We start from the raw sequence: 288,358 nt of genomic DNA, 5'->3' as shown, positions 1-288,358 counted from the left end.
TATAAAACCATTAGATCTTGTGAGAAATCACTCACTATCACAAGAACAGCAGCATGGGGTTAACCACCTCCATGATTCAGTTACCTCCCACCGGATCCCTCCCACAACACATAGGGATTATGAGAACTACAATTCAAAATGAGAATTGGGTGGGGATACAGCCAAACCATATCAATTACAAAGAGGCTAATGTAGCATCATAGAATTATAATCAGCAGACTTCACTTTAACCAAGTAATCAAGGTTATCACATAGTGACAGTTTGTATGCTCCCCCCATCTCCTCACCACCATGTAATGCATTGAGAGGAACACAGCATCACTTCCATAGTATTCTTGCCCCCGCAAAAAGAATAACCTCAGTCTAATCATCAGACAAACCCAAATTGAAACATTATACAAAATAATTGGCCATTACTCATTAAAAAATCAAGGTTATGAAATACAAGGGAAGGCTGCCAAACTGTCAAAGGTTGGAAGAGATTAAGGAGAAACAACAGCTAAATACAATGTAGGATCCTGGAATGAATACTGACTAGAAATATAATATAGGATCCTGGAATGAATACTGGACTAGAAAAACAAAACGGTGAAATTCAAGTGAGGTTTCTAGTTTAGTTAATAGTTATCTGCCAAGGATAATTTCCCGGTATTGATCATTTGTTTATGGTTATATAAGACAGTAGGGGGAACTGCGTGAAGAGTGTACAGGTACTCTCCATCATTTTTACAATTTTTCTCTAAGTCTAAAATTATTTTAAATTAGGAAGTAAATAAGTAAACAAACAAAAAGGCAGAAATACTGTCTGCACCGTCTGTAACACAGGCTTTATCAAATGATACAATGAATTTGAGATGTTATATATATAAGAATTGAATTTACATATGTAGTAAAATCGGTGTATCCATTTAATGAACTTTTTACCACGTGTCAGGATCTTTATGCCACAGATACACAGTGAGAGCATAATAACCAGTATGTCAGCTTGAAGAATAGGAACATATAGTTTTATCTTCTAAGATTCAAATTATTATTCATGATTTGTTTAAAGCAAATCAAGGGTGAGTTTGTAACTCTGGAATTTTTAACTTACGGATTCTCTTACTCATTCCTATTTTCCAAACATAAAACATTTTTATTTTCCTGTCAATTTATTATTAGGAGAAACAAGAATCTTGAAAAAGTATTTCCTATACAACGTGTTCTACTCCACCATGGACTGCTTATTGACTTTATTACAAGTCCATTATCTGTTTTCATTTTTACTTCTCCAAAATTGCTAATTAGAACACAACACAACCATTTGCATCCATAGAAACTTCACATTTACATGATTATCTCTAAATGGTATTATTTCCATTGAGTTGTGTTTCTTTGTGACTTTCCAATCCATATTTCACTAATTAATTTGGTGCATAAAATTCCATATGATTTTTAGATTACTATTACTATACTTTACTTTATTTTATACTTAACCTTCAATATTGCACACTGAGAATCCTTACAATAGATTTGAAATAAAATGCCCTTTTTAGGATTTCTATATGTTTGAAATTACATATATCAGTGAATAAGATATACTGTCAAATAGTTGATACCTTAAGAAGTCATTAATATTACCAAATTATAGTGAATGGTGTGATATTATATTTTGAATGTTTGTGGCCTCTATACCAGTAGCAAGTCTCTTTCAGATAATTTTGTAAACCCCAAAGTTGTGTATTCTATTTAAAGTTATTTATACACCCATGTATTGATTGGGATGTATCTGCGTATACGGCTAATTTAGCATGGATCTTGTTAGTTGTTAGAAGTTAATAGTCAAATAAGTATTCCCCTCCCCTAAACTTCCAGGCTAACTCATGTCTCCTTAACTTTGGCCACAGGGCCAAGCAAGCATCTATTTTTAATGTGACCCTGGAAGTATATTTATTGCCTTCGGAAGTAGAGTGATGTATTATCTGGTTTGAATAGAAATGTTGATAGATTAATTAAGTTGACTGCAAGAAAGAAAAAGAAGGGACGGCAGTTACTTTCCTCTGGTGAACTTCGGCAAAAAGGATGGAGGGAAGAGAATAGGGAAAGCTTAATGAGAAAAGTTAAAAAATGAAACAGACAAATAACTGTTTACCTCACCCAAATTCAAAACTAGTTTACCTTTTAGTTTCCCTCTCCCTATACTGGGTGTGATGAAGTTGCTTGAGAGTGGGTCAAAATTAAATAGAATATTATTTTTTAAGAAAACAAAGAAGTTAATACAATTTGAGCATGAAAAACAAAAATCTTTGTGAGGAGAATGGATATATTTATTACATATTAATATATTTTATTCCTCTGATTATTTAGATTAGGGGTCAGGAAACTACAGTCTATGGGCTAAAGATTGTCCTCTGCCTGATTTTGAAAATAAAGTTTCATGGGAGCGCAGCCACATCCATTGGTTTACGCGTTGTCTATTTCTGTATTGGCATTATAATGCAGAATTGGGTAGTTGTGACAGAGATCTTTTAGCCCAGACTAAAGTATATGATACCAGATCCTTACAGAAAATGTTGGCTGGACCCTGATAAGGATGCTTAAAAAACAAAAATCTCATCAAAGCATTTAAAACTCAAAATAATAGAAATTATCTTGGACTCTTATCCTTTATGTAACCTTTACTGGCAAGGCCTTTGATTTATCCATCTTTGAATCCCCTGTGCAGAGTAATTACCTATTAAATGTTTACTGAGTGAATTAACTTAATTCACTTCCTTTCAGCAGGCATGTTTAGGGCACCTTTTATTCTGTCCTTTGTCTCCAAACTCCTACTGTACTTCTCATTTGCGTTATTTGTTTAATGTATACCTCATTGCTTTATGATCATTTCCACAACATAGTTTAGCACTTGTGTTTGTTTTATTGATACCTACTTTATCAATAAAATTAAATTATACTTCCTTTTGGGCAGGAATAGATTCACTCATTTCATTTTTAGCTGTTACAAAGCCACCACGTAAATACACAAAATTGTTTTGCTAATTAATTTGAACACTATGAGTGAACTTGTAAAAGAAAAACCTGTAATAGCCAATAAACCATTCCAAAAAGGAACACATTTTAAGGCAAATAATTGTGTATATGTTATGAGGTAAAATTTATTTTTACTCCAGAATGTCAGCTAGTAATGACAAAAACAGAACTTGCATGTAGTAATTTGTTTAAAGAACAAACCAATACTAGGAGATGTCTACCATTCTTTTATTTGCAGAATATTCTTGTTTCTCAAATTTTGAGTTTGGTTTTCACTTGAAATTGAGTTATAAGTATATTTATTGCCTAATTTCTTTATTGGTGGATAATATCTTGCTCTTCTTTGTTCATTTACTTTCCACCTAATATTAAGACTAGAAGGCAATATGTGTACACTTCACTCTTTTATTTTTATGGTCTAATGTTTCCTTTATTTGGTTACCAAAGAAGTTTTAATGATGTGAAAATAATGCATTCAGTGTACAGAATTCGTCTGTGCACATTTCAATTAGCCAATGTCAAGATTAGATATTCAAAAAATAGATTTTATATATTTAAGCCAAGCTGACTTGTGGCAGTATGACTCCACGGTACCCATAATCTCCTTGGATACCCAACAAGAGACTCTGTTAAGTACATATACTTTATCAGCAACAACAACAACAACAGAAAGTATTTACCTAATCCTTTCATTCTTCTGAAATCAATCACTATTCGACACTTTTCATATATAGATATATTTTTTTGAGACAGAGTCTCGCTCTGTCACCAAGACTGGAGTGCAGTGGTGTGATCTCGGCTCACCACAACCTCCCTGGTTCAAGCAATTCTCCTGCCTCAGCCTCCTGAGTAGCTGGGATTACAGCTGCATGCAACCACGCCTGGCTAATTTTCGTACTTTTAGTAGAGATGGGGTTTCACCATGTTGGCCAGGCTGGTCTCAAACTCCTGACCTCAAGTGATCCACCTGCTTCAGCCTCCTAAAGTGCTGGGATTACAGGCGTGAGCCACCGTGCCTGACCTGGAAATCTATAAATAACTATTTTGGCACCTATCCATCTGCATTCTGACCTCCTTTTGGCATCCAGAGATCTCAAATCCTTGAGCATTTCAGGGACCACTACTGTAAAACCCAACTGCAGTTTTGTTCTTGACTTTCATTTAAATCTGCCATGAAAACACACATAACAAGCAAGTCTTACATTTCTTAAGTCCCACTCTTTTAAGGTTTAATTTGAAAATTAGTTTCCAAACTATATTATTCTACTTGTTAGCCCTTTCAAATAGAATCTTGCTGCCGACAGGTTAGCCATTTCATAGTCTTTAAACATATGCAATACATTTGTATGTATTACACAGTTGATATGTTATTTCATTCTACATTGATTGCTCTCTATTGGCAATTGTCTTCTTCTCTGGGGCTAAAACAAATGCTGAAGTAAAATAATGGCAGAGTTTTTCAATATTCGGTAGAAATACAAGATGAAAAGGCTGCCTTTTTAAAATAACCAATCGCTTATGTACTTCATGTAATATTTCTTAATTTCACACTTATAAGAGAGAATGTTTATACAGGTATAGGGTTACTGAATATTTCACTTAATTTTGTTTATAATGATATTATTATTATAAAATTACATGATGTTTCTTTTACTGGAAGAAATTATAAAACTCAGTAAACTCCCCTAAACTTCAGTTAATTTCTTTCATATGAAAATCCATTCACAACTTTAAATCTATTTGAAGTAGTTTATTTCTACAGTATGTTCTATTTCTCTGTTTACCTACCAACACACACACACCAAGATGCAGATCACAAACACAGAAAAAGAAATTGTTCCCTTGATTCAGGACTTGAAATATAATCCAGCCTTTAGATGAATAAATTATTTGAAAATATCCTCTAGGTAATTGCACATATAATATATTCCAAGGATTTTACAATACAATGAAATACACTTTTTTTTTCTAAATGACTGTGCAGACATATGCAGAATCCATTATGGATTAAAGGGACCGATAACTTCTCCTTTCACTGGTAATAATTCATGTAGTATAATAAACAATACTAATCTTGCCAGGAGATGACTTCTTATTCATTTTGAAATTATCAGTGAATCAGACAATATATCTATTTTATGTTGCAAATAAATGAGGAAACATAAAGTAAGGGGAAAAATAATCCTAAACTAAAATGTATACGATAGCATTGCCCTTGATGTTAAAGTACTTGTATAAGTAACAGAAAATCATGATGCCTAGTATAAATGTCCCAAGTTTTGAAAGAGTGGCTAAATCCATTAACAGAGTACTCAATGCTCTGTAACAGAGAAAGAAATAGGTGATAACTTAATTCTTGTGACATGTGCTGATCATGGATTTGCTTGATGGAATGTATTCCAAAGAACCCACCTTAGTTCTTGAAGTGCCGTAGGTCTTGCCTTCCCAATTAGATTGTAAGCTCTCCTTCATCAACTATTATGTCTTTTTTTTGTTGTTTGTATCTCCCGTAGTACCTAGAACTATACTGATTCTTAATCAGTAGTCAACAATTGCCTATAGAAGCTAATGAAATACTTAGTGTATTCGTTCCAGCACATGTTCAGCACTGTATCATTGAGGAGAGGGGATAATAAGCAGGATGGTATGATAGGAAATATGCATTGACCTGGATCTTTAAATGAAAAATGAAAGAAATTAAAACATTAAAACTTAAATGCTAAAAATCTCTATTTAGGATTATAGTCACATGACTTATGAAGCTTTGAGCAAAAATATGCCAAGAAGAAAATAATAACTAACTGGCGTTTATTTTTGCAAAATAGAAAATTAAAAAGCTCTCAAACAATTAAACAAAAACCAAACACACACTTGATAAAAATTATTTTTATCTCCCTATAAAGGTTTTTGTTTTGCTTTTGTTTGTTTTTGGTGGATTGATTTTATATGATGCTAAGAGCTCTGAAACAGCAGGGCTGTTTTCCAAATTTAGCCTCCGCTGAGCGAGGGAAATGCTTTTCCAACTCTGTGTTTGCTTTTAATTATTTATTTACCAGGTTGCCCTTTCTCCAGAGGTAATAAATCCACTTACCTTTTATGCATTTTTGCCTCTTGAACTGAAAGAATAGGTAGGATCTTTGTCTCAGCAGGAAGAGGAAATAGACTAGACTGCGGGGGTGAGGGCAGCGCAGGCAATCTCATAATGTGTTAATAGTAACTAGCAGGAATAATTCTGACTAGATCATTTCCACTGAATAGTTTAGCTTGTGAAGAAGACTGACAGGAGTGAAGGCTCAGAAGATTATTTGCAAAAGACCAGTGCTTTGCATCTGGTAAAAGTCCCAGCAAATCATGGGATCATTGAGAACTATACTGGGTGTCTCTTTTTCCATCTGACATATACCCATGCAAACTTTTAAGATTCAGCAGTAAAGCTTTTATTCTCCCACCACAATCACTATGGCTGCCATTGGTTGTGAAAATCTCCTCATTTTATTGTTGTTTTTTCTTCAATTTTTATTTTTAAGTTCTCGGGTACATGTACAGGATTTGCAAGTTTGTTACATATGCAAATACATGCCATGGTGGTTTGCCACATAGATCAACCCATCACCTAGGTATTAAGGCCAGCATACACTAGCTATTCTTCCTGATGCTTTTCCTCCTCCTTCCCCACCTCTAGGCTCTAGCGTGTGTTGTTTCCTCCCATGTGTCCATGTGTTCTCATCTTTCAGCTCCCACTTATAAGTGAGAACATGCAGTGCTTGGTTTTCTGTATCTGCATTAGTTTGCTCCATCCTTGTCCCTGCAAAGGACATGATCTCATCCCTTTTTATGGCTTCATAGTATTCCACAGTGTATATGTACCACATTTTCTTTATCCAGTCTATCATTGACGGGCATTTAGGTTGATTGCATGTCTTTGCTATTATGATTAATGCTACAGTGAACATATGTATGCATGTGTCTTTATAATAGAACAATCTGTATTCATTTGGGTATATACCCAGTAATGGGATTGCTGGGCCAAATGGGATTTCTGTCTTTAGGTCTTTGAGGAATTGCCACACTGTCTTCCACAATGGCTGAACTAATTCACATTCCCACCAACAGAATCACTTTATCCAAGTGCTTCAAGCTGTTCTGTAACTTAAGGTGGAATTTTCTAAAATGCCAGAATTATTCAGTTTGATACTGTCGATGTTCATGTAAATTTTTGGTTAATTTTTTTAACAGCTTGATTGAAATATCAAAAGACAGAATTATAACAAATTTAGTTCTCGATCGAATTGACTTTCCTTCTCATTCATGTATTGCAAATAGAACAAGCACTCCCACTGTGCAATGGCAGAACAGTGAGTTTTGTAAGAGGATACAAGGTAACAGAAAAATAGGAAAAAAAATGATTGGTTAACGTCAGCTTGCTTCAGGTTACTTTTTTTTTGTAAGAATTTCAGCAGAGGAGACCTCCTTATTACACTGACTCAGGTAGGATTGGAAATATCCTGTTTTCAGGAAATACTGATCTGTTTCAGGATCTGTCTGCTTCCTTAGAGTTTCAGTTTGATTATTTGACATTTATCAAGATTGACTCCATTTTTGTTCCATCTGCTCTTTAGGGCCAACTGCAGTAGTTAAATCCAAAACAATGGACTCACATAATTTTTGTTTAACAGAGTTATAATTTAAATACAGTTGGCCCTTGAACAACGTGGGTGTTCAGGGTAATGAACCCCGTGCAGTTGAAAATCTGTGTGTAACTTTTGACACCACAGAACCTTAACTACTAATAGCCTATTGTGACTGGAAGAGTTACTGATATTATAAACAGTTGATTAACACATGTTTTCTATGTTATATGTATTATGTACTGGATTCTTAAAGTAAGCTAGGGAAAAGAAAATGTTTTTAAGAAAATCATAAGGAAAAGAAAATATATTTGCTATTCATTAAGTGGAAGTGGATCATCATAAAGGTCTTCATTCTCATCATCTTTTCATTGAGTGAGCTGAGGAGGAGGAGGAGGAGGAAGAGAAGGGGTTGGTCTCACTGTCTCAGGGGTGGCAGAGGCAGAAACAGTAGAGGAAGTGGAAGGGGAGGCAGGAACACTTGGTGTAACTTTTTTTGAAAAAAATCTGTGTGTAATTGGACCTGAGCAGTTCAAATCCATGTTATTCAAGGATCAACTGTATTTGGTTAGTTGTTGATATGTCTTCTTTTTCGCAGGTATACCTTTGTAGGAAATTAAAGTCCATTTTCTCCATTATTCCTCTTTAAGAGAGGTTTTTCTTCTTAAAATATATTTTTTATCTCTCTGAAATGATACTGCTTTTCCATTTGTATCATTTACAACTAAATTATATCTAGAACCAGAACCTGTTTATGAAAAGATGTGCTTTCTTGCTTCGTGCTGCTGAAAAAAGATCCACAGTAAAAGTAGAGAAAGCAACATATTAGCTGCTAAAAAGATTGCAAACACAAACTACAATTGTAAATTTTGAAGTCAACTGTATTCTGAGCTTGCTTTCTTTGCTTCAACTGTCCTGTATGAAATGGAAAAAATATAACTAACCAACCTTCAGGGATAGTTTTGAGGAAAGTCGCAAAAAATAATAAGGTGCAATTGTCACAAAGATAATTTTCTAGAGAAACTGAATTGAAAATCAACCTGAGTATTCAAGATATAGTTTTACAAAACTGTGAGAACAACCTTTCTTTCTAAAACTCAATTATCTTATTTTTCTTTATGATTGTCTAATTTTGTCATATGAATGTTGCGAATGTGCCATATTATGCACAATGAATAGAGAACTTGAGTTCTGAGCAAAAGTTACATTTTAGATTTTGTAATAACATTGAGAAGATTCAAGATAATGAGCTTTGTGTTTGGTTATTTACATAAGTAGTTGAACACTCCCTTTTTTTTCTTTCTTGACTTGATTTTTAAGGCCGTTTATATTAGATCTTCCCTAATTCATACACGTGCCTTTTTTCTTTTAAGTATAATCCATTGTATAGTCACTTTAAAAATGCTTTGAAAATAATTCAAAAATATTTTAAATTCAATAAATTGCAATACTGGATATTTAAAATCAATGGGAAAATCTCGGGAAACATATTCTAAGTTACTTCCCTATGCTTGTCTTGAATAATCTTTTAATTTTTTTTAGTTAAAAAATTACTTAGCAACTGTAGCAGTGACATAGATAACAGAACTGTCTTATGAACAACCTTGCATTATATTCATTTTCTACTGTATTTTGTAACATCCTGTAGCCTATGAATTATCAGAATCATTGACCTCTTAATCATTTGTTTGCTTCTTGAATTTTAAGGGAACTCTGGGTGCTATCAAAATGAGGGAAACATAATATCACATTCTAAGGACCTTACTATACTCAAACCTATAAACAACAAATTTAAATACTAGATTATACACTAATCTTAAAAACTATTTTATAGTATCAATTTTTTAACAAAAAATACCCTAGAGAACAATAAAAATTAATTATTTATGCAGAGCTCTAATTTTGTTCTCTGTAAGAGGATGCTTGGTTTCTGTCTTACTGTTTCCCTGAGATATCATAAACAGGACTTAAATAAATTTTCGAAGAGAGGGTTTCTATAGTTATTTGTTTTTGTTTGTTTTTTAGTGTTGGGTATTAGATACATTAGGTACTTGTAATCTGATATAAACAATTGAATTATCATTAGCTTATTGTATCTTTGTTATTGATCAACTCAACACTCAAAGCTTACTCTTTGCTACCAGTGTCTTACAAAATACATACCGACTATATTTTGAGAAGCCTAAAATAAATGACAAAAGTACTAATTTGCTGAATTTTGGAAGCATATGAGAATGTTTAAGTGATTTATGACATGTTGAGGCTATGGAAGATGGAATTGAAGCTGTGGAACTGTGTGGCATTGAAGTCACATGTAACAATGATTTCTAGGAAGCCAAGGAACTAAATTGTACTCAATTAGCTTTTCCTGTGAGCCCATATTGTGCACAGACCCTTTTCCAAATGTGTTTCACAAATCTAAGGCAGTTATAGAAGAAGTAAGAAAGTGTGCCCTGATTACTAGACAGAAACATGACCTTTACTAAAAGGCAATGATATATTTATTAACTATTTAAACATTTCTAGAAATCTACAGACTCATTTAATGCTTGCATTAAAGTTATGTTAGCAAAATCCACTTACATACGTTCTTCTTATGTATGGTAAAAATTACTTTCCTCTAAATATGGTAAAAATTATCACCTGTATGTATCTGCCCATGTCTTGGAAGAGAAAGTACATACAAAAAATCTGTTTCACTGATATTGAAGAAATACACACACACACACACACACACACATATATATATATATACACATATACACACAACACAAACACACATTTGATTTACTAAGACAAGTAAAAATGGAAGTGTTTGGATATAATAGACTCTCAGTGACAAGTCCTACCACTTTTTCTTTCTTAGCACATCTTCCTTTGCAGACTATATTATTCCTAAAGTGAGACTATTTACAAGTTTATCCTCCTAGCATAGATGCCTGATCTGTTCTCCTTTTAGCTTGAAATTATTTCAGTAAGAGCTTTACACAATAGGCTTGAGGGCACTTTAAGAACATGTCTTAAGAATATTTGAAATTAATGACTAACCATCCCAATTCAGTAGACAAATATTCTGTTCTACATTTGTGCATCACTCACACATTTTTGTTTTAAAATTTTTATTTAGTTCTTAGAGATGCTGTGAGGGAAGCCATCCGCCAAAGCTCCAAAGTTCTATAATTATTTTTAAAATTATACTTATGGCTAGATATAAATTCAAGATAAGTGGGTGTAGGACCTGAAAAAGCATAGACAGGGGAAATAAAAATAGGTGTTACAGTATGTGCCCCAATAAGTAAATTCTACTCCATGTATTATATATTCTGTAAATCTGGTGTCACCAAAATGGGTACCAAGAATTATTTTCTTTACTTGTAATACTTCATAAACATGCTCTTACATAACCCTCCTGCTTTGGAGGATCTAAAACAGAAAATGTAAGAGAGATTATTCCTTGGGATTATTAGATATTTCAAGTAAGTCTTAGATACTTAGGGCCAAAAATTAACTTCTACTTCACCTAAAATGTGTGTATGTATATAATATATATAATATATAGTATATAATATATAACATATATAATGTAATATATATAATATAATATATGTCATATATAATATACGATACATTATGTAATATTATATTATGTAATTATATATTATATTATTATTAGCATATAATATAATTATATAATATACTATATAATATTATATTATATAGTATATTGTGATATAATATAATATTATATAGTATATTATATAATTATATTATATATTTATATTATATTATATACTATATTATATAATTATATTATATATTATATGCTAATATAATATAATAAATATTTATATATAAATATATATTTAAATATATATTATTATATATAGTATATACTATAATAATATATTATATGTAGCATATTGTGTATATATTTATATATTATACACTATACTATATAATGTATTATATCTAGAATATACTATATATTATATATGATATATACAATGTAATATATTATATATAATATGATATGTGCAACATAATATATATAACATATGTATATAGTTCAGATTATTTTTGAAATAAGTGATTTTTGTAGGGTGGTGGCACTGTTCACATACCAAGGCAGAAATACTTTCTTTCAAATGATTTACAGAGGTCAAAAGTAAAGAGTAAAGTAAAGACAGTTATACAATACTGTCTATGATATATGTTCTACACTTGTGTAAGTTTTTTCTATACAGAGGAGAATAAGACTAATTTGTTTTTACATTGCATTTTCTATCAACACGTTCTTTTCTAAAGTTCATGTAATAAATAATATGTCATATAAACTGAAAAAAGGATAGCAATTGTAGGCTGGCTTTTATCTTACCAATTAATCTAAGAACCCTATACACACAATAATTTGCAGGTAACAAATTAAAGTTTTCTCAGAATGTGAAATATTACTTTAATTCGATGAGCAGATTAGTACATTTGAGCTTTTTCATTGGAGAAGAAAAACTTCATAAAGCCTAATTCCCTTTTGATTTATAGAACAGTGCCCAAACTCTTACTGAACCCCCTTCGTCTATTACTTAGAATTGTGATGATCATATGAATTGTGAATCATTTAATAGAGCATAATAATCATCAGGTAAGCCAGTGAACCAGACTGTTGAACAAATTAAGCTTATTACCATTAAGAGTGGTGGCGCGTGCCTGTAGTCGGGAGACTGAGGCAGGAAAATAGTTTGAACCAGGGAGTCGGAGGTTGCAGTGAGCCGAGATCGCACCACTGCACTCTGCCTGGCGACAGAGTGCAGTGTGCAGAGATGCAGAGATTGCACCTCTGCACTCTGCCTGGCGACAGAGTGCAGTGTACAGAGTGCAGAGATCGCACCTCTGCCTGGCGACAGAGCCAGACTCCGTCTCTCATTTCTATCTTTTAAGAACTAAATTAAAAGAGTACTTTTACACGATAAACTAGGGGTGTTTTATACTTATAACAGCTAACATTCATTTGACATTATTTATCCAGCATTATTCTAAGAGTATTGTATGCATTTTTCACTGTCTCCATGCAACAACTATTTACAATAAGTTTTGTTCTTACCCTCATTTAAAAGATGAAGAAACAGTCACAGAGAAGTTATATAATTGGTCTCAGATCACACAGCTTAAAAGCAGCAATGCCACCGGACATGGTGGTTCACACCTCTATAATCCTAGCACTTTGGGAGGCCAAGTGGGGAGGTTCACTTGAAGTGAGGAGTTTGAGACCAGCCTGGCCAACTAGTGAAACTCTGTTTCTACAAAATACAGAAATTAGCTGGGCAAGGGCTTACTTGGCCGGGCGTGGTGGCTCACACCTGTAATACCAGCACTTTGGGAGGCCGAGGCAGGCGGATCATCCAAGGTCAGGAGTTCAAAATCAGCCTGGCCAACATGGTGAAACCTCGTCTCTACTAAAAATACAGAAGAAAAAAAAAAAAAAAAAAAAAAAAACCTGGGTGTGGTGGCAGGTGCCTGTAATCCCAGCTATTTGGGAGGCTGAGGCAGGAGAATTACTCAAACGTGGGAGGCGAAGGTTGCGGTGAACCAAGATTTCACCATTGCACTCCAGCTTGAGCAACAGAGTGAGACCCTGTCTCAAAAAAAAAAAAAAAAAAAAAAAGAAAAGAAAAATGGTAGCAATGCTGAGACAACTCCTTTAGCAATTTACTGCATAAAGTTTTTAATTTTTGTCCTCAGAAAATCATCTTTTTTGTGTTTGGTCTTTATTAACTATGTAACCATTATATTGACATTTGGCCAAATGCAACATGCATTCTTATCCTGAAATAAGCAATTAAAAATGAATTGACATTTTTAGGCAAGCCTAGCATGTAGCAACACACTTTTTATGGTTTTACTAATCTGATAGTGTCAGTTCAATGTTTATAATGAAGATGTATTTACCAAAACTCAAATTTATGCAATATATTAAATTTATCGTTAAATGTATAAATTTATGGCAGATAAATTATTAATATCCTCTATATACAAACCCATAGACTGTTATCATGAGTTAGCCATGTGTTTGCTTTTAGGCAGTTTGCCTGAATAAAGAATATTCAAAAGCAAAATTTTTTTTATTTTAACTATAGTAGTGTTTTATAATTAATCTATGAGTTTAGCTGAAGAAAAGACCTGAATAAAGAATAGAGTCAAAGTTCATTCCTATTTAAGTTACTGGCTATTGTCACTGAATTATCTATTCTTGGTTTTATGAATAGGCATGTAAATGATGAACTAGACTCATCATCACACTTATTTCATTTATTTGATCTGTGAAACATTTTGGGTCAATAATTTTAATTAATATATATCTAATGTGTTTCCATTTTGTAAAACAGTTTCTTCACAGTTCTTAACACATTGAGGGAGAAATCAAACGGAGATTAACATTCAAATTTTCATGCATGTCCATTGGTAAATAAAGAACAGAAGGAAAACATCCCGGGAATTATGGATGACTCTTTACAAATAAATTTCGGCAATTTTACATACATTTAAATGAATATTGAATCAAAATGACAAAAGCAATTAAATAGAAATATAGTTATATGCCTTGTTTTCAGATCCTAGATGGCTGATCTCCAAATTACACGAAAATTATTATTAATCTCAATAACAAATATTGGAATGAGCATTTTGCTATGTTACTGATAAGTTACAGTTTTTAATCAATAGATTGAAAACTCAGAAGATTTGGATTTGTAACATGTTGCTACAAGATTTGAGTTTGACATTTGCTTTAACGTTCAATTCAATTATTTTTACATTTCCACTAAGATTGACTTGTATAACAACATGGTGTTTATTTCAATTGTTAGGTTGATCTGTGATGGCTTCGAAAATATGTAATATTCCTTAATGTACAAATCTTTGAAAATATTATAAATGTTGCGGAATATTTCTTTTACCATTAGCATTATTATACTGTAATCATTCACATTACTGACGTGGACTATTATTTTTAAGAAATTGGCATTCACAGTAATAAGCTGAGGCATTAGCATTATTCATAGTTGGAAGTTCATTGGAAAGTAAAATTAAATATTCAAATACATTATGATCTTTTCTTTAAAAATAGAAACTGTTGTATTCACTTGCAACATACTTCAGCATGAGTCTAATATGCATTTTTCATAGAGCCTGTTCATAGAGAATAAATAATAACAATACCCAAACATTTGTCTTCTCCTTCTTTCTCAATCATGGAAATGAAAAAGGTCACCACTATTTATATTAATATGTATCAGAAACCCTTGGGTTCCTGCTAGATACAAGCAAATAAATATAAACAAGAAGAAAAGCACATCCTGCTGCATTTGCATTTGTAGGAGAGAAGTGCTAAATCTGAAAAGTAGAGTAACTTGGACTATAAAATTAAAGTTTATCTGAAGTGTGGTGTATAATCATATTTTAACCTCCTCTCTGCTAAAAAGGTAAATTAAAAATTACATGGGTGTGGTGTAACATGCCTGCAGTCCCACAACTCTGGAGGCTGAGGTGGGAGGATCGCTTGAGCCCAGGAGTTAAAGGTGGCAGTGAGCTATGATCACACCACTGCACTCCAGCCTGGGTGACAATAAGATCCAGTCTCAAAAAAATTCATATTTCACACCACTTAGATAAAATCATATAAATATTTCAATATCACTCCGGGATTAAATAAAAATCATATGTAAACATTTTCTTAAGCTAAATTATTTTTTAAAGGAGTATGCTATCTACAAGACTTGGGCAATTTACTTAGTTTCCCTGTAAAATGGGATATTCTTTACCTATAAAATGGGTATTCCTTACCTTTGATATGACAGTTAAATGGAATAGTATAATTATAGACCTAGCTGTAAAATAGCTATAGCTAATTCTCCATTAAAAATATTCACTTGTACACATGCACACAACCAACTAAGACTTCAAATTAAGGCATGTATACATTCTGTGGAGTTTCAAATATAACTTTGGAAAATACAGCAACCATATTTACATATATATTAATATGCAGATATTGAGATTATTAGACTATGCTACAATGTGCTGTTCATAACTGAGTTGTTTAGTCAATGTTTCCTACTGTAAATTTTTATTGTTAAAGCAGCACAGTTATGAAGTGCAGTTATCTTAATTTAGCTATAACTAAGACTAATATGGATTTGGAGGCTCATCTAATTGCATCCTTAAGATCAACAGGATTTAGTTAAATCTCATCTTCCCCATATGTAGCTGGACCTTAACATTCTATGATTCTCCATTAATCAGCCAAATTTTTTCAGGGCAAAAGCTGCTTCTCAGCTGTCCAATAGACAAACTTGAAAGCTATAGGATAACTCTTAAGATCATCAAAGAACTATAATTGGCCGAAAGCAGTAACACACTCTGTTTCACTTTAGTAACCTGAATTATCTAAAAGTTAACTTTAGTTTGGAATGAACTTTAATGAATTCCAAGAAACAAAAACAATCAGTAAGAAGTAAATTATTTCACCAAGTTATTACATTCGTTTTTTATGATTATCTTCCATGGATTTGACGGTAAGAATGTGAATTAATAAACTAGATGTCTATGATATTTAGGTAAACTAACTTAGACTTTCAATAAGAGATTAAGAAATCTAAGGTCATTATGATTCACTCTCTCCTTCCTATAAACTTTCAGAAAACCCCTACTCTCTCTTCTCAGGATCTTCGTCTCCAAGGGAGGGGATTTCAATAAAATTAGAAAAGAAAAAAGGCATATATTATTTGGCATTTGATATTCTTATATCCTACTGTTCTTATTTCAGTAGATCTGGCATCATATGGTAATGAGGTTTTATTTTAAACGAAAAACCTCAAGACTAAGTAGAAAAACATGGACACAAAATTATGTATTTGATTTCAGGTATGTGAAAATATGTATGAGATTGCCAGTAGTTATATATGGGAGTTAGCATCACCTGGAACTTTTTAAAACTTTTTTTCGTTTTTCAAACTTTGTACAATGAACTTGTATATTATTTATGAGCAGTGCAATTAAGTGATGTTTTAAAACATTGTGGAAACTTTTTTGCTATAGACTGAAACTCAAAATTCTACTTCTATAACTAAAATCTTCAGTCTCTAAATTTCTGAAAATACATTATTAATATATAATATCATAATATATTCTAATAAGAAAGCACATCAGACACTGTCTGCTTCAAGGCTGTGCTTGATGAGTCTTTGAACTCATAGCTTGTTACGGACGGTAGAGAAGAGAACAGCTGTGTTCTCAGCAGTTGTGTTTTTCCAAAGACCATGCCTCAAGGCAATGCAGGGGCACCTTTTAACTCATGAACAAATGTATTTGTTGATTAAACAACATCCAGACTCTGTAATCACAGCCCAGCAAAGAGCTTCATGACATATCTTTCCACCTATTTCATAGTCTAGTTTTCTAGGATATTCTTCTGAGAAAATCTTTAGGAAAAAAAGTGAATGATACATGGTTCATTCTATGTAGTGACTGAAGGTCTGTTTCTATAGCGACAATAACAGGCTAAATGTTAGAATTTGAAACATTCCATAGTTACCATTGCTCATGTTAACAACAAACTTTAGGGTAACTTCTGACCTTATAGTAGTGACTTTAAGAGAGTGAGTTGTTTTCAAGAATTTATTTTTTCTAAATCTGTGATAGTCAGGATATAAAGGAGAAATGTGTCTTCTGGCACCCCTTTTCCTTATCTGTTTCTCTACTTCAGACAAGTTTATTATTGTATTTCTGCTCATATTCTCCCAAACTGTAAATATAAAACTTTGAAACAATATAATTATGATATGTAATCAGGGCCAATCAATGCCCTTAAGTCAAAATGCATAGCATGATGAGATACTTTATATTGCATAGTGTCTTAAAAAAATTATAACATCTGTTATTTCATTTAAGCCTCCCAATAATCCCTCCAAGTACATAAGACAAGTATTATAGCCACTCAATAGATGGGTATATAAGTTATGGTTGAGTGTCCTCCCTAAGATGTATTAAAAGCAGAGGCAGTTTTAGAATCCACGTTTTCTGCCTCTAAATTCTATACTGCCTCCAGATAGTTTTCTTGATACTGTATTCATTATTACGGTCTAGGAAGTTGATGAATCTTAAATGCAATTCACAGTTTCACATCATGTGTTCACAGTTCCAAAATCATATTTATCTAAACCTCGAAGAAATATGGAAGTATAGTTAATATGATTAAAGCTAAATATCTCAGGCACTGGGCCAGTTGCTACCTTTTGCTTCTACATTCGGTCTACAAAACAAGCAAACTAAAATACCTGTAAATATTACATTAACATTTTCTTCAACATAGCTGTATTATTAAAAATCTAGTGGCATAATTATAAGAGAACTGTCATACTCAGCAGCAAATGTTCTACATTATTTAATACATCTTCAATGAGCAGGTCAGAGGGTTGTATGCATATGGTATAAGTGCAAAAATATTCCTTTTTATAAAAATTTGACAAGAAAACCCAAGACTTGATCATTTTCAAAATTAATCCAACTTGCTTAATTTGAGCAACATGGCAAAAAGATTTGATTAAGCCCTTTTTATTTTTAATTTCAACTCTTATAGTAGTACATCCCTCTAAAATGCGTAAGTCTTCTGTTCAGGTTTTTAGTCAATGATCTAATCTGTCATTTTCATCTATGGAAGAATTCCAGGGGATACTAAAGAACTTACTAATCTATATCCATAGGGTAGAAAGGGACCTTTGGAATGGTGCAGTCTAGTTTGTTCTTAATGTGTTGTACTTAATCTAACATGAGCTTGTTGTAAGGTTATTTTATGTTCTCGCCTTGACATTTCCAAATTAGGCACCTTTAGCATTTACATTACTCCTTTTATTTCCCTGAGCTTTGTTGTAGTACACTGAAATATCGTAATATGTGATGACCTAAAATAGTTGCTGTAGCTTCCCAAAGTGCCAGACAGAATAGCTGAAGCCCTGACATCTTGATTGTTTCATTAAACAAAAATTCAAAGTAATGGCAGTTGCCAAAGAACGTAAAATATTATTATAATATTGAGAGATTTTTTTAAGTTTTTAAGATTTTTTTTTTTTTTTTTTTTTTGAGACGAAGTCTCGCTCTTGTCCTCCAGGCTGGAGCGCGATGGCACAATCTCGACTCACTGCAACCTCCGCCTCATGGGTTCAAGCGATTCTCCTGCCTTGCCCCTCCCCCACTCCCACCCCGGGTAGCTGGGATTACAGGCGCCTGCCATCACGCCCGGCTAATTTAGTAGAGACGGGGTTTCACCATGTTGGCCAGGCTGGTCTAGAACTCCTGACCTCAGGTGATCCACCTGCCTCGGCTTCCCAAGTGCTGGGATTACAGGTGTGAGCCACCGCGCCGGGCCTTTAAGACTTTTTGATAACCATATCTCATATTGTGTAGGTAAATAAGAACCCTGAAAATCATCTGCCTGCAATCATTAAGTTTTGTCTGTAGCTTCCTAATGCATATAGAAAAAAAAAAACACAATAAATAAAATTGACTAATCTAGCAAAATGCCTAAGCAAATAGGCTCCCTCTCCAACATTCAGAATTATCCTTAATCTTGTGATATAATTACCTCAATTATCCATAGCCATTATTCCATGCTGAAAACAGAAACATGTTCCATTCAGCTTTCTGAGGTAAAAAAAGGACTAACTTTTGAAGAGAAAAACAAAACAATCATTTGGGCTGCAAAGTGTTTCCATTTTTATGCACATTAAAAAATCCATTTGGAAAGGAAGAATTCATTGTAATCTGAACGAGTAACACATTTTGAATTGTAATATACATTTTTTATTTCATACGAATTTATTAATTATTGACAGACGTACTCAAGGGAGTTTTTAAGTTGGAATGTGGGAAATCATGTGTCAAATAAAGGGCTCACATAATTTGTTATTATTGCCCTGTGATACTCTTTTGATTTTGTACTTTTTGCCTTTAGATCAGAATGAATATGCTCTGCACAATTTGTTAAATCTTTAGAAAACCATCAAAAGACCACTCTGGAATTATTTGCATTGAGCCAAAAACTATTCCGATAACAGGTGGCCTGAGTGGGTGTGTGTGAAATTCAAGGGATAGAAGGAAAGCAAGATTTACTTACTTGAAATCTTCCTTCAGTTCAGTGATGGGACTCCTTAATTGAATTCAAATTCTGAGCAATTGTATTTGACTTCCTCTCTGTATTAATAAGGGCATAGAGGCATAAAGGTGTCTAACATGTTCAAGAAACATAATATGATTTGTGTTAGATGTGTTGGCATATGTTCTTGTTGTGTACTTGCAGGGCCCGTGTTGAAGGGGGAAATGAGAAGTAGGTTGTGGAAATTTTGTTTAAGTTCTAAAGAGTTTGAGTTTTACTGTGTGGTCAAACTTTCCTGAGCTGATGGACAACATGATTTTATCTCATATGGGAAATAAACTATGGTGGCAATCTTGAGAAGAACTGAAATGGGTAAGAGTCTGAAAGCAAGGAAAAATATGGCAAGACTATTGGAATAATCTAGATGAAAGTTGATGATGGCCTAGATAAAAGGAAGAGACAGATTCAGAGACAGTTTGATGATTCAATTCTTAAATTATCTGGAAAAACTATATCTCAATGAAATATTAGTTGTTTTTTTCTTCTTTTTAGAGGACAAACCTCAGTTAACTACAAGAAAATGTTCAACCCTATAAAATGATGAAGCACTTACTGGAATTTTAGCCATGGTACGATGAAACAGTGTACTAGACAAAAATAAAAATGCTATTTTTTTGTCACCAGTCTCTTAATGACAAAATAAGGCCTTATATTTTGAAACACCATAAGACTTGATAATTTTCAAAATTAAAAAGCTCAGAAGATAATTCCTCATTAATAATAGATCACGCTGGCCTTTATGGTATGTAAACAATCTTGAATATTGTCAATAAAGGAGAAAAGTATGATAATTACAAACAGACTAAGCTTCTTGCAATTGTTTTCTGCCTACTCAGAGCATAAGAGAGCTCAGTCCCGTGTACCCAAGGTTAGGAAAAAAGGAAATATTACTATGTCCCTTTTTAATGTCACCACTTTTTCCTTCTATGGCTTACCGGATCATCAAAATGATCCCCTAATGCCATGGCTAAAAGAATAGATGTCCTAAAGCACTCTTCTTTTCTATTTTCTTTAGCTTTTATGATACATAAGATCATTCAGTACTGCTTTGAAACGACATTTTATAATATAAAATTACTTTTGAATCAGAAGTTCTGGCCATTCTTCTCTCCTCTTCCCTGTGCTTTGAATTATTTTTGGACCCCAGCATAAATCAAGGTAAATAGATCCTGCATGAATAAAGTATGGACAGAATGATTCTTTCTCTACACATGTAGTAAATATTAAACGTTGATCAGACAGTTATGTGCATGAGAAAATATCTTGAGACTGTGTATTTGGTGTTTCTTTCTCCCTCTCTCTCTGACACACACACACACAGACACACACACAAACACACACACACACACACACACACACATGTTTAGAAAGATTGATGTGAAACAGACCTAAATTAAAAAGATCAAACTAACCCCCTTCAAATCCTGTCAACCTTTTCACCTATATTCTTACTTCCCTGTTCCTAATTGAAATTGAAAAAAAGTAACAGGCAAAACTACACAATGCTGGTGTTGATTTGGCAGTGAGGGTCGAGATAAGAGAGAGAAAACTAAGCTCTAGTGATACAGTGGCAGATTGGAGATTAGTAGGCAGACCATTTTGGGGAATGAATAGAGCCTCATGAATAATTATTTGATAGGAAAGATAGCATTTACATTGCTCTTCCCTACCTGTTTCACATTCTGGTAATCATTATCTTGTGAGGCTCAAATGAGATAATGAATGTGAAAGTGCTTTGTAAAGTATCATAGATTTTAAGGACATTATACACTTAGGTCTAGGTAACAACATTTCAAAAGATATAGGAATTTTCATCTCCCACCCCCTCATTCAGTTTCTCATGGGTCGCTTTGAAACTGTTAGTCTTAAGACATTCTATTTTTATTATGTAACTACATAGTTAGAAAAGGTATGAATTTCACTAATAAAATGTTCTTGCTGCCCAGTAATCAGACAATTAACAGGGTTCATGTTCCCCCACAAATAAGACATCCTCCTGGGCTTCCTCAAGAGTTTCCTAAAGAAAAATGTTAAAAATAAATAAAGTAAAAATACAGAGCAGAAAAGTAAAATGTTGGAAACACAAACCTACTAAGCCACACCTTGGAAACACAGCTAGATTTTTAGCTTCTAAGAATTTAAGAGTCTAAGAGATGATTATGTGAACAATTATGAATTAAGCCCCTCCTGTGGCCAGAGGCCTGATTATTTTCGTATTTTTTTTATTCCATACTTAATAGGCAGTTGTTATGTACTTTGCTTTTTCTACACGCAATGCTGGCTTATACTTGGCAGTCTTAAAGAACCTTAGTATCACAGATTTTTATTTTTTAAATTTATTTATTATTATTATTAGAGACAGAGTCTTGCTCTGCAGTCCAGGCTTGAGTGCAATAGTGTGATTTCGGCTCACTGCAACCTCCACCTCCCAGGTTCAAGTGATTCTCTCGCCTCAGCCTCCTAAGTAGCTGGGATCACAGGCACGTTCCACCATGCCTGGCTAATTTTTGTATTTTTAGTAGAGACAGGGTTTCACCATGTTGGCCAGGCTGGTCTTGAACTCCTGGACTCAAGTGATCTGCCCATCTCGGCCTCCCAAAGTGCTGGGATTACAGGCGTGAACCACTGCACCTGGCCCAGATTTTTAAAAGTCACAGATTTTTAAAAGTGAAGATGACCTTGGAGATAATCCAGTGAGAAAATCACGCTCAACTAGAATGTAAGCTCCATGAGATAAGCCATTTTATACTCGTAACTGTATTCCTAAACCTAATAGCTTGCAATAATACATAAGAGATGTAAATAGAAGAGGAAATTACATGCTAAAAAGATAGTCTTGCCCAGGTTCACAAAAATAGAATCTAGGTCTTCACTTCTAGCTCACTGCTTTTCCCATCATGCCACACTGAGCCTCCTAAAGGCTATGATGTCATCTCCGAATCAGTAAAATTTAATTTCTAGAATAATGTTTTCTTGGTTACTAATGTGTAACTCATACTAAATTCATAACTTTTGAATTGGATTATACTGATTTATATCTGCATATTACAAACTATAGCTACTTCACTTGATTTCACTATTGGGCAATTTTTGTTACAATTTGTTTACTTAAATTTGGAACCATAGAGAAAATAAACAGAATTAGATGACCAAAATAACAGAAAGGAAATTGTTTCATCTTTGAAGAGACAGTAGTTAATTACCAGGTCCTAAAGCCACTTCTAATACCCATGAAGTTTCTTAATTATCTTGCCAAGAATGAAAAATAAATGAAATTATGCAAAACATTAGTTGGTAGGTTAAATTCTGTGGCGATTAAAAGCAATTTATTAAGTGAGTAATGTATACCATAGAGAAGGAAAAATTTAGCCTCTAAACTCTTAGGGTGTTTTTCCAGCTGAACCTGCGAATTAAATTGACACAAGACAGAACAACAGGAGAAAAGCATACAAGTACCTTTAATACAAACTACATAACACAGGAGACTTAAGAAAATGAAGACCCAATGACATCGTTAGAGTTGAACACCTATATGCTGGATTGGACAAAAAATAATAAATTGTGAAAATGTGACAAGGCAAAAGGTCTAGGGCTATGGGATTTGTTTGGGTGGAGATGTGGCAGGAAATAAAGGTTAGTCTGACATAGTGTGTTTGTACAGATTTTTCTTGGTCTCACCTCATCCTTGATGGTAAGAATGAAACTTTCCTTCTGGTATAAGGAAGACATCTTTCACATGGAAATTTCATCTCTTGTTTCTAAGAAACAGAATGAAGTTTGGATGATCTTCTTGTATCTGCTTGTTTTCAAGTGTCTTTGACTCAAAATCGTCAATATGCCAGAATGGCATATTTTGGGGTGGCATATTCTTAACTCCTTCAAACAAAAAGGCTTCTGTAGAGACTTTATTTAAAGCAACAATTAATGTTAATTTTTAAAAAATTGTATGTCCCTTTATCCTATTTGTTTCAAAATTTTGCTACTTCAAACCTAACACTTTCCACAGAAAAAGCCTGTCATTGCTTTCTAGGTATAAAATACTGCCATGCAGAACATGGTGCACATATTAGACATTTAAGTAATTTAGATGCTGGAAGGGAATGTAACGTATTATACTTGTTAACATTGTTGACAGCAACATGGAAAGCTCATCTTGTCTGATTACCAGCCTTATGCTTCATCCGGAATCCTATTTCAATACTTAATACATTTCGGCATCTTCTTTTCTTATATCAAAGTTAAATATATTGTACCAAAATTTTATCCTCTCCCATATTCCATTCCCTTAGTGGAAATTGAGGACAGTTGGTTATTTTATTCCGGGTAAGATTACTATTTACACTTAGATAGCATTATTAAATCACCTCCCTTGATCTTTGCTAGGCTTAATAATTATTATAATTAACATCTTTCGAGTTCCTACTAGGAATTACGTACTTTTACTTGCTGGATTTCATGTTTCCCACAACTCTTTGAAATAGATGTTACCTCTATTTTAAAGATGAAAAAACTGATGCTTCAAGAGAACGACTTATCCTAAATCAACTAGTGGCAGAGCAAGCTTTAGCACTGAGTAACAGTGCAAGAAACAAAAGGATAAAAGGACTCAAGTTACAATTTGCAGTTGGGTTTTTTAACCTCCAGCTCCAAAAAGATGAAGTAATCTTCCTCCTTCAATAATGTTTTCTCTGGTTTGCCTTTTGTCTCTCAGATTAATGTGAAAAACCCTCTTTTGCAAAATGCCAGCTATTTTGGTAATCTAATCTCAAGATTACCAAATCTTGGTAGTCAGTCCTCTGCTTTCTACAGTGTGAACTTATGCTGAAAAGAACTAACCTTAGTGTTTTTGTAATGTGTTAGGAAATACATTAGAGTTTCCTATTGTCCAAACACGTTCCTCTTTGCCTGTGTGCTTTCTAATAACTATGTTCCTCTTTCCATAAACATGAGGCTTCAAATACACAGTTGTATGGTCAGCAATATCAGAAAGGAAGAAACAAATAAAATGCATTCAATAAAAATGAGATAAGGAACACATGGATTCCTTATTTTAATTTTTAGGAGGATATTTTTCATCTTGATTAGCTGAACAATTTTAACCTGAGACTTATTTTTAAATAAGTTTTGCCACCTATAAAATTCAATTATTTAAAATGTATACATGCCATTAAGATATAATTACCTTGTATTCAGAGAAAAGGATTTAAACATTAGGATATTTATTTAACAGGCTAGCAATTTTCTTTTTTAATAAATGGAACAAGAAAGGAATACCTAGAACCACAAAGAAGCATATTTAAAGCGTTCGTGGAAGAAAGATAAATGCGTATCTTTAAAATGCTACAATTGAGATTAAATTGGTGATTAAAATTTGCCATCTTCTGCCAGCAATAACTTTTTATATATATTTTTAAATGAGTAATACTATTTTAAGTAGAAACTGAATCTTCTAAAACTGGACTACTTATTATCTATAATTGGTGGGCGGCAACACATTAAAATTCAAATGTCTACATATTTCCGTATGTAAATGTGCATTTTATATTGTTTAATAAGCCGCTCTTTTTAGGATTTCAAAGTTCAGAAAAATAAGGTTGCCTTGGAAATACAATTTATTTTTCTTTCTCTTTAAAAGTCTATTTCCTGAGCTTTCTGCTACTTAAGTTTTACAGTAAAGGTTCCTAACATTCTTCATCGGAATAAATCTTGTTTCTTTTGTTTACCCAGGAAAAGAGAAATAAATCTGTGGTTCATTTAGAGATAAGGTCTGTCTCTTGCTCATCCTCCGCCTTTCCTTCCCTCCATTCCCAATACCTTTTCTTGGTGATTCTGAAACTCTATAAAATACTGGTGTATAATAGGCTTCATCTTACATTTCTCTTTAGGCTTTTCTTTTAAGAAGTGGAACAGTGTAATGCACATAACTACTTGAAAAGGAGCAATTTGCCTTTGTTCACTTCATTCGAAGATATCCATCAATTTAACATTATTCAACTGTACCTAGAAGATTCCCTTTCTGCCAAATTGGAAAATAGGTACCCATATTGATAATACCAGGCAAGCATATCTTACTGATCAGATGCCAAAATATGAGGTTGTAATTATGATCGTAATATGATCAGACCAACCATGATGGAGATGACAACTCTGTATCACTCTTGGAAGCCTAATGAAACACTTAAGCTTTGGAAACATAGACTGTTTTTAACTATTTTTAATCCATCGGTGGTTGTTACATACCCAAAAGACAAATGATCACTCTTTGAGGTTCTTTACAACACTTGTTGAAAAATAAATGATGAATATAATAGACCGAGGATAGACATAATTTATCCTGAAACTGCTATTCATGTATGGTATTATATCATTTAGTCATACAAAACAAACACATTCACACACAGATGTACCTGAATGCCATATTTAGACTTTTAAATCTTTTTTTTACTTGCCTTCTCTATCCCTAGTAAATGTAAGCTGAAGTTTCATCCTGGTATCAGGGGAGAGGGATAAAGTGACTCATCATCCATCAAAGTTATGTATTGGTAAAGAAGAACAAGCCGACCAGGCACAGTGACTTACACCTGTAATCCCAGCATTTTGGGAGGCCAAGGCGGGTGGATCACTTGAGCTCAGGAGTTTGAGACCAGCCTGGCCAACATGGTGAAACCCTGCCTCTACTAAAAACACAAAAATTAGCTGGGTGTGGTGGCCTGTGATCCCAGCTACTCGGGACCTCACCTACTCAGGAGGCTTAGGCACGAGAATTGCTTGAACCCGGGAGGCAGAGGTTGCAGTGAGCCGAGATGGTGCCACTGCACTCCAGCTGGGTGACAGAGTGAGACTCCATCTCAAAAAAGCAAAAACAAAACAAAAAAAGAAGAAAATCGTTTAGGAATTTCAGACAATATGACCTAGTAAAAGAATGACTCTCTGTTCAAATTGCTTGACTTCTGAGAATTATCTTTTTTTACACAAAAATTTGTTTGGAGAATTATCTTTTGAAATAAAATTATCCTCTGTACAAGTTCATACAATTACTAAGGCACATATCTTTCCCTGAAAAAAAAGATGACCCTTGCCAGCAGCGAAAATATATTTAATTAATATGAATTCTATTTTAATAACATAAGCAAACAACTTTATATTGAGGACCCTTTGAGATAAACCGTATCAATAGATTTCACAAGCTACTCAGTTGTTATTGTGTATTAATTTAGTATTTTTATATTTTTCATCAGTTTTATCTTAGAACTTCCCTGAAGTATCCTATTATGCTTTCTATCATGTTTGTTTGCTTGTCACATTTTGTAAAAATGTTACCTGATCGAGACTAAAGATTTCAATAGAAATTATTAACTAATCTCAAGTAAAGATATTGCTCTAAGAACTTTTGGCCAAAAGTTTAACATAGCTGGACAAAAGTCTAAAGCTTATACTTACTTTAAAAGAGGCATTGCCTATCCTGAAATTAAATGTTCTTCATAAAGTAAAAGTATGCTTTGGAATGTGCTTTATTTTCTTCTTAGAAGCCAGGTATGTAATAACACAAAATACCTCTCTTATTTCACAGCCTTAAATTTTTTTTAAGTTACTTTTATTTAGTTGTTACCCTGGTTCTCTTGGCAATTTCTTGAAAGGGGGAGATATTTTTCTAAGGAAAATAGGCAGATAATTTCTACTTTTAAGAGACTCTTTAAAAACACTCTAAGAATAAGTGCAAATGCTTTTTTGGCATATAAAGTATTGCAGCTTTTTTTGCAAAAATACCAAATCTAAGAAAATGAGAATGGTAGTGGAAGGGTTGTATTTCTCCTCATTATAGTACATTGAAAGTAGATCTTTATAGGAAAAGGACTAAAACAAGATACTTAAAAAATAACCATGATATAAATGGTTTACTATTTTAAAATTTAATTTATAATAGCTTTTTTAAACAAAAATCTCTGCCATAAAAAACTTTTTTTCTTGAAGTCTAGACAGGTAAGAAGTTTATATAAATACATCAATAGATTGAAAGACTAAAATCTTTCAATTAATAATGAGATGTAGTTTGATTCACTGAAAGGGAAACAAGAACAGTAATAGAATTTGTATACTGCAGGCATGACATTTTAGTGACCTTCAAATTTGATGGATATTTGTTTTCTAAAGGTTATCATCATCTTTAAAAATATTTTATTAATTTATAACATTTATACCATAAATACCATTAATTTATATCATTAATAAATTCCACTATAATGTATTAGTGAACCAGTTAACAGCAGCTGTAAGATTGATTAATATTTAGACTTTTATTAATAGTTTCTAAATGTCCCAGACTAATTAAATCTTCTCATTCCACAAGAACAATGCTTAATTATCTTGACTACACAGCTTATAAGCAAGATATTAATAGAATATTCTTGTTTCACACCTTCAGTGGTGTGGAGACTCTGTCAGTAAAACTATCTCTTTTCATTGGACCGATTAGATGACTTCTGAATTCATTAGTGAAGCGCTAACCTCCTACTGGAACTGGCACAGTGTGTTTTATTACTGTGTATGTTTACATGTGTTGATACACCTTTCAGAAAGTTGAATCTTTGCCTAACATATATAAACCTGAAATTAGACAGTAACCTGCCACCAGGGGGATTGTCAATCTCTGGATTGCCTAAGTGTCAGATGTCTGCCAGGTGCCACACGTTTATCTAAAGCAGGTTATAGCAGTGGATTATCATAGAGTCATAGCAGTGGATTATCATAGAGTCACAGCCCTTTAGAACAAAAAAGAGTCTAATTCAATTGTTTTATTTCGCAGAGGCAAAAAATGAGGATCGGATTAACTATTTCTACCTCGCCAGTACTTTATCCGTGTTAAAAATGTTATTACTCAAATTAGCTGATGTGCACAGGTAGTGGTGGTGATTTTGCTACCTGATATTATAATAGAAAATGATTATATTCAATATCCCCTGTTTTAGTGAAGCTTTCATCATTAAGGAAATTGGCCTGATCATCTTATGATCATAATTACAACCTCATTCTCTGAAGGGCAGGTGATATAGAACAAATCCTTTTCAAAGCAACACTATAAATTGAGATCATTTTGGTAACTTTCATGACAGCCCTTCCCTATTAGCATTCACCACTTTCAATATTTTATTGTTCCCAGACATGATTAAAATGAATCTTTTATAAAAATAACTTTGTTATCTAAAACTGTTTACCAGATTATAATGTGAAAATTCTTCAGCTGAAGGCGTAATTTTTAGTTACCCCACTTCATAGCATGTTCCAGAAATAATTCCCCACTGGGTCAACATCCCCCAGAGCTCTTCTTCATGGACAAATAGAGAAACAAAGAATGTAAGCAATTTTACGTAACTGAGCACATACACATTTTGGAACTATTATTCCCCCTATCAGATAGTACTATTACTTTTGCTTTTAGTGGTAACTTTGATAATTTATTGCTAGAGTTATTCATCTTTAGTTGAGGCTGAAGGTCCAATGTTAGAATGTTTTAGAAACTTATTTCTGAGAGGCCCTTAGGTCTATCAAGGTGGGCAAGGTTGCTATTTTTAATTAAAATAAAATGTTATGAATCATTTAAAAATGCAAACTCTTTAAACTGTCTAAAATTTAAAATCTTTCATTTAATTTAGAAAGTAGGCAAGGCTAGAAAGGAAAGGAAATTTTACCCATATTACTTCCACACAGCATATTTATATATTTTATTTTTAAAAAATTTAAAAATAACATTTTAAAACAGATTACAAAAGACTTATGGCATACATCAATGGATATAACTGTAAAATATATAACTTTTATGCAATTTTATTTTACATATCTGCACCTTAAATAAAAATAGCAATACTTTTATAATGTTTCAGATAAGAACAAAATAAATAATACAAAAACTCATGAATTTCAATTTGTTTTTATTTTGAAAGAAGAGAAAAATTTTAAATTATTTTAATATTCGATGTAGCTTCTGTAACTGATGCTTTTCTTAGGTTAAATAAAATTTGTGTGTAAAGTCAATGATGGGAACATCATTTTGAAAATTACAGTAATAGTTGAGTTCATGACACTGACTTAATTACACTGACGTTTAGAAGATATTTTATAAATTTGAAAGATTATTCCTGTCATTTACCCCAGCTATATTTTCTTCCTATAAGGGTTTAAAACTGCTTTGGAAAATACTATGCAGAACAGTTACTTAGCATGTGTAGCAAGATACAAAGTGGGAAATACAGATGAAAAATAAGTTTACACTGTTTAGAAAACAATTTGGAATAGTGCTGGTTCATAGACACAATTATATTTGTACTTTCACAATACATCATGTGCATTATGCATTACTTAATATTGTATTTGTGTTTTACACATTTTATGTACTTTCATTGATTTGAGAATTTGAAAGTCTTTCAACATCATTTCAAGGTATCCTATACTCCATCATTTACTAGTACATTGCTTAAAAATGTCACTTGTGTCATATCTATTCTTTAAAAATATTTGTAATTCTTCTATCAAAGAATGGGTAAATGCCTAAAATTTGTTTCTATTTTATTATGAATTGTGTATTGTTATTAAGATTAAGATTATATTGCAATTAAAATTAACAATTAGACTTGTTTGTCTAATTTTGAGACAAGTTAATATGATCTGTAGAGTTTACAAGTGTAATTTCTGAATAATGTAAGTTTTAAAAGTATTATTGTTTTTTAATCAAATAAATAATGAAGGTAATTCATATATAAATGTAAAATGCAGTTGAGACTCTTAACCAATGGTCTCTTAATACACAATTCATTTTATCTGCCTTCTTTTATAAATATCAGCTCCATTCTTGGACAACTTTTAATGTCTCAAGCTTTTTCCTTTTGTACTATGCTCCTGATCTTCATTAAAGTTTTCTGTAGAATAGTTATCAATGTTAAAATGGTCATAAATGTTGAAGCTTTCCTTAGGTAATATTTGTTATTCCAAAGTCTCAGAGGAATTTCCATTTGCTTCATAAAGTACGACACTTGTTTAAAGACAAAAAACAAACCTGTAATTGACATTCACGGCTGGGTGTGATGGTTCATGCCTGTGATCCTAGCACTTTGGGAGACTGAGGCAGGTGGATCACCTAAGGTCAGGAGTTCGAGAGCAGCCTGGCCAACATGGTAAAACCCCATCTCTACTAAAAATGCAAAAATTAACCAGGTGTGGTGGCACATGCCTGTAATCCCAGCTACTAGGGAGGCTGAGGCAGTAGAATCGCTTGAACCCGGGAGGCAGAGTTTGCAGTGAGCCGAGATCATGCCACTGCACTCCAGCCTGGGTGACAGAGCGAGACTCCATCTCAAAAAACAAAAAACAAAAAACAAAAAAAAAAAAGAAAAAGAAAGAAAAAGAAAAAAAAAAGAAATACACATGCATCTGGGAAAAGTGCTACTCCAATGCTGTGGCAATTGTCCTACAGCACACACCACTATGTAGAAAAATGAATTTCTATCAATGACAAACATACATAAGTAACCATGACATAATTTTAAAATCCTCTTATAATTTAAAAGTCAGGTTTAATAAGTAGTTCACGTGGTTCAGCTGAATTATACATATAGTACTTTTCCTACCTGGGATTAGAAAACTATTTTATCATTCATTTCTTAATGGTTGATAAGGTGAATCCTAATTTTAGCAGATTTTTATTCCTAGTCATAGAAATGTAGATGCGAATTGAGTCTGCACATCTACTTACATTTTCTTATTATCAACTGGTAAGTAAATAGGCGCTTTGTTTAACAAATCAGACTGAACAGAGTTAGTATTATTTGGCTGGCCAGGGCTTAGAATTAAAGACAAAACTGAGAAAATTTGCATAGCTGTGGTGTTCCAGTCCAACATTTCTTTTATTATTATTATTTCAATATTTTCTGGGGTACAGGTGGTTTTTGGTTACATGGATAAGCTCTTTACTGATGATTTCTGAGATTTTGATGCACCCATCACCCGAGCAGTCGCAGTGTATGTTGCACCAAATGTGTAGTCTTTTATTCCTCATGCGCCTCTAACCCTTCCCCTCGAGTCCCCAGAGTCCATTATATCATTCTTATGCCTTTTGCATCCTCGTATCTTAGTTCTCACTTATAAGTGAGAACATACAATGTTTGGTTTTCCATTCCTGAGTTACTTCACTTAGAATAATGGTCTCCAACTTCATCTAGGTTGCTGCAGATGCCATTATTTCATTCCTTTTTATGATTGAGTAGCATTCCATGGTGTATATATATATATCACATTTTCTTTATCCACTCATTGCTTGATGGGCATTTAGGCTGCTTCCATATTTTTGCAATTGCAAATTGTGCCACTATAAACATGTGTGTGCAAGTGTCTTATTCATATAATGACTTATTTTCCTCTGCATAGATACCCAGTGGTGGGATTGCTGGATCAAATAGCAGTTCTGCTTTTAGTTCTTTAAGGAATCTCCATACTGTTTTCCATAGTAGTTGTACTAGTTTACATTTCCACTGGCAATATAAAGATGTTCTCTTTTCACCACATCCACACCAACATCTATTATTTTTTGATGTTTTAACTCTGATCACTCTTACAGGAGTAAGATGGTATCGCATTGTGGTTTTGATTTGCATTTCCCTGATAATTAGTGATGTTAAGCATTTTCTTTCATATGCCAGACAACCATTTCTGTGTGACTTCAAAGACAGCATCACTTCCTCCAAATGAACGTGAGCATAGGATTTGTAATAACGAAATGACTCATTATGACCAATCAATGTAAAGATGGTAAACTATAAACTAATATTTATTATAATTTTAATACAACATTTAATCAGTAGCTTAATAGTTAAATTAGAACTATAATGTGGTAGATTAAGTTTGGTTTGTGATGCAGTAATTTTTTAAGTGAAATTAAGTTTGCAATTATTGCTAGGATCATTGTCTGTCATTTGTGAGATAGTTCATATCTCATTATTTTAAAGTCAGTATTTATAAAAGGTATCAATTTCATAGCTCTGGATACACACTTCATTTTTTCAATTCAAATAATAGGAACAGCAATGCTGAAACTTTCAGCACAATTGCCAACTAAAGCATCTGTCGCGTCTATCACTAGTTTGAAAAGTCTGTTTCCTGAGTGAGGAATTATTTTGGTCAACACATCTGTGCAGCACCCCATAAAGGCAGCCTTTATCCTCAGAGCAATAACGACGATAGTGACAGTTCTTGACTTTTGGGAGATGCAGATATATATCTGGTTAAGAACTTCCAATTTGCAACCCAGCCATTTCCTCCTCTCCAAGTAGGGGGCAAGAATGAAATAGGCTAACATGCGGAAGTTCTTCCTAGCACAGTACCTGTCATTTAATACGTGATATGTTTCTTTTATTTTTAATTATTTATTTATTTATTTTTATTTATTTATGTCCTTTTATTGTTTCTTTTCTTCTCCAGAATACTTTTGAAAAGAAACTAAAACTAACGCTACATTGTTTTGATATTTGACTGTTTTTCATCTGCCTCCACACCCTTCAAGATGTTTCTTTTTCAGTATCATTTTCTTCTCTCGTTTTTCATTCAACTCTAACAATAAAATTGTATATAGAAAATAGAATACAAGGGGCCGGGCGCGGTGGCTCAAGCCTGTAATCCCAGACCCTTGGGAGGCCGACGGGTTGGATCACGAGGTCATCAGGAGATCGACCATCCTGGCTAACACGTGAAACCCTTGCCTGTACTAAAAAAAAAAAAAAAAAATACAAAAACTAGCCGGGCGAGGTGGCGGGCGCCTGTAGTCCCAGCAACCCGGAGGCTGAGGCAGGAGAATGGCGTGGACCTGGATGGAGCTTGCAGTGAGCTGAGATCTGGCCACTGCACTGCAGCCTGGGCGAAGGAGCGACTGGCCTCAAAAAAAAAAAAAAAAAAAAAAGAGAGAAAAAAAAGAAAATAGAATACAATAAAGAAATTTTAACTGAAAGCCTGCATTTAAGGAAGTAACTCACAAAAAAATAGATGAACCATACAGGATTCCTTTATACCATAACAAGCAAATTAGTAAGTAAATAGAAAATCATTGATTCTGGGATAATAGAGCAGGTGCTCTCCTTTACATTAGTTGGTATCAGCTTGAGATGAATGTTAAAATAATAGAACTCAATACAGATTAAAAACAATAAGCATGCAATGTTTTACTTGATTCATTCTCCCTAATGAAAATATTAATACTTAAACACAATACTAGAAAAAATTTGAGAATGATTTCATACACTTATCATGCCATGGAAAACATATGGCTTGTACCCTAGGTTGATCCCTTTTTTGACACCACATTGCATCCTATGTATGGATGAGAAAGAGTTGGGTCATTAAACAGTTATTCCTTCCATGGGTATCAATATTTTTACTTTAGCATCACAATCATATTGATTATAGCAATTATCTTAATTTTTATTATTCTCAATCCTTGTAACAATCCTAAACTATTACTAATTCCATTTTGTAGAAGAAGCAATTGAAGGTAAAAGTGATTGAGTATCTTGTAGAAGAAAGTGATACAGTGAGAAAGACAGGACTTTTCTTTAAAATGAGTACTAGATTACTTCCTTCTTTGGTTCCCTTGAGAATTTTTCTTAGTAGTGAAATACTAATTATACAGAAGTCAATGACAAACAAGTGTTTGTGAGCTAGAAATGGGTGTATACACGACTAGGATAAAATGAAAATCACATTATCAAATGCCTGATGCTAAGTGTTGCAGGTTACAGAACAAAAGTGACTTCTATCACTTAACATAGAAGTCAAGCTTATTTTGCTTTGTTACAGATTAATGAGAGATGCAATCTAGAAAGGATTTCTCTATGAAACCAAAGCTTACCTGTTTATCATATAAACTTGCTTTTTGGTAACTCTCTATCTTTGACAAAGCAAGTTTTTAAACAATTATTCAAAATTTCTTTTTGATTATATTATCTGTCATACATGCTATCTTAATTCTGTGTGTGTTCTCTACAATATCTTAACTACTCAATAGTTTCTTCATTCAACAGATATTTACTGAACTCCTACTTTTTGCCAGATCCTATCTTAGGGAATTTACTGACAAATATCGACACTGATAGTTAAAGACATAGTTTGGATTCATTTGATCAATTATATTTGGTGTCTTTGCATGTTTAATACAAATTACAAGTACCTTTATACAAATGAATAGATTGTTTCATAAAATATGTTCACCCCAGATGGCCACTGCTTGTTAAGAAAAAAAATAATATCTATACGTCTTCTTGATACAATTTCTACTGGTTTGGAATTTTTGAAACCTTAGGAGAGAAAATGCCACAGCCAAACTATTTTCAGGCTTTATTTTCCTGCTAAGGGAAGATTCTGAATCTTTCCTAAAAGATAAATATTACATTTCTCCTAAATTATTATCTTCATTTTCATAGAGAAAGCACTCCTCTCAGGAGAAGTGACTATCAATTATTCTCTTCAGAAGAATTTTTATACTTCGTAAGTATTTAGTTTGACTATTGGACAATCCCAGAAAAAGCATTTTGCTCATCTCTAAAATTTGATGTTTCAGGTTATATGTTTTATTTCAAGAAGAATATAATTTTAATAGTCACCAGATATCATTACCGAACATTATCATTTTCCAACCAAAAAGAAAGTAGAGCATTTCAGAAATACTTATTCCTGCCCACTCGTTTCATAATAAGACTTCAAGTAATTTATTGCTTATTATAAGACAATTAGTGGGTTCTGTAGTCAACAACATGGACAATGCCAGTTCTTGTGAACATTTCCAAAGAGGATACTCATGCTTAACTTTTTCTTTTTTAAAAAAATAGTAGCTTTATCTAATTAAGTAGCTTTACCTTATCACATATAATTAAAAGATTTAAGTATTCATTGTAAGATCTTTTTTATGTATACGTTTATTAACTAGAGGCATGTGACTTCAGCATCATGAACCAAGTCAGCATCTCAATATATACATTCTTTACATATTTTTGCCTCTACTTTTGTGATTTATTACTGTGTGGGGTGGTTTGAATATACTATAAACTTTTGGTGAAACTTTTCTCTCATGTTAAAATAACTTTTTAAGTGCTCAGAAACATAGGTATTATAAGAATAAGTATTGTCACTAAAGAAGATAATCAGGGGCCAGGCACGGTGGCTCAAGCCTGTAATCCCAGCACTTTGGGAGGCCGAGATGGGCGGATCACGAGGTCAGGAGATCGAGACCATCCTGGCTAACATGGTGAAACCCCGTCTCTACTAAAAACACAAAAAATGAGCCGGGTGTGGTGGCGGGCGCCTGTAGTCCCAGCTACTCGGGAGGCTGAGGCAGGAGAATGGCTTAAACCCGGGAGGCGGAGCTTGCAGTGAGCTGAGATCCGGCCACTGCACTCTAGCCTAGGCGACAGAGCGAGACTCCGTCTCAAAAAAAAAAAAAAAAAAAAAAAAAGAAGATAATCAGCAGAAATGCTGCTAGAAGATAAATTTGAAAAAATGAATTAACATACCAAATGTTATCCCATTTCCATCTCAAAATACACAGCTTGCTTTTTTTCTTTGAAAGCCAATGGCTCACAGAAAGTTTATTTTAACAAGTATTTCTTGAGTGCCTACTATATACAAAGCATTGTACTAGGACTTTGGAGCATAAAAGCAGTATAATACAAGGAAGACTATGAAAAGAAGCTTGGGAATGAAACCACGTGAAAGGACTACAAGGAGTTCAGAGATGGGAGAGATGATTTCTTTCTGTCAAGGATCCCATAGTAGATAGCAACCAGTTTTTTAAGTTATTACAGATAAATCATACAATATTCCCTCAAGTAACTGTTTAATAACAAGCATATAAATATTTCAATATATATGTCAAACAAAAACAGCATGTTTCAGTTTTTTATGTTTGTTAGGTAAGATAGAGCAATAAAGGAAGGGATAGATAAAGGAAAATGCAAAGAATGGACAGAGGAAACAGATATAGAAGAAGGATAAAGGAAGTATGGAGAGAAAAGAAGCATCTCCATATCAAGGATTATAAAATAGCTTCCGATGACCAGTATAAGAGCTCTGTGCAGAACATCCCAGGACTTCCTGTCTTTTAAAAGATAATAGGAAGTAGATTACAAAGGGCTATGTGAAACTTACATAATTGAACATAGACACTTCAGTAAAGAGTTATGATAAATAAAAAGAGATTAAGTCATTGACAAGGTATAGCTAGACCAGGATTTCTCAGCCTTGGCACTATTGACATTTTGGGCCAAAAGTTTCTTTGTTGTGGAGGGTTGTCCTGTGCACTGCAGGTTGTTTTGCAGCACTTCTGATCTTTACCCACTAGATGCCAGTAGCCACAATCTTCCAATTATGAACAGCATTAATGACTCCAGACATCTTCAAGTGTCTCCTCAGGGGTAAGATCACCCCTGGCTGAGAACCACTGACCTAGAGCATAAATATTTCAGCTGTCGTGAAGGAGAAGTTTAGAAAAGAAGGTACAGTCACCAGACACAAATGATATCCACAAAATGAATGTCATGGGAAGAACAGGGATTATGATCTAATGTGGAGATATGCAGTTCTCCCATATTAAAAGTGATGTCCATGAATTATTTAAACATATCTCTGCTGAACTTGTTTGATTTGCCTTCTTTTTGAAGAAAATAGCTGTGTTGGTGTTTGTGAATAATAGGAAAAACAGAAGTTCAGTCCTTTGTCAGTGCCAGCCTGAGTTTAATCAGGGTGGAAATGCCAGAAGAAATTGGGATGAACTCATCAAAATATTTCATTATAAATTGGTAAACTAAAATATTTGAGTGTCTTAATTATTCACTGTTATAAATTAGCCATTTTTCTCATGATAAGATACTAAGATTAATTTTTCAGGTTGGCAATAAAGTACAATTAAAAATGAAAAACAACTGAGTGGGGTGACTCACCCTTGTAATCTCAACACTTCGGGAGGCTGAGGAAGGAGGATGGCTTGAGCCTAGGAGTCTGAGGCTGCAGTGAGCTATGATCATGTCACTGCACTCCAGCCTTGGCAACAGAGTGAGACTGATTCTAAAAAACAGAAAAATAAATGAAACAATGAGAAGACAAAAAAAACCATAATGGAAACACAATGTTCTTTTGGGCAGTTTGCAATGCCTTATGTCTGAAGTTTCTCTACCTATGAAAAAATTGACAAATAATGATATGGCCAAACAAAACTCTAGAAAAACTATCATTTAGTGTCAAACATGACTGTAATTATCAAACTTTACTATGTTTTTCCTGACAGTTTTAACGTTTAAACAATTAATATCTTTGGAACTGCCTCAGATTTTGTGATTGCCCCACTTAGCTTTTCCTGGGAAAATAATATTGCTCATCTAAAGGAAAAAAATAAGATAATTAATGAAACTGTTTATTTTCCTTCACTCTTGAAAGCATGAGGAAGAATAAATTTTATTCCATAATTTTTTTCTTGGCTTCCATTTATTAGTAATTTTCACATGGTGAAATTCGTGTATTTTACATAGAATTTCTTTTTTTATTTAGTTACTACTATTAATAATTTGAACACTCAAAATAAATTCCATCTACTTGTGCTTTATGAAATCATAGATTATATGTATTCCAAACTCTGTTCATTTTATTCCTCTACTACATATATATATATGTGTGTATATATATACACACACATATACGTGTGTGTGCATGTATATATATATATATGTGTATATATATATTTAGACAGAGTCTCAATTATTTTTGCCCAGGCTGAAGTGCAGTGGCATGCTCTCAGCTCACTGCAACCTCCGGCTCCCAGGTTCAAATGATTCTCCTGCCTCAGCCTCCTGAGTGGAGTAGCTGGGATTACAGGCTCCCACCACCATGCCTGGCTAATTTTGGCATTTTTCATAGAGATGGGGCTTCGTCATGTTGGCCAGGCTGGTCTCAAACTCCTAACCTCAGGTGATCCAGCCCACCTCGGCCTCCTTTTAGACCATGTCCCAAATTAATCATTTTAGAAATCACAGTCAACTCAAGGTGATTTACATGAAATACACATATTGAGAATAATATAGTCAGCAAGGTGATTACTTTTTAGACTGTAATCATTTGCTACTCTTTTAAATAATTCATTTTCTCAGCAAATGTGGTTTTCTTTCTCTGTCAGTTTTGATCCAATTCAACACATCCTCCCAATTTATCTACCAGTGGTCTAAAATTTTCTACCACGAAATAAAGTTACAGTTGTGCTACTTTGGGAAATTTTTCTTTCTATTTTCTTCCGTATAGTTGCAATATTTATTTGGTGCTCTGAATAAGCAAAACTTCTTTCAATTATCCTAGTATGTCTTTAGTACATAATACATATTTTCAGATTTATTATTATGCCAATATTTATAAAATCTTTAAAATTTCCTAAAGTGTTCTTTGCTCAAATGATAGTGTCTTTCCAGTGGGCTTCTGATTGACCCTGGATAAAATGTTGTGAACATTTTATAATTAAATCAGGAGCATGTTAGATACTAATAAAATGGTTAATGTTCCCAGTCAGGATCTAGAGTAGGGGTGTACTTTGGATTTTCCTCCAGGATACAATTAAGGAACATTCTTCTTAAATAGTGTTAACATCTAATACTTCTTCCAAAGACGGATACCGGATACGAGCTAGAAAAATGTGTCTGCCTTGCAGAAAAATTCAAATATACATATCATATTGGCTTCAATGCCGACAATAACTATTGAGAGATTTTTTTTTCTAAGTAAGCCTACAAAGAAATGAATATTACCAGAGCAGAATATTTCTTTCTTTATACAAAAAATTTTTTTAAATTTTATGTGACCTTTCATAAGAGTGATATTCAGTAGTAATCACATTTATTACTTTACTTTGCTCAAATAGCTTCCTGGTAAGTAATGCATTTGAAATGATGACATCTGTGACTTATGCACATCATTACATATTTTCTGTGGTATCTGAGATATTCAGTTGAATGCAGATTTAATTTTAAGTTGTTAACAGAATTTTCTTTGTGGGAGACTAGCTTTTTGTTAGAACAAATAAAAGAAGTGATACTGAGAGGCCGAGGCGGGCGGATCACGAGGTTAGGAGATCGGGACCATCCTGGCTAACACGGTGAAAACCCGTCTCTGAAACAATACAAAAATTAGCCGGGCATGGTGGCTGAGCCTGTAGTCCCAGCTTCTCGGGAGGCTGAGGCAGGGAATGTCGTGAACTTCGGGGCGGATCTTGTGAGTAGACGTGCATTTACTGCGCGTAGCCTGAAGCGACAGAAGCGAGACTCCGTCTCAAAACCAAAACAAAACAAAACAAAACAAAAGTGATACAAATACCATTGTAATTGTACTGTTTTTAAGAAATAATTTTTTTTTTTTGCCGGGCGCGGTGGCTCAAGCCTGTAATCCCAGCACTTTGGGAGGGAGGCAGTAGGATCTGAGTCAGGAGATGAGACCATCCTGGCTAACTGCAGTGAAACCCGTCTCTACTAAAAAATACAAAAACTAGCAGGCGAGGTGGCGGGCGCCCGTAGTCCCGGCTACTCGGGAGGCTGAGGCAGGAGAATGGCGGGAACCGGAGATGGAGCTTACAGTGAGCTGAGATCCAGCCACAGCACTCCAACCTGGGTGACAGAGCGAGACTCCGTCTCAAAAAAAAAAAAAAAAAAAAAAAAAAAAAGAAATAATTTTTTATCTCTGAATTTTGAGTCCTTAGAGTATTTGCAAAGCTTAATGCGCAACACTTTGGGAGTTGAGAAATAATCCTAGGTTGTTCTTGACTTTTGTTTTGTTTTGATGTAAAGCATAATTCTTCTACAATTTTTCCCTTACATTGAATATTTTGAGAACTTCCTCTATGGTAAGGACTCTACCAGGTACTTTGACCAGGTATCAGGTGCATGATTTCATTTCTAATTTGCTTAACCATGATGCATGATGAATAACATATTTTGAACTCAGTATGTCTCCCAGGAGGCTATCCAGTGACTTATTCTCCTCAGGAGATTTAGCCCAACTATATTCACCGTCCTCTCTTCTGAGCCTGTGTTTGCTAAGAACACTCTCCGAAAGTTCTTAATTTGTGGAGAAAATAATTCAGGTTAGAGAGTGGATAGCAATATTTTCTACGACTTTTTCATACTATGTTCTCAACCCCTTCTAGATAAATATTGCTTTTTATTTCTATGTTGGTGCCCAGAAGCCTGCTCCTATGTGCCTGGCACATGAATGAGTGCAGAGACAGAATACTCCTTTACCATTTACCTGAGACCTTCAGGCCTCTTGTTGAGAGCTTCCTGTAAATATCCTTAGCGTGCTAAGACAATGAATACCTTTTCCAGCTAGCATTACCTGTTCATTTGCTTTTATTCAAATAAATGCTTCAATATCTGTGTTTACACTTTCGATGACTATTGAGATTATATCGGATTTATAGAAAAGTTTTTTCTTTTTTAACTTTCATTTAAGTTACAGCTATCTGTTTTTTTTTTGAGATGCAGTCTTTCTGTCGCCCAGGCTGGAGTACAGTGGTGCCATCTCAGCTCATTGCAACCTCCACCTCCTGGGTTCAAGCGATTCTCCTGCCTCAGGCACCTGAGTAGCTGGAGTAGCTGGCTGGGACTAAAGATGCCTGCCAACTCTCACAGCTATTTTTTTTTTTTTTTTTTGTTAGCAGAGACAGGGTTTCACCATGTTGGCCAGGCTGGTCTCAAACTCCTAACTTCAAGCGATCTGCCCATCTCAGCCTCCCATGGCGCTGGGATTACAAACGTGAGCCACCGTGTCCAAGCACAATAATCTGTTTCAAACCTCACTAGCAGCACAATGTCTTCTGTATTTCTAACCAATAATCTAAAAGTAACAGCTAGATTTTGATATTGGAGGATTGCAAAGAAGTAGAAAAGCTTTATTTTTTATTCTAATATTTTCAGCTATTTTCACAGTTTACCATTGAAACTTTAAAATCAAGGGGCAAAAGTTATTGACAATTTGCCTCCCTTTAGGTTTTCTCACGACAAGCAAGATTATAACTTCTGGCCTTTTAAAAATAAGAATGTGGTGACTACAGTCTCATCCCCTTAGGGAAATTTGTCATGCAAACTGATTATCTAACTTATTAAAGCTTGTAGAAATTTGGTATGTTTTTAACAACAATAAGTATTACTTGGTGAAGAAATTTTAAATGATGATATGATTCTTTCATTTTGTTAGAGACCCTAAAATGAACCTCAGAACAGAAGATATCCCAATTATTATATGATATGGGAACAAAAACATAGTGTTGGGCTTTCTCGGTTTTTTTTTTTTTTTTTTAGATATTGTCGATTCAGACTTTTTAGCTAAGACTAGGACTGGAAGGTTTAAAATACGTTTGGTTGTGTGTGAGTAGAGACAAGAAACAACAAAGAGGAAGAATGCTCTTCGGCTTTCTTAAGCTGAATACCTGCTTTTACTAAATAATCAACCCTCTGGCTTAAGGCTCTGTTTCAAATTTATCTTCAATGTCATCATGATTGTCTTCCTTTACCCTTACAAGTTCATTGTAATAAACACAAAAAAATTTATTACAAATATTGTATTACATAATTCCTAGCACCATGATATTTATTCACTGAAATCTTTTGAAGAGCTATGAATTTTTTAATAGCAGAATTTTAAAAACAATGATTTAAATATTTTCCCATTCAGTAGTAAACACTAGCTGGGAACCACCAATGCTGTGCAAATAGTAGCTACAGTGAGCAAATCATTCCTATGAGGTTTTGTGAGCTTTTCACTTGGTTAATTGAATAATAGAGTTATATGCTCACCCTGACCCTCCAAACTCAGTAGGAGAGTTAATATGGGGTCATTTATCTTGCACATTGCAAATATGAAATGCTATATAAATGCACAATTATAATAATGATGGTGAGTTGTAGTGAGGCTTAATGTCATTGTCCCTATTTAAGTATAATTTAAGATTGGATTTAGCAAGCTTTCTTTTCGTTAACAACAGGAATCATATAGTCACACTGGGAAACAAATGAATGTCACTAATGAGACAGTTTTGTTCAAGTAGCATGCTTTCAATATATGAGTCAATTCCTCAAAGTCCTATAAATGAGCATGCTTTATATATTATTGAACAGCATTATATAGACATTAGTACTTTTCTCTGACTTCAAGCAAGACCATACATTAAGCATACCAGGAAAAAAATGAACATATATCTATTCTCCAAAGGCTTCAGTAAAGTTTGATTCACTGATATCTTTTATTAGCTACAACAGTCAGGTCACCCATCATCTCTGGCAATAAAGTGACCTTTAGGCTATGCCTATATCTGCTTTACCTTCCTTCCACCTCTACTTTCAAACAAAATCTGTATATAATCAATAGCATGTACTGAGATGATGCTTCAAATTTACTGAGAAACCAAAAAGAGTATGTGGAAGAACAAAGGGAAGTCTTATATGTGTTACTTAAAAATCACAAAATTAAGTGTAGCAGTTACCTATAATATTTGAGTGTGGAAAATAAGATTAGAAACTCTAGAAACAAAGTTTTTCTTCAGTCAAAAAAGTCCACAAAGATGGACAGTAATAAAAGCAGGAGCAAAGCTGAATTAAAGTACACAGATAACAGGTTTTTTTTTTCTTTTTTCATTTATTGAGTTGAAAGTCATTTTATTATGGGGGGCAGGGGGGAGGGATGGCATTGGGAGTTATACCTGATGTAAATGACGAGTTGATGGGTGCTGACGAGTTGATGGGTGTGCAGCACACCAACATGGCACAAGTATACATATGCAACAAACCTGCACATTGTGCACATGTACCCTAGAACTTAAAGTATAATAATAAAAAAAAAAAGAAAGTCATTTTATTTTCATTGTTTGCTGGACTCTGTTAAGGATTTACAGGACAACAAGAGGGAAAAGAATCTTATAATCATTGACCAAACTATACAATGTTGATGATACTTATTGTTCATCTTTCTTCTATATTTTTTTATTATTAATTCTCTGTGGGCCCAGCATTTACCTCTTTATCGCATAAATCTTAAAGCAAAGAAAATAATGCTCATCTCATAGTAGTTGCTTATTAATGGATTTCTGTGAAGTTATACTGCAGGGAAAGGATTTAAAAACATAATCCTGCTAGTCCTTTGAGCAGTTTAGAGCACAGGAGATATTTAAAGTTTTATAGCATTCTCCTGGGAAGCCATCAGCTCTTTGCCTTTTCTTACATTTAAGATTTTAATTGCCTCAGTGTTTCAATAACAATTACAGCCTATTCAGAAATTTCAGCCTATTCAGAAATTTCCTTTCCATGATCTGACAGCTCTGCGTTTTAATTTCTGAGAAGTTTTCCTTAAGTAGGTAATATTTGTTAGCCAAAGTCTCAGAGGAATTTCAATCTGTACATTATGGAATAAATTTCCCATTTATCTGCTTTTGATCTATCAGTGTTTTGACTGATTGTGTATATTATGCAAGCAGAGCTTTCCAATGTTTCCTTTTTCTTTTATGCCACCAATCTAGCAATGCATTGACTTAATCACTTGACTTATTAGTTCACATTAATCCAAACAAAGCGTCTTCTGCTTTTTTGGCATACATTTAATTCAATTTCTATTCAGACTTGTTCAAATCCAATGAAGTTTTTCTATTAAGATGGATTGTGATGATGTGCAACTTCTGATTCTTTCCCAAACTTCTTTGTCCCTCAGAACATAACTTTAGAAAAATCTAAACCTGAGTCTCCCATATTTATTTAGGAGAATACGAGAAAAAATAAATAAAATGTAGACATTTCCTCAAATACATTCTCTTTGATCAGAAGAAACAGTTTTACCTAACAAAAAGAACCAGCTTTCACCTGCTACATCCTGCAGTTCTTCTGTTCTTCACCTGTTTTCTACGAATCATTTGACTGAGACTGTACTTTTTGTTTAAGCTATCATCCTCATTACTTCTTCTTGTACCTCTTACATTAACTGTATTGACTAACAGTATTAGTTTTCTACTGCTGTGCAACAAATTGCCAAAAAACCAGCTGAATTCCTAAGCCTCTTTTTTCGCATTGAAACTAAATTTAAGTGCACATGACAAAGACACTAATGTGAAAAGGAGAATGGGATAAATTAGTATTAAAAAGAACATGTAACTCACTTCAAATGTTATCTTAATCCCAATTTTGATAGATCAGTTTTGTAGAACATCAAAATTACAAATGGGTTTCCAAAAAGTGAAACGAAAGTGACTGCCTTTTCCAATCTGGTTAAAACAAAACAAAATGCATTAGTAGGTTTGGTGATAAATTTTGTAAGTTAAATTAATATTTTCCTTTAATGAAATAGAAGACATTTGAAAATAACATCATTTATTGAACAAAGTAAAAATAAGTACTCTTTGGTGAAACATTTCTGTGCATGCATGCGTGTGTGTGTGCGTGTGTGTGTGTGTGTGTTCTGGATTGCACAGTACAACGCCTTTTCCATCCAGGTAGGAGCATTTTATTCTGTGTAAAACCCTCCACAATGTTCACCAGTATAAATGATCACTAATAGTAGTTATTGTGATAGTCACTAGATGGCAGCTTTAAAATGTGTGTTGCCTGAAATTAAAAGTGGCCACAGAAGGGAGTCTCTATATGAAGTATTAGAATTCTACCTCAATCACAATTCTTATGATTGCTCAACAATAAAACAAATATTAATGTGGTATAGTTCGTTTAACGTCCTCCAGTTTTCTTTTAGAAATATTTTTATAGATTTTTTTTTTGCTTTAAGCTATGATTTTTTAATATACTCATCACACAACTATCGCTTTGCATCTACCAGACTTGAGACTGAAACGCAGTTATTTTTTCCAATAACGCTGTAGCCTAATGAAAACTTGGCACATCATACATCTTTCAGGTCCCTGTTAATTGTTAACTTCTTGAAGAAACCACATTTGACCAACCAATCAAAATTAAACTTCGATAGCTCCCTGCCCCTTCCCATCTTAGCACTGGTCATAACCTCCAACAATATGGAATTGGTGTAATTATTTCTATAAGGCCTTTATTCTTCATACAAAAAGGATTGGTGTCAATATTGCCTAACACCATGTCACCAGCACCTAGCACAATGCCTGACACACGGAAGGCCCTCAGTTACGGTTTATTTGATAAATTAATGATGAATATCAGTATGAATTATTTTCTTTATTCCTCATTAAGTGTATTTTGTTAGAGACCTTGTTAACATGTAGGTTCATGTGAACTTTTTCTTACAGAGTGCCACGGCTAACGTGTCATCTCTGTCATTCACGTTACTGCCAATTTAATGGAAAGCAACCACACATAGTTATACTTTGAAAGTCTACCACTACAACTTCACAATGACAATGTTGATTTTGAAAAACCTTTCCAAAACTATAATTTTTATGGAAGAGGAGAAGAAATATGAAGCTGCTAGGCAATGTGTTCTTTCTTGCATCTGTATTTCTTATGATCATATGATTTTATATGACTGCCAGTTTCCTCATTAACATCAAAAATTGCTACCACAGGTATTAGCCTATTGCATTTCTTTTGATTCAGTTATAATATTTTTTGGCAAGGAAGGCATGAGTGTACAGATTTGAAAGAAAATATGAGCATAATAAATAGATCTCTTCATTTCATTCTAGCGGTTTGTATTGGCAGGTGATTTTGTACTCATTCATGTTCTTTTTCTTCTGTAATAACATAATTAGTGTAATGAAGCATTGAGTTATCCCTTAAAGTAGAATATGAATGATGCCTAACTGTAAATAGGGCTCACATGCCACTCAAAATCATTATGAATAGATGTGAAGGCACATAATTCCACCTGCCTTAATAAAAATATTAATTTAACTTACAAAATGTATGACCTCCAATAAAAAAGCATTATATCATGTTCTAAAGTTTGATGGAGATAATGCACCTTCCCTAATTCACTGGCTCTTCATTTTATTATTGTTATTTTGTTGAATAACAAATACAATGCTGAAAGAGAAGCCTCAAGGATGTTTTGCTGATGGGATTTGAATCAATATAATGGCTTTAAATGAATCTGACATGCTCATTTGTCCCACATCTACTTCTCCTGATTTTTCTGAACTTAAAAGTAAAAACGACCCAGGTATTTGATTGTTTTATGTTCATTTCAAGACTTAAGAGTAAAAAAAATATGGTCTATAAAAATAGATTTGCATAAATACAATCTGCAGTCGGCTTCATTCTCTTTTTGTAATGGGTTGGATCGTAGCACCATGTTCAGCTAAAATCTATTGCTTTTGGTAATCCAGTCAAGAGAGAAGTAGTAACCAACAATTACATATACATGACATATAATTTTATAAAATGAAAATACTACATGGTAATAGTTTAATGAATTACTTAAAAAAATTTAAGATTGTAAGGTTTGTCCAGATTTTTTTCCTGTAGTTTATTAAAAATAATGCAACAAAACAAAAAATTTCAATTACTATTGCATAAAGAGAGCAATTATAATCTGTCAATGACTACCAGCCAGCCATCTTAACATCAACTCAGAAAAAAATTCTAAAAACAAATTATTCTTATAACTTCAAGTAAAAAAATTCAAGAACTATTTTAAGTGCATACTATTTGTCTGCTTAGACAATGGTAAAATGATAGGAACTTCTTAAAGGAATTTCTATTCAAAATATCATTGCAGATACTTAGATTAAATCAAGCTGGACATGGTGGCACATGCCTGTAGTCCCAGCTACTTGAGAGACAGAGGTAAGAGGATGGCTTGAGCCCAGGAGATCAAGACTGCAGAGAGCTTTGATGGCACCATCGCACTCCAGCCTTTCTCAAAAATAAATACACAAATAAAATAAAAATTTTAAAAACCATGTTTATAAAGATGTATTACAAGCTCATTATTTAAATGAGACTATAAAACCTAAAGATGTAAACATCACTTTAAAAGCCTTCCTACTTTTTTCTTGACTGATTTGCCAAAAGCTGCAGATTTTAGCTGAGGATGGTGCTACAATTCAGCTTCTTTTAAAGATGAAGGTGACTAGAGAGGGTATTTATGCTGAACCTGTGACCAAAGAGCTATTTCTTCACTGTAAGAGATAATTTCTCCTTTTACAGGCCATTTATTCCATATTGCAATTTATGACTTAAGTAAGTGACTCTGTTTCTTTCCCTCTTCTTGTAAATTCTCAGAGTGGTTGTCAGTCCTTCTCATTTGAATATCATGGAAACTCTACCATTTCAATTTTAGTCCAGTGCGAATACAGTCGATTCAGTCCTTCTGATTTCAACTTTGCCTTTTATTCAAGGTAATACTATTTAGAAAAATGTATTATAAGCAGTTTTACTTGGTTTGCCTCCCACTGTTATAGAAGCCAAAGTAAAAAATCCAGTTAAAATAAATTTTTTCTGAGAGTTGTTTTGTTAAAAATATATTTTATCAGAGTTGCATTTTTTTTTTTTTTTTTTTTTTTTTTTTTTGAGACTGAGTCTGGCTCTGTCGCCCAGGCTGGAGTGCGGTGGCCGGATCTCAGCTCACTGCAAGCTCCGCCTCCCGGGTTCACGCCATTCTCCTGCCTCAGCCTCCCGAGTAGCTGGGACCACAGGCGCCCGCCACTTCGCCCGGCTAGTTTTTTGTATTTTTTAGTAGAGACGGGGTTTCACCGTGTTAGCCAGGATGGTCTCGATCTCCTGACCTCGTGATCCGCCCGTCTCGGCCTCCCAAAGTGCTGGGATTACAGGCTTGAGCCACCGCGCCCGGCCAGAGTTGCATATTAATAAAGTAATCAATGTTAACTGTTTTCATAACCAGTCATGTCACTGTGAACATAATCTCAAAATAATCAGATAATTCTACTGGCTAATTTTATAAAATTCACTTACTCATAAAATCAACATACTCCTTTATTTTAGCATTTGCTAATCATGTAGATTTTTAAGAGCAATTTCACATACTATCAACTTTTTGGCCACATATCAGATTAAACAAAGGCACAGAAAGATTAAATGAGTTACCCAAATATCATAGCTAAGAAGTGAAAGTTGGACTCAATTTTCTGTCTTTGGACCCCAAAGTTCTATGCTCCTTCAAATGCAGCATACTTATGTCTTCCATTAATGACAATTAAAGTCAACTTATTCCATTACTGTATGCATTTTAACCCGAAGGTTTAGAGACACAGTGTTGGTTTCCTGACTCAAAAGTTTTAGTATTGGCCTGGGGTGGTGGGTCACACCTGTAAATCTCAGCACAATTTTTGGAAGGCCAAGATGGGAGGCTTGCTTGAGGCCAGGAGTTCAAGACCAGCCTAGGCTACATAAGAAGACTCTGTAGCTAAAAAATTTTTTTAAAAAAAATCAGCCAGGCATAGTGATTCCTGCCTTCAGTCCTACCTACTAGGGAGGCTGAGGTGGGAGAATTGCTTGAGCCCAGGAATTCGAGGTTACAGTGAGTTATGATTGTGCCACTGCACTCCAGCTTGGGCGACCGAGAGAGACACTACATTTTTAAAAATTTTATTATTATTCAGCTTCATATGTAATGGACCAAAGACTTTCTCTGGTTACTTAACTATATGGCCTAGAGAGAAAAGGCATTCTTTGGCAAATCTTAAATGATAGTCGAATATATTATTACTTCGAAAATGTCAAGGCTTTCAAAACAACTAGTACAATTAAACAGTATTAGCAATATCAAAGGCAGTGCTATCTTGTGAATAACTTAGGTTGATCATAGTGAGCCACAGCTAAAAGCTATCTCCCATTATTAGAATGTACCCATAAATGTATTCTTCCACCTTTTTTAGATTTTCCTTTATAAAAGTCATTTCTGTGTTGTTGGATGCAGAGATACTCTTAATTGCTATTTCTTTCTTGTTAATTTTGGCTTTCTTTTATCATTAATAAGCATCTTTCTTTTCAACTCTTATTTTTTAACTTCAAATTTATTTTGTCAGATATCAAGATTGCTATTTGAAACCTCCCTAGTCGATTATTATTCTGTCCAGAATTTTGTAAATTATATGAAATTCACAAACTATAGTAAAATAATGATCTAGGAATATTGGTTGATGGGATTATCTCTGTACTGCTTGTTTGAATAGAAAACTGGTATGTTTTTCTACAGAACAAAATTGCCATCTTTAAATTCTTACTCTGGTCATGGAAGTGTTAATTGTATCTAAAAATCACTTTGTTCCACTGCTATTGTTGTGAATAAATTAAACGATCAAGAAAGCAACTGTGAGATTTAACAAAGTTTTTGCATAAACAACTTATGTTTGAGAGTAGTCCTGCCAGCATATTCCTGCCAGAATTTGCCCTTGGAACAGCAGACATAACATAACCATGTGGTGCTTCCAGACATCCAGGATTTAATACCGATTTTAGGACAACGATTTCTTTGCCTTTCTTCCTTCTGTTATCTTCTTCCTTCTTTCCTTTTCTTATTACTCTTCTCCTTCATTTGTTCCTTTCTTCATGTCTGCCTTTCTGCCTGAGTTCCTTCTTTGAATATTTGCAGAGCCAAGTGTTCAGAACTGCATTCCAAAGTAGCTTTCTACTGCATTTAATTTTGTAGTCTATGACTTTTCCTTCATTTTCTTTCACTTAAAGAGAGGCGATGAGACAATGGTACTAACAGTTATGCATAAACTAGTGAGACACTGATCATCCGTGACTCTTTGGGCTTTTTGCTCTCAGCAAGGCTCAGAATCAAAGGACTGGAAAAGAAACAGGAGACTGGCTTCTAATCTTGGCACTGACAAAAATTAACATAAGGACGTTGAACAAGTCATTTATCTCTTCTGGATCAGATTCCTTAACTATTAAAACAGAAAGTCGGAACTTTGCATGGTGGCATGTGCCTGTGGTCCCAGCTCCTCAGGAAGCTGAGATGGGAGAATGGCTTGAGCTCAGGAGTTCAATACCAATTGAGGCAACATAGTGCGACCTCTTCTCTAAACAGCAAAACTACACAAAGCAACAGAAAGTTGGATGGTCTTCAAGTACCCCTTTCAATACTGCTCATGAGAGTATGCTTATTAGACATAGAGATTGGCAGGTACACTGTTTAATGTGGAAAATTCTATAGTTTCTTATAAAAATAAAAGAACCACTATAAGAGAGAGTGATCAGGAGTGAAAAAATACAGATACTGGAGTGCAACACATCTAAAATTGAATCCTGCTCTATAACTTATTAGTTGTGTGTGGTAATTCAACATCTCATTTTATCTTTTAATCTGGTATTGCATTGTTTTCATAGTAAAGATTAAATGAGAAAAAAATAGAGTATTTCTCACATCACTTGGCATATAATAATAAATCAGCAAATGGAAACAATATTATGTATCTGTTTTTAATCGTTTTTCTTGTTGAGGCATTTCCACAGGAATAGCTCAATTGAGAAGCTTTTTATTCTTTTTTCTATTTATCTTAGGGCAACAGATGGTGGCTTAGACAGTAACACTTCCCAGGGTATATCACAATGACAGATTCAGTGACATGAACTTTGTGAAGTCCTCTGCTAATAGCTTCTCTACTGCCAGCATGCAAGGTATCAAGCCAAAAGGTGTGTAGGAGGCTAATGACTACGTTTCCACAAATATTGGCATGAGCTGGATACCTGATTCATGAGAGCAACTTCCCAATTTTTGGCAAGTTACCTGTGAAGACCATTTAGAATAATTTCTGGCTTTCTCTGAGTAGCAAGTGTTTTATGGAACCTGTAGAATTTTTCAAGCCTACCTAAAGTATAGGCAATATAATATGATTGGCTAGATTGTCTATGGAGGCACTATATTGCTAATTCTTTTATCTTTGGCTTTCATTTTACTTAGTTGCTTGCATATACGGATGGTTTTAATTTGGACCAAAATATTTTAGTAATTTAAAATAAGACTTTAAAACTTGAGGAATCTTTCATGATACAATAACAACTGATTTTGTTTCAGTGCCCCAACACCAGCAGATGGTAGAAAAAATTAAGTATGAATAGAGAATAGTAGTGAATCTATAATCACAAATATGTTAGGCAGTAACCTTAAAGATTGAGATAGTTTGCTAAAGTAGCTTGCATAACTTTCATTATTTTACTTATAGAGCAGATATATAAAATCTTGAAAACATTTAAAAATTATACTAATTTATTTTACCATAAATTCTTACTTAAAAAAAAATTGATAATGAATGGAGAGAACAAGAATGTAACCTCTACATGGGCAGAGGTCTTTGCTTTATTCACTCGTATATCCCTAGTATCTAGAACATTAGAAAGCACATACTTGGCATTAAATAAATGCATTGAATAAATGAACAATGCCTCGATGAAAACATAAACTCTTTGCTAATACTGCCTTCCTAAATGTGCTTTTTTAAAAAATCACTTAAACATGCTTTCAGAATCTAAATACTGCCATTTATTAGAAAAAAATAGCTTAACCTCTTTGAACTTCACTATTTCTTTTTCTGTAATATGCATTTCCGTTAACACGAGGTAAAACTAACTTTTATCACAGTGCCTGGAACAAAGTAGGTGGTCATTAACTGTTTGTGAATTTTGTTTCATAAACACAATACCTGCATTTTAAAAACTAGGGTCACATAACTTTAACCTAGAAATTGTTATTTATAAAAGAAGATTTATATCAATTATTTATATCAATAAAAAAATCATATCAGTTGTTATTTACAAAAGAAAATAATAGCTCTTTCTGACAGTTTTTAAAATGTAACAATAGAAGAAGCAAGGTTGCCTATGATTTACTACTTAAGAACAAATGCTCATGATGATGCATATAATCTATTTTTGTTAAGCAAATGCATAATTTAGTCAGCATCATATGCAGTTTTGAAAAGTAAAGCATTATTACTTAGATGTCATTTCTTTGATCTCATGAAATATAGAATCCCTGGAATGAGAGAAAAGAATAAAATATTCTCTTTAACATATTTCTCTGCATAATATGAAAGATCTGTAAAATCACCTAAAAGGCAGAGGTGTCACACTATACCTCAGTGGTGATTTGCACCAAATACATTGTCTTTCATAAATTTGCTGAGCAAACAGAGATTCCCAATGAGAAATGAATACTTTAATCAATGCAACTTTTCAACCTATTTAGTCCCTGATATTGAAAAATTATACCCAGTCATGCAGGATGGAACCAATTGTGAATTTACAGAGAAACTCATAACAAATGTAAATACCATAATACGCGTATTATATCTGCAGCTGTCAGAAAACTTTATTTACAGTCAGTTGCCTTTCTCTGAATAATCATATTGTTGTCCTGAGAGATATTTAAGGCCTTTGCCAAATAAGAGATATGGCCTACATTTAGTGAATCATCATCATTGCACCTCCCCAGGGAGAGCTTAGATGAGAGAACTCATGTTGTCGTCAGTTGTTGTTAAGTGGAAGGGATGGTACGGATCCAACGACTTTAATAAATTGTTATTGGAAATGTGGTTTACCCAAAGGCTATTTTTCTCAAAATGTATTATCATAACATCCACTAGAGAGAAAGTCATCAAAGACGAAAGATGTCTGTATCATTTTATATGATCAACAAAGACTAATTTTTTACTACTGAAAAGACATCATCCTTGGCCGGGTGTAGTGGCTCACGCCTGTAATCCCAGCACTTTGGGAGGCTGAAGCGGGTGGATCACGAGGTCAGAAGTTTGAGACCATCCTGCCTAACACGGTGAAACCCTGTCTCTACTAAAAATACAAAAAAATTAGCTGGGCGTGGTAGTCCCAGCTACTCGGGAGGCTGAGGCAGGAGAATGACATGAACCCGGGAGGCGGAGCTTGCAGTGAGCTGAGATCTCGCCACTGCACTCCAGCCTGGGCAAGAGAGTGAGACTCCACCAAAAAAAAAAAAAAAAAAAAGACATGCTCATTATTTTAGGAGATAATTAAAATAATGTTTTTGTTTCTTTTTGTTTTTAACAATTGGACTGGTGACGTATAAAATGCTAAAAATAAAAACTGAATTGAGTATAAAATAATGGAGTCTTCTATCTTTGACAAAACTTTATATTTTTCATTCTATGTAATCTAAAAGCATATCTCATTTGTAGTTATAATTTATTTTTAAAAACTTTCAAACATAAACAGTCCTAGAGTCAACAGTACAGTGATCCACCATAACACCATCATCCAGATTCAATAATTATTAAAATTTTGCAACCAATCTATCCTTTTCTCATTCCCATTCTCTTTGTTGAATTATTTAAAATCATTTCACATTGCTTCAGTATCTATTTCTAAAATTGTGGCTACATTACTGCAAAACCATGATGCAATTACCACCCCCCAAAATTTTAAGTCTAATTCCTTAATATAATCTAATACCCCAGTCCATATGCACATTTTCTTTATAGTCTCAGAAACATCTCATTTTTTTCTTTTTAAAATGTACTTTAATATTGGATAAAACTGTAGAACAACATGTTGATATTTTAGCAAAATTGCCTACAGTTGGTCTCTATTATAAAAGAAGTCTGTGTGATAGAAACTGTCTCCACGGCACTCAAGTGGGTGGAACAATCGTGACTGAATTCTATATATAGAATCTTTCAGTGAGATGTAAAAACAGATGTTGTATGAAGCATCTAATGTTTCATAAATGGGTTATTTCATCCAAATTTTCAGTGACCAATAGTTCATAGATTTTTTTTATTAGGTAAACTACTTCTCCCTCTTGAAAAGCATGAAGGAAAATATTCAACATTCAAAGGGCTTTGAATTATCATAAAATGATTTATGAAACGATGGTGCTTTGGAGGGTGGTTGTAATAAAATGTGTGTAGTTGTAGCACTTTCTTTTGATTCCTCACTCTCAAAACACATGCATACACACGTATACACACACACGCACACACACACACACAGAGTCATGAGCAAAAGGATTTGAAGATTTGTTAGTTCGAACTTTCTGACAGGTTTTATTTTATAAACTGAGTTGTACAGGAGGTACTCTGAGAGGATAAATTGAAGAATTCTCCACAAATCTAATTAGAGAATTTAAAAAGTGAAAATATATTACACATCATTTGTGGTCTGATATTTTACCTTTAATTACACTGAGGGGAGTTATAAAATAGGCATTTCAGTTTCGCTAAATATTGACACCATCTGATATAACATTTGTAGAACTGGGACAGGAAACACTATTTTCAAAGTTGTCAAACTGAAGTACTATTTTTCTCCATAAATAAACAAAATGGTAGAAGAGTACACAAAACAATAAACAGATTCTAGCTGAGAATTAAACCACTAAAGTAGAAGCCAAGTTTTAGATAGCTACAAAACTGGCCATTACTTCTTATACTTCACTTTTCTGTAAACTATTCTAGGCAGAAGATTTTTTAAAATAAGAAAATCGCCAATAAACAATTTTGTTTAACATTTTTATCAGTCTGCGTGGTCTCTTAACTCTTTAGGAATGAGAACTGTATTTAAGGATTCATTTAAGTAAGTAGATAAAGGCATGGTACAGAATACCTGTGGGTATGTGTAGACTGAGTTATGAGAATACTCAAGTTATAAGTCACTTTTGCATTCCTTTCAAACAAAAGACTTTGTCAGATGAATGTTATGTTGTACATTTAATTAGCACTAGCAAGTATGATTTAATTGTAACCAAACTCAGCTATTTAGAAGTATCTTATTTGTAAAACAGTATAGAATAATGTCAACAATTTAGCAAGAAAACCCAAATCACAGCATGTCAGAGCAAAAACGGATAGAGGTCCTCTATGGCAACTTCTTTGTCATGGATGAAAACAGTGAGGCTCAAAAAGTTTCAGTGACACATCAAGTAAGTGATAAGAATCAAGACTAGAACTCATGTCTCCTACTGCCCAGCCTAATGTCTTTTATGCTAACCACACATATTTAATGGCTGGGGTGTTGAATGATACTAGAATGAATTATACATTATATAAATTATTCATTATGCAAATTAATTTTTGTTGTTTTAGTTTTCTGTATTCATGACATATTTGAATTTAACACTGTTAATCTGGTACTTCTAGCTATTTCTACATTTTATGAGTTGTATACATTTTATATCAATGAGTTATAGAACAATAGCAGAAGTCACTTCTTTTTCCCAGATGGGACAGCAAAACCAGAAACTGACCCTTCAACTTTGAAGTAGCTTCTTGTTTGTTTCTTTCCCCTTCATATAGGATGTCTTGAAGCTGAGAACGAAGAGCTGTTGGAGAGACGAGGAGTTAAGAGTTCATTCGGCTGTCCAGATGTATCCAAGTATCCTGTGTTATTTGGCAATAAATACATCTGGGCAACTGACTGAACTTTTCGCTTTTCATGACTCAGCTGGAACCCTCCACAACCAGAAGAGCCTGTTATAAACTGAAAAGTTTGTGATCTCTTAATCTAATGAAATGGGAAGTGGAATTGCTTGTGGGTGAAGAGACACCATTGTAAATGTAATTGGGAATGTGTTTTAGTATGCAACTAAATTGATTTTTAAGTGTCTTGACAAAAGATAAAGAGGATTTTTTTCTAGCTTGCAAAATTAAAATCAAATTAACAGAAAATTTTGATCTGCTTCCATCAGTGACAACTGTCGTGTACTTAACTCACCGGTATAAAATAACTATTTTATATCGTGATGGAGAGTAGCTGGCAAATGCTGGCAAATATTATTTGTGTATTACAATATTTAAAAGATATCTAACCTCAAGCTATGGCTATGTACATGAATCTATCTAATGTATTTCCCCCAATCACTCTTTATCTCATGATGCAATTTCATTTTATTCATAGCCATTATCACTATTTGAAATTATCCTACCTCTTTGTTTAAATGTTTATTTTCTGTATCTCCAGCTAGAATGTAAGCTCCATTGGAGCAGGGGCCTTGTCTGCCTTGTTTACTACTACAAGCCCAGCATCTGGCATAGTGCCTGGCACATAATAAGTAATCAATAAATATTTGAATGTATGAAACTACTATTATACAGCTTTTGGTCCTGCAGATCAGTTGGAGTTGGTCTCCAACACAGAGATTTAACATATGGTTTGCTCCATTAGCTCTGCTCTTTGAAAGCCTTCAGTTTATTGTGCCATGTGCATACTAATGCTGAGATAATTCCCATATAGTTCTGCTACCACCTATGGAGAAAGCAGTTTCAAATTGCTGGGCATTCTGCCCACTAAGGCACATTCTCTCCATGTCTGTTACTATCATTGTAGAGCGACTTGCAATAGCTACTTTAAGTCTATCAATGGGGAAGTGTATGTTTTTAAAGTATTATTTTATGTAAATGGAATAGGTCTAGCTGTGAAAAACATAATTTTATGTGCTGTAGATTTTGAGTTAACTGTTGTGTGAATTCGCACATAATTTAACAATAATCACGCTCATGGAACATGTTAAACACAAGCAGAGGTATTTAGTAAATACAAATGAGGAGAAAAAATTCCAAGTATAGGAGGAACAGGTAAATCTGTTTAAATAACTACTTAACATTATCCTGGAGGAAAGAGAATAAAGGTAATGAGCCTAGACTTGGATTCAAATTGAATAATCACTCGTGGAGGAGTAGTCTTTAATTTCATTGATGATAATAACTGAAAAACTTTCTATCAAAATAATAAAAATTATCTGATTTGACTATAGTTAGCAAAGGTGAGTTTTTAGTATGACAAATGTATGATTTATTAGAAAATCACTAGAGTACATTTGAAGTTGAAAGGAAAATTTCCTACAGCATTCATTAGTCCTAAGGATAATTTTTGAATTAAATGAGTTCCCCTAAAATTATTATAAATCTGTGCCACATTAATATAATCTTCCCAGGACTAATCTGAACATTTATGGCTAATTCATTTTTGATTTAGCCATCTGCTAAAAGCTCAGTGGGTATAATAACTAGAGGGATAATATTTGAATTATGAGTCATGATTTCTGAACACTGAAAATTGATAAAAATCAAACGTCTGTATTATTATTTATTTAATTTTTAAATGATTTGTTATAAAAAGTCAGACAGAAATGATCTAGTTGACTATATTCTGTAATTTTTTTTTTTTTTTTTTTTGAGACAGGGTCTGTTGCCCTAGCTGGAGTGCAGTGATGTGATCAGGGCTCACTGCAGCCTCGACCACCTGAGTTCAAGGGATCCTCCCACCTCAGCCTCTCAAGTAGCTGGGACCAGAGGCACACGCCACCACATCTACCTAATTTTGTGTATTTTTTGTAGACATGGGGTTTTGTCATTTTGCTCAGGCTGGTTTTGAACTCCTGAGCTCAAGCAATCCACCCACTCCAGCCTCCCAAAGTGCTGGGATTATAGGCGTGAGCCATCACATCTGGCCTATTCTACAATTTTAAAAAATTTACTGTGAAATTTAGTCTTTCAGTTTGACAGAAAATATGCTGCATCATTATAATGTGCTAATGGAATTTCCAGAAATCTAGTGTAAACTGTATCTTTTCATGGGTTAATCTAGACTCTCCATTTTCTGTTAAAACACGAGTAGAAATGCTGGCATTTTTTTTTTAAGGTCATCAATATTATATTCAACCAGGTCTGGGAAAGAAAGAATAAAAAGTAGTGTGAGAACAGAAAAAGTGATTGAAACACGATCAATCTTTCTTCAATGCCAAAGGGTAGATAAGGTAATGGTAAAAATGAATTATAAATGGTTAGCTTTAGAGGATGCAAGGCAAGGGTTTTCAATAAAGTTGTAAGCTTCTGTCCTCTCCAAGCACAATTTGGGCAAAAGCAGAGCTCTTCCTTTATTCTTAGATAGTATCTTTTGACTTCACACCTTAAATCTCCTACCTTCCCATCAGTCAGCCAATTACTTTGTACCCAGGACTTGGCTCAGGATTGTGGATGTTACATGGAAACTACATATATATGGCTCCTCTGCTCAAAAATTTGCCTTTAGTATTAATACAACACGTTTAAAAGTCCTTGGTGGTGCCAGCCTTTGTGCCCCACAGTGTTTTGTTTTCTTTGATTTTGTTAATATTTTTTGAGACAGGGTCTCACTGTGTCACTCAGACTGGAGTGCAGTGGTGTGATCACGGCTCACTGCAGCCGCCACCTCCTGGCCTCAAGCCATCCTCCCACCTCAGTCCCCAAGCCCACCCCACAGTAGCTGGGACTACAGGGCCGCACCATCACATGGGGTTGATTTTTTTGCAGAGATGGCGTCTTGCTATGTCCCACAGTTCTTAACTTATTTTTTAATTACTTTTGCTTCCAAGATGATTATTGATGATGACTTCTAAGTATTTCTGTGAGTGATACTGATTCTGATAGTTTGCAATTTATTTCCAAATGTCCAGTGGAGATTCAATTTTGGTTCAGTTGTCTTGGAGTGTTCACACTATTTTGGATGACATATGCTGTATGACACATGGCATATAGCCATATGAGCATAGATTTCATAGGCATGAATTAAATATAATACTCATGGTATGGATTCATACTTAATTAAATTTTCACATTAATTGAGGTTATTCTGCAATATCTTGTGTAAAATTGTACTATTGAAAATTATGTGAAAACTAGTGTTTCTCCCCCATTTGTCTTAGCAACTGTAGTTACTGTTATGGATGCCTGAAAATTTTACAGTGCTTTAGAGAGGGCATGAAAAGGTCTGTGATTTATACTGTAGAAAGGATTGAGAGATTGGTCTGAATGTGTATTTAGTGATTAGTGATCCTGATCTTATTTCCATGATTTAATCTGTGATTTTCTCTTCATACTTGATACAGCTAATTGGTTTTAGGTTAATGAATCTTTTCCTGGACAGGAAATTATATGTATGACTACACAAACTAACACATAAACACATAAATATTACATATTATAAAGTTGGTTATAATTATAAATTATATTACTAATGTAATTATAATTGTAAATTATATTACCAATGTAATTATAATTGTAAATTATTAAACCTAGTTTCTAGGTGAATATTATAAAGTCCCATTACAAATTAGTCAATTATTCCATCAATTATCTCACAAGTGATTTTTTAAAAATTTTACAAAACACAAGCCTTCCCAAATTTGAAAACTTAGATTTATAAGTATTCTTTTGTGTTCACGAAACTTTAAAAGTTCTGTTACACAGATCAGAAAGTTCCATATATGCAGATCAGAAAGTTTCATTAGAGTTGTTTCCCTATGGTTTTCAATTTCTTTTATTGGTTGATCTTATCCAAGACTTAAGAAGTTTTGCATCACCTTCACTTTTAGTAGAATTACTCACAGAACATTTCTTACTGCAAAATATCATCATCACAGTGGTCTGGCCACTTGGGGAAACATGTAAGATAACATAATTTACTTTACATAATTCATATAATTTATTCTCATCACACCATGTTCCTAAACTTTTACCACCAGTTCAGGGGTATTTTCTATCATGTCTAGTCAGTGTTCATGCAAATTTTAACAGCATGGGGAGACATGATTTTGCCTACAAGTCATTTTAGTTAATAAATTGGAAATCTATATACATTTTTTTGTGATTATTACTCATTCTTCTCAATAAAATTGGAACTTAAAAAATAAATATTTGATGTTTAATCTTTCTGCTTATATTTCTCAGGAATATACACGCAACAAGCATAACAAAGCTGGCTAATTTTTAAAGGAGTATAATATTTTGAATAACAGTAATGGAATTCATCCATAACTAAAAATGTGGCTAATAAAGTGCTTCATGAGATGGTTATTGTATCATCTTGTTTTGTTATACTCTATTGAAGCACAGCATATTTTACTCTATCTTTGTACCTTTAAAAATTATACTAATATTTGGATACATAAAAATAAATATTGAAAACCATTTTAATACGTTTGGCATAAGGAAAAGGGAAGAATTTTGATATTTATTGAGGGCTAAGAATCAGGATGGGACCTTTTGGTTTCCCTTACCATTTTTTCAGACCTTCCAGAGAAAGAGATGTCTGTGTTGTCTGGTAAAATTTATGGGACAGAATTGGCCTGACTAATGGTCAGGGTGATATCTCTCTCTCTCTCTCTCTTTCTCTCTTTCTCTCTCTCTCTCTCTGTCAGAATATTTTGAGTTCCTAGATATTGGAAAGCCACATTTTATGTATTACTGTAGTAAGGGGATGATTTTGAGATTGATTTTTGTGTAGGTAGCACTGATAGAACTGACAAATGAGAGCTAAGGGATGAAGAAGGGAGAAAATATTAAATATGTGTCTTGAGTGACAAGAATCATGCTATTAAATGAGATGGGAAACATAGGGAGCTGTGATTTGTTCTCGTTAAATTTTACTTCCAGATTTCTAGAAGGAGCTGGAAGCACACTAAAGAAAGCTTATCAAGTCTTATCAAGACAGATTTTCATGATCATATTTATTTTAAATATTTATAAAGTAGACAAAACAGATGATCTTTCAGTGTTATTCCATGTTCTCAAGCTATTCAATTATCTGTCTTTCTCACCCCCTCTCTCTCACATTCACACACATACCCCTAAATTCTTCTCACTGATAGCCCAGTGCATGTGAATTTAGCAGTGTCATGATCCTGACTCTTAAATGGCTTTGTAATATCAGAAAAGAATACAGTTAGATGTTTGGTGTGGGTCGACAAAATCCTAAATCGAAAATGTAGGAGAGAGGTTCTTAGCAAATTTGCATCCAGTTTACTTTTTGCCAATACTTTAACATACCAAATATAGTTAGTGCTAAATGATGAATCATCCACTATGTAAATATTTGGTTGAGTTTGATGCAGCAAATAACTCTTTAAAAAATAACCTACAGAAATAAAAGATATTCACTCTGAAATTCTTTGAAAAGTTGTTTGATTTTTCATGTTTTCTGTCTACTACTTTAGAAGATGTATTGTTACTTGTTAATCCAGAAAAGAAACTAAAGATTTTTGTTTAAATCGCCTAGTGCAACTAATGTTTAGTTTGTAATTTTCAGTATTATGTCATGTGCTCTTTCTGTAATATATCATCTGTTGGCTACTAACTGATCAGTACTAGAGTGGTTGCTATATTTAATATAGTAAATTTAATCAATTCATTTATTTAGTATAAACCTGTTGCTGCCCTCTGGAGAATGTTGTTGGTTAATGCAAAAGTATAAAGAGAACTATGTAATTGCAGGTTTCTTCACTTTGAAGCAATCAAAACTAGAAATATATAAAATGTGTTCAGTTTATAGAGTGTCTAAAACTTGCTTCGGTTTTCCATGTTGCTATAAGATGAAACCTTTTTATTTTAGATATGCTATTTAATTATTGGATCACATATTTTCTCCCAATGGTTTGCAAATTAAGAAGAGTATATTATTAATTTTTTTTTCAAAACATTGATTTGAAGCCATTTGTACTCCAAGAGGGGGAAATATGGTATAAGCCATGTATAAATAAAACATATATGGGAAATTTTTAAAAACTGTAATGATAAATAATTTAAAAATCTGCTCTCTTTGCTATATTTTATCACTTACATAGTATAACATGCTTACCTGTTTGCTGAATTAAGTAATAACTGTTTCTTATCACCATTAAGTGCATTTAAGTTTATTAATTGGTTACTATGCAAGTTATTTGGACATTTAACTGATTTTCTCTTTCCCCTTTTTTCTCCCCAGAAAGGATGATATGATGAACCTAACCTGTTAATTTCCTCTTCTCAATTTTGAACTTTGGTTGCTTAAGACTGAAGCAATCATGGTGAACCTGAGGAACGCGGTGCATTCATTCCTGTAAGGATGTTACTACTTATTATTTTAATAAAAAGATAATTTTGCTTGGTAGCTTGCTCAACATGTTAAAAAAAATGCTTCTGTATGACCAGCTATATTTGCCTCAATCTGCATAAATGGCTTGCATCCCAAAAGACTAATATTATGGGTGTCTCTTATTCAAAAATAATTAATGAGAAAAAATAATTTGGACTCTAATTAAGCACTACAGCTCATGTATTTAAACAAGTAATATGGTGATAATGCCCTAAATTCAAATAATCTCAATGTTCATGGTTATTTTTTCCGCAGGTAAAACTTAGAAAGGAAAAAGTTTCTTTTCTTTTCTTTCTTGCATGAATTGAATAGTTAAGAGTATGAAATGCCTCTGGTTTTGTGAAGAATAGTTGAGGTAGCAAAAGAAAAGGTCAGAAGTTAGGGGGTAGGGCTTGGTGACGTAGCTGGGTGGGAAAAACCAATGTCATCCTCAGAAGTCTTGATGCAGTGACCCAGTTGCAGCCAATAGTATACAACATAAAGGGTGTAGGTAAAGATACAGGAGATTCAAATAAAAAGCAATTCTAAATTTGATCTAATCCAGGTATACCTTCCTTTTACATAATAAAATGTTGGAGTGGTTTCTTCCAAACCTGCTTTTTGAGGAACGGGGCATAGAAAAAAAAGATCCAAAGCTATGTAAACTCCGATCGGTGTAGTTGAGAAACCCCAAATCTCCCAGCTCCTAGGTAGTCTCCTTTATGATTCTTGTAAAAGACCTCACCCAGGAAAAGTTTACTGTGTGGTGGAGATATGAAGTTCAACAACACTGGATCCTCTGCATGTGCATCACCATGGCCCATCTTGAGTGTCATTGTTGTGATGATAGTTTCAAGTATGGAAGAGTCCAAGAGAACTAGAGCAGACAACTGGGAAAGAAAAGAGTGAAGGACAGTGATAAAGAAGGGAAAAGAAGAGTTGGGTATGGGAAAATGAAAGGACAAGTGTTCATACTCCATGAGCCTGTGCCAGCCTAGTAGATAGCCATTGGCCAATATACCAAAGTGTATGGCTGCCGTAAAGGGCACCAAATTATTCTGCTATGAAATTAATTAAAGAATTCATATACAATTTTTTAAGATTCTATTGAAACAAGGAACCATTCCTGTCTTCTAACAATGCCCATTATCCTATGTCATAGAAAAACTCAGTAGATTTTAAATATATTGGACTTTTTAAATTAAATTATCATTTTGCTTATCTACTAAGAATGTAAAATTATATTTTCATTAAAACTTTAGTAGCAATGAGTAAATTATACGCATTTCAGAGATAAATTATGACTTTTGTGTACATATTTTATGAGATTCCTATGAGCTTAAAAACAATTAGGATAAGCTTGAAGAGCAAGACTTAAATTACTCCTCTTTTGTAAAAGGACTTTATAATTTCACTGAGCATGTAAGTATTAAAAATTATATTTAATTATAATACAGCCAATTCTTCATTACAAAACTGAAGAATAAAGGATTAAACTTTAATAAAAATCATAAAATATTGTCTATATGTAGTGCTCAATAAAAATGTATTAAACTGAATTTAATTGAAACCAGGAAAGCGAAGTAGATACTTTTTCAATATTTATCCTAACACCATTACCTTATTTTGTAATTCACAATAGATATGTTTAGATCTGACAAAACTCCTTCCTTCAATAATTAAGTATTTTTCTCACAGATTCTTTAATTAAAAAAAAAAATTCTGACCAGTAGAGATAGGCTAGATAACTACTTGAAACAGTCCAAACTCAAAGATACTCAAATTATAAAATTCATAATTTGACATAATGTTCTTCGTGTATGTTTTTGTTATGTATAATTTTGTCCTGTACTCCTCTACCATTTTTAGGGACATGGGAAAGAATTTCGATGTTTCCACAATTTACTCAGAAAATTTGAAGCAGACTGCATACACCCCTAGGACCTTATTCTATAGGTTTAAGGATAAATGTATTTGTCATTCTGCAATCAACAACCGAAGACACAGTTTAGTATCTGAGATAAATTTTTGTGGGACTACTTGAGATGATCATCAGCTAATTTAAAACAGAACATTGTTTTTTAAAACGCCAGCAGAACAAGTTTTTTATCAGCTAGGCCAGAAAAGACTCTGGAAAATGTACTGGATTTAAGATTACTTTTCTGAGTCCAGTTCTTCATACATAGACATCATCTCAAAATAAAATCTAGACTTAAATTATCCTGGCAAATTTTGAAATACATGAGTTGAGATATAGCAAACATAAAATACTTTTGTTTAACTATGAAACAGACAGAAGGTACCTCCAGCATTTACTGAGGGCCTTTTATGACACAGGTATTATTATTAAGTTTGACATATACCATTTAATTTTCACAACAACCATGTGATAGACACCGTCCTTGTACAGATGAAGTTGATGTTGTGATAGGTTAAGTGACTGGTCAAAAATTACTGAAGTCAGGCGGCCAGGACATTGGCCACATGCCACATTCAATCAATACAGTGACAGAGTAATCAAAGCTGAGAACAAATAATTTGCTTCTATTTATTTGGTCCTTTATTTCAATAATTTTTATTATATTAATCACAGATTAATTATGAGATAGATTTTGGAATCCTGTATTATTTTTGCCTATTTTGTATGTTCTGGGAAAATAATACTTTTGGAAGAATTTACTGATTAATTCTCATCATTTGATAAGAATTGCAATTTCTCTGATAATGGTAGTGAGCAATGAGTCCATTAAATCACACATATGTTATCCCTGTCTGGAGATACTATCTTCAGTTCAAAGGACAAGTGACTGGGATAATGACATAAAAATACATAACATGGAGAACACACAGACTCTGAATATTATGTCATGTGTTCCATCTCCCTAATTTCAGAAAGAATCATCCTTCAACTATTTTGCATAGAAATTTATGTAGCATATATTGTGTGACCAGAGGTAATTTTCTCCTCTATAAACAATATCAAGGTGGAACAACCACTACATATAGGAAACATATCCTCATGTTGCTGATTAACATTAATTAAATAACTATTACTACACATGGAATAAACATAAATCAGTCATTCACAGGTAATATTTCTTGGTTTTAAGCAGGAAATATTGAACATGCTTGGCTGTGTTGTCTATTTTATTAAGGAAAAAATGTGTAGCTTTATTAGATATTTTAGGAGCTTACACTTTGAGAGAATACTTATGCACATAACTCGAATAAATCTCATGTCACCATAGGGGGATATTAATTTAGAATGTGCAAATGACAACCACATCCATCTCTTGCAATAGCCCGCCACCTGGCCTGAAATTCCTACTGGTAGAATCTACCTAAGGACCATCATGAGAAATGTACATTTTAAATGACTTAAGAGATTTAGTTCCAGTGCTTGAAAAGTAACAAATCCATAGGCATTAATCATCACCACAAATCATTATCTAGCCAAGAACAGGACCCAGAAAATATAAGACAAGACGGAAATGCGGAGAGTGGCAGGTAGAAGGAAAGTTTATAGCACAAAACTTTAAGAAACGATTGAACCAGCATAATGACACTTTGCAAATGTGAAAAGGTAGAAAAACTTCTAAAAAGAAATGAATGGGTACTCTTGTCAAAACCCACTGTACCTCTTCCAGGCGCTTGACTGAAGTTGGTCTGATGGCAACTTAATTCCTTCTTAGCCTTGGATCAGTAGAATGCAATTTCCAGTTTCCTTGTTAGGATAATGGATCCTTTAAGGAAATCTCCCTTCATTCTGTTATCAGCTGTCTCAGAACATATCTAAAGGAAATAATATTTTTAAAATATAAAGAATAGACTATTAGAGCAAATCAAGCAATATTGTGGTTTCAGATCGCAGTAAAAGTTTAAAACATAGACTTTGAAATCAGTGGGACCTGAGTATGGACCCTGGCCCCGCCACTTACTGACTGGGCTTGAAAGTTACTTACCCTTTCTGAACTTTACTCAGTCTTCTCATTTACATGATGGATATAAATTAGAACTGACATCAAGAGGTTGTTTAATAAGATCAGATGAGATTATACATACATGTTTCAGCAAACTAAGTGTCTAACTCATAATAATCACTCAATAAAAGTTGGTGATTTTTGGAGAGAAAGAAGAAATACTGAGATTTAATTAAGAGAGTACAAATAATGATGATGACAATGATGATAATGATGACAATGATCCTTGGAGAAGCAGTTGTTTTGCATGAGCAACACATTGTGTATAAGTAATATAACATGTACCTGATTGTTTTTTTTTTTCTTCTTAATTTTCAGTGTGCACCTAATTGGCCTATTGGTTTGGCAATGCGATATTTCTGTGAGCCCAGTAGCAGCTATAGTAACTGACATTTTCAATACCTCCGATGGTGGACGCTTCAAATTCCCAGACGGGGTACAAAACTGGCCAGCACTTTCAATCGTCGTAATAATAATCATGACAATAGGTGGCAACATACTTGTGATCATGGCAGTAAGCATGGAAAAGAAACTGCACAATGCCACCAATTACTTCTTAATGTCCCTAGCCATTGCTGATATGCTAGTGGGACTACTTGTCATGCCCCTGTCTCTCCTGGCAATCCTTTATGGTGAGTACAATTTTATTCACTTTTCAATCTCATATAATGTTATAAATTGCTGTCATATTATAGTAAACACTCATAAAGTTAATTATTTTACTTGTAACATTTTGAAAAAGACAAAAGCAAATTGTGTGACAGAAGGAGTTGGATGTATGTATCATATTTATTTAAATCAGTAACAGTCTTCCAAAAGCAAAACAGACATTTTATAATATATTAAAATCATACATAGATGCTCTCCAGCTTAGTGTCTTTGTAAACAGTGAATGAACAGTTAGTTGCCTTACAGTATACCGAATGGGACAGTAACAGAAACATCTTTCAACCCCTGTGTTCTGGGCAGTACACATACCTACTACCACCTCTGATACAAAGAAGGAAAAACAGGCTCATCCTCTTTAATAAATATATTTTAAGAAATCCTTTTTAAAGCTGCCAAACTAAGTGCTTGACACAAAACAGGCACTCAATAATAGCTATTCTTCTTGTTCATGGAGTCTATAATTTCTGTTATTACAAAAAGACAAGAGATAGCAAAATTAATTACTAAGTATTTAAGTGCGAGTTCATATCATCACTTTAAAAATTCAGGCATTGAAAGTTTCAATTGATTTTAAAGAGGTTTTTAATTTTTCTTTTGATTTTCTTCCATCCCTTCATTCTGGTCATTTTAACCTAAGGTTTCATTTCCAGTTAATATTTATGATGAACAATCAAATCGTATATACAATTCTACAAAGTATGTTTACTAGGAAGTTGGAAAGCCCAGTTTGAATTTAATTGCTAATATGCTTATCTCACAAAGGAGTAAAATAGACTTCCAGTTGCCTAGAGTGTATAATAAAACTAGAGGAAATAATATTGAAAGTGTATCTAGTTGTCGAATCCTAAAAGAAAATAAATGCATCTAGAAAATAATCTCTCATGAAATGTAAAAATTAATTAGCCTGTTCTAAACCTGCAACAATAGTAGATTATCTTAATAGGCATTTCATAAAGTGTTCTCAGGAAATATGCTTTTCTTATTCTTCATCAAGTTTCAATGATGCATTAGCCTTAAAGCACCAGTATTTTATCTGCTCAGTGGGCATTTTACTTCTCTATTGCTCCAAAATTAAGAAAAGATTACTGGAATGAAGTGAAACTGTGATTTAGAAGGTATACTTTGTTCTGTGGTGTCTGTTTTGCCAGCTTCTCCCTTTTAAAAAATGTGAGTGGCCAAATAATAGTATTAGCATAAATCCAAGCCTCTTAACATATCTATTCCCCTGCCCAAATAAACAAAGAACAATATAAAAAACAATGGAACTACACAATACCACCATTAAGTGTGGGGAACATTCAAATTTCAAATTACCTGTAAGTAGAAAAACAAACAGGAAATAACATTGAACTATCTATTAGGCTTCTACCCCATGCTGTTGTGTAGAAGAAGAGTAGTCTAGGAAAAATAGCATGAAATAAACTAGAGGAAAGCTATTAGGAAGCCTAAGATTGATCTAAACTCACCGCAAGTGGCCAGGCGTGGTTACTCGTGCCTGTAATCCTAGCACTCTGGGAGGCCCAGGCAGACGGATCACTTGAGGTCAGGAATTTGAAACCAGCCTGGCCAACATGGTGAAACACAGTCTCTACTAAAAATGCAAAAAAATTAGCCAGGCGTGGTGGTGGGTGCTTGTAATCCCAGCTACTCCAGAGGCTGAGGCAATAGAATTGCTTGAACCCGGGAGGCGGTGGTTGGTTGCAGCGAACCGAGATCACACCACTGCACTCCATCCTGGCGACAGAGCAAGAATCCATTCAAAAACAACAACAACAACAACAACAACACCACAAGCAAGTAAGTCTACCCCAAGTGTGAAAATACTGAAAAGTTTCTCTAGAAGGTTAGCCTTTAGATAAGGTACTGAAAAGTATGCATAAGACTCAAGAAAGCAGCATTAGAAAATTAATTCTTTGCAGGTGGAAAAAAGTAACAAAGAAAGCAAGAGGTGACTTGAAAAAAAAAAAAGCACAGTGAAAATAAAAAGAAGCAAGAGGGGGAAATTTATCATCTCACAATACAGAAAATGCCAAAATATTAGGGCCCATCATCCCTCCCTCTACTGTCTCCCACTGTCCCCCAAAGGCCCTCCAGTAAAGAAACCATACTTTGATACACAAAGAGAAGAGGATGCTCTTGAGCTTGGAATTTTGGAAGCTACCTACAAACTGCCAGTCATGTTCATAGAAATTCTGAGATGCAACCAATCTTCATCTATACCAAGGTACTGTAGAAAAAAATCAGAATATGAGAATAGAAAGAAGGCATTTGATGAGCATTCCCTCCACTAAAGAATGATCAAGCAGAAGAATATGCTAGCAAAACACTTCAAAACAATATCTTCAAACAAGCACGTTAAGGTATTAAAAATGTACCTTGAAGTAGTAATCTAATAACTAAGAATAGAAATGGTCAAAAAATAGGACAACATGAAGCAAAATTAACTGAATTCAGGACAAATAAAACAGAAGAAAAAGACATCGTATCAGGAATGAACATGAAAAGCACCCAACAAAGAATTGATTCATATGAAACTTAATAAGGAATATAGAAGAAAAACAGGTTAACAAAGAGAATGAAGATGAGACAAAGAAAGAAGTAAAATACGTCAGAAAGAGAGTGGTTGAAATGAAATATCAGCAAAAATGATCAAATGTATGTATGAGAATTCTTGAAAAAGAACAAATAGTAAAACATAATTAGTATTTAAAACTATAATCCAAGAATGTCCTCCAGAAATAAAAGAGAATCTGACTCTACATATTGATAGGTTCAACCCAGTGCTAGAAAACTGACCTGAAACAATGAACTCAGAGATAAATCTGTGACACTGGATTTTCAATATAAAGAAAAAATCCTCAGGGTTTCCAAGCAAAAGGAGGGAAAATTTTACAAGAGCAAGAGCGTTAGACTGGCCTTACTTGTCAAAAAAAAAAAAAAAAAAAATGACAAAACAAAGCAATAGTGAAACAATACTTTCAAAAAACAACCATTTATAGGACATTCTTTGAAAGGCAAATTTATACAGACAGGAAACAGATCAGCAGTTTCAATGGCTAAAAGTGGGAAGATGACTTCAAAAAGGCATTTATTTTGGTATTATAAAACTGTTCTATATCTTGATTGTGGTGATGGTTATACAAATACATATATACATAAAAATCTGAAGAGCTATAAATTCTAGTATACAGTTTTAAAAAGGTGAATTTTACTCTGTATAACAGATGCCATAAATTTAAAAATATTTTTAAGTACACAAAAAGGTTTGGAAAAATGAATCTATATCTAGACAAGTTGTCCATTAAGACTATAAAAAGTTTAAGTCTTTTAAAATTCAGGGAATTCTGTACCACAAGCCCTTTTAAAAAATAAAATAGTGGAGGTCAGGTGTGGTGGCTCATGCCTTTAATCTCAGTACTTTGGGAGACCGAGGCAGGCAGATCATTTGTGGTCAAGAGTTCGAGACCAGCCTGGCCTACTGGGTTTCTTTAGTAGAGACCCTGTATCTACTAAAAATACAAAAAAAAAAAAGCAGGGTGTAGTGCTGCCTGCCGGTAATCTCAGCAACTTGGGAGACTGAGGCAGGAGAATTGCTTGAACCCAGGAGGTGGAGGTTGCAGTTAGCCAAGATTGAGCCACTGCAATCCAGCTTAGGCGACAGAGGGAGATTCCGTCTCAAATAAAATAAAATAGAATAAAATAAAATTACAAAATAAAGCAAAATAAAATAGTGGATGGGATTCATCTAACAAAGCGATGACTGGGATAATTTCCTCAAAAAGACTGATGATAAACATTTAATATATTTAACTTTAGAGTTAAAATAAAAGAAATGGTATTATAAGAGCAGAAAAATACTATGTCATATAATATATATTACATTTTATCTGTTCTAACAATCTGGAAACAATGCAACCAAAAATTAGGAAGAGAAAGAGGAAGGGGAAGAGGAGTGTAGCATCATTTCATTGATTCTTCCATAAACGAATAAGAATTAAATTATAACCTTAAAAAACTGGCAAATCAGAAAGTAATAGAATTGATAAGAAAACATGAGTCTAGGGTTATTAAGCATGTTATAAATATAAAGTTAACCACTAGAACAAAAATACATACCTTCTTAAACACCAGAGGAAATGTAATCAGTAGAAGAGCCAAAACCAGTCAAATACAGGAAGAAATAGAAGAAAATAAGGCTTGGCGCGGTGGCTCACGCCTGTAATTCCAGCATTTTGGAAGGCCGAGGCGGGCAGGTCACGAGGTCAGGAAATCGAGACTATCCTGGCTAACACAGTGAAACCCCCTCTCTACTAAAAAATTAGCCAGGCGTGGTGGTGGGCGCCTGTGGTCCCAGCTACTCCGGAGGCTGAGGCAGGAGAATTGCCTGAACCCGGAAGGCGGAGCTTGCAGTGAGCCAAGACTGCGCCACTGCACTCCAGCCTGGGCAACAGAGTGAGACTCCATCTCAAAAAGGAAAAGAAAAGAAAACATACAAATACACTTAACATTATATGATGATTTAATATGACAGAGTTGAAATCAAACATATCAGGAAGTAATAATAATAAACTCGAATGAAGAAGCTATCACTTAAACATAAAAGATTTTTAATTAGGCTTATGAAGAAAGACCCAAGTATACTCCATATACAAAAGTAACCCTTACAATCCAGGGATTAGCCGGGCGCGGTGGCTCAAGCCTGTAATCCCAGCACTTTGGGAGGCCGAGACGGGCGGATCACGAGGTCAGGAGATCGAGACCATCCTGGCTAGCACGGTGAAACCCCGTCTCTACTAAAAAATACAAAAAACTAGCCAGGCGAGGTGGCGGGCGCCTGTAGTCCCAGCTAATGTAGTCCCAGCTACTCGGGAGGCTGAGGCAGGAGAATGGCGTAAACCCGGGAGGCGGAGCTTGCAGTGAGCTGAGGTCCGGCCACTGCACTCCCGCCTGGGCGACAGAGCGAGACTCCGTCTCAAAAAAAAAAAAAAAAAAAAAAAAATCCAGGGATTAGTAAGCACTAAAAATAAGTACTATTTAGCCACAAAAAAGAAGATTCAGTAATTTTCAACAACATGAATGGAACTGGAGGTCATTATGTTAAGTGAAATAACCCAGACACAGAAAGACAAATATCACATGTTCTCACTTATTTGGGAAATCTAAAAATCAAAACAATTGAACCCATTGAGATAGACTGTAGAAGGGTGGTTACCAGAAGCTGGGAAGGGTATTGGGGGAATGGATGGTAGTGGGAAAGGTTAATGAGTACAAAATATAGTTAGAAAGAATGGATAAGACTTAGTGCTTGATAGCACAACAGTGTGACTATAGTCAATAAAAAAAATTATACATTTTAAAATAACTTAAAGAGTATAATTGGATTGTTTGTAAGTCAATGGATAAATGCTTGAGGGGATGGATATCTCATTCTTCATGATGTGATGAATATGCATTGCATGCCTGTATCAAAACATCTCAGGTACCCTATAAATGTATACATACTATGTACCTACAACAATTAAAAATTAAAAATTAGAAAAAACGTAAATGCTTCTAAAAAATCTCCATGCCTAGACAGCTTCACTGGCAGATTCTACTGTACATTTCAGGAAGAAAAAAATAAGAATTCTATACAATCTCTCCCAGAAAATAGAAGCAAAAGGAATACATTTATATCATTTATGAGACCAGGATTACCCTGATAGTAAAACTGGAGACCTTATAAACAAGAAAATTAGGGATCAATTGCTTCATTAATATAGATGCAAAAATAATCAAGATATATTAAGAAATTTAGTTCAGCAGTATATAAAAGGGATAATACATTCTGATATAGCTGGCCCAACATTCAAAAATCAATTAATGTTGATTAATTGATCATCTGAATAGACTAAAGAATATAATAACCATATGATCATCTCAGTTTTGGATTAGTTGATGCAGAAAAGACATTTGGCGAAAATGAACTCCAAGATAAAAACGATCGACCAGACTCACTGGCTCAGGCCTGTAATCCCAGCAAGTTGGGAGGCTGAGCTGGGAGGATCACTTGAGTACAGGAATTTGAGACCAGCCTGGGCAACCTGGGGAAACCCCAACTCTAAAAATAATTTTAAAAAGAGAGAGAGGAAGGAAGGAAGGAAGGAAGGAAGGAAGGAAGGAAGGAAGGAAGGAAGGAAGGAAGAAAGGAATTAACCAGGCGTGGTGGTACGTGCCTGTAACCCCATCTGATCCAGAGGCTGAGATGGAAGGATCACCTGAGCCCAAGGAGGTTGAGGCTGTAGTGAGCCGTGATTGTGCCACTGTACTTCAGCCTGGGTGACAGAATGAGACCCTGTCTCAAAAAGAAAAAAATAAAGATTAAAACTCATCCAGAAAACTCAAAATAGAAGGGAAGTTCCTCAACTTGATAAAGGGGATCTACAATTATCCTTAAGCAGACATTGTACTTTATGGTGAAAGACTGAATGATTTCACCTGAATTTCAAGAATAAGATCAGGATGTCCACTTTCACCACTCTTATTCAACATCATGCTGCAGGTCCTAGCCCGTGTAGTAACATAAGAAAAATTAATGAAACGCACGTTGGAAAGAAAGGGACAGAACTGTTTTTGTTTGAAGATGACATAATTGTCTACATAGAAAATCCTAAGGGATCTACAAAGAAGCTCCTAGAAATAATACAGTAGCCTGCTTCTGAAATGGCCCCCAATGGTCCCTGCCACAATGATCCCGTCCCTTTTGGTGTGAGAATAGAGCAGAAGTGATTGGATGCTACTTCTGAGATTACGTTATAAAAGACTGTGACTTCCATCTTGCTTGCACTTTCTCTCTTGCTGGCACTCTCTCTTGCTCATTCACTTTCTTGTTCTGATTAAGCAAGCTGCCATGTTGTAAACTGTCCTATAGAGAGGCCCACCCGGCAAGGAATTGAGAGAAGCCTCACGCATCCAATGTGGGTCCAAGTCCTTCAATCCAAAAGCCAGCAAATTATATGAACCACATGAGCGAACATAGAAGTGGATTTTTCTCCAGATGAGCCTTAAGGTGACTGCAACCTGACTGACACCTTGATTGCAGCCTATGAAACATGCTGAAGAAGAAGATATGATGTGACCCAATGCCTGATTCACAGAAACTGTGAAATAATGAATGTTTTTATAAGCTACTAATTTGGGGGATAATTTGCTGTGCATTCATAGATAACTAGAATAACTATTAAGTGAGTTTAGCAAGCTCTTAGGATGCAAGGTCCATATGCACAAATAAATTGTGTTTCTATGTAGAAGTGGTGGAAACTGGAAGTCAAAATTTTGAAGAGTACCATTTATAGTATCATAAAAATAATAAAATTATAAATGTAAATCTACCAGATTATGTGAAGGAGCTGTATGCTGCAAACTTCAAAACACTGATGAAATAGATTAAAGACCCAAATAAATGGAGAGATATATCCTGATTATGGATTAGAAGAATCAATATTATTAAGATGTCAGTTTGCCCCCAAATGATCTATAGATTAAACACAATTGCAACCAAAACTCTCAGCAGAGTTTTTAATCAAAAAGCTGATTCTAAAATTTATGCAGAAAGGCAAAATAACTACAATAGCTGAAACCGTTTTGAAAAACAGCAAAATTGGAGAACTCATAATACTGGAATTTAGGACTTACTGTCGAGCTACAGTAATCAAGAAGAATGGTATTGATGGAAAGAAAAGTGCACATATGAATGGATATAAATAGAGGATCCAGAAATGAACAAATATAACCAATTAATTTTTTTTTACTAAAAGGCATTTCAGTGGAGAAAGAATACTCTTTTCAACAAATGTTGGAAACCCACATTCAGGAAATTTTATACCTTATACAAAAATAAACTCAAAATGGAATACAGAGCTAAATTTAAAATGCAAAACTACTAAACTTCTGGAAGAAAACAGAAGAAAATCTTTAGGGATATTGGGTTAGGCCAAGAGCTCTTACCTATGATGTCAAAAACCACAAGCCATAAAGAGAATGGGTAAATTGGACTGCATCAAAATTAAAAGCTTTTGCTCTTTGAACAACAGGATTGAGCAAATGAAGTAAAGCCACAGATTGATAAAGAATATTCAGCAGTAGCATATTCAGTAAATGATTTGTATCCTGAATAGATAAAGAACTCTCAAAACTCAAAATAAGAAAAATGGTCAATAAAAAGTAAGAAGTTATTTGAACAGAAACTTTACCAAGGAAGATAGATAACTATCAAATAAATATACAATAAAATGTCAAAAAAACCACACACACAAAACAAAACAACAACAACAACAACAACAACAAAAGCCAATTGCTGGGTGTGGTGGCTCACACCTGCAATCCCACACCCTGGAATGCTGAGGCAGGAGGATCTCTTGAGCCTAGGAGTTCGAGACCAGCCTGGGCAGCATGGCAAAACACTGTCTCTACAAAAAATACAGAAATTAGCTGGGCATGGTGGTGTGTGCCTGTAGTCCCAGCTACTTGGAGGCTGAGGTGGGAGGATGGCTTGAGCCCAGAACCCAGGAGGTTTACGCTGAGGCTGCAGTGAGCCGAGGTCATACCACTGCACTCCAGCCTGGTTGACAGAGCAACACCCTGTCTCAAAAAAACAAACAAACAAACAAAATACTTGGGAGTCTTACAGTAGAGAGGCTCAAAAGCAGACAATTACCCTGAAATGTGGCAAATAGCATGAAAGAGAATTGTAGGATCAAAAAAGATGGTCAATTTAGTGTCAGAAAGCTTCCCAGAGGAAGTGACATGTAAGTGGGGATCTAAAAGATATGCAGGAATTAATCTCATTACAACCTGAGTGACAGAGTGAGACACTGTCTCAAAACAAAAGCAACAACAACAACAAAACAAAAAAAGCATTTGTAGTAATTAACCAAAAGGATAATAATCATATATCTTTAAGGAAAAAATAAAAAATCACTGCTAGTCTAAATCTATTTTCATTATAAACTGAAAGCAACCTCAAATTGCCCCTTACCATTACATGATATTTCAATATATTTCATTCACAGAGTTATTTGCGGATTAAAGCTAGGTTATAAATATGAGTTCATTCAATTCCTATACAGATAACAGACTTTCAGGCTGAAGTTAGGTGATCATGAAGACTTGAACTTTTAAACATTCTTATTGGTGTAGGAGCTCAGATCACACCCATTTTCCTTGTGGCAGATTGGCATGTTGTTGTCTGAGTTGATGGATCTGTGTGTAAGTGCAACTACCTCAAGAAATGGCTAACTTAAACGTTAGCTTCAGAGGCAGTGAAACGTGAATTATCATTCTACCCCATCATTGCATTTCAACTAGCAACGAACTCTTGAAAAAAAAAATGATAAAGAGTTTTGCTTCTGCTAAATTCTACCTGAAAACTCTGAACCTCTAACATTTACCCTGTCATTGTTCAAATAATTTTTTTTCTGGCTTTCTTTTCCCATCCTGTTATCCTGTCATTGTATGTGTATTTGAGGTGTCACATTAAATCTGTTCTGTCTTGTATTACTTTGAAGAAATTAGATATATATCTCAAATCTTTGTAAATAAATCAGTTACATAAAGATATATTATCCAGCTGTCAACACTGTCTAGAGGCAAGTCTTTAAGAAAGTTGTGTTTAATTATTCGTATGTAGCTTTGCAGGAAACGACAATAATCATAGCTAACAGTTGTTATTCCTTACGTGCCAGGCACTGTTTTAAGCGCTTTACATGTATTTCATCACTTAATTCTCGCAAACCATATGAGTTAGATTCTGTTGTCATCTGTAGTTTACATACAATAGAAAAGAGGAAGAGGTTTATTTGGTAATTCACAGAAGGCCACATAATTCATCTATTGTAGAGTAGGAATTTTAAACTTAGGCTCTGTGGCTTTTGAACCAATGTTTTTAAACAATACAATAGATAACAAAGAAGATATCGCCCTTTTTGTCAAAGAAACTAAACCTAAGTAAATACCTACAAAGAAAGGTAGCAGACACAATAAAAACACCAACATGTCCAGTTTTAATCAGACGGCAAGTTCGTACACATAAAAGGGGGAGGTAATGGTACTGAAGAGGTATTAAATTATTGAACTAGAGTTGGGTAAAGATTGTTCAGGAAGACTTCACAGAGGTGGTGAGACTGGCTAAATTTTGAAGAGCAAGGTTTCGTTAGAATTTGAGTGCACTAATATGTCAAGAGCTTAGCAGTTGTTATCATTGTATTTTATTTTATTTTTATTTTTGTGGAGATGGGGTTTTGCTATGTTGCCCAGGCTGGTCTCAGATTCCTGGCTCAAGGTTATTTTAAAATCTCACAAAAACATAACATTATAGACATGAAAATTGAAGGTCATTCATTAGGCAGTTATTTATTGAGCACCTACAGTATACCAAGCACACATCTCGGTTCTGTGTCTGGTGCACAAAACAAATTTTTGCCTTCATGCAGCTTACTTATTTCTCATTTAGGCAATAACTTGCCCAGGGTCACATGATTAGACTACTAGACAACAAAGTCAGAGTTGCAACCTAGATCTAGCTGATTATAACACGTAGTTTTATTTGTCATTATAGCATTTCAACACTCATAGTTTACATTTAAAAGGCAGGAGAAGATTTTGGGGAGAATGAGGGACATGTAAGCTTGATTAGAGGAAAATTAAAACTCAAATTGTTCCCTAGAATGCCTAGAAGGTAAATATACTGTTTAAAGAAATGCTTCAAAATTGGCAGAAATGAAGGTAATTTTGTGAATTGGATCAGTGCCTCAACTGTTCATTTGGTGTCATTTGGGTATTTACTTCACAATATGCTTCAAGATGATTATTTAAAAATAATTAGGCCTTTGGGTGTCATTAAGGTACTTAGTTCACAGTATGCATCAAAATGATTACTCTGCTCCCATACATATATAACTTTTTTTTGCAGTCGTGTATTTCCACAATGACTTCTGATCTCTAGTTTGAAAATATTTTCTTGCTATAATTTTCTTCACCCTTCAAATTCCTACTCATTCCACATTTCTGGAAAGATCTGCTATGGCAAGATTCTTACTGGGGCTCTACTTTTCATTAAAATGGAAAACAAAAACAAAAAGGAAATAACAACTATAAAACGGAACTAATTTCAAAAAGACTCAGACCGTTACACTTAAGAGATGCAAACTGATACCTAGGAACAGATACATCAGATATACAACAGCATCTTCAAATTGCTAATGCAAGTGAGCATACACCATTAAATTTCTTAAAGTTAAGACACTTTTTAATATAATGATACAGAAACTCTCAGACTTTATATATTTAGACATCGAATAAGTTAGAATGAAATAAAGCACTTAAATCAGTAATTTTTGGATTTAATACCTTAGACAGCACATGTTTATTTTAGTACAACAAAGGCATGTGCAAATCAGAAAAATATTCAAATATATTTAAAAATGTGTTATGTAATTTGTGAAAATCTCAGTATCTCTTATGCAATAAGCTGCATTTTTACTCACAGCATTATTATTTTTTCTTGCTATTCTTAGAGTATCTTCAGATTCCCTTCCAAGCCACCTAGCAAATGTTCTCCAGATACCCTCTGATTCTCTCAAAAGAAAAGCTCATGCCTTCTGGTCCACTGTACCAGAATTTTAAGGCTCATGATCAATAACTAGTTGATGAGTACAATTCACCGAAGACTATCATAAACATAGAGTAGCTGACATAGCTGTATACATAAACACAGAGTAGCTGACAAAGCTCTATTTTTGCATACAGATTGGCAAAATTCCCGAGGGGCATTATAATGCTGCATTTAATTAACTACCACTGAAGTCACAGTATCACCCTATTTCCCTCCCAATAGAACCCAACCACAGATGTTCCCATCCTCTGTTACCAGCCTAGCACCTCTTCTTTTTGTCACTCCCAGTTGAATTGCTAGTCAGCTTCATCCACAGTCAATTTTAGGAACCCAAGAAATTATTTCAAAATATTTCTAAGTTCCATAGTAGCAGTTAGATCTTCTAGGCTCATCTAAAAAAAACCCAAAAAACCTTGTGTTAACCTTGTATTATTATGTAATATTTGATAACTATTTAATAATACATGATTCAGGGACACGATGGAGTAGACTCATTTTCTCTCCTGATCTCCTCTAAACACAGCTAAATACCCTTATAAATAATTTGATAGACATTTATAAAAAGGACTCTGAAAGTGCAAAGAAGATGAACTAGCTGGGGAACTCAGTACTTGAAGAATGACACTCTAGTGACTTCCCTGTGATTTCTTTTTATCTCTAATATATCTTGGTCTGGGTACTGGAGAGGCCTGTAACTCAGGATCACCAACAGGTGTAGACAAAAACCAAAGAAACCAAAGCAGGAACTTAGAAAAAGACTCATATCCAGTGATAGGGTGGGCCCATCTCCCAGCAGCAGTGGAAACAGTTCTGGGCACAAGACAGAATGCATTCCCCCTAAGATTAAGGCAAGGATATCAATTCTCACCACTGTTATACAACATAGGACTGAAAGTTATTTTAAGTCACCAAGTTTGTGGCAATTTCTTACAGCAGTCATAGGAAACTAATATATTTGTCTTCCTTTCTTGAGTAGCCATTGCAATAAGGCAAAAAGAGGCATATATGTTAGAAAGAAAGAAGTAAAACAGTTTCCATATACATATGATGTAATTGTTTTTGTAGAACATCTCAAAGAACCTACAAAGAAACTCCTAGAATTAGTGAGTTCAACAAGGTCACAAGGGTACAAAATCAATGCACAGAAGTCAATGACTTTTTTTGTTAACAATGATCATATGGAAACTCTAAATAAAATTCAATATTATTTACTATGACTTAAAATACTCAGGTCTAAATGTAATACAATATGTGCGGAATTTATAGCTAACATTACAAAATGTTGATGCGTGAAATCAAAGACCTAAATAAATCAAGAGACATACCCTGTACATGAATTGGAAGAGTCAGCGTAGTACAGATATCAGTTCTTCCTCTATTAGTTTGGTAGAGCTGCCATAGGAAACTACCACAGACTGGGTAGCTTAAACAACAGAGTTATTCTATCACAGTTTTGGAGGCTAGAAGTCAGAGGTCAAAGTGTCGCTAGGATTTCTTTCTTCTAAGGTCTTTCTCTTTGGCTTTGTAGATGGCCATCTTCCTCTTGAGACTTACACATGGTCTTCCCTCAGTACCGTGTCCACTTTTCTTCTTCTTAAAGGGTACCAGTCATATTGGATTAGGGTCCACCCTAATAACCTCATTTTAGCTTAATTACCTCTTTAAAGGCACTGCCTCTAAATACAGCCACGTTCTGAGGTACTAGGGTTAGGACTTCAACATATGAATTTTAGGGGGACACAATTCAGCTGGTAACACTTCTCAAATTCATTTAATGTAATTCCTATCAAAACTCCAAAAAGGATTTTAAGACATTATCAAGTTTGTTTTAAAATTTATATAGAAAGACACAGGTAGGTCCTTGAAGAGCTAAAATGACCTTGAAAAAGAATGAAGTAAGAGGAATCACTGTACCTGATATTAAGGATTACAAGACAGCTGCAGTAATCAAGACAATATCATATTGGCAGAGGAGGGGACACATAGATCAATGGAACAGAACAGAGAATTCAGAAATATACCCACATAAATATGTCCAATTGATTTTTGACAAAGGTGCAAAAGTAATTCAATAGAGGAACAAATGGCACCAAAGAAAGTGGTCTCCCATAGGTAAAAACAAATGAACTTTGATCTAACTTGATACCTTATACAAAAATTAAAACAGATAATAGACTTAAAAATACAATGTAAAACTATACAAATTTTAGAGAAAAAAAAAACACCAAAATTTTCAGAATCTAGGGCTTGGGGTAGTTCTTAGATTTGACAGCAAAAGCCCAATCCATAAAATTTAAAAATGTGTAAATTAGACTTTATCAAAATGAAAAACTTTTGCTCGCAAAAGGGCCCTTTAAAGGAGTTATATTTGTAAATCATATATCCAATAAAAGAAGAATGTATTTGTTTCCTATACCTGCTGTAAAAAAATTCCACAAACTTAGTGGCTTAAAACCACAGAAGTGACTGGGCACAGTGGCTCATGCCTGTAATCCCAGCACTTTGGGAGGCTGAGGCGGGTGGATCACCTGAGGTCAGGAGTTCGAGACCAGCCTGGCCAACATGGTGAAACCCTGTCTCTACTAAAAATACAGAAATTAGCCAGGTGTGATGGCAGGCGCCTGTAATCCCAGCTACTTGGGAGGCTGAGACAGGAGAATTGCTTGAACTCAGGAGGCAGAGGTTGCAGTGATCCGAGATCGCTCCATTGCACTCCAGCCTGGGGGACAAGAGCGAGACTTCATCTGAAAAACAAACAAACAAACAAAACACGGAAATTTATACTCTCCCAGTTCTGGAGGTCAAAAATCTGAAATCAGTACTATTAGGCTGAAATCAACTTGTCTGCAAGGTCATGCTACCTCCTTCCAGAGATTCTAGGAGAATATCCTTTCTTTGGGAGTTTTAGATTCTGGTGACTACTGGCATTCCTTAGCTTGTGGCCACATCATTCCCTTCTCTATCTCTGTGATCACATTGCCTTCTTCTCATCTTTTTGAAATCTCCCTCTGCTGCCCTTCTCTGAGGATACAAGTGATTGTATTCAGGGCCCACTTACATAATCCAGAATAATCTCTTTATCTCAAGATCCTTAACTTAATTAGCTCTGCAAAGACTCATCTTTATTGCCATATGAGGTAACATTCAAAGGTTCCAGGCATTAGGACATGGCTATTTTTGGGGGGGTTCACCCTACTGCAACTAGTATATAGAACATATAAAGAATTCTCAAATTTCAGCAGAAAAAAATAAAATTTTATTTAGATAATGAGCAAAAGACCTGAAAAGACATTTCATTGCACAGAATATAAAATATGTTTGACATCAGTTATTAGACATTAAGGAAATGCAAATTTAAACCACAATGAGGTTTTGTAAATCTCAAAACTTTATTTTTTTTTTTTATTTTTTATTTTTTTTGAGGCAGAGTCTCGCTCTGTCGCCCAGGCTGGAGTGCAGTGGCGCGATCTCGGCTCACTGCAAGCTCCGCCTCCCGGGTTCCCGCCATTCTCCTGCCTCAGCCTCCCGAGTAGCTGGGACTACAGGCGCCACCACCACGCCCGGCTAGTTTTTTGTATTTTTTTTAGTAGAGACGAGGTTTCACTGTGTTAGCCAGGATGGTCTCGATCTCCTGACCTCGTGATCCGCCCGTCTCGGCCTCCCAAAGTGCTGGGATTACAGGCTTGAGCCACCGCGCCCGGCCAGTCTCAAAACTTTAAGAAGATCACATGAGGCCAGCAGTTTGAGGACAGCCTGGGCAACATTACAAGAGTCTATGTCCACAAAAAACTTAAAAAAAAAAAAATAGCTGAATGTAGTGGTGTGTGCCTGTAGTCCCAACTACTTGGGAGGCTGAGGCAGGAGGATTGCTTGAGTCCACGAGTTTAAGATTGCAGTGAACTGTGATCAAACCACTACACTCCAACCTGAGCAACAGAGCAAGACCTTATCTCAAAAAACAAAACAAAACACTCCTCCCACAAAATCACAATGAGATACTACTCCATATCTATCGGAATGGCTGGAATAAAAATTAGTGACAAAGCTAAATGTCAAGGATGTGGAGAAACTGGATCATTCATACATTGCTGGTGGGAATGTAAAATGGGACAGCAGCTTTGGAAAACACTTTGGCAGTTTATTACATGACGGGGTGGCCTGTCCCTCCACCCCTGTGGGCGTTTCTCGTTAGGTGGAACAAGAGACTTGAGAAAAGAAATGAGACACAGAGACAAAGTATAGAGAAAGAAAAAGTGGGCCCAGGGGACCGGTGCCCAGCATACAGATGACCCGCACCAGCACTGGTTTCTGAGTTCCCTCAGTATTTATTGATCATTATCTTTACCATCTTAGAAAAAGGGAAGTGGCAGGATAATAGGATCATAGTAGGGAGAAGGTCAGCGGTAAGACATATGAATAAAGATCTCTGTGACATGAATAAGTTTAAGGAAAATTGCTGTGCCTTAATATGCATATGCAAACATCTCCATAAACCTTTTTAGTGCATAAAGGGCAGCATTGCCGCTAGCACATCCCACCTTCAGCCCTAAGGCGGTTTTCTCCTTTCTCAGTAAACAGAACATACAATCAGGTTTTACACCGAGATGTTCCATTGCCTAGGGACAGGCAGGAGACAGATGCTTTTCTCTATCTCAACTGCCAAGAGGCCTTCTTTCCTCTTATACTAGTCCTCCTCAGCCAGACCCTTCATGTGTGTCAGGCTGGGGGACGATTAGGTCTTTCCCTTCCCACGAGGCCATATTTCAGACTATCACATGGGGAGAAACCTTGGACAATACCTAGCTTTCCTAGGCAGAGGTCTCTGCGACCTTTGGCAGTGTATGTGTCCCTGGGTACTTGAGATTAAGAGAATGGTGATGACTTTTGACCAGCATACTGCCTTTAGGCACTTGTTTAACAAAGCACATCCTGCACAGCCCAAAATCCGTTAAACCTTGAGTCACCACAGCACATGTCTCTTGCAAGGACAGGGTTGGGGGTAGGGTCACAGATTAACAGCATGTCAAATACAGAACAAAATGGAGTCTCTTATGTCTACTTCTTTCTATATAGACACAGTAACAGTCTGATCTCTCTTTCTTTTCCCCACAATTACAAACCTAAACAAACAACTAACATGCAATCCAACAGTTGCACTCCTGGGCATTTATCCCAGAGAAATGAAGATTTATATTTACACGAAAACCTGTCCACTGATGTTTATAGCAACTTGATTCATAATAGCCCTAAACTGGAAACAACATTTAACGGGTGAACAAACTGGTACATCCATACCATGGAATACCACTCAGCAATAAAAAGGAAAGAACTATTGATTCTTGCGACAATCAAGATGATTCTCCAGAGAATTACGCTGAGTGAAAAGTGCCAATCCCAAAACATGATACACTGTATGCTTCCATTTGTAAGTCTTTCTATGACAAAATTATAGAAATAGAGACCACATTAATGCTTTTCAGGGTTTAAGGATAGGAAGCAGAGAATGAAAGTGGGTGTGGTTATAAAAGGCCAGCAGGATAAATCCAAATGGTGATATTAATGTTCTGCCATCCTGGCTATATCAATGTCAATATCTTGGTTGTGCTATTTTATTATAATTTTGCAAGATGTTACCATTGCAGGGAAGTGAGAAAAGGGCACATGTGATTTCTCAGCATCATTTCTTGCAACTAACTGCATGTCAATCTACACTTATCTTTAAATAAAAATTTTAATTAGAATATGTATATATAAGGCATATATAAGTTGTGAAGCAATCCAGACTCATTTTATACTAAGACCTGGAACTTCCATCTCTCAGGAGACCTTGATCTCTCTAGTGAGGAATAATATATAGAAAATATAAAAATGTGTAATAATACATATATTTGTAATATATTATTTAAATGCTGGTAGTAAAAAATAGATATCTATATACAAATTGCTACTACTTTAGAAATTACATCCTTCAGTGAGGAAAAAGTTTATAACTAAGTTTATTAAAATTTAAAAAACTACTGGAGTAAATTGTCCTTGTCATCATTCTATTATAGATTAACTCAGTTTTCAATTAGATCATGAAAAGAAAACCCTATTTTCTCTAAATAATATTCCATAGACTGCCACAGCACCAGCAACTCCAAATTTATATTTCAATCACGTCTTGCATAATTTCAATAGAATTTTAATCTTTTGTCACCAGTTTAGCCACAACTTCATAATCTTCAAAAACGTAATGACACAAACAAACAAGACAAAACAAACAAACAAAAAACAGGAAAACTCCAAAATGTATAAGGCCAAGTCTTTACCTTTCTTTTGTAAATTCTACTGCGGCCAAACAAGTACCCAAATCATTCAGGTAAACTAGACACTCTGTGCCTGTGAACTCAGCTTGAAATTCTATAGTGATAGCGCTCCAAAAAGCCACCCAATAAAAACTAAAATCTCTGAAGGTTTATATTCACTAACATAATTTATTTCTTCGTCTGCTTAAAGTGACCAATATGTGGGTATTAAATAGTTCAAATGTGTTTAGTTCAAATTTTGCTAACAGGGTTATGTTATATTCTACAATTTCAATTTGCAATCATCATTTTATTATTTAACAAAAACAATACCTAGCCTAAATATTTCTATTAACGCATATTAGGAAACCAATCGCCCTTGCCCTCTCTACTTCTTGCCAGCCTACTAAGATACCTGTAAAGAGGCAGATGTGTGTTCTCAACATTGTAAGGTTAAGAGTAATAAAACCTTAAAAAACACAAACACACATACACACACACACACACACACACAGAGAAATAAGCCTTTGCCCAGCCACATATTATGTAATCCTATGCCTCTTTTCCCTCAGATTTGCTACTCTAAGTTTTAATAATAATGACCACACACATACACAGTGAAATTACACCAATTTATTCAAATCAATGTACAAATTGAATATTATCACATTTATTTTGTTCATTGGAAAAGACAATATGTTATTTCAGTTCATTTTCTTTTTAAACACCAATATTTACGTCTTAAAAGGAAATAAAAGTTTACAATAATGATGAATGTCAAACTTAAACGTGTTTGTTATCTGGCTGGGCGTGGTGGCTCATGCCTGTAATCTCAGAGGTTTGGGAGGCCGAGACAGGAGAACCATCTGAGACCAAAATTTGGGAACAGCCTGGGCAACATAGTTAGACCTCTATCTCCACAAAACAATTAAAAAATAGCCAAGCATAGTGGCATGCCAGTAGTCCCAGCTACTTAGGAGGCTGAGGTGGGAGGATGGGTTGAGCCTGGGAATTGAGGCTGCAGTGGCCTATGATCATGCCTCTACACTCCAGCCTGGGCAACAGAATGAGAACCTGTCTCTAAAAAGAAAAGATGTTTTGTTATCTATTAGGTCTTTCAAAAATACATGTTTTTTTCTGAGATTTTCAAGTTATATAAGCCTTCTATGCCAGCCACCCTAAACAAAACAGAAGAAGCACAAATATTACTAAACAAATTAATGCTTCATTAACAAGCAAATCACCAATGGAGAAAAAAGAACACATTAAATCAAAATCAGTACTGATACAGAGGTAAGAGTTACATCCAGGCACAGACATTCGGACTTATTCCCCCATGTTAAAAATTCCATCACAATGTGCAAAATAATTATTAAATCTTCTTTTTGAACTATATCCTCCCCCCACTTTTGTTTTGCCTGATAATAGATATTTTAACCTTAGGTGTATAGAACCCTATTAAGGAACCCAGATTACAATTTTTTTATCATTCACATAACAGTGGCAGTTTTCTCCCATGTTCTTGCACAAAAAGAATTTATTTTCACAAAAATTACACCCTGCGTTTTTCAATAGTAGGAATAAAAAATACTCATGTTCAGGTTTACATATATTTACCGTGACTAAATTGGAACAAATCAGCTCACAGCTTCCTCATGCCTACAGTTCAAATTAAATTTCCTCTTTTATATTCCTAGGGCTAATCTAGTTGCATGTCAAACTTTTCAGATCAGTTGTCTCGATTCCTATCCTTTTCTCCCCTTGAAAAATAAGTGTATCTTCCATCTCAACCATCCTCCTCTTCTGCAGCTTCCATTAGATTGGTCTGGTAACTTACTATCATGAGTATCTTTGTGCTCAGAGAAGACATCAGGCTGCTTAGTTTATCAGATCTTCATTTATTCTTTCTAATTTTGTGGTCGCTCTGCTAGTAATACATTGTAATACATAGTAATACATTAGACTCAATCTACTCCAGGCTTATTTAAAATTAAAACGTGTCTATATATACATATTAAAATTATATGTTTAAAACTTAACTGCCTTGGCATATAAATTGCATCTTTAAAAATATTAAATGAAAATTTGGCTTAAAAATGTAACCTGGCCAGGCGTGGTGGCTCAAGCCTGTAATCCCAGCACTTTGGGAGGTGGAGACGGGCAGATCACGAAGTTAGGAGATCGAGACCATCCTGGCTAACATGGTGAAACCCCATCTCTACTAAAAAATACAAAAAACTAGCCGGGCGAGGTGGTGGACGCCTGTAGTCCCAGCTACTCGGGAGGCTGAGGCAGGAGAATGGCGTGAACCTGGGAGGCGGAGCTTGCAGTGAGCTGAGATCCGGTCACCACACTCCAGCCTGGGCAACACAGCGAGACTCCATCTCAAAAAAAAAAAAAAGTAACCTAAATATAGACCTTGTAAGTTTAAAATAATCCTTGTCCTAAATTTTCTTTACCAAGTTTCCAAATATTCACGTCATATTTAACTTTCCACGGGGCCCCAATTCGTCAATCTCAACTCCGTGAGTTGTTTTTTGGATTTTTAGTGCTTTGTGCAAACTCATAGATGAGCGGAATGGAGTCATGCTCTCTGGTACCTTGCTTGTTCCAGGATCTGATCTCTGTTTCTCACACTTCGTGGAGTAACAATTTCCCCACACACTTACTGAACACTGGAAATTACCACTTTATTCCCCATCTGTGGCTCTACTCAATCCACTGCATTACTATTAACTCAGATTCAATCGGAATCAAGTCAACACCATTCATTAATCTGTTTTGACCACTCACTATAGAATAGGTGGCATATTAAATGATATGATACAGCAGGAACAGAAAACAGACATGCATTCAAGGAGTTTACTATCTAGCTGGAAAAGTAGAGGCAAGACAGTAACAAAGATCTAGATGGCACCCTCACTTATAAGACACAGATATATTCAGAGTAAGGAGAGGGAAGCCACTAGAAAAAATACCCTTTCCAGTAATAATCAAAAAGCAAGAGGCAAAAAGAAATGTTAACTATTTAAATCACATACTTGACAATCTATGTAGCTTTGCAGGATTAAACTGCAATTTATTATTATTATTATACATTTCTATATGGTTTTGAAATGGATGTTCCACAAAGGAAGGGTTCTCCAGCAAGTTTCTATAGCCTTCTTCTTGGGTAATTTTTGCCCACCAATATTTGCGGCTACGATATGAAAGTAATTTCTTTTTTCAAAGCAATTGAATTAACTTATACAAGTACACGGAGTCCGTTCTTGAACTTCTGATTCTTTATCTAGACATTATCATAAAATATCTGCTATTGAGCACTCATGATGCTTTCATATGTGTTATTTAATTTGCCACAGTGGAAATACACAACCCCATATCTTTTTTTTTTTCTTTTTTGAGACAGATTCTTACTCTGTCACCCAGGATGGAGTGTGGTGGCACAATCACAGCTCACTGCAGCCTTGACCTCCCGGGCTTAGGCAATCCTCCTGTCTCAGTATCCAAAGTAGTTAGAACAACAGGCACGTGCCACCATGCCCTGCTAATTTTTTAAATTATTTATTTGTAGAGATAGGGTCTCACTCTGTTGCCCAGGTTGGTCTCTAAGTCCTGGGCTCAAGCACTCCTCCTGCCTCAGCCTCCCAAACTGCTGGAATTACAGACATGAGTTATCACATCTGACCCACATCCTCTTTCTAATAGCCATGATTTCTTTTCAGACAACAACATATTTATAATTCGTTAGCAACACTTCAACCAAACTAGACATACAGAGGATGTGGGAGACACAGGTTGCTCACTTCGTTACTAGTATGCAACCCATGCAATCAAACATCTGTGCCAGAAGTGGATTTTAGGTTACTGTGTTATGGAAATGCATTATCCATTTTAGGCGCATTTTTTTTTCTTAATTAGAGGAGGTGCTTTCAGAAATTGAAAATTACATAATGTAATTACAGCCATGTTAATGAACTAAAGCAAGTAAACACTGATGTAAGTTTTACATATTTAAAATTCTTTAGTTTTTTGCTTATCTTTCTAAGTTAGGGCTAGTAGTAATAATTACTTAAATAGTTTGAATCCTCTGAGAATTTAAATGTATTAGGCTTGGTTTTCTGTTCACCTGAGTCAAAAAACCTGTGAATTAGAAATAAGTCTGGTAGCTAAAATTCCTGTGGAGGTTGTAAAAGGGTTGGTTTTTATCAAAATATAAAATTATCCATGTAAAAAGGAAACTAACCAACCGGTTAAGTATGTTAATTGGAATTTGGAAGGATTTGAGGACTGGAAGGGAGAGAACTAAAATTGTTGACTAGTAACTTTGTAAAGCCCTAAACTACAATCAACCCATTTCATCTTTACATTAAAAATAATTATCATTAACTGAGAATATACTATATCCCCAGGCATTCTGTGAAGAATTTCGCACATGTTAACTCATTTAACTCTTCCAAACTCTTTCAAAGGAATATGTATTATCTATTTTTTCATATTTTAATAAAGGAAAGTAACGTATAGAAGAGATAAGTAATGTGTCCAAGACCTTAGAACTTTTAAGTAACACAACTGATTATTAAGCGCAGGCCTAAAAAACTCCAAAACCCTTGTTTGTAGTCATTTCTTCATGTTATATGTCACTTAGAATGTTCCTTTAATGAATAACTACATTAAAACATATAACTGCTAAATAAGACACCCTCCCACCCAAAAATTACTCTTTCTCTGTCTTTCTGTCTCTCTTAGTCTCTATCTCTCTCTCTACATATATATGTGTATCTACATATATATGGTTTTCTAGATATATATGTATGACAGTGAATTATTTTTGAAATTTAATTATTCCATTAAAATGGAATATATGCTTATAAATCTTCCTGGATTTTGTAATTTTGTCTTCATTTATTTTGAAGAATGCCTTAATCTGAACCCCCTTTTGCTAGAGATTTATGTCTTTTTGTAAAATATAGATATGTCAAACCTAGACCAGAACTACATTTGGGCAAGAGGGTTTGGGAATAGATCTAGAAAGTATAGATCCATCATATTTTCCACTGTCATCCCTGGGGATTTTCAGGGACTCCATCAAAAGTTATTCACTGGAGTCCAAGTTGTCCTAAATGTTCTGGAAACATATACAGTTTATGAAAATAAACGTGTAATAAATAAAATCTCCCTGATTTCTTCGAATTGGTTAATGAATGGCAGAAGATAATCGTCTCATATATATTAAATAACTCCAGCATTTGTATAACTAGAGTTCATTCTCAAAGTGAAACAATTTTCTTGTGTGCATAAAGGTGGTACCACATCCCTAGATAGGTGACATATTAAGCCCTAGGGCATTGGAACATATTGTTATAGTGGCTCTTTGGCTGAATTTTGCCTGCAGGTAAATTTTGTTTTGGCCTAGCCAAACATTTTTAAACTTTATAATTTGAATACATTTTAAGAGTGAGTTCCAACTTTGCTATGTTTTCTACCACTCCCCATCTTCTTATACCCAGCTGTCCTACCCACTGATATTACCTACCTGGTCCCTAAAAGTGTTCACATTTGTGACAGGCATCACAGCTGTGAGCACAGAAGAGATAGCTTTCATGTTGATACACCTCATTCACTGGCTTGTTATCCCCTGTGCTAACAAAGGTCCTCTAGCCCTCTAGAAAAAGTACACTCATTTGCCCCTAAGTACTTCTAGAAGTCCCCAGGGGTTCTCTCATGTGATCATGAGCAAATCAATTTTCATCATGCACTGCTGCAATTATTCTGGGCTTTCATGGAGCACACATGTATCATCACCTGCCATCATTCATAGTATCTGCTGGGCATCCATCATCTACCACTGGGCATCCATCATCTCCCATTTGGCATTCATCATCTCCCACTGGGCATCCATCATCTGCCACTGGGTATCCATCATCATTTGCTCGGCATCTGCTGAGTACCGCCATGTCTGTTGGGCATCCACAGTCTCCCACCAGGCATTGTGGTCTCTGCTGACGCTTTGCCATTTCACCACTGGTGCCTTCCATGAGAATGCTGGTTACCTCTCCAGAGTGCTGTCACCCGGGACTGCCAAATCTACAAACCCTCAAGATACCACGTGTGCTGCATTTGCGTCAGTCTTCATTGTACTTAGCTGTGCTCCTCGCATAAATTAGGAAAATGCCCCTTTATAACTGTGGCACATTTTGTTATCTAAACATTGATAAAGCAATACTCGTCCCTGTCCCCTTCACAAAGTCCCTCTGTAAAACAGCTATCTCTGTTTTATCTTTCTTTGTTACTTATGGTTATCATCCACAGGGCTTACATATTCCACAGGGCTGATCTTGAGTCTGTACAATGATACCTTAATTCCTGTCCTCAGGCATTCACCCAAAAAAACATCCCTCTGAAAAGCTTAACAGGTAACTTATCAGCCTCGTGTATTTGTATATACCTAGCATCTACTCCTATATCTGGTCTTTTTTTTTTTTTTTTTTTTTAATGGATAAATGAAGGCCTCTTTCCACTTTGCAAATCAGTTCATGAGGTGATATTCTTGGAAATTCCCAGGCCTACACATCTTCACCTGTGAATCATTACTTTGGGGTTGAAATGTCTTCTCCCAATATCCCCTTTCCCTTTAACAATATCCTTAATCACTTCACCTCGGGCTCTTTATCCTAGAGAAAACAATTTCTTTACCGGGTAAGTTTCCGTTCTAAATACAAAAAGAATAATGGCATCAGTACATTTAAATTGTAATGACATATATTGAAGAATATAGTCTAGAGGTCCCGATTTTTGTTTTTATATCTAGAGTCTTCTACCTCTGGTTATCCTTTGCTCTTTCTCTCTTCCACCCTCATTAGAAATGTACAACTTTGGCTGGGTGCAGTGGCTCATGCCTGTAACCCCAGCACTTTGGGAGGCCGAGGTGGGCAGATCACCTGAGGTTGGGAGTTCGAGACCAGCCTGACCAACATGAAGAAACCCTGTCTTTACTAAAAATATAAAATTAGCTGGGTGTGGTGGCGCATGCCTGTAATTCCAGTTTCTCAGGAGGCTGAGGCAGGAGAATCGCTTGAACCTAGGAGGCAGAAGTCGCGGTTAGCCGAGATCTCACCATTACACTCCAGCCTGGGGGCAAGGAGAGTGAAACTCCGTCTCAAAAAAAAAAAAAAAAGAAATGTACGACTTTTACATATTTAATTACTGGTTTAATTCTCCAATAAACGCACAAAATAAATAAATAATGTAATTTTAGTTAACATTCCAGTTCTGGTTGCAAAAATAATTTCACTACAGGCAGATGGGCAGCACTGTCAAAGTTACATAATAACGGCCAACATCTGAGTTTTTGCTCAGGGCCAGACATTGTTCCAAGTATTATACATGTACTATCCCTATTTAATACATAAAACAACGCACCAAAAGTTTAAATGCTATCACTATTCTACTGCCAACTATGGGACGCACCTCCTACGTTTTCTTCCTTAAGAGGAGACGTCCTCTGTCTTCTCGAGAAAGATTAGAGTTCCCTCTGTAGTGTCCAGTTCTGGTGATTTGAAGATTCTCCTCATATTTTCTTTTTCTTCTTAAATCTCATTCATTCATGGAATTCTTTCTTTCTTTCTTTCTTTCTTTCTTTCTTTCTTTCTTTCTTTCTTTCTTTTTTTTTTCTTTTCTTTTCTTTCTCTCTTTCTTTCTTTTTTCTTTCTTTTTCTTTTTCTTTCTTTTTCTTCCTTCCTTCTTTCTCTCTTCTTCCTTCCTTCCCTCCCTCCTTCCTTCCTTCTCTCTCTTTCCTTTCTTTTTATCTTTCTTTTCTTTCTTCTTTCTCTTTCTTTCTTTCTTTCTTCCTTCCTTTCTTCTTTCCTTCCTTCCTTCTTTCCTTCCTTCCTTCCCTCCCACCCTCCTTCCTTCTTTCCTTCTTCCTTCCTTCCTTCTCTCTCTTTCCTTTCTTCTTTTCTTTTCTCCTTTCCTTTCCTTTCCTTTCTCTTTCTTTCTTTCTTCCTTTCCTTTCCCTTTCCCTTTCCTTTCTTTCTGTTGACAGAGTTTCACTATGTTGCCCAGGCTGGTCGTGAGCTCCTGGGCTACAGCAATCTACCCACCTCAGCTTCACAAAGTGCTGAGAATACAAGCATGAGCCACCATGCCCAGACTTGGAAACTTTCAGTGATTTTTATATCGTCTACTAATGTGCCAATTCCTAGAGAGCTAAGTTCTCAGGCCTTACTTCATGGACTTTTCCCTCAAAGCCTGTATGTCTATCCCAAGAGCCTTTTAACTGGATTCAATGATGGTGGTGAAGGAAACAATTATAACAAGTATTATAATAGCTAACTTTAAGTGAACACTTACTCTGTCCATTTATCTTATTCAATCAACACAACCAACGTATAAGTATTTTTCCCGCTTTACAGCTGAGGGAAATTGAGGTATACAATTTTACCTCATTTTAGGGCCACAAAAGGCTAATATCCATCCTCACATCACTGGTATTAAAGGTACCATTCTCCCAGCTAGCCAGAGTGCTATTTCTGCCACCGACTTACGAAAATGTTGAACATACTGTGTTCCTGAAAAACTACAACAACAGCAACAACAACAACAAATGTTGATTCTTGCTTGATGTCTTGATATGGCTCTAGAGACACAGAGTAACCTAACTAAGGAAATAGTCTTTTGTATATTTAAGGGTAATTTCTCCAAGCCTTACCATAATACTAATAGTTAATAGTTATTGGACACTTATTAGTACTGTACATGGTCCTAACTGATACACACTGTTTTAGAACTATAGCTTTACTCAAAATAATTTTATTTCAGTTCAGTTGAGACTCTATTAATACCTGCCTACGACAGTTTGAAGGCCCAGATTGTAATGCCTCTGCTGTCTTGCGATTAGAAGTGGAATTAAGGAGAAATGGGAGGGGTCACGATATATCTTCAAAGACTTGAACGATTTTCATGCTCATATACTTCCAAAGATAAAAGCAAGAAAAATGGTAAAAGATACACAAAGAATCAGCTTAGGGTTCAATAAAAGCTCTGTCTTTCAAAGAGAGGACACCACCAGCCATCACTAGTCGTTATGCAAGGAATTTATGCCTGGTATAAGAGCTTGAACTAGATTTTTTTCTTTTTTCTTTTTTTTTTTTTTTTTTTGAGGCGGAGTCTCGCTCTGTCGCCCAGGCTGGAGTGCAGTGGCCGGATCTCAGCTCACTGCAAGCTCTGCCTCCCGGGTTCCCGCCATTCTCCTGCCTCAGCCTCCCGAGTAGCTGGGACTACAGGCGCCGCCACCACGCCCGGCTAATTTTTTGTGTTTTTAGTAGAGACGGGGTTTCGCCGTGTTAGCCAGGATGGTCTCGATCTCCTGACCTCATGATCCGCCCGTCTCGGCCTCCCAAAGTGCTGGGATTACAGGCTTGAGCCACCGCGCCCGGCCTATTTTTTTTCGAGGTCATCTTTTATGTCTTAAGATTCTATAATTAAGATACCTAGTTATGCCACTTTGAACAAGTTACTCAAAATCTGAAAGTATCATTATGAAGGTAGTTTAGTGCTTTTGTCAATGATAGGGAGATGAAAATAAGAATTTCTATTTCATACAATAGTGTTAATTTCATATGTGCTTCTATGTTCCTATGATCTTTATAATCAGTTTGGTTAGTCTCAGCAAGAGATCATAGATGAAAAACCTACTCATTAATTATACATTATTTTAATACTCAGAAGACCTTTTACCCTTGTTGTCATCTAAGTGAACATAAAAGAAACTTTGCTTAGAATGAATGGACTATATACCCATAATCCTCACTCTTAAGCATTATGCAATGAATAAGAATAGCCTACTTAGCCTTTATCTTAAAGGGCAGTAACTCAATCTTGAAAGGTGTCTTTCATATGCTGAATAGAATATATTACAACTACGGATCTTAATTGTTCATGTTTTTCTGTATGTACTCCTAATAGAGTGCTTGAACTGTATAGTAAAAGGATCATTGGACTAATCATTAAAAGTTAATTTCTTTCTTTTCCTTTTTAGTCAAATTTCCATATTCCTTGTGTGCTGAAGTTTGTTTTGTGTTGCAAATAAAACCTATCAAAAATCTAAAATCTTTGCTATCTAGTTGTTCTGCATTCAAAATATAGTAAAGAAAAGATGCTTACTCAATGTTCACATAACATTAAGTCCCCAAATTAAACTTAATGAAGTAAGTTTTCCCGTGACCCAATGCCATTGTTTCTTTTAAAGGAAGAACATCAACAAGACAAGTTTGAATGAGATTGATTTTCTAATGGAGTTCTTTTCACTGAGAAATATTTAGTAACACAGATATTGGAGATAGAATTTTTATTTTCATCCTGTTTATTTCTATTTTTATTCTGTAGTAACATGTTAAGGGATATATAAGAGTTTCTATGGGAGCATGTACAATTGCAAATTAGCCAAGCCACTGAAGATTTTATATTGTTGTTTTTTATGTGATTGTAAGATCATGATAAATGTGGATTTTTAAAATCCTATTTAGAACCCTATTTAGAATAAAGAAGAAAGAGAATTCTGAGTTAGTACTTAGAGTACACGTGGGAGAATTAGATCAGGCTGTCTTCTGCAGAGTAAGAGGTTTCCTTATTCTAGATCAAATTCGTTCTTTGAATCCAAAAGCCTGCACTGGCTAAGAAAAAACCCATTTTCTCCTCAAAATTCTGTAGAACAAAACTTTCAAGGGAAATTAATTTAGAGGCATTTGATATTTATTAAGCACTTATTCATTTTCTATTTTCCTTTAACCCCATCTTATACCCCATATTTTACTTTAACCCCATCTTAGCTTAATAGCTCCTTTATATTGATAGGGAGGAAAAAGTTTCTGGATTTACTATTTTAAGAGCAAGTACAAAGGACAAAGCTGACTATGTTCTATTAAACTAATAGCTGAAACTATTATGTATTTAATTTTGTACGAAAATATATTCAAAGTAGAAGGTATATAAAATATATATAATGGCATATATAAATTAAATATATATAACAATATATAAAATAAATAAATGAAATGTGTAATGAAAAGTAAATTCTCTGTTGTTTGAAGTGTTTCTTGTGATGGAAGAAAGTGAAGTCTCTAATTTTCAATTCCTCATAAACCTGATTATAAACTCTGTGTAAATTTCACCAGTGAGTGGCACATATAAACTGTTGTAATCAACCTCGGTGTTCTGTTGAAGGGCAATTGGAGTAAAAAATAAAGATAACAAATTATTTCCACTAAACATTATAGTATAATTTTGTTACTACTAAAAAGGAAATTGTTCAATAGAAAATTATATAAAGGCTAAACATTAATAAGCTAATCATATACATATTTAAATTTGATAGTTTATAGCCTTTAGCATTAATTCTGGCTAAGAAATACTCTATTTTAACTAAGTCTTTTTGATCAAATGACTCAAGTAATGTTATATTAGTATTTTGATTTTGGTAAGTCACTGATTATCTCTACAAACTAGATTCTCTTTTATAAATGACTTTTATTGTGTATCTATCTTGATAAGTATTTTAACCTACAATATCTCACTTAGCATCTACTTCACAGGTATTTGTGAATATTAAAAGCTGAATGTGAAAATATTTAGTAAATTTTAACTTTCTATACAATTTTAAAGTTATTATTATTTTTAGTATGACATTTAACCAAACCCCTATTTACTAGCAAAAATATATTATTCATATAAAAATGTAAATTATGTATTTTCACGTGTACCAAAACAAATGTTCTGGAAGTAGCGTATTGGTTCAAATATAATGTAATATAATACAACATAACATAAATATATATTTTCTCAGTTTAAATACAACAGAGTAAGGTAAGCTTCTTATTTAAGTGGAATACGAAAATTAAGTGGCCACTTCCCCAAACTTATTTCATTGAAAAATATTAAGGCAATTTTTGAAGGCCAGTGTTTCATAAATAAACCTTTTAGCATGTATTACTATGACAAATTACTCAATTGGCTTTCACTGTGGGTTATTCACATAAAGGTCTCACTTTCAGTGAGTCATAATATTGTTTACACACAATTTGTAAGCTCTATTTAATTACTTATGTAAATGACTAAACAAAAGACGGCAACTGTAGTGAATTGAAGACTGTACTTAATTCTGTTGTAAACTATTCTAACAATGTAATTAAGAGCTGTCCAATTTATACTTTGAAGTAAACAAAAGATCTTACGAGAGATTGCAAGTGCCATCATATGATGCTTCGGATTGCAAGTGCCATCATATGATGCTTCGGATTGCAAGTGCCATCATATAACGCTTCTAGCCTTACCTCATGTTCCCTTGCAGTTTTCTTCAGACTTGTGTTAAAACTATTTGGAAAAAAAAAAAAAAAGCAGTTAATTTAACTGTACACAAAGGTGATAGTTAATAAGAAAAATAAAAGTACAAATAAAGAAAAAAGTAGTGAAACAGCAAAGTTAAACCTAGACTCACCTTACTTTCTTACCTATTGCTATTATTTATTCAATGACTACTAGAGCAAAGCTGTGGCCTTGAGGAAATGATTTTACGCTATGAATACACTAACAATAACAAAAATAAGGCCAATAATAGATATAGGTACAGTATATTGGGTTCCAGCTAGATGCCAAGCAGTTAAGCATAACAACATAAGTAAGGTAGTTATTATTATTCATTAAATTCCTTTTTGGATTTTTTTCACTATGTTTTTATTTTATGTTATTTACTTAAAAATAGTATTAGTGTTTGCTCTGGGGCTTACAATATTCCTTTTTATTCCTTTTTAAAATTGAGATATATATCTTATACCATAAAATTCACCCTTTAAAGTGTACAATTCAGTGATTTTTAGCATATTCACAATGTTAGGCAACCATCAACTTTAATTACAGTAAAATTTCATTATCCAATTTTCAGCCACTCCATATATAATATATATCTTAATTTGAAACAATCTTGTTAAGATTAACATTAAACTTCAATACTATGTAGACATATTGCTCCAATATACTTCCATTTCCTCCCCTTTCTTTGTGATATCATTGTCATGCAAATTATATTTTGATGCATTATAATGCATCAAAATATTTGTGTGATTTTTTTTCATGGATTTGTCTTTTAAACCATTTGGAAAGAGAAAACAGTTTTCATTCATGTGGATTCAAGTTACCATCTATCTTTTCATTTCAGTTGAAAGATTCCCTTTGGTAGATATAGGTTAGGTATGGGGACTACAAATTCTATCTATTTTTTTATTTGGAAATGTCTTTCTCTTTCATTTTTTTAAGGGATAGTTTTACTGGGAATAGAATTCTTGGTAGACAATATTTTCCTATCAGCCCTTCAAATATGTCATCCCAATGCTTTCTGGCTCTCACACCTTCTGATGAAGTCAACTGTTAGTTTTATTTGGGTCCCTTTGTATATGTTGAGTCATTTATGTCTTGCTTTTTCCAGAATTTGCTCTTTGTCATTGCCTTTCAACTCTTTGACTATGAAGTATCTAGGTGTGTATCCCTGAGTTTATACTAATTGGTGTTCATTGAGCTTTTTGATGTGTAAATTAGTGTTTTCTATCAAATTTGGGAAAATTTTAGCCATTGTTTTTTTAAATATATTTTCTGTATCTTTCTATCCTGTCCTTCTGAACTCCCATTATGCATAATTTGATGGTGTTTCACAGGCCTTTGAGGCTCTGTTCATTTTCCTTTATTCTCTCTGTTCTTCAGATGGGATAATCTCTTTTGACTTATCTTCAAGTTTATTGTTTCTTTCTTCAGCCTTCTGAAATGTTCTATTAAGCCTATTTAATGAATTTACCATTTCAGTTATTGTACTTTTCAACTTCTGAATTCTTGTTCTTTTAAATATTAAATTAATTTGTATCTCTTTACTGATTTTCTCTATTTAGTGAGCATTATCATCATAGTTTTCTTTAATTCTTTAAAGATAGTCTTCTTTAGTTCTTTAAACATATTTATATAGCTGATTTAAACTCCTTGTCTGATATGTCCAACATCTAGGCCCCCTCTCTACACTTTTCATTGACTTATTTAATTCCTGCCTATATGCCATACTTTCCTGTTTCTTTTCTCCTTTTTTTCTTTCTTTCTTTCTTTCTTTCTTTCTTTCTTTCTTTCTTTCTTTTTTTTTTTTTTGAGATAGGGTCTCACTCTGTTGCACAGGCTCGAGTGCAGTGGTGTGACCTCAGCTCACTGCAACCTCCGCCTCCCAGATTCAAGTGATTCTCATGCCTCAGCCTCCCAAGCAGCTGAGATTACACGTGCATGCCACAACACCCGGCTATTGTTTGTATTTTTAGAAGAGACAGGGTTTCATTATTTTTAGTAGAGACAGGGTTTCACAGGGCTTGTATTTTTAGTAGAGACAGGGTCAGACTGGTCTCGAACTCCAGACCTCAAGAGATTCACCCACCTTGGCCTCCCAAAGTGTTAGGATTACAGGCTTGAACCACCATGCCTGGCATATTTTCCGTTTCTTTGCATGTCTTGAAATTTCTGGTTGAAACTCGGACATTTTAAATAATATATTGTAGTGACTTTGAAATCAGGTCTACCCCAACCTGTAGTGTTTATTGTTGTTTATGAGATTTTGTCCTCATTGCTGCTTGCTTCAGTTACTTTCCTAGAATACTTCTATAGATTCTGTATTCCTTGCAATATGTGGCTGCTATTTTCTCTGATAGCATTTTTCTTTGATATTTGCTTTTATTTTTAATCCTTACTTCTTAAGAGTTGCCCCTGAATCAGCATTGTTTGTAGTCAGCCAATGATTGTTCAGAATATTCTATTAAATGCTTTGAGCCAGTATTTCTTCCACCCTGTTCCAAGGAGATTTTTGTGGGAGGTCGCACCTTCAAATGTCAGAGAATTTACAAGTCAATATTAGCTTTTACTTCCTGCTTGAGTCCAGCATCAAAGGTAGCTAGAGATGAGTTGTTTGTGTCCTCTCTGAGTTTTCTTGGGCATGTGTACAGACATACACACTCGTGCAGCCTTTTAGATTTCCTGAAATATGTTGGAGCACTTTAGAGTCCCTTGTGTTGGTCCTTTTCCCATTACTGATGTATTCCTTTTAAATTTTTAGCCAGTTTCTTGTTTGTTACAACTGAGCTCACAGGCTTAGGCAACAGCAATGTTATTAAATCCACCTCATGTTATTGTTTTCAAAACTCTGGAGACAAGGCTTTTTCCGAAGAACTAAACTCAGAGTCAGGACAAATAGCCCAATCATCTGTGAATAATGTGTTTCAAAGGAATTATTGTAAATATTGCCGAAATATTGAAAGTGTTCTAAGGATGGGGCTTTACATGAAGCTCCAAAACAAATCAGTCCCCACTCTACTGGCTGGTTACTGTGCTCTGTTACTGTGGTGAGAGGGGAATGAAGGTAGCCCAAAGTTAAAACAACATAGATCCCACTGTTTTAACTGATGTTCAGTAGACTGTTTTTAAATGGATATGTTTTAAGCCAAATCTGTACCTTTGGTTAATTTTCAGGATTCTAAAACAGTTGATTTTTGTAGTTTTGCAAGTATTTTTATAGCTTTTGCGAGAGAAAGAATTCACCAAGGTTGTCATTCTGGACGTTCTGTTCTTTTAAGTACTTCTTTATACACCTTGAATTATAATGACATTTTAAACATAACACCATAAAGTGATTTTACTGCATAAAGTTAAAATGATTACTTCGTATCATCTACTACCTAATCTGTATTCACTTTTAATAATTGGCTCAAATTAGAATATAAATGAGTTGCTTTATTTAAATTAGTTTTCAAGCAAGGTTCACATTTTGCATTTGTTTTTTATGAAACTAGATTTTTGTGTGTGTGTCGTGGTGGGGCGGGCGGCGGGGGGGGGGGGGGGGCTTGATTCTGACCTTTAGGAGAGGAAACATTTTTCAGAGGGAGGCAAAAAGTGAAAGAAGTACTTTAATTATCGGGGAGACTTGTACACGTGTATGGGATCAAGGGAAATCACTATAGATTTTGGCTTAAGAAACAGCCCTACTCATGTCTTGTCCAACAAAGGCTAGTAATTCCAGGTTAGCCTAAGGCCCAAGACATGAAGCAAAAGCCGAAACTGGGAAAAGAATAAATTTAGAAAGGGGCAAGGTCAATGAGGAGAATTGGTAGGGATATAAAATTATTAGGCAAATCATCAATAATGTAACTTGGATTTACTTTGGGATACCAGACTCTTGGCGGATTACTCTTTCTTGTGAACTATTTCACCATTCTGCATTTTTACATTTTCCTTCTGTTGGTTAATACTAAGGGATGGTAAAGTATTGAAGGCCTAGGTTCAATTTCCAGCTTTTCCAGTAACTGTGTGATCTAGGTTCAGCCACTTGGCTTCTTTGAGCCTCCTTTGATTTGTGAAATGAGAGGACTGTGTTAGATGTCTCTAAATTTGATTTTGTCTCCAAAGTATGATTATTCTAAGGCCTTTCTTAAGCAGGTATATGCAATAAGTAAAAATTGTTTTCAGTAACTGAGCTTAACATTTTTACTTTCCTTACCCTGAAAATCAGGTGCACAAGAACTTCTTTCCCCCTTTCCCATTATAACTTGTTTTATGGAAAGAATCTTAAATCAGAATGAAAAACTGGTAAACACAATATTAGTAAGATGGAAATATTAGCCTTTCTCCCCACTCAAATCTCAAAATAAAGCAATAGTACTGCAACAAGGTATACTTCATTTTTGTAGTAAGAGCCAGTTTCATAAGTGAAACTCTATGAAAAAATAGCTCTGTGTGAATTACAGCAAACTAACGTATTGTGATTGGGAATAGCCGAATACATTTCATGTGTCATTTTTCCAAAAGTTAAATTTTAAAGTAATCTTGGTTGAATTAGAATACAGACTCTTAAATAATCTAAAAATAGACAATTTTTCAGATACCATGGGATCATACCTTTTATCAAGAATAACAGTTATGTTTATCAGTGCACTTTGGGATACTGAGCAGATATTTTGGAGATCATTTATGCTCAACAATATGATGCATTTATTCCAAAAATTGCAATTGCATATTTTTTGTATTACATATTTTACTTAGCAAATAAGACTACTGCAACCACAGAATCTATTCAGGAACTAGAATTAAACAAGTTCCTTTAGAAACTGATTAAATAAACCACATAATTTCCAAAATGCCTTTCACTTTGTGCACTTAGCTTTGGTTTCTAAACCCCTTCTGAAGCAGACATCTAAATGAAATTAAAACCTTTATTTTACCCAGAGGCTTCCCATCCCATCCCACCCTGTGTCCAAACTCCATCATCTTTAACACTTTAAGCAGTTATTATGAACCCAGAAGCCACTAGGATAGAGATGTTCTAACAATGATCAAGGAAAACAAAAATCATTGTTAAACTATTATAACCCATGTATCAAACCACAATCAATATAAAGACACTTATTGAGTATCTGCTGTTTGCCAGCACTGAACAAAACACAGTGGGATGTCATAATATATAGTTCCAATCCCTGCTTATGAGGGAGTTTATAATATAATTATGTTATGCATATGTGTGTTTGTGTGTGTTGGTGGGAGGCAGAAATTTATATATATATGAAAAAGAACAACATGAGGTTATGTGCTAGTGATGGAATGCATTGAGTAAATAATAGGTGGTTAAGAAGTTCAGAGGAGGTACATGTCTCCCTAGTCAATTGGTAAGAATAGGGCTTACAATGGTACAATTTAAATTACTATAATAAAGTAGATGGGATATTTTCCCAGCTCCCAAATTACCACGTAGATGATTGTTTTCATACTTACTATATACAGTCATAATGCCAAGCCAACTTTGAAGGGAAATAGAGAAACCCAATTTTACTGTAGTTATACCTTCAGGATTGCATTTTGCTACTAATAATTTATTAAAAATGCAAGTGCTTAGATCTCTGTAACTTTTAGAGATATATTCTTAACACAGTGTTAAATTATATATTTTTGTGCCAATGTTAAGTAGTTTTATTTAAGACGTTGCATTTTCCACTTACAATACAGTGCTTATAAAGTGCAATGTTATTTCCCTCCCCTGTGCACATGTTGCATATTCAAGTATTGAGAATTCCCAGTAACCTACTACAGCAGGTGAACTTTTAAAAACTGCCACAGAATTTGCTACAGATTTAGGTCCTTCAATGTTTTAAATGTGTGGAACAATGCTACATCTATATTTATGTTAGATTAATCAACCTCTTCACTGGTGGGCCTTGAGGAAGCACCACCAGAGGGAGGAGCTCCACCACCAGGGAATCCCCCAGGCATTCCTCCTGGCATGCCTCCTGCACTCTGGTACTGCTTGGTAATGATGGGATTGCAGACTTTCTCCAGCTCTTTCTGCTGATGTTCAAATTCTTCCTTCTTGGCAGCCTGACTTTTATCCAGCCAGTTGATAACTTCATTACACTTGTCCAGAATGTTCTGTTTGTCCTCATCATTAATTTTACCTTGAAGCTTCTCATCTTTGACAGTTGCTTTCATGCGGAATGCATAGGACTCAAGTGAATTCTTGGATGACACCTCCTATCTTCAGTTTTGTATTTCTCAGCTTACTGGACCATACATTCAATGTCTTCCTTGCTCAAAGGACCCTTGTCATTAGTGATAGTAATCTTGTTCTCTTTTCCTATACACTTGTCCACGGCAGAGAGACTGAGGATGCCGTTGGCATCAATGTCAAAAGTGAATTCAATCAGAGGAACACCATGGTGTGCAGAAGGTATGCCTGTGAGTTCAAACTTGTCAAGCAGGTTGTCATTCTTGGTCATAGCACACTCACCTTCATAAACCTGAATCAGCACACCAGGCTGGTTGTCACAATAGATAGGCTGTCAGAAGGTCTGTGTCTGCTTGGTAGGAATGGTAGTACTGTGCTTGATGAGGACAATCATGACTCCACCAGCAGTTTCAATACCAAAGGAAAGAGGGTTGACATCCAAGAGCAGCAAATCTTGAACATTTTTTAGTTTTGTCTCCAGATAGGATGGCTGCCTGGACAGCTGCACCATAAGCAACAGCTTCATCAAGGGTGAGGCTCTTATTCAGTTGTTTTCTGTTGAAGACATCTTGGAGAAGCTTCTGAATCTTGGGGATATGAGTAGAACCATTAATAAGGACAATGTCATGAATCTGTGACTTGTGTAGTTTGGCATCTTGAATGGCTTTTTCTACAGGGCCCAGGGTGCCATGGAACAGGTCAGCATTCAATTCTTCAAATCAGGCACAGGCAATGGATGTACAGAAGTCGATTCATTCATAGAGAGAATCGATCTCAATACTGACCTGGGTGCTGGAAGAGAGAGTATGCTTAGCATGTTCACAAGCAGTACAGAGGCGTCTTACAGCTCTCTTCTTCTCACTGATATCTTTCTTATGCTTGCGCTTGAACTCAACAATAAAATGACTGACAATTCAGTTGTCAAAGTCTTCTCCACCCAAGTCGGTGTCTCCAGCTGTAAATTTGACTTCAAAGATTCCATCCTCAATAGTGAGGATTGACACATCAAAAGTGCCACCTCCCAGGTCAAAGATAAGCACGTTTCTTTCAGCTCCAACCTTTTTGTCTAAGTCGTAAGCAATATCAGCAGCAATTGGCTCATTGATAATTCTAAGTACATTGAGACCAGCAATAGTTCCAACATCTTTGGTAGCCTGATGCTGAGAGTCATTAAAGTAAGCTAGCACTGTGACCACAGCATTGGTAACAGTCTTCCCAAAGTAGGTTTCTGCAATTTCCTTCATCTTTGTCAGAACCATAGAGGACACCTCCTCTGGATAGAAGCTTTGGTCTCTCCCTTGTATTCTACTTGGACCTTGGGCCTGTCAGCATCTTTCACCATCATGAAGGACCAATGCTTCATATCAGACTAGACAACAGCATCATCAAATCTGCATCCAATCAGATGTTTGACATCAAAAACCATGTTGGTGGGGTTCATTGCAGCTTGATTCTTTGTGGCATCACCGATCAATCATTCAGTGTTCGTAAAGGTGACATAACTTGGAGTGGTTCAGTTTCCCTGATCATTGGCAATTATCTCTACTTTTCCATGCTGGAAAACACCCACACAAGAGTATGCGGTGTCAAGATCAATACCAACTGCAGGTCCCTTCGACATGGTTGCTGGCGTGTAGGGCCAACTCTGACTACAAAGAAAGACACAGAAACCTCCAGAACTGCAAGCGCGTTCAATGAGCTATATTTACTTCTTGAAGGGGAAAATAGATGTAGTTTAAAATTTCATAGCGAATACTATGGAACAAAAAAATGATGTCAAAAACATTATGATAAAAACTCACTGACATGCTGACAAACATTATTACCTCAACTATCATCTGCTGAATTAAAACATAGCACCAAAGCGTAAGTAAAATAAAAATGAATATAATGACAAATAAATGTGCTAATGCCCTTACAAGGGCTCCCTGTAGTACTTAATTATAATTAAGAAGTATTGTGATTAGGTACTAAAAAGTTGATCTGTTTCCATACTTTTTCTGAAGATTTTCCTGATTGCCCTTTTCTGCATTTATATTTCATCTACTTCTAGTTCAGTTAGTTTTATATTTATGTTCTAAGACATGCTTTACTCTGAACAATCCATAAGGTCTTAGAGGAAAATGACCTTTGAAGGCACTTTCTGGGATAATGTGTCAACATTTCAGGCTACCAAGTATTTGTTGAATGCCCACTCTGTGTTAGGCATTGCACTTGGCATTAGGAATACAGAGGTGTGTACCAGGGCCCTAGCCTCCAAGAAAATGTTTCAGTTTTAGAAATACATTTAAATAATTTTAAAAGGTTATATAGTGTAGAATTTCCTAACTTAGCGTGACTAGATAAAATATCTAACTTTCAACATCAGCTTTGAATAACTTGTGGAGAGTTTTCTATTGGTATTTATTTATTGAGACAGAGTTTTGCTCTGTCACCCAGGCTGGAGTGTAGTGGCACGATCTTGGCTCGCTGCAACCTCTGCCTCTTGGGTTCAAGTGATTCCCCTGCTTCAGCCTCCCGAGTAGCTGGAATTGCAGGTGTGCACCGCCATGACCGGCTAATTTTTGTATTTTCAGTAGAGACAAGGTTTCCCCATGTTGGCCAGGCTGGTGTCAAACTCCTGACCTCAGGTGATCCGCCTGACTCGACCTCCCAAAGTGCTAGGATTATGGGGTAAAGAGGTTTTTAAATTAGTACTGTCCAAATTCAGTGACTGACTAATGATAGCTAATGGAAAGCTGAAATGTTCAGTTCCAACCAAAATCCTGAGGCAAGTAGTAGTTTTGTTACATTCCTTAAGAGACAGAATGAATTCCTGTAGAAATGCATAACGCCTATATTTACATAACAGAAAATGTTTGGCAGAAAATAAAGTGCTGCTCCTACTTGTCGGTAGTGCTGTCATTGTACAAATTAGTATCTTTCTTTTTCAGAAGAAATTTTTTAAATAAGGAAAGTAGAATGTGTTGTAGGTGCCATGTCACTTCATCTGTCAATAAACATAAAATACCATTAACTCAATGGTATTTTCCGAAGTGTTGTAGTGAAGTAGAATTTGAGTTTTGGTATCACATGAACATAGGTTTAAATCCCTATAGTCTCACCTTTTAAATGACCTCTTATTTCTAAATAAACATTTTCTCACCCACATTAACAGGGAAATAGCATGGTATTGAGGGCTAGAGGTTACGTTCATAAAGTATCTGGGTCTTAGTAGATGTGATATTTGAATTATTAACAAAATTATTCTTAGGAATTGATTTTATTAGAGCATTATTTTAGAAGTCCTGAATAAAAGTGATCCGGCAAAGTATATTTTAGTTCACATGGTAGAAACTTATGAGAATCTGTGCTAGTTGAGTGGTAATATAGTAGGATGAGATCAAGCAATGAGGGAAAAAAGGAGAAAATCAGCGTTTAAAAAAAAAAAAAAAAACCAGGCAAAAACTGCAATATCTCAAGTCAACTTACAAATGGAAGTGCCTTCCAGCCCACAGTACAGTATTGGATTCGTGTTTTTGTATGCTACATATACATCTTAGTGAAGACAGAAATGATCATACACAGTTCATTTCCCATTTTTCATGTAAAAAAAAGTTTACATCTGCCATTATATTATAGAAACAGAGCTATCTAGATAAAGCCTCATTTGTAAGAAATAATGACTCACCTTCAGGACACAGATGGAGGGCTGTGCTATTGCGCCAGGAAAATTTGCTCTTCCAAGTCAGCAATAGAAAACATTAAGTTCCTGGCTAGTAGTCCAGTTCCCATCTTGATTCTCTTTACTATCTTTTTGGACTCTTCATAAACAAAAGAAATGGAGAATAAATATGTACAGGGCCAAGTGATTAAACAGAATTAAAAGTTATGTATACATATTTTATGTCCTTAATTGTAGACTGACTAGCCTCCCCAAGATTCCATTTTAGAAGATATTTGGCAAAACATCAAATTGCCTCTTGGTGCAGTATCATTTTTTAATTGTTTTTAATTGTCTAGACCTGGATTTACCTCAGTACAGTAGATATCAGGATAGTGGAAGTGCAGGCAGTTAGAAGTATGTCATTTTGTGGGGAGGCTGCGGCTGATATCTTAAATATTTGACATATTCATAATATTTTTTGAATATATCTCTGAACAACCTTGTAAAGTGAATAAAACAGGCAATTTTCTCAAATTTTAGACAGGAAAACTAAATTTCGAAGTTACAGATAGTATGTGGCAGAAAGGGTAGTAAAATAAGCCTTCTTTCACCCTTACCTACAACCATTAGAACCACAGAATATGTTTTCTCTTGTGTCTTTCAGGGTGTACCTATTAACAGTACTGATGGTTTGCATATAGGTTGGTGCAAAAGTCATTGCAGTTTTTGCAATTACTTTTAATGTCAAAAGCCGCATCTCTAATGCAGCTTTTTATTCTAAGTAAAAATCCTTCCAACTCAAATAGGTTAACTCTTTCACATGGACATTAGGGCCTTGAGCACATCAGGCTCACATTGCCACTACTCTGGAAGGCCACAGGGATATTTTCATAGTCAGATATTAGCAGCTATCTCAAATAACAAGCCTATACTTGGATTACAAAATCTCTTCAGCTTAGACTCTTGTTATCTTTTGTTGCATGTCAATTTATTTGTAGGAGGATTGGAGACATTCGGTACAAAAAGATACTTTGTAAGTTTATGAATGAATTCTGCTCTATGTAAGACGATAGACTAGATTTTTGGAGGTAACACTATAAAACAAGTATATTGGATGTATATGTATATGCCTGTGTGTGTGCATATGTATATATGTCTGTATATACTGTCAGCCTTTTGCATCTGGAAATTCAACCAACCATAGATAAACAATATTTTAAAAACAACAAAAGTAACAAAACAATCGTAAAAATGATACATATAAAAACAATACAGTATAACAAGCATTCACATAAGATTTACATTGTATTAGGTAATATAAGTAATCTAGAGATGATTTAAAGTATACAAGAGGATGTGCACTCTTTCTCCCACTTTGGAATGCAGTGGCGTGATCATAACCCACTGCAGCCTTGATATCCTGGGCTCAAGTAATCCTCCTGCCCCAGCCTCTTGAGTAGCTGGGACCAGGAGTGTACACCACCACACCCAGTTACTTTTTAAATTTTTTGTAGAGACGGTATCTCGCTATGTTGCCCAGGCTGGTCTTAAACTCCTGAGCTGAAGTGATCCTCCCACCTGAGCCTCCGAAAATGCTGAGATTACGTGAGCCACCACATCCCAGTCAACCCCGTCTGGAAAAAAAAAAAAAGTAACATACAGTGAGAAGTAACCTAATGTCTAATTGGGATTGAATGGAACAGAGAAAGAGATTGGATTAAAGACAGTATTTGGAAATAATATAGTTAGAATTTTCTGGAGATAATGAAAGACATCAAAGATTTAAGAAGACCAATGATTACCCAAGCAAAACAGATAAAAATAAATCTACACCTAGATATGTCACAGTGGAACAGCAGATAACCAAAGACAAAATTAAATCACAAAAGCAGTCTGAGAAAAATGCATATTACTCAAAGGGAACTATTAAACTAATAGCTGACTTCTCCAAAAAAAAAAAAAAAACAAAAAAAACAAAGCCAAAATAATATATTCAATATGCTAAATGAAAATAACTGCCGCCGGGCGCGGTGGCTCAAGCCTGTAATCCCAGCACTTTGGGAGGCCGAGACGGGCGGATCACGAGGTCAGGAGATCGAGACCATCCTGGCTAACACGGTGAAACCCCGTCTCTACTAAAAATACAAGAAAATTAGCCGGGCGAGGTGGTGGGCGCCTGTAGTCCCAGCTACTTGGGAGGCTGAGGCAGGAGAATGGCGTGAACCCGGGGGGGCGGAGCTTGCAGTGAGCCGAGATGGCGCCACTGCACTCCAGCCTGGGGCACAGAGCAAGACTCCGTCTCAAAAAAAAAAAAAAAAAAAAAAAAGAAAAATAACTGCCAAGTTAAAATTCTGTATACAGTAAAAGTTTCATGCAAGCATGGGTGTAAAATAAATACATTTTCAGATGAAAACAGAGGAACTTTCTAACCAGTAATTCCTGTTTTAGGAATCTGAAAAGGAAGTATTTCAGTAAAAAAGAAAGTGAATCTAAATAGAAGGTCTGAGGAGCAAAAAAGAATGAAGGACCAAGGAAATGATGAATGTGTGAATAATTCTAATGAAATACTGACTTATAAAACAAAATTAATAATATTTTGGGTGGGCATGGTGGCTCACGTCTGAAATCCCAACACTTTGGGAGGCCAAAGTGGGAGGAATGCCTTAGCCCAAGAGTTTGAGACCAGCCTGGGCAACATAGGAAGACCCTGTCTCCACAAAAAAATTAAAGATTAGCTGGGCATGGTGATGCACGCCTGTGGTCCCAACTACTTGGAAAGCTGAGGTGGGAGGATTGCTTAAGCCCATGAGATCAAGACTGTAGTGAGTTGTAATTGCACCACCACATTCCATTCTGGGTGACAGAGTGAGACCCTGTCTTAAAAAAAAAAAAAAAAGTGTCAAAATAGTGTCTTAAGTGAGTAAATTTTTTAAGAAGATAAAATACAAGGCAAGAATAACATAATTCAAAGTTGAATTTAAATATTCTAAATTCATTGTATTGCCCAAGAAAAAAGATACTGATTAGCTTCAGACTTCATGAAACACACACACACACACACACACATTAATTTAATTTATAAAATAACCAGTAAAAGAAAAGGAAAAATGTGTACAACTTTGAAAGAGAGGCAGACAGAAAAACGGAGGTGTTAAAAAATGATTAATATAAAAAGGGCAAGAAAGGAAAGGAAACAAAAAATTAACAGAATAAGTAGACTGCATTAAATGACATAGTAGCTATAAACCCAATGATATCAGTATTTACATTAAATGTAAATGGTCTAAAATTTCAGGAAAAAATCTTCAGATTGGGTTAAAATATCCAAAAAAAACCATAATAACAAGACAAAATGAAACAAGACAAAATAAAAATGAAATCTAAATCTACACCATCTATTAAAAATACATTTAAAGCATAGTATACAGAAATTTTGACATTAAAAAGACAGCAAAATATACCATATAATTAATAACTGAAAGAAAGACAGTATAGCTACTGAAATAGATAAAATAGCTAAGAGAGTAAAAGAACATTACTGGAGACATAGCTGTTAACTTCATAGTTATACAAAGATCTATTCATGAGGAAGATATAGCAATTTGAAACATGTATTTATGCAATAACATGGTGACCAAATATATAAAGTAAAAACTGACAGGAATATGAAAACAAATAGATAATTTCACTAATTGACAGAATAAGCTGGAAAAAAATCTAAGTTTATAAAATATTTGAAAAACATGACGGACAAAATTGAAATGACTATATGATATTCTGCACCCAAATGCAGAATACAAATTATTTTCATGCATACAGGGAAAATTGACAAAAGTTGACTACTTACTAGGCCATTGAGAAAGTTTTAATAAAGTTAGTGAAATTTAATTCATACAAACACTGTTCTCTGACCGTAACATATAAGCTAAAAATCATGTATAAAATGATAACTAGAAAATTAGCAAGTATTTGGAAATTACTAAACATTTTGAAATAACTAAACATTTTGAAATAATCCATGAATCAAAAATCATATTGAAAATCAGAAAAATTTTAAAAACTGAACTATAACAAAATACTAGATATCAAAACTTGCCAGATGAATCTAAAGCAGTATTCAAAACAAAATTAACAGACTTAAATGCATACATTATCAAAAATAAGGCTGAAAATGAATGTCCAATCTTATATAAAGCATTACAAAGAAATGAAAGCAAAATGCCATTCCCAATGTTATGAATGTGGAATAACCTTGATATTAGTGAGAAAAAAATACAAGAGTAGTTCAGTTATCAACACAGATGCAAAAAGTCCTTAAAATATTAGAAAATTGGTCTCAAAAAGAATTAGAAAATTGAAGGAATCAACTTATGAAGAGAAAAATACATTATGACCACATTAGGTTTATCTTAGGAATGCAAAGTTGGTTTAACATTAGAAAATCAATTCGTATATTTACAGCTTTAACAGATTAGATTTGCAGATTGATATGGAGAGCATGGACTTTTCCATAAGTGGCTCTGGAAACACAGGGTATCAATATGGAAAAAAATCAGGCCACTCCCTCATACTATACCCCAAATAAATGAGAGTTGCATTATAAACCTAAATATAAAGTACAAAATTATGAGGATTTCAGAAAATGATATAGGAGAATATTTCCATGATCTTGCAGTAAATGAAGGATTTCAGAAAGCAGCAATTTAAAAAAGCAGTAAATCTGACTACATTAAAATACAGAACTTTGGTTCATCAGAAAACACCCTGCAGTGAATTTTTATGGAAATTATACTTCAATAAAAGGTGGGGAAAATCCAAAAACTGTATGACACCTGGCAGGGTCAAAAAATAAGCCACAGAGGTGGCAAACATATTTGTAATACAAAATACAAGTACCCAGAATAAGATTAGTAACCAGAGCATATAAAAAAATTGATGAATTAATAAGAAAAGAGCAAACAATGAAATTTGAGAAAAGGACAAAAGATTTCAAGAGGCACTTCACAAAAGAAATGCAAATGGCCAATAAATATTTGTAAAGATGCTCAAACATAGTAATCAGGGAAATTAAAATTGTAATTAAATGCCAGTTAATAGTCACCAGATTGGCAAAAATTAAAAGTGTGATAATACTTATGCTGGCAGGCATATGGAGCCATAGGAACTCTCATATACTTCTGGTGGAAACGTAAATTGATACAAACTATATTAAAAAGCAATTTAGCATTACATAGCAGTACAAAAGTGTGAACCCTATGATCCAGAAATTCCATTATTAGGTATATAACCTACAGAAAGGGTTACACCTGAGCACCGAGATCCATATAAAAGAATTATTTGTAGCAGTATTGCTAGTAATTATCCCAAACTGAAACAACTGCATTGTAAAAACAACAACAAAAAGGATACTGAAATTGATGCCTTTAGTAATACAATCAATTATTACGCAGGTGAAGAAGCTGAGGCGCAAAGAAGTGAAACTGTTTACCCCAAATCACAAAAATTAAGTGGCAGAGGTGGGGTTTGCCTCCAAGTAATCTAACACTAAATCTTTAGCTATTATATTATACTCTGCTGCCTCTCATGAATTTGTTGCGGGTGGAAAGGAATTAAATTAGGTTGAGGTATATGAAATTGATATTTTTGCAGTTTAGGGAGTTGAATATTAGCAATTTCATATGACTCAGCCTAATAGTTTAAAAGTTCTGAGCCCAATTGGCCTGAAATCACGTAGTCCGGTGTAACAGTCTGCTTCTCCCTAGGGGTCTCAGTTTCTTTTTTTTTTTTTTCTTTTGAGACGGAGTCTCGCTGTGTCACCCAGGCTGGAGTGCAGTGGCGCGATCTCGGCTCACTGCAAGCTCCGCCTCCCGGGATTCCCGCCATTCTCCTGCCTCAGCCTCCCGAGTAGCTGGGACTACAGGCGCCCGCCACCGCGCCCGGCTAGTTTTATTGTATTTTTTTAGTACAGACGGGGTTTCATCGTGTTAGCCAGGATGGTCTCGATATCCTGACCTCGTGATCTGCCTGTCTCGGCCTCCCAAAGTGCTGGGATTACAGGCTTGAGCCACCGCGCCCGGCCAGGTCTCAGTTTCTAAGTTGTGTTTTATCAGTTAAAAAAAGGTGGGATTTTTGGGGTTTTTTTGTTTTGTTTTGGGGTTGTTTTGTTTTTTGTTTTTTGTTTTTTTTTTTTGCTTTTTTCCCCTAAAAGCCATCATTGCTAAAGTATTCTGGTTGATTCTTTCTCCTGGTTTTCATTTTGTTAAGTGGCTGTGGCACAAAACACAGGCAACTGAAGTGAAAGCAATTACAATTTTCTACATGTGCCAAGAAATATAGTCTTTGGCATACATTTGTACTAGTCACCCACTTTTGGGCAACAGAGAGACTTTCCAAATTCAAAGACCCAGACGAATCTTTTTCTGGACCACATTATATCCTGAATAAGAGGGAACCATCTGTCCTTGGGCCTGGTTTCCCAGAGGACTCTATACAACACAAATCCACCAATAAAATTGAAAGAGCCTTCCAAAATGTTATAGAAGCCAATCGTTGTAGTACACATTGCATCAGTTTGCATGTAATAACAGATTGCATCAATTTGCATGCAGAAAAATATCTACCAGAACTGTATTTTAAGGTTTTAAGAAAGCAGTAGAACACAGAGGAGTATGAAAAGCAGGTCATGAAAAATTGGGTTCCAGAAAATATTTATGATTTCACAAGTCAGAAATCTGTTGAGTATGGAAAAAACGAACTGAAAGTTTATAAATGCTTGAGAGACCTCATCCTGAATACAGGAGATTGAATTAAATAGCTTAGGAAAGGAAAAATATAAACTAGCCTTCAGTTTTGTTCTAAATGGTTCTAATGGTTGAAAGCCAGGATTTTCTTTTCATGCAGAAATAAAGGCATCAAAGCTAAATTAGAAATCCTCAAAATATTCCCTGGAATAATGGGGAAATTAATTTTTCAATACATTTTGAGTTTAGATAAGGGTTTGAAGAATGAGAAAATCCTGTTAAAGTTCAGGGATAAGTCCTGTATCTTTTTACCCAATAGCATTAATTAAACTAAGAGAAAACTAAGTAATTTCCTGTTCCTACCCCCGCATTTCCTCTCTTCTATCTCCGGAACAACTACAGATTTTGACTAACCATATACACTTTGGATTCTAATAACATTTTTACCCTTCATGAGTTCAGCAGTATTGATTTTTTTTTTTTTTTTTTGATACGGAGTTTCATCCTTGTTGCCCAGGCTGGAATGCAATGGCACCTTCTCGGCTCACTGCAACCTCTGCTTCCCTGGTTCAGGCAATTCTCCTGTCTCAGCCTCCCAAGTAGCTGGGAATAGAGGTGCCCACCACCTGCCCAGCTAAATTTTTTGTATTTTTAGTAGAGATGGGGTTTCACCATGTTGGCCAGGCTGGTCTTGAACTCCTGACCTCAGGTTATCCACCTGCCTCAGCCTCCCAAAGTGATGGAATTGCAGGGGTGAGCCACCGCGCCTGGCCCCATGAGTATGGATTCTAATAACATTTTTACCCTTAATGAATAAAATCTTCCCAATTCAGATGAAAAGATGTATAGATACAAGCAAAGGCAGGGACTTTTTTTTTCAGACAGGGTCTTGCTCTGTTGTCCAAGGTGAAGTGCTATGGCATAATCATGGCTCACTTCAGCCTCAATTTCCCAGGGCTCAAGTGATCCTCCCACCTCAGCCTCCCAGGTAGCTGGGACTACAGCTATATGCCACATGCCCAGCTAATTTTTGTATTTTTTGTAGAGATGGGATTTTGCCATGTTGCTCAGCTGGTCTCAAACTCATGGGGTCAAGCAATCTACCTGTGTCAGCCTCCCAAATTGTTGGGATTACAGGCATGAGGCACCACGCCCATTGGGATATTTTTGGAAAATATTGTCAATATATCTCATATTCAAGTTTTCATCTTCCTACTTTAACTTATGTTTGGCATGAAAAGACTTTATTAATGTCAGTCTTTTCAACGTAAACTGAAAGAACTATTAGAAAAATTACAGTTCTCAGGAAAGCTGAGACCTCCCTTAGTGACATTATCTCAAGAAGGAAATTATTTGCTTCACACTTTAGGCGCAGGGATAATTCTATAGGAAAGAATTTGCAACAGTTTAATTACCCTTTTGTGATAATTTAAAAAGAAGAGTACTTGAGATTTCAGCTGTGCCACAGAATGCCAAATATTTTACTGTAGGTCTTGTTTTGTTACTATGTAAGAGATTTAAGATTAATGTTTTATCATACTTTACACGTACAAGTAACGGAATATCCTCGTGCTTCTCTCTGACTGCAGTCGTATACCCTACAAAATATTGAGGCAGATATTCCCAGACCTTCAATTTCTCATTGGAAATTAAGCTTTTGAACATGTATACATATGTAACAAACCTGCACGTTGTGCACATGTACCCTAGAACTTAAAGTATAATAATTTAAAAAAGAAAGAAAGTGTCATTAATTCTTTCTCAGTTGATTCCTGCAAGGAGGCTAATCTGTTTCAGGCCTTTCTCAGAAAGAAAGAAAATAATTAACTAATTAACAGTAATTAGAAGTGATCTTAATTGCTAAGATTTTTTAAAAAATGCTAACAACCTCTAAAAATTAAAAAAAATCATCAGAAGTTCTTTAGTTTAATTAGTTCCCACTTTTAAATTTGTAACTAATTTTGTGACCGTAGAGGTCACAAAAGGAAATATTGCTAGCGTACCCACAACTAAGGTCAATATTGATAAGAAGGATAAGAAGTTTGTGTCTTATCCAAGGACTCTCATAAACTCATGATTCCTCATCTTTACAACGGGGATGATCATAGTATGTGCCTCACTCGATATGAGGACTAAGGCACCTTAGGTATGGGATATAAGGAATCGTGTATGAGGACAATGCACCTGTAACAGTGCCTGGCACATAGTAAGCAACATGTAAGTATTGCCTACTATTATTGTAAAATAATATGTTTAGCATTCTAAGAATTCTGTTTTATTTCCTATCAAGTTTTTATATTTATCTGCAGGTACTTAAAGTGTCTTTTGAACAAAATGCTGAGTTAGGTTTACACTTCTAAGTGTTTATATTTTGGTTACATTTTGCATAAAATAAATTGTTTACTCTGAGATAGACTATAAGTGATTGAACAGTCTGTGAGAGATATTACTGCATTGTTTTTGTTATTCAGTCATATTAGAACCTAAAAATATCTATATAGTACATGGAGTTAGATGTCTGTTCCCTTTTTGCAGACCTCTAGGGACAAGATCCCATCCCACTCTTCCCTTTCAGGATAATCAAAAACTTTATGGTATTCAAGAAGTTCTACAAGAGTTTAAATGCGAATATCCAGTTCTGTGTCCTTCCAAATCCTTACTCCTGCTCATTTTATTGTATTTATAATGAGTTTTAAATGCAATTTCTTCCCTATTATATGCATATGTTTGAAGGAAATAAAGTTTTAAAATACCATTACAGTGAAATGTTTTACAAAATCAGAAAGATTCCTAATCCCAGCCAATTAACCACTTAGGTTAGGTAATATTGAAGTTGACCCACCTCGTTACAGCAAAGATAATTTTCTACTTTGTGGGAATTCATTATAATTGGCTGTGTGATAGATAAATAGATAGACTTTCATTCTATTTGTAAAAATTCATTTTAGAAGTTTAAAAATAAGCACTTAAACCAATGTATATGTCTATTAGAGGTGTAGGGTAGAAAATGAATACCCCTTTTCTTTCTCTCATTTAGAAAATAGCACTGATTAACTTCCAACAATATATTGAATAGATTATGACACTTGTTTCATCTGCATTTAATGAATTCCATGAAGATTTAATCACAGAAAAGAGTATTTTGCCCATTTCTTCTTATTCACAAGTTTTATTATGGAAACAATAAAACTATTCTTTATGCTCAAGATTATTTAGTTCATCAATGGAACATTTGGATTTTTTTAAATAAGTAAATGAGAAGTTGCAATGAGCTGAGATCACATCACTGCACTCCAGCCTGGGCGCCCGGGGGAGACCCTGTCTCCAAAAAAAAAAAAAAAAAGCAAACAAATTGTTTCATATATTTTTCTAGCAGTATCAAAGAAGAGAAATTGCCAAGATCCTTTTAAATTCTGAATTAATATGGCTTTCTGACCATGTTTCTGACCATGCCAATTAATAGCACCATAAGCATGTCAACCAAATCCATAAATGGGCTTACATAATACATAATAATAATTCAATCATAGAATTGATCATAAGATTTGCAGAAAAATCAAATAAACCAACACATTTATCATATTCTGGTACATTGATCTGAATGTGCTTATGAATATTCAGATACAAGCATATAAATGAGTATAGGAATGCATACCAACACATCAAAATTGACAGAGCAGTCTATGCAAATTTTTTTAGCCCCTCTTTAATCCACAGGAAATAAAAGTATTATTACTTTAAGAAGAGATAATCCATTGCATTGGGATGAGGGAAAGAGAGGGTATGGGGTAGAAGAAAGAAGTGAATTCTTTCTCTCTTCTCAGAAAACACTGGAAAATTTCCTCCCACTCCCAAGTTTATAACTATTCAATTCAAAACTATAAGTAGGAAAATGGAATAGCTTGAGCCAAATTTTGTTCAATATTTGCCAATTAGAGATAAGAAGTACATTCATTCATTCATTCATTCATTCATTCAGATACTGAGTATTTACACTAGGTGCTGGGTTTACAGTGATAAACAAAAAGCATAGTCCTTACCTTAAAGGAAATTGAAATCTTGTAGAGAACCACAGACAATAAACACACAGACACACAGACACACACACACACACACACGCACACACAGCTATTATCTAATGTTTTAATTAAATAATTATAAAATGGCTGAGGAATTTGGAAAATCTGAGTTTACTGGTCCATATTTCCCATATCTAAACTTGATGTGTGATCTTTAGAAGGTCATTTTCATTCATTGTACTCACAATTCTTAGAACGTGACCATGTGCATCAGAATTTCTTGATATTTGGATCAGCATTTTAACACGCTCTTCAGGTAATTATGAGGCACTCTAAAATTCAAAACTCACTGTACCATGTGATCTTTCTTTTAGAAAGGCAATTTCTACTACTAAGCCTTAGGGTCTATCCATTATTGTTCAGACGTATAATACTTTTCTTTTGTTTTGTTTTATTTTTATTTTTTTATTTTACTTTAAGTTCTGGATACATGTGCAGAATGTGCAAGTTTCTTACATAGGTAAATGTGTGTCATGGTAGTTTGCTGCACCCATCAACCCATCACCTAGGTATTAAGCACCACATACATCAGCTATTTGTCCTGATGTTCTCCCTCCCCTCTCCCGCACCAACAGGCCCCAGTGTATGTTGTTCCCTTTGCCATGTCCATGTGTTCTCATCTTTCAGCTCCCACTTATGAATGAAAACATGAGGTGTTTGGTTTTCTGTTCCTGTGTTAGTTTGCTGAGGTTGATGGTTTCCAGCTTCATCCATGTCCCTGCAAAGGACATGATCTGATTCCTCTTTATGACTGCATAGTATTCCATGGTATATATGTACCACATTTTCTTTATCCAGTCAATCATTGATGTACACTTGCATTGATCTCATGTCTTTGGTATTGTGAATTGTGCTGCAATAAGCATATGTGTGCATGTATCTTTATAATAGAATGATTTATATTCCCTTGGGTATATACCCACTAGTGGAACTGCTGGGTCAAATGGTATTTCTGGTTCTAGATCCTTGAGAAATCGTCACACTATCTTCCACAGTGATTGAACTAATTACATTCCCACCAACAGTGTAAAAGCGTTCCTATTTCTCCACAACCTCACCAGCATCTATTGCTTCTTAACTTTTTAATAATCGCTATTCTGACTGGCGTGAGATGGTATCTCATTGTGGTTTTGATTTGCATTCTTCTAATGATCAGTGATGTTGAACTTTTATTCATATGTTTGTTGTCTGCATAAATATCTTCTTTTAAGAAGTGTCTGTTCATAGTCTTTGCCCCATTTTTGATGGGGTTGTTTGTTTTTTACTTGTTAATTTAAGTTTCTTCTAAATTCTAGATATTAGACCTATGTTAGATGGGTAGATTGCAGAAATTTTCTCCCATTCTGTAGGTTGTCTGCTCACTCTGATGATAGGATTTGTGTGTGTGCGTGTGTGCTGTGCAGAAGCTCTTTAGTTTAATTAGATCCCATTTTTCAATTTTTGCTGTTGTTGCAGTTGCTTTTGGTGAATTCATCATAAAATTTTGCCCAGGCCTACAGACATATAATACTTTTCTAAAGATCGTCTTGTTATTTTCATCATGATCCCATACATTAATATATTTATCTCAGCCAGTCTAGAAGACAGAGTGAGATTTTGCGATATCTTTTAAAAAATTATTTAAGAGTGAGGCTCCTTGGAGGACGTTGATGTGTTACTGATCTAATCTCTATACTTCCGGTTATTTGAAGCTATGCATCACTGTCTTCTTTTTATTTCTTGGACATAGAAAGATTAACTTTTCATAGGTAATATTCTTAGATAAATTAACAGTCTTCAACTAGTTCTCAAATCAAATAGTCTTCAAAGAAAAATCTTTTCCTTACATTTATTGGCTGTATTATCCTATTTCAACCCTCCTTTAATGGGAGATTATTATGAATTTTCATAGTTATCTTTCTCTTTCATTGATAGGGAGTACAGGATTGAAAGTCAGGAGATCTGGTATCTAGATCTGGCTCTATTATTGAATAATGCATAAACACAGAAAAATCAGTAGACAACACCTTAGACTTTATTATTTATTTATTTATTCATCCATCCATCCATCCATCCATTAATTCAACCAATATATATTAAGCACTTACTACTTTGTATCAGACACTCTGCTAATCATTGCAGCTGGAGTGGTGAATATAAACAGACATAAAACATATTCATGGAAGAAGAGAGACAATAAATAAAATAAAAGAGTCAGTATAGAGTAAGTTAGATGTTAGTGAGTGCTATGAAGAAAAATAAAATGGTGAGAATAGAGAGAATCAGAGAGAAGAGAGGGAGAGAGAGAAGCATGTACAGTGTTTTGTTAATGATGCCTGTACAAGATCACTTGATCATGATCGGTGATTTTAGTATTTGGTTAGTGTTTGTGACAACTTTAAAAGTCTATGCTTTACTGTTTCCTCCCTCAATCTGAAAATAGCAAAAGCTTAAGGAAGACTCACTAATATTTCAAATCCCAAAATTATATAACCAAAATGCCTGCACCTTATTTCTAGATGTGTTCTTTGTTGCTCGTGTAAGAGGCAGGCAATAATAAACACCTATCACGCTTGTTTTTGCTAATTTATGGCTACTCTTTTAAGCAGCAGAGTACAGTCTGGTAATATTCTAAGGATGTGTTCTTCTTCAATTTACTGTTGAGTAAATTTACTGTTGAGTAAATGAGCCACATTTCTTTGAAATGTAATAGGCTATCCTGACCCTATGTCAAACAGACCAACTCGCCACAAATCAAAGATCTATGTTCCAGACTGGAAGGATCTTTCTCATATTTGTTGTGCTGACAGAGAGCTGTTGTCTCTCAGCTAAGAATACTGTAATCTGAGGATGGGATACTCCAATCACCTCACTGAGGATAAGTCTTTTTGTTAGTTGTATCAGGTCATGCAGATGCATATTCCAAGAAAATGTGACTCTCATCTAATAACAGCATACGCTAAATTGTTAAGAAGAGTGTCCACTGTCACGGGAAATACTCCTCGGATAAATGTGAGATATCCCTAAAATAATTCATCCTGGTAAGGTTAGTTTCATTGAAATTGGCTCCAAACATCTGTTTATGCAGCTGCAGCTGGAAAAAGGTTGCGATGAAGTAATTCATCTTGAAAGAAGACATTCTTATTAATGCGTAAGCCAAAGTTAGTTGACTTCCTTTTGCTTACTTTCATTATCACCTTATTTCCTGGCCATAGCTTCTTGCAACTTATGGGCCTTTAGTCAAGCAACATTTTTTAAAGAATATCCTGTTCTGGTAAGACCAATATGTTGTCACCTGAAAAATATTTGGTAATATTTTTGTCTCTCTATATCTTGAATTTTGATGCCTGTAGAGACATTCTTTCTGCCAAGTTGTGGCTTTCTTTACTCCAATCTACCTGTATTTGTCCTGAGGTAAATTCTTGTGAATACCCTTTAATATAGGGTTTTCTAATTATTAAGAGTTCAGTTTCACTGATTGTTCAACACTGTGTCTTATATTTCTAACCTAAGCCACAGTGTATATAAGCTAAACATCCATGGGCCCAAAAATGCCTTCAGATTTTACTTCCTGGCCTTAAGGTAATTAAAGGATAAATTCCTTGTTGTGCAATCAGGGTTAAATAGGGTTAGTGTCTGTAAAGGAGCACATTGTTCCATAAGTGTTCTCACTTGGGAAGTTGGCAACAAGTATTTAATCAAGCTAAAGAAAAGTTTGCCAAGGCAGACAGTGGACGGCTGAAATAACCCTAGTCAGACTGGAATGAAGTCTGTTCTCATAAATGGAGTACCTGGCTATAGCCAAGAACAGTATATTTGAAAAATAATAATTCCTGGGATTTGAGGACTGAACTATCAGCAATTAGGGAACAGACAATGTCCGTTTGGGAAACAAGAGTAAAATTAATTTTGTACTTACTACCTATACCAGATGTTCTGGTGTGCATGTGGTAAAAGAGAGGTCTTCGGAAATCACAAATTTTGGTAAGAACATTTGTGTCCTTCATGTGGTTTCAAACAAGTATAAATATAAATCTTGCTGTAGATTAGTAGTATTAGTATTAACATTGCCCTGTTAATATAATCTCATTGAGCCTATAAGAATGATTTGGACAGCTCTATATTCCCCAGATAATTAGGAAGACAACTACTACTTTATTCTCAGAGTCTTGGAATTAGAAGAGACCTTAAAATTCAAAGTGCTCTGTTCCTTCATTTTACAGATCTGGAAACCAAGGCTCAGTGAGGTGAATTGATTGTTCTAACGACACAGAGCTAAGTATTATGAAAGCCAGGAGTGGAGTCCATATCCTGGGTTTGTCCACTGAACCAGACCACAGTCCTTTACAATCAAGAGAACCCCTAGGCACTTAGGGCTTCTGGAGAATACCTGGCCTTGGTTGTGCCAGGAAGTTATTAATCTGACAAATAAACAGTGTTTGGGGTTTTAAAGTCAGAAAATAATGTAATTATTGATTTTCCTTAGGATGTGTGTATTTTAGCATGCTTTAAACATTCATGCTTTAATGTCTAAAGTGTTCAGTTGCATGTAATAATTTTTAAAATGTGGATATTAGCAGAAGGCTGCATAACTTAAGGGATTTGACTGATGTTTCAGGCCAGAAGTAGGTTGCCTACACAAAGAGAAATTTCAAATAGGGCTCACATTCTTTAAATTTAGATAAGTGAAAACCCATCATGTTTTCTCTGCAATGTTAAAAATGTTATGGTGTTAGTCATCACATAAAAATACTACTTAACCATAATATGCTATTGCAGGTCATAGTAAAGACAACACATTATCTTAGCACTGAATAAAAAGCTTTCTCATTCTATACAAATCTACCTTATCTGTCTAAATCCTTGACTCCTCAAACATTAGGAAACATCTGCTGTTAATTAAGTTGCTGATTTCTGAATAAAATATTTTGATAAAGTTATTTTCATAAGGTTAAACAGCCCATAGCGCGTGCATACACACACACACACACACACACACACACACACACACGTATATATACATGTACACTTTAGTGCCCCAGGTACTAGTGACACAGAGCCATAACACATAATTCCTAACCTTGATGTTTCCAGAAAAAAAGATAAAAAACAATGCAGAGTAGTCTAGATCAAGTGACAAAGATACAATAAGTGCCATGTGAAATAAGAGAAGTGAGAGATAACTAAGAATTAGTCATCAGAGAGAGGCTTCATTGAGACATTATCAAACTCAAATCACATTTTCTTGAAGTTCAAAGCTGCCACTGGTGAATTTCAAGGGATGGAAAATTTTAACTTTATTTTCAATATATTCTCTTAAGATAATATTCTGTAGAGAAACAATCTCTGCCACAACCCACTAAAATTGAATGCTGCTCAAAATTATAAAATAACAAGAAGATAAATTTCAGCATTATGAACCTTTGGCATTTGTTATCATGACTTACATCACCACTTGTGAGTTACAAAGGGTTAGCATGAGCCATAAGTCCAAGGGTCACTTGAAATGGCTCCTCTCTGGGGGAAAAAAAAAAAAATTACTTTAATTACAAAAAAAAGTATTTTTAGGGATGTTTCAAAAATTTTAGTACATATACATTTTTACCACAGTGGGCAGAAAAATAAGCCTTTTTCAATATCTTAAAATATACTATAAATAATTCATTAACTAAAAGGGAATAACCAGCAGTATAGACTTGAATTCAGCAGTAGATGTATTCATTCAAGAAGTTAGTACTAGGTACTCTTACTTTGAATTACAGAATTTTCTAGGTTCTAGAAAATAAAAGTGAGTAAGTCCACATCAGTGTTTTTAAGGAATAATATAGTTATAATTTGTCTATTTGTATACAAATCATATAATTTGGCTATTTGTATGTTTATATATGCACATATCCCACTATGATAATGTTTGATAAATGCTAAACTAGAGGTATACACAAACTTCTAAGAGGAATATATCAGTTCAGAAGTCTGATTCACTGATTTGTTCTTTTATTCATTTAACTAATATTCATTTAGGGCCCACCATGTGTGAGGCACTGTTCTAGATATTTCCCAAAAAAGGTGACTTTTGAGTAGGGTCTTAAAATGTAACTGGGTTTTTGAGAGGCAGAAAAGAGGAGATAAGGCTTGACTTTATAGACAGTGGGAATGACATAGGAATTAATGAAAATGTAAAAGTGTGATATCATCAGGGAATCTAGCCCTTTGAGTCAATGTCAGAGGAAGCTGGAAAAGGTGGGTAGATGTTAAATTACAATATGCTTTGAATTTCAACTGAAATTAAAGTAAATTTGGAGATTATTGTTTGGACCATAGAACACCATATTTTTCCTATTTAAACTTTTTGAAGCTGTAACAGAAATAATATGATTTCTATTTTAGAAAAATACATTTTGTAGGATTACTGGATTTAAGTAGAGGAAGACTGAAGGCATTTAACTTTTACTCACATCCATCTTTTGTACATTTTCTCAAGCCTTCTCAAATCATCATCCTATCTGAAGGACATTTATGCCCTGGAAGTAACTCGTGGCATCAGACTGACCTTGGCCACACTTCAGATTGATGGAGAATTTAAGCATTAGCATTTAATTCATTGGCACTTCTTTGGCTAGCCATATATATTTTTTCTTGGCTGTCCTTATTTTTCTCATATATTATGCCAAAGAGCATCTCAGACATCAGTAGCTGGTAATAAGCTGAAATGGCTCCATGTGTCACTGCAATATTTACTTAAAATAGATATTACTAGCAGAACCTTTACAGTGTGGTCCTCGCCTTTGCAATAAAGACAAAGACCAATCTGGTTTAGAAATCAACTCACAGTATTGGTGATCATATAATATATACTGACTTAATCCATAGGAACAAGTTTCTATAGCAATTTATTTAGCTGTCTTCTCACAGAAGCAACTCACATTTCACAATAAGATATGACTCAATAGTTTCTCTGCGCGTGCGTGTCAACCAATACTGCTTAGTCAGAAGGACTCAAGACAGCCTGTGAAGCGGTAGGGAATATAAGGCAGCAGTGAAAGAACTTAGAGAACGCATTAATAGGAAATGGAGAGCATTTGGCAGTCTTTATTAGGAGAGGGGAGAAGCAGACCTGTACATTCACAAAGCTACCAAGGCCTAATTCAGGATTTTTTTCCTCAAATGTTATTTCTGGTGTTAATATTTTTCCTCTGGCTTTTCTATGTTGTCTAAGCATACAGTATTCACCCATAAGCATTTAAAAATAGTTGTCTAGATCACATGAAAGAGGTTCCACTCAGAATTGTACATGTTCTTCCAAGGTTCATCCATCATCAGTGTATCCAAGAAAATGTAAGCACTAATTTTCCTGGAATCTAAGGATAGAAAGAAATGCAACATCATTCATTAGTTGCCATAGATAGATGTGGTATCCTGATGTGGTAAAATGAACTCCAATCGGGAGTGATTTTCATGCATGACTCTGACCATTGGGGATGTATTTGCCTGCCTGTTAACATGGTGTACTTTACATAGATTTTTCTAATTTTGTGAGTTAGATCTTAGAAAATAAACACTGGCCCCTTAATAGAATTTGAGCATTTGGGGACAGTTATAACCAATCTGACAAATTCTAACCATCAAATAACTTCCTTGTCAGGAAAGCCTGGTTTGAATACACATATTATAAAGGTATTCAATTGAATAACTTTAATTGATTCAGTCTTTTAAAAAATTATTTTTAATATTTGTGGGTACATGGTAGATGTGTTTGTTTATGGGGTGTACATGAGATCTTTTGATACAAACGTACAATGCATAATAATCACGTCAGGGTGAATGGAGTATCCATCACTTCAAGCATTTATACTTTCTCTGTGTTACAAACAATCTAATTATAATCTTTTAGTTATTTAAAAATGTATAATAAACTATTGCTGACTGTAGTCACCCTGCTGTGCTATCAAATACTAGATCTTATTTGATTCAACCTTTTAATCAAATGGTTTAATTAAATCATTTTAATTGAATTTGAATGATTTAATTTAAATATTAATTTGGTTACATTTTGAAAACCACAAAGAAACCGTCTTTGATGAGAGTAGTAGTGCAATGAGATATAGGGGCAACAAAGAATTCTCCCCCACTTCAAAAAGGTCCATTTATGAAATTTCTTGCATCATTTTCTCAAGAGATCTGCCTAATAAATTAATTTAAATTGAGGCATTGTAATTTTGGAATCAGCAACAGGGATTTTGTAATAGAATTATGGGAGCCATTTAGCACTGGCTATGGTGTATTCATATGTGATTTAATTGCACGAAGTTCCAAATACAAGATCATGAACTTTCTTATCTATCTCTTTTACTTAACAGATAGGGGCCTCTGGAAGCTAGCTGCAAAGTTCAGTCTAATGATCCTGTTAGGTATTGTGATGGGAAATCATAGATGAGAGCAGGAGCTTTCGCACTGAATTTCTTTGCCATTTCCTGGCATTCATACTAAAATTATAAACTACTTAAATCCAAAATGTAGCCATCTTAGAATGTGCCACAGAGTTTCACAACTTAACTTTTTCTCAGAAATATGGTTCAGTATTTTCAGAAAACTAAATTAATTGCTAGAAAGTCCTCTGACTACCCAACCAAACACAAGCTATTATGAAGCCCAGGATGACAATTAAGACTTCATGAAATTTGGCTCATGATGATGCCTTTAGCTTTATATTTTCTGGCCTGATTTTATTGACATGCTATGCTTAGATTCATTTTGTCCACATAGCTGAAAAAAATATTGTAATTCCTCTATTTTCATTCTTCCTTTAAGAAAAATAAATCAAGCCACTTAGATATTGCCTATTCACCTGCCTTTTCAAATAATTAAAGGAACACCTAAATTGTGCTGAGCTGTGTGTTGGGTGCTGGAGATGTAATAGTAAACAAGTGCTTCTTTGTTTTAAGGAGTTCTAATTGAGGAAACTGACATGGCAGCTAATCATTTTAATAGAAAGTGGGATAATTGTAAAGCCAGATCTATGCCAGAGTTTCTTGTGAACATAAAAGGAAAATAATGCATGAACGAGGGGACAATTGCAAGAAAGGATTTGTGAAGGTGGTTACATCTAAGCTAGTGATATTCTGTCTCAAACTTAGGTTTTTCTAGTCTCAAAGTCCACACTTATTCCAATATATTACATTATAGTAGAGGCTGTACAATGCCAAGTTAACAACTAAATGTGGCTGAACAAAAAGTTCCTCAATCTAAAAATAATATGCTTCTATTTCCTGTAAGGTTGTTGAGATAACAAGAATGAAAATCATTAATAAATAGTTCTCTCCAAGATGATGTAATGCTAAAATTGCATATGATTACTTTGTTTATGCAAAATGTTGCAATAACCAAGAGACTTTAAAGTGATCAAAAGAAATAAAATAAAAATTAAAAACCCTTCAGCTTTAGTATATGGATTCTGGAGTAAGATACTGTTATCTACTTTTTAAGAAGGGTAAAACAGCATTTTTTTAATGTTTCAAATGAATGCTTACACCAGAAGACTGTAGAATGCTGAACAATTTTCAGTGATCTTTTTTTTTTTTTTTTTTGAGACGGAGTCTCGCTCTGTCGCCCAGGCTGGAGTGCAGTGGCACGATCTCAGCTCACTGCAAGCTCCGACTCCTGGGTTTACGCCATTCTCCTGCCTCAGCCTCCCGAGTAGCTGGGACTACAGGCACCCGCCACCTCGCCCAGCTAGTTTTTTGTATTTTTTAGTAGAGACGGGGTTTCACCGTGTTAGCCAGGATGGTCTCGATCTCCCGACCTCGTGATCCGCCCGTCTCGGCCTCCCAAAGTGCTGGGATTATAGGCTTGAGCCACCAAGCCCGGCCTTCAGTGATCTTAAGTGGTAAGTAAGCTAGTCGTTTGCCCCATAGCATCCTGTGTTAGTGCTCTGTTTAATACCTTCAGCTAGTATTTCCAAGAACTTGTCTACAGGGACATATATTTCCAGCAGAAGGCAATTCAAAAACGATTGAAGTCCTTGGTCTGGTGTCTGCTTCCTTTACATTCTTTCCCTAGGCAATACAACCACTTTCATTTTTTATGCTACCATTTGTTGATGACACCCAGATCTAAAATCCATGCCACAAGCTTTTTCCAGACTTTCCCTTCAGGTGTTATGAAGATTTTTTAGGCCAAGAGGAAGGCTTATCTTTGGTGAAAAAGCATGTCAAACTAAAAAGAAACTGGTCATTGTCCTGGGAACGAAATATAAAGGTTGAGGGTTAGGTATGTAGCCAAATAGTTCATTTAATCTGCTGGAAAGAAGCAGAACAGAAACTAGGCTCTGCCATAGGTACAAATGGATTAAATGAAACTTTTTTTCTATTATGTTTATGCGGGTGTTTCCCATGGAGTGCCATGATTGTTCTATTTTACTCTGTAGCCATTTTTTCTTGCCCTTTTTGCTTTTGTTTCTGCATGCCTGATTCTCAAACTTTGACGTATGACCAATCTGTTTCTCAAGGCATAGACACACACCTTCATTCCCTGGCTAACCTTTTTTGCTTCCTTCACCAGAACTGAGGCCCTTCTCTTGTGATAGAGTGCCAGAGTCAATCCGTTATTACAACTCTGTACCTGTCTCCACCCCTTTTCTTTTGCCATTTCCTGACTTTAATTTTAATTGCGAGGCAAGATTTTATTTCTTTTTAATTTTAAATTTTTGTGGGTACATTGTATATATATTTATGGTACATGAGATATTTTGATATAGACATACAATGTCTAATAATCACATCAAGGTAAATAGGGTATCCATCATCTTAATTATGTATCCTTTCTTTGTGTTACAAACAATCCAGTTACATTCTTAGTTATTTTTTATTTATTCATTTATTTTTTTGAGATGGAATCTGACCGTCACCAGGCTGGAGTGCAGTGGTGCGATCTTGGCTCACTGCAACCTCCGCCTCCTGCGTTCATGCGATTCTCCTGGCTCAGCCTCCCCAGTAGCTGGGACTACAGGTGCGTGCCACCACACCAAGCTAATTTTTGTATTTTTACTAGAGACGGGGTTTCACCATGTTGGCCAGGATGGTCTCGATCTCTGCACCTTGTGATCCACCTGCCTCAGCCTCCCAAAGTACTGGGATTATAGGCATGAGCCACTGCACCCACCCCATTCTTAGTTATTTTTAAATGTACAATATAAATTATTGTCGACTATAGTCACCCTGTTGTACTGTCAAATACTAGATCTTATTCATTCTTCCTAACTATATTATTGAAACCATTAACCATCCCCACTTCTCTCTCCCCTCCCCCAAACCCACTACCCTTCCCAGCCTCTGGTAACTGTCATTCTACCCTATTTCCATGAGTTCAATTGTTTTAATTTTTTTTAGCTCCCATTTATAAGCAAGGACATGTGAAGTTTGTCTTTCTGTGCAAGGCTTATTTTGCGTAACACAATTACCCCCAGTTCCATCCATGTTGTTGCAAATGGCAGGATCTCTTTTTTCATGGCTGAATATACTCCATTGTGTATATGTACCACCTTTTCTTTATTCATTCATCTGCTGATTGACACTTAGGTTACTTCCAAGTCTCACCTATTGTGAACAGTGGTGCAACAATTATGGGAGTGCAGATATCTCTTTTATATACTGATTTCCCTTCTTTTGGGTATCTACCCAGCAGTGGGGTTGCTGGATCATATGGTAGCTCAATTTTTAGTTTTTGGAGGAACCTCCAAATTGTTCCCATAGTGGTTATACTCATTTGCATTTCCACCAACAGTGTACCAGGCTTCCGTTTTCTCCACATCCTCACCAGCGTTTGTTATTGCCTGTCTTTTAGATGTAAGGCTTTTTAGCCAGGGTGAGATGATACCTTACTGTAGTTTTCATTTGCATTTCTCTGATGATCAATGAAGGTGAGCCCCTTTTCATATGACTGTTTGCCATTCGTGTGTCTTGTTTGGAGAAGTGTCTATTCAAACCTTTTGCCCATTGTTTCGATTGTTTTACTAGATTTTTCCTATAGAGTTTTTTGAGCTCCTTATATATTCTGGTTATTAATGCCTTGTCAAATGGGTAGTTTGAAAATATTTTCTCCCAACCTGTGCTAGGTCAGACCTGAGGCCAGCACAGCAATGGGTCTTGCCCAGGTCCTGCAATGACCACTGCCTGGCTACTGTCTATGTTCACTCAAGGCCCAAGGGCTCCACAATCATTTGATGACAAATCCAGCCAGGCCTGTGTCCTTCTCTTCAAGGTGATGAATTTTCCTGGCCCTGGGCAGGTCTGGAGTTGCTGTCTGGGAGCCAGGGTCTGGAGTCGGTTACCTTAGGAATCTACCTGGTGCTATATTCTATTGCAGCTGAGCTGACACCCAAGCTACGGGACAAAGTTCTTCCCATTCTTCCCTTCCCTTTCCTCAAGCAGAGGAATCACTCCCCGTGGCCGCCACCACCCTATGCACGTGACGAGTACTGCCTGGCTACCCCTAGTGATCACTCAAGAACCATGGGGCTCTTCAGTCAGCCAGTCAGCTTATGGTACATGCTGCCAGTCCAGTGCCTTTTTTTTTTTTTTTTTTTTTTTTAGACACAGTTTCGCTCTTGTCATCCTGGTTGGAGTGAAGTGGCGCCATCTAGGGTCACTGCAACCTCCACCTCCTGGGTTCAAGTGATTCTCCTGCCTCAGCCTCCAGAGTAGCTGGGCTTACAGGTGCCAACCACCACACCTGGCTAATTTTTGTATTTTTAGTAGAGACGGGGTTTGACCATGTTGGCCAGGCTCATCTCAGACTCCTGACCTCAGGTGATCTGCCCGCCTGGCTTGTCTCGGACTCCTGACCTCAAGTGATCTGCCCACCTGGGCCTCCCAATCCAATGCCTTTTCATTCAGGCCAGTGGGCTCCACTCAGGCTCAAGGAAGGTCCAGAAATGCTTTCCAAGAACCAAGGCCTGGAACCGGGGACTCCAAGAGCCCACTTGGTGCTCTGCCCTACTGTTAGCAAGCTGGTACCAAAGCTACAAGACAAAATCCCCTTTACTGTTCCCTCTCCTTTTCTCAATCAGAGAGAGTCTCTCCCCATGACCACCACAGATGGGAATGTGCTGGGTCACACCTGAAGCCAGCGGGGCTCTGAGTCTCACCCAAGGCCCATGGCAAGTTCTGCTTGGCTACCGCTGCTGATTATCCAGGGACCAAAGGTTCTTTAGTCAGCAGGTGATGAGTTCTTCCAGGACTTGGTCCTTGCCGTCAAGGCAGTGGGTTCTCTTCTGACCTAGGTGTGTTAAAAAATGTTATCCAAAAGCTGAAACCTGGAATGAGGGCATCAGGACTCTGCCTGGTATCCTATTCTACTGTGGCTGAGCTGGTATCCAGATTGCAGGACAAAGTCCTTAATCCTCTCCCCTTTCCTCTCCTCAAGCAGAGAGAAGGAGTCTCTCCCAGAGCTGTGAGCTGTAGTGTCAGGGATTAGCGGAGGGGTGATGCAAACATTCCCTTGCCCACTCCAGCTGATATCTCACTAGGTCTCATGCTCCCCAAGTGCACTGGCTGCAAGCCCAGCACAGCACCAGGACTTGCCTCATGGCCGAGACTGCCTTTCTAGTTTATTTAGGACCCTGGGGCACTTTTGCCCATGGTGGTGGGGCTTTCCAGACAGAACTCAGGTTCTGACCACTGGTGTGGACAATTTGCCTCTAGCTAGGGCTCATCTAAATGCTCTCTCAGTGGGCGCCTGCTGATTTCTGCCCCATGTTGCTTACCAGCGCTGAGTTCCAATGCAAAATCCCACAGTCACTGCATTCTCCCTCCAACAAGCATACAGATTCTTTCTCTGCAACATGTGACCACTGCCAGAGGATGGGGCAGTGGTGGTGGTGTAGGCAATTCAAGACTGTCTTTCCTACCCTCTTCAGTGCCTCTTTCCTTAATATGATGTTAAAACCAGGTACTGTGAGCGCTCACCTGAGTTTTCTTTGTACGAAGGTGCTTTTTCTGTGTGTGGATAGTTGTTCAGTTTGTGTTCCTGTGAGTGGGGGACAATTGCTGGAGGCTTCTATTCAGCCATCTCGCTCCACCTCCCTGAAGCAAATTAAAAGACTTTAGAAAAATTTGTACCCCTCACACCAAAGTGATTCAATGATGGTGATAGTTCCGCGAAAATGGATAGTTTCTGATTTTTAAAACCAATTTATATATTTTATATTTCATTACATAAATGTACATCAATAAAATGGCCAAAAATGATATAGTAAGGCTAATTATGTCATTGAATGGCCAGTTTTGTTCTTTGAAGGCTTGGCGTTCTTGAGGTTCCAAGTGCGCCTCTGAGCTGGTGTGAGTTGAGGGGCACTGCTAAAGTTGTCTTTCTTTCCCACATCAGGCAAAATGTCTTGCTATCACCTGTCACTCCTTACAGTCCCAATAATAGCAATCTAACTTTAATTCAAAGTGCCTAATTAAAATATAAGCACTATTAATGGGAGAAAGAGGTTTAAAGTAAAGAAAGGGTCCAAAGGCCAGTTTTTTCTTATCACGGTTTCCCTCAGACCCCACCCAATATGTTTTTTTGGAAGATTCACAAACTAATGTTTATAGAATGCTGTAAAGTCTTTGCATTAAAAAAAAGAGATCTACATACTCCAATGGCAATAGTAATACACTATAATGTTCAAAGAACATATAGATGTGGGATATTCCTATCAGGGAAACCCTTACATATTCCCTCTGTTACCTTTGCATGGCATTTCTTCTTCTATTATTCCTGGCAATACCTGCCTTTGTGAAAATACAGGAGTCCAGCCAATATTTTCCCATTGCATGCACTCATTACGAATATTTAATTCACCGATAAACATATTAGCATATTAAATCTGCAGCTTGCCTACCGAGGGCAAATGTTTTGTGTGAGTGTTTATCTAAATGCATAGTCTGAAAAGAAGATAGGGGGCAAGTTATTGCAGGAAAATTCTTCGTGGGAAACTATTGCCTTCTGATGAGTTACTATCTGTTCCCAGCATGTGCTTTCATTAGTTATCCATTAAGAACCACCAGTTCATCTCCTAAACATTCAGGGTTCCTCGTGGTAAAATAACCATTTCTTCCTAGTGTCACCTTTTTCCTACTGCGCTATGCCGCCATAATTTTTGAGTTTTTTATTTTTATTTTTATTTTTAAGTTCTGGGGTACATGTGCAGGATGTGCAGGTTTGTTACATAGGTAAACATCTGCCATGGTGGTTTGCTGCACCTATCAACCCATCACCTCGGTATTAAGCCCAGCATGCTTTAGCTATTTTTCCTAAAGCTCTCTCTTCCTCTCACCCACCCCCCATAACAGGACCCAGTGTGTGTTGTTCCCTCCCTGTGTCCATGTAATCTTATGGTTCAGCTCCCATTTTTAATATTGCTACCTTCTCTTCTGCTCCTTTACTATTCTATGAGTGATTATCTACCTACCTAAATTGTTTTTCAGTAGAAAGCAAGCATTATATAGAGTGGCAGCCATCCCAAAACTCTGTGGTTACCCCCAGTTTTTCCCCCACCCTCTACATGGGTTACACACTTAACAACCCTACATTATGAAAACCAGGCTATATTCTATGAAGACACCCTCCAGTAGCTCAGACAGAGGAAGAATGTTTAAGCAGAATAATAAAAAGGCTACCTTGGGCGGGGCTCAGTGGCTTACACCAGTAATCCCAAGACTTTGGGAGGCCAAGGTGGGTGGATCACTTAAGGTCAGGAGTTTGAGACCAGCCTGCCAACATGGTGAAACCTCATCTCTACTGAAAATATGAAAATTAGCTGGGCATGGTGGCGGGCCCTGTAATCCCAGCTACTTGGGACGCTGAGGCAGGAGAATTGCTTGAACCCAGGAGGTGGAGATCGCAGTGACCCAAGATTGCGCCACTGCACTCCAGCCTGGGGGGCAATAGAGTGAGACTCCGTCTCAAAAGAAAAAGTAAAAAAACAGGGTTATCTTGTTAAACCCAAATAACCTGGTAGTGAATTGAAGTAGCTGATAGTAATTTTCAGTTTTCCTCTAAGTAATACCAGTTTATAAATTGAATTATTATGGTAGATAGTGGATATTTTGTCAAGTAAAAATGAAAATATCAAATAGTGTAATAAACATTTGCATGTATTTACCAGATAAGTGGCCCTTTAATATTTACATTTATGATTAATTTTTAAAAATATAACATAGACTTATGAAGTAGAAAAGGACTTCACAGTTTTGTCTAATTATTTGCACTCATAAAAATAGTCATGCCACCCACTTATAAACATCTATCCCCACAATAAATTCCTTATATACAACCAAAATATATTTCACAGTCTCCTTTATTAATGCATAACACTTAAAAGTCTTCTCTTGATGATTAAATAATGTCAAAAATAGACTTAAAAATAAGAATTTGGAAATCTTTTTTTTTTTTTTTTTTTTTTGAGACGGAGTCTCGCTCTGACGCCCAGGCTGGAGTGCAGTGGCCAGATCTCAGCTCACTGCAAGCTCCGCCTCCCGGGTTTACGCCATTCTCCTGCCTCAGCCTCCCGAGTAGCTGGGACTACAGGCGCCGGCCACCGCGCCCGGCTAGTTTTTTGTATTTTTTAGTAGAGACGGGGTTTCTCCGCGTTAGCCAGGATGGTCTCGATCTCCTGACCTCGTGATCCGCCCGTCTCGGCCTCCCAAAGTGCTGGGATTACAGGCTTGAGCCACCGCGCCCGGCCCGAATTTGGAAATCTTTGATAACAATTTAGTGGGGTCGATCCATCAATAACTTCATAAATTTCTTCCAGAGTTGGATAATACAGTCGAACCACAAATCCTATTCCCATCTTGGAGTCTCACTCAGCCAACTGAATTCAAATTCACAAGTCTAAAGTACCAAGATACAGTCCAAATTGGAGTAGCTGGACAGTCCAAGAAAGCTGTTTGTCATGTCACATGAGGTGTCTTCAATAGTGTTGATATTCAGTCCTGAGAGAGGATGTAACACAGACGAAGATTTTAATGTAGAGGAATCTGGAACTGAGGCGAGATCCAGAAAGCCAAATGTAGGTACTCTGCTTCCAGACAGAATAAGTTTTGTCTCTGGTCAGACAACGATCTCTTTCTGTAGCAAGGACGCTGGAACAGCTAGGCTTCAGGAACCTAAGCAGTGAGACCAGCTGCTAAACAGCCCAGCCACAGAGGGCAAGAGTCATTTGAGAAGAGCTTCTTACATACTACTAGGTCTTCTCTCACTGGTTGAGAGTCTGAGTAGGGCTGATTATGTCAATAATCAGGTGAATTGTGATATCATAGATCATGTAAGTACTGACATCTATGTTATTATATTAACTAAGTTATGTCATACATTATAGAGTACAAAGGCAGATTGTAATGTCATAAAGTTTACAGTGTACCAGGAGATATAAACAGAAAATTACAATACAATACATATGCTAGGATGCAGATATATGCAGGGTACTATGAGAAGACATAGCAAGGAGTAATTAACTCTGTGTGTGGAGGTTTAGAAAGGGCTTCCCAGATAAAGTACTGTCTCAGCTGGGTCTTTAATTATGGGTAGGCGTTTGCCTGGGTATACGAGAAGGAGGTTTGAAAAAGGGGTATATTACAGATGTCATTCTAGGCAAGACAGACAAAAGTATACAAAAGCACAGAAAAATGAAAGGGAAAAAATAGCTAGAGATGAGGTTGGAGTAGAAAGCGTATCTCAGACCTCAAATTAACCTAATTCTTCATGACATAGTATGACCTTTTTACTCAAGTTTTATTCTTAATAAATGAGTAAATATTTGTGTAGGAATACTTATAAGTCATCACCAATGTTGTATTTCCCTAAAAGCTATGGAACATAATCTATTAAAATCCTATAGATTTACTTTAATAATGCATGCTGTCATCATAAGGACTTTCCTTTGGAGTCATGGAACCTAGAACTATAATTTGTATGCATCTATCCAGTGTTAACAATTTGTAGGGAATCAGACCAGGAAGGAGGTTTGGAAAGTTAGTAGCAAGTCAAAATGTGATTTCAGTACTACTCGGAAAATAGGGTGATATTAGATAATCAACGTTTTTAATGTTATGGAATTATTAATAGAATATCAAAAATATTAATGAAATATAAACTGTCCTGATCCAAACTGGAACCATGCATTGTTCAAACTATTTACTGAAAGAAAACCTGTGTTCATCTATCAAGTTTCACAGAAGATCTAATATATAGTATACATATTATATTATACATTATAATATTATATAGTATATATCATATACTATATAATATGTATTATAGTATATATACATATAATACTTTATACATAGTATAATGTATATCATATAATAAATCACATTCTGCTTTATAAGCATTTCTTTTCCCTGCTAAAATGTAATTTTACTCATCCTCAGCAGGTGTTCCTAAGAATATTAAGTAAGGTGCCTTTTCTGTACCTCTTTCATTTTTCTCTGCTTTTATTTGTCAGCATCTCTTTATTTCAATCTATTTGACCATATACAATTTTCATTATGTCTCCTTTCAAAATCAATGTATTATGTTTAGAAGGGCTGAAGTGTTATTTGGATGATGCCTAGAAAGAGATATTGCTGCTTCTAACAAACAGGCACACCTTTCTTTTTGATCCTTTCCTCCAACCCCAGGCCACAACTAAAACTGTTTCTTTTGAGTTACCTTCAAGTAACAGAGTATGTAAACGTGGTGGAGACTGTTCTTAAAATCTTGTGCAAATCCTGTAAAACCAAACAGAAAAAAATCTAAAATCCTACCAGAAATTAATGAGCACTGAATACATGGTAGAATTTTGAAGCATTTGTAAAAACTACACTTAAGGAACTAGAGTTAGAAACAGTACCAAAGTTCTGCCTTCTAAGCCAGGATGAGGAAATGGTAAAAGAAGATCTTGATCACCTCCAACCATCGTTCCTAAATTATTGATAAATTAAGGAAGCTGGAGGATGAGAAAATCTGTAAATCTGTATTAACCTAAGAAATTCGCAGAAGATAAAGTATAGGATACTATATAGAGACAGTGTATGTCAAATAAGGCAGCAATAAATATTTTTAAAAGCAAAACCATCTGACAAATTTAGAAACCACATGACTTTTATGGCTACTCTTAGAATTTGCCAAAGATTAAGAATTGCCCCACCTCTGTGATCAATTTTCTGCTTCTCAATGTAAAGTCCTTCCTTCCAGCTTTTCAACACTTTTATTCACAAATATCATTCTATGACACCATTACTGATCTCCTTGACATTTTCAACAAATCTCTTGCTTCCTCCAAACTTCACTCTCTTCCCTCTCCAGCCTGCTCCGAAAAGGCTTATCTCATAAGCTTGAAGAGAATTAAGCATGTCATATACAGTACTCCCAGAACATCATGTGTACTGTCTCTGTCATAGAATTTACAACGATATACTGAAATTTGCTTGCATGTCTGGGTCTCTACTGCACAGTAAATTCCTACTTACTAATATATAAAAATTAAAATGAAATATAATACAAATTGTATGACCAGGATGAAATCACAGCTTTGAAGATAAGAGATGATAGATAGATGATAAATAGCTAGCTAGCTAGCTAGCTAGCTAAATAGATAGGTATTCAAATCCAAATGATCAACTGCATCACTTTGGGCATTTAATATTGCCAAATCTCAGTTTGTTTGTTTGTTTCTTTTTGGTTTTAATCTCTAACTATTTTATAAGGTTGTTGTGAGGAGTAAACGAGATAATCTGTGTAAAGTTTCCCATTAAAAAAAAACGTAAATAATGCTAGTTTCATTCACCTCATGATATTAGGGGTTGTTCAATATATTATGAAATACATAAATATGGTACTGCAGTAGGTTAAACACCATAAACTATAGTTCATCCTGGTAGAAGCTGAAATCATTTAATGAACTTCAATGCATATTTATAATAAATACATTTCAAATATGAAAATAGAAAGGCCATTCCTTACTATATTACAAAGTAACAACCAGTATAATTATAATAATGTATGGGTATAGGATTAGGCAGATTAAGCATAAAAAGAAAAAATTACAGCAATAAGCCCTACTATGAGTGATAAATGAAGCATCAAAATCAATGATAAAAGAAAACATGTTAGATAAATTCAGCTTCTCATCTCATCTCACATACAAAAGTCAATTCTGGGAAGATGAAAATGTTGATGATTTAAAATCTATTCAAAGAAAAAGAAGAATAAATAGAATAGAATATTTATCCAACTATATATTTACCCAGCATCTAAGATTTAAAAAAAAAAACACAGATGATTACACAAATGAGAAGACTGGCAGATTTGCATGTAAATATAAAACGTTTATCTATGATAACTTTTGTTAACGTGAAGTGGACTGGGATTAAATAATTGCAGCAAACATAAACATAAGCAAAATTAAAGGATAAAGACTGGCATAAAATATTTGAGACAATTTTTAATAAGTTAGAATATTATATCATAAAATGTGTCTGTAGGTTTTTTTAGGACAGTGTGTAATGCACCCCCTATATACTGGAAAATGAATAGAAATATAATATTTACATATTCTCATTTATAATTCTTTTCAAAACCACCATTCTCTACATGACTCTAAATTAGTAATATGCTTTCATTGTACAGAATTTTCTACAACCTTAGTTCTAAACTCTGTGAGATTATAGAAGTGTAAAATGTGTTTATAACACAAAAATTACATTGGAGACATCAGCAAAAATGGCTAAGTACTTTCAAAATTCTCTCCTTCATAAAAACAGTGAGAAAATTTACAGAAATTCTCTGAATCAACTATTTCAGGACTTTGAAAATTAACTAAATGCTTGCAACAACCCAGAGTGTGTTTGTTTAAGAAAATGGCTGAATCTTGTTAAGCATAGCAATCTCTGTGACATTTTAACTTGTCCTATTCCCATTCCCCCTTCAAGCTCCATGGTAGCCTTAAAAACTAACATCCTGCAATCATGTTGAAAACCTGCAGCCTGGCAGCTGCTGGAAGGGGGAAGGGAAGGGGTAGAATGAGGTTGCAGCTCCTTCAGAGCCTCATCTCCACAGAATGTTCATTATTTGACTTGTCTGTAAGGTAGTTGTCTGGAAACATTAACACTAATCCTTCAAAAACCATCAAAAAACAAAAATGGGAAGAATATTTCTCAATTCTGTTTATGAGGCCAATATTATCCTGATGCCAAAATCAAACAAGGACATCACAAGAAAAGAATGCTACACACCGAAACCCCTTACAAATATAGATGAAAAAAATCCTGAGCAAATTACTAGCAAACTGAATCCAGCAGTATATAAGAAAGACTGAACTCTGTGACAATGATGTCATCTCAGAAATGCAAGATTGTTTCAAAATATGAAAATAAATCATTATAATACACTGTATTAATAGAGTGTAAAACAAAAACTGCCTGATTACTTAAATGGACACTCAAAAAAACCATTTGAGAAAATCCAATACACTTTCATGGTAAGACAACAAACTAGGAATAGAAGGGAACTTCCACAACCTGATCAAGAGCTTTGTGAAAAGTGAGGCTTTGAGTAAAGCGAAGGACACACGTATATGAGTTTGTTGTGTTTATTTGATTAGAGAACCTTCATTACTACTGAAAATAGAGGATCTCAGTATCTAATGAAATTAAACTTCAGGTGTTCAAGATCCTCATGAAATTTTCTTAGTGGTTTGAGTGAATTGCTTTTTAAATCCTTTTCTCTTTCAAATAGCAATGTCTTTCAAGAAAGCTAGTGACTATCCTTATCAATATGCTTATTTTATGCAGCTAAAGCAGATACCTTTTGTGTGCCCGGATTATTTTGTCAATTGTACCCTAATATACATAGCATTTGCTCTATCCCTGATAACTTCAAGCAACATCATTGAACATAAGAATAAATCATCTCCATCAATCAATACATCCACCACATCTCAGCTTCACCCTTCCTAGCTCTCTAGGTCAGAGGTTGGCTAACCACAGCCCATGGGCCAAATCCTGCTGGCTGCCTCCTTTGGTAAAAACAGGCATACTAGAATAAAACCACATCCATTATTTTAAAGATTATCTATGACTGATTTCATCCTGCAACAGTAGAGTTGACTAGTTGCAACAGAGACCGTATTGCCCACAAAGACTAAAATAGATAATATTTGGCCCTTTACAGAAAATGTTTGCTGTTCTTTGGCCTAAGATGCAGTGTTTTTATTTGTTTGTTTGTTTCGTTTTATGTATGTATTTATTTATTTATTTTGCTTCGGCTTTCTTCTCTTAATTGCTGCAATTTTTTAAATGCCCTTTCTACTCCAATGTGCATTTATTTGCCCAATTTATTTTTTAACTAATTTTTGATCATATAATACTCCTCACTATAGTATAAAACCATGAGAACAAGTATAATTTTACCTTCTGAATCATTATCTCCTTCTGCCTACTATATTTTAACAACTAAATATTTATTAAATACATAAATCAATGCTACATGGATAAAATACTTCAAATTTATTTTGGAATAAGAAAGAGAATAAATCCATAAATTTATTAAATGCTCTAGTTCTCCTAAAACTCATTTCAATATTGTTCTAATAATACTAGCAAGTTGAGTCATTTACTACTCTGAAAATGACATTTCTGTTATTAAATATAGTAGTTACTGTCAACTGAAATAAATGCATACATTTAGAAAAGGAGAGAAAAAGTGTATTTCTTATAAAGGGTTACAGCATTTGGAAGGTGGAGGTGTGAGGGTAGGAGCTTTATGATGAACAGGTTAGCTAAACATACATATTCAACAGATTGCAGGAGGATCTATGAATATTCATGAAAGGGGTTGTGACATGCATATTGAATACACATGCATATAACATATGACCCATGTTTACTTTGGGATGAAGACTTAACTTTTACATGTATTAAAATTAGGCCCTCTACATCAAAAGGTCTTTTTAGGACACGAAGGTGCACAAGTGCACAATCTCTTAAGCCAGCCAGAATCAGTTCATAGTCACTGGTCTTATCTGGAGAAAGTTGATGAAATCAGTCTCTTGTCCAGTCAAAGTTGTAGTTATAGATTGTGGAACACGGGCTGAGGATCAGCGCAGTCAGCAGCTGGTGGAACTGAAAATTGTTTTAATATCACTTGTTTTGAGACCAGTGCTTGTTTAGCTGCTAGAGAAAAAGAAAATCATTGTGACAGTTAGAACATAGTTTATTCTTTAAGTGCAGGAACATGTGATTTAACCTTTGCCTGGCATAACCTTAGATAATGTTTATAATCTGATATCTTATTGTCACATAGAGTCTGTTCCGTCAGCCTTATAATCTCTATTTTAACATTAATACTGGTCAGTTTTTCTGTCCAAACCACAAAAGTGAGGGAATGTAAAAGGTGTGTCTGACCTTCCATTCTGTCATGGCTGGGAACTCCGTTTTAAGGATTTTCTGGCTTCTCCTTTGCCAAGAGAGGGTCTGTTCTGTCAGTAGGGGGCATAGGATTTTATTTTTTAATTTTTACATTTTAAACTTTTTATTCTTTGGGGTACATAGTACATATATAAATATTAGAAAATACTATAAATAAATATTATGGGGTACATGAAATGTTTTGATACAGGAGAGGAATGTGTAATAGTCACATCATGAAGAACGGGGTAGGATTTTTTTTTAGTTTGCATTAATATTGGACCCCTGAAACACACTGTCCTTTTTTAAAAAAGTAAATCTGAAAAACTTTTAGGGAAATCTTAAAAAATGGCAATAATTTAATTTTAAACCACAATTTATCAGTCATATATACATGACTGATATATAGAGAACACAACTTTATATATATAGTGCTTAGCTGTTGGTATGGTTTGGCTGTGTCCCCACCCAAATCTCAACTTGAATTGTATCTCCCAGAATTCCCATGTGTTACGGGAGGTAATTGAATCATGGGGGCCAGTCTTTGTGATAGTGAATAAGTCTCATGAAATCTGATGGGTTTATTAGGGGTTTCTGCTTTTGCTTCTTCCTCATTTTCTCTTGCTGTCACCATGTAAGAAGTGCCTTTCGCCTCCTGTCATGATTCTGAGGCCTCCCCAGCCATATGGAACTATAAGTCCAATTTAGCCTCTTTTACTTCCCAGTCTCGGATATGTCTTTACCAGCAGCATGAAAACGGACTAATACAGCTATGAAGTTGTATATCAATATCACTTTCTGGTTCCCTTTAGAACCTTCAGGAGTTTCTGTTTTCTGTTAGTTAAAATTTCACAGTCACTTTTAACCTATTATCATTATTCTGCAGAGTGAACTGTTTGAATAGAGAATCAATTAAAAGCATAGCACAGTAAAATGTGGGGATGTTTTGCAATTTGGGCATAGGAAAAGTAGTGAATAAGAATCATTTTCAACCTATGATATGAAAGAAGGGAGATCCTGGAGCATCCATAGTCAAACACTTGCTGGTACACTTGGAGATGCCTTTTCAAGCCTTGGATTATTACTAACAGTAAACAAGAAATTCACTAACTAGAGAAAGTGGATATGAGTACATACAACCTATCAGATCACAAACAGCAGTTAGTAAGGTGATCTAACTAAAGGCTGTAGGTGGTGTCTCTTTGAACTAATGCTACTTTGAGAGGTCTAAAGGCATGATTGCTACATGATGCTTTAAGAAATCTGCCTAGTACCTGACAGCATATTGTTCATACTAGTATCTGTAGCTGTAAATTTAGATTTGAATAATCGTTTGGTACATATTAATGTATAATTTTAAGATAAAAAGGAAATTGATTTTATAGGTTATATCCTATATCTTTGGCTTAAAATATATTGTAGAAAATAATGCATCCCATCAAATCCCATGGTAAATTAGTGAGTCACAGTGAAAGTTAGAAACACTGGCCTACAACTTTTAATGATTAATTACTTGACCATGAATAAGTCATACATTATTTAGATGTATATTTAATTTTAAATGAAATCTGCACTTTAGTATTTCTGAATATATCATTAGTTATTAAGAAGATTACTATAAGAAGCAGTATTCAAAGGTGTATTTTGCAGTTTACTTTAGTCTTTAGTGAACATTAGAATGATAGCATGGCCATGTTGTTTATCATTGAAGCACCTAGGAGAGTTAGCAAATGTTAATCCCGCTAGTGTCATCAAGACTAAATAAATTATAAAGACTAAATATCCTTTTTGTTGTTGTTGTTGAGATAGAGTCTCACTCTATCTCTGAGGCTGAAGTGCAGTGGCACGATCTTGGCTTACTGCAACCTCCGCCTCCCGGGTTCAAGCCATTCTACTACCTCAGCCTCCCGAGTAGCTGGGTTTACTGGCATGCAACAACACGCCTGGATAATTTTTGTATTTTTAGTAGAGATGGGTTTTGCCATGTTGGCCAGGCTGGTCTTGAACTCCTGACCTCAGGTGATCCACCCAGTTTGACCTCCCAAAGTGCTGGGATTATAGGCATGAGCCACCGCGCCTGGCAAGACTAAATATACTTTTAAAAAATTATATTTTTTCTATTGACTTAGAAATCACTCTACATTAATGACATAGTCAAAGAGATTTTACTTTTGTTCTCTTATAAATAAAATACCAGATTAAAGGTATGCTTAATGTGATAAAAGTAAAGCCAAAATCCAAACCAGAAAATCTAGACTCATAAAGTTAAAGCCATAATTATATCTTATTCTCTTACCTACATCATTTCTTTTTCCCCACTACTGAGAGGATAGAGTCACACAGTACAAATCAGCAGAAGTCCTCATTATATTCTTGCTTAGGCAACAATTCATGATTCCTTCTTTGTCCTTATTGCTTTTCCACCACTCAAGATCCATACAATAGAAGAAATAGTAGAATCATTTAATAAAGTTGTCTTCCATCCAACTCTGAAGAAAATATCAACAGAGAAATGGAAGTCTTTTCCATGTACTCATAGGGAAAAGGAAGTATCTCAACTGGAAATTACATTAAAAATTCCGTGAAAGATGGGTTGTGAGACTATCTCAGAAGAGAAAATCTAGGGTTTGTTTGTTTGCTTGAAGATATTGTAGATTGTATTGAACCTCTCAGGTGTCAGGTCCTGATGAAACTGTAGGCTCACAAAATTTTGCAGATAGAAAAGTTCTTGGTGCTAAGAGACTTGAGATGAACAAGTACGTGATGCAGAATTTGCTAAGCTAAACGAACAAGGCTGATTGAATTTGTCCTTAGCTAAATTTCTGTGTTTTGTAATGTGGTGGTCACGTTGCAGAGCCTCAGAGCCTAGGATCTCATTATGATGCTTCTAGGCCTGTGTTTTTGGCAACTAACTTGTGATACGTCTGGGATAGCTTTGGCAAAAAAGTGTGTGCAGCCCCTCTGGGGTCTTCCAGTCATAGAATTCCTCTACTGTTGTGTACGAAGTCTGTTTATATCATTTAGAAGCAGGTAATACAGGTTGACTAAATTGGAAGTGGAGCTGGGGAGTGTTTGCAACCCAGAAAATATCTTGGTACCTGTGAGTGTCAGGAGATTTTTCTCCTTTTATTTAATTGGTGGCAAATGATATTTTTGAGATATGGGGTTTAAGTTCAAGTAAGAGGTGAATTATTGGTTAACAAGCTTTTGGATCATTTAGGCTATTTGTAATCACAATCAGTTCATCAGGAAAAGAAGACCAGGTCAGAAGAGGCTTTCCTGACAGCATTTTCACAGAGAAGCATCAATCAACGTCAAGCCTTTCAGCAGAAACTGGAACTTCATGGTGCAGCAGTTCACCTTCGCATGGGCCGGGAGGTTGAACATCCTGCATAGTGCTGCCAGGAAATCCCTATTTCATACTAAGAGGGGCTGGCTGGTTGCATATGTAGGATGTCCCATCTCCCAGCCTACTTCGTCATGACAGATATCAGAAACACCACTCCTCTTCACTGAAGAACAATAAAATCTGCGTGTCATGGAAACACAGATGCTGGAGCTACATCACTAGAAAGGCATTCTGACAAATGTATTTAGTGGAGGTTAGAGTACTGACTGCTATGACCTTGGCTCATAAGAGGCAGTGGATATGTGAGTGGATCTTTAAGCTCAGGGCCAGTAGATCTGCATTAAACCATATTAGCAACAACACTGGCCACACAGATAATGCCTCCAGAATTGTGCCACCTACTCTCAGAGCTACACCGAGTTAGGGGGATTTAATAGTTGGGCATATTTATTTAGGCTAGCCAGAGCCAAATACCTAGAGGTAGAGAGAATCTAATTCTTAATTGTAGAAAAAAGCAAAGATTTTATCCTGAAAAGCAGCCTAGAATTTCAAGTCTGAGGGTCAAGGTAAGATAGTAAATTTAAAAATGTGTCTCAAAGTCAGAAGAAGGATATTTGGGAGGAGTATTCCAGAGAGGAACTAATAATTCTAAATTGAGCAGAAACGGTCTATTATACTTTGAGGCAAGAATCAAGTTACAAGGAAGTAGTTGTGATTGCAAAGGGAGAAAGTTAGTGGCATAGCCCTACAAATATTTCAGAGCTATAATTTATGTCAGCTGCAGTATCCAGTCATATCCAGAGAATTCTGTCAAAAGCAAGGTGATAGGAAATATCAAGAGTAGGGCCTAGCTCTTAAAAACATAGGGCAGGATTTAAAGTAACGCAAAATCCAGCCAATCCTAGTGGCCCTTCTACTTCTGGATTGGTATAGGAAAGATATAATCTCAGAATAGAAATAAGCCATTTAAATGGAACATATTTAGCCTTATAAATAATTGGCTGTTATACTTAATTTTCCATTTGCACTTTAGACCGCTAAAATTTCACTATGGATCTTTATATGAAAATCACTAATCTGTAGGAGATGCTACTGACAGAGAATCAATTCTGTCAACAGCACAAACTTGAGTTGTATCCTGGGATGCTATCGAGTTTTCCACTGACTTTACATTAGAGTCATGTTAAACAGGCCATCTCCAAAGACTTTGCGGTTCTAAAAAAATATTTACTTGCTATGCATTAGAATCTGGGATGAGTTTCTAGTCAACTATCCTGGCTTTGGCATTCTTCACGGTGGATGGTAAGTGGGCCAATCTTAGGCTAAAAAACAGGCTGATTCAAGCTTTGGGATTCAGAGCATTTATAGCTCTTTATTTTCCTCAGCAGCACAGACTCTCCACTGGAATTAGGGGCTTAGTGAATAGTTCAAAAAATTTATGGTTTCATCTATAAGGACCCCAAAGTTCCATGCAAACGTATGAACATACTGTTATGTATAATACCCATATAATTTCTGTACAATCTGTAGAGATATCACCTCTTTGATCACTGATAATTGATAATGTGTGGCTTCTACCTTTAATTCTTGGTCAATCTGTTGAGAAGTTTGTCAGTTTTATTGATCTATACCCAAAAAAATGCAGCATTTTATTTCATTGAGTTTTCAGTATGATAGTACCGCCTAAATTTTATTGATTTCTGATTTTATATTTATTTATTTATTTATTCTTGTACCTGGATTTCATTTTTCCTTTTTTGTCTAGCACTTTAATTTTGGAAGTTTAGATCATGGATTTGAGTTTTCTTTTCAATATAAACCATTAATGTTAGAAAATTCCTTTTGATACTACTTTAGCACCATCAGACAAATGTTAGTATGGTTTTATTTTCATTTTAATTTACTTCAAATTATTTTTTAACTTCATTTGCCTTTTCCTTTTTGAAACATGAATTATTTAAAAGTGTGCTGTTTAATTTGCAAATATTTGAACATTTTCAAGATATCTTTTTAAATTGTTTTCAGGTTAATTCTGTTATACTCAGACAACACACATTGTTTGATTGCAACCATTTTAATTTCTTCCGGTTTATTTTATGAGCCAGAATATGGTTTTTCCGGGCCAATTTTCCATGGTTTTTAAAAAGAATGTGTATTCTCCTTTTGTCAGGTGGTGTGTTTTATCAATGTCAATTAGGTCAAGTTTGTTGGTAATGTTGTTCAGTTCTTTTATATCAGTGATAATTTTCTGTATACTTTTCTGTCAATTAACTGAAGAAGGGGTGTTAAAATCTTGAAGTGTAATTGTAATTCTACTTTTGATATCTTCTTTCTGCTCTACCACTGTTGTGCTTCATGAATTTTGAAGCCCTGTTATTATATTTTAAATGTTATTATACTTTAAATGTATTATAAATGTTTAGGACTGTTATAATCCCTCGATGAATTGACACCTTTATCTTTATAAAATGGTCTGTGTTATCCCTGGTGATATCCTATGATCTGCAATTTACTTTATCTGCTATTAATATAAAAATTCTAGCATTTGTTTAATTAGTATTTGCACAGCATATCTTTTATCCATACTTTTACTATACAGGTTGAGCATCTCTAATCCCAAAATCTGAAATCTGAAATAATCCAAAATCAAAAAAATTTTTTTGAGACAGGGTTTTTCTCTGTTGCCAGGCTGGAAGGCCGTGGAACAATCATGAGTCACTGCAGCCTCAACCTCCTAGGCTCAGGTGATCCTCCTGCCTCAGCCTCCTGAGTAGCTGGGACCACAGATGTATGCCACCATGCCCAGCTAATTTTTTAAAGGATTTGTAGAGACAGGATCTCCCTATGTTTCCCAGGCTGGTCTCCTGGGTTCAAGTGATCTTCCCACCTCAGCCCCCAAAAGTGCTGAGATTACAGGCATGAGCCACCATGACCAGCCAAAATACAAAATTTTTGAACACCAGCATGGTGCCACAAGTAGAAAATTTCTCACCTGACCTCATATGACTGGTCACAGTCAAAATACCATCAAAAATTTGTTTCATGCACAAAATTATTTGCAATATTGCATAAAATTAACTTCAAGCTAGATGTATAAGATATATAGAAAAAATAAATGAATTTTACGTGTAGACTTGAGTTCCATTCCCAACATGTCTCATTATGTATATGCAAATATTCCAAAATATCAAAATGTCCAAAATCTGAGACTCTTCTAATCCCAGGCATTTCAGATAAAGAATGCTCAGCCTGTATAACTATCTATACTATTAAATTTAAATTTGTAGAGTTTATTATAGACAGCATATAATTGTCTCTTGTTTATTTTTATTCTCAATTTTAATCCAACATTGCTGTCTCTTTCCTTGAATTGGTGTGTTTACACCATTTACAATTAATGCAATTATTGATTTGTTTGGACTTACGTCTACCATGTTTTGTTTTCTATTTATCCCTTGTCTTTTTCATTCTTTTGTTTCCTATAGGAATGGGAAACATTCTTTTGTTTCCTAATTCTGATTTATTATGTTTTTTCCTTTTATTTATTTCAATTTTATTGATCTGTTGGCTTTTTTACTATATTTCTTTGTACAGTTTTTTTGGTTTGTTTGTTAAGTGATGATGCTCTGGATTAAAATATACCTGTATATTATAAGTATCCCTTATTCATAATGCTTAGGACCACAATGCTTTGGATTTTGAATTTTATTAGATTTTGGAATATTTTCATTATAGTTAACAGTTCAGCATCCCTAATCCAAAATTCCAAAATTGAAACTGCTCCAATGAGTATTTCCCTTAAGCATTATCTCAGTGCTCAAAAAGTTTTAGATTTTGGAGAATTCGGGATTTCAGGTTTTCAGATTAGAAATATTCAACCTGTATATACATATTTTTTCCAAGTTTCTTACACTTATATTTTATCACATCAAGTGAAAGATAAAACTTAAAACCATATATGCTCCTTTATCCTCCCTTTTTTGGTCTTAGTTGTAGTATGGATTACATCTACGTGCATTGAGAACCTTATCAGACAATGTTACAAAATTTTTACTTCTGAGAATCATATGTATTTTAAAGAATTAAAATAAGAAAAATTATTGTATTTTCTAAGATATTTATCATTTCTGTTGTTCTTCCTTTGTTCATGATGTTTTCATGTTTTCCTTTAGTATAATTTCCTTCTGCCTGAAAAAACATCCTTTAACGTTTTTTAGAGAGTGAGTCCCCTAGTTTAGAGAGACTTGTTTTAGAGCAATGAGTTCATAGTTTCCCTTCACCTAAGAATCTCTTTATTTCACATTCATTTGTGAAATATATCTCCACTGGATATAGAATTTTGAATTGATAGTTCCTTTCTTTCAGCCTTTTAAAATCGTAGTTTCACTACCTTCTGGTTTTCATAGTTTCTGAGGCAAAATCTGAAGTTTTGTTACTTTCAATGTTTTTGTCTTTATCTTTTATTTTGATCAGTTTGATTATGATGATCTAGGTATGATTTTTTTTTTTTTTTTGGTTTAAACATTTGAATTTTACAGAACTTCTTAAATCTGTAAATTTTTTCCCCCAAATGTGGCATATTTTGGACCATTATTTCTTCAAATAATATTTATTCACCAATTTTTCTCCTCTCCTTATAAAAGTCCAATGATACGAATGTTAAACAGAGTTATTGTCCCACAGGTCCACACTATGTTCATTTATTTTTAATTTTTTCACATTGTTGTTCAGATTATATAATTTATATGGCTCTAACTTTAGTTTTCATGACTCTTTATCTGTCATCTCTACTCTTCTGTTGAGCCCATTCAATGATCTTTTTTCAACTATTGTATTTGTTTGAGCTCCAAACTTTCAGTTGGTTCTTTTTAACAAATTCTACTTATTACTTGAGAACTCCTACCTTTCTATTCCTTTCAAGAGAGGCCCCCTTCCTTCACTGAGCATGATTAGGGTAGCTGCTTTGAAGTCTTTGCCTACAAATTCCAATATTTGCATTATCTAAGTGTTGCTGTCTTTGATTCTCTTTTTCCTTAAGAATTTTTGAGATTTTCCTAATTCTGTGTATATTTGGATAAAACATTTTGTATGTTTGACACTTTGAATGTTATGTCTTGAGATCTGGATCCTTTATTATTGAGATAAAATTCATATAGCAAAATTAACAATTAACCATTTAAAAGTATACAATTCTGTGGTATTTAGTACATTCACAATGATGTCCAACCGTCACCTCTATCTGGTACCAAGATATTTTATCACTACTTCCAAAAAAAATTCCATATCCATTAAGTAGTTATTCTACATTGTCCCATTCCTCAGCCTCTGGAAAACACTAGTCTCCTATCTGTCTTTAAGGATTTACCTATTTTGAATGTTTCATATAAATAAGTCATACAATATGTGATCTTTTGCATCTGGCTTCTTTCACTTAGCATGATGCATTCAAAGTTCAACCATATTGTGCCATGTATTTGTAATTCACTCTTTTTATGGTTGAATAATATTCCATTATATGAATATAGTACGCTCTGTTTATTCATCTACCAGTTGATAGATATTTGGGTTGTTTCCTCCTTTTGGTTATTGTGAAAAGTGCCACTATAAAGAGTCATGTCAAGTATCTGCTTGAGTATCTATAAATAGAATTGCTAGGTCATATGATAATTCCGTATTTGGCTTTTAAAGGAACTTACAAACTGTTTTCCACAGTGACGGCACCGTTTCACTTTATCACCAACAATGTATGAGGTTTCCAATTTTTTCTCGACATCCTCACCAAGACTTGGCATTTCTCATTTTGTTTTTGGTTTTGTGTTTACGGTCAACCTTGTGGGAGTGAAGTGGTTTCTCATGGTGGTTTTCATTTATATTTCTCTAATGACTAATGATGTTGAGCATTTTTTCATATGCTTGTTGGCCATTTCTATATCTCATTTGGAGAAATGACTATTCAAGTCCCTTACCCATTTTTTATTTGCAAATATTTTCTTGCATTCTGTGGGCTGTTTTTACACTCTTCTGATAGCACTCTGATGCAGAAAAAAATTTTAATTTAATGATGTCTAATTTTTCTATCTTTTCTTTTCTGCTAATGCTACTGGTGTGATATCTAAGAAACCATTGCCAAATCCAAGGTCACTAACATTTACCCCTGTGTCCTTTTCTAAGAGTTTTGTACCTTTAGTTTTTATATCTAGAACTTTGGACCATTTTGAGTTAAATTTTGTCTATGTTGTGAGGTGAGGTTCAACTTCAGTCTTTTGCATGTGATATCTACATGCAGTTTTCCCAGCACTATTTATTGAAGGGACTGTTGTTTTCCATTGGAAGGTATTGTCACAAGTGTAAAACTCAGCTGACTGTAGATAAATAGGTTTATTTCTGGCTCCTCAATCCTATTCTATTAATATATGTCTATCCTTATACTAGTACCACATTGTTTTCATTATAATAGCTTTCCAGTGAATTTTAAAATTGAGAATTCTGAGTCCTAAAACTTTGTTCTCCTTTTTAAGATTGTTTTGGTTATTCGAGATCCCTTAAGATTAAATATTAATTTTAGGATTAGCATTTTCATTTCTGCCAACAAACACATTAGAGTTTTGACAGGGATTGCATTATATCTGTAGGTCACTTTGAAAAGTATTGCCATTTGAACAATATTAAATGTTCTAATCCATGAACAAGGCCGACCTTTCCATTTATTTAGGTTATCTTTAATTCCTTTCACAGTGTTTTATAGTTTTCAGAGTATTCGTTTTGCACCTCTTTGTTTGCATTTATTCCTGGATATTTTATATTTGATGCTACTGTAAATGGGATTATTTTCTCAATTTTATTTTTAGATTTTTGTTGTCAGTGTATGAAAATTATTTTTCCACATTGATCCTAGTTCCTGCATTTTGCTGAATTGTTTTATTAGCTTTAATAGCTTGTGCGTGTGTGTGTGTGTGTGTGTGTATTATTCAAGATTTTCTGTATATAAGATTATGTCAGCCTGGGCAACACAGAGAGACCCCATCTTTACAAAAAATAAAAATGTAGCCAGGCATGGTGGCACACGCCTATAGTGCCAGCTACTTGGGAGGCTGAGGTGAGAGAACTGATAGAGGCCAGGAGGTGGGGATGCAATGAGCTATGATCACACCACTGTACTCCAACCTGGACAACAGAATGAGACCCTGTGTCAAAAAGAAAGAAAGAAAAAGATCATGTTATCTGTGAATTAGCATAGTTTTATTTCTTCCTTTCCAATTTGGAAGCCTTTTATTTCTTTTTCTCATTTGATTACTCTGACTAGGATTTCCAATACAATGTTGACTAGAATTAGGAAAAGCATGAATCCTGTCTGGTTCCTGATCTTGGGGCAAAAGCTATCAGTCTTTCACTGTTGATTATTATTAGCTGTATTTTTAAAATATGGACCCTGTATCATGTTGAGGAAGTTCCCTTTAGTTCTAGTTTGCTGACTGTTTTTACCATGAAATTAGGTTGGATTTTTTCAGACCTTTTTTCTGCATCAATTGAGATGATCATTTGTCCTGTCCTTCATTCTATTAATGTGTATTACATTGATCAATATTCAAAGGTTGAAGCACAAATGCAATCCTGGGATACATTCCACCTAGTCATGGAGTATACTTTTAATATGCTGCTGGAAATAGTTTGCTAGTTTAAAAAAACTTATTGAGATAAAATGCTTAAAAATTACTATTTTAACCATTTTTAAGTGTACAGTTCACCGGCATTAAGTACATTTACAATGTTTTGCAACCATCACTCCTTATTCATCTCCAGAACTTTTCATCATCCCAAATTGAAACTTTGGACCCACTAAAAAATAACTCTCCATCCTCAGTCCCCACCCAAAGTCGCTGGATCACTACGCCACTTTATGTCTCTGTGAATTTGACTATGCTATGTACCTCATGTAAGTGGAATCACACAGTATTTATCTTCATTTGGCTAGCTTGTTTCATGTAGTGTAGTGTCTTCAAGGCTTGTCCATGTTGTAGTATTTATTAAAATTTCCTTAGTTTTTAAGATTGAATAATATCCCATTGTATATATGTAGCACATTTTGTTTATCTATTAATCTGTCAGTGCACATGTAGGTTATTTCTGCATTTTAGCTATTGTGAATAATGCTGCCATGAACCATGGGTATACAAATACAAATATCGATTCTAGTTCCTGCTTTTAATTGTTTTGAGTATAAACCCGGAAGAAGGAGATAGTTGAGAACTGAGCTGTCACCTCCTCTAGACCAAGATGGTACTGCAGCTAGGAGGAGTAGGGTAAGGCCAAATGAAAATATCACAAAATGTCCTACTGTTTTGAATGTGGCTTTTACTAGTTTGTGCTTTCATTTGGTTGGTGTAGAACCTTGACTGTTTTCTAAAGCTCCTATAAAGTTATTTTAGGTAGTCTAGGTTTTGTGTTTATATTTTGGTTTTTAAAAATATTTCCATGAAGGAACAAGGTCCTGGAGCATCCTCATCTTTTATTTTGCCATCACTCTACCTTGATATCCATTTCTTCATATTTTATTGAGAATATTTTCAACTGTATTCTAAGGGATATGGTTCTATAATTTTCTTGAGATGTCTTGGTCTGACTCTGGTACCAGGGTAATTTTAGATTCAAAGAATGAGTTATGAAGTGTTCCCTCAGCTTCAGTTTTTTTAGAAGAGTTCAAGAAAAATTGGTGTTCATTCTTTAGATGTTCAGTAGAGTAAGCCAGTGAAGCCATCCGGTCCTCGACTTTTCTTTGTTGGAAGGTTTTTTTATTATGAATTTAATGTCTTTACTTTGTATGGGGCTGTTCACATATTCTGTGTTTTTCTTTGCCAATTTTGATAGGTTGTTCGTTTCCAAAAATGTATACATTTCATCTAGCTATCTAATTACTTGAAGTACAATAGTTCCAAATACTTCTTATTTTTTTATTTCTGTAAGATTGGTAATAATATCCCAAATAGCATTTCTGATTTTAGTAATTTGAGTCTTCTCTCTTTTATTCTTAGTCAGCCTAGCTTAAAGTCTTGTCAGTATTTTTTATCTTTTCATAGAACTGCCTTTTGGTTTCAATAGTTGTCTCCATTTTCTTTTCTCCTTTTGTTTGTTTCTGCTCTTATCTTTTAATTTCCTTCCTTCTTCGAGGATTGGGTTTAATTTGCCCCTTTTTTTCTAGTTCCTTAAGGGGTGAAGTTAGGTTATTGTTTGGAGATCTATCTTCCTTTTTAATGTAGTAATTTACAGTCCTGAATGTATTTCTGAGGACTGCACTTAATACATCCCATACATTTTAGTATACTTAGTTTCATTTTCATTTACCTCAAAGTTTTTTACCTAATTTATCTTGAGATTACTTCTTTGACTGTTTGGTTAGGAATGCCTTCTTTAATTTCTACCTCTTATATGGTTTCTAGTTTTACTTCTGGTATTGATTTCTAGTTTCATTCTATGTGGCCAGAGAAGATACACTGTAAGATTTAAATATTTGAAAACTTACTGAGACTTTTTGCAGCAAAACATGTCATCTATCCTGTATAATGCTATATGTGCACTTGAGAAAAATATATATTCTGATGTTGTTGGTTAAAGTATTCTGTAATATGTCTGTTAGAACTCATTGGTTTATCATGTTGTTCAAGTTCTCAACTTCCTTATTGATGTTATGTCTACTTGTTCTATCCATTATTGACAGTGGAGTAATAAAGTTCTAATTAGGATTGTAGGATTGCCTGTTTTTCTCTCATTTCTGTCAATTTTGACTTTATAAATTTTGGAACTCTGTTGTTTGGTGTGTATATATTTACAGTTACTATATCTTTTTAGTGAAGTGCCATTTTATCAATAAAATGTCCTTTTTAAACAATATTTTACTTAATGATTCTTTTATCTGAGGTTATTATAACCACCTTAACTCTTGTTTTGCTTTGTTTTGTTCTGTTTTGCTTTGTTTTTACTATTTGCGGGGAATATCTTTTTACATCATTTCACTTTCAACTCATTTGTGTATTTGAATCTAAACTGAGTCTCTAATATATAGTATATAGATAAATTTGGGGGATATTTTTTGTTATTTTTTTTTCTTTTCTTTTCTTTTTTTTTTTTTTTTTTTTTTTGAGACAGGGTCTCGTTCTGTGTCCCAGGCTAAAGTGCAGTGGCCTGATGCAATCTCACCTCACTGCGACCTCAGTGTCCTGGACTCAAGTGATCCTCCATGTCAGCCTCCCAAGTAGCTGGGACTACAGGCACACACCACCAACCTGGCTAATTTTTCTATTTTTAGTAGAGACGGGATTTCTCCACGTTGTCCAGGCTGGTCTTAAACTCTTGGACTCAAGCAATCCGCTGGCCTTAGCCTCCCAAAGTGCTGGGAGATAAAGTTTTTAAAAAATCCATACTGATGATCTCTGCCTTTTAAATGGATAGTTTAAACTGTTTACATTTATTTTATTTTATTTTATTTTATTTTTTTTTTGAGACAGAGTCTGGCTCTGTCGCCCAGGCTGGAGTGCAGTGGCGCGATCTCGGCTCACTGCAAGCTCCGCCTCCCGGGTTCACGCCATTCTCCTCCCTCAGCCTTCCGAGTAGCTGGGACTACAGGCGCCCACAACCGCGCCCGGCTAATTTTTTGTATTTTTAGTAGAGACGGGGTTTCACCGTGGTCTCGATCTCCTGACCTTGTGATCCGCCCGCCTCGGCCTCCCAAAGTGCTGGGATTACAGGCATGAGCCACCGCGCCCGGCCAACTGTTTACATTTAAATTAAACATTGATAAGGTTTAGTTTCCTTCTGACATTTGACTATTTTTATTCTATGTTTCATATATATTTTTTGTTGTTCAATTCCTTAAATATTGCTTTCTTTGTGTTTAATTGATTTTTGTGTGTGTACCACTTTGGTTCCTTTTGCATTACCTTTTAGGTATAATTTTAAGTTATTTTCTCAGTGGTTACCTTGGGGATTACAATTAACAGCTTAAATTTCCAACAGTCTAGTTTGAATTCATGCCAATTTAGCATCAATAACATGCAAAAATCTACTTCTCCATACATCTGGCCCTATATTTTATATTGCTATTGTCACAAAATAAATCTTTATATATTGTGTTCCTTTGACACAGATTTATAGTTATTGTTTCATGCATTCACATTTTAAGTCATATATAAAAATGAGGCATTACAAACAAAACCTACAGCAATACTGGGTTTTATATTTACTATGTAGTTAAAATTACCTGTGTTCTGTATTTCTTCATACAACTTTAAGTTATAGATAAGTGGCCTTTCATTTCAGTGTTTAGGACTCCCTTTGCATTTCTTGTAGGACAGTTCTACTAGCAGTCGACTCCCTCAGATTTTGTTTAACTGGTAATGTGTTGATTTTTCCTTCATTTTTGAAGATAATTTTAGTGGATATAGAATTCTTGGTTGACTTTTACTTTCAGTACTTCAAATATGTCATTCTATTGCTCTCTGGCCTCCATGGTTTCTGATAAGATATTGGCTATTAATATTATTAAAGATCCCTTGTATATGATGAATCACTGTTTTCTTGCTGTCTTCTATATTTCTTCTTTGTCTTTTCATAGTTTGGTTTGGTTTTGTCGGGGTGGATATCTTTTAGAATATACGACTTGGAGTTTGTAGAACTTAAATATGTAGATTCAGGTCTTTTCTCAAATTTGGGAAGTTTTCAACCATTATTTCTTCAAATATTTGGTCTTGTCATTTTTCTCTCTCCTCTCCTGGAACTCCCATTATGTTGGTATGTTTGATGGTGGCCCACTGGTCTCTGAGACTCTGCTTATTTTCGTCAATGTTTTTTATTTCTGCTTCTCAATGTGGCTAACATTATTTGTCTTATTATCAAGTGTTCTGACTCTTTCTTCTACCTGTTCAAATTAATTGTGAAATGCCTACAATGTTTTAAAATTTGTGTTATTGTGCTTTTCCACTTCAAAATTTTAGTTTTGTTAAGTTTTTATAATTTTTTTATTATAGATGTCTTTTATTAAACAAAAATTTATAAGATTTTTTTTTAATTTATTTATTATTATTATACTTTAAGTTTGGCCAGGGTACATGTGCATAACATGCGGGTTTATTACACATATGTATACTTATTGCCATGTTAGTCTGCCACCCATCAACTTTCGTCATTTACATCAGAGTATAACTCCCAATGCAATCCCTCCCCCCTCCCCCTCCCATGATAGGCCCGGTGTGTGATGTTCCCCTTCCCTGGAGTCAAGTGATCTGTTCCAGTTCCACCTATGGTGAGAACATCGCGGTGTTTGGTTTTCTGTTCTTGTGATGGTTTGCTAAAGAATGATGGTTTTGTTGCATCCATGTCTAAAGGGCCTTAAACTCATCCTTTTATGGCTGCATAGTATTCCATGGTGTATATGTACTTACATTTTCTTAATCCAATCTGTCACTGATGGACATTTGGGTTGATTCAAGTCTTTGCTATTGTGAATAGTGCTGCAATAAACATCGTGTGCATGTGTCTTTATAGCAGCATAATTTATAATCCTTTGGGTATATCCCCAGTAATGGGATGGCTGGGTCATATGGTACATCTAGTTCTAGATCCTTGAGATAGCCATACTGTTTTTCCATAATGGTTGAACTAGTTTTACAATCCCACCAACAGTGTAGAGTCTTCCTATTTCTCCCACATCCTCTCAGCACCTGTTGTTTCCTGACTTTTTAATGATGTCGCCATTCTAACTGGTGTGAGATGAGTATCTCATTGTAGTTTTGATTACGCATTTCTCTGATGGCCAGTGATGATGAAGCATTTTTCATATGTCTGTTGGCTGTATGCATGTCTTCTTTTGAAATGTCTGTTCATATCCTTTGCCCACTTTTGATGGGGTTGTTTGTTTTTTCATAAATTTGTTTTGAGTTCTTTGTAGGTTCTGGATATTAGCCCTTTGTCAGATGAGTAGATTGCAAAATTTTCTCCCATTCTGTAGGTTGCCTGTTCACTCTGATGGTAGTTTCTTTTTTTGCTGTGCAGAGCTCTTTAGTTTAATGAGATCCATTTGTCAATTTTAGCTTTGCTGCGTTGCTTTTGGTGTTTTGAACATGAAGTCTTTGCCCATGCCTATGTCCTGAATGGTACTACCTAGGTTTTTTTCCTCTAGGATTTTTATGGTATTAGGTCTAACATTTAGTCTCTCTAATCCATCTTGAATTAATTTTAAATTATAAGGAGTAAGGATCCAGTTTCAGCTTTCTACTTATGGCTAGCCATTTCCCAGCACCATTTATTAAATAGAATCCTTTTCCCCATTTCTTGTTTTGTCAGGTTTGTCAAAGATCAGATGGCTGTAGATGTGTGAGTATTATTTCACAGGGACTCTGTTCTGTTCCATTGGTCTATATCTGTTTGGTACCAGTACCATGCTGTTTTGGTTACTGTAGCCTTGTATGGTATAGTTTGAAGTCAGGTGGCATTGATGCCTCCAGCTTTGTTCTTTTGACTTAGGATTTGTCTTGGAGATCTTGGGGCTCTTTTGGTTCCATATGAACTTTAAAGCAGTTTTTCCAATTCTGTGAAGAAATCATTGGTAGCTTGATGGGGATGGCATTGAATCTATAAATTACAGCAGGCAGTATGGCCATTTCCGATATTGATTCTTCCTATCCATGAGCATGAATATGTTCTTCCATTTGTTTGTGTCCTCTTTTTATTTCACTGAGCAGTGGTTTGTAGTTCTACTTTCCTTGAAGAGGTCCTTTACATCCCTTGTCAGTTGGATTCCTAGGTATTTTATTCTCTTTGGAAGCAACTGTGAATGGAAGTTCATTCATGATTTGGCTCTGTATGTTTGTCTGTTATTGGTGTATAAGAATGCTTGTGATTTTTGCACATTAATTTTGTATCCTGAGACTTTGCTGAAGTTGCTTATCAGCCAGGAGATTTTGGGCTGAGACAATGGGGTTTTCTAAATGTAATCATGTCATCTGCAAACAGGGACAATTTGACTTCTTCTTTTTTCCTAACTGAATACCCCTGATTTTCTTTCTCTCTTGCCTAATTGCCTAGCCAGAACTTCCAACACTATGTTGAATAGAAGTGTGGTGAGAGAGGGCATCCCTGTCTTAATGCCAGTTTTCAAAGAATTTTTTTTTCCAGTTTTTGCCCATTCAGTATGATATTGGCTGTGGGTTTGTCATAAATAGCTCTTATGATTTTGAGATGCACGTTCCATCAATACCGAATTTATTAGGTATTTTAGCATGAAGGGCTGTTGAATTTTGTCAAAGCCTTTTCTGCATCTATTAGAGATAATCATGTGGTTCTTGTCTTTGGTTCTGTTTATATGCTGGATTATGTTTATTGATTTGCGAATGTTGAACCATTGCTTGCATCCCAGGGATGAAGCCCACTTGATCATAGTGGATAAGCTTTTGATGTGTTGTTGAATCCGGTTTGCCAGTATTTTATTGAGGTTGCATCGATGTTCATCAGGGATATTGGTCTAAAATTCTCTTTTGTTGTGTCTCTACTTGAGCTTTGGTATCAGGATGATGTTGGCCTCATAAAATGAGTTAGGGGAGGATTCCCCTCTTTTTCATGATTGGAATAGTTTCAGAAGGAATGGTATAACTCCTCCTTATACCTCTGGTAGAAATTCAGCTGTGAATCATCTGGTCCTGGACTTTTTTTGGTTGGTAGGCTATTAATTATTGCCTCAATTTCGGGAGCCTACTATTGGTCATATTCGAGGGTTAGCTGCTTCCTGGTTTAGTCTTGGAAGAGTGTAAGTGTCAGGAAATTATCCCATTTCTTCTAGGTTTTCCAGTTTATTTGCGTAGAGGTGTTTATAGTATTCTCTGATGGTAGTTTGTATTTCTGTGGGGTGGTGGTGATATCCTTTATCATTTTTAATTCGTCGATTTGATTCTTCTCTCTTTTTCTTCTTTATTAGTCTTGCTAGTGGTCGCATGTTTGTTGATCTTTTCAAAAACCAACTCCTGGATTCATTGATTTTTGGAGGGTTTTTGTGTCTCTATCTCTACACTGGTTCTGCTCTGATCTTAGTTATTTCTTGCCTTCTGCTAGCTTTCGAATGTGTTTGCTCTTGCTTCTCCTAGTTCTTTTTTTTTAATTGCGATGTTAGAGTGTCAATTTTTGATCTTTCCTGCTTTCTCTTGTGGGCATTTAGGTGCTATAAATTTCCTCTGCATACTGCTTTAAATGTGTCCCAGAGATTCTGGTATGTTGTATCTTTGTTCTCATTGGTTTCAAAAGAACATCTTTTTATTTTCTGCCTTCATTTAGTTATGGACCCAGTAGTCATTCAGGAGCAGGTTGTTTCAGTTTCCATGTAGTTGGCGGTTTTGATTGAGTTTTTCTTAGTGCTGAGTTCTAGTTTGATTGCACTGTGGTCTGAGAGACAGTTTGTTATAATTTCTGTTCTTGTACATTTGCTGAAGTGCTTTACTTCCAATTATATAGTCAATTTTGGAGTAAGTCACGATGTAGTGCTGAAGAATGTATATTCTGTTGATTTAGGGTGGGAGAGTTCTATAGATGTCTATTAGGTCTGCTTGCTGCAGAGATGAGTTCAAATTCTGACATCCTTGTTAACTTTCTGTCTCGTTGATCTGTCTAATGTTGACAGTGGGGTGTTGATCTCCCATTATTATTGTGTAGGAGTCTAAGTCTTGGTCTCTACAGGACTTTTATGCTGAATCTGGGTGTCCTGTATTGGTGCATATATATTTAGGATAGTTAGCTCTTCCTGTTAGAATTTGATCCCTTGACCATTATGTAATGGCCTTCTTTGTCTCTTTTGGTGATCTTTGTTGGTTTAAAGTCTGTTTTATCAGAGACTATGATTTACCTTCTTTTTGTTTCTCCATTTGTAGTGTCCTTCCTCCATCCCTTATTTTTGGGCTATGTATGTCTCGTGTGAGATGGGTCTCCCTGAATACAGCAGACTGATAGGTCTTGACTCTTTATCCAGTTTGCCAGTCTGTGTCTTTTCATTGGAACATTTAGTCCATTTACATTTAAGGTTAAGATTATTTATGTGTGAACTTGATCCCTGCCATTATGAGTAATAACTGGTTATTTTTCGTTAGTTGGTAGTTTCTTCCCTAGCCTCGATGGTCTTTACATTTTGGCCTGTTTTTGCAATGGCTGGTGCCGGTTGTTCCTTTCCATGTTAGTGCTTCCTTCAGGGTCTCTTGTAAGGCAGGCCTAGTGGTGACAAAATCTCTAGCATTTGCTTATCTGTAAAAGGATTTTATTTCTCCTTCCTTATATGAAACTTAGTTTGGCTGGATATGAAAATTCTGGGTTTAAAATTCTTTTCTTTAAGAATGTTGAATATTGGCCCCCACTCTCTTCTGGCTTGTAGAGTTTCTGCCAGTCTTTCTTTATACCTGTGAGTCGATGGGCTTCCCTTTGTGGGTAACCCGACCTTTCTCTACAGCTCGCGCCAAGATTTTTTTTTTTTTTTTTTTTCCTTCGACAACTTGGTGAATCTGGCAATTATGTGTCTTGGGAGTTGCTCTTCACCGAGGTATCTTTGATGGCGTTCTCTGTATTTCTGGTTGAATGTTAGCCTGCCCTACTAGGTTAGGAAGTTCTCCTGGATGATATCCTGAAGGTGTTTTCCAACTTGGTTCCATTTTCCCCCTCACTTTCAGGCACCCCAATCAGGCGTGGGTTGGTGCTTTTGTCCATACTTCTTGCGAGCTTTGTTCATTTCTTTTTTCTTCTTTTTTTTTTTTTTCTTTTGAACATAAACATAGCACCGTTCATTCATTTGATCCTCAATGGCTGATGCTCTTTGTGCAGTTGGTCAGTCGGTTACTTCAAACTTGTGCATTTATCGCGTATTTCTGCGTGTCCTTAGTTTCATCTCTTTCATTTAGTTTATGACCTTCTCTGCATTAATTAGTCTAGCGTCCAATTCTTCCACTTTTTTTCAAGATTTTTAGTTTCTTTCAGCGGCTGGAGTGCGTAATTCCTCCTTTAAGCTCCTGAGATTGATGGACTGAAGCCTTCTTCTCTCATCTCGTCAAAGTCATTCTCGTCCAGCTTTGATCCGTTGCTGGCGATGAGCTGCGCTCCTTTGCGAGGGGAGATGTGCTCTTATTTTGAATTTCCAGCTTTTCTGCCCTGCTTTTTCCCCATCTTTGTGGTTTATCTGCCTCTGGTCTTTGATGATGGTGATGTACTGATGGGGTTTTGGTGAGTGTCCTTCCTGTTTGATAGTTTCCTTCTAACAGTCAGGATCCCTCAGCTGTAGAGTCTGTTGGAGATTGCTTGAGGTCCCACTCCAGACCCTGTTTGCTGGGTATCAGCAGCAGAGGCTGCAGAAGATAGAATATTTCTGAACAGCGAGTGTACCTGTCTGATTCTAACTTGCTTTGGAAGCTTCCTCCTCAGGGGTGTACTCCACCCTGCGAGGTGTGGGGTGTCAGACTGCTTCAAGGTGGGATGTCTCCCAGTTAGGCTCACTCAGGGGTCAGGGACCCACGCCAGGCAGGCAAGTCTGTCCATCAGATGTAAGCCTCCGTCCCAGGAGATCTCTGCTCTCTTCAAGCTGTCAGACAGAGTGGACACAGATCTGCAGAGTTTTCCTGCTGCTTTGTTGTTGTTGTTGTTGTTGTTGTGTGGCTTCCTGTGCCCTGTCCCCAGGAGGTGGAGTCTACAGAGACAGAGCCCAGGTTTCCTTGAGCTGCTGTGAGCTCCACCCAGTTGGGCACATGGCTTTGTTCACTGGCCTCGGCAATGGCGGGGCCTGCAACCTGGCTGCTGCCTTGCGGTGAATCACAGACTGCTGTGCTGGCAATGAGGAGGCTCCGTGGGCGTATGGGACCCTCGGCCCAGAGTGTGGTTGATCTCCTGGTGTGCCTGTTTGCTTAAAGCAATATTGGGGTGGGAGTTACCCGATTTTCAGGTGTTGTGTGTCTCAGTTCCTGGCTAGGAAAAGGATTCCCTTCCTTGCTTCCCGGTGGCCGTCCGCACCTTCCCCTGCTTCAACTCTCGCTGAATTGAGACTGCAGCAGCTGACCAGCACTGATAGTCGGCACTCCCCAGTGAGATGAACCCAGTACCTCAGTTGAAAATGCAGAAATCACCGGTCTTCTGTGTCGCTGGCACTGGGAGTTGGAGACTGGAGCTGTTCCTATTCGGCCATCTTGCTCCGCCCCTCGTTTTTATAATTTTTATTCCTTTATTGATATTCTTTATTTATTGACAAATAATTCTCCTGGTATCCATTAGTTCTTTTAGCACATTTGGGACAATTTATTTAAAGTTTTTGTCTAGTAAGTTTTGTCTTTGCTTCCTCTTGGATGATTTCCATTAATTCATTTTCTTCCTGTGAGTGGGCATACTTTCTTGGTTTTCTGCATGCCTCATAATATTTTGTTAAATATGGCCCTCTTGAGTATTATGATATGAACACTCTTAAAATCAGATTCTCTCCCTCTCTCTCTGGAAATTTTTGTTGTTGTTGTTGCTTGCTGCGTGTGTAGTTGTTGGTTTGTTTAGTGATGTTTCCAAACAATTTTAGCAAATGACTATATTCTTTTTTATGTGTGTTCTCTGAAATCTCTGCTCATTGAGCTTACAGCTCAGCTAGTGGTTTGACAGAGATTTTCTTAAACTCCTGGGGTCAAAAAAAAAAAAAAAAAAAAGAAGGAAAGAAAGACAAGAAACAAGAAGAAAGACAGATCTACAGGTACCTTAGTCTATTTAAGCTGCTATAACAAAATACCATAAACTGGATGGCCTATAAACAACAGAAAATTATTTATCACAGTTCTAGGGGCTGGGAAGTCCAAAATCAATTCACCAGCAGATGCAGTGCCTGGTGAGGGCTTATTTTCTGGTACATAGATGGTGACTTCTCCCTGTTTCCTCATATAGTAGAAAAGGCAAGGAAGCTGCCTTGGATTTTTTATATAAGAGCACTAATCTCATTCACGAGGACTCCACCCTCATGACTTAATCACCTCACAAAAGCCCAACCTCATAACACTTTCACACTGGTGATTAGGTTTCAGTATATGAATTTTGGGGGAGACAAGAACATTCAGACCACAGAACAAGGTCTTTTTAGTTTTGCTCTATGTTGAGTTACTTCTTACACTTAGTCATGTTTTTTGCAATTCTGTGTTAGCCTACACATCTTGCATTCATGGAATGTAAATATCAGGCACAGGTGAAGCTTACGATCTTTTTGGTTCTTTTACAAGCATGCATTCTGCCACGAACATCTACATAGCCATAAAATATGTGGGGACATTTTAAAAGTCCTTATATCCCAAATATATCACTTTCTGGATTTTCCTACCAGTCTTTAAGTGTGTCTATTGTTTTTCCCAAACAATATGGGGTATTTTTGCCCCATCTGGCAATGGTTTACTCATTTGCCTTTTAGTATTTTGTTGGACCACCTTCCATGTAGCCATTTTACCCTATTTGTTCTGAATTAAGTGAAACAAATGGAAGTTCGAGGAGCAGTCCTTCGGGGAAACCACAGCCACATTAAAACAAACAGGTACAATTTCTTGAGAAAAAATTTCACTGTGCTCCTTCTAGGATAAGGTATCCACATGGGGAATGTGGGCTGCCATCTCAAGACTGCCGTCTTACCAAGGAAGTGAGTGGGGTAAGCATAAGTTAAAATGCCACAAAGACCTTCTCCTATAATGTTTCATTTATTTATTTTTCCTAGTTAAGCGTTTGCTTGATTGCTGTAAAATTTTGACTATTTCTCAGAGTTCCAGTAAAATTGATTCTGACAGTTTTTGTCCTTTTCTTGGTTGCGGGGAAGGAGTGTTTCTGTGGATAGACAGACCCCAGAGCTCCCTACTACACAATCTTTGCTGACACCACTCCTGACTTTGGGTCTTTTTAACATTCTCTTAGGGATCACTCCTGACTTTGGGTCTTTTTAGTATTCTCTTAAGAATATTGACTTTTGTCCTTTTAAAAAGCAATCAGTCTGGTTAGATTTAGATCTCAAGTACCAACCTTCCTTCTGTAAGCTTTGTTTCCAGTGTCAATTTGGTTTTCAAAGTATTTGGAATGTTACTTGGATTTGTGCCATGTGTGTCATCCAGGGGCCTATTTAGGACCTGGGAAGTGGTCTACCCCATAATTCAATTCTCAAGGTTTTGCTATACTGCTTTGGGTCAGGTCTTCATATATGAGACTAGGATTTGAGTGATCTATTTCTCATGCCTCATCATCTCCTGGATTTTTCCCACATTTTACAGTTCCCAGAGGCCCCTTTTTCTGGTACTGTGACGAGAAAGTCAAGTTTTTAGACTCTTCATGTTATTGTGTACTTCTTGCAATGGGGTCTGCCTCGGGGCAAAATGGTGAGAGAAATGAAAGAGAAAATAATTATTGGGGATTACCTCCACACTCTTCATACTTCAAGGGCCTCTTTTATCTGGTCAAAGTGTAGGACATTTTTTCTCTCAAAATTTTAGTTGCCTGCAGAGCTCCTGGTGTATAGTGGTGTTGCCACTATAGATGGGCAGCTTAATGATTGATGCTTGCCTCCGTTTATGCCAGGATAGGAAAAGAGAAGCAAAGAAATCTTTCTGTCATATGCCTGTCCTCCTTGTCCCCTGGGAAGATGACATTTTTCTTGGAGGTTTTTTTCTGCACATCCACTACACAGTTCTAAGAATTTTGGCTGCACTAAAATCTAAGCCAGTAGGCAAGGGGAGTGGGAAGGGACAGGAAAATAATTATTTTATTGGTCATTTTAAAATTTTTATTTTCTTGTCCAATTAGTCTGCTGTTATTTACTCTTCACATACCTCAGTTACTTGTTTTGGGTATATGTGCACAGGTTTTAGTTGTAATCTACAGGAGAGATAGGATGAAATGTGCTTACTTCAGTTTTGCCAGACTTGAAAGACTTTTAATTGGTGACTTTGTAGAACATGTCATTTTACCATTGTATGTTGTTTTATGAAAACAAAATTGATTTTTTTTTAGATAATGACTTTATATCCAACAATCTTTCCAAACTCATTAATACTCAACATTTATCTGTAAATTTTTTTATGTACACAATCGTGTTTTCATTTTTCCTTTTAAGTCCTGAACATTTTTACTTTCATAAAACATTAATAAGTAACTCTAGTACAATGCAGAATAGATGTTGTGATGGTAGACATTCTTGTTTTTTTCCAACATTTAATTATTAAATATTTGAGAGATATTCTTTAGGAGTTTAAGAAAGTTAGAATCTTAGTTTGCTGAAATTTATTTAACTTGAACTATGTTGAATTATATTTAAAAATTTGTGCATACATTGACTTACTCACATAATTTTCTCCTTTATTTGTTTACTGTAATAAGTTTTCAAGTTTTATTTTCAAAGTTATGCTGACCTCATGAAATATGTTGTGAAAGAATCCCTTTATTTATTCAAAGAATCTGTGTATGGTTGATGTTATTTTTTCTTACATATTTGGTATCACAAGTAAATACATTTGGATCTACATTGTGCCATCCAAAGAATATAGTATGACATAATATCTCTTTAGATTTAGATTTACATTTTTCCATAAGATTTGGTGGTTATTTTGTTGTTGCTGTTTAATCTTTCTAGTTTTAAATTAAGAGGGTACATGTGCAGGTTTTGTGGTTGTATTTTCATGTAGGACCCGTAACTATCTTGTTAAAAGTTTTAATAAGATTTTTAATGAGTTCTGTCACTGTTGCAAATAGACTATTTTCCCTTTTCTATCTCTAGCACTTGTTCTTGGACTAGTTAAACCTCTAGATTATTTTGTATTTATCTTATATCCAGTCAGACTATTATATTCTCTCAGTTAATCCAGTATAGTTTTTAGAAGAGTCTCCAATTTGCTAGTCCTACAGTCAAATCACCAATAAACAAGAGATCATTTTATACCTTATTTTCCAAAGTTATATAAGTTAGTTTATACTCTTATCACAGTGAAAATTAATAGCATAATGATAATGAGTAATGGGGTAAACTGGCATCTTGTCCAATTTCTAAATTTAATGTAATTGAAATACATTTATTGTATTGCTGTTTATAATATTTGTTGTAGGTTCTTAGTAAGTTATCTTTATCAAAATTAAGGGCACTGCCTTTATCCCTCCGTCATTAAAATTTTAATTAGGAATGACTTCCGTATTTAATCAAATTACTCTTCAATATCTATTAAAAGACCAAAAATTTCTTCACAAATGATAATATAAGGGATATATTGGTAGATTTCATGATAATAAATCACCTTTGCATTCCTGGAAGAACTCTTGTTTTTTTCTGATGTGTTGTTCTTTTGATACTTTATTGGGTTTTCTTTGTTAATATTTCATTTTGAACTTTGAATCTATAATAATGCATGCTATTTTCTCTAGTCTCCTTTTTTAGTGTTTTTCAAGTTTTGCTATTGACACTATATTGTTTTATAAAATGTACTGAGGAATTTTAAAACTTTCATGGCTATTAATCTTTTCATATATGCTAACTTAAAGAGATTAATTATAATTTTTTATTTCCAAGTTCTAGCTTTGGAATTACTTCACAGTTGCCCCCACATTCCCATACATCTTAATTAAATTATCATAATACTGAACTTTTATTCTTTTCTCAGAGGCAAAGATTGTTTACATTACTTCATTAAAATAAAGTCCTTTTGTATTTTCTTTGAACAAAAGAACTGAAAGATCAATGTCTTATATTCAGTCTTTGCCTTTTTTATTATTGGTGGGGATACCTGTGACTGTTGGAGTTATTAAAGGTGGCTCACGCCTGTAATCCCAGCACTTTGGGAGGCCGAGGCGGGCGGATCACAAGGTCAGGAGATCGAGACCATGGTGAAACCCCGTCTCTACTAAAAATAGAAAAAAAAAAAATTAGCCGGGCGCAGTGGCGGGCGCCTGTAGTCCCAGCTACTCGGGAGGCTGAGGCAGGAGAATGGCGTGAACCCGGGAGGCGGAGCTTGCAGTGAGCCGAGATTGCGCCACTGCACTCCAGCCTGGGCGACAGAGCAAGACTCCGTCTCAAAAAAAAAAAAAAAAAAAAAAATCATGTAACATTTGAATGAATGAACAAACATATAAAAATGTCTTATGAAGTGCTATACACAATTTTTTGCCCCTGAAAATAAGATTTCATTTCCCTCAACTATGAATTGGCCTTCCCTATGGGAAGTGTGCTATAGCCTCTTTGCTATGCAACTCCCTTCAAACCTTTGACATATTAATTGTATCAAATAAGGCTGGCTCACATAACGCCACACATTGTTCTATGCACTATGGATAATGGAAAAATAAACAAAAATTACTGACCCAATGGAGCTTATGTTCTAACAGTTATGGCAACAGAATTCTCCACATAGTGATAATCAGGAGATACTTGTGCATTTGAAGCACAATTGGAAATATAATTTCTGCAAGTGAAACATGTCAAGGAGAATACACAAACCCTCCACACAGTCAACTTCCATGGTGGATACAATCTGAGGGAGCTATAAGAAAATGATGAACAATAATGAACTTTTGGTTAGAAGAACTTCTGGTGATGTATTTCCTTTCCTTATTGCACTGGTTGAATTCTAATAATTGGAAATCAATTTCTAGTATGGCAATATAAGCGCTCCTATTGCTAACCTTTTGGCAGATAAAAGCTACTAACTTAGAACAAAACACAAAGAACAACTACCGTAAGGTATTGGACAGGAATCCAAAACGTAGATTTTAGCAATCACAACACTTGGAAGAAAGAAACAACAGTAGTTGAGTTTCCAACTGTCAAGACTTACAACTTAAGAGGAAGATGCAATTTCTGCCATGAGAAGTGTCTAAAACTCCAATAAAAAAAAATTTAGTTTGTTTGTTTAGCTGTGGGAGCTTGTGCCTGTAATCCTAGCACTTTGGGAAGCCAAGACAGGTGGATCACTTGAGGTCAGAAGTTAGAGACCCACGTGGCAACATGGCAAAATCCCATCTCTACAAAAAATACAAAAATTAGCCAGGCAGGGTGTCCAGTGCCCGCAGTCCCAGCTACTCAGGAGGCTGAGATAGTACGATTATTTGAGCCTGGGAGGTGGAGATTGCAGTGAGCTGAAATAGTGTCACTGCATACCAGCCTGGGTGACAGAGCCAGATCCTGTCTCAAAAAAAAAGTCTTCAGTTTTTATGGTCTAAAGAACCAGAGGAATTTGCAAAACTGGAAGGTGAAGGAGCACCTAGGAAAAGGTAGAGACAGAGAGAACCACAAATTCTTCTCTGGGAAACCATAAACTCTGCCTAAATCTCTAGATGACATTTAAACCGTGCTTGCCTGGGATATCCTGCAAGCAGCCTAACAAATGATAAATGAACTGAATTGACATTTGAACTGTAGCCCAAATGAAAGAGATAGCAGTTTGAGTCCAGCCAAGCTGATTGCTGGAAAAAAACAAAAACACAAATACTCTTTGGAGCAAAAGAACCAAATCCAGCATCTCAATGACATAGCATTCACAATGTTTAGTTTACAATCTAAAATATTTTACTTTAAGAAGAAACAGGGAAAGACAACTCATTCACACATGCACTAACACACACACATATATACATACACACGACTTTTAAGAGACCTATCCTGAGAATACCCAGATGTTAAAATTCACAGAGAAAGATTTTATTGCTGCTATTATATTTATATCGATACCATGCTCATAATTATTGAAAATGGGCAACCTCAGAAGATAAATAAAAACAACAAAAATAATTGAATGGCAATTTGTGGGCTAAAAAATAATATGTGAAATATAAAATTATCCTGGATGAGTTTAACAGTATGATGGAGATGACAGGAAAAAAAATAGTGCATTTGAAGATAGATCTATAGAAATCATCTGAAATTAAGATCAAAGAGAAACACATTAAGAAGGAAAATAATGGACTCTCAGGAATCTGTGAAACAATATCAAATGCTCTAACATGCATGTGATTTGAGACCCAGAGAATGAGAGGGAAAATGGGACCAAAAACTATTTGCAAAAATAAGGACTGAAATTTTTTCAAATTTGGTGAAAGTCATAAGTTGACAGACTCATGAAGCTCAGCAAATACCAAGCATCATAAGTATAAATTCTAAGGATTAATCTAAGAAAATTTTACTATCCAAATATGTATGAATAATTCATATAGATTGAAGCAGCACCATTTATAATGGAAAAATGAAAAATGGCGATTTTACTGCCTTTAATAGACATCTAAGAACGCGTTACATACTGGTGAAGGTTGAGAATGTCACCAACCTAAACAAGAGAATTATAAAAGAATAATGAGTTATATAAGATCTCTTAGTAATGGGCAATAACGTTCACATTAAAAGTAGAGGGGTTTGATCACTGCTTCATTATTATCAAGAATGAAGAACCAGTTCATCAGTCTGTATCTTGACATATCCTTCAGCCCATTCTGGAAGAAACCAAAAATGTCCAAAGGAAAGGTGCTGGTTAACCTTCCAGAATATTTCAACAGCCACATTTCACCTTGCTTTTCCTTACTTCCCCAAGAAAACAAGATTATGAATTGTTGAATTGTTTGTTTATCCTGTAAGGTAGTCATGCCTACTAAGATTGCATAGGAGAAGAGCCCAGTATCTAAGATAATTCTCACTAACAACTCCAATGGACTAGAATATGACACATCATAAAACAATTCACCAATAGCAGACTTAAAAGTTGATTTTTTGCCTGATTCATTTGCTAGATTCTAGATGCCAATTACAAACACTTTAAACTTTTAATGATGCTCCTATATGGAAACTTTAGTACTACTGAAAATATAGATCTCGAGTTTTCAAGTAAGAATACCAATGTTAAAAACAACTTAGTTGGGGCCGGGCACGGTGGCTCAAGCCTGTAGTCCCGGCACTTTGGGAGGCCGAGGCAGGCCGATCACAAAGTCAGGAGATTGAGGCCACCCTGGCTAACACGGTGAAACCCTGTCTCTGCTAAAAATACAAAAAATCAGCCAGGTGTGGTGGTGGGCCCCTGTAGTCCCAGCTACTCAGGAGGCTGAGGCAGGAGAATGGCTTGAACCCGGGAGGCGGAGCTTGTAGTGAGCCGAGATCATGCCACTGCACTCCAGCCTGAGTGACAGAGGAGACTCTGTCTCAAAAAAAAAAAAAAAAAAAAAATTTTTTTTACTTGGAATGTTTTACTAATTTTGACACCAGCTCAAAGCCTCAAAGTCAAACTTAATGCCACACCAAAGACTATCATGAAAATGGCAACAGTAATTCATCTGGTAACTGTTAAAAGTAAAAATAACAAGAGTTTCTGCCACTTATTAATCTTTACTTCTAGTATCTAACAAAATGTTTGGCACATAGAAAACAAATAGCTAACATAGGGAAAATTAAGGAATAAATAGATAACATTAAAGTAATTTATATGAGGAGGAACTTTAGTGTTCTGTCTCTCCAAAAGAGCAACAAAATGACCTGGAAATAATTGTCAGAATCAACTATTATGAAACTCAAACATCAAATCAAAAATTTAAAACAAGGTAATGCTAAATGAAGAAGAAACCCACTGCTTTGCAGTAAGGGAGCGCTGTAGCATTTTAAGCCGCCTGCCACCATATCCCATTTCCACATACGCAGCTAATTTGAGTATGAAAGCCTGCGCTCCTGATGCAAGTTGCTAGTGCCAAAGAAATACAGATTTTTTCCTCAAAGAAATGTGCTTGTCTTTTTAGACTTCTCTGATGGCCCCCTGAAGGACTGGGACAATAACGTGCCTTTGTTTTGCCTGACTAAGAGCATTTCCAGGGCTCAGATGATGTTTTGGTTGGAGTTTGCCGAAACTATTAAAAGACACAAGCATTGTTTGCAACAGACTAGGACAAGTAACGCTAGACCACACAAACAAGAAACAGGTTGAATGGCCTGGGAAGAAAGAGGTTGGGAATAGAGATACATTGAGAATGAAAACTTTATTTTTAAGGCACTCAAATATAACAGAATGGAAAAAGCTACACATGACATGCCTAAGGATGTCAGAATGCTTAGAAAAAGCCTGGAAAGACACTATTCTTCCACCTCTGGCTGGGCTGTCCATAAGCCTCTGAGATTCTGCTGAAGCATAAAGTTGAGACTAAGGCAGAGTTATAAACAACCTTATTAAGCATTGAAGGAAGGTCCCAAACAGAGCCAACCTGCAAAAAGTAAGAAAGTATTTATTCCTTTTGTTTCTTTGCCTACCGGTATTTAACAAACCCCTGTAAAAGTGCTAGGAACCACCAAACTAACAGGATGCTGATTTTAGCTGCCACAGAAGACTGAGAAAACAGAAAACACACTTTATAAAAATAGTTTTGAAAAATCACTAAACAGGCAAACAAAATCAGTCCACAAGTAGCAACAACTTCAGGAAGGGAAGAAAATCTGATTTACAGATCTGCCACATTGTAATATTAAGATGTCCAAGTTTTACCAAGATTAAAAAGTATGCAAATAAACTAGAAAGTATGACCTATTTTCAGAAAACAAAATAGAATAGAAACTGATCATTAGGAAGTCCAAGCATTGGACTTAATAGACAAAGACTTTACATCAACTGTCTCAAATGTGCTCAAAGAGCTGAAGGAAACCATGGAGTAAGAATTAAAGCAAACCAGAAGAACAATGTCTCAAGGAATAGAGAATATAATTAAAGGGATAAAATTGTAAAAAAAAAAATGGAAATATGGTGGCTAAAAATTATAATAAATGAAATGAAACATTCACATGAGGGAATCAACAGCAGAATTTAGCAGACAGAAGAAAGAATCAGAGAACATGAAGACAGGTCAGTTGTGATTATCCAGTCCAAGGAGCATAAAGAGAAAATAATAAAGAAAAATGAGCAATGCCTAAGGGACCTTTGAGACACTATCAAGTGTACCAATATATGCACAATGAGATTTCCAGGAGATGACAGATTAAAAGAATCAGAAAAAAATATTTAAAGAAATAATGACTACAAGTTTTCCAACTTTGAATAAAGACATGACTATAAATCCAGGAAGCTCAATGAATGCTAAGCAAGAATTACTCCAAAATATCCAAACCAAGGCACAGTATGAGCAAACTCTTGAAAGACAAAGAGAGAATCTTAAAAGCTGCAAGAGACAAACATCTTATCACATACCAAGTATCTTTAACAAGTTTAACAGTGAATTTCTCTTCAGAAACCATAGAGGCCAGAAAGCAGTGAGATGACATATTTAAAGTACTGAAAGAAAAACTGTCAGCTAAATGCTCTAAATCTGGCAAAGCTATCCTTCAAAAATAGAGAAATTAAAATACTCCTGGTAAAAGAGCAAAAACAAAAACAAAAAATCAGAGGGAGTTAACTACTAGTGGACCTACCCTAAAAAAAAAAAAAAATGCTAAAGGGGGTCCTTCAGGATGAAATGAAAGGATACCAAAAAGTACCTTGAAGGCATATAAAGAAATAAAAAACAATAAAAGTAACTACAAAGCAAATATAAAGTCCAGTGGAATTGTACTATGGATTTGTTACACCTGTTTTGACTTTCTATTTCCTTTAAAAGGCAAATACATAAAACAATAATTATAAATCTATATTAATGAGCATGAAATATATAAAAAATGTAATTTATGACAATAACAACATAATAAAGGATGAAGATGTAAAGAAGCAAAATCTTTGTATACTATTGAAACTAAGTATCTATAATTAAAACTTGATTGTTACGGAAGAAAGATTATAATTGTAATCCCCAGGTTAACCAAAGTGAAAAATTAAAATAATACAAAGAGAAAGAGACAAAAAGAGAATCCTTACAAAAAAATCAGTTAATCACAAAAAAATTACTTAATCACAAATGAAGACAGTGACAGAAACAATAACAGTATATGTTATAGATAAAATGGTGCAGGTGTCTTTTCTTTACTGTAATTACTTTAAATGTAAAGAAATTAAGTTTTCCAGTTAAAAGGCAGACACTAGCAAAATGGATAAAAATACATGATCCAATTATATGCTTTCAATAAGAGACTCACTTTAGACATAAGGACACATGTATGTTCAAAGTGAAAGGATGGAAAAAGATATTCCACACAAACGGTAACCAAAAGAGAGTTGAGGTGGCTAAACTTGTCAGACAAAATATAATTTAAGAAGAAAGTTGTTGTGAAAGACAAAGAAAAATACCATCTATTGATTTCAAGCCATCAAGAACATATAACAATTATAAACATATATGCACCTAACAACAGAGCCCAACAATTACAGAAGTGAAAAATAAAAGAATTAAAGGGAGAAAAAGATAGATCTATAAACCCCACATTGGGTGTCAGATATTGTGGGATCTGGCCAGCAGCCTGCAATGCAACAGGGCTCTTTCTTTGTTCCCAGGCAGATTGGCAGGTCAAGAAATAATAGACACACACAAGATAGTGAAAGCTGGGTCCCGGGGGCTCACTGCCTTCTGGTCCCACGGTGCTGCCAATGCACTGGATATGCCTGCCTTTGTTATTAAGTTTAGTGAGGGTGGGGGTAGGTTAGTGAGGGATTTAGGCTCATTTGATTATGAGGTGAGATGGTCACATGGGGAAGAAGTAATTCTTTAACATAACATCTGTATGCAGAAGTACAGTATACAGAGACAAGAATTTACATTACAGTGTGTGCATTAGTAATCAGTAAAGTAACAGAGCCTTAAAACAGAAACACAGTCTTTCCATAACCTATGATTAGCAAGATATTAATCAGCAGTAACAGCTGCAGGAAAAGCTGGTTACAAACAATTCATAGAAACAAGACATGAAGCTAGACAACCAGTTAGACCAGAAATTCTCAGAAAGGAGTATGACTTAACCCTAAAGAGGCCTAGAAGAGCCATGGCAAGATTAGGGCGTTTATAGCCCTATCTTATCCATATGGATAGGCACCCCTGATGCATCCGTTTATAGGCTTTCCACAAGGGTCGCATTCCATTCCCAGAGCTATGAACATCTGCTTTTCTGGGATAGGAATCTTGGTGATGTGAAACCTCCCTGACTGCAGGTCCATTCATAGGCTCTCTGCAGGGGTAAGCACATCATGCGCTGTTGGCTCATTCTGGCAGTCCAACCTGGCATTGTCTTTACACAATCCTGCATGCAATTTGGTATTTACAATAATCAGGAGCATTTCATCTTTTATTCCATAGCAATAGTTTTAGGGGTCTCCCTACAGATATTAATACTCCATTTTCAATAATGGACAGAACAACAAGACAGGAAATCAATGAGAAAAATAGAGGACTTGAACAACACTATAAAACAACAAATTCTAACAGACAAATATAGAACATTCCATCTAATAACAACAATAAATACATTTTTTCTCCTGTGCACATGGAACATTCTCTGGCATAGACCATAAGTTTTACCACAAAACAAATGTCAATACATTTAAAATATTATTATTATTCAAAGTATCCTAATACATTTAAAATATTATTATTCAAAGTAGAAATCAGCAACAGAAAGAAAACCAAAAAATTTACAAATATGCAAAAATTAAACAATATTAAACAACCAATAAGTGAAAGAAGAAAATACAAATGAAATTCAACAATATTTGGAGAATGGCAGAATGAAAACTTAATATACCAAAAAATTATGGGATGCCTCAAAAACTGTGCTCAGAGGGAAATTTATACTTGTAAATGGCTACATTTAAAAATAAAATGAACTCAATTAATGACCTAACTTTATAAGATAAGAAACTAGAAAAGAAGAACAAGTTTAACCCAAACTCACAAAATAACTGAAATGATGAAGATTAAAGTGGAAATTTAAAAAACAGAGAATAGGAAAAACATAAAGACAATTAATAAAACCAAAAGCTGTTTTTCTTTTTTTGAAAAGATCAAAAAAGTTGACAAATCTTGAGATAGACTAAGGAAAAAAGAGAAGACACAAATTACTAAAATCAGAAATGAAAATGGGGGCGTTACTATTAACCTTACAGAAATTAAAAAGAGTGGCTGACCAATCCTCCTGGTGTGGTTGCTCATGCCTGTAATCCTAGCACTTTGGGAGGCCAAGGTGGGAGGATTACTTGAGCCCATGAGTTCAAGACCAGCCTAGGCAACATAGTGAAAACCCATCTCTACAAAAAAAAAAATTAAAAATTAGACAGGCATGGTGCCACATTCTTGTTGCCCCAGCTACTCAGGAGGCTTAGTTAGGAGGATTGCTTGAGCCTGCAGTGAGCCATTATTGCACCACTGCAAACTAGCCTGGACAACAGAGCAAGATCCTATCTCAAAAAAATAAAATAAAATAAAAGGATTATAAAACAATACAATGAACAATTATACACCAGTAAATTAAATAACCTGCATGAAATGTAAAAATTTCTAAAAACACACAGGCTACCAAAAGTGACTCAAGAAGAAATAGAGAATCTGAAGAGTCATATAAAAAGTAACAGCATTGAATCAGTAATCAAATACCTCTCAACAATGAAAGTTCAAGACAAGAAATTTTCCTTTTGAATTTAACCAAACATTTCAAAAATTAACACCAATTCTTCTCAAAGTCTTCTAAAAAGTAGAAGATGAAGAAACATTTTGTAATACATTCTATTAGACCGGCACTGTCTTAATATCAAAGCCAACTAAAGATGTTACAAGAAAACTGTAGATTAGTATTGTTTATTAACATAAATGCAAAAGTCTTCAATAAAATACTGGCAAACTAAATTCAGCACCATATTATATACCCATTACTAAATGGTATTTATCACAGGGATTCAACATACAGAAACTAATCAATGTAATGTATCACATTAATAGAATGAAGGTATGCAAACCACATGATTATGTCAATTGATGTAGAAAAAGCATTTGCAAAACTCCATCACTTTTTTATGATAAAAAAATTTTCAACAAACTAGGAATAAAAGAAAATTTCCTTGACAAGCATTTATAAAAAACAAAAATGAAAACAAAACCCAGTCAATAGTGAAAGACTGATTTTCCTCTAAGATCAGGGAAAAAAGGCAGAATGCCCACCTTCATTACTTCTATTTATCATGGTACTGAAAATTCTATGTAGAGAAATTCGGCAAAGAAAGGAAATAAAAGGGAGAGGAAAATTGAAAAAGAATAAATAAAATTATTTCTATTTGCAGAAGACATTATCTTATATATGGAAAATCCCGAAGAGTCAACACAAAACATAGATCTAATAAATGAATTCAGCAAAGTTGCAGGACATTGGTAGCTCTATACACAGCGATTAACAATCCATGAAAGAATTTAACAAAACAATTCTATTTGCAACAGTTTCCAAAAAAAAAACAACCCTCAATTGATAACAGCAACAGCCACAAAGAAGAATTAAGTATTGATACATGCTACGAAATAGGTAAACCTCAAAAACATTAGCTAGGTGAAAGAAGCCAGATACAAAAAGTCACAAATTGTATGATTCTATTTATATTAAATATCCAAATTAGTTAAATCCATAAAGAAAGAAAGCAAATTAGAGATTACCAAGGGCTGGTTGACTGGAGAGTGGGGAGTAACTGTTTAACGGTATGCAGTTTCCTTTCGGAGTGATGAAATGTTTCTGAAGTAGAGACAGGTGCTAGTTGCACAATATTGTGAATGTACTAGATGCCATTGGATTGTACACTATAAAGAGATTAATTTTATGTTGTTTAAAGTTTACCTCATTAAAATGTATGTCACACTGACAGTATCATTATCATGATGATCATCATCATCACTACGGAAAATAATGCTTCCTAAATTTCACTTTCTTTAAAAGGTTTATATATGAGTGGAAAATATAAGCAGACTAAAATTTAAGACTATAGTCAGTACAATTTGGATGACATGTTCTTGTCTTCTCTCTGCTCTCTTTCAGATTATGTCTGGCCACTACCTAGATATTTGTGCCCCGTCTGGATTTCTTTAGATGTTTTATTTTCAACAGCGTCCATCATGCACCTCTGCGCTATATCGCTGGATCGGTATGTAGCAATACGTAATCCTATTGAGCATAGCCGTTTCAATTCGCGGACTAAGGCCATCATGAAGATTGCTATTGTTTGGGCAATTTCTATAGGTAAATAAAACTTTTTGGCCATAAGAATTGCAGCGGCTATGCTCAATACTTTCGGATTATGTACTGTGAACAACGTACAGACGTCGACTGGTAACATTTGCGTTTGATCGGGTTCTTTTATTTAGTAATTATTCTTAACCTATTTATCTGATATTTAGGTTAACAATAATGAAAGGAATGTAATGTGTATTATATGTAAATATAAAGTTTCCATTTATGCTGCTAAATTATTTTATGCGTTAGGATGCCAATGAATTCTGCAACACAGATACAAAATATTTGAAATATTTGAAATGCTTTGAAAATGAGAAAGACATAAAGTCTAATTAAATTAAAGTCTAAATTTTAAAAATATAACTTTCAATCTTATCTTGAAAAGTTACATGTATCCCAGAATATTAACCTTAGTATTTTTATTCTGAATTCCTATCCTTTTCAGTAGAAAAATTAATAATACAATCTAAATCTTCATGACGTAAATATTTCTAAATTTCCATTGCTATGACACCTAAAATGTACTATTTTCTCTCAGTTTTAATTGTCTTCTTGAATTCTGGGTATACAAAAAGAAAAAAAAGATACTTGTTTCTTTAAAGATTTGTAGCAGTTTAAAGGGAAAGAAATGATTATTTATGGCTTATATCTGAGGTATTCATAAATGCCTTAACAGTGCTAATATTAAAGCCAAGAAATTTAAACAATTGGAATTTAGGGGTTTTACATTCCTGTTTTTTTCCTCTTCCAGTTGGAGTTTAACTTATGTCCCATTAAATAATTTTTCTTCAAATTTATGTTTTTGTAAAAGATTCAGGTAAAGTGTGCAACAAGATCAATACTTCTATTTAATCTTCACTAATATGATCTAAATATTTTGACTCTGGGTTTATTGATCAAATACATTTAAGTTTTAAGATTGCTCTATTGTAGATTGTTCCGCCTGTGTATAGCACAGACACCTTTGAATAAAAAGTCGTGAAGCTTGTCCCAAAAGAAAAAAAAAGGAATTTACATAACAAATTGACTTACAAATTCAAGGGTTCACAGATTTTGCCCCGGCCATCCCAAAGAGTTCATCTAAAAAGATACCAGCTTTTATGGGGCTTACAAAGGAAATACACAGACAAAATAGAATATTGTTGCATCAGCTTCTAGTAATGAAAGACTGAGTAATTTGCAATGACTCTTGTGCTAAAGGCAAATAAACACATGGATAAAATACTAAAAGCCCTGAGAAGCTAATGAAGTAGAAATTGTTATTGGCTAAGATCCAGAAAAAGACAAAAACCCAAGAAAAATGATTATGACTTCTAGTTCACTTTTGCCAATGATGCATGATAAACCTGACGATATGACTGACAGGTGGAGACGATCATTTCTGACTCACAAGCAAAGGAGACTAAAGTAGGAATACAGAGTCTGGCAAGGGCCAATCAACCTGAATTTAATTCTGGGATCACAAAGAACCAGACACTAGGAATAAGGATCGACCAGGATTAAATCACCATAGACACGGAATTCAGTCTTCGTCATCTATGTAAATGAGAGAAATCTTGGGCCTTAAAATTGGATTAAGATGATTTTATATTATTCAGGTTTCCAATTTTGGGGCATAAACAAACAAAAAAAACCATCATCCTAGGTTTCAACTTATTTCTTTCAATAATTTTCAAATGCTGTCACTGAAATACAATGATATGCAGATATATGAAGAGACAATACAACATGAATCAGGTATGGGACAATAAAAGATAATAGAAATAAACTACGAACATTTCAGATAATTGAATTATCAGACATAGACTTTAAATAATTATTTAGAATGTGCACATGGAAATTACATGCTGATCTTAAACACTTCAGCAAGAAAGTGCGAACTATAAAGAATGACATTAAGATTTGAGAAACACCTAGAAAATATGGAGCTTAAGCATAGTATGAAAAACTAAGGGCCAGGTACAGTGTCTCACACCCGTAATCCCAGCACTTTGGGAGGCCGATGCAGGCGAATCACTTGAGGCCAGGGGTTCAAGACCAGCCTGGACAACATGAGGAAACCCCATCTCTACTAAAAATACAAAAATTAGCCAGCTATGGTAGCACACGCCTATAATCCCAGCTACTTGGAAGGCTGTGGCGGGACGATCACTTGACTCCCAGAGGTCAAGTCTGCAGTGAGCTGAGGTCATGCCACTGCACTCCAGCCTGGGCAACAGAGTGAGACTCTGTCACACACACAAAACAAATTAATTAAAAAATGAAAACCTAAGAACTCTGTAGCAGATTAGAGATGGTGAATTTCCAAATTTACAGAAGATTACTATAAAATAATAAAAATTAGCTGGGTGTAGTGGTATGTGCCTGTAGCCCTAGCTGCTCAGAAGGTTGAGGCAGGAAGATCACTTGAACTCAGGCATCTTGAGGCTTCAGTGAGCTACGATCATGCCACGACACTTCAGCCTTGGTGAGAGAGCAAGACTCTGTCCCTGCAAATAAAAGATAAAATGAAATAATAAAATAAATCCAAAAGGAGCCAATAAAAGATAGAAAACAATCAAATGTATACTAAATGGCAGAATTAAAACCAAACATATCCTTAATTACATTAATCACTAAGGATTCCAGGACTGTCATATAGGCTTTCAGAAAAATAAGACAATTATATGTTACAAAAGGCATATGTAAAGCCTAAGGCAAGTAAAAGGATGAAAACAAACAAAAAAATTCCTCCATTTAAACACTATCCAAGAGAAAGACTGTATAGTTATATTAATATTGGTCAAAATAGACTTTTTGGCAAAAACCAAATACTCCAGTAACAGAAGATTACTTAATGATGAAAGATTTAATACACCTGGAAGACAATGTAATAAATTTGTATGTAATTATATGTAGATACATATGTAATATACATAGTATATACATTATAAAGTAAAAGAGCACAGAACTTCAGGGACAGATAGACAAGTCTGCAGTCATGGCATATGATCTTAGCACATCCTTCTCAGCGATTGTATGAAAACAATTAACAAACCTGAACTCACTGACAAGTGAAGAATACATATTCCCATCATTGCACAAGAAATATTTATCAAAACTGACCATAAAGTAATTCCTCAATATATTTCAAAGGGTTGGAATAAATTGTTTATTCTTTGACTGAAATTCAAAAGAAATAGAAATGACTTGAAAATAGTAGAAAAACCTTCATATATTTGGAAATTAAGAAATTGTTTCCCAATAAACTTTGGCCTAATGGATTTCAAGTCCATTGATGATTCTTCCCTAAGCTATTTATTACTAAGGTGATACAATGATAATTTTTCTCACTTTATTATTCTTTCTGCCTTTATTTGTTGGTATTATACTGTAAGGAAGGGCTTTCCCTCCAAGTCTTTGTTATTTATTAGTTCATGTTGGTGGGGACTCCTGGATTCTTTTGTATTCAGTGTAATATATATGATTCATGATTGCCCTTAATTATTTTGATGCTCAAATTGTCTCATATTTTTCTAATAAGAACTCCTTTTCATATACCCCATCAGCTTTTGAGCATTTGCCAGACTCACCTTTTACTTCCCATGCTTCAGTTCCAAAATTAGTCATTTCTTAAAAGAAACTCTTTTAGTGGGCAATTGTTTTATAAAGCAAGATGTAGAAGCTCAGTAAGGTCATTGCTAATATCATTGCTCCTATATATCAATACCTTTAATCCCAATCCATGAACACAGGATTCTTTTGCTGCTTTCCAATTCCTTATTTTTCCTCATTTTTCTCACAGTAAGTTTGTCCGCAAACCACTGATATATTTATTATTTATATTTTCTATATCCTATAATACAACAAATTACTTTCAGAATTTCTATACACATACCACTACCAATAAATGAAATGCTATGTTTAAATTTTCATTGCAGTTTTATCTTTAGAATGATTTCCACCAAGAGCATATAGTCAAAGCATTGTATTCAAAATGCTGGAATTAGTTTGAATTTTTATAGTCAAAGCATTGTCTTCAAAATGCTGGGATTAGTTTGAATTTTTTTTCTCCGTGGTTGTGATACCAATTGTTCACATTTGGGGATTTTGTTTTGTTTTTGCATGCATTCCCCAACCTTGTTGACTCTATTTTTTAATATGTAAAACCTTAATATGATTCTCCAACAGTCAAAACTAGGCAAATAATATACTCAGAGAAGAGTCAGCTCCTCTTCTATTCCTTGGTTAACCTGTTCATTAGTTTCTAGGGCATACTTCTTGAGTTTATTTTTGCAAAAATTGATTATACACAAATACACATATTGTTATTTTTTCATTCTTAAATTAAAATATAAAATGCTACATACAAATTAATACTTCGTTTTGTTTTGTTCTTTTACTTGGTAATATGTCCTGGGAATCACTCTATCAATTCGTAAGATGATAGCTATGCACCCAACTTTATCATGTAAATGGCCTAAATACTCCAATTAAAAGCTAAATTCATTCTATTATTTTTTTACACTCACTAGTAATAGATTTTGTAGATATACTTTATTTAACCAATCTTCTGTGTATAATCAAGTAAGTTGTTTCCAATATTTGGAAGTTAACAATAATTCTACTAGGAATAATTGTGTGTGTGTGTGTGTGTCTGTCCTGTGTGTGTGTGCGTGCATGTGTGTCTGTCCTGTGTGTGTGTGTGAGTGTGTGTGCGCAGTCATGTGTGTGTTTCATATTGTTGGAAGTTTCTCTTTTAAATAAATTCTTGCTCAAATGTATTCAGAATTTATATTCTAAATAAATTCTTATATCAGGAGTTGATTGATCAAGGGGTATATGTAGTAAGGGGTTGAACCATTTTGCATTCCCACCAGCAATGCAAGAAAGCCTCTGTTTCCCCAAAGCCTTGCTAATGAAGTTTATTTTCAAACTTTTTAAATTTTGCAAAATCCCATAAGTGAGAAATGTTACCTCAGTGTAGTTTTAATTTGCATCTATTTTATTTGACTGAAGTTCATATGATTAAACGTATGAAAACCACTTAAGTGCCATTGCTAAATCAGTTTTAAGTGTGATTTTGCTCATTTTTTCTGATTTTTTTACATTTTTATTTCTTAATTTTAATAGCTCTTTATAAATTATAGACACTCACCATTTTACATGTTATAAATGAAAACATCATCTGTTTGCTATGTGATATAGTTATGGTATTTTGCCATACAAAATTATTTTATTTTCATGTAGTTCATCTTGTCAATCAGATTTCCTTTTTATGTTGACAGTAATAGCAACAAATCCTTTCCCCAATAAATCACACATATTTTTCTCATTTTTTACATTTAGACGTCTGATACATTTGGAGTTTATTATTGTATGTTGTGATATACACATTCAATTTTAGTCTCTTAAAACTAATTCTTCCATTGTCTCATGCCATTTATTTTAAAAGTCCATCTGTCCTGTGATTTGAGATGCCATCTTTATAATATATTAGATATTCTTATATGCCTGGACCTGTTTCTGAAGTTTACATTCTATTCCACTACTCTATCTAACCAAATGCCAATTTCACACTTTTAATTATAAATGCTATTACATAAATATTATTATTTGACATGGTTAGTCCCTATTCATTAGGCATTTTTTATAGGTTGTATAGACATTATTGAAAGTTTAATTTTCCATATTAATGTTAACATTAGCTTGCCTTGTTCTACTCTAAAAACCTGGATAGTTTGATAGGGATCTCCTTAAATTTATAATTTAATTTAAGAAAAAATGAACAACTGAATTTTAAAAATGCTTTCTCTAATCTATATACTAATTTAGGTGGTGGTGTAGCGGGATGGGCCGCAGACAAAACCTCTCACACACCAACTTGTAGAAGGAAGGGCTTTATTCAGCTGGGAGCATCGGCAAGCTAACGTCCTAAAATCCGAGCTCTCTGAGTGCACAATTTCTGTCCCTTTTAAGGGCTTATAACACTAAAGATTTCACATGAAAGAGTCATGATTGATTGAGCAATCTAGGGGATACGTGACAGGGGTTTCATGCACTGGTAGTCAGAATGAAATATAACAGAGCAGGGAGTTTCACAGTGTTCTTCAACACAATATATAATGTCTGGAATCTATGGATAACATTGGTTTCTTAGTCATGAGTTGATTTTTAATTACTAGGTTTAGGCCAGGCAGGCCCAGGCCTGGTTTTCGGCCTGGCGCCGGGCTGCCTGTCTTTGGTTTCACTTCCTTGGTGCTTTACTTAAAAGAGGTACTGAGTATAAAACAATATAAAACAATGTGAGAGGGTCTCTCTCTTCCCTCAGTGGCCACTTTGTCTTCCAAACCTATATGTCACTCTCACGTCTTCCTTATCAACATTTATAATACATCTCATAAGAATCAATTTTTTAGCTTTGCCACACAACCAATCTGTCTTCTACGCATTCACTAGTGACTACTTAATTGTTTAATTTATGAATTCTCAAACTTTTTGGTCTCATGATCTCTGTATACTCAAATATTATTAAGGATTCCAAAGAGTTTGCCTTTATATGAGTTATATCCATCAGCACTTAATGTCTTTGAAATTAAAATTAAAATTTTAAATTATTTTTGTCTACTTTTATTTAAAATAACAGTAGTAAACCAATTACATGTTAACATAAATAATTAGTTCTGTAAAAAAAGCTATATTTTCCAAAACAAAATCAGCAAGAAGAGTGACATTGTTTTACAGGGTTTTCTTTTTTAAATTTGCATAAATTTAGGGGGTACCAGTGCAGTTTTGATACATGGATATAGAGTATAGTGGTGAAGCCTGGGCTTTTAGTGTAACCATCACTCGGTAATGTACGATGTACCCATTAAATAATTTCTCATCCCTCTCACCATATACAAAAATTAACACAAGATGGATGAAATCCTTAAATGTGATATCTGAAACTACAAAAACACTAGAAGAAAACCTAGGAAAAAGCTCTGCTGGACATTGGCCTAGGCAAAGAATTCATGACCAAGACCTTGAAAGCGCAAACAACAAAAACAGTAATAGACAAATGGGGTTTAAACTAAAAAGCTTCTGTGCAGAAAATAAATAATCCACAGAGTGAACAGATAACCTGCAGAATGGGAAAAAATATTGCAAACTATACATCTAACAAGGGACTAAAATCCAGAGTCTATAAGGAACTCAAACAACTCAACAACAACAAAAGACAACCCCATTAAAAAGCGGGGAACAGACATGAACAAACGTTTTTCAAAAGAAGGCATACAAATGGCTAACAAGCATAAGAAGAAAATGCTCAATGTCACTAGTCATTAGAAAAATGTTTTACAGTTTTTCAAGGTTCTTTAATCATCTGACTTAATAGAAGGTAGCTAGATTCTCATCTCTGTTTTTTTCATCTAATTTATTGCAACAATTTGCTGTGGTATATAATTGTGGTCATTCTTATTTGACAGTGCACTAAACCTCAGCAAGTAGTAGATTCTTAAGTTCTGTGGCAATGTGCAATCAGAAACCAAATCACTGACTGTTACATTAAAATCCACTAATGTATCTTGAAATGGATATTTCAAATGAATACTTTACTTCAGTACTTCAAATGGATATTTTACCCATGATTTATATTGTGACATCAGGCATAGGTCATTAAGAAAATATTGGTTCACTGAGTTACGCATATTTTCTCAATGTTGGTATATTTTACTATGCAATGTCAAAAATCACATACATTGATAATTTTCATCAATCTTAATGGAAAAATCTTAAGATATTGGGAAAGTTCAAGCTCCCAGGGATGAATAGACATTTTCCAAAAATTATATTATTCACTTGACACCTCAGATTTTATCACTGGCAGCAAATAGCATCTATTTTTTGCTTAACTTGACAGGCTCAAGTCATCCGTTATTGAGAAAGTAGCTGCCAAATACTCAAATCTGAATAACTCTAGTGTGTCTGGTAGTCATTTATTCAAGTAAAGATGTTAGTCTATGAAAAAATACCTGGCTGGTTAATCTTGCAACTCTAACAATTGCATAGGTACTTTTTCTCAAAGCAACCATCTTACATCAGTATGCAGAAGATGTGCTCTTCCTATACTTCTCATTTTCTTACATGGGTTCTTAAGAAGATGTGTATTCACACCTTGAAATTTAATAAAATTAATATTTTTTACTACTTCATAAAGTATATTCTTAAGTAAAACTGGCTTCTTTCCCCAAAAGTACACAGTGATAAAAAATACAATAACTTCTTGTGCAGTTTGGTGTCACTTGCTTGATTCATGCCAAGGCACCTGCAGTTTCACCCACCATTACAGTGGCATTATCAGTAAAATTGTAAACACAATGAAAATAGCAAATAACATATTACTATTTCTATGAAAGTAATTTCAAAATACTTTTGACTTTATGAAACTGTTGAAAAGGTTTCAGAGACACATACATGTTCATGGAACACACTTTAAAAACTAGGTTTCCAATGCTAGCTCCCTTTGTGGCATTTCATATGGTCAATGATATTTTCTTCATAAGTCTCTGATTCTTTGCTAGCTATGACACAATTTTCATTTGGTTTCCTTTTCTCCTATCTCTCTGTCTGCTCCAATTCATTTTCTTAATTTTCTGCTTTGTCCCCATTCTTCCCCAGGTTTCTGTTCCTTCCAATTGCTTACACACTTTTCCTGGCTTGCATCATCCACAGAAATAATTAAAATCTATCTACCAATGACTCTTGAAAAATTACTTCTGTTTATTTCTATCAGATTATATCCAGATCTATAGCTTGAGCTGTGTAGGGACATAGAGATGAATGTTGGACACATCTCAAGTGCCGTCATCAAAGATTGTACTCATCACTTTTCCCCCATCTCCATATTTTTCCTCCTCCTGTATGTTTGTTTCTCTAGCGACCAACAACAGCATTTCCAATTTATCTAAAGAGGAACCTGAGAATCATTTTAGATGCCTTCTCTTTCTCCTACATAGCCAATGAACACAACCTGTCCTCAGCATTTCTCCTACATTCTAGTCTCTCATTCCCTTAGTTGCTTTCTCAGTTTAGGCCTCTATTGTTACTCATTTATGCATCCACATTCCTTCTGTTCTCTCTCTGAAAGAGATGCTTCTCAACATATGCAAAGCACATCTTCACCTCTTTAAGTGTTTTGGCTTACACCTGGGGGAACAGGAACTAAAAATTCTTCTCCAAATCTCCATGCCTAATTACTCAGAGAATTCCTTCAAACTTTGTTTTCTCTGTTTCTTCTTTGATGCCTTATTGACTTTCCTAATCATCTTGTTTTGCATGTTGGCTCACCCTTCCCCTTAACCAGGCCCATTTGGGGTTGCTGCACACAATTCTCTACCATATTCGTGATTTAGTGATTTAGACGCCCAATAAGGTTCTGCCTAAAGGAATTTTGTCCACTTTCATGACTCATTAGTAGCCATAGTTCACAAAATCAACCCAGGACCTCAGGATATCTTTTGTGTCTCATCTTTTAACAGCATTCTAAATATCATTTTCACCTTAGTTCAGTAGTTCTAACTTTAACTATCTGTGAATAGAATTTAGGGTATCTATGAACCTTACACGTTGAAAATCATTTAACAATAAAGTTCGAAAACCTTATGTGTACAACTTGACAAATTTTTGCAAATGTCTACACCTCTGTAATGACTACCCAGAAAAAATACAGAACATTCCAGATATCTGAAGGACTATCTGTTGCACCTTTTCTGTCATCTCTTTTCTATTGTATCTTGCATTCTTGAAATAAATCCCACTTTGTAACGGGCTTTTTTTTCTATATCATATGATTATTTTTTATATTTTAGTTAGGATGTTTTAATCCATTCTGATGAGAGATTTTGCCTTGTCATTTTACTTTCTTTAGTGGTGGCCTTGTCTAGTTTTGGTACCAGGGTATGCAAGCCTCGTAAAGTGAGTTTGAAGCAGTCCCTTTTGACCTATCTTATATGTTTGTGTAAAGTTTGCATCTTTTTATTTTAAAAAGTTTGGAAGAATTAATGAATGTAGTCATTTGATACTGTAGCAAATGAGCCTGCAGGGTTGTATGTGTCTGTGTGTGCGCGCATGTGCATGCATGTGCACATATGTGTAAAGGTTCTTAATTACAGATTCAATTACTTCAATATAAATGGCAATATTAATATTTTCTTTTGTGTGTGTTAGTTTTGGTAAATTGTAATTGTCAAAGAATTTCTTCTAACGTTTCTAATTTATTGGCATCAAGTGGTGTAATTACCATCCTTTTAATGTCTACATAATGTGTAGTGACTTCCTCTTTCACCCTGAGAATGGTTATCTCTGTTTCCTCTCTTTTTGTGTTTAGTTTACAAATTTTTTAACTTCTCCAAGAATTATCTTTTGGAGTCATCAACTTTCTCCATTGTTTGTCCATTTTCCATGTCATTGACATCTAATTTTACCTCCTTCTTTCTACTTACTTTAGGTTTCATTTTCTCTTTTTTAGCTTCTTGAGGAAGAAAGTTAAATCAGTGACTCTGGGTCTTACTTGATTTCTAATATGCACATTTAAATCTATAAATTTTTCTCTAAATTCTACTTTAGCTGTATCTCATACCTGCTAACATGTATTTGAATTTCAGCTCAAATATTTACTAATTCCCTTTTTTAATCCGTAGATTATTTGGAAACCTGTAGTTTAATTTTCAGACTTCAGGAAATTTTCAAGGTATCTTTCTTATTGAGTTGTAATTAATGCCACAGTGGCCAGAGTATATACACTTTATGGTTCCATCATTTGACTTTTATTGTCATTGCCTTTTGTCCCAGCATATGGTTTACCATGATAAATGTTCTATGTCTACCTCAAAAACTATATATTCTGATGTTGATAGATGTAGTAACAGAATGTGTGTTTTGTAACTTTTCTATGTGTATTTTCTAGTTACTGCAAGAGTTGTGTTAAAATCTCTGACAATCATCGTGGATTTGTCCATCTCTCCTTTTAGTTTTTTTAACATTTGTTCTATAAATTTTGAGATCATGTTACTTGGTTTCTTTAATAAATAAGATTATATCTTTCTATAGGATGGACACTTCCATAGTTATGAAATATCCCTCTTTATCTCTCCTAATACTTTTTGCCCTAAGATCTACTTTGTCTGATATATTAGTTTTCTTTCAGTTAGTGTTTCCATAGCATAACATTTTCTATTTTTTAAACAGTCTCCGTCTTTTTATATTTTTAAGTAATTCACTTATAAAGAGCATATAGTTATTTCTTAATAAAATCTGAAAGTATTTCATTTTTAGTTGAAGTTTTTAAACCATTTAAACGATATACTTTAGTTTACATCTATCGATTTTTACTAGTTTCTTCTTCGTTTCTTTATTATTCTTCCCTTTTTAAAAAGATTCATTTAGGTATAGTTGATGTAAGATAATCTGCACTTTTTAAAATGTATAATTTGACAAATATTAAAATATGTATAAACCCGTGAAAACATCATTACACTCAAGATCATAAAGATAGCCATCCCCATCAAGTTTCCTTATGCCCACTTGTAATACTTCCCTCCCTCAATCATACTTCACTGTCCCTGAGCAATCACTGATCTGCTTTCTGTCACTATTCACTAGCTTGCATTTTCTAAAATGCAGTATGTATATTTTAAAAATATATATTTAAGGTATACAACAGGATGTTATGAGATACATAGAGATAGTAAAAAGGTTACTATAGTGAAGCAAATGAATATATTCATCATCTCTTACAGTTACCTATTTTTGTGTGTACGGCAAGAACAGCTACAACCCACTCATTTAGCACGAATCCCATACATAGTATAATTTTATTATCTATCATCCTCATGTTGTACGATAGATCTCTAGACTTGTTCAGCCTACATATCTACTATTTTGTACTTTGACCTGTGTCTCCCCATAACCCAAATCCCACTGTTTTATTCTCTATCTCTGTATATTTCAGTTTTTCTTTAGTTTCCTCATAGAAGTGAGATCATACAATATGTTTCTTTCTGTGTCTGGCTTATTTCATTTAGCATGTCTTCCAGGCTAATCCATGTTGTAGCAAATGGCATGATCTCATTCTGTTTTAGGGCTGAACAGTATTCTATTGTGTGTACATATGTGCCACCACTTATTTATTTATCATTCATTCATGGATTCTTAGATTGTTTCTATATCTTAGCTATTGTAAATAATGCTGCAATGAGCACGAGAGTGCACGTATCTTTAAAATGTGATGATCTCATTTCTATTTCTAATATTTCTAAAATATTAATTTTGAAGAACCTCCATACTGTTTTCCATGATGGCTGTACCAATCTATATCCCCACAAGCAGTGTACACATGTTGCCTTTCCTCCACACACTTGCCAACATATGTTGTATTTTGATTGTTTTATAATAGCTATCTGTTTTATAATAGCTAACTGGTATGAGATGGTACCTCATAATGGTTTTGACTTGCATTTCCCTGATGATTAATTGATGTTGAGCACCCTTATATATACTTGTTGGATATTTTTATGTCTTCCACAGAGAAATGTCTATTCATGTCTTTTGTCTAATTTTAAACAGGATATTTGTTTTTCCATTATTGTGTGAACAAGTTATTTATAAACTTTGGATATTAACACTTTAACAGATATATGGTTTGCAAATTTTTTTTCTCAATTCATAGGAACCATTTCATCTGGTGGATTATTTCCTTCATTGTGTAGAAGCTTTTTAATTTGATTTAATCCCATTTATTTATTTTTGCTTTTGTAGCCTGCACTTTTGATATGATATACAAAAATTCATTTCCAAGCCTAATGTACAAGAGCTTTTCCTTCATGTTCTCTTCTAAGAGATTTATACTGTCTAGTGTTGTATTTAGGCCTTTCATACATTTCGAGTTGATTTTTGTGTATGATGTCAGATAAGGGTCAAATTTCATTCGTTTGCATATGGAAACAGAGGTTTTACAGCATATTTATTTAATAAATTATCTTTTTCCTATTGGGTTTTATTGGTGCCCTCGTCAAAAACTAATTGACAATTTGTGTTTAGATTTATCTCTAGGCTCTCTATTCTGTTTCACTGGTCTAGGTATCTGTTTTTCTGCCTGGACCATACCATATTGATTACTATAACTTTGTAATACTATCTTTAAAAAGGAAGCATGAGGCCTCCAACTTCGTTTGTTCTCAGAGTTGTTTTGGCTATTTGGGGTCTTTTATTATTCCATACAAATTTTATTGTTGCTTTTGCTGTTTCTGATAAGAAAGGCATTGGGATTTTTAAAAGGGTTGTGTTGAATCTGTATATTGCTTTGGGCAGTATAAACATTTCAACAATATTAATTCTTTTTATATATGTAATAGTTGTACATATTTTTGGCATACTTGTGACATTTTGATTCTTGTGTAGAATGTGTAACGAGTAAATCAGGGAAACTGGGATATCCACCACTTCACATTTATATTTGTTTTGGGAACATTACAATTCTTCTCATCTAGCTATTTTTAAATATACAATAGGTTATTGTTAACCATAGTCTCCCAACTGAACTGTCAAATACTAGAATGTATTCCATCTATCTAACTGTATCTTTGAACTTCTTAACCAACTTCTCTTCATCTCCCTCAACTCCCTTGCCCTTCTAAGCTTCTGGTAACCTGTCTTACTATGCCTGGCTTATTTCATTTCACATAATTACCTCTAGGTCTACTCATGCTACTGCAAATGACAGGATTTCATTCTTCTTATGGCTGAATAATATTCCAATTGTTGTATATACCACATTTTCTTTTTCCATTCATCTATTGATGGACATTTAGGTAGATTTCATATATTGGCTATTATAAACAATGCTGCAATAAACATGAGAGTGCAGGTATCTCTTCAATATATTTTAATTTTCTTACTTTGAGATACATACCTAGAAATGGGAATGCTGGATTATGTGGTAGTTCTATTTTGATTTTTTTCAGGAACATCCATACTGTTTTCCATAGTGGCAGTACTACTTCATCTCCCTACCAACAGTGTATGAGCACTCTCCTTTGATATGTTGTGTTTCTATTGTTGTTTGTCTCAATATATTTTTTAGTTTCCCTTTTGACCCATTGGTTGTTCAGGAGCATGTTCTTTGCTTTTCACATGTTTGTGTATTTTCTAATATTCCTCCTATTATTGATTTCTTGTTTCGTGTTATTGTAATCTGAAGTGATACTAGATATGATTTTAGTCTTCTTGAATTTGTTAAGACTTATTTTGCAGCCTAACATATGGTCTATCCTGGGGAGTGCTCCATGGGTACTAGAGAGGAATGTGTATTCTGCCGCTGTTGGATGTAAAGTTCTGTGTATGTTTGTTAGCTCCATTTGGTCAAAAGTGCAATTCAAGTCCAGTATTTCCTTATTATTTGTTATCTGGTTGCTTTATTCATTGTTATAAGTGGGGCATTAAAATCTCCTACTATTATTGTATTGCTATCCTTTTGTTCTTTTATGTCCATTAATAATTTTTGTATGTATTTATGTGCTCCAATGTTGGGTGCATAAATATTTACAATGGTTATGTCCTCCTGATGAATTGACTCCTTTAACGTTAAATAATGTCCTTTTTTGTCTCTTGCAAAAATTTTTAACTTGAAGTCTAGTTATCAGATATAAGTATAGCCATCTGCTCCCTCTTTTGGTACATTTGCATGGAATATCTTCTTCCATTCCTTCACGTTCAGCGTGTGTATGCTCTTAAAGCACAAGTGAGTCTCTTGTAGGCAACATAGTTGGCTCTTGTCTTGTTTTGTTTTGTTTTGTTTTCCACTCAGCCCCTCTGTTTTTTGATAAGAGAGTGTAATCCATTTACATTCAAGGTTATTATTGACAGATAAGGAGTTGCTACTGCCATTTTCTAGTTTGTTTTCTGGTTATTTTATAGCTATTTTGTTCCTTTCTTTCTCTCTTATAGTTTACCTTTATGAATTGATACTCTTCTGTAGTGCTAAGATTTCATTGCTTTTTCTTTAGCATTGGTATATCTGCCATAGGTTTTTGTTTTGTGGCTACCATGAGGCTTATATAAAACATCATGTAGTTATAATCTACTATTTTAAGCTAACAACTTAACTTCTGACACATACAAACACTCTAGACTTTTACCTTCCTTCCTCACAATTTATGTTTTTGATGTCACAATTTTTGTCTTGTTATATTGTGAGTTCCTTAACAACTTAGTGTAGCTTCAGTTATTTTTGACCATTGTGACTTTCATCTTCATACTAGCAATGCATATAATTTATACAGTATTGGAGCATCCTGGATTTTACTATCTATTTACCTCTACCAGTAACTTTTGTATTTACCTCTACCAGTGAGTTTTGTACTTTTGTATGTATTCATGATGGTAATTATTGTCCTTTTGTTTCCACTTGAAGAACTCCCTTAAGTATTTCTTGTAAGTCAAGTTTCACGGTAATAAATTCCCTCAGCTTTTGCTTGTCTGTGAAAGACTTTATTTCTATATTTTTGAAGGACAGCATTGCTATATGGAGTATGCTTGGCTGATATTTTGGTTTTGGGGTTTTTTTTGGGGGGAAGTTTTTAATTGTCTTAAAATCCAAATTATTAAGACTTTTTCTCTTAGGCTTCATGATTTTGAGTCATATTTAAGAAATATTTGCCACACCTATGGTCACTAAGATTTTCTCATATATTTTATTGTAGAGTTTTATAGTTTTAGCTCTAATATTTGCTTCTACGGTTTAATTATATATATATATAATTTTTTTAGGTACACAGTAGGTACATGAGAGCTTTGAAACAGGCATGCGGTGTGAAATAAGCACATCATGGAGAACGGGATATCTGTCTTCTCAAGCATTTATCCTTTGTGTTATAAATAATCAAATTATACCCTTTAAGTTATTTTAAAATATTTAATTATTATTGACAGTAGTCACCCTATTGTGCTATCAAATAGTAGGCCTTATTCATTCTTTCTCCTTTTTTTTTTTTGTCCCCGTTAACCATCCCCATATCCCCCACCACAGCCACCACCTACTCTTCCCACCCTCTGGTAACCATCCTTCTACTTTCTCTGTCCATGGGTTCAATTGTTTTGATTTTTAGATCCCACAAACAAGCGAGAACATGTGATGTTTGTCTTTCTGTGCCTGGCTTATTTCCTTTCACATAATGATCTCCAGTTCCATCCACGTTGTTGTAAATGACAAGATCTCATTCTTTTTTTTGTGACAGAAAAATACTTCATTATGTATATATGCCACAATTTCTTTATCCATTCTTCTGTTGATGGACATTTAGGTTGCTTCCAAATCTTAAATATTATAAACAATGCTGCAACAAACATAGAAGATATCTCTTTGATATATCGATTTCCTTTCTTTTGGGTGTATACGTGGCAGTGGGATTGCTGGATCATTTGGTAACTCAATGTTTAGTTTTTTTTGTTTTGTTTTTGTTTTTGTTTTTGTTTTTTGAGACGGAGTCTTGTTCTGTTGCCCAGGCTGGAGTGCAGTGGCGCAATTTCGGCTCACTGCAAGCTCGGCCTCCCGGGTTCACGCCATTCTCCTGCCTCAGCCTCCCCAGTAGCTGGCACTACAGGCACCCGCCACCACACCTGGCTAATTTTTTGTATTTTTGGTGGAGACGGGGTTTCACTGTGTTAGCCAGGATGGTCGCGATCTCCTGGCCTTGTGATTCAATGTTTAATTTTTTGAGGAACCTCCAAACTATTCTCCATAGTGGTTGTACTAATTTACATTCCCACCAACAGTGTTATGAGGGTTCCCTTTTCTCCACATCCTTGCCAGCTTTGTTATTGCCTGTCTTTTGGATATAAGCCATTTTAACGGGAGTGAAATGACATTTCATTGCAGTTTCGATTTCCATTTCTCTGATGAGCAATTATGTTGAGCACTTTTTTGTATGCTTGTTTGTCATTTGCGTGTCTTCTTTTGGCAAGTGTCTGTTCAAATATTTTGCCCATTTTTGATTGGATTATTAGACTTTTTCCTATAGAGTTATTTCAGTTCCTTATATATTCTGCTTATTAATGCCTTGTTAGATGAGTAGTTTGCAAATATTTTCTCCCACTCTGTGGGTTGTTTCTTCACTTTGTTGATTGTATCCTTTGTTGTGCAGAAGGTTTTTAACTTGATGTGGTCCTGTTTGTCCATTTTTGCTTTGGTTACGTGTGCTTGTTGGGTATTGCTTAAGAAATCTTTGCCCAGACCAATGTCCTGGATATTGTCCCCAATGTTTTCTGGCAGTAGTTTCATATTTTGAGATCTTAGATTTAAGTCTTTAATCGATTTTGATTTGATTTTTGTATATAGTGATACATAGGGGTCTAGTTTTATTATTCTGCATATGGATATCCAGTTTTCCCAGCACCAGTTATTGAAGAAACTGTCTTTTCCCCATTGTACGTCCTTGGTATCTTTGTGAAGAATGAGTTCACTGTAGCTGTGTAGATTCGTTTCTGGTTTCTGTATTCTGTTCCCTTGGTCTGTATGTCTGTTTTTATGCCAGTACCATGCTGTTTTGGTTACCTTAGGTCTGTAGTATAATTTGAAGTCAGGCAATGTGATTCCTCTAGGTTAGCTTTGGCTATTCCAGGTCTTTATTGGTTCTGTCTAAATTTTAGAATTTTTTTTTTTCTATTTCTGTGGAAGAATGTCATTGGTATTTTGATAGAGATTGAATTGAATCTGTAGATGCTTTGGGTAGTATGGACATATTAACAATACTGATTGTTCCAATCCATGAACGTGGAATATTTTTCCATTTTTTGGTGTCCCCTTCAGTTTTTTTCATCAGTGTTTTATAGTTTTCATTATAGAGATTTTTCACTTCTTTGGTTAATTCCTGGATATTTTTTGTGTGGCTATTTTTTTTAGAAAAACTTATTTATTTAAAACAATTTTTAGATAATAATTTATTTTTTTCTTCCTTGCCTTCTTCTCCTCTTCCTCCTCCTTTTTGCTTCCAGGATGACTCATGTCAAAAACATTGTGGATGTCCCTTTCCAGTCTCCTATTGACTTGTATGTTATCTTACAGCATTTCTCCCCATTCAGCTGTCCCTAGTAGAAATCCATAGGCTAACCTGGTACCACCAATTCATTGTCTTTAATGGCTGAATAATAACCCACAGCAGGAATGTGCTACCATGATTGATGGAGCCATCCGCCTACTAATGGGCATTCACTTTGTTTCCAGCTTTTTGCCCCTGGAGTAACTTTGCATTCAATATCTCATGCATAAATATGACTTAATCTACTGGTGCTGTTATTTCTTCGGGACAGTCCAAAATCTTATGATACATATTAAAATGTATGTGTATTTTGGAAAGTTAAAATCTCTAGCCATAGAGCTCCAAAAGGGCTGTGTTACTTGCATTCCCACCAGCAATACATGAGGGCACCATCTTTCTTGGATTGTCACTCAGCAGATGTTATCACTTTTTGTATTCTTCTTTTTTTTTTTTAAATTATGCTTTAAGTTCTAGGGTACATGTGCTCAACGTGCAGATTTAATACATAGGTATACATGTGCCACGTTGGTTTGCTGCACCCATTAACTCATCATTTACATTAGGTATTTATCCTAATGCTATCCCTCCCCGAGTCCCCCACTCCCCGACAGGCCCCAGTGTGTGATGTTCCCCGCCCTGTGTCCAAGTGATCTCATCATTCAATTCCCACCTATGAATGAGAACAAGCAGTGTTCTAATAGTTCTCTTGTGGAATCTTTAGGTTTTTCCACGTGTACTATAATATCATCTGCTAACAAGCATAATTTGACTTATTTCTTTCCAATTTGGAAGTCCTTTATATCTTTCTCTTGTCTGATTGCTCTAGCATGGACTTTCAGTATTATGTTGAATAACAGTGGTGGCAGTGGGCATCCTTGTTATGTTCCAGACCTTAGAGGAAAGACTTTCAGTTTTTATCCATTCGGTATGATCTTAGCTGTGGGTCTGTCATATATGGCTTTTATTATGTTGAGGTATGTTCCTTCTATCCCCAGTTTTTCAGGGTTTTTATCATGAAGTGATGCTGAATTTTATCAAATGCTTTTTCAGCATCAATTCAAATGATCATACTGTTTTCGTTCTTCATTCTGTTGATATGGTGTTTCACACTGATTGATTTGCATATGTTGAACAATCCTTGCATCCTGGGATGAATCACATTTGGTCATGATCAATGATATTTCTAATGTATTATTGAATTTGCTTTGCTATTGGCCTGTAGTTTTATTATTATTATTATTAATTATTATTTTGAGATGGAGTTTCCCTCTTGTCTCCCAGGCTGCAGTGCAATGGCATGATCTCGGCTCACTGTAACCTCTGCCTCCCAGGTTTAAGTGACTCTCTTGCCTCAGCCTTCTGAGTAGCTTGGAAGACAGGCATACACCACCACACCTGACTAATTTTTATAGTAAAGACAAGGTTTTGTCATGTTGGACAGGCTGGTATTGAACTCCTGACCTTAAGGGATCTGAGGCCTCCAAAAGATCTGGGATTACAGGTGTGAGTCACTGTGCCCAACCAGTTGTATTGTCTTGATGTATCTGTCGTTTTTTGGTATCAGAATAATACTGGCATTGTAGAATGAGGATGACAGTACTCCCTCCTCCTCTATTTTTCAGAATAGTTTGAGTAGGATTAGCATTAGTTCTTTAAATGTTTGGTAGAATTTATCTGTGAAGCCGTCAAGTCCTGGGGTTTTCTTTACTGAGAGACTTTTTTATTATGGCTTTGATCTTGTTACTTGTCATTGGTTTGTTCAGGTTTTGGATTTCTTCCTGGTTCAATCTTGGTAGGTTGTATATGTCTAAGAATTTGTCCATTTCTTCCAGATTTTCCAATTTACTGGCAAATAGTTGCTCATAGTGGCCACTAATGATTCTTTGAATTGCTGCATTATCAGTTGTAATGTCTTCTTTTTCATGATTGATTTTATTTATTCAGATCACCTCTCTTTGTTTCTTAGTCTGGCTAAAGGTTTGTCAATATTGACTAATATTTTTAAAAAACTCCTTTTTGTTTCATTGATCTTGTTATTTTTTAATTTCAATTTCATTTATTTCTACTTTGATCTTTATTATTTCTTTTCTTCTGCTAATTTTGGGTTTGGTTTGTTCTTGCTTTATTTTAGTTCTTTAAGATGCATTATTAGATTGTTTATTTGATGTTTTTCCTCTTTTTTGATGTAGGCACTTATAGCTATAAAGTGCCCCCTTTTTGCTGTTTTTGCTGCATCCCATAGGTTTTGGGCCCCACAATAGGCCCTGGTGTGTGATATTTCCCTTCCTGTGTCCAAGTGATCTCATTGTTCAATTCCCACCTATGAGTGAGAACATGCGGTGTTTGGTTTTCTGTTCTTGCGATAGTTTGCTGAAAATGATGGTTTCCAGCTGCATCCATGTCCCTACAAAGGACACAAACTCATCCTTTTTAATGGCTGCATAGTATTCCATGGTGTATATGTGCCACATTTTCTTTATCCAGTCTGTCACTGATGGACATTTGGGTTGGTTCCAAGTCTTTGCTATTGCGAAGAGTGCTGCAATAAACATAGGTGGGCATATGTCTTTACAGCAGCATGATTTATAATCCTTTGGGTATATATCCAGTAATGGGATGGCTGGGTCAAATGGTATTTCTAGTTCTAGATCCTTGAGGAATCACCACACTGTTTTCCACAATGGTTGAACTAGTTTACAGTCCCACCAACAGTGTAAAAGTGTTCCTATTTCTCCACATCCTCTCCAGCACCTGTTGTTTCCTGACTTTTTAATGATCACCATTCTAACTGGTGTGAGATGGTATCTCATTGTGGTTTTGATTTGCATTTCTCTGATGGCCAGTGATGATGAGCATTTTTTCATGTGTCTGCTGGTTGCATAAATGTCTTCTTTTGAGAAGTGTCTGTTCATATCCTTTGCCCACTTTTTGATGGGGTTTTTTGTTTTTTTCTTGTAAATTTGTTTGAGTTCTTTGTAGGTTCTGGATATTAGCCCTTTGTCAGATGAGTAGATTGCAAAAATTTTCTCCCATTCTGTAGGTTGCCTGTTCACTCTGATGGTAGTTTCTTTTGCTGTACAGAAGCTCTTTAGTTTAATTAGATCCCATTTGCCAATTTTGGCTTTTGTTGCTGTTGCTTTTGGCATTTTAGACATGAAGTCCTTGCCCATGCCTATGTCCTGAATGGTATTACCTAGGTTTTCTTCTAGGGTTTTTATGGTTTTAGGTCTAACATCTAACATTTAAGTCTCTAATCCATCTTGAATTAATTTTCCTATAAGGAATAAGGAAAGGATTCAGTTTCAGCTTTCTACTTATGGCTAGCCAATTTTCCCAGCACCATTTATTAAATAGGGAATCCTTTTCCCATTTCTTGTTTTTGTCAGGTTTGTCAAAGATCCGATGGCTGTAGATGTGTGGTATTATTTCTGAGGACTCTGTTCTGTTCCATTGGTCTATATCTCTGTTTTGGTACCAGTACCATGCTGTTTTGGTTACTGTAGCCTTGTAGTATAGTTTGAAGTCAGGTAGCGTGATGCCTCCAGCTTTGTTCTTTTGACTTAGGATTGTCTTGGAGATGCGGGCTCTTTTTTGGTTCCATATGAACTTTAAAGCAGTTTTTTCCAATTCTGTGAAGAAACTCATTGGTAGCTTGATGGGGATGGCATTGAATCTATAAATTACCTTGGGCAGTATGGCCATTTTCATGATATTGATTCTTCCTATCCATGAGCATGGTATGTTCTTCCATTTGTTTGTGTCATCTTTTATTTCACTGAGCAGTGGTTTTTAGTTCTCCTTGAAGAGGTCCTTTACATCCCTTGTAAGTTGGATTCCTAGGTATTTTATTCTCTTTGAAGCAATTGTGAATGGGAGTTCATTCATGATTTCGCTCTCTGTTTGTCTGTTACTGGTGTATAAGAATGCTTGTGATTTTTGCACATTGATTTTGTATCCTAAGACTTTGTTGATATTGCTTATCAGCTTAAGGAGATTTTGGGCTGAGATGATGGGGTTTTCTAAATATACAATCATGTCATCTGCAAACAGGGACAATTTGACTTCTTCTTTTCCTAACTGAATACCCTTGATTTCCTTCTCTTGCCTGACTGCCCTAGCCAGAACTTCCAACACTATGTTGAATAGGAGTGGTGAGAGAGGGCATGCCTGTCTTGTGCCATTTTTCAAAGGGAATGCTTCCAGTTTTTGCCCATTCAGTATGATATTGGCTGGGGGTTTGTCATAAATAGCTCTTATTATTTTGAGATACATTCCATCAATATCAAATTTATTCAGAGATTTTAGCATGAAGGGCTGTTGAATTTTGTCAAAGGCCTTTTCTGCATCTATTGAGATAATCATGTGGTTTTTGTCTTTGGTTCTGTTTATATGCTGGATTATGTTTATTGATTTGTGTATGTTGAACCAGCCTTGCATCCCAGGGATGAAGCCCACTTGATCATGGTGGATAAGCTTTTTGATGTGTTGCTGGATTCAGTTTGCCACTATTTTACTGAAGATTTTTGCATCGATGTTCATCAGGGATATTGGTCTAAAATTCTCTTTTTTTTGTTGTGTCTCTGCCAGGCTTTGGTATCAGGATGATGTTGCCCTCATAAAATGAGTTAGGGAGGATTCCCTCTTTTTCTATTGATTGGAATAATTTCAGAAGGAATGGTACCAGCTCCTCCTTGTACCTCTGGTAGAATTCTGCTGTGAATCCGTCTGGTCCTGGACTTTTTTTTGGTTGATAGGCTATTAATTATTGCCTCAATTTCAGAGCCTGCTATTGGTCTATTCAGGGATTCTACTTCTTCCTGGTTTAGTCTTGGGAGAGTGTAAGTGTCCAGGAAATTATCCATTTCTTCTAGATTTTCTAGTTTATTTGCGCAGAGGTGTTTATAGTATTCTCTGATGGTAGTTTGTATTTCTGTGGCGTCGGCGGTGATACTCCTTTATCATTTTTTATTGTGTCTATTTTATTTTTCTCTTTTCTTCTTTATTAGTCTTGCTAGCCATCTATCAATTTTGTTGATCTTTTCAAAAAGCCAGCTCCTGGATTCATTGATTTTTTGAAGGGTTTTTTGTGTCTCTATCTCCTTCAGTTCTGCTCTGATCTTAGTTATTTCTTGCCTTCTACTAGCTTTGGAATGTGTTTGCTTTTGCTTCTCTAGTTCTTTTAATTGTGATGTTAGGGTGTCAAGTTTTGATCTTTCCTGCTTTCTCTTGTGGGCATTTAGTGCTATAAATTTTCCTCTACACACCGCTTTAAATGTGTCCCAGAGATTCTGGTATGTTGTATCTTTGTTCTCATTGGTTTCAAAGAACATCTTTATTTCTGCCTTCATTTTGTTTTGTACCCAGTAGTCATTCAGGAGCAGCTTGTTCAGTTTTCACATAGTTGAGCGGTTTTGATTGAGTTTCTTAGTGCTGAGTTCTAGTTTGATTGCACTGTGGTCTGAGATACAGTTTGTTATAATTTCTGTTCTTGTACATTTGCTGAGGAGTGCTTTACTTCCAATTATATGGTCAATTTTGGAATTAGTGCAGTGTGGTGCTGAGAAGAATGTATATTCTGTTGATTTGGGGTGGAGAGTTCTGTAGATGTCTATTAGGTCCGCTTGGTGCAGAGTTGAGTTCAATTCCTGCATATCCTTGTTAACTTTCTGTCTCGTTGATCTGTCTAATGTTGACAGTGGGGTGTTAAAATCTTCCATTATTATTGTATGGGAGTCTAAGACTCTTTGTAAGTCCCTAAGGACCTGCTTTATGAATCTGGGTGCTCCTGTATTGGGTGCATATATATTTAGGATAGTTAGCTCTTCCTGATGAATTGATCCCTTTACCATTATATAATGACCTTCTTTGTCTCTTTTGACCTTTGATGGTTTAAAGTCTGTTTTATCAGAGACTAGGGTTGCAACCCCTGCTTTTTTTTTGTTTTCCATTTGCTTGGTAGATCTTCCTCCATCCCTTTATTTTGAGCCTATGTGTGTCTCTGCATGTGAGATGGATCTCCTGAATACAGCAAACTGATGGGTCTTGACTCTTTATCCAATTTGCCAGTCTGTGTCTTTTAATTGGACCATTTAGTCCATTAACATTTAAGGTTAATATTGTTATGTGTGAATTTGATCCTGTCATTACGATATTAGCTGGTTATTTTGCTCGTTAGTTGATGCAGTTTCTTCCTAGCATCGATGGACTTTACATTTTGGCATGGTTTTGCAATGGCTAGTACCAGATGTTCCTATCCATGTTTAGTGCTTCCTTTAGGATCTCTTATAGGGCAGGCCTGGTGGTGACAAAATCTCTAAGCTTTTGCTTGTCTGTAAAGGATTTTATTTCTCCTTCACTTATGAAACTTAGTTTGGCTGGATTTGAAATTCTGGGTTGAAACTTTTTTTCTTTAAGAATGTTGAATATTGGCCCCCACTCTGTTCTGGCTTGGAGAGTTTCTGCCAAGAGATCTGCTATTATTCTGATGGGCTTCCCTTTATGGGTAACCTGACCTTTCTCTCTGGCTGCCCTTAACATTTTTTCCTTAATTTCAACTTTGGTGAATCTAATAATTATTTGTCTTGGAGTTGCTCTTCTTGAGGAGTATCTTTGTGGCATTCCCTGTATTTCCTGAATTTGAATGTTGGCCTGTCTTACTAGGTTGGGGAAATTCTCCTGGATGATATCCTGCAGAGTGTTTTCCAACTTGGTTCCATTTTCCCTGTCACTTTCAGGCACACCAATCAGATGTAGAGTTGGTCTTTTCACATAATCCCATATTTCTTGGAGGCTTTGTTCATTTCTTTTTACTCTTTTTTCTCTAGACTTCTCTTCTCGCTTCATTTCATTCCTTTGATTTTCAATCACTGATACTCTTTCTTCCAGTTGATCGAATCGGTTACTGAATCTTGTGCATTTGTCATGTAGTTCTCGTGTCATGGTTTTCATCTCTATCAGTTCTTTTATGGTCTTCTCTGCATTGATTATTCTAGTTATACATTCATCTATTCTTTTTTCAAGGTTTGTGGTTTCTTTGCGCTGGTTACATAGTTCCTCCTTTAGCTCTGAGAAGTTTGATCAACTGAAGCCTTCTTCTCTCAACTCGTCAAAGTCATTCTCCGTCCAGCTTTGTTCTGTTGCTGGTGATGCGCTGTGTTCCTTTGGAGGGGGTGATGCACCCTGATTTTTTGAATTTTCAGCTTTTCTGCACTGCTTTTTCCCCATCTTTGTGGTTTTATCTGCCTTTGGTCTTTGATGATGGTGACGTATTGATGGGGTTTTGGTGTGGGTGTCCTTTCTGTTTGTTAGTTTTCCTTCTAACAGTCAGGACCCTCAGGTGCAAGTCTGTTGGAGTTTGCTTGAGGTCCACTCCAGACCCTGTTTGCCTGGGTATCAGCAGCGGAGGCTGCAGAAGATAGGGTATTGCTGAACAGCGAATGTTGCTGTCTGATTCTTGCTCTGGAAGCTTCATCTCAGGGGTGTACCCAGTTGTGTGAGGTGTGAAGTGTCAGTCTGCACCTAGTGGTGGATGTCCCCAGTTAGGCTATTCAGAGGTCACAGACCCACTTGAGCAGGCAGTCTGTCCATTCTCAGATCCCAACCTCCATGCTGGGAGAACTACTGCTCTCTTCAAAGCTGTCAGACAGGGACATTTACATCTGCAGAGGTTTCTGCTGCTTTTTGTTTAGCTATGTATGCCCTGTCCACAGAGGTGGAGTCTACAAAGGCAGGCAGGCCCCCTTGAGCTGTGTTGGACTCCATCCAATTCGAGTTTCCCAGCAGTTTTGTTTACCTACTTAAGCCTCAGCAATGGCAGGCACCCCTCCCCCTGCCTCGCTGCCACCTTGCAGTTAGATCTCAGACAGCTTTGCTAGCAATGAGGGAGGCTTCGTGGGCATGGGACCCTCCAGCTCAGGTGTGGGATATAATCTCCTGGTGTGCCATTTGCTAAGACTCTTGGTAAAGCACAGTATTAGGGTGAGAGTTACCTGATTTTCCAGGTGTTGTTTGTCTCAGTTTCCCTTGGCTAGGAAAAGGAATTCCCTTCCCCCTTCCACTTCCCAGGTGAGGCGATTCCTCCCCCTGCCTCAGCTCAGCCTTCTTCAGTGGGCTGCACCCGCTGATCAGCAATGACTGTCTGAAACGCCCCAGTGAGATGAACCTGGTACCTCAGTTGAAAATGCAGAAATCACCCGTCTTCGGTGTCACTGACGCTCTAGCTGGAGGCTGGAGCTATTCCTAATTGGTCATCTTGGGTGCCCCCTCGATATTGATTCTTCTTTAGACATTTGATAAATTTTGCCAAAGATGCCATCTGAGGCCGGGCGCGGTGGCTCAAGCCTGTAATCCCAGCACTTTGGGAGGCCGAGATGGGCGGATCACGAGGTCAGGAGATCGAGACCATCCTGGCTAACACGGTGAAACCCCGTCTCTACTAAGAAATACAAAAAATAGCCGGGTGAGGTGGCGGGCGCCTGTAGTCCCAGCTACTCGGGAGACTGAGGCCGGAGAATGGCGTGAACCCGGGAGGCGGAGCTTGCAGTGAGCTGAGATCCGGCCACTGCACTCCAGCCTGGGAGACAGAGCGAGACTCCGTCTCAAAAAAAAAAAAAAAAAGATGCCATCTGAACTTGGGCTTTACTTAGTGGAAAGTTTTTTGTTTTTTTTTTTTTTAATGACAAATGGAACCTCTTTACTTATAGGTATTTTCATATTTTGTTTGTATTTGTGAGTCAGTCTTGGTGGTTTGTATGTTTCTAGGAATTTTTCCATTTCATATAGATTTCAAAATTATTTGGCATGCAATTATTTAACATATCCTGTTATAATACACTTTATTTGTCATTTCCCCTCTTTTTTTTTTTCCTTTTTAACTTTTATTTTGGGTTCATTGGTACATGTGAAGGTTTGTTATATTGGTAAACTCATGTCACTAGGGTTTGGATTTGTTGTACGGATTATTTCATTACCCAGATATAAAGCCCAGTACCCAGTGGTTACCTTTTCTGCTCCCCTTAGTCCTCCCATTTATTCACATGATTAGTAATAGGTGACTTCACACTTTATTCTAGCTAGTCTAGTTAAAGTTATCGATGTTAACATCTTTCAAAAAAACCTTTTATTGTTTGATTTCCTCTATTGTTTTTCTATTCTTAAATTTATTCACTGTGATTAATTTTGTTATTTCTTTATTTTTGCTTACTTTGGATTTAGTTGGCTCATTTTCTAGTTTTCTTTGAAGGGGGAGATAAAGTTATTCATTAAAGACCTTTCTTCTTTTTCAATATAGGCATTACAGCTACAAGTTTTTCTTCTGCTTCTGCTATATCCCCTAAGTTTTCTTTTGCTTGTGGTTTTATTTTTTCTCAAAATATTTCAAAAATCCCTTCTGATTCTTCTCTGACTCATTAGTTATTTAGAATTGTGTTGCTTAATTCTCACATATTGCAAATTTCCCAAATTTCCTGTTGTTGATTTCTACTATTTTTCCACTGTGGTTGCAGAACATACTTTGTATAATTTCATCCTTTTAAAATCATTGAGAATTGTTTTGACTTAACGTATGGTCTATGTAGAAAATATTTAAGGTACACTTGAGAAAAATGTATACTCTGCTGTTATTGGGTTAAATGTTCTATAAATGTCTCTTAGGTCTAGTTGATTTATAGTATTGTTCAAGTCTTCTACTTCTTTGTTACTTTTCTGTCTGTTTGTTCAATCTATTGTTGAAAGTTGGGTATTGAAGCCTCCAGCTATCACTGTGGAACTGTGTACTTTTTGTTTCAGTTATGTTAGTTTTGCTTCATGTATTTTGTGGTTCTCTTATTAGTGAATAAATAATTTCTACTATTTGGAAAAGTTGATTTTGGCAATATTTCCCAGTGTTCTCATTGTTTTTATGAAGAAGAGTATTTTCCAATGTCCTTATTCCACTCTTCCCACTTGTGTACCTCCAGTGATATCATGTTTTACTTTAATCTCTTTTTGTCTTCATAATCAAAGTAGGTTTCTTATAGAGAGAATATAGCTGAATCTTGTTCATTTACTCAATCTTATAATCTCTATCACCCATGTTTATAGTTTTTCTATATAATGTGACTATTGATATGGTTGGGTGTAAACCAACTCTTTTGCTATTTGTTTTACACTTGTCTTATTTGTTTTTTGTTTTGTTTTCTTTTGATTTTTCTTTTATTTTACCAGTTTTTCAAGATTCCATCATCCCTGGGCCTCCTTTATTGAGTTTTTCATCTTCTGATTAGCAGTTGTTGCCTTAGGGTTTTTTCATATCTTGCAGTTTTTAATTGTATGCCCAGCATTATGGATTTTATTTTATAAAAGCCCTTGATTATCTTATCTTTTTCTCATGAGTAGTAAATTTTGTTCTAATTAAAAGTTAATTTATCAGTACAACACCTGAATACTGTCTCAGATTTTGTTTAGAAGAAAGACTATTTTGTTTTTTTCTTACAGATAGAAAATATTCCTCCCTCCTAAGGCGCTGAGTTTCTTTTTTATTTTTTGTCCAGCTTTAAGATGTAAGTAACAAATTTAAAAACTTATATATTTAAAGTGTACACTGTGATGATTTGATAAATGTATAGATCATGAAATGATTATCACAATCAAACTACTTAAAACGTCTATCACCTTACAAAGTTACCTTTTTTGTATATGTGTGATGAGAACACTTATGATCTACTCTCGTAGCAAATTTCAAGTATACAAAAGTGTTAACTATAATTGCCATTCTGTATATTAGACCCCAGAATGGATTTATCTTATAACGAAAAGTTGATACATTTTGACCAATATCTCCCCAACCCCCAACACCAGCCCCAGAAATACATCATTCTACTTTCTGCTCCTATGAGTTAGACTTTCTATATTCCACAAATAAGTGAGATTATATAGTATTTTTCCTATGTCTGGCCTATTTCATTTACCATAATGTCTTTCAGGTTTATCCATGTTGTCACAAATGATAGAATTCTCTTCTTTTTAATGGCTGAACAATTCTCGTGTGTGTGTGCGTGTGTCATATTTTCTTTATTCCTTCATCCATTGTTGGACACTTAGGTTGAGTCCATACCTTGGTTATTGTAAATAGTGCATCAATAAACATGGGAGTGCAAATATCTCTTTGACACATTGATTTTATTTTCTTTGGATATAGATCCAATAGTGGGATTGCTGGATCATAAGGTAGTTCTGCTCTTAAGTTTTTGAGGACCCTCAAACTGTTGTCAATAACTGTTACACTAATTTACATTCCTATCAAAAGCATGCAAGTGTTTCCTTTTCTCCATATCCTCACCAAAACTTTTTATCTTTCATCTTTTTCATAATAACCATTCTAACATATATGAGGTGATAGCTCAATATGGTTTTATATTTTTCTTTTTTTTTTTTTTTTTGAGGCAGTCTCATTCTGTTACCCAGACATGGGTGCAATGGCACAATCTCAGCTCACTGTGACCTCCACCTCCTGGTTTCAAGTGATTCCCCTGCCTTAGCCTCCCAAGTAGCTGGGATTATAGATGTGCACCAACATGCCCGGCTAATTTTTGTATTTTTAGTAGAGACAGGGTTTCAACATGTTGGTCAGGCTGGTCTCAAACTCCTGACCTCAGGTGATTCGCCCACCTAGGCCTCTCAAAGTGCTAGGATTACAGGTGTGAGCCACCACACCCAGCCTCATTATGGTTTTGATTTGCATTTTCCTAATGATTAGGAAGGTTTAGCACTTTTTCATATACCTGTCAGCCATTTGTATGTCTTCTTTGGAAAAAAAATTTGAGTTGTATGAATTCCCTCTATATTTTGGATATTCATACCTATATTTGTTGGTTCAGGCTGCTATAACAAAGCATTATAAACTGGACAGCATATTGATAAGTGAAAATTTTTTTATCATAGTTCTATAGGCTAGGAAGTCCAAGATCAAAGTATAGGCAGATTTCAGTGTCTGGTAAGGGCCCACTTTCTCATAGTCTGCACCTTCTTGCAGTGTCCTCACATGGTAGAAGAGCTAAGGGTTTCTCTGGGGTCTCTTTTATGAAGGCATTAATTTCATTCATGAGGGATCTGCCCTCATGGCCTAATCATTTCCCAAAGGCTCCATATCCTAATACCATCACTTTGGAGGTCAGGATTCCAACATGTGAATTTGAGTGAGACACACATTCAGAATGTAACACCTCCTTATCAAACATATGGTTTGCAAATATTTTTTTCCATGCCATAGGTTGCCTTTTAATTTTGTTGATTGTTTTCTTTGCTGTACAGAAACTTCCGTTTGATATCATCGCAGTTGCTTATTTTTGCTTATTTATGTTACCTGTGCTTTTGATGTTATACCTAAAAATCATTGCCAAGGCCAATGTCCAGGAGGTTTTTCGCTATTTTTTTTTTTTCAAAAGTTTTACTGTTTCAGTTTTTACATTTAAGTCTTTAATTCATTTTAAGTTTTGTTAATACAATAAAGACACAATTTCATTCTTCTGCATTTATATAGCCAGTTTTCCCATCACCATTTATTGAAGAGAGAACTCTATCCCCATTACGTATTTTTTTGTGCCCCTCTCAAAGACTATTTAACCATGTGTATATATGGACTCATTTCTGGGTTTTCTGTTCTGTTCCATTGGCCTATGTGCCTGTTTTTATGATAGTGCCATAATGTTTTGATTACTATAATATAGTTTGAAACCAAGACATGTGATGCTTCCATCTTGATTCCTCTTGCTTCTTTTTTTTTTTTTTTTTTTCACTTAATTCTGGCTATTTGGGGTCTTTTGTGGCTCCATACAAATTGTAGGATTTTTTTTTTATTATTTTGGTGAATAGTGTCACTGGAATTTTAATAGGAATTGTATTAAATTTGCAGATTGCTTTGAGTAGTATTGACACTTTAAAAATATTAAATCTTCCAATTTGTGAACACAGGATTTCTTTTCATTTATTTGTGTCTTCAGTGTCTTTTGTCAATGTTTTATGGTTTTCGGTGTACAGTTAAATTTATTCCTAAATATTTTATTCTTTTTTATTCCACTTTAAATGGGATTTTTTCTTCATTTATTTTTCAGATAGTTTACTGTTGCTGCATATAAATGCAACTGATTTTTGTATGTTGATTTTGTATACTGAAACTTTACTGAATTTATTAGTTATAATAGCTTTACAGTAGATACTTTAAGGTTTTACTTATATAAAATCATGTCATCTGCAAAAAAACACAATTTTACTTCTTTCCAATTTGGATGCTGGTTATTTCTTTTTTTCTTTTTCTTTTTCTTTTCTTTCTTTTTTTTTTTTTTTTTCTGACTGCTTGCTTGGATTAGAACTTCCAGTTCTGTGTTGAATAGAAGTGACACAAGTGGGCACGCTTGTCTTGTTCCTCATCTTAGAGGAAAAATTCCACCTTTTTGTCATTGAGTATGATGTTAGCTGTGGGCTTGACATATATAGTCTTTATTACATTGAAGTATATTCCTTTGATACCTAAAATTTTTTTTTTTTTTTTTTTTTTTTTTGAGACGGCGTCTGGCTCTGTCGCCCAGGCTGGAGTGCAGTGGCCTGATCTCAGCTCACTGCAAGCTCCGCCTCCCGGGTTTACGCCATTCTCCTGCCTCAGCCTCCCGTGTAGCTGGGACTACAGGCGCCCGCCACCTCGCCCGGCTATTTTTTTGTATTTTTTAGTAGAGACGGGGTTTCACCGTGTTAGCCAGGATGGTCTCGATCTGCTGACCTCGTGATCCGCCCGTCTCGGCCTCCCAAAGTGCTGGGATTACAGGCTTGAGCCACCGTGCCCGGCCGATACCTAATTTCTTAAGAGTTATTATCATAAAAGAATGTTGAATTATGTCAAGTGTTATTTTTCTGAATCTATTGAGATCAATCATATTTTTTATCATTCATTCTGTTGATGTGGTGTATCACACTTATTGATTTGCATATGTTGACCCATCCTTTCACCCAAGGGATAAATAACACTTGGTCATGGTGTATGATACTTTTGATGAGCTGTTGAAATCAGTATGCTATTTTGTTTGTTTGTTTGTTTGAGGATTTTTGCACCTGTGCTTATCAAAAATACTGGCCTGCGAGTTTCTTCTTTTGTTTTGTTGTTATCTGGCTTTGATATGAGGGTAATGCTGACTTTGTAAAATGAGCTTAGAAGTGTTCTTTCATCTTGAATTTTGTGAAAAAGTTTGAGAAGGTTTGGTGCTAGTTCTTCATGAAATGTTTGACAGAACTCACCAGTTACACCATGTAGTCTTGGGCTTTTCTTTGTTGGGAGGTTTCTAATTACTGTTTAATCTCCTAACTCATTATTGGTATATTCAGATTTCCTATTTCTTTAAGATTCCGTCTTGAAAGATTGTATGTTTTTAAAGAAATGTGTCTATTTCTACTACGTTATCTACTTTGTTGGCATGTAATTGTTCTAGTAGTCTTTTATGATCCTTTGTATATTTGTGGTATCATTTGCAATGTCTGATCTTTCACTTATAATTTTATTTATTTGAGTTCTTTCTCTCTCTTTCTCTTGGTTAGTCTAACTAAAGGTTTGTCCATTTTGTTTATCTTTTCAAAAATCCAACACTGTTTCATGGACCTTTTCAATTGTCTTTCCATCTTTATTTCTTTTATTTCTGCTCTAATCTTTATTATTTCCTTTCTTTGACTAACTTTGAGCTTAGTTTGTTCTTTTTGTTCTAGTTCCTCGGTGTAGAGTTAGATTTTTTTTTTTTGATGTCTTTATTTTTATTAATGTGGACATTTATCACTCTCTACTTCCTTTTAAAACTACTATTGCTACTATTACCACTATTGATGCGCTTCATAAGTTTTGGTATGTTGTGTTTCCATTTTTGTTTATCTGAAGTTTCTTTTTAATTTCTTTTTGATTTCTTTGTTTAACCCACTGGTTGTTCAGGAGTGTGTTGTTTAATTTCTATATATTTGTAAGTTTTTAAATTTTCCTCCCATTATTAATTTTTAGTTTCATACCATTGTAGTCAGAAAATATATTTGATACAATTTCAGTCTTCTTAAATTTGTTAAGAATTGCTTTTCAACCTAACAAATGTTCTATCCTAGATAATGTTTCATGTGCACTTGAGAAGAATGTGTATTCTGTTACTATTGGATGTAAAGTTCTGTATCTCTCTGTTAGATTCATTTAGTCTCTAGTGTTTTTCAATTCCACTATTTCCTTATTGATTTTCTATTGGTTGAGCTATACATTGTTGAAAGGAGAGTGCTGATGTCTTCTATTTAATACTATTATTGTATTCCTATTTCTCCCATCAGTTTTGTTAATACTTGGTTTATATATTTGTGCTTCAGAGTTGAGAGCTTATATATTTACCATTGTTATAATCTTTTGATGAAATCAACCCTTTATCATTTTATAATAATCTTCTTTGTCTCTTGTGTCAGTTTTTTTAGCTAATTTTAGACTTACATAAGAGTTACAAAATAGTACAGAGTCCCTTTATATCTCTCATCCAACTTTATTAAATGTTACCATATTGTATGCCCATTGTACAATTATCAATAATAGGAAATCAATATTGTGAAACAGTATTATAAAGTATAAATTTTTTTAAAAGTTTACAAAATTTTTCATTAATGTCCACTATTATTTTTTATATCTTATCCAGAATACCACATTGTGTTTGGTTGCTTTGAGCTGCTTTAGAACCTTCCAATAAATCTGATAAATTATCTTTTGATTTTTATTTAATTCCAAATAATTAATTTCCCTTGCCACTGAAAAGTGTGTCATTTAACATCCTAATACATGGGAGTTTCCCAAGTATCTTGTGTTAATGTCTCCTTTAAATACTTTTTTGTCTGCAACACACTGTATTTTTTCAATCTTTTTAACTTTATTAATACTTTAAATATCTAAACCAAAGATTTTTATTGAAGAATGTTCCAATTGCACTTGAAAATATGGGGGCTATTTCCAGAATCTTTTGTTATTGATTTCCAACATAATTCTACAGTAAGAAGGGAACAGATGGTATATGATTTCAATCCCTATTAAAGCATAATTTTTTTAGAATTGTTTTGCATCCCAGCATATGTTCCAGTGTTTCCTGATTAATATGCCATCAACACTTGAATAGAATTGTGTCTTGCTATTGTATAAAACATTGTATAAATGTTAACTATATTCAATTTGTTCACAGTGCTATTTAGGTTTATTATATATTTTCTGCTTTTCTGTCTTCACTCTATTCTATTTCATTCTATTTCTTAGAGTTTAGTATTGAAAACTCCAATTATATATATTAATTATCTATTTTTTCCATAAATTCTGTCAGTTTTTGCTTCATGTATTTTGGAGCTCTGTTATTTGGTGCAAATATATGTTTTTAATTACTATATCATTCTGCTGCTAACCCATTTATGGTTATAAATATCTCTCTTTGTCTTTAATAATATTCATTTTATTACATATATTTTGTCTGAAATTAATATATGTACTATAACATTTTATGCATATAATTTCTATGTAACATATATTTTAATTTTTTATTTTTAGCTATAGGTTTTTTGTAATTAAAATATATTGTATGTGAGCAGCTTAGAATTGAGAATCTCTTATTAAAACTTTTTATCTAATTCAACAATATATTTTTCATTTTTTAAACTTTTTATTTCCATAGGTTTTTGGAAACAGGTGGTATTTGGTTACATGAGTAAGTTCTTTAGTGGTGCTTTGTGAGATTTTGGTGCACCCATCACCCAAACAGTATTCACTGAACCCAATTTGTAGTCTTTTATCCCTCACTCCCCTCCTAGCCTTTCCTGAGTCTCCAAAGCCCATTGTATCATTCTTATTTCTTTGCATCCTGATAGCTTCGCTCATACAATGTTTGGTTTTCCATTTTTTAGCTACTTCACTTCACTTAGCATAATTGTCCCCAGTTCCATCCAGGTTACTGCAAATGCCATTAATTTGTTCCTTTTTATGGGTGAGTAGTATTCCATCGTATATATATACCACAATTTCTTTATCCATCAGTTGATTAATGGGAATTTGGGCTGGTTCTATATTTTTGCAACTGTGAATTGTGCTACTATAAACTATAATTGTGCTACTACAAAATATCTTTTGATTAGAGTAGTTAGTTAATTTACACTTAATGTGGTTGATTTGCTTATTTTAGGTGTTCATTTTCTACTCATTTTATATCTTTATTGCTCCTCTGTTCTTCCTTTCCTGCCTTCGTTTTTTGTATTTTGATATAATTTATATATCATAAAACTCATTGCTATAAAGTTTATAATTAGTAGTGTTTAGTATATTGACAATATTATACAACTGTCACCACTGTCTCATTACAGAACATTTTCATGACACTAAAAAATTTAAAAATATATTTATTAGGAGCCATTCTCCATCTTCCCCTCTCCCTAACTCCTAGCAACTTCTTTATTTCTACAGATTTGCCAATTCTGGATATCTCTTGTAAATGAAATCATACAATATGTGACCTTTTTTATCTGCCTTCTTTTAAATACCATAATGTTTTCGATTTTCCTGTATTGTAGCATTTGCTAGTATTGAATTCCCTTTTTCCTTTTTCCTTTTTCATTGTTAGTGAGATACAATTCACATAACCATACAACTCACCCATTTAAAGCATACGATTTAATGATTTTTAATATATTCATAGATGCAAATATGACCATCATCAATTCTAAAACATTTTCATCACTGCAAGACAAATACTATACCCTTTAGCTATTACTACCTTACTTACCCAGAACCCCATGCCTAAGTAAGAACTAATTGACTATCTCTACAGATTTGCCTACTCTGGCAATAGTTGGGATGTCATATAGTTGCAATTATGTAATATGTAGTCTTATGTGATTGGCATATTCACTTAGTATAATGTTTTCAAGGTTTATTCATGTTGGAGCCTGTATCTATAATTGTTTTTATATGATGAATGAGTACTCTGTTGTAAGAATATGTCACAATTTATTTTTTTCATTCTGCTGATCAAATGTAGGCTTGTATCCAATACTTTTTATCACAAATAATGCTGCTATGAAAACTAATGAAATATTTTGTTTAAATACCTGTTTTAATTCTCTTGAGTATTTAACTAGAGAATTTCTGGGTCACGTGAATCATATTACATGATTACAACTATATGAAATCCCAACTATTGCCAGAGTAGTAACTGCCTAATTGTTTTCCAAATGCAGGAGGATTCCAACTTCTTTACATCTTTGTCAATACTTGTTATTGTCTATAATTATGACTGTGTTCATCCTACTGTGTGTAAAGTGGTATCTCATTGTGGTTTTGGTGTGCACTTCCCTAATAGCTAATGATGTTGAGCGTATTTTCACATACATATAGGCCATCTGCGTATCTTCTTTGGAGAAATGTGTTTTCAGATCCTTTGCTCAATTTTAATTGTGTTATCGATCTCTTACTACTGAATTGTCAGGATTTTTAAAAATATTCTGGATGAAAGACACATAATGATTTGAAATTATTGTCTCCCATTCTTTTAGTTGTCCTTGATGGTATCATTTGTAGTGTAAAATTGTTTAATTTTGGTAAAGTCTTTATTTTACCTTGTTGTTTGTGCTTTTAGTGTCATATTTAAGAAAACATTGTCATATCTGGAGTCATGAAGATTTAGTCCTATGTTTTCATATAAAAGTTGTACTGTCTTACCCCTTACTTTTAGGTCTTTGAACTATTTTGAGGTATTTTTTTTCGGGGGGGGGAATAGTGCAAGATAAGGGTATGATTTGATTGTTTAGCATGTTGATATTCAGTTACCCTAGCACCATTTGTTGAAAAGACTATTCTTTCCTTCATTGAATTGTCTTGACACTCTGTTGAAAATCAGTTACATAGACACCATGTGTTTACTTGTAGCCTCTCAATTCTATTCCATTTATCCATATGTCTATATATATATGTCAGTACCACATGGTCTTGAATACCACTGCTTTGTAGTTGGTTTGAAAATCACGTAGTGCAAGTCCTCATATTTTGCTCTTTTATCTCAAGATTACTATTACTCTGGCTACTCTGGGTCCTTTGCAATTTCGTATGAATTTTATAATAGGCTTGACAATTTCTACAAAGAAGTCATCTGGGATGCTGATAGTAATTTTGTTGAGTCTTTAGATAACTTTGGGAAGTGTTGTCATCTTAACTATTTCAAATCTAATCCATGAACATGAGGATTTTTTTCCATTTACTTAAATTCCTTATTTTCTTTCAACAATGTTTTATAGATTTAAATATATTAACACTTAACACAAGTTTTGCATTTCTTTGGTTAAAATTATCCCTAAGTACTTTTATTTTTTCAATTTTATTATAAGCTGAATTATTTTATTAATTTAATTTTTGGATTGTTCATTGCAAGTGTACAGAAATATAATTAAATTAATGCATACTTATTTTATATCATGCAACCTTTCTGAGTTCATTTATTAGTTCTAATACTTTTTAAGTGGATTTCTTAGAATTTTTATATACAAGACATGTCATCTTCTAACAAAGATAGTTTTAAATTCTTCCTTTCCAATCTAGCTGCATTTTCTTTTTCTTGCTTAATTTCCCTCTGTAGAACCTCTAGTACAACGATAAATAAAAGGGACCAGAGTGAATATTCTTGACTTGCTCCTTATCTTATGAGAAAAGCATTGAGTCTTTCACCATTAAGTAAGATGTTTGCTGTGGATTTTTCATAAATGCCCTTTATCAAGTTGATGAGTTTCTATGTCGAGGAGTGATTTTTATCATAAAAGGGAAGTAGATATGTTTAAAATGCTTTTTCTGTATTTATTGAGACGATCATGTGTTTTTTACTTCTATTGATATGGTACATTACCTTAATTGACTTTCAGGTGTTAAACCAACTTTGCATACCGAAGACAAAGCCCACATGATCATGGTGCATAATTTTTTATATGTTGCTGGATTCAGTGTACTAGTGTTCTGGTCAGTATTTTTGTGTCCATGTTCCTAAGAAATATTGATCCATAGTTTTCTTGTGTTGCCTTCATCTTGTTTTGGTATCAGGGTAATTCTGGCCTCATAATATGAGTTAAGAAATGTTTCTTTCTCTACAATATTTTGGAAAAGTTTGGGAAGACTTGGTATTATTTCTTCTTTAAACTTTTTATATCTTTAAATTTTTGTCACTGGTAAAGTTATCTTTATGGCCATAAGTTATGAACTTTTCATTGTGCATAGTTTTGAGTTAGTAATCAGTCTGTTTATTTGGTATATGTCTAGTCACATTGTCTGTTTTTGAGTCATTTTTGGTAGGTTGCATCTTTCCAAAAATTTGATCATTTTATCTGAGTTATCTCATTTATTGCCATATAGTGGTTAATAGTATTCCTATCAGCCTTACTTCTGAAAGTTCACCAGTAATGTCCCTACTTTCATTTTTGATCCTAATAATTTAAGCATCTATCTATCTATCTATCTATCTATCTATCTATCTATCTATCTATCATCTGTCATCTCTTGGTCAACCTCTTAACCAAAAGATTGTCAATTTTGTTCATCTTTTCAAGAATCAGCTTTAATTTCATTAATTTTCTGTATTGTTTTGATATTCTCTATTTCATTAATTTCAGCTCTAATCTTGATAAGTTTCTTCCTTCATCTTGCTTTATGTTTATTTTGCTGTTCTTCTTCAAGTGTCTTAGATGGAAGCTCAGGTTATTGACTTGAGACTTTTTTCTTTCTTAATACAGGCATTTAAAATGATAAATAAACTTCTAAGCCCTGTATAATTGCATCCAGTAAGTTTGGGTATGCTGTGTGTTTATTTTTATTCACCTAAAAGTATTTTCTTTTGTTTTTCTTTTTTAATTGACAAACAAGTATATATATTAATTATGTACATCATGTTTTTAAAATATGTATATTTTGTCTAATTACTAAATCAAGCTAATTGAAATATGCATTACCTCACATACATATCCTTTTTGTGCTGAGAACACTTAAAATCTACTCTCTTAGCAATTTTCAAGTATACGATACATTGCTATTAACTATAGTCACCATGTTATACAATAGATTCCTAGAACCTATTCCACCCCCCTTTTTTTAACTGAAATTTTGTATCCTTGAATCAGCATCTATTCAAATCATCCTAACCTCTGGTACGACTATTATGTTCTCTGCTTCTATGAGTTAGACTTTTGTAGAGTTCACATACAAATGAGATAATGTGATATTTGTCTTTCTGTGCTTGGCTTATTTCATGTAGCATAATGGCCTCCAGATTCATTCATGTTGTCACAAATGACAGGATTTCCTTCTTTTTTAAGGCTGAATAATATTTCATTGTGTATATATTCCACAGTTTATTTTTTTCCACTTATTCACTGATGAAGATTTAGTTTGGTTCCATATCTTGGCTACTGTGAATAATGTTGCAATGAACATGGGAGTGCAGGTGTCTCTTCAACATATTGATTTCATTTCCTTAAGATATATATCCAGTAGTAGGATTACTGGATTATGTATTAGTCCTATTTTTAATTTTTTAAAAACCTCCATACTGTTTCTCACAATGAACTTATGGAATGGGAGAAAATGTTTGTAAACCATACATCTGATAATATGTTAATATTCAAAATATGTATGGAACTCAAACAATTCAATGGTAAGGAAACAAATAATACGAATAAAAATGGGCAAATGATATAAATAGATATTTCTCAAAAGAAGTCATACAAACGGCCGGCACATATAAAAAAAATGCTCAACATCACTAATCATCAGGAAAATGCAAATTAAAACCACAATGAGATGACATCTGATACCTGTTCAAATGGCTATTACCAAAAATACAACAGATAACAAATATTGCTGAGAATGTGGAGAAAAGGCAACCCTTGTACACTTTTGGTGGGAATGTAAATTAGTACAGCTACTATGGAAACCAGTATAAAGGTTCATCTAAAAGTATTTTTTCCTATGGGTTCAAGTTACCATCTAGAATCGTTTATTTAGCCCATTATAGCTTTGCCCCCACCTACATCTGTTTAGCTGTCATTGGCAAATGTGTTCACATTTCTATAAGGTATATAGTCAAGCATACATTATGTCAACTTAAATAACAAACCAAGAGAAGCTCTCTAAAAGAAAAGATGTTTATTGGGGCATACAGCATTGCAATGGGAATATGCACACCATAGTAAACAATGTGCATATTTAATGAGATGAACAAACACAAAGGTTTCTAAAGGAAACAATGAGAAGGATTACATAATTGTTTTGAAATAGTTATTCTTGTCTACAAAGATTAATAACAAGAATGATGCCAGTCTGAGGTTAGACAGATAGTTGCTGGGTAGATGATGCTGTATAAGTATTTATTTGTGTAAAGTTGTGATGGTTTTTGCAGACTTTTGTGATAGTTTTGTTATCAGATATACCAACATAAGAATGCTCTCTTCATGGCCTTTCCTGGCTCTATTTGTCAGGGTCTCATTAATATTAATGAATCCATTTTGATTATAGCAACTTTCACAATTGTACACTTTTTTATACAATTGCTTTTAAAATCAGCCAAGAAAGGAGAATGTATGTATTTATACTGTATTCTATAATTAAAAATTTCTTTATAGATATTCCTTGTATTTTTATACTGGTATTATTATCTGGGGTCACTTGCCTTCTGCTCAAGAACTTCATTTAGTAATTTTTGTAAGGTAGGTCTGCTAGTAAAATTCTCTTAGGGAATGTGCTTATGTTGCTTTTGTTTTTAAAAATAACTTTGCTGGATACAGGATCCTTGGTTGAAATTTCGTTTTTCTTCATTAGGTATTTTTGAATATGTTATCCCATTACTTTCCACCCTCTGTTGTTTCTGATTAAAAGTCAGCTGTTGGCCAGGCGCAGTGGCTGACACCTGTAATCTCAGCACTTTGGGAGGCCGAGGTGGGCAAATCATGATTTCAGGAGTTCGAGACCAGCCTGGCCAATGTGGTGAAACCCTGTGTCTACCCAAAAAATTAGCTGGAGGTAGTAGTGGGCACTTGTAATCCCAGCTACTGGGGAGGCTGAGGCAGGAGAATTGCTTGAACCCAGGAGGCGGAGGTTGCAGTGAGCCAAGATCACACCACTGCACTCCAGCCTGGGCGACAGAGTGAGACTCTGGAAAAACAAACAAACAAACAAACAAAAAAAGATGTTTATTTCATTGTGGTTCTATTGTAAGTGATGGGTCCTTTACCCTTGTTGTTCCCCAATTTTTCTCCATATCATTGGCTTTCAGTATTTTGACTAGTTTATCTGTGGATCTCTTTGTATTTTTCCAACTTTTAGTTAATTGACTTTCCTAGATGTGTAGATGTTGTAATGATGTTATTATCTCTGAGTAATAGTCCCAATCTAGAATTTGAGTGCTAAGTGAAAGGGGTAGGCAGTAGCCATAGGTCTTTAGGCTTGCTTCTCTTGACATGAATCCCTGTCTTATCAGGTGGGAAAATGGCAATTCGGGACCCAGTATTTTCAGCAGCACCATACCCAAGCTGGAGCTTCTACTGTATGAGTAGAGATCAAGCAGAAAAGTAGAGTGCCCACTTCTCAGCTACACTTACCCAGATATTATCCTCAGCAACAGGTAGCTGGTAGTAGGATGAAAAATGCTGATGCTGTGCCTCTCCTAGGAATATAAATCCTTGACTGGGAACTGGGGATAAGGGGAACCTTGTGCATTAGCTGTACCAATCTGAGTGAAATTTCTTTTTTCTTTTCTTTTTCTTTTTCTTTTTTTTTTTTTTTTTTGAGATGAAGTCTCGCTCGGTCACCCAGGCTGGAGTGCAGTGGAGCCATGTCAACTCACTGTAAGCTCCGCCTCCCGGATTCACGCCATTCTCTTGCCTCAGCTTCCGGAGTAACTGGGACTACAGGCGTCCGCCACTACGCCCGGCTAATTTTTTTGTATTTTTAGTAGAGACAGAGTTTCACAGTGTTAGCCAGGATGGTCTTGATCTCCTGACCTCGTGATCCACCCTTCTCGGCCTCCCAAAGGGCTGGGATTACAGGTGTGAGCCACCGTGCTCGGCCGTGAAATTTTCTATTTATCTTTGTACATCTATCTATTTCTGCTTTGTATATTTTGAAATACCATTATCAAGCTTATAGAATTTTAATATTTTTGGCTCCTTTTGAGTCAAATCACTTAACTTAAAAAAAACTTAACGTCTTTTTCCAGTAAGCCAAATATCTACGTTTTCACAGACAGTTTCTACTGATTACTTCTCTTCCTATGTAAGAGCCATACATTCTTATTTCTTTGAAATTCTCATATATTTTTATTGCAACTTGGACAATTGAAATATTATAATGTGATAACTCTGGAAATTAGATTCTCATCATTCCCCAGGATTGGCTGTTTTCACTATTTATTGTGGTAGTTATGTTTACTGACTTTCCTGAGGTGATTCTGCAGAGTATATATTCTTTATCAATGAAATCTCAGCTCCACTAGCTTAGAGGCCAGCTGATAATTGGACAGAGATTACCTTAATTGCCTGGAACCAATAAATCTCTGTTGTTGCCAATGAGTTCTGTGTTGCTGTTGGGGCACATCTTCAACATTCAGCCAATCAGTATGCAATTCTGCCATGGGCTTCCCTTACTTGCACAGAGATTCAAGCTCAGACAGAAGTGAGAGCCTAAGGACTTCTCAGGTCTTTCCTAAGCAATCCAACTGTTTGGGGAATGCATACAATCCTACACATGCAGGTGTCCTTTTAGATTATGAACAATCATGTTGGAGCTGTTCAAAGCCTTTCTGGACATTTTATTTCTCACTTTTTCCTTTTATTCATTTTGCTTAGTCTATTGTTTTCTCCAACTGTAAATAATTTCCTCAGGCAGCTGGAATGTTGAAACATTTGCCAGTAAATGTTTTCCAGAAATGCTCCTCAAGGAGAAGTTTTTAGCACTGGTTGAACTCCAAGTCAGATGAAATGAAATAAGCCTTTTGTGTTGGTTCTTCCAGGACACCACCAGAAAAGTCAAATAATGACAATTTTTTAGGTGCATGGCTTTCAGCGCTCTCCATTTTCCTACCCCCAGTGCCAGGAGGATCAGCTGTTATTTTTTAAGACTGATTCTGATCTGGAGAGCAGGGGATGGGAAGGGAACGGTTCTTAGTGATATTGAGACATTTATCTTGAATGAATGTTTCCCGTGTTGCTGCAAGTTTTGGGTTAGTTTTTATAGTTCTGATGATATTGAATCTATTTTTCCAATTTTTCTGTTGCTTTTATAGAGAGGCAAATTTTTGAAGGGACTTACTCTAACATTTTCACAGATGCCACTCTCTGCTTTTTATCATTATAAATAAATTTGTTAGTATGCAATTTCAATTCCACTATTGGCATTTTAGGTATATTTGAATTATTTTTTAAATTATTGAGCTAGAAAACATAGTATGCTTCTATAACTTATCCTATTATACTAAATGTTCATCTCTATTTACTTCTTGGAACAAGAAATATAGGAACTTTGAAAGAGTATAGTTGCATTTACCCCTTCCCATCATTTGTGGGTTGTTGTCAAATATATTACATGTGTCTACATTATAAAGCCACTTACAGACGTTGTAATTTTTGCAGTAAATAGCATCTTTGTAAAATAAAAAGAGTTATACCTTATATTGTACTTAACCACATATTCACTTACCGTTTCTTGTTCCCTTCATTATTTCTGGTTTTCGTGAGTTACCATCTCATGTCATTTCCTTTCAGTCTGAAGGACTTCCATTAACAATTCTCATAGTGCATATCTGCAATCAATAATTTCATGTTCACTATCTACAAGTATTTTCATTTCACCTTCAATTTCGAGGGGCAGTCTTACTGGATATAGAATTGTTGGTTGACTGTTATTTTGTTTCAGCACTTTGAATTTGATATTTGAGTATGTCCTCTCCTTCATATTTTCTTGAGATGAGCTGATAATTATATAATTGTTTCCTTGTATGAAATATGTCTTTTCCTACTTCTGCTTTTTAAATGTTCTTACTCTCTTTTAAATTCAGCAGACTGTGATGTTTGTAGGTGTGATTTCTCCCGTTTATTCTATTTGGAATTCATTCATCTTTATGAAAATGTTGATTAAACTTTTTCACAAATTGGTGAAGTTACTGGCCACTATTTCTGCAAACATTTATTCTGCTTCTTTCTTTCCTTTCTGTCTGGGACCCAAATTATACATATATTAAGCCACTTAGTATTATCTCATAAGTTTCAGGCTTAATTCATATTTTGTATCATTTTATTTCCTACTCACTGATTCTTTTAGCCTTTGAAATTGCATTTGTCCCATCAAGTGATTTTTTTTTTTTTTTTTTGCCATTTTGGTAATGTAATTTTACAAACATTATAACTTTCACTTGGTCTTTTTATATGTGCCATTTCTTTATTGATATTGTTGTCTTTCCTGTCATTAATACCATATTTGCCTCGAACTTATGGAATATATTTTAAAATACCTGTTTTCACATTTGGATCTTTAAATCCAACATCTGTGACCAATCATGGTCTATTTATATTAAATTCCCCTTTTACTGTTTATGGTTCCCACTTTCTGTTTCTTTGTCTTTATTTAATAACTTTTGATTGAAAACTGGACATTGTTATACATTGACACTCTGGAGTTTGTTTCTTATTGTGAAGATTATTGTTTATTTCTTCTAGCAGGTATTTAACTTTCCGGACTCAAACTATAAAACCTGTGTCCCCCACATTGTGCAACAGCTGACATTTCTTTTCAGTTTTCTTGACTTCTAGTTGCTTCTTTTTAGCATGTTCCTCCCATCTTTCCTTTGTGCCTATGGAGTTTAAAGATTAGCCTAGGATTGAGGCAAAATTTGTAATGAGATTTAGGATAGGTTGGAGAATGCATTCAATCAAAAACACAAATTGAAAATTAGTAGGGGAACTCAGGAAGAAAGGGAACCACAGAGAGACTGTTAAATCTAAATATAAATACATATCGTATGTCCTCATCATAGGAAAAGATCCTTCAATGTATCATAATTTAGTCTGGCAATAGCTGTTGATTTTTTATAAGAGTATATCTTCTTATCAACAGAAGAAGTATCTTTGTCCCTAGTTTTCAGAGAATTTTTATCGGGAATAGATACTGACTTTTGATAAATAATGTTTTAAATTCTATTGAGAGGATCTAATAGTATACTTTTTTCTCTTATTTATCCTATTAATGTGGATAATTTCTTTGACTGGTATACACTCTTGAAACATCCTTGCATTCTGGGGAACAATCTAGAGATTAAACCCCCATCATGATATACTGTTCATATATTGATGGATTTCAATTCCTAATATATTACTGAGGATCTGTGCATCTATGTACATAAATGATTTTGTTCAATAAATTACTTATCTTGCAGAGTCCTTATCAGCTTTTCATATCAGTTATGCTAAAATCATAAAATTGGTTAGAAATCTATCCTCCTTTTCCGTTATCTGAAACTGTTCACGTAAAATTGGTAGTATTTATCTCTTAAATGTTTGACAGAATTCACCAATGAAGCATTTGAATCTGAATTCTTTTTTTGGAGAGGGTTTCAAATGTCATTTAGTTACCTTAGTAGATGAAGAGCAATTTCAATTTTCTCTTCCTTTCCATTTTGTTTCACTTTTATTCATAGGCAACACAATAAGGCAAAAAATTAAATAAGTAAGTAAAAAAGACTGGAAAGAAAACAAAACTTTTTAACTTGAAGATAAAATAATTGTCTATGTGAAATTTAAGCAATCTACAAAAATGAAAACTCTACTAATATCAGTAAGTAATTTAGCAGGCTTTCTGAATAACAGATCATATAACATACAAACATAGATTGTATTTCCATATATTCACAACAAATAATCAAAAAATTAAATAATATGTATCTATAGTATCATAAAAAATATAGTACCCTTAGAAAATATGTGAGAACCTTCTGTACATATAAACATAGCTTACAGAAATTAAAGTAGAATAAATACAAGGAGTGATAATTACATGTTCTTGAATTGAAAATCTAAAAATTAAAATATAATCTATTAATATATCTAAATTAATCTATAGATTCATATTAATCCAAAGATAATCACATCAGGCTACTTTCAGAAACTGACAAACTGATTTTATTGTTTATTTATTTGTTTGTTTAATTTTTTTGAGACAGAGTCTCACTCTGTTGCCCAGGCTGGAATGCAGTGGCGTGATCTCGGTTCACTGCAACCTCTGACTCCTGAGTTCCAGCGATTCTCCTGCCTCAGCCTCCCAAGTAGCTGGAATTACAGGCGCCAGCTACCACACCCTGCTACTTTTTTTGTATTTTTAGTAGAGACGGGGTTTCACCATGTTGGCCAGGCTGGTCTTAAACTCCTGACCTCAGGTGATCCACCTGCCTCAGCCTCCCAAAGTGCTGGGATTACACGTGTGAGCCACTGTGCCCGGCCTGATTTTAAAATTTATAAGGAGAGGTAAAGGACCTAGGAGAGTTAAAACAATTTTGAAAAAAAAACAAAGAAAAAAAACTAGGAGCATTTATCTGATTTCAAGACATACAATATAGCTAAAGTAATCAAGAGAGTGGTTATTGGCACAAGAATAAAGAAATAAATCAATGCAATTTTTAAAAAAATAGTCCAGAAATATACTCACACATAAACTATCAGTTTTCAAAAAAAAGTGCCAAGACAATTAAGTAAGAAAAATTGCTTTTTCAATAAATGTTCTGAGACTTATGTACAAATTGGTATAAAAGAATTAACCTTGACTTCAACCTCATAGTATATACAAAATTACCTTAAGCCAGATCATTCATCTAAATATAAAATCTAAAAGCAAAATTATTATAGATAGAATATAAAAGAATATCTTCATAACCTTGCATAGGCCAATATGCTTTGAATAGGAAACAAAACACATAAATAAAGAAATTAAAAGTTGACAAATTGAACTTCAAAATTAAAAACTGCTCTTTGAAAGACGACAATATTAAGGAAATAAAAAAGACAAGCCAAAGACTCAGAGAAAATATAGGCAAGATATATCTGCCAAAAGACTTGTATCCAAAATATATAAAGAGTTCTTAAAAATTAAGTCAAACAACTCAGCTGAAAATGGGAAAAATGTTGAACATTTTATAACAGAATATATCCAAATGGCAGTAAGTATATGAGACATTGTTCAGTGTCCTAGACCATGATGATAATGCAACTTTAAAACCACAATGAGAACTGGCTTCACACCACTAGAATGGCTAAAATTGAAAAGCCTAACACTACCAAGAGGTGTCAAGAATTAGTGGCAACTGAAATTTTCATTGTGGATGGGACCGCAAAATGGTACTTTGTCAGTTTCTTAGAAAGTTAAACATGCATCCACCCTATCAACCAGCAATTCCACTGCTTACATTTACCCAAATGATACGAAAATATATGTTTACACACAAAAAAATCCTGTCATTACTTTTAAAATTACTTTATTCATAATAATCCCAAACTGAAAATGTCTCAAATGTTTATCAACAGGTGAAAGGATAAGCAACAATTCCTTCAAAGGAATAATATTTACAATAGAAAGAAAAACTAGTGACACAACCAAAAATATGTGTGAAGTGATAGCCATTATGATGAGCAAAAGCAGACAGATATGTAAGTGTAGATCTTGTATGATTCCATTTATGTAAAGTCCTAAAACAGGTAAACCTATACTGATAAGAATCTAAATAGTCATTTCTTGGGGTGGGGAAAATTGACTAGCTAGGAAGATAAGAAAACTTTCTGCAGGCTTGAAAATGTCCTATATTTCAATTGGGATGGTGATTTCACAGATATATACATTTGTAAAGTCTCATGTAAATGTATACTTGAAATCTGTGTGTTTTTATATGCTTGTAAATTGTATTTCAATAAGGTATTTATATTTCAATAAATCTACCTTATTTATTTACGTACCTTATTTATTTATTCAGTTATTTATCTACCTTATTTATTTATTCAATTGAGACAGAGTCTTGCTCTGTCACCCAGGTTGGAGTGCAGTGGTATGATCTCGGCTCACTGCAACCTCTGCCTCCTGGGTTCAAGTGATTCTCATGCCTCAGCTTCGAGTAGTTGGGATCACAGGCACACACTACCACGCTAGGCTAATTTTTGTATTTTTATTTGAGACGGGGTTTCACCATGTTGGCCAGGCTGGACTCAAACTCCTGACCTCAAGTGGTCCATTCGCCTCAGGCTCCCAAAGTGCTAGGATTACAGGCGTGATTCACTGTGCCCAGCCAGATTTACTTTTTAAATGAACAAAGCATCAACAATCTGTGGGACACTGGCAAGCGCTCTAATGTGCATTGATCTCAGAAAGGGAGGAAAGACACACTGAGGACATAAAATGTTTGAAGCATATAGAAAGCGTACATCCCTTCTTATATTTTTTAAAGTCTAGTAATAAGTGAAAAAAATTATAACAAAGTATTGTGGTGTTATGTCATATTTAGAAATAAATTATATGAAAACAATGGCATATGTTGGGGGTGTAAATGAATTTATGCTGTTGTATTGTTCTTACATTATACATGAGATAGTAGATCATGCAACTTATCATAATTGATCATAGTATTTCTTTTTAAAAATATCTGTAGGTTATGTAGTGATGTACTCTCTTTTCTCTTGATACTGGTAATTTGTGTTCTTTCTCCTTCCTTTTTCTTGATGTGTCTACCTCTACCAAGGAAATGAGGTCTTGGTAGAGATTGATCCATTTTATTAAACTTTGCAAAGAACCAACTTTAGGTTTGTGAGGTTTCTTTATCATGTATCTGTTTCCTCTTCTGTTGATTTTTACTCATTTATCTGTTTCTTTCCTTGTATGTAGGATGTAATTTCCTCTTCCTTTTTTCAAGTTTCTTACTGCAGAAACTTAGATTACTAATTTTCACCATTCTTTCTTCTTTTTGAATATTGACATTTACTGTTAAAATTTCTTCTAGGCTGGGTGTGGTGGCTCATGCCTGTAATCCCAGCACTTTGGAAGGCTGAGGTGGGCAGATCACATGAGGTCAGGAGTTCGAGACCAGCCTGGCCAACATGGTGAAACCTCGTCTCTGCTAAAAATACAAAAATTAGCCAGGAGTGGTGGCGGGTGCCTCTAATTCCAGCAACTTGGGATGCTGAGGCAGAGAGAATCACTTGAACCCAGGAGGCAAAGGTTGCAGTGCACCAAGATCACGCCATTGCACTCCAGACTGGGCAACAGAGTGAGACTCCATCTCAAAAAAGAAAAACAAAAATCCTCTAAATTTTGCTTTTGCCCTACCCACAAATTTTATATGCTGTGTGTTCAACAAATTATTCTCAAACGTTTTTCCAAATTTGCTTGTGATTTCTTTTTTGGCACATGAGTTATTTAGATGTTTGTAATTTGATTTTCCAGTTATTTAGATGAGGTGTGGGAAATGAGTGATCAATATCTTATTTGTCATTAATTTCTTATTTAATTCTGTTGCTAAGAATATACTATATAAGGTTTCGGACTTTAGAAATTATTGAGAGATATTTTATGCTCCAGCATATGACTTATCTTGATAAGCATTCCATGTGAACATTTTAAAGAAGGTATATTCAGAAGCATTCAGTGTAGTGTTCTGTAAATATCAATCACGTCTAATTGACAGTGTTTATATATTCTATATCTTTACTTTCTTTTTCAAACAGTTACTGAGAAAGGAATGTTTGTCAGTGATGATTGGGGATTTGTTCATTTCTTCCTTTAGTTCTGTAGATTTTGCTTTAAATATTTTGAAGCTGTGTCATTGGGAGAGACACATTTAGGATTGGTATGCCTTACTTTTGAATTTGTCCTTTTATTATTGTAAATACTCCCTTTCATCTCTGCTAATATTCCTTGTCTTGAAATACACTTTGTCTGACAATAATATAGCCATGCTACCTTTCTTGTAATAACTATTCATACAATATATAATTTTCCATAATTTCTAATTCTGTACTTACATATGTCTTCATATTTAAAGTTTGCCTCTTTTAAGACAACTGATCGTCTTTCTCTTTTATCTTAATCTGAAAATCTCTGCCTCCTAACTAAACTATTTGGATCAATTACATTTTGTGTAATCATCAATATGACTAGGTTTAACTCTGACATCTTGCTATTCATTTTCTTTTTGCTTCATTTAATTTTTGTTCTCCTGTTTCTCTTTTCCTGCCTTCTCTTCTGCTTACCAAATACCTTTAGCAATGCATTTTACTTCCTTTAATGACTTTTTAGCTATGTATTTTTAAGTATTTTTATTTGACTTAGGTGGATTTAAGGATTGCCATCAGATATCTTATCTCATAAGCATCCTCAATTTTAATAATGTACTAATTCTCCACTTTAGATTTTAGACATGTAAGAAACTTAAAATGTTTAATTTGATTTTTCAAGCGTGTTCTTTTTGTTAATGCTGTCATGTATGCTATTGCTGCAAATGCCATAGACACAACTTTAAAATCAACTCATTTGTGCCTCAAAACCTCACACACCTTTTAAGAATTTAGGAAAAAATAAAAAGTAGTCTGTTTACTTACATGTTTACCATTTCAGGTGCTCCTCTTTCCTCCAGTAGTTGTGAGTTTCCACCTGGTATCATATTCAACAGCCTGAAGAACTTCCCTTAGCATTCTTTTTTTCCCCAACTTTTATTTTAAGTTCAGGGATGTATGTGCATGGTATGCAGGTTTGTTACGTAGGTAAACGCATCCCATGGTGGTTTGCTGCACAGATCATCCCATCACTTAGGTATTAAGCCCAGCATCCATTAGCTATTATTCCTAATGCCCTCCCTCTTCACCCTCTGGCAGGCCCCAGTGTGTATTGTTCCTAGCTATGTGTCCATGTGATCTTGTGATTCAGCTGCCACTTCTAAGTGAGAAGACAAGGTATTTGCTTTTCTGTTCCTGTGTTAGTTTGCTGAAGATAATGGCTTCCAGCTCCATTTATATCCCTGCAAAGGGCATAATCTCTTTCCTTTTATGTCTGCATAGTATTCTATGGTTCATATGTACCACATTTTCTTTATCCAGTCTATCATTGATGGGCATTTCGGTTGGTTCCAAGTCTTTGCTATTGTGAATAGTGCTGCAATGAATATATGCATGCATGTATCTTTATAACAGAACAATTTACATTCCTTTGGGTATATACCCAGTAATGGGATTGCTGTGTCGAATGGTATTTCTGCCTCTGGGTCTTTAAGGAATCATCACACTGTCTTCCACAATGCTTAAACTAATTTACACTCCCACCAAGAGTGTGAAAGTGTTCCTTTTTCTCCGCGACCTCACCACCCTCTATTGTTTCTGGACTTTTTAATAATCGCCGTTCTGGCTGACATGAGATGATATCTCATTGTGATTTTGATTTGCATTTCTCTAGTGATCAGTGATGTTGAGCTTGTTTTCATATATTTTTTTGGCCACATGAATAGCTTCTTCGGAGAAGTGTCTGTTCATGTCCTTTGCCCACTTTTTAATGGAGTTGTTTTTTTCTTGTAAATTTGTTTAAGCTCCTTGTACACTCTTGATATTAGACCTTTGTCAGGTTGCAAAGATTTTCTCTCATTCTGTAGGTTGTCTGCTCATTCTTATGATAGTTTCTTTTGCTGTGCAGAAGCTCTTTAGTTTAATCAGATCCCATTTGTCAATTTCTGCTTTTGTTCCAATTGCTTTTGGTGTCCTCATCTTAAAATCTTTGCCAGTGCCTATATTCTGAATGGTATTGCCTGGGTTTTCTTCTGAGGTTTTTATAGTGTTGGGTTTTACATTTAAGTCTTTAATCCATCTTGAGTTGATTATTGTATATGGTGTAATAAAGGGATCCAGTTTCAGTTTTCTGCATATGGCTAGTCAGTTCTCCAAGCACCACTTATTAAACAGGAAATCCTTTCCCTATTGCTTGTATTTGTCAAGTTGGTCAAATATCAGATAACTGTAGGTGTGCAGTCTTATTTCTGAGATCGCCTCTGTTCCATTGGTCTATGTGTCTGTTTTTGTACCAGTACCATGCTGTTTTGGTTACTGTGGCCCAACAGTATAGTTTGAAGTTGAGTAATGTGATGCCTCCAGCTTTGTTCTTTTTGCTTAGGATTGCCTTGGCTATTTGAGCTCTTTTTTGGTTCCATATGAATTTTTAAAGTTTCTTCTAATTCTGTGAAGAATTTCAATGGTAGTTTAACGGGAATAGTATAGAATCTATAACTTTAGGCAGTTATGGGCATTTTAATTACATAGATTCTTTCTATCCATGAGCATGGAATGTTTTTCCATTTGTTTATGTCATCTCTGATTACTTTGAGCAGTGGTTTGTAGTTCTCCTTAAAGAGGTCCTTCACTTCCCTTATTAGCTATATTCCTAAGTATTTTATTCTTTTTTTGGCACTTGTGAATGGAAGTTAATTCTTTGGCTCTTAGCTTGCCTGTTGTTTCTGTATAGGAATGCGCTATCTCAGGCAGGCTCCACCCTGTTGCTGGTGGCTGGCTGGAATTCCAAACCATTGACTCTTATCTTGTGAGATGCCATGGAAGTGGGGCCCGCAGAACAATGCTGCTTGGCTCCCTGGATTCAGCCCCCTTCCGAGTGGTATGTACAGACCACCCACTTTGCCTGAGTTGCAGACACCTTTGTTGGGGATCCTGGGGTCAGAGCATGTAAAGCCCCTGGGTCTCTGTGTTTGCCTGAGCAGCTGCTTTGCTGAGACTCCACACAGCTCTGTGTGTTGGACCCAAGGCCCTGGTGGCGTAGGTTCACAAGGGGATCTCCTGATTCGTGGGTTGCAAAGATCTGTGGGAGAAGCATGGTTTCCCACGGTCACATAATCACTCATCGCTTCCCATGACTGGATGTGAGGGTTCCCTTGGCTCTGTGTTGCTCCCAGTTGGGCCGTTGCCCCACCTGTCTTTTCTTTGTTCTCCATCGGTTGAGTTGTTTCCTGATCAGTCCTAAAGTGAGTACCTGGATATTTCAGTTGAAGATACTGTATTCACTCACCCCTTTTGTTCCTCTCTGTGAATGCCGTGGACTACAGCTGCTTCTAATCGACCGTCTTGGTCCTCTTAGCATTCTTTTAATGAAGTTCTGTTGGCAACAAATTCTCTCAGCTTTAGTTGATGTGAAAAAGTCTTAATTTTACCTTCATTTATGAAGTATATGATCACTGAACATAAAATTCTGGGTTGACAGATGTGCGTTTGTTGCTCTAGTTTTTACTTTATTCTTTTTAAAGATGATTTTATCTTCTGTCCTCCATGTTATCTGATATGACACCCTTGGATATTTCTCTTTTTTTCTCTTATTAAGCTTTATTTTAATGAGTTTGAAAATTCTGTGACAGATTTTTGGTCAGGGTATTTCCATTAAAAAGTGCTGATTTTAAAAACTAATAACTTAAAACTGCCACATGCAAAAAAAAAGGGGATCCATAAAACATTCTCTTTTTCTTCTGAAGGTTTTACAATGCATTGTTATCATTAACCAGTCTTTTACTATTAAACTTAAAAGGCTAATTGAAACAAACAGTTCTGAGACCATTCTTCCACCACTGATTAAAACTGGGGTGGCAGGTATTAGGGATAATATTCATCTAGACTTCTGAGCTTTCTGTCAAACTTGGTGACGTTGCCAGCTCCAACAGCCTTCTTGTCCCTTGCTTTGATGACACATCATCATGATATGATGTCTATCTCATATCATGAACAGCAAAATGACTCAGAGGAGGATAGTGTGAGATACTGTCAACACACATGGGTTTGCCAGGAGCCATATCAATGACAATGACTGCAGCATCACCAGCCTTCAAGAACTCCTGTCAGTCTGAAATAAATTTCCTCTCCATGCAAAATAACCCATAGAAACAGATAACCCTGCAGGTTAACAATAATTTCCCTATGTTTTCATTTTGATGTTTATCAAGCTGTTCTAGGAAATGTATTCTATAATCTCTTTTGTATCACGATTTATTATTCATCTCTCGGCAGTCTGTTTCTTGTCTTCACTATAATTGTTCTCTCTATAATCACCAATGACCTTTTTATTTTCGAAGATAGAGAAAATGTTTCAAATTCTAGACCTCTATGTGGCATTTGAAACTGTTGCGGATGTCTTCTTCAGAACACTCCTTCCCTTTGTCTGTAATGACATAACTTTTCACTTACACTGAATTGTTGTCATGTGGCTGACACTCATTTTGCAAATTTTGCTGCTGGTAGTTTTGATCCTACCAGAAGATGTCAAAAGAAATTATTCAGACCAGTTTCACACATGTACTGACAATGACACCTATCTAATAACTACTGTCTGGCCAACAATGATTATAAGACACTATGGGTTGTATGAAGCATCACAATTTCAAAGATGTTAAAATCTGAAAGAAATGTGCCTCTTAGAATCATTGGCATATGACCTTATGGTTTGAAGAGAACTGATCTGTGTTGCTTGAATTCAAGGCTTTAAGACATAATGTAAACCTTTTTATATATCCTCTGAACTTACCTCTTTTGCAGTAAAATAACTTCATCAACTAATGGGCTTTTAAGAGGTTGCAATGAGATAATGCATGTAAAGTATGTAATGCAGATAAAGTATCAGAGTCAGTAAGCATCATAATAAGTACTTAACGAATGATAGTAGAAGTAGTTGTAATAGCAGTAGTAGTTATAATAGTGGTAACATTATATTTTGAATAAAATAGTAGTAGAAGTAACATATGATATTTTCAGTAAAGCTTTAACTTTAACCATGTTACTGAATTTAATATTCTAAAATGCTAAGACTCTTATATGTTTACTGAAGGCATTCTTCCTCTCAGAGTTTAAGTAACCTTAATAAATAATAACCACTTTTCAGAGATTTGCAACAACTGAATTAGATAATGCATGTGAAATATATTTGACAGTTTATTAGTTGAAGAAGTACCTAAGATTTCCAGCACAACATGAATTATAATTTATCTTTGTTGGTTCTAAAATTCTAAGGAAGATGATACAGACTTATTGAAGTTAAACTCAGAAAAGTGATTCCATCTAATAATTTCTTTTATGTTTTTTTGTCCAGATTGAATAAAATATATATAAAAGTATATAACAGTTATGAAATATGTGGCTTAGTGTGTGACAAATAAGCCCTCAGTAAAAGGTAGTTATTATTATTGGAATTATTGTTAGTGACACCTGATATTTTCAATGGTAGTTCATGTCTACTTTTCCTCTTTGGCCAAATCAGGAATTTCAAAAATATTGAAGATTGCCTCATGATATTTGCTAAACTTATTTAACTTTTCTGAAGTTAACTTCATAAAACAACGTGTGCCTTTCAGAATTTTTATAAAAATGAATGAGATGATGAATTTAAAGTGTTTTGTTGCCAGTATTGCTGTTATTTATATTTACCAGACATGATAATATCACATGAATTACTATTGGTTGAAATAAAAATGCTAAGACAAACAAACACATTTGCTGAACTTAACTCTCTAGCGCTTAAATAACTTAATGCATTAACGTAGAACAGCAGTTCTCAAGCTCTTTGGTGTCAGGACCCCTTTATACGCTTCAAAATAATTGAGGGTTCCAAAAGAGTTTTTGCTTATGTGGCTTATATTTATTGATATTTATGGTATTAGAAATTAAAACTGAGAAATGTTTAAAATATTTAGGAATAATTTTATTTTCAATAATAATAATAAACCCATCTAAGGTTAACATAAAAACATATTTTTGAAAACTATAATCTCCAAAACAAATCAGAGAGAAAACAGGCGCATTATTTTATAGTTTTGAAAATTTATTGTTTCATTTATTTATTTATTTTAGATGGAATTTTGTTCTGTCACCCAAGCTGGAGTGCAGTGGCGAGATCTCAGCCCACTGTGACCTCTGCCTCCTGGGTTCAAGCGATTCTCCTGCCTCAGCCTCCCAAGTAGCTGGGATTATAAGCACATGCTATCATCCCTGGCTAATTTTTGTATTTTTAGTAGAGACTGAGTGGCACCATGTTGACCGGGCTGGTCTTGAACTCCTGACTTCAGGTGATCTGCCCACCTCAGCCTTTCAAAGTGCTGTGATTACAGGCGTGAGCCACTGCACCCGGTCTACAGTTTTGAAAATCTCTTTTAATATCTTGTTTGACAGAAAGAAAGCTAGGTTCTCATATATGTATCCACATTCAACCAGTTGTGATATGTTGTTGTGGTTGAAATTTATGAAGAAAATGCAGTTTTAAAGACAGTTAGGAAAGGAAAACCTAGCAAGCTTTCTAAAAGTCTCAGAGCCCCCTAGGGTCCTTGAACCACACCTTGAGAACTACTGACACTTACCTTTTATTTTTTTTTAAAGTACTGAATAAGACAGTGTGTACAACATATATTGTTATTAATGCTGCTTGTGTTGTTGCTTTTTATAATTTCCTCATATGTTTGAAATAACTTGAATTTCTTCTTGTTTTGTTGATTGCATTCATGGTTTCTAAAAACAAAAGAAAATGAATGACAGTGCAGATTTGGTAAAGTGGTTAAGCTACTTTGCCAAGTAATACCTGTCTTATAAAGTTTTTAACCAAATTGAGATAATACATTCTACATCTGTAATGTCAGTAATATGCATGGTTCAGTGCCTGGCACAAAGGACACACTCAATAAATAGCAGCTATTAGAATCACCCTTTCCTCAATGCACAGAATATTATACAAATAGATGCCAGGGATAAAACTGGTCTCATCTACCCAATAACAGCTTCAGCTCATCTACAGTGACTTTGCTACCCTCTCTTGTTGTCCCTTGACAAGGCCTACTTTAGGCTCAAGAGTCCCTTAGACAAGTGAATACATCATTTAATAGAAGTGAGCTAACATTGTGATAGAAGTGACTAATCTCCAGAGTTAGTCCCTGAATGATACCAACTTCCACCAATCTTATGGCCTGTGTGTGAGGCCTTCCCCAGAAACGTCCAAGTGTGTCTATGAATACTTAGAATATATGCAGCATTTCCTGTGGGAAATTGAAGGTACATGCCTGAGTCATGATGCTTCCAGGGAAAGCAAATTCCCCAGATTGAGTTTCTAGCCCCACACTGTGGTATCTAGTGTTGGGTTGTTGGCAAGGTAGGAGATTGAAGAGGGAAACACCACTCCTGCATCGTTTATTGCTTTTGCTGTAAGGAACCTGGAAAGGTATCACGGAGTTTCCTACCAACACTTTGTCAGAAAATGGCCTTCTTCCCTGCAGTTGTTTCAAACCGGCGATTGAATGTTTCTACTTAGGGATCCGAATTTTTTTTTTTTTTTTTTTGCTCTGGAAGGAATCACTTCCAGGGTTAACTGTGGCCAATCAGTTTTGGAGAGTTTTTAAAATCTGAGGTTTAACAGTGATGTTACTCTGTTTCAGAAAGGACCTCTATGTCTTCTTTTCTCTTTTTTTTGGTTGAAAAAAATTATTAAGCTTTCTGTTTAGTAGTTGACTTTCAAAGATTACAAAAGTAGAATTATAAAATAAAGCTCGTGAACTCATCATCCAGCTCCAAGATTTATCAGCTTGTGGACGGTCTTGTTTCATCCATACTTTCATCCACTTCTCCCGTATTATTTTGAAATGACTCCAGACATCGTAATACTTCATCCCTAAGTGTTTTAGTATGCACATCTAAAAATAAAAGAGCTATCTTTTTATATAACCACAATATCAACACCTCCCCTAAAAATTAATGAACAATAATTATTTAATATCATCCAAAGGCTAGTCATTGTTCAGATTTTTAATTGTGTTATGAAAAATTTTAACATGTTTTTGCTTTCATCAAGATCCCAAGAAGTTCCACATATTATCATTACTTGACAGGTCTTTTAAGTATCTCTTAATGTATAAGTTCCCCCTCTAACATTTTCTCTTGTAAATTTTTTTAAAGAAACTCTTCTTTCTTTTAAACATCTTATATTAACTTTCTGCAGACTAATCTGCCACTAAAATATGTTATTAAGGTTAAGCCAATACTGATGTCCTTAGGGCATGCTTGATCTGCGCTCTTTATAGAGATTGCCTTACATTTATGATTTTTCAAATGAAGATTCTAACAACACAGTCTGGCAGCGTTCTTAACTTTTTTTTTTTTTTTTAACTCTTAAGAAATATATTTTGTGTGGTTCTGCTATACTCTATATTCCCAAATTCCTGTTGAAATTTCCCTAGGCATTTCATCAAACTTGGTGAAAAATCACTTTCTCTTTTCTCCTTCTAATAATTGCCACTCCACCCCGTCCAGGTGCAAAGGTCTCTTCTTTAGGATCTGGCCATGCACTACTTGAGGAGACTTATTGTTTGCAGTGCCTCCTCATTTTCAGTCTTTCCTACTTTCCTGAATGGTGTGCCTAGGTTCAGATCTATAGATAGGCATGGAACAATACCCAGGGAAGTCTTGTCGTGTCTGTGTGGCTTCCTCATCCTGTTACTTGGCTTCCTACTCTAGGAAAAGGCCAGCCATTTTAGAAATTCCATGTCTGAGGAAGAAGACTTAAAGATCACTTTCAAAACACTGTCTCCCTTGTGTGTTCCGAGAGATTAAACATCAGTCAGCATTCTCAGCAAGCTCTAGCAAAGAAGCATTGACCCATTTTTTTTCCCTCTTGATCATCCAGCCAGACACTCTATACCTGACTAGGCATGTTAACACAACTGGTAAGGACTTTCTGTTTCAGATTTGCCACAACTACTCATGTGTTCCTTAAGGTCAGCAAGGATCTCTGAGAATCCTTTTCTGTCTCCCCTCACAGTTCATGTAGACACCTACCAGCCCAGGATTCCTAATAATCTCTGATGGAATCCCACAAGTACAATCTGAACTTCCCAGGCTTTGACTTCCTGTGGACACAAGAGAGGATAGCAATCTCTATCTCTGTTTATTATCTATTTAGCTCTATGTATTGATGCAGGACCTCTTGAAGACCTACTGTGGTTATTTCTGAAAGTTTCCAGATTTCTTTCTTATGCTCAGGCACAAAATCACCTTCTTCTGCCACCTCCTCATTGATATTTTCTGACTGTGGGCCTATTTATTGAAGGAAATGCTTCTCTAGAGTACTACCTCTCAGTATTCTTAAAAACACAAAAGCTCAGAATTCCACACAGAAACTGGAGGACTGCATCTCTCCCAACTCTACATTTCACCCTCTCTTGACTTTGAAACATTGCTTATGCCCAGAGACTCAAAATAAAACAAACAAACAAACAAACAAAAATCCTTGCTAAAAAGATAATCCTTTCAGTCTCTGCTTATTGACTATTTCATAGTATTTCATAGTATGTTAGTATTTCATACTATTTCATAGTAGTCAGACTCTTCCCAACCAACCCTAATAGGCTATTATTACTATGACAGGTGGTATGTGTCTCATTTTTATTGAATTTGGAAGATGATATACTAAAGAAAGAATGATTGACTTTATTAATGTCATCAAGTAGAGATGTTAATTTATTCATTGATCCAACAAATATTTATTGAGTGCCTTCTATGAGCCAGGACGATTCTTGGAAATCCAACAAATTTGACACAACCCTGTCTCTAATATAGTTAATATCAATGAGGGTAATTCCATGCCTTCTATAGAATTTAGGGAGAAGGCATTCCTAACATGAAAAGCACCATCATTTTCTGATGCCATACTGCTAGTGTTTCATGTGACTATCGATTATGCAGTGAATAGCTTTCAACAAATATCAGGTCTGAATTTCCTTCCGTAAAGTGCGAATTAATGTATGCCATTGAATACATCTGTTCAGTCCTTCAGTATTCTATAACAACGCCCTTCCTTTTTTCTTCCTTTAGGTGTATCAGTTCCTATCCCTGTGATTGGACTGAGGGACGAAGACAAGGTGTTCGTGAACAACACGACGTGCGTGCTCAACGACCCAAATTTCGTTCTTATCGGGTCCTTCGTAGCTTTCTTCATACCGCTGACGATTATGGTGATTACGTATTGCCTGACGATCTACGTTCTTCGCCGACAAGCTTTGATGTTACTGCACGGCCACACCGAGGAACCGCCTGGACTAAGTCTGGATTTCCTGAAGTGCTGCAAGAGGAATACGGCCGAGGAAGAGAACGCTGCAAACCCTAACCAAGACCAGAACGCACGCCGAAGAAGGAAGAAGGAGAGACGTCCTAGGGGCACCATGCAGGCTATCAACAATGAAAGAAAAGCTTCGAAAGTCCTTGGGATTGTTTTCTTTGTGTTTCTGATCATGTGGTGCCCGTTTTTCATTACCAATATTCTGTCGGTTCTTTGTGAGAAGTCCTGTAACCAAAAGCTCATGGAAAAGCTTCTGAATGTGTTTGTTTGGATTGGCTATGTGTGTTCAGGAATCAATCCTCTGGTGTATACTCTCTTCAACAAAATTTACCGAAGGGCATTCTCCAACTATTTGCGCTGCAATTATAAGGTAGAGAAAAAGCCTCCTGTCAGGCAAATTCCAAGAGTTGCCGCCACTGCTTTGTCAGGGAGGGAGCTTAATGTTAACATTTATCGGCATACCAATGAACCGGTGATCAAGAAAGCCAGTGACAATGAGCCCGGTATAGAGATGCAAGTTGAGAATTTAGAGTTACCAGTAAATCCCTCCAGTGTGGTTAGCGAAAGGATTAGTAGTGTGTGAGAAAGAACAGCACAGTCTTTTCCTACAGTACAAGCTACACGTGTAGGAAAATTTTCTTCTTTTTCTGTTGGTCTTAACTAATGTAAATATTGCTGTCTGAAAAAAGGTGTTTTTACATATAGCTTTGCAACCTTGTACTTTACAATCATGCTTACATTAGTGAGATTTAGGGTTCTATATTTACTGTTTATAGTAGATGGAGACTAACTTATTTTGATTGTTTGATGAATAAAATGTTTATTTTTGCCCTCCCTCCCTTCTTTCCTTCCTTTCTTTCCTTTCTTCCTTCCTTTCTCTCTCTCTTTTGTGCATATGGCAATGTTCATGTTCATCTCAGGTGGCATTTGCAGGTGACCAGAATGAGGCACATGACAGTGGTTATATTTCAACCACACCTAAATTAACAAAATCAGTGGATATTTGTTCCGGGTTAACAGTAAATATACACTTTAAATTCTTGCTCTGCTCATCTACACATATAAACACAGTAAGACAGGTTCTGCTTTCTGATACATCTGTCAGTGAGTCAGAGGCAGAACTTAGTCTTGTTGTTCATATAGGGGCAAAATTTGACATTGTCAGAATGTTGTGTCGGTATTTACTGCAATGTCTGTCCCTAAACATAGTGGTATTTTAACATAGCAGCTGGTTAACCAGGACTACAGAAGTGGAAGGATGATGAGATATAGTACACCAAATAGCTTTTCACTTCTTAAAGACAATGTTCAAATTCTGGCTATTACAACAAGCAAACTGAAATTAGTGTTTTCATTCTGGTCCTTAGTAAATTCCTAATTCTATGATTAAACTGGGAAATGAAATCCCAGAGTTATTTCCCAATCCAGGATTCAACATCAATTGGGTTTTGATCTCAGCATCCTGGAAATTTGTGTGCTTCACACAAAGTGAAATTAGTATTTTGAGCCTTATTAAAATATTTTCTTAATTATGGTACCTCTATCTATAGGACTTAATTTAGCAGTCCATTTTTGAGTAAAACTTGTATTGGAAGAAGAGATGGTAGAAACTTTGGAAGTTTTACTTGATTAAGGACTACAGAATTGGGCCCTTAGAATGTGGAAAAAAAAAAAGTAATTAAAAAGACACTTTTACCGAACTCTAGGAATTACAGAAATACAGAGTTTCCATTTGGATTTTAAGCAAAATTTATCTCATTTTCAGATCCTTCCAAACTCTCTAGTGCAGGAAAAGGCTGCAGCTAATTTGTGAAAGTGGCAAGCTCTTCATTGCACTGCAATTACGTACCAGAAGTTTAAATCTTTGTTAAAATATAGTGTTGTGTTACAATAAGTGTTGGCCATCGTTTCTTTCGTGGGCCTGCTGCTCTCTAAGAATTCAGTAGCATTTTAATAGTTTCTAAACCGTGAAAGGTTTTCAAGCATTGCTAAAGTCAGACCATTCAGTCTATGCTGTGTGCAGAGTATACAAGTGTTTCTAGTAACAGTATTTCCGTATGTGTCCATTTCACACAACTGTGGATAAACTTCCGAAGAATTTATGATGCTAGTTCTTACACTTGACAGTTACTTACACATCTGAGAGGGTGCCTCTCAGTATCTTAAAATTGGTTAATGAAAAATCTGAATTTCTAAAACCCCTGGTCTGTGTTCTCAACACACAGCATAGATAAATCCAATAGTCTGCCACAGGGGCAGTGGAAGAGCTGCTGTATTTGAGGAAACTCATACAGTCTCTATTTGATTTGCAACACTGCCAAACATCAGTCAATTGCTTGAGCATGCCCAAATATAACACGAAAGTCAAGTCTACCTGCCTTGCCTGTTAGGTCTGTTGAAGTGCATGTTAAAATAATTATATGAAACAGAATGAGATGATTTAATTCTTACCGAAATGAAAATGTCTGAAGAAACACAGCATGCATTTAGCATGAGTTCTGCACATACAGATGGTGCCCTGCATGTATGCCATGTATGTTGCATGAATCCATCGATTTGTATTAGTGTAGGGCAGAATAGCTGATGGAAGAAGGACTGAAGAAAATCCTTCAGCAATCCTTTAAAAGACCATGCATTCAGATCTGAAGTAGTGTGAGTGTTAGAAAAAATTGGAAACATCTGATTTCTGAACTATCAGGGCAAGCTCATAGCACATGTTTTACAAAGAAATAAAATATAAACCACAGATTTCCGAAAGTACTAGCAATAAGTTGAATGATAATAGCTTACAGCACATTTGTTAATGATTCTTATGTCATCAAGTAGTAGTACTTAATAGTACCCAACATGGTAATTATCCTCAAATTGTGTGCTATTCGTAAGTTCTGTGCAGTTTGGTATGAAACAAATATACTCATTTGGATATAAATCTTACCCTTCAATGTTAAATCTACAAACTTTTATAAATGTTTTAAAAGAAGTCCATGTGATAAATGTAAAGGTGATGAATTTACCATCAAATCATTTTGATGTATTATTATATATGTATATCTGTGTAAGACACGTGCAACAGACTGCCTTATATTATTTTCTGTAATTCTTCTCCTTTGTCAAATGGTATTTTTTGTGAATGGTTGCAAAGTGTTGTCTTATTCCTAATTCCTGTATGTTATCCACTACAGGTTTTGTGAGACTTCCTATTAATTTATTAAGTTTATTAAATGTTGGCTAATCTGTCACATGTCTTTTTTCCCCCCGAATCTTTCAAGGGAAAAATATACCACTTGACTTCATTTTCATAGAAAATGAAGTTGAATCCTGTAAAATAAGTTGACAAAGACAAATGCAACCAGAAAAGATCACTTTCTTTTCAGTAATGATATGGGTACTCAAAGACTACAGCATCAGAGGAAAAACAAGAGGTGTGAATGACAAAAACAATATCAACAACAGCATCACCAATTCCTCATGAACAAAATAACCACACTCCCAAATTGTTCTGCCTTCCTTACTTGAGCAAGGACTGGGGTGGTTCACATGCTCTCCTTGTTATAGCTGTCAGTACTGGCTTATTCCCACTAGAATCTAAGCTCCTCAAGGACAAAAAGGACCGTGTTTATTCTGTAGATGGTTTTGTCTCCAACATTTAGCAGCATCTCTACATTCAACATGTATTCATTGAGTATTAATATTTGCTAGTACCAGGCCTGGTGGCTCATGCCTGTAATCCCAGCACTTTGGGAGGCTGAAGTAGGAGAACCACTTGAATTCAGGAGCTTCAGATCAGTCTGGGCAACACAGCAAGACCACATCTCCAATAAAAATAAAAAAATAATTAGCCAGGCACTGGGGTGCATGCCTGTAGTCCCAGCTACTTGGGAGGCTGAGGCAAGATTGCTTGAGCCCAGGAGGTAGATGCTACAGTGAGCCATGATCATGCCACTGCACTACAGCCTGGGAGACAGAGTGAGACACTCTCAAAAAAAGATAAGAAAAGAAAAAAATTTGCAAGAATTGTGGTATCTGTTCCAGTTGCCAAACTAGGTCTTACAACTCCCAGTTCTTCACTCATGAGGTGTGGAATGTTAATTTATATCTTATCTCAACTGGCTTTAGAGACATGATACTAAAACAACTCTCTTCTTCCATACCTGGAACCAGGGATGACAAAATACACTGACCTTTTGTTTCAACATATATGCTTTTTTGATGCTGGGTGAGCCTAGACAATACTGGCATGACATCAGTTCCCTGAGGAAAAAAAGCAGCAATACCTCATTTCTCTGCTACTCTGAGTAGATCGGTTCCTATGAGTGGGTCAAGAGATAAACGTTGAAATGCCACTTGAAAAAGTAGGTTTACTGCTACCCATGACCAGAAATATCTTATTCTTCTAGAGCTAGGGACTACTCCAGCCCATCATCGAGGCAATGGAGAGAGGCTGAAATTTCTTGATGGCCTAGTCTTGGAGTCACTACTACCAGTGGAAGGGAAGAGGGCAGAAGAACACTAAATTGCCTCAGTCTGTAGCTCTAGAAGGTCTTCATGGTCTGAGGAGAGAAAGAAAAATGCTTCTTGCCATCAAGTAGCAATAGGTTTATTTTATCCATGTGGTTTCCCAGCTCCCACTTAGGCCAATGCAATTTCCAAGGTTGAGGCCCTTTTTTCCTTATGTATTCTCCCCTAGACATATGTAAACCCATCTGTCACCTGGATCAGCAGTCCCCAAAATTTTTGGCATTAGGGACCAGTTTCTTGAAGGACAATGTTTCCACAGATGGTGGGGTGAGGTTGGGAGATGGTTTCGGGATAAAACTGTTCCACGTCAGATCATCAGGCATCAGTGAGATTCTAAGGAATGTGCAACATAGATCTCACACATGTGTCATTCGCAATAGAGTTTGCACTCCTATGAGAATCTAATGATGCTGATCTGGCAGGTGTAGGAGCTCAGGCAGTAATGATCACTGGCCCACCACTCACCTCCTGATGTGTGGCCCAGTTCCTAACAGGCCACAGACCAGTATTGGTCCTCAGCCAGGGGTTTGGGGACTCCTAACCTAGAGAACTGATTATATTAGAAAGAGATATTTTTGTATATCAACAGGAATAGGTGGCTTCATAGTGGTTCTCAAATATTATGTGACCTATAGCACTCTCAAAACATAAATAGTTCTAAGACATAGATTGGGTCCCCTGGGATATAAATTCACAGATGGAGAAAAGTGTGCAGGATGTTTATTGGGAAGTGATCTTGAGATCTTTATGCATGGGAGAAGGAAAGAAATAAAGATTGGGCAGAGGTAGAAGTTGGACTGTGATAGAGTTACAATAAGGACTTATTTCCCCTTCACCTTTAGAGGGGAAAACATAGCACTCCATGTTATTTTCTTTGAAACTTAAATTGAATCTTGTGAAAGACGTTCACAGAGACAAACACAGCAGAAAGTACCACTCTTGCTGACTAATTATGCATGTACTTAAAGATTACAATACCACAGGCAAGACAATAAAGAGGAATGAACACCAAAAAATGGTATCACACTTAGCAGAGCCCCATAGGGAGCTCTGAATCTAGGATAACCTTCAGAATTATTAAAAGTTGAGGTGAGAGGGTTTATTAGCCAATTATCATGTTGCTATAAAGAAATATCCAAGACTGGGTAATCTATAAATGAAAGAGGTTTAATTGCTTCACAGTTCCACATGGCTGAGAAAGCCTCAGGAAACTGACATTCATGGCGGAAGACTTCTCTTCATAGGGCAGCAGGAAGAAGAATGAAAGCAGTAGGAGCTACCAAACACTTATAAAACCATCAGATCTCATGAGAATTCACACACTATCATAAGAACAGCCTGGGGGAAACTGCCTCCATGATCCAATTAACTCCACCTGGTCTCTCCCTTGATACATGGGTATTAAGGGGATTATTAAGATTACAATTCAATATGAGATTTTGGGTGGGGACACAGCTAAACCATATCAGAGGGCCAGGCCTCTACACCTCCACTGTCCCCAAAAGAAATATGTGATCTTATGCCAGGCCTCTTTCTTCAAGAAAGGCAACTCCCAAAGAGGACTTAGAGCTGTGAGCTATCAACTCACAACATCTGAGCACCTGGGAATAAACACCTCTTTCCTGAAGGCAAGATCTTTGACAGGGAATCTCAACATCCATAAAAATGTATTAATTGAGTAGAAAAGGTTCACCACAACTATAATTTGTTTCTAGAAAATTCCACTTCTGACACCAAACGTATGGGGTTTCCACACCAAGAAATTCTCCACTTCTCTGCAGACACTAATTTGGTGTCCTACAATTTACTCCAGTGCTGACACTGTTCAGAGTTAGCACAGACCCCATGGTTTAACAACTCAGTCCCACAAAACTGCTCCTCATTCCAGATGCCAGTTGCAAATATTGAGTGCCCAGGATACCCCACTCTTCCGTCCAACTTGGTCACAAATCAGAGGTTCCCACAACTCTCTCCTCAGCTTTGATAATTTGCTATACTGGCTCACTGAACTCAGGGAAACACTTTCCTTACATTTACCAGTTTATTAAAAAGAAAGGATACCAATGAATAGCCAGATGAAGAGGAACAGAGGACAGGGTCGAGAATGGTCCTGAGTGTAGAGGCTTCTGTCTCCACGGAGTTAGAGTACACTGTACTCCCGACAAATGGATGAGTTTGCCAACCGGGAAGGTCTCTAAACCCCATAGTTTAGTGATTTTTATGGTGGTCTCATCATGCAGGCATGATTAATTATTAACTCAATTTCCAATTTTACTCCCCTTCCTGAAGGATAGGTGTTGGACCAAAAGTCCCAAGCTTCTAATCATGGCTTGGTCGTTAACAGCCCCCATATTGAAGCTATCAAGCAGCCCACCAAGAGTCGCTTCATTAGAACAAAAGACACTTCTATCACCCAGGAAATCCCAAGGGACTTAGGAGCTCTGTGTCAGGAACTGGGTGCAGAGATCAAATATATATTTCTTATTATTTGTCAGCTGCTTCAGTCACCACCTACATAACATAAAACAACCTGGTTGGCTGCCACTTCAGCCAAAATCAAATCACACAGAGGTGAAAGGAAATACATTTTTTTTCCTGTGGTTTATCCTCTTTTTAAATGTGTTCTCAATCCAGCATCTTACTAAGATTCTTAGATTTTGAATTCATCTGCATAGCTTAGGCTAAGTTGCATTAAAAAAAAAATCACAAAGACTCAGTGACTTAACAAAAAAATGCTAATTTCTTGATAAAACTGCATGTCCAATTTGGATTGCTGGGAAACCTCTCCTCATTATAGTTACCCCAGAAAACATGCTGATAGAGGTTCTATCTTTATATGTGCTTCCACATAGCAGAGAGAAGGGAACTTAGTGAGCCCATTTTGTTCACTCAAGCTAACCCTATGTTTAAGTTTCAATTTGATGCTAATTCTATTCATGTCCTTATGCTTTATCTATAACATTATTTCTGTCCCTAACTTTATCTTTAAAACTGTCCCTATATGTAATCCTATCTCTGCTCTTAACTTTATGGTTCTAACCCCTAACCCTAACAATTTTCTCTAAATTCTAACATTACCTCTAACTGTGATTCAATTCTAAAACCTACTAGGACATTATATTACAGAGCCGGCAATAACTTACAAGAAAGCTGCTCCTAGACTCTAAAATATTTTGATATCACTGTATGGTTTTAAGGAGAAGTGTACATGCCTGTAAGTGTCAGGGATACGGGTTCTGTTGGGGCTCAGAACAGAATACCCCAAATTATGGTGCTCAGAAGCAAGGGCCTGAGAAACAGGAAGTTCTGTCTCACCTTCTTCTGCCCTCCTTTCTCCCCCAATGCAGGTCATAGAAACTAGAATTCCTCTTCCACGAGGCAGCTCATAGAACTAGAACTCCTAGTCCCTAAAGCAAGCCATAAAATGTAGAGAGGTCACTCTCTGACTTACCTCTCCTGAAAGTAGGCGTCTTCATTCATTTTGTGCTGCTATAACAGGATACCTGAGACTGGGAGATTTATAAAGAACAAAGATTTATTCCTTATAGTCTGGAAGCTGAGAAGTCTAAGATTGAGAGGCCTGCATCTGGCAAAGGGCCTTCTTGCTACATCATCGCATGGCTACAGATGGAAGGGCAGGAGAGCACATGAGAGAGAGAGAGAGAGAGAGAGAGAGAGGAAGGGGGACCAAACTCTCATCCATTTATCAGGAGCCTGTTTCCTTGATAACTAACCCACTCCCATGGTAACAGCGTTCATCCATACCTGAGGGCAGAGCCCTCATGACCTAATCACCTCTTAAAGGTCCTACTTTGCAATACTGTTGCATCGGGGATTAAATTCTTCACACATGAACTTTTGGGGACATGTTCAAACCATAACAGTAGGCCATAAGACCCACATTCCAGAGGGGTCCTGTCCCATACCCAGGAAAGAAGAAATGCTACACAAGGAGGTTAAGAAGAATCTAAACAAATAGGTCTTGCTAAGTCCCTCCCAGTTTATTACCACTAGATCATACCCTTTGTCTCCCATCACATTTCTACACTATGATCCATTCTTCATTGAATTTAAGCATAAAAATAGAATTTTCCTTGGTTCTTTGGGTCTTTGTTTCTAAAGGCTCCCATGTCATGTAATATTTTGATTGAAAAAAATCTGCTATACTTTCCACTTGTTAATCTGCTTTTTGTCGTAGGAGTGTTGTCCATGGACCTGGAGATGGGTGAGGAAAAGGTATTACACATTTTAGCTTCTACACTTCTCAGTAAACCCTTAAAACGTAAGCCTACTCCAGTTTCAGTTATCTCCAGACCCCATCATTAAGCACTTGCCTGCTAACACTCATTCCTTTCCTCTTTTTGATCTGTAGCACTGAGATTTCTCTTTTTTATCTTTTTTTCAGTTTTACAATATTTTATTTTTTGACAATAATACAATCAATATTACAGGGAAGCAATACATGATAATGTTTTATTGGAGTTACTTTTTTTTTTTTTAACATTTATTGTGGCATGATCTACATGTCTGGGCCTGGTAGAAGGAGTGAGGCTTGGCAGCAAATGGGCATGAGGAGGTTTTGGGGGTGATGGAAATGTTCTAAATCTGGATTGCGGTGATGCTAGCACAACTCTATCAATCTACTAAAGAGTATTGAATTACACACTTACAATAAATGTCTGCATTACTTAGAGTGGGTGCTCCGTGAACAATGCATTCAAGTAGGTACTGTATTAGTCAGGGTTCTCTAGAGGGACAAGACTAACAGGATTGATGCATATATGAAGGGGAGTTTATTACAGAGTATTAACTCACATGATCACAAGGTGAAATCCCACAAAAGGCTGTCTGCAAGCTGAAGAGCAAGAAAGTCAGTGGTGGATCAGTCCAAGTCCCAAAACCTCAAAAGTAGGGAAGCTGACAATGCAGACTTCAGTCTGTGGCCAAAGACCCAAGAACTGCTGGCAAACCACTGGTGCAAGTCCAAGAGTACAAAAGCTGAAGAACTTGGAGTCTGATGTTCAAGGACAGGAAGCATACAGCATGGGAGAAAGATGAAGGCCAGGAGACTCAACAAGTGCTCTTCCATTTTCTCCTGCCTGCTTTATTCTAGCCATACTGGCAGCTGATTAGATGGTACCCACCCAGACTGAGGGTGGCTCTACCTCTCCCAGTCCACTGACTCAAATGTTCATCTCCTTTGGCAACACCCCCACATACACACCCAGGAACTATACTTCGCAAGCTTTAATCCAATCAAGTTGACACTCTATATTAACCATCACAAGTACTGAATTCGAAGATGCCACCACAGTGATTTTGGCAACCTCTGGGCAAACCACTGCCTATGTGGCCACTTAGATCTCTTATCTAGGTAAAAACTAGGACTTTAGCAATTCTATTGGTTTCTCCAGAATACTTTTACATTTTTACACCACCATTGCTGTTCTGTAGCCTACAGGGGTTTTGGAATAAGCTAATCCACCCGGCTACCTCCTGATTCTGATGTCCCTCTTCAGAAATGGAAAGAGGTTTAACTGACTCACAATTCAGCATGGCTGGGGAGGCTTCAGGAAACTTACAGTCTCGGTGGAAAGGGAAGCAAACACATCCATTTTCACATGGCTGCAGGAAGAAGTGCAGAGTGAAGGGGTAAAAAGCCCCTTATGAAACCATCAGATCTCAGGAGAACTCATTCACTCTCACAAGAACAGCATGGGGGGACTGCCCCCATGATTTAATCACCTTCTATGAGGTCCCTCCCCAAACACATGTGGATTACAATTTCGATCACAATTCAATACAAGATTTCAGTGGAGATTCAGAGCCAGACCACATCAAATGGTCTGTATTATTTTTTCATGTCTCATCCTTTTATTCATAATGGTTATTTATACTTTCCATTTTTTATGAGTGCTGGCATAATTTCTCAAACTAGACTTTGATTTGCTGATTTTATATTCTGAAATATCCAACATGTTATTGAGTATATTTTTAAATTTATATTTTTTATTTTGTTTTTTATCTGAATGTCATTATTTCTGATTTCAAATTGCTTCCTTTTTATGGATGCAATGTCCTCTTGTCCTCTTTAGATGTGCTACTCTTTTGGTTAAAATTGTTATTATTTTTGTTAGTGTACTGGTTACAAAGTTACACCAATTTTGAATCATCTGTGCCTATCTTAGTTTCCAATAAGCCTTTTTTATTTTTAGTGAAAGATTGTGTAGTATGTGAGCTTTGCCTTTCTGGAATGCATATATCACATTATATCAAAATATGTATAATGTAATTTAATTTTACTAGATTTAGGGGGGATCTGTCAGCCTAAGGATTCACACAACAGGGACAGTCTCTAGTACTCTCAATGGTTTCTTTTTGCTGTGTTTTCAATGATAGCCCTAAGTTATCTGGAACATCATCCATAGGCACCAAGTTGTGTGACTCTGGCAGTGTAAGTGAATGGCATCTCCTGGAGTTGTGCAAGGCAAAATCCACTCAGCTTTGTGTGATCACTATGACACCATACCTCCTAATTAATTGGCATACTTGTTTTCATTAAAAATACACTGTATATAAGGGTCTTACTTTAGTTATTATGTGTTCTCATAGCTGAGTATCTTGCCAAAATCTGGAATGCCCCCTAATCTATGTTAGGCTCCACCTAGTTAATTGACTGTTTATAAAATGAATCAGATAAAAATTTCAAAACACAAAGAAACAGAGTCATCAAAGAGTTTTTATACATCTCCCTTTATTTTTTACCTAATAGAATATTAATGATTAGATATTCCTTTCAATGCTTTTCAAATCTCTGTTAGTGAGGTTTCTTTCCTTTATTTCCCCAGAAGTTGTAATAGTTTACTATGCCCTCCAAATTGAAGGAACTGATAGAGAGAAAGACAAGCCCAAATTCAAGCTTCATAGACATATGCTGGTAACTGCTTTGAGGGAATAAAGTCTTCTGATTTTGACTTTTTTAACCTTTCCTGAGGCAGGATCAATGGACAATAAGAAAATTCCATTTTTGCATGTTACATTTCATCTCTTTTTAAGGCACTGAAAGACAGATATTTTTTTCCGACTCCATAATAGAACCATGAAAAAGTTGTATGCATACATGAGTTCTAGACAACGAGATATGGACTTTTGCTGATTAATATATGCATCCAGTTCCTGCCCTTGGGTCACAACATGTGTAAGTCATCTCTTGGGATCTAATGGTCAGAGACTTCTGGTATTATGTTTTAGGAGTACTAGTCACAGTTTATAAATCCCATCTCTTTCTAGGAGAAAGATTGACTTCTACATGGCCAATTTCCAAAAACTCTTGGCCTCTAAGCAGTATTATCTAAGGGTTTTTTGAAAGGTTTTAAGTGTTAGAGTGAAGGATGTGGCCAACTCCTTAGTATGCTGATGCTGGTTGAGTTTTCTATCCATTCTTCCCAACCAATTCCTTCCAAGTGTTTTTTTCTTGTCCCTGGAATTGCCTTCTTTGTGAATTTGTCCTATGCATATTTGGCATATCAAGGTGATAACAATGCCCCTACACTTGGTCCTGTATTTTATATAACTTTCAGAAATTTGAGGTTACTGTTGGCAATGTTCCCTACTTTCTAGCATTCATCCAGAATTTGCACAAATTATTATATTTCTTGATATGGTTTGGATCTGAGTCCCCACCTAAATCTCTTCTTGAATTGTAATCCCCAATGTCAGAGGCAGAGGCTGGTGGGAGATAATAGAATCATGGGGGCAGTTTCTCACGAATGGTTTAGCACCATCCCTCTTGGTGCTGTTCTCGTGATAGTGAGAGAGTCCTCATGAGATTTGGTTATTTAAAAGTGTGTAGCACCTCTCTCTCTCTCTCTCTCTCCTTCTCTCTCTCTCTCTCTCTATCTTGCTGCTCCGGCCATGTGTCATGCCAGCTCCCACTTTGTCTTCCACCATAATTGTAAGTTTCCTGAAGCCTCCCCAGAAGCTGAGCAGATGCCAACATCATGCTTCCTGTATAGCCTGGAGAACCGTGAGCCAATTAAACCTCTTTTCTTTATAAAGTACTCAGTCTCAGGTATTTCTTTACAGCAATGAAGGAATGGCCTAATAGATTCCTTTAAAAAAAATCAGGGAGGAAACATGTATTAAATTTGTGGGATATAATTGTGCACAGAAGTTCTATATGGTTTTTATTAAAGCTACCACAAGTGGAGTCCACAAGAAATAAATGACAAAAATTAAAATTACTAAATAGCACATTTTGTAAATATACTATATCCTAAATATATTCATGTCAATCAAATTTCAATACCACTGGGAAAAAAACACAACAAAATGTTATATATTTGATCATATTTTGTATTATTATAAAAAACAATTATACCAGTTATAAGAAATGTATTGATACCTTTCTAGATAAGCACGATAAATATCACCCACTTTAAAATACTGTTATAGAAATGTAATAAGCAAAAAAAATAAGTCTAGGACTACACAGTCATAAATTTTGAACACAAATGATTACATTTTACTCATTCTTTATGTCACTAATAAGTTAATTTCTTATGCAAAGTTGACAATTCAAAATAGAATTATTAAAACATTTGATATGATTAACAGTATATGCTTGGTACTTCCTTTATCCACTGAACTATTGAAATTCCTTGAAGAGTTTGTCTGAATTATCTTCAACTTTAATACTTTCACTGACAATGAAAAATTGATGATAATAACCTCTGTAGTTTTCCAAACATCCTCCACATAAGGCTTTAGGAAAGTTGATAGAAACAAGTAACAATTCATACTTAATATTGCAAGCATATTGTTATATAATCAGATCCATCATATAACAGGCCTGAAACACTCCAGTGCATGCTAATGATCAAGTTCTCACAAACATTGCAGCTACACATTTTATGAGGTGACACAGCTTCATACTGGACAGAGTTTACATAATTGACTTAACTCCACATACAACGAGACTGCATTTAAATAGTGTTCTTGACACAGTTTAGCCCATTACCCTTGATTCCACTAAGATTGACAGGCCTGTTGCTGAAGAGCCCAAGTGCTCTGAGGGGTCTATAGGGCTTGTGGGGAACTTTTCAGGTGTGAACTGCCCTAGAAACTCTCTCTCTGACTACCAATTTCCCCTTAGAAACTACTCGCTTGTATTTTAAGCAAGGTGTTTATTTGATACTTAACAGGGCACATCTGAGTACAATCAACTTTTTTTAAAAACCTCAAATTTAGCTTAAACTCAATATAGTAGTTCCTTGAACATCATTTTGTTCAACATGGTTTCTTTATAACACTGATAAGGAAAAAAATCGATTCCCAGATGGGGTGTATTAGTTCGTATTCACACTGCTAAAAGAATACCTGAGAATGGGTAATTTATACAGGAAAAAGGTTTAATTGACTCACAGTTCCTCATGGCTTGGGAGGCCTCAGGAAACTTACAATCATGGTGGAAGGGGAAGCAAGGACCTTTTTCGTAGGGCAGCAGGAGAGAGAAGAGAAAGCAAAGAGGGAAGAGCCCCTTATAAGGCTATCAGTTCTCATGAAAACTCATTTGCTATCACGAGAACAGCATGGCAGAAACCACCCCCATGATCCAATCATCTCCCACCAAGTCCTTCCCTTGACACGTGAGGATTACAATTCAAGATGAGATTTGGGTGGAGACACAAAGCCAAGCAATATCATGTGGCCACAGTCTGTGTGGAGTTTGCACATTCTCCCTGTGTCTGCATGGGTTTTCTCATGTAGTCCAGTTTCCTCCCACATCCCAAAGCTGTGCATATTATATGAATTGTCATGTGCTCAAGTCCCAATGTGAGTGTGAGTGCATGTTTGTGTGAGTGTGCCCTGTGATAGGATGGCAGCCTGTCCAGGGTTGGTTCCTGACTTAGGCCTTGAGCTTCCAGGAGAGGTTCTACCCGCTCAAGACCCTGAACTTGAATAATTAGGTAAGTAATTATTGTACTCAATTTCATTAATCTTTCTCAGATGTATGTATATCTCACATTTATTTCAATGTTATTTATTTATGTATTTATTTTGAGACAGGGTCTTATTCTGTCACCTAGGCTGGAGTGTAGTGGTACAATCACAGCTCACTGCAGCTTCAATCTCCCAGGATCAGGTGATTTTCCTACCTCAGCTTCCCAAATAACTGGGACTGTAGGTGTACGCCACCACATCCAGCTAATTTTGTACTTTTTGTGGAGATGGGGTTTCACCCATTGCCCAGGCTGCTCTCAAACTCCTGCTTATGTGATCTGCCTGCCTCGACCTCCAAAAGTGCTGTGATTACAGGTGTGAGTCACTGCACCTGGCCTATTTAAATGTTTAATATTAGCAGTGTTTGAGGTCTTTATTTAGAAGTTTAGTGATGTTTATTTGCGACCAGAAATATGTCATAGGAAATTAACTCTTGTTTATATCAATTAGCCCATGGTAAAACTGGTTTCTTTACACATCATTTCACTTAAAGTTGCAGTTTCCAAGAACCTATGAATGACATTAAATAAGGACTTACTCTAGTAGTTCATTAATTTATTATTTTATTATGGGGATATTTGTTGAACAACTACTCTTTGCTAGGCACTTATTTAGGTACTGGAAATAGAGTGTGAGCAAACAGATCAAAAAATCCCTGGACTCATAGAGCTTACATTCCATTGGGAGGGGAAATATTTTTAACTAAGTTATACAATGTGTTATATGGTAAGTGTGAGTACTATGAAAAAATTTAAGAGGACTATAGAGGGTTGTGGTGAAGGGGTACAATTTTAAGTGGGGTGAAACTCTTTGTAAGGTCAGCAGAAGCTTCACTGAGAAAGCAATATTTGAAAAAAGACTTGATGGAGATGAGGAATGATCTATGGGGATATCCTGGGGAAGCATCATTACAAGCAGAAGATAAAAGAAAAGCAAGGACCCAAAAATAGGAATGCATCTGAGGTGTTTGGGCATAGCAAAAAAGATGGCGTGACTGGTACACAGTGGGCCAGAGGGACGCTAAGAGGAGATAAAGTCAGAGAGGTAACAGAAGACCTAATCGTGCAAAACGTGAAAAGACATTGGCTTTCAGTCTGAGTGAGATGAAGAGCCTTTGCAGAGCCATTATAGAAGCTTAGACACCTGCCTTTTTGTGCATTCCTCAACACATACCTTCACAAAAGACCCTGTATTCATAATGTAACCCTGTATATGTTAGTTCTTATCTACCTGTAATTAGTATGTATGGTCATAACACTTTCTTATGGTAGCAAAATGGTTATGGGAAATAGACTTTTAAAAGTCAGTTTGATACAAGTCTATCCTAAGATAGGGGCATCAGAATTTCAAGAATGAAGAGAGAGAAGCAGAAATTAAAAGTAGGATACCACCAAGAGTTTAGGATGAAATACAGGAATTAGAAACTGGGACTTTAATCCCTATCTGAAGAAATAATCTCCAATCACCAAATGAAGCTAGAACTGGGCTCTCGTCCTGTTGCTAAGTAAAAGTCTGCTCTCTCACTGATGGAATACTGAAACTCACTTGCCTAGGGTCACGACCAAAACTGAGCTGCTCACCTCAAGCCACAGGCAGATAAAAAATGTCCTCCTCAACAGACTGAAATGCCAGTTACCGAGGGTGTAATTTCCAAATTTTCTGTGATATGAGTACGATGGAAACCACGAGATGACAGACTAACCAAAAATTCTTGAATTCTGTCAGAGCAAGACAAAAATAACTAGAGAAGCATTTCAAGAACGCCCACAGAAGAGAAAAATGTCTAATGACAGGTTCGAAGGCAAAAGTTACAAAATGTATACACCATGAATAACCAAGAGACAGATAGAAAATCAATAATGAGGAGAAATTACACCAGGATCTACAAATAATAGAGCAATATGAAAGCAGCTATAGAATGGGTGTGTTTTGTTTTTTTAGAAGAGTTAGGAATAAGATTTATAAACATAAAAACAGGAGAATATGAAGTAAAATAGACATGTAAAAGAACCAAGTAGAATCTTAGGAATAGAAAATATAGTCACTGAAAAAAAATAGTGCAGATAAACCATAGACTAGATTGAAATGAAAAGACTATTAGTGATTGGCCAATTTATCCATTTCCCTAAGATATTGGAGAGGAGTAAACAAATGGAAATTAGGTAAGAAAAGAGTATGAATTGACTGGCTCCAGGATATAGCTAAAAAAAAATCAGAAGGAACAAATACACAGAATGAGATAGAGGTATTTTTTTAAATGATAATAGCAGAGAATCTTCAATAAACTGATAAAAGATATCCTTATGGTAAAATGACTTCCTGGGTGACAAGGCCGAATATAAAAATATATCCAGAACTGCTATGTACTATATTGATAAAGTTCTCGTCAATAATTAGTAATTAAGATAAAAATATTTTCGTAAAATAAATTTAAGTCAAGAACTAAGTAAAATAAATTTAAAACCACAGAAAGATTTAATGGATGAATAATTTTTTTTCAATAAATTGTGCTAGAGCTTTTGGACATACATAGGGAGAAAGTAAATCTCAACTGAAATCTCAAACGTTATACAAAACTTGACTTAAAATGGATCATAGATCTAAGTGTAAAACACAAAACTACAAAATATATATGAATTGTGAGGCTTAAAGGGTATATTCTAAACTTTGATTAATAAAATTATTTTTATAAATTTTAATAAAAAACTATTATTCTATACATTCTGTAGCAAAATATATTACAAAATTATTGACATATAAAGAGGTTATCAAAAATACAGAGGCAAAAACATGCAGCACAAAAGTATTATAGCACTGTGTTCATGTGTTATTAGAAATGTACATAAAGATTAATATATAACTGCTCTAGATTACATGACATTTTGATGTCAACTTTTTAAAATTTGTAATTTGTTGTAATTTCTTTTTTTGTTCTAAATATCCTTTTGTTCTAAATTTTGTTCTAAATGTCCTTGGGCTGAACAGACACAGAGAGTATAGGAGCTCTGACATTTGTGCTGAGGAAATACTTCTCCGGATAGCTTCCTGCTCCTCTGTAAAACTATTCTCCCAACATATTTTCTAAGAATGTGAAATGTGAAGGAATTGACACCAGAAAAGCCAAATTCTGCCAATATATTTAAAGAGGTTTATTCTGACTCAGTATGCGTGATCATATCCTGGGGAAAAACAGTCTCCAGAGGTCCTGAGAAAGTGCACCCAAGGCAGTTGCGTTGCAGTTTGGTTTTATATATTTCAGGGACCCAGAAATTGCAGGTAAAATTATAAATCAATACATAAAAGGCAAACATTGGTTTGGCCCAAATAAGCAGGACAGCTCATAATGGGAGCTTACAAGTCATAGGTGGGTTTAGGAATTCTTTAGTTGGCAATTGGTTGAAAGAGTTAAGCTTTGCCTAAAAATTTGGAGTCAGTAGAAAGGAATGTTTAAGTTAAGATAAGGGAATCTGCTGTCATGCAATGCCATACCAGAGTCAGGTTGGAAAGTAAGCCACATTGAGCTGGTTCAAAAAAGACCTGTTTAATAACATTTTATGGTTTGTAACGCATGACTCCCCAGGCCCCTTAGGAAAGAATTTGAACATAGAAAAAAAATCGGAGTTTAGTACTCAAAGTAAACTACTTGCTTTAAAGCTCCTTCCCCAAAGATAAATAGTTTTTCATATGTTTTTAGAATTCATTGGGAGAAGTCACTTTCAGGGGAAAAACACTTGTAACATGTGTCTTTAAATTGCTCCTATTGTTTTTCTGAATTTTCTATCATTCTTTGACTATGGAGAAAGGGCTGTGCTCTGATTAATTTCCTTAATCTGTACAATAATGAATTTGAATTATTAAACATCATGGATAACAAAGATATATTTTTTAGCATGAACTTATTTTTATTTCTGCCTATCTGATAAAATGGACTAAGAAAATTGTTTGCCAGATATTTTTTAAATTGCAACCTGAACATCACCTACCCGCTAAAATCAAGCTCTACCGTTCGTATTGTTAGGGTAGGTAGCTAGTCAGACACGAGTAGGACAGGAGAGGGCTCGCTCCAACACACACACCAGGAATATCAGGCGACCATCAGGTAATGGTCGGGCAGTTTTCACACTGTTTCTCTAAAATAATAATTGGTCACAACCGGCGCCAGGGAAAGGCAGTTAGAAACACCTCAAACTGATGAATAGCAGCTTCCGAATAAAATCTTATCTTCCCGATAAATTGGGCAAGTGGGCTCAAGCATGCGCATTAAGATGCAAAATGGCGAAGTTTAACTGGTATATGACCTTCCAGGGACTTTCCACTCCTGAGGGAATAATGCCTCAAGTAAGCATGCATACAACTCCAGTGAACATACTGAGCATGCTCCCCTCCCAAGTGCTAACAGTCACTGTTCATGCAGACAGCCCACCCCAAGGAAAGAATCAGGAGAGAAGGGATCCAAGACCCCAGAAGTATGCCAACATATAAAACCCTAAGTCAAAAGTCAAACGGGGCACTTGTGTTCCAAGTCGTTCACCTGGCCCTCTTCCAAGTGTACTTTCCTTCCTTTTGTTCCTGGTCTAAAACTTTTTAATAAACTTTCACTCCTGCTCTAAAACTTGCCTTGGTCTCTTCTTCTGCCTTATGCCTCCTCAATCGAATTCTTTCTCCTGAGGAGACAAGAATTGAGGTTGCTGCAGGCCCATAGGGATTCACCACCCACAACACTATCTTTCTTCCTCACTTTCTTTTTTCCATAGCACTCATCAGCCAGTAGAATAAAACATAGATTATTTACCAATTTATTTTATTGTCTAATCTCTCTGTAAGGGAATAAGGAAAAGTACAGCTGAATATGGAGCCAACAAGTCTCCATACCCCACCCTACTAGTATGTAAGCTACTTGAGGGCAAGGAAACTTTTTCTCTGTTTTACTGCTGTATCTGCAGTGCTTAGAAGAGAGCTTGGCATAGGGAAGAAGCTTAGTAAATATTTATAAAATAAATGGATGAATTAGTTTTTGTGAAGATGGATTTAATTTTAATGCTGTTTTCTTGAATTTATGATATCCAATAACATGTAAGAATCCAGATATTTACCATTAAATGGAGAAATGGATACTTAGATCTTATCCAGGAGTTTACAGACTTCTGGAATTTTGTCTTATATTTGTTTTTACTTCTTCATTATCAGCTCTGAATCCCAATCCAGTAATGTTTTTCTGTTTCTCAATATGCTCATAAAAAGAGGCAAATAATAGTGTTTTTATCCTGTTTATTACTATAATAAACATTCACTTACTTGTAGGTAGTTGTTCTCAGCAAAAATAAATGAAGTACTAATGCATGACTTGCTCAATGGAAAAATGTTTTTAGAAGCAGCTCCTTAGGTGTGCAAATTACAAAAAAACAAGCATTGTTATTATAGGGGCCAAAGGAAAACTTCCCCTTCACTCTCTGAAGTTTTGGTGAAAATTCAACTCATAAAAGTCACATTAATTGGAGAAAAGGCATATTTATTAACATGCACACAGGGTAGAACCATGGAGTGATTACTCTAATCCCCCAATGAGGTTCAGAAGCTTATATATTATCTTGAAGTTACAGGAAGAATGAGGGCTTGGATTCTGGCAAAATAGGTTATGTTGCTAGTAAGTCATGCTATAGTGGCAAAACAGGTCATGGTACTGAGAAAAGAGGAGGCCAGGCTAGCAAAGGTGATCTTGTTATGTAGATGAAACCTCACAGGTAGCAGTCCCCAGAGAGAATAGGTGGTAAGTGTTTCTTTCAGACCTTTAAAGGTGTCAGACTCTCAGTTAATCTTTCGTAGATCTGGACAAGGGAAGGCCTCAGAGAAACCCTGGCTGCATCAATGTAGATTCTCTACAGATACAAATCTCCCTAAGGAAAGCTAGCTTTGCAGGGCTACTTCATACAGTTCGGCTGTGTCCCCACCCAAAATCTGATCTTGAATTGTAATCCCCATAATCCCCACATGTCAAGGGAGAGACCAGGTGAGGATAATTGAACCATAGGGGCAGTTTCCTCCGTGCTGTTCCTAAGTTCTCATGAGATCTGATGGTTTTATAAATGTTTGGTAGTTCCTCCTGCATTCACTCTCCTTTCTGCTGCCTTGTGAAGAAGGTGCCTTGCTTCCCCTTCACCTTCTGCCATGACTGTAAGTTTTCTGAAGCCTCTCCAGGCATGAGTAACTGTGAGTCAATTAAACATCTTTCCTTTATGAATTATCCAGTCTTGGGCAGTTCTTTATAGCAGTGTGAAAATGGACTAATAGACTACTTCTGTTTTTTGGCTTTCTGAACAGCCATCTCAAAATATACTAAATAAATATATTTTGGGGTGAAATATTTTTATTTCCTTCATTATTTTAAGACAAAATCAGCCAATAAAAAGCTGGTCTAAATCTAAGACATAATAAAAACTCAAAAGAAGTTGCGGAACTAAAGTGAGTTGCATTTGTTGCCACTCTTCCTGTTTTGTTTTCCACCTAATAATAAGTGATGAAGAAGAACACAGTTCTATGTTCAAACCATGCTCAAACAGAATAGCATACTATTGGGGACTACTTTCTAGTGATATTGCATAATATGGTGTTCTGACATGCTGAAGAACCCTCAAGGTCCCTCTTACCTCCCCTCACCATCTTCTCTCCCAAAGCATAGGATAAAGTTGTTCTCTGAAGTTCCTTTAGCTGAAGTTCCTTTATCCTTACTTGACCCACCAAGGAGATCAATTGTTTTTTAGCTCCCCTGTCTGTTATCTCATTATCTATAGTAGGAAAGAAGATCAAGAATGTAACCATACATGAACAGATCCCTTCACAAGATAATGTCTGTCTCTCAGACTCATTCAAATGCCAAGGAGAACTATTTACCAGGTTATTTCTGTTCCCTATTCATTCATTCTCCTTAGTAAACATTTGTTGCCCTTCAATAGAATTCCTCGTCTCCCACCTTACATAACCTGTTTTGCCAGGATCCAAGACCCCATTCTTTCTGTAACCTCAAACTTCTGTACTTCATTGTGGGTTAGGGTCTTCATTCTGAAGGCTCCCTTGTGTACAAGTTAAATACATGTGTATGCCTTTTTTCTTATTAATTTTCAGCAGACCTTCAGGGAGCAATGGGAAAGTTTACCTTGACTCCAATAATAATAATATTGTATTATATATACCCTAGACATTTTTGTTAACCCTTTCCCCTATATCTTCTTCCTCTCAATGTTAAATGTTACTTTGTTTGTTATGGTATGTTTAATCTGTAACACTTCTATATTAAGTATACTATTATGTATGGTTTGCAATATTAACTGACTTATGGAGTGGCTTGAGCCTGTGTACCCATGGCTCTAACAAGTGGAAAGAAAGTACTAAGGGGAATTGCCTCCTTGGGAAATCCATGTAGCTTGTGAATTTTGTGATTGAAATAGCATCAATAGTCCAGGAGTGGTGGCTCACACCTGTTATCTCAGCAGTTTGAAAGGCCAAGGCGGGCAGATCACCTGAGGTCAGGAGTTCAAGACCAGCCTGGCCAACATGGTGAAACTCAGTCTCTACTAAAAATACAAAAAAAATTAGCTGGTCATGGTGGTTGGCACCTGTTATCCCAGGTAATCAGGGGGTTAAGGCAGGAGAATCTCTTGTACCCGGGAGGCAGAGGTTGAAGTGAGATGAAATCACAGCACTGTACTCCAGCCTGGGCAACAGAGTGAGGTTCCATCTCAAAAAAATAAAAGAAATAAAAGAAAAGAAATAGCATTAATAAAATCAATAAAAGCCTGATATTGAGGAAAGATGACACAAACACACACAGAACTGGTTATCTCTAACTTTGTGCCACTCATGACAGGCAGATATTCAAAAGAGGATGGACGGTATACTTGGTATAACTGAATGCAAACACAGTACCTGGAATGAACTTGTCATTGGAGCAAAGGAAAAAAGTATAAATTAGTGTATGTATTTAAATATTATTGAACGCTGGCATTCATTCTATACTCAAATAAAATGTTTTGATACTAATGAATTATTTTGACTTTATTGGGATAACTTTTTCTGTATAAAAGGACAGTTGTGTCAAGAGGAGGAAAAGAAGTAAAAAAAATAAGTGTTTTTGCATTTTATTGAGAATTTTCTTGATAGTAGTAAGCTCATATTTTATTTTGCAAATGTATGGTAGAAACATTTAGAAATGTGTCAGAATGTCTCCCTGTAATATTTAGTTGTTTAGATATAAAATTTTGCATGGAATAAGGGCATGTACCTGTTATTCTTTTTGCAAAATATATTGATATTTTCTAATATAACAGTAATATATTTATTATAAGATGTTCAAAACATAGTAATACATAATGAAAAAACTAAAATTGCCCCATAATCCCAATACTGAGAGAAAACGCACATTTCCTTTTATGAGAAATATATGAATTCAGGATATTTTCACATCATGTAGTTTACATGGAAGGAAAAAGTGAGAAAATGGAAAAGTAGGTGTCAATACCTTGCAGGTTCTCCAGAAGGCTGTATGTGCTCTGAATCAGCAATCAATATATGATGCTTTTTCTCACATAACCAGAATTCATGGGTATAGGAATCAAGTGGTGGAAATGAGTGGTGCCACTAAGTATTACCCCTAGTATCCCACAAGCAAAATTTTTGCTTCTGGTCCCATGCCCTTATATTCTCCTGGGCTAATGGTGTTATTTTCAAAGGGAGGAATGCTCCCACCAGGAGACACAACAATGATTCAGTTGAACTGGAAGTTAAGACAACTGCCTAGGTTCTTTGGGTTCTTCTCATCTCTGAATCAGCAAGCAAAGAAAGGAGTCACTGTGCTGGCTGGGATGACTGATCCTGACTGCAAATGGGAAATTGAACCACTGCTCCATCATGGAGGTAAGGAAGAGTGTGTCTGGAACACAGGAGAGCTCTTAGAGTGTCTTTTGGTATTACCATGTTGTCTCAGTCCATTTTGTACTGTTATACACAATGCCACAGACTGGGTAATTTATAAAGAAAAGAAGTTTATTTCTTACAGTTCTGGAGACTGGGAAGTCTAAGATGAAAGAACTATAGAAGTTGAAGGCCTTCCTGCTGCATCATAATATGGAGGAAGGCATCATATGGCAAGAGAGTATACAAGAACAAGACAGCAAGAGAAGGCTGAAATTACTTTTATAACAAGCCCATTCCCATGATAATGGCATTGATCCATTCATGAAAGCAGAGCCCTCATGACCTAATCAATTCTTTAAGGTCTTACCTCTCAGTATTGTTGCATTGGTGATTATGTTTCCAACATATGAATTTTGGGGGACACAGTCAAACCATAGCACTTGCCCTGTGATTAAGGTCAATGGAAAACTACAACAACCCAATCCAGGCAGGACTACTAATTGCCCAGACACTTCTGGAATGAAGTTTTGGGTTACCCTACAGGGAAAGAACCATGATCAGCTGAGGTGTCTGCTGAAAACAGAGGAAATACAGAATGACTAGAAAAGAAGGGAGTTATAAATACTAGCTCTAACTAGGTATAAATAAGAGTTACAGAAACAAGGATTGCAATTTTAAAAGTTTTAAATTTTTAATTTTATTATGAATATATTTGTGTACATGAATATGTTTGTGTACATGTGAGCATTTCTGTATATGTGTGTGTTTTGATTTATATATATATATATATATATATAGTCTTTGTGTTTCCTCTCTTATTCCCTGATCATGTAACATAAGATATATTGACTTGGTATCATAGTATTTAAGTATTGTTTATTTTACATCATAGTATTTAAGTAATAGAATATTGTATTAGTCTGTTCTTGCATTATTATAAAGAAACACCTGAGACTGGGTAATTTATAATAAAAGAGGTTTAATCTTCTCACAATTCTTCATGTTGTACAGGAAACATGGAAGCATCTACTGGGGAGGGCTCAGAGAGCTTTCATTCATGGCAGAAGGAAAAGTGGGAGCAGGTGTCTTCCATGGCAGGGGAAAGACCAAGGTGTGGGGAGGTGCCACATACTTTAAAATGACAAGATCTCACAATAACTCACTGATTACCACTAGAAAAGTACCAAGAGAGAAATCCATCCCCACGATCCAATCACCACCTACCAGGTCCCACCTCCAACACTGAAGATTACAACTTGACATGAGATTTGAGTGAGGACAAAGATCCAAACCATATCATTCCTTCCAGGGCCCCTCCCAAATTTTATGTTCCCACATTTTAAAATACAATCATGCCTTCCCAACGGTCCCCCAAAGTCTTAACTCATTTCAGCATTACCTCAAAGGTCTATAGTCCAAAACCTCATTGGATACAAGGCTAGTCCCTTCCACTTATGGGCCTGTAAAATCAAAAACAAGTTAGTTGCTCCCAAGATACAATGGGAGTATAGGCATTGAGTCAATATTCCCATTCCAAAAGGAAGAAATCGGCCAAAAGAAAGAGGCTACGTGCCCCCACATATGTCTGAGACCTGGCAGGACAGTCATTAATCTTAAAGCTTGAAAATAATCTCCTTTGACTCCATGTCTCATATCCAGGACACACTAGTACAAGAGGTAGGCTCCCAAGGCCTTGGGAAGTTCCACCTTTTTGGCTTTGTAAGGTTCAGCCTATACAGTTGCTCTCAAGGGCTACCATTGAAGGTCTGTAGCTTTTCCAGGCATGTAGTGCAAGCTGCCAATGGCTCTACCATTCTGGGGTCTGGAGCATGGGGGCCCTCTTCTCACAACTCCACTAAGTGGTGTGCTAGTTGGGGCTAAGTGTGGGGGCTCCAATCCCACATATCCCCTCTGCACTTCCCTAGTGGAGGTTTTCCATGAGGGCGCTGCCCCGGCAGCAGGCTTCTGCTTGGACATCCAGGCTTTTCCATACATTTTCTGAAATCTAGGCAGGGGTTCTCAAGCCTCAACTTTTGCACTCTACGTGCCCACAGGCTCAACATCATATGGAAGCTGCCAAGTTTTACAGCTTACACCCTCTGAAACAGTGGCTAGATCTATATGTGTGCCCCTTTTAGCAATGGCTGGAGCTGGAGTGGTTGGCAGGCAAAAAGCAGTGACCCAAGGCTGCACAGGGCAACAGGGCCCTGGGCCTGGCCAACAAAACCCTTCTGTCCTCCTAAGCCTCCAGGCCTGTGATAGAAGAGGCTGCCACAAAGTTCTCTGAAATGTCTTCAAGGCCTTTTCCTCCCTTTCTTAGTTATTATCACTTGGCTTCCTTTTAGTTATGCAAATTTCTGCAACCTGCTTGAATTCCTCCCCTGCAAATGGGATTTTCTTTTCTACCACATGGTCAGGCTGCAAATTTTCCAAACTTTTATGCTCCACTTTCTTTTTTTGTTTGTTTGTTTGTTTGTTTGTTTGTTTTTTTGAGGCAGAGTCTCACTCTGTTGCCCAGGTTGGAGTGCAGTGGTGCGATCTTGGCTCACTGCCAGCTCTGTCTCCTGGGTTCATGCCATTCTCCTGCCTCAGCCTCCCTGGTAGCTGGGACTGCAGGCACCTGCCACCACACCTGGCTAATTTTTTGTATTTTTTTAGTAGAGATGGGGTTTCACCATTTTAGCCAGGATGGTCTCGATCTCCTGACCTCGTGATCCACCCACCTTGGCCTTCCAAAGTGCTGGGATTACAGGCTTGAGCCACCACGCCCGGCCTACTCCACTTTCATTTCAAATATAAGTTCCAGTTTCAGGTCGTTTCTTTGCTTACATATATGAGCATAGTTTGTTAGAAGCAGCCTGGCCACATCTTGAATACTTTGCTGCTTAGAAATTTCTTCTGCCAGATACCCTAAATCATTTCTCTCAAGTTCAAAGTTTCACAAATTCCTAAGGCAGGGGTAGAATTCAACCAACCTTTTTGCTAAGGCGTAACAAAAGTGACCTTTGCTTCAGTTCCCAATAAGTTCCTCATCTCCATCAGCAACCTCCTCAGCCTAGCCATCTCTGTCCATATTACTATCAGCATTTAGGTCACCATCATTCAAAAAGTCTCTAGGAAGTGCCAAACCTTCCTTCATCTTCTTGTCTTCTGATCTCTCCACACTCTTCCAACCTCTACTCATTAGCCACTTTAAAAGTTTCTTCCACATTTTCAGATATCTTTATAGCAATGCCCCACTCCCAGTACCAATTTTCCATATTAGTCCACTCTCACATTGCCATAAAGAAATGCCTGAGACTGGGTAATTTATAAGAAGTTTAATGGATCACAATTCTGCAGGCCGTAGAGAAAGCATGGTGGCATCTTCTAAGGATAACTCAGAGCTTTTATTCATGGTGGAAAGCAATAAAGGAGCAGATGTTTTACATGGCAGGAGCAGGTGGCAGGGGAGGTGCCACACACTGTTAAATTGCCAGATCTCCCAAGAATTCATTCACTATCACTAGAACAGCACCAAGGGGGAAATCTGCCTCTATGATCAAATCACAACCCACCAGACCCCACCTCCAACAATAGGGATTACAATTTGATATGAGATTTGGGCAAAGACACAGATTCAAACAATATCAAATATCAAAGAGAAGAGTAAACGTTGCTCAAGGACTTTACTTCCTTTTCTAGGGAGGATTTTGTGCATTTTTAGTTTTATGCAGGATAGCTATATCATATTAGGCAGAATTATGACCTTGTCATTCATTATCCTTTTTTGGATACTAGGTATGGTTTAAGGAGAAAAGTATGGGTGTCAAGTTGACAAGAGGTGGATTTGTGATGGCTGATTTTAGGTGTCTACTCAGATAAAGAATACCCAGATGCCTGCTCAAACATTATTTCTGGATATGTCTGTGATAGTGTTTCCAGAGATTGGCGTCTGAATCAGTAGGTTGAGTAAAGAGTATTGCCCTCACCAATGTGTGTGGACATCACCCAATCAATTGAAGACTTGAATAGAGCAACAAGGCTGAATAAGAGGAAACTCCTTCTATCTGACTGCTTTAAGCTTGGGTGTCATTCTTTCCTGACCCTCATACTTGAACTGAAACATTGGCTTTTCTTGGGCCACAAGCCTGCCAACTTCTGAGCTGGAAGTTACACCACCAGTTCTCACGGTTTGCAGAACTTTGAACTCCAACTGGAATTACACATTGGCTCTCCCAGGTCTCCAGTGTGTACCGACTGAAGGTCTTGCAATTTCTTAGCCTCCATAATTGCATAAGCCAATTGTGTGTGTGTGTGTGTGTGTGTGTATGTGTGTATCCCCATTTGGTTCTGTTTCTCTGAGGAACTCTAATACATTTCCCTTACAACCTCCAGAAAGAACCAATCCTGCCTACCAACACACCTTGAATTTAGCCCAGTGAGACTCATTTCAGACTTCTGACCTTCAGAACTATAAGAGAATAAATTTATGTTGTCACTAAATTTGTGCTGATTTGTTACAGCAATAGTTGGAAACTAGTAACCATATGTAATTAGGTCAAATTCTGAATTGTGTTGTTCAGTTATTCTTTCTATATGCCTACTATTTCAGTCTGAGGTCATTTTTCTTCTATCAGAAGTGTTCCCTTTAACAACTGTGATAGCTCAGACCTGATTGTGATGAATACTCTTAGGTCTTACTCATCTTTAGTTTTCAGAAAATTATGATGTGTCTAGCTGTGATTTTCTTCGTATTTATCTTGCTTGGGGTTTACTGAGCTTCTTAATGGGTAGGTTTATATCTTTCATCAATTTCAAAAAAATATCATTGGCTATAACCTTTTTGAATATTGTTTCTTTCTTATCTCCTCTCTACTCTTTGGACCTTAATTGCTCATATGTTTGATGTATGAACATGTCCAACATCTCTCTTATACTTTTATATATATACCATTTTATATTTCTATACTTCAGTTTAGCTGTTTTCTATTGACCCTGCTCTTGTTTAACTAATTATCCTATGTGTAACCTACTATGAAGCCAATCTATTGAGTTATTAGTTTCATATATTATATTTTTCAGTTTCAAAATGCTCACTTAATTATATATAGAGGTTTCAATTCTAAAATCATCCAGTTTTTATTTGTTGGTCATTGTCTATATTAAATTGAAAAGTTCATGCATATCTTTTTAAGTATTAGTTCACTCATTTCAATATCTGGATGGCCTGTGAGAAAGCTTCTATATCTTGACCATCTGTCACATCAGCTTGCCACTTTGTATGTCTCATAATTTTTTTCTTTTTTTTAATTATACTTTAAGTTCTAGGATACATGGGCGGAATGTGCAAGTTTGTTACATAGGTATATGCATGCCATGGTGGTTTGCTGCACCTATCAACCCATCATCTACATTAGGTATTTCTCCTAATGCTATCCCTCTCCCAGACCCCCAGACCCACAACAGGCCCTGGTGTGTGATGTTTCCCTTCGTGTGTCCATACGTTGTCATTGTTCAACTCCCACTTATGAGTGAGAACATGCAGTTTTTGGTTTTCTGTTCTTGTGCTAGTTTGCTGAGAATGATGGTTTCCGGCTTCATCCATGTCCCTGCAAAGGACAGGAACTCATCCATTTTGCATAGTATTCCATGGTGTATATATGCCACATGTTCTGTATCCAGTCTATCATTGATAGGCATTTGGGTTGGTTCTGTCTTTGCTATTGTGAACAGTGCCACAATAAACATATGTGTGCATGTGTCTTTATAGTAGAATGATTTGTAATCGTTTGGGTACATACCCAGTAATGAGATTGCTGGGTCAAATGGTATTTCTGGTTCTAGATCCTTCAAGAATCACCACACTGTCTTCCACAATGGTTGAACTAATTTACACTCCCACCAACAGTGTAAAAGCGTTCCTATTTGTCCACATCCCCTCCAGCATCTGTCGTTTTCTGCCTTTTAATAATTAACATTCTAACTGGCATGAGATGGTATCTCCTTGTGGTTTTGATTTGCATTCCTCTAATGACCAGTAATGATGAGCTTTTTTTCATGTTTGTTGGCTGCATAAATGTCTTCTTTTGAGAAGTGTCTGCTCATATCCTTCACCCACTTTTTGATGGGGTTGTTTTTTTCTTGTAAATCTGTTTAAGTTCTTTGTAGATTCTGGATATTAGCCCTTTGTCAGATGGATAGATTGCAAAAATTTTCTCCCATTCTGTAGGATGCCTGTTCACACTGATAATAGTTTATTTTGCTGTGCAGAAGCGCTTTAGTTTAATTAGATCCCATTTGTCAATTTTGGCTTTTGTTGCCATTGCTTTTGGTGTTTTAGTCATGAAGTTTTGCTCATGCCTATGTCATGAAAGTTATTGCCTAGGTTTTCTTCTAGGGTATTTATGGTTTTAGGTCTTACATTTAAGACTTAATCCATCTTGAGTTAATTTTTGTATAAGGGGTAAGGAAGGGGTCCATTTCAGTTTTCAGCATATGGCTAGCCAGTTTTCCTATCACCATTTATTAAATAGGGAATCCTTTCCCCATTGCTTGTTTTCTCAGGTTTGTCAAAGATCAGATCATTGTAGATGTGTGGCGTTATTTCTGAGGCCTCTTTTCTGTTCCATTGGTCTCTATATCTGTTTTTGGTAACAGTACCATGCTGTTTTGGTTAATGTAGACTTGTAGCATAGATTGAAGTCAGGTAGTGTGATGCCTCCAACTTTGTTCTTTTTGCTTAGGATTGTCTTGGCTGTGCAGACTCTTTTTTGGTTCTGCATGAAATGAAAGTAGTTTTTTTGTTTGTTTGTTTTTTAGACGGAGACTCACTCTGTTGCCCAGGCTGGAGTGCAGTAGCATAATCTCGGTTCACTGCAAGCTCTGCCTCCTGGGTTCATGCCATTCTCCTGCCTCAGCCTCCTGAGTAGCTGGGACTATAGGTGCCCGCCACCATGCCTGGCTAATTTTTGTATTTTTAGTAGAGACGGAATTTCGCCATGTTAGCCAGGATGGTCTTGATCTCCTGACCTCGTGATCTGCCTGCCTTGGCCTCCCAAAGTGCTGGGATTACAGGTGTGAGCCAGTGTGCCCAGCTAAAGTAGTTTTTTTTTTTTTTTTTTTTTTTTTTTCTTCTGTGAAGAAAGTCAATGGCAGCTTGATGGGGATGGCAACAAATCTATAAATTACTTTGGACAGTATGACCCTTTTCACGATATTGATTCTTCCTGTCCATGAGCATGGACTGTTTTTCCATTTATTCATGCCCTCTCTTATTTCCTTAAGCAATGGTTTGTAGTTCTCCTTGAAAAGGTCCTTCACAACCCTTGTAAGTTGTATTCCTAGGTATTTTATTCTCTTTGTACCAATTGTGAATGGGACTTCACTCATGGTTTGGCTCTCTGTTTGTCTATTATTGGTGTATAGGAATGTTTGTGATTTCTGCACATTGATTTTGTATCCTGAGACTTTCCTGGAGTTGCTTACCAGCTTAAGGAGATTTGGGGCTGAGACGATGGGGTTTTCTAAATATGCAATCATGTCATCTGCAAACAGAGACAATTTGACTTCCTGTCTTCCTATTTGAATACCCTTTATTTCTTTCTCTTGCCTGATTGCCCTGGCCAGAACTTCCAATAATATGTTGAATAGGAGTGGTGAGAGAGGACATCCTTGTCTTGTGCTAGTTTTCAAAGGGAATGCTTCCAGTTTTTCCCATTCAGTATGATATTGGCTGTGGGTCTGTCATAAACAGTATTATTTTGTGATATGTTCCCTCAATACCTAGTTTATTGAGAGTTTTTAGCATGAAGGGTGTTGAATTTTGTCAAAGGTCTTTTCTGCATCTATTGAGATAATCATGTGGTTTTTGCCATTGGTTCTGTTTATGTGATGGATTACATTTATTGATTTCCATATGTTGAACCAGCCTTGTATCCCAGGGATGAAGCCAACTTGATCATGATGGGTAAGCTTTTTGATGCACTGCTGGATTCAGTTTGCCACCATTTTTTTGAGGATTTCTGCATTGATGTTCATCAGGGATATTGGCCTGAAATTTTCTTTTTTTGTTGTGTCTCTGCCAGGTTTTAGTATCAGGATCATGATGGTCTCATAAAATGAGTTAGGGAGGATTCCCTCTTTTTCTATTGCTTGGAATAGTTTCAGAAGGAATGGTACCAGCTCCTCTGCACCTCTGGTAGAATTCAGCTGTGAATCTGTTGGGTCCTGGACTTTTCTTGGTTGGTAGTCTATTAATTACTGCCTCAATTTTGGAACTTGTTAATGATTTCTTCAGGGATTTGACTTCTTCCTGGTTTAGACTTGGGAGGGTGTATGTGTCCAGAAATTTATTCATTTCTTCTTGATTTTCTAGTGTTTAGAGCATTCTCTGATAGTAGTTTTTATTTCTATGGGATCAGTGGTGATATCCCCTTTATCGTTTTTTATTGTGTCTGTTTGGTTCTTCTCTCTTTTCTTCTTTATTAGTCTGGCTAGTGGTCTATCTATTTTGTTGATCTTTTCAAAAAACAGCTCCTGGATTCATTGATTTTTTGGAAGGGTTTTTCATGTCTCTATCTCCTTCAGTTCTGCTCTTATCTTAGTTATTTCTTGTCTTCTGCTAGCTTTTGAATTTGTTTCCTCTTGCTTCTCTGGTTATTTTAATTGTGATGTTAGGGTGTCGATTTTAGATCTTTCCTGCTTTCTGTTATGGGCATTTAGTGCTATAAATTTCCCTCTAAACGCAGCTTTAGCTGTGTCCCAGAGATTCTGGTACATTGTGTCTTTGTTCTCATTCATTTCAAAGAACTTATTTGTTTATACCTTAATTTCATTATTTACCCAGCAGTCATTCAGGAGCAGGTTGTTCAGTTTCCATGCAGTTGTGCGAGTTTGAGTGAGTTTCTTAACCCTAATTTCTAATTTGTTTGCGCTGTGATCTGAGAGACTATTTGTTATTATTTCATTCTTTTGCCTTTGCTGAGGAATGTTTTACTTCCAATTATGTGGTCAATTTTAGAATAAATGCGATGTGGTGCTGAGAAAAATGTATATTCTGTTGATTTGGAGCGGAGAGTTCTGTAGATGCCTATTAGGTCTGCTTGGTACAGAACTGAGTTCAAGTCCTGAATATCCTCGTTAATTGTCTCATTGATCTGTCCAATATTGACAGTGGGGTGTTAAAGTCTCCCACTATTATTGTGTGGGAGTTTAAGTCACTTTGTAGGTCTCTGAGAACTTGCTTAGTTAGGATAGTTAGCTCTTCTTGTTTCATTGATCCCTTTACCATTATGTAATACCCTTCTTTGTCTCTTTTGATATTTGTTGGTTTAAAGTCTGTTTTTTCAGAGACTAGGATTGCAACCACTGCTTTTTTTTTCTTTCCATTTGCTTGGTAAATATTCCTCCATCCCTTTATTTTGAGCCTATGTGTGTCTTCGCATGTGAGATGGGTCTCCTGAATACAGCACACCGATGGGTCTTAACTCTTTATCCAATTTGTCAATCTGTGTCTTTTAATTTGGGGAATTTAGCCCATTTACACTTAAGGTTAATATTGTTATGCGTGAATTTGATCCTGTCATTATGATGCTAGCTGGTTATTTTGCCCATTAGTTGATGCGTTTTTTTCATAGTGTCAGTGTTCTTTACAATTTGGTATGTTTTTGCAGTTGTTGGTACCAGTCGTTCCTTTTCATGTTTAGTGCTTCCTTCAGGAGCTGTTGTAAGGCAGGCCTGGTGGTGACAAAATCTCTCAACATTTGCTTGTCTGTAAAGGATTTTATTTCTCCTTTGCTTATGAAGCTTAGTTTGGCTGGATATGAAATTCTGGGTTGAAAATTCTTCTCCTTAAGATTGTTGAATAATGGGCCCCACTCTCCTCTGGTTTGTAGGGTTTCTGCAGAGAGATCCACTGTTAGTCTGATGGACTTCCCATTGCGGACATCAGACTTTTTGTCTCTCTGGCTGCCCTTAAGACATCAGACTTTTTGTCTCTCTGGCTGCCCTTAAGATTTTTTTCCTTCATTTCAACCTTGATGAATCTGATGATTAGGTGTCTTGGTGTTTCTCTTCTCAAGGAGTATCTTTGTAGTGTTCTCTGTATTTCCTAAATTTGAATGTTGGCCTGTCTTGCTAGGTTGGGGAAGTTCTCCAGGATAATACCCTGAAGAGTGTTTTCCAACTTAGTTCCATTCTCCCCATCACTTTCATGAACGCCAATCAAACGTAGGTTTGGTCTTTTCACATAGTCCCATATTTCTTGGAAGCTTTGTTCATTCCTTTTCATTGTTTTTTCTCTAATCTTATCTTCTCACTTTATTTCATTAAGTTGATCTTCTATCTCTGATATCCTTCTTTCTGCTTGATTGATTCAGCTATTGATGCTTGTGTATGCTTCAGAAAGTTTTCATGCTGTGTTTTTCAGCTCCATCAGGTCATTTATATTCTTCTCTAAATTGGTTATTCTAGTTAGCAGTTCCTCTAGCTTTTCTTCAAGGTTCTCAGCATCCTTGCATTGGGTTATAACATGCTCTGTTAGCTCGGAGGAGTTTGTTATTACCCATCTTCTGAAGCCTACTTCTGTCAATTTGTTAAATTCATTCTCCATCCAGTTTTGTTCCCTTACTGGAGAGGAGTTGTGATCCTTTGGAGGAGAAGAGGCATTCTGGTTTTTGCAATTTTCAGCCTTTTTGCACTGGTTTCTCCCCATCTTTGTGAATTTATCTGCCTTTGGTCTTTGATGTTGGTGATCTTTGGATGGGGTTTTGGTGTGGATGTCTTTTTTTGTTGATGTTGATACTATTCCTTTCTGCTTGCTAGTTTTCCTTCTAACAGGCCTCTCTGCTACAGGTCTGCTGGAGTTTGCTGGTAGTCTGCTCCAGACCCTGTTTGCCTGGGTATCACCAGCAGAGGCTGCAGAACAGCAAAGATTGCTGACTGTTCCTTCCTCTGGAAGCTTTGTCCTAGAGGGGCATCCACCAGCTGGAGCTCTCCTCTATGAGGTGTCTGTCAACACATGCTGGGAGGTGTCTCCCAGTCAGGAGGCAGAGAGTTCAAGGACCTATCTGAGGAGGCAGTCTGTCCCTTAGCAGAGCTCAAGTGCTGTGCTGGGAGATCTGCTGCTCTCTTCAGAGCTGGCAGGCAGGAACTTTTAAGTCTGCTGAAGCTGTGCCCACAGCTGCCCCTTCCCCAGGTGCTCTGGCCCTGGGAGATGAGAGTTTTATCTATACACCCCTGACTGGAGCTGCTACCTTTCTTTCAGAGATGCCCTGCCCAGAGAGGAGAAATCTAGAGAGGCAGTCTGGCTACAGTGGCTTTGCCAAGCTGCAGTGGGCTCCACCCAGTTCAAGCTTCCCAGTGACTTTCTTTATGCTCTGAGGGGGGAAAAGCCTACTCAAGCCTCAGTAATGGTGGATCCCCTCCTCCCACCAAGCTGGAGCATCCCAGGTCAACTTCAGACTGCTGTGTTGGCAGTGAGAGTTTCAAGCCAGTGGATCTTAGTTTGCTGGGCTCCATGGGGATGGGGTTTACTGAGCTAGACCACTTGTCTTGCTGGCGTTCCAGGTGCCACTTGGCTATAAAAATAAACTCTCTGTAGCTAGCTTGGTGTCTGCCCAAATGGCCGCCCAGTTTTGTGCTTGAAACTTAGGGCCCTGGTGGCATAGGCATCAGAGGGAATCTCCTGGTCTGTGGGTTGCAAAGACCATGGGAAAAGTGTAGTATCTGGGCCGGAATACACCATTCCTCAAGGCACAGTCCCTTACAGCTTCCCTTTGCTAGGGGTGGGAGTTCCTCAACCCCTTGGGCTTCCCGGGTGAGGTGACGGCCCACCCTGCTTCTGCTCACCCTTCATGGGTTGCACCCACTGTCTAACCAGTCCCAATGAAATGAACTGGGTACCTCAGTTGGAAATGCAGAAATCTCCCACCTTCTGCGTTGATCTCACTGGGAGCTGCAGACCAGGGCTGTTACTATTCGACCATCTTGCTAGCCGCCTCGTCTTATAATTTGTATTGCATGTCCGACATTGTTAATTAAAGGACCATAGAAAGTCCACATGATGCTGTCTTCTATCATAGATGGTTCTCCCTTTCATCTATTAAGCTAATGGGATGTGGGATAGGAGTAGGGAAGTGATAATGTCAATCTCATAAGGGATTGATCCGATTTTGGCTCAGTTTCAGTTTCTATAAGGCATACTCTACTTTACATCACTAATATTCCTATGTCATATCCATCTGCTGTTTTCAACTAAAACCTTGATGGAGTTTTGTCTCCTCAGCCTGAAAAACTGTTAGAGATTCAGTTCTGCCATTTAGAAATGCTCAACTTGAAAATTTGACAAATGTCTTGAGTAAGGTATGGTTATGTTTTTGGAGCCCTTCAAATTTTAAGTTTTGTCATCCCAACCTTACAAGAATGCTAAAATCTCTGCTGATCTGCTTGCCCCTATAGAAGACGAAAGATTTATTTTCCTCATCCATTGTTAAGTTCATGTCTGAGGCCCTTATAATGAAAAACAGATTAATATGAGAAAAGCATACAAATTTATTTAATATTAGTTTTATATGAAATGGAAGCCTTCAGAAATGAAGATTCAAAGAAACAAGTAAACTTGTGCATTTTCATGCTTAGGTTTGATGGAGAAATGGATAGTTATGGAGAAGTGTGGTTGGAAAAAATGGGTATGACCTAATGGTAATAAACCAAGGAGAAATTAGCAAGGCCTGTTTATTTAGCTTCTTCTTGGTCTGTAGGTATAGGGCAGGACCCTTCTGGAATGAAGGTCTTATGAGCTACTTTCTGACTAGGTAGGTCAGGGACTTCTTTATAGCTTGCTTCAGAGAAGAAAGATGAGAGAAAGTGAGAGAGTGGCCTTCCTGCTTCGGTTTTCTCAATTTCCTTCAGTTTAAAATATTTAGTATACCAAGCTGCCATATTTTGGGGTAGCATGTTCTGAGCCCCAACAAGGGCAAGAGGAAGGTGAGTGTGCCCCTGCTGCTTCTGTTATTTTCTCAAATGCCAAGCTGCCATATTGTGGGGTAGCATGCCTTGAATCACATCAACCCTATAATCTGCATTTGTAAACTCTTAGTAAATCTAGTTTTAATAATAATAAATGTCTCTGGGTAAAAACAGGACCATAGAACCTTAGTGTCCATTCGTCACTCCTAGGACTTTCAGCTCTAGTCTACTTTTATTTTGCAGGCCCTTCGTCCCAGCTAGTCTCTTTTTCCTAAATGCCATAAGACTGCAGGATTTTTTACTTTTCCCTTCAGAAACTTTTAGCTTAGCTATTTAACTTCCCACATGGGCTCATAATATAGCAACCTCTGTGTACTTGAGGCCTCTCTAATTTACCATTTTGTCGCCCCAGCCCCATGTGACCAATAGAAGCTTTACTGGTTTCTCTTTCCCCAGCAGTTAATCTTTGTTCATGCTCAGAATCAGCAAATGACCCCAGTGAGAAAATGATGACCAGTAAACTGCCCACGTGTATAGAGATTTTTACTCTCTGAAATTTCATCAAATTAGGGATCATTGCTTCCATAGTTTTCTAGATTCTATTAGTTATGGTCAGTGGAAACATTAACCTGCTGTGACATATTATAGGCTGCCCAGAAGTAAAAGCCCCTTTATTACTTTTTGGAAAGTGATTATAAAAACAAAACTTACTTTGGGTAAAATAATTATTGTACACATATGCAGTCAGGGAGAAGGGTCCTTCTAACTAACTCCATCCTCCTTAATCCCATATATCAGACATTATCGTCATCATAGTTTTCTCACATGCCCTTACAAAATTCTTCCACACATATACACACATATGTGTGTCAGTACTATGTGTAACTTTTATGTATAAAAGATACTACATAACACTTAAGAGTTTTTCACTCAGCTTTATATTCCAAAATGTTTTTAATTCAACTATGAAATTTAGAGCATTCTATGGAAAATCAGGAAATGCAAAGCTGTCAGAGGCTTTTGAACCACAGCAACTCCATCTTAAATAGGGGCTGGGTAAAATAAGGCTGAGACCTACTGGGCTGCATTCCCAGTAAGTTAAGGCATTCTAAGTCACAGGATGAGATAGGAGGTCAGTACAAGATACAGGTCATGAAGACCTTGCTGATAAAAACAAGTTGCAGTAAAAAAAAGCCATCAAAAATCCACCAAAAGCAAGATGGTGATGAGAGTGACCTCTGATCATCCTCACTGCTATACTCCCACCAGTGCCATGACAGTTTACAAATGCCATGGCAATGTCAGGAAGTTACCCTATATGGTCTAAAAAGGGGAGTCCTAAATAATCCTCCCCTTGTTTAACATATAATCAAAAAATAACCACTAAAATGGGCAACCAGCCGCCCTTGGGCCTGCTCTGTCTATGGAGTAGCCATTCTCTATTCCCTTAGTTTCTTAATAAACTTGTTTTCACTTTACTCTGTGGACTCGCCCAGAATTCTTTCTTGCGAAAGATACAAAAACCCTCTCTTGGAGTCTGGATCCAGACACCTTTCTGGAAACAAGGCTATTTATTTATTTGCAGAAAAATGCTTAAATGCATTTAAATAGTCATCTTCTGACGAAAATTTAGGAATTTTCCAGTATCTTACTAATGCAATTCTATAGTAAGCATGGATGGCAGCAGGCAAAAAAAGAGAGCTTGTGCAGGGAAACTTTGCCTTATAAAACCATCAGGTCTCATGAGACTTACTCACTATCATGAGAACAGCACAGGAAAAACCTGCCCCCATGATTCAATTACCTCCCACTGGGTGTCTCCCACAACATGTGGGAATTCAAGATGAGATTTCGGTGGGGACACAGCCAAACCATATCATTCCACCCCTGGCCCCTCTCAAATCTCATGTCCTTACATTTCAAAACCAATCATGCCTTCCCCACAGTCCCCCAAAGTCTTAACTCATTGCATCATTAACTCAATAGTTCACAGTCCAACACCTCATCTGAGACAAAACAAGTCCCTTCTGCCTATGAGCCTGTAAAATCAAAAGCAAGTTAGTTACTTCCTAGATACAATGGGGCACAGACATTGGGTAAATACAGCCATTTCAAATGGGAGAAATTGGCCAAAACAAGGGGCTACAGGCCCCATGCAAGTCCAAAATCCTGTGGAATAGTCAAATCTTAAAGCTCCAAAAGTATCTCCTCTGACTCCAAGTCTCACATCCAGGTCACACTGATGCAAGAGGTGGGTTCCCATGGTCTTCGGCAGCTCTGCCCCTGTGGCTTTACAGAGTATATAGCCTCCCTCACATCCACTTTCACAGGCTGGCATTGAATGTCTGCAGTTTTTCAGGTGTATGGTGCAAGCTGTCGGTGGAACTACCATTCTGGGGTCTGGAGGATGTTGGCCCCCTTCTCATAGCTCCACTAGGTGGTGCCCCAGTAGGGACTCTGTGTGGGGGCTCTGACTCCACATTTCCCTTCTGCACTGCACTAGCAGAGGTTCTCCATGAGAGCCCTGCCCCTGCAGCAAACTTTACCTGTACTTCCAGGCATTTCCATGCATCTTCTAGATTTAGGCAGAGGTTCCCAAACCCCAGTTCTTGACTTCTGTGTACTGGCAGGCTCAACACCAGGTGGAAGCTGCCAAGGCTTGATGCTTACACCCTCTGAAGCCATGGCCCAAGGTCTACATTGGCTCTATTCAGCCACAACTGAAGTGGTTGGGAAGCAGGGCACCAAGTCCCTAGGCTGCACAGCACAGGGTTCCTGGGCTAAGCCTACAAAACCACTTTTTCCTCCGAGGCCTCTGGGTCTGTGATGAGAGGGGCTGCCATGAAGACATGCCCTGGAGACATTTTCCCCATTGTCCTGGGGATTAACATTTGACTCCTCTAACTTATGCAAATTTTTGCAGCTGGCATGGATTCTTCCTCAGAATATGGGATTTTCCTTTCTATTGCATTTTCAGGCTGCAAATTTTCCAAACTTTTATGCTCTGCTTCCCTTTTAAAACTGAATAACTTTAACAGCACCCAAGTCACCTCTTGAATGCTTTGCTGCTTAGAAATTTCTTCCACCAGATACCCTAAATCATCTTTCTCAGGTTCAAAGTTCCACAAATCCCTAGGGCAGGGGCAAAATGCTGCCAGTCTCTTTGCTAAAACATAACAACAGTCACCTTTGCTCCAGTTCCTGATAAGTTCCTCATCTCCATCTGAGACCACCTCAGCCTGGATTTCATTGGTCCATATCACTACCAGCATTTTGGTCAAAGCCATTCAACAAGTCTCTAGGAAGTTCCAAACTTTCCCACATTTTCCTGCCTTCTTCTGAGCCCTCCAAACTATTCTAAACTCAGCCTGTTACCCAATTCCAAAGTAGTTTCCACATTTTTGGGTATCTTTTCAGCCATGCCCCACTCTTCTGGTACCAATTTACCGAATTAGTTCCTTTTCATACTGCTAATAGAGACATACGTGAGACTGGGCAATTTACAAAAGAAAGAGGCTTAATGGGACTTACAGTTCCACATGGATGGGGAGGCCTCACAATCATAGCAGAAGGCAAGGAGGAGCAAGTCACATCTTACATGAATGGCAGCAGGCAAAAAAAGAGCTTCTGCAGGGAAACTCCAACTTATAAAGCCATCAGGTATCGTGAGACTTATTCACTCTCATGAGAACAGTTTAGGAAAGACCTGCCCCCATGGTTCAATTACCTCCCACCAGCTCCCTCCCACAATACGTGGGAATTCAAGATGAGATTTTGGTGGGGACACAGCCAAACCATATCACTGCAGAAGAGAATACAAAAGACACACTGCTAAAGAAAAAAATGATTCAATTACCCTTTTTAAAGCACAGTAAGGCAAACTTCATTCAAGACCATGGCAATGGGTGTCGAGATAACTGCAATAGGGTTTTGCAGTAGGGCAAGCTGACAAATTGGACTCTATCAAAATTAAAAACATATGCACTTTGAAAGACATTACTTAAGAGAAAAAAAAAAGAACAGCTATAGACTGGGAAAATATATTTGCAAATCACAAATCTGATAGAGGACTTTTTTCCAGAATAGATAAAGAACTCTCAAACCTTAATAGTAAGAAAATAGCTCCATTTTGAAAAGATAAAGTATTTTAACAGACCCTTATTTTAAGAAGATATGCACATGGCAAATAGGCACTAGTGTAATGAAAGCTAAAACCACAATACAATAGACCCTAGACAGCTATTCAGATGGATAAAACTGAAAAGACTAATCACACTGAGTTTTGGCAAGGCTGTGCAGCAATTGGAACTCTCATACACTGTTGGTTGGTGTATAAAATGATCCACATACTATGGAAAACGGTTTGGCATTTTCTCAAAAAGTTAAAACATATGTCTAGAATATGATCAAGCCACTCCACTCCAAGAGAAATGAAAGCATATGTCCATACAAAGACTTGTGCACAAGTTTTTATAGCAGCTTTATTTGTCATAGCCAAAACCTGAAAACAATCCAAAAGTATATCAAGTGGGTGGATGAACAAAGTATGACATAATCATATAGTGGAGTGAACCCTAGCAATAAAAATAATGAACTTTTTATACATGCTATGACATTAATATGTCATTAATAATGATCCCATAAATGGAATTATGCACTGTGTATTCTGTTTTTCTTTCAGGCTTCTTCACACAGCATAATTTTTTCAAAGAAGTAACTAGTGGCAAGATCACGTGGGAACTTTGGATTTTCAGGTTTTGAATGTGAGGGTCATAAGAACTGTTTTCAAAACGTGATTCTAGTCCCTGTGTTGAATATAATGTAATGGGGTAAAGGTTAAATCAAGGATACCAGTTAAGCATTACTGTAATAGTCCAACTACAGTAAGAAATGAGAAGTGGTTGCATTCAGAATATATTTTGCAAGGTAAATTTGTTGATAGATTGAATATCAGGTATGAGAGAGAAGAGAGTGAAGATGAACAGAGTTCAATGTTTGAATAAAGGAGTGAATACTGCTGCATTTTTCTGAGATGGGGAACACAGAGGGGAAGCAGATTGGAAGTGAAAGAACCAGGCTTTTGATTTGAACATTTCCATGTACATATGCATACAGCCATACACACACATTCATATATGTGCAAATATACATATATTTACACACATATACATATATATAGATAGATGCTTCAAAAGACAGATCTCTGCTCTTGCTTAATGCTCTTCACAAAGATTTTAAAAAGTCTTCACATCATATACATAAATAAATACCATTATTTTTAATGTCCTCACGATATTCCATGGTATGAATAAGCCATAATCTATTTAAGCATTTCTCAACTGATAAGCTTTTAAGTTGCTTATTAATTTTTCTGTTAATATAATTCTTTAATGTTTATACTTCTACATGTATCGTCATAACTTTTGCGCACATTTTGTATGACTTCCACAATCATTTAGTCAGAATTTTCATTATTATTAACAATTATCTTGAGAGAAAGAATTGTTCGTTATTTTTTGTAGCATTAACCAAGAGACAAAATATCTGACTATATCATATTCCAACCAGGAACAAGAGACCACTCTGGGTTTTTCAAACAAAGGGAATTTAATACTGGCCTTTGTTAGTCAGAAGATGAATGTGCTGAGAAACCAAATAGGAAAAAGTGAGGCAACTCAGAGATAAGAAATGACAGGAAGCCATGCTTGCCCCTATGGAAGAGTGACAAAGGATAAGGAACTATTATTACCAGAGCCCAGAAACTGGGGCTAAAGTACAAGGGCCTAGAACCAAGGCTGGAATGGGACCAAACAGGAGGAAACCATTAGTGGCAAATGAAGCCAGGCAGAAGAATCAGCCATTGTTAGTCCCCGTTCACACTCCAGCACCTCAGATTTATCCAACCTGATCAGAAAGGAAAGGGCAAAGATGTCTAGGATAGACAACTGGTTTTAATACAGAATAAAGCAAGGAAATAGGTTTTATACCAATTGACTAAAGCATGGATGAGGCAAATATTATAATAATGGCTAGTTGTACCCAAATATGCAGAATGAAGAATTCATCAAACTTTTCCATAAATAGATTAGTTCATGTTTATAGATCAGTGTTCTACTTAATGATTTGATTTCTGAGACTCTCAATACCAGGAAAATAGTGTCCTAGGGAGCAAATATCAGCATTCCTATATTGGCAAATTCCCCTAACAATTATGGATTAATAAAGAGCCATTCGAATTGTTAACTCAAAAACAGAAACTGAGGAAAGAAGAAAAGGAGGAGAGAAGGAGCAGAAAAAAAAAATTATAACATGTAGTTACAGAATTTATTTTCTTGGCTAGGTTATTTGGGGAATTACTCTGGTGTCCAAATTATTATATTCCCAAATATGAACTAATATCACCTCCCAAAAAAGAATGATTGTGACTGATTTGGAGATGGAGATCCCTGAGGCCTTAATTTGGATTGGCGTGCCTAATGTGTCAGTACTTGCCAAAGCTGTTTGACACATACCTTATTTTGTCTGGAGAATAGTTTGGATAGACAGTTCATCAGTGTTTATTGACAGGCATTAAGTTGGTTAGGAACTTGCCTGAACAGTATTTTATTTTTCTTGGTTTGGCTACAACAGCCTGCTCACCACATAAGTCAATTTTTTTTTCTGTAGCCTCATCTGCCATTTTATACTATGGTTGAATGACAGAAAAAGGTTCTTTGTCTAACACTTATAAAAACTCCAGACCTGAATTCTATGTGTCTTTCTGATGTTAGTTGGAAGACTGACTTATTTCTTTAGTATGTGAACAGATATTCCATTATGTAGGGCTTAATGGAGGTTCTATTTGTAAGTGTTGAAAGAATTACCTAGTTTCGCTTTATATACAGCAAGAATCGTACATCAATATAAGCCAACTGCATGTTTGGCAGACCTCTCCTAGCTATTTAGGTGTTAAGATGAGACCAAAAAAAAAATGAAATTCTGCAGAACAGGGAATCTCAAATGCCTGTCTACAAACCTGTGCACAATCAGTGGTCTCACAACCACATGGAAAGTTTGCTTTAAAAAGAACCAGGGGAGGCAGGCAGAGCAAGATGGTCAAGAAGATCCCTCCAGTGGTCATCCCTCAACAGGAACACCAAATTGAACAACTGTCTACACAAGAAAGCATCTTAATAAGAACCAAAAATCAGGTGAATGATCACAGTACCTGATTTGAATATTACATCCAGGAAAGAGGAACTGAAGAGGGTAGGAAAGAAAGTCTTGCATTGGCTACACCACCCCTCCCCCTATCACCTCTGAGTGCCATGCAAAGAGAGAATCCATGTGCCTGGGAGAGGGAGAGCAAAGAGATCGTGGGACTTTGCATTGGAATTCAGTGTTGCCCTGTCACAGCAGACCACAACACCAGGCAGAATTTGGCCATCACCTACAGAAGGAGCATTTAAACTAGCCCTGGCTAGAGGGATATCCTCCACTCGAACTATAGGAATCTGAGTTCTGGCTAGCTCCACCACCATCTGACTAAAGTATCCTGGAGTCCTGAGTAAAATGGAAAGGTAGTCAGGCCACAGGACTGCAGTCCTTAAGTTATTCCAGGTGCTGTGCTGGGCTTGGAGCCAGTAGAATTGGAGTGCACACAACCCAGTTAGACACCAGTTGTGGCAACCAAGGGAGTACTTGTATCACTCCCACCGTAACTCCTGACAGTGTAGGTGGGGAGAGACTTCTGCTTATGGAAAGGAGAGGGAAGAGTAAAGAGGATTTTGTCTTGCAACTTGGGTATTAGCTCAGCCACAGTGAAATAAACCACCAAGCTGATTCCTAAAGCCTACAATTCCAAGCCCCAGCTCCTGGAAAGCAGTTTTGGACCCACCCTTAGCCAGAATAGAACCTGCCACTCAGAAAAGAAAGATCCAGTCCTGAGGATTTACCACCTGCTGTCTAAAGAGGCCTTGGGCCTTGAATAAACATAAGTGATAGTCAGGCAGTAGTTACTATGGGTCTTGGGCAAGACCCAATACTATGCTGGCTTCAGGTGTGACCTAGCACATCACAGCTGTGGTGGCCATGGGGGTACTTGCATTACCCGTTCCCCAACTCCAAGCAGCCCAGCACAAAGAGAGTCCTTCTGTTTGGGGGAACGTGAGGGGAGAGAACAAGAGACTTTGCCTGGTAAACCAGGGAAATCTCCCAGACCTTACCCAAGCCCACCAAGGTGATACAAGTCTGCAAGAACTGCAGTGATACTGGGTGTGGGGCATCCTCTAGTGTAGTGACCAAAAACTTAGATCACAAGGCTCAATTCCCTTTGAATACCTGGAAAGCCTTCTCAATAAGGATGAGTACAAACAAGCCCAGGATGTGAATATTTGAATAAATATATAACTCTGCAATGCCCATACATTGACAAACATCTACAAGCATCAAGAACATCCAGGAAAACGTGACTTACCAAACAAACTAAATAAGACAGCAGTAGCTGATCCAGGAATGACAGAGATATGTGACCTTTCAGACAGAGAATTCAAAATAGCTGTTTTGAAGAAGCTCAATAAACTTCAAGAGAACACAGAGAAAAAAAAAATCAGAATCCTATCAGAAATTTAAGAAAGACATAGAAATAATTTTTAAAAATCAAGCTGAAACTCTCGAGCTGAAATATTCAATTAACAAATTGAAAAATACATCAGAGATTTTTTGCAACAGAATTAATCGAGCAGAAGAAAGAATTTGTGAACTTGAAGATATGCTATTTGAAAACATACACTCAGAGGGGACAAAAGAATAAATAAAAAAGAAAGAAGCATACCTACGAGATCTAGAAAATAGCCTCAAAAGGGCAAAGCTAAGAGTTACTGGCATTAAAGAGCAGGTAGAGAGAGAAATTGAGGTAGAAAGTTTATTCAAAGAAATAATAACAGAGAACTTTTCTAACCTAGAGAAAGATATAAATGTTCAGGTACAAGAAGGTCATAGAACACCAAGTAGATTTAGCCTAAATAAGGCTACATCAAGGCATTTAATAACCAAATTCCCAAAGGTCAAGGATAAAGAAGGATCCTAAAAGCAGCAAGAGAAAATAAATAAATAACATATAAAAGAGCTCAACACATCTGACAGCAGACTTCTCAGTGGAAACCTTACAGGCCAGGATAGAGTGGCGTGACATATTCAAAGTGCTGATTTCCCCAGGCAAACAAAAGCTAAGGGATTTTGTCAACACCAGACCTGTTCTACAAGAAATCCTAAAGGGACTTCTTCAATTAGAAAAAAAAAAAAAAAATTAATGAGCAATAGGAAATCATCCAAAAGTACAAAACTCACTGGTAATAGGATGTATATATACAAAGGGAGAATACTCTACCACTAATTTTGGCATGTAAACATAAAAACATATAAATGGAAACGACAAAGAATTTAAAGGCAGGGGGGATGAAGTTAAACTGTAGAGCTTTTATTAGTTTTCTTTTTGCTTGTTTGTTAATTGTTGTTTGTAATTGGGGCTTAGTTGTTATCAGTCTAAAATAATTGGTTATAAGATGTTATTTGCAAGCTTCATGGTAACCTCACATAAACAAACCTAGAAAAGATACACAAAATATAAAAAGAAGGAAATTAAAACATACCACCGGAGAAAATAATGTTTACACAAAGGAAGACAGGAAAGAAGAGAACACCACAGAACAACCAGAAAACAAATAATAAAATAGCAGTAGTAAGTCCTTACCTAGCAATAACAATATTGAATGTAAATGAACTAAACTCTCCAATCAAAAGACATAGAGTGGCTGAGTGGATAAAAGAAACAAGATCCAATGGTATGTTGCCTACGAGAAACATGCTTCACCCATAAAAACGCACATACACTGAAAATAAAGGGATGGAAAAATAATGGAAACAAAACATACCAAAATCTATGAGATACAGAAAAAGCAGTACTAAGAGAGAAGTTTATAGGTATAATTGCCTACATCAAAACAGAAGAACTTTAAATAAACAATATAATGATGCATCTCAAAGAACTAGAAAAGCAAGAAAAAACAAACCCACAATTAGCAGAATAAAAGAAATAATAAATATCAGAGCAGAAATAAATAAAATTGAAATGAAGAAAAAAAGCACAAAATATCAATGAAAAGAAGTGTCATTTTTGGAAAAGTTAAAGAAAATTGACAAACTTTTAGCCAGATTAACAAGGAGAAAAGTTGAGAAGATCCAAACAAACTAAGTCAGAGAAGAAAAAGGCAACATTTCAACTGACAATGTAAAAATTCAAAGGAAAATTAGTGGCTACTATGAGCAACTATATGCCAAAAAAAAAAAAAAAAAAAAAAAAATTGGGAAATCTAGAAGAAATGGAAAAATTCCTAGACACATAAAACTTACCAAGATTGAACCAGGAAGAAATCAAAAATCTGAAAAGGCCAATAACAAGTAAGGAGATAAAAGCCATAATAGAAAGTCTCCCAGTAAATAAAAGCCTAGGACACAATGGCTTCACTGCTGAAATCTACTGAATATTTAAAGAAGAACTAACAGCAATCCTACTCAAGCTGTTCTGAAAAATAGAAGAGGAAGACCAGTATTACCCTGATATAAAAACCAGATAAAGACACAACACAATAAGAAAACTATAGTTCAATATCTCTGATGAATATTGATGCAAAAATCTTCAACAAAATTCTAGCAAACCAAATTCAACAATACATTAAAAAGATCATTCCTAATGACCAAGTGGGATTTATCCCTGGGATGCAAGGATAGTTCAACACACACAAATCAGTCAATGCGATACATCATATCAACAAAATAAAGGACAAAATCCATAGGATCACTTCAATATGCTGAAAAAGCATTTGATAAAACTCAACATCTCTTCATGATAAAATAAAATTGAGTATAAAAGGAACATAACCTAACAAAAACCATATATGACAAACCCATAGCTAGTATCCTACTGAATGGTGAAAAACTGAAAGCCTTTCCTCTAAAATCTGGAACATGACAAGGATACCCACTCTTACCGCTATTATTCAACATAGTACTGGAAGTCCTAGCTAGAGCAATCAGCTCTTCCTAAAAAGAGATAAAAATAAGGGCATCCTAAGTGGAAAGGAAGAAGTCAAAGTATGCTTGTTTGTAGATGATATGATCTTACATTTGAAAAAACCTGAAGACTCAACCAAAAAGCTATTAGAATTGATAAACAAATTCAGTCAAGTTACAGGACACAAAATCAACATACAAAAATCAGTAGCATTTCTATGTGCCAACAATGAATGACATGAAAAAGAAATAAAAAAAGTAATTCTATTTACAATAGCCACACATGAAATTAAATATTTAGGAAATAGCTTAACCAAAGAAGTGGAAGATCTCTATAATGAAAACTATAAAACACTGATAAAAGAAATTGAAGGGGATACCAAAAAATGGAAAGATATTTTATGTTCAGAGATTGAAAAAATTAATATTATTAAAATAGTCATACTAACCAAAACATTTTACCCACAACAGATTCCATGCAATCCCTACCAAAATACCAATGACATCTTCACAGAAATAGAGAAAAAATTCCTAAAATTTATTTAGAACTACAAAGGACCAAGAATAGCCAAAGCTATCTTAAGCAATATGAACAAAATTGGAGGAATCACATTACCTGACATTATGGTACTGGCAAAAAAAGAGACACATAGACCAATGGAACATAACAGAGAACCCAGAAACAAATTTACACACTTACAGTAAACTCATTTTTGACAAAGATCCCAAGAACGTACATTGGGGAAAAGACAGTCTGTTCAATAAATGGTGCTGGGAAAACTTGATATCCATATGCAGAAGAATAAAGCTAAACCCCTAACTCTTGCCATATAAAAAATCAGATCAAAATGAATTAAAGACTGAAATCTAAGACCTCAAACTATGTAATTACTACAGGAGAACACTGGGGAAACTCTCCAGAACACTGGTCTGGGCAAAAATTTCTTCAGCAATACCCCACAAGCACAGGCAACCAAAGCAAAAATGGACAAATGAGATTACATGAAATTAAAAAGCTTCTGCACAGCAGAGAATACAATCAACAAAGTGAAGAGACAACCCACAGAATGAGAGAAAATATTTGCAAATTATCCATTTGACAAGAGATTAATAACCAGAATACATAAGGAGCTCAAGCAACTCTATAGAAAAAAAATATTTATTGGTCTTTATTTTTTCATGTGAATTTGAGTTGTTGTCTATTGTCCTCTCAATTCCACCTGAAAAACTCACTTTATTATTTCCTGTAGGTCAGGTGTGCAAGAGACTAATACTCTCAGTTTTTTTAAATTCAGGAGTGTCTTTCCCTTTAATTTTTGAATGACAGTTTTCCTGGTTATAGAATTCTTAGTTGACAATTTCTTCGTTCAATATTCTATGTTATCAGACTTCCTGCCAGCCTCAGTGGTTTCTCAAGAGACATCAACTGTTAATAGGGAGGACCTCTTGTATGTCATGAGTCACTTCTCACTTGCCATTCTCAAGAATCACCGTCTTTGGTTTTCAACAGTTCAGATATGATGTTTTTAGGTGTGAATCTCTTTGTGTTTATCCTCTTTGAAGTTTATTGAGTCTCTTGGATAGGTAGATACATGTATGTCATCAAATTTGGGGAGATTACAACCATTATTTCTTCAAGTAACTTTCTTCCTCTTTTTCTCTCTCTGGACTCCTATTATGCTTATATTAATATGTTTGTGTCACATAGGACTCTAAGATTGTGTTTATTTTTCATTTTTTTTTCTATTCCTCAGATTCAGCACTCTCAGTTGACCTATTGTGTTTTTTATTGTTGTAGTTCTTTCTAGTTTGGTCTTGAGGTCTCTTTGTTGAGAGTGGCCTTAGGCCAAGATAACCACTCTCTAAGTGATCCCTGACTGGGAGAAAGTAAGATTCAGGTGTGTTAGTCAGGTGAGACAGAATGAGGAGGTAAAACCAAAATACATGAAACAGATAAATTTTATTATTTATAAATCCCAGAGAGATTGGGGGTGCTGATGGGGAGTGGGAGGAGACAGGAAATCTGGAGGCAGAAGGGAGTTCAACCAGCATGTAGGGAGAAAGAGCGAGAAAGAGTACCTACGGGATTATGACTTTATTAAGGTTCATGGGTGCCCGTTAGGATTTCCCATGGGGAGTGTGGATTGATTAGTTTAAAGAAAGCACAAAAAAAGGGGGGAACTTATTGACATGACTCTGGTGTCAATCATTAGATTTTTATCATGGTGAGCTGCTGTGGGGTGTGTTGGATTTTGTGTCAGTGAAATGAGGAATGAATAGGCTATATCACAAACAATCACATAAGGAGGGGAAATTTTAGCTAGAGCAAAGGGGATGGAGTATGACTGGTTTTCAAATAATTTATGTCAGGCCCAAAAATGAGTGCCCAAGCAGCAAATATATTAAACAAATGTATGATGCTTATATTTAAGTTCACTGGTACTTTTTTCTGTCTCCTAAAACCTGCTGTTGAGTCCCTCTAGTATTTTTTTTTTTTCATTTAAGCTATTGTACGTTTCAACTTCAGAATTTCTTTTTTTGTATAT

General features: G+C 35.7%; 1 protein-coding gene and 1 pseudogene across 2 annotated transcripts; one reads left to right on the top strand and one right to left on the bottom strand.

Moving 5' to 3' along the window:
- The first annotated feature begins 61,828 nt into the window (after positions 1–61,828).
- On the top strand, positions 61,829–241,620 carry HTR2C (5-hydroxytryptamine receptor 2C). Of its 2 annotated transcripts, none has more exons than XM_021932554.2 (4): positions 61,829–62,648; positions 66,962–67,275; positions 177,966–178,071; positions 238,145–238,436. In XM_021932554.2, the coding sequence occupies exons 1-4, from the start codon at positions 62,614–62,616 to the stop codon at positions 238,434–238,436; spliced, it is 747 nt and encodes a 248-aa protein (XP_021788246.1). In that variant the 5' UTR covers positions 61,829–62,613. The 2 variants fall into 2 exon arrangements, with proteins under 2 accessions (XP_021788246.1, XP_021788245.1); XM_021932553.2 differs by having other exon boundaries at positions 61,849–62,648; positions 177,966–178,166; positions 238,145–241,620.
- LOC101014296 lies at positions 103,086–105,429 on the bottom strand (annotated as a pseudogene).
- Positions 241,621–288,358: the final 46,738 nt, after the last annotated feature.

Source organism: Papio anubis, chromosome X (genome assembly GCF_008728515.1).
Source record: "Papio anubis isolate 15944 chromosome X, Panubis1.0, whole genome shotgun sequence".
NCBI lineage: Eukaryota > Metazoa > Chordata > Mammalia > Primates > Cercopithecidae > Papio > Papio anubis.
This window is presented reverse-complemented; position numbering and strand designations above follow the sequence as displayed.

Bases quoted from the DNA above. Each gene is read 5' to 3' on its own strand.
- HTR2C (XM_021932553.2), top strand. From the start codon at position 62,614: ATGGTGAACCTGAGGAACGCGGTGCATTCATTCCT. The intron at 62,649-66,961 runs GTAAGGATGTTA...CTTAATTTTCAG, and splicing joins AACGCGGTGCATTCATTCCT to TGTGCACCTAATTGGCCTAT. The intron at 67,276-177,965 runs GTGAGTACAATT...GCTCTCTTTCAG, and splicing joins TCTCCTGGCAATCCTTTATG to ATTATGTCTGGCCACTACCT.